General features: G+C 42.3%; 3 protein-coding genes across 3 annotated transcripts; 2 read left to right on the forward strand and 1 right to left on the reverse strand.

Moving 5' to 3' along the window:
* Positions 1-19,538: 19,538 nt before the first annotated feature.
* On the reverse strand, positions 19,539-23,482 carry ciao2a (cytosolic iron-sulfur assembly component 2A). The gene is made up of 5 exons (XM_039017180.1): positions 23,052-23,482; positions 22,443-22,607; positions 21,008-21,057; positions 20,494-20,539; positions 19,539-20,197 (listed from the first exon to the last, which is right to left on the reverse strand). Exons 1-5 carry the CDS (start codon positions 23,077-23,079, stop codon positions 20,097-20,099), a joined length of 390 nt encoding a protein of 129 aa, XP_038873108.1. The 5' UTR covers positions 23,080-23,482; the 3' UTR covers positions 19,539-20,096.
* A 655-nt stretch (positions 23,483-24,137) lies between these two features.
* On the forward strand, positions 24,138-105,608 carry spg11 (SPG11 vesicle trafficking associated, spatacsin). The gene is made up of 40 exons (XM_039017181.1): positions 24,138-24,545; positions 24,722-24,909; positions 25,143-25,370; positions 25,554-25,752; positions 26,086-26,223; positions 26,405-26,787; positions 27,943-28,088; positions 28,185-28,317; positions 34,950-35,105; positions 36,485-36,663; positions 37,087-37,263; positions 40,037-40,108; positions 40,532-40,659; positions 41,009-41,184; positions 43,455-43,665; positions 50,011-50,214; positions 53,893-53,999; positions 56,832-56,977; positions 69,471-69,641; positions 70,428-70,494; positions 70,690-70,855; positions 73,300-73,508; positions 79,397-79,499; positions 79,777-79,936; positions 81,336-81,617; positions 81,875-82,075; positions 83,157-83,264; positions 84,800-84,965; positions 86,778-86,992; positions 90,125-90,857; positions 93,224-93,369; positions 93,802-94,006; positions 94,342-94,479; positions 97,913-98,046; positions 99,782-99,889; positions 100,377-100,545; positions 101,014-101,090; positions 104,642-104,797; positions 105,023-105,174; positions 105,254-105,608. Exons 1-40 carry the CDS (start codon positions 24,316-24,318, stop codon positions 105,435-105,437), a joined length of 7,251 nt encoding a protein of 2,416 aa, XP_038873109.1. The 5' UTR covers positions 24,138-24,315; the 3' UTR covers positions 105,438-105,608.
* A 2,037-nt stretch (positions 105,609-107,645) lies between these two features.
* On the forward strand, positions 107,646-138,068 carry LOC120066562 (neuronal acetylcholine receptor subunit alpha-7). Its single transcript, XM_039017988.1, has 10 exons — positions 107,646-107,673; positions 116,243-116,382; positions 118,411-118,455; positions 121,927-122,036; positions 124,210-124,289; positions 125,655-125,822; positions 127,518-127,712; positions 133,357-133,443; positions 134,974-135,083; positions 137,464-138,068. Exons 1-10 carry the CDS (start codon positions 107,646-107,648, stop codon positions 138,028-138,030), a joined length of 1,530 nt encoding a protein of 509 aa, XP_038873916.1. The 3' UTR covers positions 138,031-138,068.
* Positions 138,069-288,358: the final 150,290 nt, after the last annotated feature.

The raw sequence follows: 288,358 nt of genomic DNA on the forward strand, positions 1-288,358 counted from the left end.
CATGTCACACAATGAATACATCAAGCTTGTGATTCTACAAATTTGTTGGATGCATTTGCTGTTTGTTTTGGTTGTGTTTCAGATTTTTTGGTGCACAATAAAAATCTATGGTAAATTATGTAGTCATTTTAGAGTCACTTATTGTAAATAAATTCAAATGTTTCTCAACACTTCTACATTAACGTGGATGGTACCGTGATTACAGAAAACTGAATTAATCTGGAATAATGATGAGTGAGAAAGTTAGACGCACAAATATTATACATCCAAGACATGCTAACCTCACCATTACAATAGCAGGGGTTCACATTTTTGGGGGGGGTATGATATTTATGCCTCTAACTAACTTTGACTCATTATTATTCACGATTCATTCAGGATTATCCATAGTCATGGTAGCATCCACATTAAACATCTGAAACACAACCAAAACAGCAAATGCATCCAACAAATGTGTATTCACAAGCTTGATGTAATCAAATAAAATGTTATTGGTCACATGTACTGAATACAACAAGTGTAGATTTAGTAAGTAATACTGATGTTGTGCACAATTATCCGTTTCTATTTAGGTTTATGTCGCCCATTCATTGTCAGATAGACACAGTAGGACCCAAAAGCATAATCAGTGCTCTAACTCCCCCGCTGGTCTGGCGCAATGAAGTGGTGACGCAGGGTATCGTACTAAACCACAAATTACCTCTAAGTCCCGCAGCATAATCACAAAACTTTTAGTAAAGCAACACATAAAACAATTAGCTAAGCAAGGGAAGTTGGCAATGTAAACCCCTATGCCCTCGTTTGTGATCGAGTTTGCGAGTGTACCATTCTGAAACACCCCATAATTCAATTTGTGATGATTTTACATCCACTATGAAGTCAGAGAAAACTAAAAACTACCATCTATATGAAGAAGTCAACATACAAGTGTAAGTAAAAATGAATGTAAATAAGTTAGAAATTGTGCTACTAATGCACATGACAGCACAAACATGTTTCTTTAAAGTAATGATGTTTTTGGTTAGCTTTTGGAAACTTTAGCTAGCGCATATAACTTTCCCTGACATTACACTAACACATTGTAATTTTCGATTTACCTGATAACGTCGGATGGCTAGCATTCGATGTCTGCGGATGCGTTGTCTTCTAGCCAAGATATCAAATGCAATCTTTATTGACTGTAGCGCATATAAAAGCACACAACAGCTACCGGTGGTTCCATGATGACTGAAAACAGTGGGACTAACGAGTGACACATTTCCGTACTTCATCTTTCATATCATGGCGGTCCGCAAACAAACTTTAAGCGCATGCCGCCACCTACTGTGCTGGAATGTATGATCAATCATGAACTGCCCAATCCAAACCTACCATGAAAATACAGTTCTAAACTAAATAAATCCCTAACTACTTCTTCCCCCTCCCCCATTAAACTTTATATCATGCTGAAACACTGCACCCTTACAGGCTGACCACACCGCTCGCGTCGCAAAATAAATATAGAAATCTATGTTAATCAATTATTGCACCGACACTGCGTGCTTGCCAACGAGCGTCTGCGTTGCCAAGGGCTAAAATAGAAATTGGTTCTATTTCTGACGCAGATCACGCTGCAAGTCCTGCCTCTCCCATCTCCTCATTGGTTTATAGAAGCAGGTACCCACGTGCCATCTCCTCATTGGTTATACCCACGTGGGTGACTGAAAGACGAACGAGGTCAGTGGCGGTAATGCACCTAATTTATGAAGAGATGACTAGAAACGATTCGGTTGACAGTTTTATGTGTGGATTAATTGGCGAAGTAGGGGACCTTGTGCATTTCAGGTAAAATAACAACTCAATGTTTATATCCCAGCTAGCTAAATTGCCATAAATGTTTACTGCGTTTCAACCTGACCCCAAATTAATATAATTGGTTCAGAGTTTGTTTTGATATTTTAACCTGCGTGTCATGATCGCGTTTGGTGTGGGGGGACAAAATACATTTATGCACGATGGCGCACGCGCGCAGCCGGTTTGGGTTCCATGTCAGGATTGTTCAGCATGTCAAACATTTCAACTGGAGGTCGACCGATTAATCGGAATGGCCGATTAATTAGGGCCGATTTCAAGTTTTCATAACAAATCGGAAATCGGTAATTTTGGACTTTTTTTTTTTTCTTTACACCTTTATTTAACTAGGCAAGTCAGTTAAGAACACATTCATATTTTCAATGATGGCCTAGGAACGGTGGGTTAACTGCCTTGTTTAGGGGCAGAACGACAGATTTTTACCTTGTCAGCTCAGGGATTCAATCTTGCAACCTTATGGTTAACTAGTCCAACGCTCTAACCACCTGCCTCACGAGGAGCCCGCCTGTTACGCGAATGCAGTAAGAAGTGTGGAGGATGAATCAGAATTAGTTGGGTAACATAGATACATAAGATGTTTTATTTACATAATATGCTTATGTGAGATACTTGTCATTAGAATGTCTCCCTTTGGACTACACTGTTGGCAGTTGCACTTTTCCCTTCTCAGCTAGGGAAAAGTCACTTGGGGCCCAGAGAGGGGAGAGGTCAGAATGGAACATTGTCTTCATATGTGAATGTATCTGTTAAACCATGTGAAGGGATGGCGTGATTAAGGGGGAACCAATTATCTCTTGGCTCCACAATGTCTGTGCACAAGTCACTCCCCTCAGTGAGCTTGTCCAGGAGTGGGGAGAAGAGAGGGTTTAGTTGAGATGGGAGAATATAGATTTGACAATTGAGTTATGCCTTGGATGAGGTAATGTTTTGGTACTATGAAGTACCAGGAACGAGATTAGAACCTCGTCTTAGAGACCAAACTGAACAATAATTTATAGCTAATGCTATCTGGCTATGGGATACTCCTTTCTCAAGTAAGCGGCCCTTTGTGAAGTTTTCCTAAGATCTGTGGTTCGTCATGTAAGTTGAGAGGGGTGTATCTTGGCTATAAAAGATCTTGGTATTCTTTTGTAGGGACTCTCAGAATTCATTATAGACACTGAATTGATCTGAGAGTCAAAAGGCTATAGTAAAGCTCACATATTATTAAAGATGAAATTTAAGTATAACTCTGACTGGTGTGTGGTTTGTAACTCTCCTCATTTGGTAATACAGGATTTTGCCACGACAGAAGCCAAGGTAAGTTGCTAGCTAGCATTAAACTTAAAACAATCAAATCATAATCACTAGTTATAACACATGGTTGATGAGATTACTAGTTTATCTAGCGTGTCCTGCGTTGCATATAATCGATGCAGTGCGCATTCGCGAAAAAGGACTGTTGTTGCTCCAACGTGTACCTAACCATAAACATCAATGCCTTTCTTAAAATCAATACACAGAAGTATATATTTTTAACCCTGCATATTTAGCTAAAAGAAATCCAGGTTAGCAGGCAATATTAACCAGGTGAAATTGTGTCACTTCTCTTGCGTTCATTGCACGCAGAGTCAGGGTATATGCAACAGTTTGGGCCGCCTGGCTCGTTGCGAACTAATTTGCCAGAATTTTACATAATTATGACATAACATTGAAGGTTGTGCAATGTAACAGGAATATTTAGACTGATGGATAAAATATAGATAAAAAAAGGGAACGGTTCCGTATTTCACTGAAAGAATAAACGTTTTGTTTTCAAAATAATAGTTTCCGGATTCGACCGTATTAATTACCTAAGGCTCGTATTTCTGTGTGTTATTATGTTATAATTAAGTCTATTATTTGATAGAGCAGTCTAACTGAGCGACGGTGGGCACCAGCAGGCTCGTTAGCATTCATTCAAACAGCACTTTCGTGCGTTTTGCCAGCAGCTCTGCTGTTTATGACTTCAAGCCTATCAACTCCCGAGATTAGGCTGGTGTAACCGATGTGAAAATGGCTAGTTAGTTAGCGGGGTGCGCGCAAATAGCGTTTCAAACGTCACTCGCTCTGAGACTTGGAGTAGTTGTTCCCCTTGCTCTGCATGGGTAACGCTGCTTCGAGGTTGGCTGTTGTCGATGTGTTCCTGGTTCGAGCCCAGGTAGCGGCGAGGAGAGGGATGGAAGCTATATTGTTACACTGGCAATACTAAAGTGCCTATAAGAACATCCAATAGTCAAAGGTATATGAAATACAAATCGTATAGAGAGAAATAGTCCTATAATAACTACAACCTAAAACTTCTTACCTGGGAATATTGAAGACTCATGTTAAAATGAACCACCAGCTTTCATATGTTCTCATGTTCTGAGCAAGGAACTTAAACGTTAGCTTTCTTACATGGCACATATTGCACTTTTACTTTCTTCTCCAACACTTTGTTTTTGCATTATTTAAACCAAATTGAACATGTTTCATTATTTATTTGAGGCCAAATTGATTTTATTGATGTACTATATTAAGTTAAAATAAGTGTTCATTCAGTATTGTTGTAATTGTCATTATTACAAATAAATAAAATAAATAAAAATTGGCCGATTAATCGGTATCGGCTTTTTTTTGGTCCTCCAATAATCGGTATCGGTGTTGAAAAATCATAATCGGTCGACCTCTAATTTCAACAGTAACATTTGTTACCCCAAATAGCTCTTCAGCCATCTCCACAATAACCTTCAACCTGGCATTTGTTTGCCACAACCCGCATTGTATTGATAACCTTACCAACAAAAGCTATGAAGTCAACTTTATTCATTATCAAAGTGTCCTTTGACACAGCACATTCATGAGCACAACATTTCTGAACAGGCCTCAAAACCATGCCAGGACCATTCGAAGCGCCAGCCCCGACAGTCAGTCCACTTACAACAGGTATATCCATGCAAGCGCCATCAGTCCTCACTGTAGTTCTACCAATCTGTTTTACGTCCCCTGCATATGATACATCCTGACTGATCCTATATCTCTAAGCCTCTCTCTGTACCTGGCATCCACCAAATGCTGCACTGTGTTCTACCCCCAATTACAGCACTTAACCTTCACACTGCTTCCACATTTACCGTAAGCATGTGCCTCTCCACATATCTTTTCTTTCCTTCACACCGAGCAGCTACATTTGGCATTTAAAACCCTGCAGTGCATATGGGACAAATTTTTCCCGCCAAGACTTTCTCAAACCTCAGCATCACTGATAAGCTTTCACTTCGACTCTCCTACTGATCAACCTTTTGGTCTCAATCACTCTGCCTCCCTTCACATTCTCTTTAACTTCATCTGTGGACATAGATATTGGGACCCCAGTGATGACTTCCCTCAATCTAGCATAAGCACCAGGTACATAGATTTTAATCTTCTTCCCATTAAGCGTTTCCATAATCTTCTCTTGCTGAGCCAGTCAACACACAACATTATCAATCTACCATTTCCAATGAACCGAGCTCACTTCACCTACCTCTTTCTCTACGGCATCAGTTAGTCAGGTAGGGTGTAAGTGATGCCCTGTCGTCTCAAACACCATCACCACATTCCACTCCAACACATCATTACTTCCAACCTTGGCCCTCTTCATGATTTATTTTCTAGACGCTCCGCTGCATCATGATCTTTCTTCCTATGTCTTTCCACTACCGACCATTCCGGTCCTTGAGCCTCATCCTCAAGCTCCATAACATCAGAACTGACACCCATATTGTTGGGAACTTCAGCACAGCTGTCGCTTCACCAACTTTCTCCATTTTGTTCGCACTACTCGTCGCCATTTCCGACCAATTCGTTACTTTTGCTACAGCTGCCTCATTGGCCGAGAGGACCAGTTTCCAGTCACTTCTGAACGCTTTGAAGTTTCAACAAAATCAACAAAACACAAACGCATTGCTTCAAATAAAAATAAAAATCAGTATCAACAAACGGTATCCCCCTCTGTGCGACCATGATACGTCATCAGAAGAGTCTTTTATGTGTTTGGCATGCAGCCAGAGAAACTGAAAAAAGTGCATCCTGAATAGAGGCAGCAAACAATGTACCAGGCCAGCTGTGACTTGTTTGGACTATCAATAAATGTTTTGGTGAATTACATTAATTATTGTCATGACTCTCCTGTGAGGATCCAAAGATCAGGTTTACAATGGATCTGACTTCCATCAGACCCCTCTCACCCGCAGAGGGGAGGAAGGATTGATGTGGGGGTTTTATGACACCTCACATCAATCATAAATTGTATGCAGCAGAGGACTCTTTTTGGTGTTCAGTAGGGGTGATTGGAATCTCTTTGTTACAGACATTTGCCACCCAAAAACTCTAACGTCCAAAAGTGAACACTGGGACAATATTTCTAACATCCGAATGTGGGGAATGATGAGACGGAATATGAGAAATTAATGTCAATTTTGTGACATCACTTTTATACCATTTTTAATGACAACGGAAATATTGTAACTTTCACTGTGTATGTCAGGTTTACATCCTTTACGTTGTGTAGGAAATATCAAGGATGAAGAGAATATTTTTGTTTAGATAGGAATGTGATTTTAGTTTTCTAACGAGATCATAGTTTTGATGATACTTTGCCCAGTAAGTAGCCACACCCGAGGGAGCTCAGAGAGCGTTTCATCATGACAGAAACCCCTTTTTACAAGTGTGTGTAAAAGATGAGTTGAGAATTAACATATCAGACCAGAAGGACTCAAGCTTCAGCTTAGGTCTCCATTGTTTACGACCCTGAAAATCAACATGAGGTGAAGACGACATAGTAGCCTCTGACAATCAATGTTACGGCTGAGTAGCTGTTCTGAGTACTGTATCTAAGAAAGTTAATTTAAGAAGTACCATCCTGTTATTCTCTTCAAATAATCGTCAACTACACTCATCACCACACTGGGGATCATCGACACGGCTGATTAGCTGTCTTCAGAGGACCCCTCTTCCCTGGGAAGTGAAAGTAAACACCAACCTGTTAGTCTGCTTCAGACTACAGGACAAGGACATTGTGGACAATCAGAGCCTTACACTTAATTCGGGAGAAGGCCCATCAGAACCCTTGATATTTATTAGTTTAGATGCACTTCATACGTCTTCCACTAGATGTCGACAAGGAGTGAGAGAAGAAATGGAGTGTGTAACTTGATCTGGGCTTGCATAATAGCTCTTGGCATGACGTGTCACCAGTTTCCTGTTTTCTGGAGAGCGCGCGAAGGGACCTGGATTTGCCTTCTGTACAGCTGTCGTTATAGACGACTAATATCTCCGGCTTTGATTTTATTTGATACATGTGACAATATCATCGTAAAGTATGTTTTTTCAATATAGTTTCATTAGATTATTGAAATTTTTTCGGGACGTTAGGCGTGTTGCGTTGTGTGCCTTTGTTCAGGAAGGAGAGCTTTGCGCTACTTTGCTAGCTTTCCGTGCTAATTGACTGGAGAAGAGGACATTCTAAATCCAAACAACAATTGTTCCCGACAAAGGACCCCTTGTACAACATTCTGATGAAAGATCATCAAAAGTAGGACCCATTTTATGATGCTATTTCATATATCTGTCGAACATGTGAAATAGTCGTTTGCGCCCAGCTTTTGGGCACGCTCTCGCCATAACGTAAACTGCATATCGTAATGAAGTTATTTTTAGAATTCTAACACGGCGATTGCATTAAGAACTAGTGTATCTATCATTTCCTATACAACATGTATTTTAGTTATGTTTATGAATAGTAATTTGGTCAGAATATGTGTGTCAGAAAAAGTGTCAGAAAAATATCCGGACGTTGTGGGAAAAAGATGCTACGTTAGCACAACGTTAGCACAATGTATAACCACTGATTTCAGCTCTAAATATGCACATTTTCGAACAAAACATAAGTGTATGTATAACCTGATGTTATAGGACTGTCATCTGATGAAGCTTATCAAGGTTAGTCAAATTATATATCTTGCTGGTTTATTCGCTATCGCTAACGTGCCTTTTGCTATCGCTAACGTGCCTTGATGAATGAATGCGGTAGTGTGGTAGGCTATTGTAGTAAGCTAATATAATGCTATATTGTGTTTTCGCTGTAAAACACTTAAAAAATCGGAAATATTGGCTGGATTCACAAGATGTTTGTCTTTAATTTGCTGTACACCATCGATTTTTCAGAAATGTTTTATGATGAGTATTTAGGTATTTGACGTTGGTGTCTAATTATTCTGGCTGCTTTCGGTGCAATTTCTGATTGTAGCTGCAATGTAAACTATGATTTATACCTGAAATATGCACATTTTTCGAACAAAACATAGATTTATTGAATAACATGTTATAAGACTGTCATCTGATGAAGTTGGTTCTTGGTTAGTTAGGTTGGCTTTGTGCATGCTACCTGTGCTGTGAAAAATGTTAGTGCTTTTTTGTATTTGGTGGTGAGCTAACATAAATATACGTGCTGTTTTCGCTTTAAAACATTTTAAAAATCGGACATGTTGGCTGGATTCACAAGATGTGTACCTTTCATTTGCTGTATTGGACTTGTTAATGTGTGAAAGTTAAATATTTCTAAAAAATATATTTAGAATTTCGCGCCCTGCACTTGAAGTGGCTGTTGTCATATTGATCCCGACTTAGGGCTTGCAGCCCTAAGAAGTTTAAACAACTTCTTCCGTGGTGCCTGTCGTGGAAAATTAAGATTATGTTATAATGCTTGTAAGATTGTTATAATGCTTGTATTACAATATAGTTTATTTCTTTTTAACTAGGAAAGTCAGTTAAGAACAAATTCTTATTTTCAATGACAACCTAGGAACAGTAGGTTAACTGCCTTGTTCAGGGGCAAAACGACAGATTTGTACCTTGTCAGCTCGGGGATTTGAACGTGCAACCTTCCGGTTACTAGCCCAACGCTCTAACAACTAGGCTACCCTGCCGCTACATTCGACAGAATATAGTATTGTGTGTGTGTTCCACTGAGGATGGGCCTCTATGAGATAACACGGACAGAGGAGATTTACGATGTCTTTGGGGGTGATAAAACCTAAAGAGCATTCCAGATAACATGAGCTAATGGTGCTGTTCTATGCCGTACCAGCCGTACCAGCTTATTATTATTAAAGATGTAGTTTAAGTGTAACTCTGACTGGTGTGTAGTTTGTAACTCTCCTCATTTGGTAAAGCAGAAATATGCCACCACATGCCCCAAATCCAAACGAGTTAATTGTTACATGATTAATTTAATCGAGTAACAATTAAACATAGTTGATTCGATACATAAGTCATCAGATTAATGAAAGTCACGACATGATGCATTCATCTATTCTGCCAACAATGCCTTAGTGTACGTCATGGAATGTTGAGTCAAATATAACCTATTTTTAAAACCTCTTATGAAGTTGGTTTTGTAGCATAAACTGGGAATTTGATATTTGACTGATAGTAAATATTATTATTAGTTTCATATCTGCAAAGTAGTTAAAACACTGTCAGCTCCCCTTTCAATATATACAGTGTCTTCAGAAAGTATTCACACCCCTTGACTTTTTCCACATGTTGTTGTGTTACAGCCTGAATTCAAAATAGATTAAATAGATCTCACCGATTCAACACACAACACCCCATAATGACAGTGAAAACATGTTTAGGTAATTATTCAAATTTATCAAAAATGAAATATCAAAATATTCAGACCTGAGTCAATACTTTATAGAAGGACCTTTGGCGGCGATTACAGCTTTGAGTAGTCTTGGGTATGTCTGCATTAGCGTTTCACATCTGGATTTGGGGATTTTCTCCCATTTTTCCTTGCAGATTTTCTCAAACTCTGTTAAGTTAGATGGGGAGTGGCGGTGAACAGTAATCTTCAAGTCTTTCCACAGATTTTAAATGGGATTCAAATCGGGGCTTTGGCTGGGCCACTCAATGACTTTCACATTCTTCTTCTGAAGCCATTCCAGTGTGGCTTTGGCGGTTTACTTGGGGTCATTGTCCTGTTGGAACGCAAATCTTCGCCCCCAGTTGAAGGTTGTTTGCACTCTGCAGCAGGTTCTCATCAAGGATTTGCCTGTATTTGGCTCCATTCATTGTTCCCTCTATCCTTACCAGTATCCCAGCATCCCCATAGCATGATGCTATCACCACGCTTCACGGTTGGGATGGTGTTAGACAGGTGATGAGCTGTGCCTGTTTTTCTCCAGACATAGCACTTTGCATTCAGGCCAAAGAGTTCAATGCATCTTATTAGACCACAGAATATTTTGCCTTATGCTCTGTCTTTCACATGCCTTTTTGCAAACTCCAGGCGTGTGGTCATGTACTTTTTTTTTTTTGGAGTTGATTCTCTCTGGCCACTCTCCCAAAAAGGCCAGCTTGGTGAAGTGCTGTAGTTGTCCTTCTGGCAGGCTCTTCCCTCTCAGCCAAGGAATGGTTGTTTTGTCAAAGTGGTCATTAACTTCTTGGTCACCTCCTTGACCAAGGTCCTTCTTACCCAGTTGCTCAGTTTGGTCAGACGACCAGCTCTAGGCAGAGTATGGGAAGTTCCATATTTTTTCAATTTCCCAATGATGGAGATCACTGTGCTTTTGGAAACTTTCAACACTCCAGACATTGTTTTATACCCTTCCCCAGATATATGCCGCATTACAATTATATCTGGGATCTCTACAGACTGTTCCTTGGACTTCATGGTACAGTTTCTCATCTGACATGCACTGTCAACTGTGGGACCTTATATAGACAGGTGTGTTTCTTTCTAAATCATGTCCAAACAATTGAATTGGCCACAGGTGGACTCCAATCAAGTTGTAGTGACCTCTCACGGATTATCAAATGAAATTGGATGCACCTCAGCTCAATTTGGAATGTCACAGCAAAGGGGTGTGAATACTTATGAAGGCACTGTATGTGAGGCCAGTGTAGAGTGAACCCATGATCCTGGCATTGCTAGCACCATGCTCCAGCCACCATACGCTAGCTGTGATTGATCTACACTCCACTGTATTCCACAACCCCTGTTGTACTGTATGTAAATACACTGAGTGTTCAAAAAAAAACATTAGGAACACCTGTCCCCAGAGCAAATCAAACTTCTTCCAGAGGCTGAGCCAAGACAACGCCGGCGAAGGAGAGGTACTCGAGGTGGTCTTCTGGTCCGACTTAGGAAGCATGCACACCACCCACCGCTCCCGAGTATTTTACTCGCCAATGTCCAATCTCTGGATAATAACATTGATGAGCTCAAGGCGAGAGTTGCTTTTCAGAGACACCAGGGATTGTAACATACTCTGCTTCACGGAAACATGGCTCTCTCGAGATATACTGTCTTGACTCGGTAAAGCCAGTTGGTTTCTCAGTACATCGCACCAACAAGAACAAACATCTCTCCAGAAAGCAGAAGGGTGGAGGTATACGTTTTATGAATAACAACGTATGGTGTAAATGTGACAACATACAGGAACTCAAGTCCTTCTGTTCACCCGACCTAGAATATCTCACAATTAAATGCCGACCGTACTATTTTCCCAGAGAATTTGTCAATAATAGCCACAGCGGTCTATATCTCCGCAAGCAGCTACCACGACGGCCCGCAAAGAACTTCACTGGACTTTATGCAAACCACACATCCTGAGGCTGCATTTATTGTATTTATTTATTGTAGCTGGGGATTTTAACAAAGCAAATTTGAGGAAAATACTAGCGAAGTTCTATCAACATATTGACTGCGATACTCACGCTGCTAAAACCCTCAGCCATTGCTATACTACTTTCCAGAATGCAAATCGGACCACAATTCCATCCTGCTCCTCCCCTACTATAGGCAGAATCTCAAACAGGAAGCACCCGTGGTGAGGACTATTCAACGCTGGTCTGAGCAATCGGAATCCACACTTCAAGATTGTTTTGATATGCGGACTGGGATATATTCAGAGTAGCTTCAGAAAATAGACACATATACCGATAAGGTGAATGAGTTTATCAGGAAGTGCATAGGAGATGTTATACCCACTGTGACTATTAACCTACCCGAACCAGAAACTGTGGAAAGATGGAAGCATTCGTGCAAAATTGAAAGTAGGAACCACCGCATTTAACCAGGGCAAGAAGACTGGGATATGGAAGTATACAAACAGTAGTAAATCCCTCCGCAAAGCATCAAGCAGGCTAAACGTCAGTACAGGGACAAAGTTGAGTCCCAGTTCAACAGCTCAGACATGAGATGTATGTGGCAGGGGCTACAGACAACCACGGATTATAAAGGGAAAACCAGCCATGTCGCGGACACCGACGTCTTGCTTCCAGACAGACAGAACACCTTATTTGCTCGCTTTGAGGATAACATAGTGCCACCGACGCGGCTCGCTATCAAGGACTGCGGGCTCTCCTCCTCCGTTTCCGACGTGAGTAAGACATTTAAGCGTGTTAACCCTCGCAAGGCTGACGGGCTCTTCAATTTGCTTACCGCCCCAATAGATCCACAAACGATGCAATCCTCACCACACTGCCCTGTACCATCTGGACAAGTGGCATACCTATGTAATAATGCTGTTCAGTGACTATAGCTCAGCATTCAACACAATAATACCCTCCAAGTTCATCATCAAGCTCGAGGCCCTGGGTCTGAACCCCACCCTGTGCAACTGGGTCCTGTACTTCCTGACAGGTAGCTCCCAGGTGGTGGGGTAGGAAACACCGCTTCCCTGATCATCAAAACTGCGGCCCCACAAGGGGGCATGCACAGCCACTTCCTGTACTCCCTGTTCACCCATGACTGTGGCCAAGCACGCTTCCAACAGAATCATCAAGTTTGCGGACGACAAGAGTAGTAGGTTTGATTACCAACAACTATGAGAGCCTACAGGGAGGAGGTGAGGGCTCTGGGAATGTGGTGCCAGGAAAATAACCTCTCACTCAAAGTCAACAAAACTAAGGAGATGATCGTGGACTTCAGGAAACAGCAGAGGGAGTACCCCCCTATCCACATCAATGGGACCACAGTGGAGAAGGTGGAAAGCTTTAAGTTCCTTGGCGTACACATCACTGACAAACTAAAATGGTCCATCCACACAGACAGTGTGGTGAAGGTGCAACAGTGCCTCTACACACTCTGGAGGCTAAAGAAATTTGGCTTAAAACCTAAAACTTTTACAGATTCACAATTGAGAGCATCCTGTCAGGCTGTATCGCCGCCTGGTACGGCAACTGCACCGCCCACAACCACAAAGCTTTCCAGAGGATGGTACGGTCTGCCCGACGCATTACCAGGGGCAAACTTCCCACCCACCTGGACACCTACAGCACCTGATGCCATAGGAAGGCCAAAAAGATCAACTACCCGAGCCACTGTCTGTTCACCTCACTATCATCCAGAAGGCGAGGTCAGTACAGGTGCATCAAAGCTGGGACCGAGAGACTGAAAAACAGCTTCTATCTCAAGGCCATCAGACTGCTAAACAGTCATCACTAGCACATCAGAGGCGGCTGCCTATAGACATAGATTAGGAATCACAGGCCACTTTTAGAAATGGATCACTAGCTACTGTATTAAAGTTCCGTATCTAGCATTACTCATCTCATATGTGTAAACTGCACTCCACACTATTCTACGGTATCTTGGTCACTTTTAAATTGTTTACATATTGCATCACCCATTTCATATGTATATACTGTATTGTATACTACACCAATGACTGTTAAACAGCCATCTCCAGCACATCAGAGGCTGCTGCCTATAGACATAGATTAGGAATCACTGGCCACTAAGGAAATGAAACACTAGCCACTTAACTAATGCAAGATACAGAGACATTAATCTCATGTGTAAACTGTACTCTATACTATCCTACGGTATCTTAGTCACTTTAAATCGTTTGTAAATATTGCATCAGCCATCTCATATGTATATACTGTACTCTATAATATGCCACTATGTTAGTCTAATGCCGCTCTGACGTGTGCGTGTATGTGTATATGTATGTATGTTTATTTCATTCTTTACTTAGATTTACGTGTTTGTTTTGGGTATATGTTGCGAACCTGTTAGATATTACTGCACTGTCAGAGCTAGAAGCACAAGCATTTCGCTACACCCGCAATAACATCAGCTTACATCACCATCCCTCCCCTTTGCCCTCTGAACAGCCTCAATTCGTACGGGCATGAACTCTGCAAGGTGTCAAAAGCGTTCCACAGGGATGCTGGCCCATCTTGACTCAAATTCTTCCTACAATTGTGTCAAGTTGGCTGGATGTCCTTTGCGTGGTGGACCATTCTTGATACACACTGGAAACTGTTGCGGGTGGAAAAACCCAGCAGCATTGCACACACACACTCAACCTAGGGGGCCTGGCACCTACTACCATACCCAGTTCATAAGGCACAAATCTTTTTGCCCATCCATCTGCTGAATGGCACACACAATTCAGTTCTCTTCTTCTTCTTCTGGATTTGGTACATGGATCGCATCAAACTTTTAGGTGCATACACCTCCACAATCTGTACTGGTGTGCGAGGCCATTCACGGCCTACCTACATTAAATTCTTTGATACAGTAGTACAAAATCAGGAAAATTTGCCCAGCCAACTATTACACAACTTAAAAAAAAAAAAAAAAAAAACACATTCCACTATTTAACCCTATCCAGTCCTACTCCAGACCAAAGGTCTGAGTGGAATTAACACTACCACTCAACACCCACTGCAGCTGTTCTGCAGTAAATCCTCGCAATCCCAAGTACTTCTCTGCCGCTGCCACCACAAACTATTTTCTCTGACTTTCGATCCATTTCTGCAGTACAATTGACAACCATGGCTATAAATGCTAAAAAGACCACTTTACTGAATGAAGCACATCTTCCCATCACTCTGTCTCTGCCTACTCACAGGAATCCTCTCAGGATCCCTCACCCTGTACCCATCTTCCTCAACTACTCTTCACTGCTTCAGCTTAAAGCACTATCTGTACCACTAACCCTGGTAACCACAATCTGCCTTTCTCTCAGCGGACACCGATCTCCAGCCCTATGGGCGCCACCACAACTAGCACAAATAACTTTCTTCACCGACACCACACATTCCTTCTTCTCATGCCCTCCTGCACACTTCCCACATCTAGGCATCGCCCTCCTACACACAACATGCCCATAAACTTGACACTTAAAACACCATAGTATTTGAGGAACAAAAGCTGTCACGGTATAACTGACACTTCCTACCTTAACCTTATCTGGCAAAGACTCTGCATCAAAACTCAGCATGACAAACAACGTCTGTCTCCCCACGCACTCCATCGGATCTACGTCTCACCAAACGGCAGATGTCAGACACAAGGAATTTTCCATTTCAATTGCTCAACACTTAATGCCACCCCCGTTAAAGCTGGTCACAATTGTTGTCGCATAATCCGGAGCGCCCGGTCCCCTCTGGGCAGAGTAAACACAATAAATCATCAGAAGTCCACCGAGTTACCTTCAACTCAGCCTCTTCTCCACCCAACCTGATACCACATATGGATCAGACAAATTGCAACGATCCATTTTCTCTACAAATCTCACTCCCACTGGGCCAGAATCATTCTTATCATCCTCGGGATGAGGCCCGAACTTGGCGGTCCTCACCCCAGGTACTTCACCCTCACTCCCGGCAGGTTCCATCTCTGAACTACTGGAGCACGTATCCCTCTTTTTGCCTATCTTCCTCGTCACACTACTTCGCTCTACACTCAATATCTTAGCAGTCATCACTCCACCTGCCACCACAGTTAATTCATTCTCACGCGTCATGTTCAATTTCCTCAAGCTCTTCCAAAAGTTCTGTGAGATCCTCTATTCGATATTCAAACATCCTACTTCTCTCATTTATTTATTATAAGTCCACCATATTCTCCTTCTCCAGAAGGCTTGTGCAATCCCAGTCCATATGTTGCACGCTTCCTTTTTTTCTTACAGCCCATGTGCCCAATCATGTCAAGGCTGAAAATACCTTATTTAACCAGTCTCCTCCCCTTCATTAACACCGATTGAAATGGATTTAACAGGTGACATCAGTAAGGGATCATAGCTTACAGGTGGTCAGGTGTTTCTAATGTTTTGTACATCATGGTTCACCTGCATTGCATATTCCCTTTCATATTGGTGGACATGGCAGAAAAACAGACTATTGCTAATGGATGTTTGACTATTGTCCCACTTCAGTGACTCAGCGAACCTTGTTCGACCATGCTGTTCGAGAGTTTACTTTCTGTTTCGCTACACAGATTCAAATGAAACGAGAGCGCAGTGATCGGAATGGTAGATCAGGCTACCTCTCAAATGTTTGTCATTGTGTAGTGTCATGGCAAGGAAATGTGAAGTGTGTATGATTTAAAATAATACTATTCTATTAAAATGTCTTACATGTGTAGTTTCACACCTGCTATGTCCAGTTTCTGCTTCAATCCCAGATATGGTGATTAGCTCAACAGTGCCCTCAACTGGAATGGTACCGTCATTACAGAAGGGATACACAACTATTGAAACACGTTACCTGCACTACATTAGTATATATCCCTCTATGTAACTGTTAATAGAGCATTGTTGTCCTGGGAGCCTATTTATACCAATAGGCAAGAAAAACACATGTTAGAATAATTTTCCAGCAAAATTACACTGACTTTCCATGTGGCCAAGAGACACATTATACTTTGAGTGGTGAATTTTTATTTCACCTTTAAACAGGTAGTCCAGTTGAGAACAAGTTCTCATTTATAACTGCAACGTGGCCAAGATAAAGCAAAGCAGTGCGACAAAAACAACAGAGTTACACATGGGATAAACAAACGTACAGTCAATAACACAGTAGAAAAATCTATATAGAGTGTGCGCAGGTTTAGTAAGATTAGGGAGGAAAGGCAATAAATAGGCCATAGTGGCAAAATAATTACAATTTAGCATTAACACTGGAGTGAGATGTGCAAGTAAAGATACTGGGGTGCAAAAGGGCAAAAAAACAAAAACAATACGGGGATGAGGTAGTTGGGTGGGCTATTTACAAATGGGCTGTGTACGGGTGCAGTGATCGGTAAGCTGCTCTGACAGCTGATGCTTAAATGCTAGTGAGGGAGATATAAGTCTCCAGGTACAGTGACATTTGCAATTTGTTCCAATCATTGACAGCAGAGAACTGGAAGGAAAGGCAGCCAAAGGATGTGTTGGCTTTGGGGATGACCAGTGAGATATACCTGCTGGAGCGCGTGCTACGGGTGGGTGTTGCTATGGTGACCAGTGAGCTGAGATAAGGTGGGGCTTTACCTAGCAACGACTTAGATGACCTGGAGCCAGTGGGTTTGGCGACGGATATGTAGCGAGGGCCAGCCAACGAGAGCATACAGGTCGCAGTGGTGGGTAGTATATGGGGCTTTAGTGACAAAACGGATAGCACTGTGATAGACTGCATCCAATTTGCTGAGTGTTGGAGGCTATTTTGTAAATTATATCACCGAAGTCAAGGATCGGTAGGATAGTCAGTTTCACGAGGGTATGTTTGGCAGCATAAGTGAAGGATCCTTTGTTGCGAAATAGGAAGCCGATTCTAGATTTAATTTTGGATTGGAGATGCTTAATGGGAGTCTGGAAGGAGAGTTTACAGTCTAACCAGACACCTAGGTTATTTGCAGTTGTCCACATATTCTAAGTCAGAACCGTCCAGAGTAGTGATGCTAGTCGGGCGGGCAGCGATCGGTTGAAGAGCATGCATTTAGTTTTACTTGCATTTAAGAGCAGTTGGAGGCCACGGAAGGAGTGTTGTATGGTATTGAAGCTCATTTGAAGGTTTGTTAACAGTGTCCAAAGAAGGGCCAGATGTACACAGAATGATGTCGTCTGCATAGAGGTGGATCAAAGAATATCACCAGCAGCAAGAGCGACATCATTTATGTATACAGAGAAGAGAGTCTGCCCAAGAATTGAAACCTGTGGCACCCCCATAGAGACTGCCAGAGGTCCGGACAACAGGCCCTCCGATTTGACACACTGAACTGTCTGCGAAGTAGGTGAACCAGGCGAGGCAGTCATTTGAGAAACCAAGGCTGTTGAGTCTGCCGATAAGAATGCGGTGATTGACAGAGTCAAAAGCACCCATGACCAGCTCGGAAACCAGATTGTATAGCGGAGAAGGTATGGTGGGATTCAAAATGGTCTGTGATCTGTTTGTTAACTTGGCTTTCGAAGAGTTTAGAAAGGCAGGGCAGGATGGATAGGTCTGTAACAGTTTGGGTCTAGAGCAGTGGTTCTCAATTGAAAACCAGCTGTCTAGAGTGTACCCCCCTTTGAAGAGGGGGATGGCCGTGGCAGCTTTCCAATCATTAGGGATCTCAGACGATACGAAAGAGGTTGAACAGGCTAGTGATAGGGGTTGCAACAATTGCGGCAGATAATTTTAGAAAGAGAGGGTCCAGATTGTCTAGCCCAGCTGATTTGTAAGGGTCCAGATTTTGCAACTCTTTCAGGATATCAGCTGTCTGGATTTGGGTGAAGAAGAAGAAGTGTGTGTGTGTGTGTGTGTGTGTGTGTGTGTGTGGGGGGGGGGGGGGGGGGCAGCCAGCTGGAAAACATGGCCAGCCGTAGAAAAATGCTTACTGAAATTCTCAATTATCATGGATTTATCAGTGGTGACAGTGTTTCCTAGCCTCAGTGCAGTGGGCAGCTGGGAGGAGGTGCTCTTATTCTCCATGACATTTTGGAATTAGTGCTATAGGATGCAAATTTCTGTTTGAAAAAGCTAGCCTTTGCTTTCCTAAGTGCCTGTGTATATTGTTTCTTGACTTCCCTGAAAAATTGCATATCGCGGTGGCTATTCGATGCAAATGCAGTACACCACAGGATGTTTTTGTGCTGGTCAAGGGCAGTCAAGTCAGGAGTGAACAAGGGGATATATCTGTTCTTAGTTCTACATTTTTTGAAAGGGGCATGCTTATTTAAGATGGTGAGGAAGGCACTTTTGAAGAACAACCAGGCATCCTCTACTGACAGAATGAGATCAATATCCTTCCAGGATACCCAGGGCAGGTCGATTAGAAAGGCCTGCTCGCTGAAGTATTTTAGGGAGTGTTTGACAGTGATGAGGGGTGGTCGTGACACAGCAGACACATTACAGACGCAAGCAATGAGGCAGTGATCGCTGAGATCCTGGTTGAAGACAGCAAAGGTGTATTTGGAGGGAAAGTTGGTCAGGATGATATCTATGAGGGTGCCCGTGTTTACGGATTTAGGGTTGTACCTGATAGGTTCCTTGATAATTTGTGTGAGATTGAGGGCATCTAGCTTAGATTGTAGGACGGCCGGGGTGTTAAGCATATCCCAGTTTAGATACCTAACAGTACGAACTCTGAAGATAGATGGGGGGGCCATCAATTCACATATGGTGTCCAGGGCACAGCTGGGGGCTGAGGGGGGGGGGGGGGGGGTCTATAACAAGCGGCAACAGTGAGAGACTAATTTCTGGAAAGGTGGATTTTTAAAAGTAGAAGCTCGAACTGTTTGGGCACAGACCTGGATAGTAAGACAGAACTCTAAAGCTAACTCCGCCCCCTTTGGCAGAATAACGATGCATTTAGCCATTTCAGGTGAAAAATAACCCCAGCAGAAAAGACATAGAAAGTACAAATTCCCCTCAAAACAAAATCAAGCTTTTTAGGAAGATGTTTTATTTCCTATTTCAATCATGATGTTAGATAAAGATCAAACAAGACAGAATGCAATATACACTGCTGTCCATTCTGGGGCGATTGTTCGAGGGACATTGCTCAGAAGTCTAAAAACTAACTGGGAAGTTCTCACATTTTCCTGAAACTCTTCATCTTATCCCTTAGTGATTCTTTCATGATTACAATAAACTTGAAGTTGTAATTCTGTGACAGATTTGGACTTATTTTTTTACCATGGTGGTTATTCACAAAAGGATTTACAAAATTTGAACAGTACCAATAAGGTAATCTCCGACATATCCTCCAGGCACTTGTATAAAAACACACACATTCCATGATGGCTACGATTTTAAGTTGATGGCTGGGTCGCATTCATTAGGGTACACAGTAGCAAAATGTTTTAAAACGGAAAGCGAAAACTAGCATTTCTAAATGGACAGCTTCAGCTAGTACCTCCCTGTTTCAGTCCATTTTCTTCCAATTGGTGCCTATTGAATACCTTGGTCTAAAGTCCCTGAGATATCAGTCCCTTGGCTCAGTCATCAGGTTCAGTAACACACTGCTCCACGATGTCACGCAGGTTGGGGTTCTCCATAGCAGCTGCTACTCTCTCCTTGTCGTTGATCTGTTTGTTAACTGGAAGGAAATTTATAAAAATCACAATAAGTCTCCTATTGTCAAACTGCATAAATGGGACCAAATGGGTTTGAACCTGGATTGTCTGAGCGCCACAAGTAATGTTATTCCCGCTGAGCAAAAGCCTGAAGGCTTGTAAAATATTACCAATAGGGGTTTAATGGTTCACATAATTACTGGTTTCATAAGACAAATTCTAGTTGGGCTTTTCGTGTGTAAATAGAAAATGTATTTTTTATTCAAAATACATTGTCTGGAGATATGGATAAGGTGTTGTTTAAAGTAATAACACTTACTATCTTCCTCGGTAGAATGGGTTCCCTCAGAAATGAAAATGTCCAACTGTTGAACAAGAACAGATACATTTAAACTTTAAAATAACAATAAATAAGCAATTCATCTGCATGAAGTTGGGAAAACTAAATGTGTGTGTTCCCACAGACAGGTCTAATCAGAGAGACAGCTTGGAGGTTAGCGCACCAGACATACAACCAGAGCCAGAAAACAACCACACTGCATTTTCATAGTTCCAGAGGCACCGCATTATAAACCAAGGCAGCACAAAAGGGGAGAAGATTTTACAACACTGTTTACCATTTAAATTATTGGCTTCAGAGACTACCCTTGGAAATAAGACAAAGCGCTATGCATCAAAGGTTTGGAAAATAAGACTTTTCTTAATAATAAATCACTGGATGAGAGAACGTGTTCTTACTAAACAGACTAACATTGTGTGCATCAACATTGATTTAGGGATTAGTTGTATGATAACACTTTTCCTCTAATGGGTGTAATTTCCTCGCTGCTTACCTTGTGTTTAAACGGCAAGCATCTTTGCAGTTTAACTTGTAAGCACAGGCCTGAAACACACGTTACAGAATAATTTACATTGATGTTTTAAGTAGGCAATTTCTGTGTTTCCCCTAGGATTTTTTTAAGCAGCAGTGGCAGAGTTAGGGGGGGTATAAATCTATATGATGTATTTTTTAAAATACTGTATATCCATAGAACAGAGTTAATTGACCCTGTGGGAAGAAGGCCATGTTACAAAGAGAGTGAAACGTGGGAGTTTCTCATGAGACTGCCATTTAACATTAGTCCCCTTCAGAGAATGATTGGGAACATTCACTGAGTGTTAAAAACATTAGAAACACCTTCCTAATATTGAGTTTCACACCCTTTTCCCCTCAGAACAGCCTCAATTCACCAGGGCATGGACTCTACAAGGTGTTGAAAGCAGTTGGCTGGATGTTCTTTGGGTGGAGGACCATTCTTGACACACATGGGAAACTGTTGTGAAAAACCCAGCAGCGTTGCAGTTCTTGACACTCAAATCAGTGCGCCTGGCACATACTACCATACCCAGCTCAAAGGCACTTAAATATTTTGTGTTGCCAATTCACCCTCTGAACGGCACACATATACAAGCCATGTCTCAATTATCTCCAGGCTTGCAATTCCTTATTTCACCCGTCTCCTCCCCTTCATCTACACTGATTGAAGTGGATTTAACAAGTGACATCAATAACGGATCATAGATTTCACCTAGAATCACCTGGTCAGTCAGTCATGGAATGAGCTCCTAATGTTTCATACACTCAGTTTGTCTAGACAAAGTAGCTCTAAGTAGATCAACGCTACATTAAGTCAGACCACCTAAGTCAAGTTAGTTGACAACCTTGTGGAGGTAGAAACTGAAACTTGTGGAAGTATAAATGCAAAGTCTGTTGCACTTCAGTTATGCCAGTCTGAGTGCACTAATATGCCGGAGTATGGTTGGAGAGGTGCCTGCTTGTGCTCCAGTTATCCTTCAATAGCCAGTATAGCTTCAAAGACAACATTGCCCATTGAAAGCATGGCACTTTATCATGTCCCTATTTTATTAAAAGGATAGGAAAAGGGGCCTCATGGACTCTTACATTCTCTGGCCGTGCTGCAAACTTTGAGGTAGACAAGAATGCAGTAGAGATAGTTGTAGCTCTGTAAGAATGGTAGCCTGAGTGTCAGTCTGTTTATGCTATCATGCCAACTCCTTGTCTCTCGTTATGTTTGGATTGACAGCAACAGCAATGGAAGCAATGGAGATGTCAACAGCACGAACAGATCTGCGACCAGGCTATGAGAATGCCACTGTAGTGTTGTCACATAAAACATTGTATCAGTATGGATGCAAGAGGCTAAATATCTATTTCTGTTCATGTCAGTTATGAACAGTTGTTTCTTATCAGTTGAAACAGAGACACACCGATTAGTGTTGCCAGAGAGCAGTGTGGGACAGTTGGGGAGAACTTGATAATTATGAGATACTCGTCCTCTCCAAGCTCTTGGACTTCAACACATTCTTCACACACGACATTCAATTCCTCCAACGTGTTTGGTTTCTCTGGGTCTCGAATAGTGCGAATGACATCTGGGGAAAAGAAACTGGGGTTGAGGTGGTGAACAAGCACATCACTTACAAATGTTAACTATTTCAGCTGGTTATACTGACAACTAGCTAGCCATCAGTTGAAATTAGCAGTTGTCTGAATGTTTCATTATCATAGAGAAAATAAGACATTGTAAAACAATCTCAGATCTTTTAGTGCGGTCTTGCCAACTCCGTTGGTCACTTAGGCGTGACAACGACCAGACTTGTCAACACACAAACTGTTCTGGGACCAGGCTAGATAAATAGTGTTATATCTAACTAATGCGTTAACTAGCAAGTTTGAAAGCCATAACTTGCATAGTTAAATAAAGGTTCAATCAAATAAATAAATAAATACTAGCACGCAGCCTAGAAAACCTGTCTTTAACGTTAGCTAACTAGCTCTCTAACTAGCTGTATCAAGATGCAAATAAACCAATTTACCGTATACTTCTAATGCTTTCTCTTCCATCTTTTGGGTCCTTGGTGCATTCGTGTTGTCTGGCAATCCGGTGAACTGCAATACTTTGTGACTCAATGTAACGAAGTGAGACAAGGCTAGACACTATTTCAATTTTCAAATACTCGAGCTTTTTGAGAGACTTTGACATCAGTGTTTTCACGCTCCCCTAAACCAGACAGTGTGTTCACAGTTTAATAAAACATACTAGCATATGGATTGGCTCATCAACGCGGTTTTTATAAGAAGACTTAAGCTTTGACATCTGCGTAGGTTGTGACAAACGAAAAGTCGTCACTAGTTAACACAGTAACAAAGTTATAAACCCCGCCCATTTAAAAAAATGCAATCTTAGTTTTAAACATAACGCTAACCTTAACCACAATGCTTAACCATGCATAACCCTAACCTTAAATGAATCCCAAAAAGTACATGTTTGTTTTCATAAATTTTTACGATAGCAAAAATTTTCTTTGTGGCTGTGTTATCTAGTGGGAAGTAAAACGAAAGCCTGCGCTGGCTGTTTACTTCCTCCTTCAGATTCAGGCAAAAGCAAACGCTGCAAGATCTATGAAAGTTCGGTTTTCTGCTCTGCATGCATAATCATTTAGGAATTTCTATTTTGTGTATTCATTCATTTATTAATATTTTCAATAATTTGCCTTTAAACGGCAATTAGTGGTATAAAATATCAAGTTTTCAACCGTGATGCTATCCTTGCTTCTGCTTTTCTTTTAAGTTTTATGGAAGACTACAGCTACTGTATGGGGTATTGGAACAAAAACAAAACATATCCCATTGCAGACATACAAAAAACTAATTAAACAACCATCACACTACTTCAGCCACAGATCAAAACACACCCCACACAGGCTCAGGTGGCTGTGAGCAAGGAGCATTCGTCGACAGGATTCTTTGTAATGCCTCTGCAGAAAAATACATGAGCGCTATCCTTGCTTGATTATTACTGTCTTTTATATATATATATTTTTTCGTTCTCCTATTGGGCAATAGTTAATCAGCTGATACAGGGAACGCATGTCATGTGATTTGTGTCAGGATGTAGGTAAGAATGTTTACGTGAAAGAGGAACACACACATACACGAAAAAGAGAAAGATAATGTCCAAATTGTATTTTAATTGTTCTCTCATTTGACGACAAGTCGACAGCTGAGTATATACAACTGCAAATAGCTAAATTACATATGAGATCGTATCAGTTGTAAGGCATCTGCATCAAATTGGACATGATTATGATAAATATGTTGCACAGATCTGAAACGCGAGATAACTGTGCATTAGAAGTCGCTCTCATCCCGGAGAGCAACCTCTGTGAAAATGTTGTAGACACAGCAAAAGCCAAAATGGCCCAAGGCTGCTCCTTGCTCTGCTGCTTGAGTGGTGCTGGGGGGCTGACAGTCGGCGACATTTCAGAGAGCAAGGCACCGGGGAGAACGGTGGATGGCACATATACAGAGTGAGTAAAGTGAGCAAAAAAGAAGTAAACTGCCATATGCATTTGTTTCCACATTGATGATGGGATTGGTTCACACATCTCGTGTCTCTGTGTCAGTGTGTGTGTCAGTATGTGTGTGCGTGCGTGCTATATCTTCAAAAAGTTCTCTAATCGAATGAATTTCTCGTTGTCTGTAGCTTTGCCTGGGAGGAGGTGACAGTTTACAATGGAGCCCGTGGCAGCCCTAGACTTCTGGCTGTGAGCGCTGAGTTTGAGCTGACACTGTATGAACTGGAAGCAGAGGGCCCTACCTCTGGCCCTCTTGTCTCTGCCTCGGAGTTCACAGCAGATAAGCTACTGCAGCTGGTCAAGGAGAAGGTCCTGAGTACGTCACACCAATGTCTTTATCATTATCAGTTTAATTCAGATTGAAAGTAGTGGATAATATTTGTCTTAGAGACCACATTAGGGTACGCAGAATTAGCAGTTCTGCCTTAAGTTATACTCATTGTTATTTTCGTAGCTTTGAGTGTTATTTTACATACATTCCAACTTTAATCTATCCATATGAATTCGAAACCTATACTAAACTGCACTGCTTGCATTTTGATTCTGCAGGTGTGGCTGAGGTGGTGTCCTTGAGGCTGCTGTCCTTTGTGGATGCCAGAAGCTTTCTCCTGCTCAACTCCAGTGTTGTGGTGCAGCTGCAGTGGCAGCAGGGGGCTGAACCGGAGACCCTGTCCTGCTGCAGCATCGTTCTGCCCCCCAAATCCCCCCTGGACACATGCACTGACTACCAGCTCTGCAGAGGCATACTCTTTGTGTTGACCACAGCTGGAGTCATATGTATCCTTAGCAATTTCATGTGTAGTAGTTAGCCCTGAGACACAGGGCTGTGCAGACTTCTATGGCGTCTAGCCATAACTGCCATAGGAGTCTTCAGGCATCTCTCATGACTAATTAGTAGTATCTTACTCTGATCCTGATTGTCATTCAGTATACTGCTCTATCTTTAACACAGTGCTCCAGATGTGTTTGACAGTGCTGAGGGGAGGAAGCTGGCCAGTGTAGACCTGCCCTCGTACCGCACTGCTGGGCTGGGGGAAGACGAGCCGTCCCCCTACCTGGACTCCTTCTGTCTCCTCCAGGTGTCTCCTGACCTGGGTACTGCTGTTGCTGCCACTCAGTCTAACACTGCCTTTGCTGTCGACCTCAACCACTACTTCAGGTATTTCAGCAGTAAACAGGGAAGAACTATCACTGAAACTCGCCAAGATGGTTTACAAGATGGTTTTCAATCTGTTCAGTCCACCTGGATGTCTCACAATTGGTATTTTCTTGATTCCTTGCTTCCTTTTTCTTCGCCTCTTTCCCAAAAGCATTCAAGGAGAACATCCTTGGTTCCTCCCTTGGTACCTTTTCCTTCAATGCGTTTTTAGAAGGAGGCGAGGAGAGAGGAAGCAAGCCATCAAGGAAATGCAAATTGAGAAGGGTTTCCGATGAGCCCCTTCTTCCTCTGATTGACAGAAGTTGTTGTGTTTTTTTCCTGTCGTCCTGGTAGGATGTACCCAGAGCATCTGATGTGTCGGGTGGTCCCCAGTCGCCCTCCACTCAGGCCCCAGGGTCCCTGTGACGAGGACAGCCTCTCCAGCTCCACCTATAGCCACACTGTGCTGGGCACCTCCTTCAGCACTGACCGGTAAGAGGAAGAGCATAGAATAGAACAGAATAGAATACTCTATTGTCAGTTTTGTACATTGCATTTTAGTTAAAGGGGAGTGTATTGCATACCATTTTTTGTTTTTATCTATAATCCCCTGAAAGTTAAATGGGGTAAATAATTCTTTGTTTTCCTCTCTCCCCCTTCCTGTTATCTCCAGGTCCTGGGAAGCTCGGCTGACTTCTCTGTACAACAAGGCCAAGGCTACCCCTCCCTCTTCTCCTCAGACTCCGGGGGCTCCTTGGTTTAAGGATTTCCCCCACATCGAGTGTGGGCGGGCAGCTATCGCTGCCAAGCTCTCCCAGAGCAGAGTCCCATCAGGGGGAGCCACCATGCAGTTCTCTGTGCCCGACACAACTGCCCCAGTGCTGCTCTCTGTCTCTGAATTCTCCACTGTGTTGACCTTTGTCTCCCCTGGCAACAGTGAGACAACTGTGGCCTTCTGGGATCTGCAGTCCCAGAGTGTTACCTACCACCGGCCCACCTCGCCCACCGTGCCTATCCAGCGTACCGCAGAGGAGCAGCTCAGCCTGCTTCTGAAGAGTGAGTCTGCTACTGAACACATATGAGAGGTGTTTAGTGTTCCTGAGTGGTCCTGTATCAGCCATGACTCACATTTGCTTGAAAATCAGAGACAAGGTTTGAATATTGCTGTCCATCAATGATTCCCAACCAAATTTACTGAGCTAGATCAATTTTGACGAAAAAAAAGGTAACTTCAGTTTGTCGACCAGTATAACGTACTATGTGCCAGGGTTCGACATTAACGCTTTCCGCTTGCCAGGACAAGTATAAAACCATGGTCAGACAAGAAGAAAATAGATTAAAGTTGTTCGAATGGACAAGTAAAAAGAAAATCACACAAACGCGCAATGTGTTGCACACTGTCCTCCCAATCTCTGCAGAGCGCATCGGACTATAATATTGTAGGCCTGCATTGACAGGGACGAGCGGAGATTCAATCATGCAGTCAGAAGAATATGTTTTTGTGATCAAAGCGAGCCTAGTCGAGTGTACACATTTGTTGATATTCATTGCTAGTTAGTGAGCCCATTTATAGCACATTCTTTGTCAGAATTAAGGCTTTTTTTGTCAGAATTAAGGCTCAGTGCCTTTCTCCTCGCTAGGTGAGGTATTGAACACAGGGATGTCAGTAATTTTTGGGAAAATAAATATTACTTGTTAAACTAAAATCTCTTTGAGCAATTGTTTTACCGGTATAATAAAATAATATAATTTCCCAATTTTTTGTGTGCATAAAATATAGCTCAGTATTTTTGTTATTTATTTTATACAGCAATTTTTGCTCATCTTTATCAATGGTGTCAATAATTTCAGACCCCACTGTAGGTTGTGCGAAGTTGGTTGAATCTTATTCTAAATGATTCACTGCTGTAATGGCTGCCAAAAGTGCTTCTACCAAGTATTACCTCTGGGGTGTGAAGACATGCAATCATTATTATTGTACAATTTTTTTGTATTTTTTATTAATTTGGGAAATGTTCTATAATATTCTTTCACTTACAAAATGTGGATTAGTTTGTGTAGATCGGTAAGAAAAAAATCAAATGCAATACTTTTTTAGATACAATTTTTACAGAAGAAAACTGCAAGTGGTGAGTAGACTTTCACTAGGTACTGTATGTTTTCATTATTCATGTGTGTATGGATATTGAGTGTAGCTCTTGTGTGTTGCAGCGTCAGGCCTGTCCCTGGTGCTGTTTGCTGTGTCACAGGAGGAGCTGCTCAACAGACTAATGGTATTTGGCAGTGCTGGCACAGTGGACTCTCTGTGTCACCTTAATGAATGGGGCCGCTGCTCCATCCCCATTCACGCCCTGCAGGTAGGAGGCCTGGGGCCTGTTCAGTTGGTTAAATGGTTTGCTTAATTTCACAACAGTACGTACTGAACGACACATGCCTTTGTCTTGTATTTGTAGGCTGGTCTGAAGAACCACCAGTTGGACACAGTGGACTTCTTCCTGAAGAGCAAAAAGAACGTCCTGACTCCACCCTCTGGGTATATTCTACCTGACCAATCAGCTGCCATCTCAACCCAGAGCCAGCTGAAGAGTAAGGCCTTTACAATCAATTTCATATTAGTCACATAAAGCCCTAGAATCCTAATATAAATACTTAGTATTATTGTAATTGTATGCCATAGTAATTAATACTAAGTACAACTTTGACATGCATCAAATCTAATATTATTTGTCACATGCGCTGAATACAACAGCTTACTTACAAGCCCTTACCCAATAGTGCAGTTCAAGAAATAGAGTTAAGAAAATATTTATTACATTTAAATAAAGTAACACAGTAGAATTGCATAACAATAACAGGGCTATATGTAGGTAGGGGTGAAGTGACTATGCATAGATGATAAACAGTGAGTAACAGCAGTGGAAGAACAAGGGGGGGAGTGTCAATGTAAATAGTCTGTAGAACTTTTGGAGGATCTGGGGACCCATGCCAAATCAATTCAGTCTCCTGAGGGGGAAAAGGTGTTGTCGTACCCAAGACGACTGTCTTGGTGTGTTTGGACCATGATGTTGATGCTACACTATTTTATGTCTTTGTGCAGGGGCGCCACCTTCCTGTTATTTTAATGGATTATCAGTAGCCCAGGCTGCTTTATGAATTTCAATGTGCAATTGATGTTTGTTTATTTTTCAATAATTATTCACTCAATACATACACTTAGGTTGGAGTCATTAAAACTCGTTTTTCAACCACTCCACACATTTCTTGTTAACAAACTATAATTTTGGCAAGTCGGTTAGAACATCTACTTTGTGCATGACACAAGTAATTTTTCCAACAATTGTTTACAGACAGATTATTTCACTGATAATTCACTGTATCACAATTCCAGTGGGTCAGAAGTTTACATACACTAAGTTGACTGTGCCTTTAAACAGCTTGGAAAATTCCAGAAAATGATGTCATGGCTTTAGAAGCTTCTGATAGGCTAATTGACATCATTTGAATCAATTGGAGGTGTACCTGTGGATGTATTTCAAGGCCTACCTTCAAACTCAGTGCCTCTGCTTGACATCATGGGAAAAACAAAAGAAATCAGCCAGAAAATTGTAGATCTACACAAGTCTGGTTCATCCTTGGGACCAATTTCCAAACCCCTGAAGGTACCACATTCATCTGTACAAACAATAGTACGCAAGTATAAACACAATGGGACCGCGCAGCTGTCATACCGCTCAGGAAGGAGATGCATTCTGTCTCCTAGAAATGAACTTACTTTGGTGCGAAATTGTGCAAATCAATCCCAGAACAACAACAAAGGACCTTGTGAAGATGCTGGAGGAAACAGGTAGAAAGTATCTATATCCACAGTAAAACGAGTCCTATATCGACATAACCTGAAAGGCCGCTCAGCAAGGAAGAAGCCACTGCTCCAAAACCGCCAAAAAAAAGCAAGACTACGGTTTGCAACTGCACATGGGGACAAAGATTGTACTTTTTGAAGAAATGTCCTCTGGTTTGATGAAACAAAAATAGAACTGTTTGGCCATAATGGTCACATTGTTATGTTTGGAGGAAAAAGGGGGAGGCTTAAAAGCTGAAGAACAACATCCCAACCGTGAAGCACGGGGGTGGCAGTATCATGTTGTGGGGGTGCTTTGCTGCAGGAGGGACTGGTACACTTCACAAAAAGATGGCATCATGAGAAAGGAAAATTATGTGGATATATTGAAGCAACATCTCAAGATATCAGGAAGTTAAAGCTTGGTCGCAAATGGGTCTTCCAAATGGACAATGACCCCAAGCATACTTCCAAAGTTGTGGCAAAATGGCTTAAGGACAACAAAGTCAAGGTATTGGAATAGCCATCACAAAGCCCTGACCTCAATCCCATTGAAAATTTGTGGGCAGAACTGAAAAAGCGTGTGCGAGCAAGGAGGCCTACAAACCTGACTCAGTTACACCAGATCTGTCAGGAGGAATGGGCCAATATTCACCCAACTTATTGTGGGTAGCTTCTGGAAGCATACCCGAAAAGTTTGACCCAAGTTAAACAATTTAAAGGCAATGCTACCAAATACAAATTGAGTCTGACATTTCACATTATTAAAATAAAGTGGTGATCAAAACTGACCGAAGACAGGTAATTGTTACTAGGATTAAATGTCAGGAATTGTGAAAAACTGAGTTTAAATGTATTTGTATACTTCCGACTTCAACTGTACCTTTGAAATGGTGCAAATAGTGTACGGTTCAAGTGACACCTTTCATCCATTTGTCATGTTTATGTAATGTAGTATTGTGTTGCAAGGTCAATACACTTTACTGAGTTATAAATCCTTCTGAAAATAAGGCATACATTGATAATTAAATTGAAAGCTACAATGTAATGGTTAACAATGTGAGGACACTCTAGGTTGTAAATGCAAGTAATCTGAAAATCCTATACCATGCATGACAATTAAATGCTTGGGGAACACAGACACATGAACAGAAACACGCACAGCACACACATGGGGAGAGTTACGACAGTAATGATTCATATTGTGCATTGTCACATGGGAGCTATTGGGCCGACAGTCTGTCGTATCAGCCTCGCCTCCTGAGTCCTGCTTGGATCGTTGTATTGTAGGTAAAGCGTTGGAGCCCCTTAATCTAGCCCACTGGGAGTGGCTGACAAACAGGAAGGAACAAGTATTGGTATTTTATTAGGATCCACTACTCTTCCTGGGGTCCACACAACATAAAACATATCATAATACAAAAAATGTATAAACAAGAACAGATCAAAGACAGAACTTCATAAATTAAATAAATATCACACACAAACACACACACAAATGTGTATTTAAATGAGTCTGCATTCCTGTATGTGTGTGTACTAGTATGTAGGGCTGGGCAGTATACCGTATTTTACTATACACCGGTATTTGCACGGACTGGTTTGGGTTTTCACTTTACCTTCTATAATGGTATTTTAATGTTTGGTTTGTTAAATGTGATATGCCGTGTGTAAAGTCTATTTTTATAGTTTACTCCGCTACTTGAGTCATCCCTCTCCGCGCTCTCTCTCTCCATGCCGCTTTCCATACAGACCTGGTCCCACCCCCTGTCACTCAAGGAGCGCATTTGTTGTTGCTTGACCACGAGAGACTTGCGTTCATTCTGTATGGTCAATGCAGCACATGCAACAATGTTGATGACAACAATGTTGTTTCCACTTTGATCTTAATATAAATCCACAAGCGTTCTATAATTACAATATTAGTTTGTGTTTCTTACATCTGCAAACAGCTAGTTTGTAATTTCTTAGCAAGTTAAGCTAAATCATGTTAGCCAATAATGCTAATCGCTAGTTAGCTGGCTAGTCAATGGGCTATTGAAAGAAGAGGTCGACCGATTATGACTTTTCAATGCCGATACCGATTATTGGAGGACCAGAAAAATCCGATACCGTTTTTTTTTCTTCTTTTTTTTTTCAATTTATTATTAAAATGTATTTATTTATTTATTTGTAATAATGACAATTACAACAATACTGAATGAACACTTTTATTTTAACTTAATATAATACATCAATCAAATCAATTTAGCCTCAAATAAATAATGAAACATGTTCAATTTGGTTTAAATAATGCAAAAACAAAGTGTTGGAGAAGAAAGTAAAAGTGCAATATGTGCCATGTAAAAAAGCTAACGTTTAAGTTCCTTGCTCAGAACATGAGAACATATGAAAGCTGGTGGTTCCTTTTAACATGAGTCTTCAATATTCCCAGGTAAGAAGTTTTAGGTTGTAGTTATTATAGGAATTATAGGACTATTTCTCTCTATACCATTTGTATTTCATATACCTTTGACTATTGGATGTTCTTATAGGCACTTTAGTATTGCCAGTGTAACAGTATAGCTTCCGTCCCTCTCCTCGCCCCTACCTGGGCTCGAACCAGGAACACATCGACAACAGCCACACTTGAAGCATCGTTACTCGTCGCTCCACAAAAGCCGCGGCCCTTGCAGAGCAAGGGGAACAACTACTCCAAGTCTCAGAGCGAGTGACGTCACCGATTGAAACGCTATTAGCGCGCACCCCGCTAACTAGCTAGCCATTTCACATCGGTTACACCAGCCTAATCTCGGGAGTTGATAGGCTTGAAGTCATAAACAGCTCAATGCTTGAAGCATTGCGAAGAGCTGCTGGCAAAACGCACGAAAGTGCTGTTTGAATGAATGCGTACGAGCCTGCTGCTGCCTACCATCGCTCAGTCAGACTGCTCTATCAAATATCAAATCATAGACTTAATTATAACATAATAACACACAGAAATATGAGCCTTTGGTCATTAATATGGTAGAATCCGGAAACTATCATTTCGAAAACAAAAGGTTTATTCTTTCAGTGAAATACGGAACCGTTCCGTATTTTATCTAACGGGTGGCATCCATAAGTCTAAATATTCCTCTTACATTGCACAACCTTCAATGTTATGTCATAGTTACGTAAAATTCTGGCAAATTCGTTCGCAACGAGCCAGGCGGCCCAAACTGTTGCATATACCTTGACTCTTCGTGCAATGAACGCAAGAGAAGTGACACAATTTCACCTGGTTAATGTTGCCTGCTAACCTGGATTTCTTTTAGTTAAATATGTAGGTTTAAAAATATGGTTAGGTACAGTCGTGCAACGATTGTGCTTTTTTCGCAAATGCGCTTTTGTTAAATCATCCCCCGTTTGGCGAAGTTGGCTGTCTTTGTTAGGAAGAAATAGTCTTCACACAGTTCGCAACGAGCCAGGCGGCCCAAACTGCTGCATATACCCTAACTCTGTTGCAAGAGAAGTGACACAATTTCCATAGTTAAAAGAAATTCATGTTAGCAGGCAATATTAACTAAATATGCAGGTTTGAAAATATATACTTGTGTATTGATTTTAAGAAAGGCATTGATGTTTATGGTTAGGTACACGTTGCGCACCGCATAGATTATATGCAACGCAGGACGCGCTAGATAAACTAGTAATATCATCAACCATGTGTAGTTAACTAGTGATTATGATTGATTGATTGTTTTTATAAGATAAGTTTAATGCTAGCTAGCAACTTACATTGGCTTCTTACTGCATTCGCGTAACAGGCAGGCTCCTCGTGGAGTGCAATGTAAGGCAGGTGGTTAGAGCGTTGGACTAGTTAACCGTAAGGTTGCAAGATTGAATCCCCGAGCTGACAAGGTAAAAATCTGTCGTTCTGCCCCTGAACAAGGCAGTTAACCCACCGTTCCTAGGCCGTCATTGAAAATAAGAATGTGTTCTTAACTGACTTGCCTAGTTAAATAAAGGTGTAAAAAAATAAAGAAGAAAAAAAAGGCCAAATCGGTGTCCAAAAATACCGATTTCCGATTGTTATGAAAACTTGAAATCGGCCATTCTGATTAATAGATCGACCTCTAATTAAAAGTACTGAGTCAGAGCAAACGTAGCTAGCTAATACAGCCTGATCCCAGTACTGGTGGAGGCTTAAATCAGCATGTTGTTTGTGCAACAGTATCTTCTAAATCAAAGAGGAATAGGCGAAGCATGAATATGTTGGCTATATGAATAAAGATTTAATATAGCCAAAGATTATAGGGTCCCCTAGGAAACACTGAACCTCACTTTGGGTCCTACCCTGTCACAATAACTCCATGGCATTTTCATTCATTGTCATGTTTTCACACTGTATTCAAAGTGCCCACTGTTATTTATATTTTAACTATAGGATTATAATAAACATTCTATTTCCATGATTCCAAAAGTTCACCAATCTAAATCGCATTTGGTTAAAAATAAGGCCTAGTATTTTTGCCCATATCGTGGCAGTGTGGAATTTCTCAAATGAGTGCAGGAAATGCAGAAATTGATGGAAATGCAGGAAATTATTTTAGGTTGAAGTTGAATTGAACAGTATAAAACAATCAGAATGGAGAAAGACCCATTTGAAATAATTTTTGAATATATGTGTTGCCACCCTAGGGTCACGCACTACTCATGAAGCAAATGTAGAACTTTTATTAATCAAAATTATAAAATACCGTCAAATACAGTAAAAATTTTGAAAAATACCATGATATGATATTTTGGCCATATCGCCCAGCCCAACTAGTATGTGTGAGCATACAGTTTGTGTGCGTTTGTGTGAGAGAGAAAGGAAAGGGACTATACCGTAAGATACCTCATGTGATGTCAGCTAGAATTACCGCTCCTAATAGTAATTGCCTTCTCACATGATGTCTCACTGTAGTCTCATCACAGCCTAGTAATTGAAATTGTGTGCATGCGCCCCCATGCATTTAATTTGTTTGTGTGATGTTTTCTCCTACTGACTAGAATAAATGTGTTCAACCTCTGTAGTGTTTTATGAGCTTCATATTAATATTTCTGGAGTGTATATGTAAAAAAAAAAAAAAAAAATGTATGGGTGCCTTCAATGGGTAGGACATTGTAATTACCAGAATGTAATGAATAGAACAGTAGCAAACACAGCCATTACAATGGCTAAATTTCCCCCGTTTCTTCCTCCACTGCCCTACACATATGACCTAGGTACAGATCTAGGATCAGCTTCCACTCCCCCAATCCTACCCTTAACCATTAGTGGGGAACATGCAAAGCTGAATAAAGATCAGCTTCTAGAGGCCACTTCATCCTACTCCAGATATGACAGTATGAGTGTTTCTCTCTGTTCCTGTAGATGTCCAGGATCTGTGTCCGGCTCTGGACCTTCTGCGTTGTGCCATCAGAGACAATCATACTGAGGCCCAGAGCCGACAATTTTCAGAACAGCTGCTCAGCATCACCCTGGCCTTCCTCAACACACAAGTCAGGGGCGTCCTCTCCGCCACAGAGGGTAAGACACTTCTCTCGCCGCGTTCCCCATGCTTTTGAATGCGCTGCTTGCATGTTAAACCCAGTTCCATTGCTACACACGCCAGTAGATTCTGGCTAACAAACTTTCAAAAAACTTTTGGGATAAAATGACAACATGTACATTTTAAAAAACTTTTTAAAACCGTGAACAATCCCTTTAAGATTTTTGAGGGGACACTGCATCAACCTGCTTAGCTACAGAATCCAGTTGCTGTAAGCATGATGCATTAGGAGTGCTGCCTCACTGAGCAGAGTCATGGTCGAGTGGTATCCCTCCGGCTCTAGGGTCATGTACTACAACTCTGGAGACTGGGGTTGAAACCCTTCACACTACTGATCCATTTCCCCCTCTGGTTCTCACCTCTCTGAAATGAAATCAATACAATTTGAAATCCACTCACTTTAAAATAAAAAAGATACTGCTATCTCAAGCAATCAGCCATGGCTGGCACGAAAACATCTGAGGGAGATTGCATCAACCTGCTTATTTGCCAACTGTATAACAAAAAAATTCAGTTGACATTAGAATTTAGTTTGCTTCCACATGCAACGATATTACGGAGTTACAGTTTATATAAGGAAATCAGTGAATTGAAATTAATTCATTAGGCCCTAATCTATGGATTTCACATGACTGGGCAGGGGCGCAGCTGTGGGTGAGCCTGGGAGGGCATAGGCCCACACATTTGGGAGCCCAGCCAATCAGAATAGGTTTTTACCCACAAAAGGGCATTATTACAGACAGAAATACTCCTCAGTTTCATCAGCTCTCCGGGTGGCTGGTTTCAGACGATTACGCAGGTGAAGAAACCGGATGTGAAGATCCTGGGCTGGTGTGGTTACACGTGGTTGTGAGGACGGTTGGACCTATTGCCAAATTCTCTAAAACGACATTGAAGGCAGCGTATGGTAGATAAATGAACATTCAATTCTCTGGCTACAGCTCTGATGGACGTTCCTGCAGTCAGCAAGCCAATTGCACACTCCCTCAAACTTGAGACATCTGTGGCATTGTGTGTGACAAAACTTCACATTTTTGGGATCTTTTATTGCATCTCATGAGACATGGGACTAATACTTTACATGTTGCGTTTATATTTTTGTTCAGTCTAGAAAAGTCTATAGAAATAGAAACTCCAGCACACTGGTGACCTTAATGCTTCATAAATGTAACAGATCTTATATTTCAGTCTCAATAGGCCTTCATCAGGGATTTGTACTGATGTTATTAGGAGATCAGGACCAAACTTGAGTTTGTATGGTCTATGTTGAATCATGATACGGTCTGATGATGGTGCGTGTTTCAAACTTTCAATAACACAGAGGTTTCTCCCTATTCTCTAATTTCTTTCTTCACAGAGCTGGATGAGAACCTGCAGGAGTGTGTGGAGATCTTGGATAGTTATGTTTCGGATCTGCGCACCTTCATGAAGAGGTTTCCCTGGCCAACAGGTGGCGACACTTCCACCCTTGTCCCATCCCCCATACCTGTACCTGAGGAGGTGGAGAATGATGACTGGGGTTCCCTCTCTTCTGAGGTAAAAACACAGTGAAGCTTTCAGAATAGTTTCTTTATTGTCGATTCTTCGACTCAAATTAATCAATTTGCTGTCACAATCACACATATATGCACACACACACACACACACACACACACACACACACACACACACACACACACACACACACACACACACACACACACACACACACAAGGAGCAGATTGGGCATGAATCCTCAGCGACATCCTAGATGGGTCATCATGATAACGGCTTGAATTTATGTCACACTTTTTAACCATAGGCATCAAAGCACTTGACATTGTGCTAGGGTAACTCTTCTCATCCACCATTCACAACATCCATTTTGCACCAGAATGGTTCTCCCCAATTGGCTATAATTACATAATTATCTACAGTAATGACCAGATATCCGATTTCTGATACTGTGTGTGCGTCAAGGAGGTGGTCGAGCGGGCAGTGCTGACCAAGCAGATTCCCCGGGCCCAGGCCTACCTGAGGAGCCAGAACAGGCCAGATCAGCGGCTGGAGGAGTTGAGAAGTACGGGGCTGCGTCTGGCCTTCGACTGCCTCACACACAAAGACCTGGAGCAGGCCACTGCACTGCTCAGGAACATGGTGAGACTATGGCTACGTTCGGTTGGCTTTCACTAATCCATTCTGGAAGGATTCTGTATGGAGGAATGGTCTACGATCCCTCCGAATGCGTTCTCCAACTCATTAAACCTTTCAGAAAAAGGCTCATTGCCGTTATCCTCACAAGGTGAGGTATCGAAGGGTATTGAAAACTGGGGTGTCAAAAATGTTGTCTTCTACCTTTTTGAGAGAAAAAAAATTACTTGTTTAACAAAATCACTTTCTCTGAGCAATTGTATTAGTATAAAATAATTGAATTTCCCCCAAAAATGTAGCATACAATATAATAGCCCAGTATTTGAATTTATTTTATACAGTCATTTTTGCCCATCTTTGTCAAGGGTGTCAATAATTTCAGACCCCACTGTTGGTTGCCCTTAGAGTTGTGCAAAGTTGGTAGAATCTTATTCTAAATGATTCACAACTGTAAAGCCCAAAAGGGCTTCCACCAAGTATTACCTCTGGTGTAATCTTTATCAAGGGTGTCAATAATTTTAGGACCTCACTCTATATGTCATTTAGCACACGCTTTTATCCAACGGCACTTCCAGTCATGCATGCATTCGTTTTACGTATGGGTGGTCCCGGGAATTGAACCTACCATCCTGGCGTTGCCACCACCATACTCTACGAACTGAGATACAGAGGACCAACTCTATGTAGTCAGACATTTTACAATATGGAGATGGTTAAACAATATGACTCAGCATATTCGTAGTTAGACAACGATGAACAATGGTAACGATATAAGAAAAAATAAAATAAACAATATAGCAGCGAGCAGCAATGAACGGGGTTCAGAGGATGATAGAAAGGACTCAAGATCAGTTGAATAGCAAATCAAGCACTCTATCATGTAGGAACAATCTTCCTTTATGTGCAATCATAAGTCTAAATACAACATATGAAGTGAATCGGATGAACGGTTCATGAGGAGAAGATGATTGCAGATCATTTTTAGCATTAGCGTTACATATGCAGTAATCAGTTATTAATAGTTTCCTTGTTTTTTAGATATCAATACCAAATTCAGTGGGCTTCATCTTAGGGATGTCCATGATAGCGATGACAAGTTTCAAGTTGATAGGCCACCGTGGAGTGGATTTCCAGTGGTTTAAATTGACATGTAAAATCCGATTGGGATTTGTCAACTCAGCCATCTCTTAGCCAATCCCTTGGCTTTTCTCAAACTAAGTTAAGAGATGGACCTGTTACTTATCGTTCATGAGAATAAGTTTGCCCAAGATGGAGGAGAATCTTTCCTGATAGACCTTATGAAATGTGGTCAGCATTAGAAAAGACACTTACATACAAAGTTTTAAGTCTCTAGGTCAAACAGGGCGGTGAATAGGGGGGTTTAAGTGAGATTGCTTATAACAGAGCAACCTATAGGCCAGTCGTGCCATTCTTTTTCACCAAGTTATTCATGGCCTCTAGTTTCTGTGTGCCAAATTAGAAAAAAACTATCTATGCTTGAGTTATTTGACTATGTCAAATATATTCATTTTTAATCTAAGAATAGCAACAGCTTTGCTGTGAACCCCTGAAAAAAGGTTTTCAACTTGGATAAATCTCACAATTACCCTTGGACAAAAGAACTCAGACATATTTAAGGAAGCTGATCTATAACATATTTAGACACAAGTTACGATGCAATGTCTACATGATTAAAAAAAAGTTAACCCTTAGCTACAAAGAAAAATTGTCAACTTATATATGGCTAAAACCTAAACTCAGAAATTATAACCAGATCAAAACACCTATGATCCAGAACCCTATGTCACCTGACAAGAAATCAAAGAACCTTGTTGAGAACTGGGATACTGCTTCTGGCAATTGAATTAGGTAGGTTCAATGCCATAAATAAAGAAGAGCAGCTATAGACTGGTTGTTTGTTTAGCAACAAAACCGACGTGTGCGCAGCTATGGGATTGGCTTATATTGTTGGCAACATGTAAACTATATTTCGTTTCCAATGTTTATTGAAAACATAAATACATTTGCACAATGAGCACTTGTTGTCTCTCAAATACATCGTTGCAGTTGTTGGAAAGCTAGCTAGCAATTTTTTTACTATATTAGCATAGACGTGACATCAGTCTAACACCTCAAACCAAGACATTTTATCATCACTAGATAAAACGAGTACTGTACTAGCTCCAGGGTGCCAATAATTCTGTCCATACCATTTGTCTTTATTTTTTTTATAAAACCATTAAACTTAATAAAATTGGTTCTGCAGTGTTGAAAATCTAAAGTTTTTTCAATTTCATCTTGTTTTAGAAGAAATGTGGGATTTCTTTTTTAATGCAAGGGTGCCAATATATTTGGCCGCAACTGTGTGTATGTACGTATGCATGTACTTGTGAGCATATATAAGTATGATCATTTTCTTTGGATACAGCAAATACGGTGTCTTATAAGCCCATGTGGGCTGGGCATCATGAAGATGCATGACACTATAATATAAACAACCAATTAATCAATCATATAACATTACTTGACAGTGGTTACACTGCATGATTATTTTACATAACACACAAGACATAGACAGAGCTTTGCTATTCAATTGTGCCCAGAGTCTGCGAAAACAGGGATGATGTTAGCATCTCACTCACACCCCATGACCAAGCAGGAATGTTGGTGTGTCCTCCATGACTAAATGGTAATTTCTCATGCAACTGAAACAGGAGTCTCCTTGTTTTTTGTTGTTGTTTGTACTGTGGATAAAAAAGCCGACGCTGTCTGTTTTCAGGGTTTCAACGTAAAGAAGCAACTGCATAACATATGCCTCTACACAGATGACCGGGACCTAAGGGACTTTGTGGTAAGACCAGCATTTTGAGCAAATGGGATGATCGCATCTAACATTGGCTTTCATTATGTGGATGATTTGACTGCTTTTAAAAACTCATTCCAGCCAGACAAGGGGTTACACTGCATTGAGTTTAAAAACTCATTATGAACTCATTACCTTTTGCCAGCTTCAAATGCATTATTTCTTTTATTTTACCTTTATTTAACTAGGCAAGTCAGTTAAGAACAAATTCTTATTTACAATGACGGCCTAGGAACGGCCTAGTGGGTTAACTGCCTTGTTCAGGGGCAGAACGACAGATTTGTACCTTGTCAGCTCGGGGATTTGAACTTGCAACCTTTCGGTTACTAGCCCAACGCTCTAACCACTAGGCTACCCTGCCGCCCCACTAAGTCTGATTAAGATTTTGGGGTTGTCAATTACTGTGTGCAGGTGGAGGAGTTGTCAAAGCAGAGCTATTTGTCTGATGAAGAGACACAGAGGGTGGAATTCATCAAACAGATTGAGGCTTTGTGTGCGGTGCCTGAGACGCGCTCCACAGACCCTGTGGGCAGACAACGGTACGAGGCAAAACAGACTATTTACTGCATTTGGTTTTTCAGTTTTATCTTCATGTACTTTTCTCCTGTCAGGATTTCTGACACTGTATCCACCTGGGTCGTGTTCTTTAGTCACCAAACAGAAGAAAACACATAAAAAGGGAGGGACTACCTGGACTTGCGTGTCCTAATGAACATGGCCCTGGATGCCAGTAGTCATTTTTCTCTGCTTACATGACATGACATTTTAACATGTTAGCAGTAAACAGTTTTTATTTTTTTTGCTCAATCATTTATCTTTAGTCTTGCTCTATGGCAATCACTTCCTGTTTCAATGTAGCATACTGTACTGTGTACTGCTTTCTCTCAGGGTTCCTCAGATGGCCCAGACAGACCCAGGGTCTAAGAGCCTGCTGGAGGAGCTGGTAGACCAGAGAGGCTCCCAGTCAGAACAGACACTGTGGAGCTCGCTGCGTCTGGACTGGGTCAGACATTGGGACCACAACACCCAGAGAGCCATCCTGCTGTCACGCCTACAAGACTCGGGTAGGACTCCTCTTAACCCTGCATTCACACCCTACATGAGTAATTGTAAGTATGAGATCCCGACTTGGAAAAACATTCAGCTTTCAAGTGGTAAATACAAGTTGGAAACTCGTATCATCTATGGACCCCGACTTTCCCGTCATGCTGAACTCTGACTTCACCTACCACAGAAATGAATATGATGACAGCATTTTCGGCACTTAAACAGATAATCCACTCCTATAATTAAACTCCTGTCAATTTGGTTATAGTCTATGTTCTATGAGTGGGTAAAACATTTATTTTCACCATTATTTAACTTCTAAGTGGTCTGTTTGTGCAATCAGGAAATCGTGTTGTGCCACGTCGTCATGATAAATGAATCATGAGAATTCCAAATGATCACATTTTCATAACACTTAAAAATTAAAAATACCTGCACTCCCGATCGCCATATCAGCTCTGCTTCTAGCTCCTAAGCAACTTTGCACAAGCATTTCGCTTCACCCGCAATAACATCTGCTAAATATGTGTATGTGACCAATACAATTTGATTTGATTACATGGTATGGGCATACTTGTCTAGAACACATACACTACCGTTCAAAAGTTTGGGGTCACTTAGAAATGTCCTTGTTTTTGAAAGAAAAGCACGCCTCAATTCGGTCTTATATAGAAACAGTTTTTATTGTATTTTTATATTGGACAAAAGTAGAGACTCTGGTATGGTATATCATACACTGCAGTTGAGGAACAATGGGAAAGTAATTCTGCTTTGAAAGTTGATAAACTTGTAACCCCACTTTTAAGAAAATGGGCCTTGAATGTTTGGGACACCTATTGGAGAGCTCTTCTTTGTCTACACCCATTATGCATTGTTCACACCCTCTTAAGCCTTAGTCCCACCCATCTCTTTAAGGATTCACATGTGAGGCCATGTGCTAAACAGAGTGAATAGTGTAGTAAACAACCAAATATTTCACGACTAAAAGTGGTGAAAGTAGTAGCAAAAAGTAGTAGTACAAATACACTTTATCTAGTTCTTGGCCTATCTCCTAATCTGACTTTGGTGCAGGTCATGCTGTTATTCTTATTACAGTCTCTGGTAAACACACTATATCAAATAAAATCTATGTTTATTTGTCACATGCACAGGATACCGAAGGTGTAAACGGTACAGCTAAATGGTTGCTAAAATAGAAAGTGTCCAGATAACAATGATAAAATATTCATACAATAATTGTGTATTATTCTTACCCAGGCACACTTGTCTAAATTGATGGGTCATGTGAAAGAAATACTATAACCACCCCCCCAGCTAAGTGGATGGGTCACTATTGTCTAGACATGTAAACATGTACACATGTTAATGAAATACAATAGATGGCCGTAATCACCAGCAAGCTAACGTTCGCTAGCTACCTAACAGTACGCTTTAACTTGCAATGAAAATGACTTTCTGACTAAATTAGAAACGTATACTATCTGAAAATGTAGCTAGACACTTACTCGTACAAACGGATGAACGCATCACAGGCAGACTGCTACCCCTTTAACTCTATTTCTTTGTAGTTACAGCTTGTTTGGCCTGCGTTGTGTCAAGTCACTCCGGTTCACACTCACCGTAGTTGTAGTCCATTACAACAAAAATTCAGGTCAGCAATGTTGTTGAGAGCAGTCCAACGTTAGGTCTTTTTAAAAAACCTGCGGTAGCCAGGATTACCTCCACATACTGAGCAGCTCACGTTATAGACAGAAGCACGCTACATGGCAGACCAGCCCGAACTCCTCTCGGCATGTCCAGCCCATCCATTATCTCAGCCAAATATGGCTAGCAGGAAGGTTCCTCACTTTTTCCATGGCTAAACCAACTAGGCTCATAATTAAACAATTGTATTCATATTTACAGATGGCATACACGTTTGTTATTAAGGCACATGAAAGTTCACATGTTCCAGATGGCATTTCTGCCAAAGAACGCATTTTGATTTAAAAAAAATAATATATATATTCTTTTAAATTGCCTCCTGTGAAGTAGTGACGTGCGACATACGACTCAATTCTTGAAAAGGGTCACAAATTGTACATGTGCAAATCATACTTTACGTGCTTGTACACTTATGTCTCTAATTACTTTCATATCTTCCGCTCATTAACTACAACTTTTGTGTGGAAGGGTGATATTTAAGAAATATTACGTTTTTCTTCAAATTCAATACTGTATTGAGCAGTTAAATGAACAGTTGACACTATTTTGGTCAATTCAACCTGTGTTTATGTTTGACCAGCAGCTGTCAGTTCCTGTGACCCGGGGGTCCTGTGGTCATACCTCACCTCCCACCACGACCAGCGGAGGGTCACCGAGTGGATTGAGAGCCTGGCCGCCCAGAACGGTGACCCTTCCAGCGCCTCCCAGTGGCCCGCCCTCACGGCAGAGGTGGTCAACAACAACACACGGTGCAGCGCCCACATGAGGAACCACATCCTCTACATGTTGGCCAGGTAGACCCTATTCTGGGATCAGCTTTGTCCTGTTTGAGGACAGTAAAGTGTTAACTATCTGTTCATCTCTCGTGGATGCATGTAAAATAGGATGGTATCGTAAGACTCCCTAAAAACACGGTACTTCGCCCGGGTTACGTCTTAGTGGGCGTGGCTTATACTGGGTACAGTGCACTTTTTTGTATTTATTTTTATTTAACCTTTATTTAACCAGGCAAGTCAGTTAAGAACAAATTCTTAGGCGAACTTTGTGCCCGATGCGCATTCATGTAAAAACGTTTTACCAGACACAAACTCCGTCGTCACGAAGTGATGGTGAGTTAAGATTATTTACAACAGATATTTTGTAGGCACTAGTGTTGCACTGTACACTGAAGCTTCGTTCATTACTAGAATTTGTGAAATCAACTATAGTGTATGTGATGTAAACAGAGAGGTCTACTTTCTTGGGGACCTGAATATTAACTGGTTTTCAACATGCTGTCCGCTCAAGAGGAAGCTTCTTCACTGTGTGAGAACCAGTGCCTGTAATCTCGTTCAGGTTATTAATCAACCTACCAGGGTGTTTACAAACACTACAGGAAAAATATCATTCATATGTATTGATCACGTTTGTACTAATACTGTAAAACGTTGTTCTAAAGTTGTATCCGTACCCATTGGATGCAGGGATCACAATATAGTGGCTATATCCAGGAACGCCAAAGTTCCATAAGCTAGACCTTAAATAGTGTATGAGATCATACAAAAGATTTTGCTGTGACTCTTATGTGGATAATGTTAAAAATACTTTTAAGTCTGATGTGATTAATAAAGTGCTTCCAGACGCTGCACTTCATGAATATATGACATTTCTTCTTCCAACTTTTGATAAACATGCATCTGTTAAAAAACTGACTGTTAGAATTGTTAAGGCTTTATGAATTGATGAGGAATTGAAAAACTGTATAGTTGAAAGAGATGGGGCAAAAGGAATTTCTAATGAATCTGGACATCTGACTTACTGCAAATTGAGAAATTATGTGACTAAACTCAATAAAAAGAAAAAGAAACTGTATTATAAAGCCAAGATCAATGATATACAGTGCTATCAGAAAGCATTGAGACCCCTTGACTTTTTCCACATTTTGTTACATTACAGCCTTATTCTGAAATGGACACAAAAAAAAATATTCAGAAATCCACACACAATACCCCATAATGACAAAACGAAAACAGGTTTTTAGAAAATGTATTAAATATTGTTTTTAAACAGACCTTATTTCCATAATTGTTCAGACCCTTTCCTATGAGACTCGAAATTGAGCTCAGGTGTACTTTTTCCATTGATCATCCTTGATGTTTCTACAACTTGATTGCAGTCCACCTGTGGTAAATTCAATCGATTGGACATGATTTGGAAAGGCTAAATAAGGTCCCACAGTTGACAGTGCACGTCAGAGCAAAAACCAAGCCATGAGGTCGAAGGAATTGTCCCTAGAGCTCCGAGACAGGAATGTGTAGAGTCACAGATCTGGGGAACAGTACCAAAACATTTCTGCAGCATTGGAGGTCCCCAAGAACACAGTGGCCATTTGATGTCTGGTGTGATGAACTTTGCTCGTGTTGAAGGTTTTGTGTTAAAAGGGGACACTACATTCAAAAGCTGTGATTCAAAATCAACCAGTAGTATGTCCTGCTACCATCCATCTCCTGAAGGCAGTGAGGTTCTCTGTTCCTTTTAGTGGGTTTCCCCTGTTCCTTTTACCAGCTAATGGTTTTCACATGGGCTTGGTCAAGTGGCATGCATTAGAACCCGTTTTGTGTTTTTGGCAGGACCAGGAAGTCTGAGAATCTTGCTAATGTTAGATGGTAGAGCTTTCAAGTCTCAAATGTGGATAGGAATCCACCTTGCATAGTTTGTTCTGTCCAGTGCAAAGAACCAATGCCTCGAATGTTCCAACATAAAGACCAAAATCTCTAGTTATGTGTGTACAGACAAAAATCATCACTAGTCTTTCAAATTCAAGAGCAATGTTCCAGAACTGGAATGTTGAATACCTGCTTTCCAAGTATGAAAAGAAGTGCATGTGGATTCGAACAGCCAAACATCTTTCAGGAATTTTGACAATGAACATAAAGTAACTTGATGACTGTGCCTGGTTTTGGTCAAGTGTGCTGCCACTCCAGCATATGTTTACCCAACACCTTACAACGTTCCCTGTTGGTCCCTGACCATTTTCCCTCAGGACGTTAGCTGGGTAGCTGTCTGGAATTAATATTATATGTTGACTGTTTTGTATACCTTTAGCTAGCTAACCAACAAGACCTAACATTTTAAGTGAACAAAATCTGTGGCTAGCTTTTTTTGACAGAAAAACCATGTCTGGTTTAAAGTCTTATTGCAATTACACATGTTCCCAATCAATTAGCTACATAATGTAACTCCTAGAGTGTGTTGGCAATTCTATCTGTAAGGTTACTCAGTCGGTCGAGCAGTGATTCAAACATAGATTCAACCACAAAGACCAGGGAGGTTTTCTAATGCCTCGCAAAGAAGGGCACCTATTGGTAGATCGGAATGTGAAAAAAGCAGACATTAAATATCCCTTTGAGCATTGTGACGTTAACTTGTTAGGGCTAGGGTCCTTTTTTCTGAATTTCCGCCTGACTGATGTGCCCAAAATAAACTCCCTGTTACTCAGGCCCAAAAGCCAGGACAGACATTAAATATGCCTTTGAGCATTGTGACGTTATTGATGACACTTTGGATGGTGTATAAATACAGCCAGAGAGGAAGTAAACAGCAGAGAGGAGAGGAAGGAAACAGCTCAGGGATTTCACCATGAGGCCAATGGTGACTTTAAAACATTTACAGAGTTTAATGAGTGTGATAGGAGAAAACTGAGGATGGAGCAACAACATTGTAGTTACTCCACAATACTGACATAAATGGTAGAGTGAAAAGAAGGAAGCCTGTGCAGAGTTAAAAATGATCAAAAACATGCATCCTGTTTGCAACAAGGCACTAAAGTAAAACTGCAAAATAATTGGCAAAGAAATGAACTTCATGTCTTGAATAGAAAGTGTTATGTTTGGGGCAAACACAACACATCACTGAGTACTACTATTCATATTTTCAAGGATGGTGGTTGCTGCATCATGTTATGGGTATGCTTGTGATCGGCAAGGACTGGGTTGTTTAAAAAAAAATGTAAACCCTAGAGGAAAACCTGGTTCAGTCTGCTTTCCAACAGACACTGGCAGACAAATTCACCTTTCAGCAGGAAAATAACCTAAAACAGAGGGCCAAATATACAGTCGTGGCCAAAAGTTTTGAGAATGACACAAATATTAATTTTCACAAAGTCTGCTGCCTCAGTTTGTATGATGGCAATTTGCATATACTCCAGAATGTTATGAGTGATCAGATGAATTGCAATTAATTGCAAAGTCCCTCTTTGCCATGCAAATGAACTGAATCCCCCAAAAACATTTCCACTGCATTTCCGCCCTGCCACAAAAGGACCAGTTGACATCATGTCAGTGATTCTCTCGTTAACACAGGTGTGAGTGTTGACGAGGACAAGGCTGGAGATCACTCTGTCATGCTGATTGAGTTAAAATAACAGACTGGAAGCTTCAAAAGGAGGGTGGTGCTTGGAATCATTGTTCTTCCTCTGTCAACCATGGTTACCTGCAAGGAAACACGTGCCGTCATCATTGCACAAAAAGGGCTTCACAGGCAAGGATATTGCTGCCAGTAAGATTGCACCTAAATCAACCATTTATCGGATCATCAAGACCTTCAAAGAGAGCGGTTCAATTGTTGTGAAGAAGGCTTCAGGGCGCCCAAGAAAGTCCAGCAAGCTCCAGGACCGTCTCCTAAAGTTGATTCAGCTGCGGGATCTGGGCACCACCAGTACAGAGCTTGCTCAGGAATGGCAGCAGGCAGGTGTGAGTGCATCTGCACACACAGTGAGGCGAAGACTTTTGGAGGATGGCCTGGTGTCAAGAAGGGCAGCAATGAAGCCACTTCTCTCCAGGAAAAACATCAGGGACAGACTGATATTCTGCAAAAGGTACAGGGATTGGACTGCTGAGGACTGGGGTAAAGTCATTTTCTCTGATGATTCCCCTTTCCGATTGTTTGGGGCATCCGGAAAAAAGCTTGTCCGGAGAAGACAAGGTGATCGCTACCATCAGTCCTGTGTCATGCCAACAGTAAAGCATCCTGAGACCATTCATGTGTGTGGTTGCTTCTCAGCCACAGGAGTGGGCTCTCTCACAATTTTGCCTAAGAACACAGCCATGAATAAAGAATGGTACCAACACATCCTCCGAGAGCAACTTCACCCAACCATCCAGGAACAGTTTGGTGATGAACAATGCCTTTTCCAGCATGATGGAGCACTTTGCCATAAAGCAAAAGTGATAACTAAGTGGCTCGGGGAACAAAACATCGATATTTTGGTTCCATGGCCAGGAAACTCCCCAGACCTTAATCCCATTGAGAACTTGTGGTCAATCCTCAAGAGGCGGGTGGACAAAAAATAACACAAATTCTGACAAACTCCAAGCATTGATTATGCAAGAATGGGCTGCCATCAGTCAGGATGTGACCCAGAAGTTAATTGAGAGCATGCCAGGGCGGATTGTAGAGGTCTTGAAAAAGAAGGGTCAACACTGCAAATATTGAGTCTTTGCATCAACTTCATGTAATTGTAAATAAAAGCCTTTGACACTTATGAAATGCTTGTAATTCTACTTCAGTATTCCATAGTAACATCTGACAAAAATATCTAAAGACACTGAAGCAGCAAACCTTGTGGAAATTAATATTTGTGTCATTCTCAAAACTTTTGGCCTTGACTGTACACTGGAGTTGTTTTCCAAGATGACATTGAATGTTCCTGAGTGTTCTAGTTATAGTTTTCTCTTAAATCGTCTTGGAAATCTTTGGCAAACCTTGAGAATTGCTGTCTAGCACTGATCAACAACCAACTTGACAGAGTTATAATGTGCAAATATTGTACAATACAGGTGTGCCAAGCTCTCAAACCTTGTTCACATTGCAGGCCTTGATGCTCAAATCAGTTTAGTTTTTCAAATCCGTTTTGGAATACTGCCTGTCCAAACAGCAAGTTACAAGTGACCAAATCGGATTTGTGTATGTTCAGACAGCAGTCATTTGCTGACATGGCTACCTTAGTTGTCATAGTGACAACAGGTGTGTGCGCAGGGATGTAGGTTAATTGGTGGTGGTGCTCGTGGTTCCTATCACTTAGAAGTTATGTAGCAAGCTTAGGTGGCATCAATGCCTGCCATGAACGTTTGCCAGTTGTTTTGAATGTTAAAATCATAATGTAAGAACACTTTTTAAAGTCCTTTTTGGCTAGCCACAGCAGTCAACTAGCTAGCTAGGTGGCTGTTTAGCTTTCTGGCACATTCACTCATTTGTTTCTAAACAATTAAGAAGCTAATTCGCTACCACATGTTATTGTCATACTGTCAATAGAGTACCTAGCAACCAACAACATATGCCAAGAAACCGTCTAAAAAAACACTTCAGGGCAAATAAATCAGATTTGACTGTTCAGATACAAGTCGCATGGCCAGGAATCAGATTTGCCTTCAAACCATCTGCGAAAGTGATCTGAAATGAGGATTAAAATATCAGATTCCATGTGCTTTTTGGTTGTTCAGACTGCAGGAAAAAGAACAGATTTGAATCAGTTATGCAAACCTTAGATTTGAGTCACTTCAAACTGCCAATGTGAACAAGGCTTTAGAGACTTAACCCAGAAAGACTCACAGCTGTAATCGCTCCCAATGTCATTCTAACATGTATTGTCGCAGGGGTGTGACTACTTTATGTAAATTAGATTTCTTTATCTAATTTTTAAATAAAATTGCAAAAAAATCTATAAACATGTTTTCACTTTGTCATTATGGGGTAATGTGTGTAGATGGGTTAGAAAAAAACTAAATGTAATCAATTTTGAATTCAGGCTGTAACAACAAAATGTACAATAAGTCAACGGGTATGAATACTTTCTTAAGGCACTGAATGTTTAGTAGGAGAAAAACTGTAGCCAAGACCTCAAAAATAAAGGTAAAAAATGTATTATGTTGAGCTGCTTCGTTCTGGTTTAGTAGGCTTACTTGCGAGGCCACTGTAGTAGAAGCAGAGAAGCAACCTCACAGCAAAAATGTAGGCAAGTTTCGGCCTCTTGTGGCCAAACTGGTATTGCACCCTACACTGCTGAATACATGTTATGAATAGTCATATACGGTATATTACACTAGATATGTATGAAAGCTATGTTAGCTGCTAACCTCCATCACCCACCACTCTCTTTGCAGGAGAGGAGTGTTCATCCAGGCCGAGGTGGCTGATTTTGAGCAGCTGTTGTGGAGGCTGGGCCAGGCAGGTGGGGTGATGCAGGCCAGCCCACCCATGCCCCAGTACCGCTCCCCTCAAGGACACGACTTACACACACGCTTCATCCACCACTGCCTGGACAACGGCCTTCGCTACCTGCTCTACACCTACCTGGAGCACAACAGGTGAGGAAAGGGACAACCAATACTATTCGCTAGGAGGAGGCTATGACTGAATCTCAAACCGAACACTTGGCCCCTGAGCACTTTCTCTCGAGTGGCCACTTGCTGATGTGTTCAGTGTTTCCAAAAATGTTTCAGTGAGAATTGCTATGATAGCCTGGCTGACCCGAGTCACTCGACTCACAGCGAAGGAGAGCTGTGACACGCTGGTCTGGATAGGAGGTCATTGTAAATGCAGTATTTGCGCAGTCGGTGCTGACAACAATTTTTCAGTGAGAATCACTATTGGCTCCTTAATTTGTCGCTAGATGACGTTTTACCATTGCCGCGACAACGTCACAGCACCAATTTGCCTTGCTGCGGCACAGGTGCGGGCGTCAGTTTAGTATGGCAGTCCCCATACCCTAGCTCAAGACCAACAATTTAAAGTAGGCCATTTTTTGTCGAAACTAAAATCATTCCAATTCTCAATTTAACATGCAGCGACTGTTTAGAGTATTTCTTGGCTGGCTAGGACCATGGGGAACATTGCTCGGCCTGGGCTCCTTTTCTCTCACTTTTAGAAAGCAGAGAGTGTGCCAGTTTGTTTTGCCGGTCAGCTGTTTAGGCAGTGTGCCGATTGCTTTGAATATGATGTCGGCATTGTTGTTATCTGATAGCCAGGGGTTAGTTGAATTGGGAGGTGGGGGAGACCTATTTGGTGACCATTTGAAACCAAAAGCTATTTTATTGATATTTAAATATAGTTTGTAATAGCTGTAATTGATATTTTCATTCATTCGCCCAGTAAGTTAGTGCAATTTTGGTTTCATGTATTGGTATGAAAATAAACACAACTGAACAACTTGCTATTTACAGCATTTCCCAAAAATATACATGTCCTGTTTTTGGCTTCAAAGACAACAATTGTAGGTTATAACATAAACTCAGCAAAAAAAAGAAACGTCCTCTCACTGTCAACTTCGTTTATTTTCAGCAAACTTAGCAGGTGTAAATATTTGTTTGAACATAAGATTCAACAACTGAGACATAAACTGAACAAGTTCCACAGAAATGGAATAATATGTTCCTGAACAAAGGGGGGAGTCAAAATCAAAAGTAACAGTCAGTATCTGTTGTGGCCACCAGCTGCATTAAGTACTGCAGTGCATCTCTTCCTCATGGACTGCACCAGATTTGCCAGTTCTTGCTGTGAGATGTTACCCCACTCTTCCACCAAGGTACCTGCAAGTTCCTGGACATTTCTGGGGGGGAATGGCCCTATCCCTCACCCTCCGATCCAACAGGTCCCAGACGTGCTCAACGGGGATTGAGATCCGGGCGCTTCGCTGGCCATGGCAGAACACTGACATTCCTGTCTTGCAGGAAATCACGCACAGAACAAGCAGTATGGCTGGTGGCATTGTCATGCTGGAGGGTCATGTCAGGATGAGCCTGCAGGAAGGGTACCACATGAGGGAGGAGGATGTCTTCCCTGTAACGCACAGCGCTGAGATTGCCTGTAATGACAACAAGCTCAGTCCGGTGATGCTGTGACACACCGCCCCAGACCATGACGTACCCTACACCTCCAAATAGATACCACTCCAGAGTACAGGCCTTAGTGTAACGCTCATTCCTTCAAATATAAACGCAAATCCGACCGTCAATAGAAAGGCCTCTTTAGTGTCCTAAGTTTTTAATTGCCAACCGTCTGTAAGCTGTTAGTGTCTTAACGACCGTTCCACAGGTGCATTAATTGTGTATGGTTCATTGAACACGCATGTGTTTAAACCCTTTACAATGAAGATCTGTGAAGTTATTTGGATTTTTATGAATTATCTTTGAATGACAGGGTCCTGAAAAAGGGATGTTTTCTTTTTTTGCTGAGTTTATGTGCATTGTAGCAGTGACTGAAAGATAATTGAGATAATGCAAATCATTAATGATTACTTAGTTGGGAAAGAAAAAAAATACTTCTTGCTGTAGGACTACTTCATCATCACACTGCCTGCATCCCTAATCCCTACCTCTAGCCTACTAGCCCAAAGACAGGCAGATGGCGAAATTGAGTCGTTTCATCTTACTGTACAAAGGCAGTGTATGCAGCTGGCTATACACTCGTAGGGTACAACATCAGGAATTAGCATTAGCCATTCTAGCATGGTGGTGGAAAATAGGGAAAGTATGCATATTTTCCCCGTTTTTTTTTTCTTCACCGCCATGCTATTAAATCGTGTTAAGGAGAGAATGTTTTCAGTACAAACCGGTACATGGGGGATACGAGTGTATAGCCAGCTGCATACACTGCTTTTGGAGGGTAAGATGAAATGTGGGTAGATGCTCAATTCGCCCGCCTCATTCTCACAAATGTATCCCGCTGAAAAACTATCCCGGAGTTTTTCATTCAACATGTGGCATTGAGAAATAGGTGCTACAATACCTTTAAGAAATACTGCACCTTCAAGCCCAAAACTCCTTAGCTAGATGTAAACTTGTGCGACTAAAGCCGGGCGTGCACTGCACAATTTTGGCACCAATTTAGCTGTCCCAGACATGTTTTTTGAGATCGGAGACAAAATCCCCATGTCGTTGCCTACTCAACGCTCGGCCGTCATCAACGCTTGTTTAATAAGAGCAGGTCAGAGACACAATCTGAGGGCTACCGATCCCGTCGTTGTCGGCACAATGCTCTTGTAGTATGAGATGTGCAACGTGTGACAAGTTTTGAGTACAGTGATCAGAAATAGCCAGTGAGCTCGCCAGTAAGATGATGACTTTGCATCACCCAGAATGTGTAGACTGTCAAGCAGGAGCGATGACTACTACTAGTATGCGTTTATACCTTTAGATGCCAAATTGTAAAATTGTTACAGCTCTGAAGTTCACAAGCATTGTTATTAAATTAAAATTGTATTGGCTAGATATTTCAACTCTGTATGGCAAGCGTGAATGACTGAAAATGTTTGAGGCAGCTTTGAGCCACAGCTCGTTCTAGCTACGTTAACAATCTATTGTCACATCATTGTTTTCGCGAGACAGCGTGGTATCGAGCATCCTCATGATGCAAAAACGTTTAAATAATTACAGATTTCTCGATGATTCATTCAGACTATTTGGAGGGCGGCAGGTAGCCCAGCGGTTTGAGCATTGGGCCAGTAACCAAAAGGTCTCTGGTTCAAATTCCCAAGCCAACAAGGTGAAAAATCTGTATTTGTTATTGTGCCCTTGAGCAAAGCACTTCACCCTAATTTGCTCCAGGGGTACCGTACTACTTTGGCTCACCCTGAAAAAACTATTTGCTCTGGTGTATGTGACAATAAAACAAATATATTTTTCTTTAGTAGTGGCTTTGTTGTTGCTAGGTAACACGCTAAGATTCGTGGTTAGAACTTGCTGCCTCGGGAGCCGAGTTGGCACAGGCTGCCTACTTGGTCGAGAGGCTGCTGAAAGACACAGTGGAGCCCTCGATCACTCGTCAACTAACCGTTGAGATTGACTTGTGTTTGGTTTGAGATTCACCTAATGTATTGTATTACTTGTATTAGGAGCTTACTGATCTTGGTTTTGAAAGTATTTTCAATTGTCAAACAAACAATCTCCAATGGAAGCTGTTTGTGGCTCAGATGACACTGCATTTGTGAAATATACTGTATGTTTTTATAGCTCGTGCTCCATCTTTGTTTTCTTTCTTTGTATCAGGTTGACACCCAGGAATTGCCCTGCTCTAGCTGATAATGGTCTATATGAAAGTCACCCGTGGTTTGAAATGCTGGTGAAAATGCAAGAGATTACCAGAGACCTCTCAGGTATGGCAGTTTTAGTTATGTGGTGATGGGTTCTGATTTCTTAACCTTTGAAATCATGATATATACTTATTCATTTCACTGAGGGAGAGAGGGTAATGTATAACGTTTACATTATGTCAGGATATGTTATTGTTAGCCATCAGGGATCCTATGGGAGGAGAAGAGACAGTCTAGTACCAGTCACCATGACAGCCATGAGTTGGGGAGGAGTGAGGAATTTGGGCAGAGGTCAGGTTAGATGAAGTGAGGAAGAATATATATATATATATATCACTAATCTTCTGGATAGCAATAGAGGTGTATTGGCTGTCCAGATGTGTAAGGAGCGGCTCAGCATAGGAGAAAGGGTTAAATGTCAGTGTTTGTGTGAATATGTTCTATGTCTTATGCAGATGTAGGACCCAGTGGGTGAATAAACTTGGTTTGAGCTTGACCTCTAACGCCTCACAAACCCGGATCCGGGATCCCCCCCATCAAAAAAGCTGACTAGCATAGCCTAGCCTAAAGCCACAGGGATATCATATAATAAAATGTTCATGAAATCACAAGTCCAAGACACCAAATGAAAGATACACATCTTGTGAATCCAGCCATCATTTCTGATTTTTAAAATGTTTTACAGGGAAGACACAATATGTAAATCTATTAGCTAACCACGTTAGCAAAAGACACCACTTTTCTTACTCCACCATTTTTTTACTGCATCAGTAGCTATCACAAATTCGACCAAATAAAGATATAAATAGCCACTAACCAAGAAACAACTTCATCAGATGACAGTCTGATAACATATTTATTGTATAGCATATGTTTTGTTAGAAAAATGTGCATATTTCAGGTATAAATCATAGTTTACCATTGCAGCCACCATCACAACTCTCACCAAAGCGACTAGAATAACTACAGAGACCATCGTGTATTACCTAATTACTCATCATAAAACATTTCTTAAAAATACACAGCGTACAGCAAATGAAAGACACAGATCTTGTGAATCCAGCCAATATTTCAGATTTTCTAAGTGTTTTACAGCGAAAACACAATATAGCGTTATATTAGCTTACCACAATAGCAAACATCACAACAGCATTGATTCAAGCCAAAAATAGCGATAACGTATAAACCACCAAAATATATTAATTTTTTCACTAACCTTCTCAGAATTCTTCAGATGACAGTCCTATAACATCATATTACACAATGCATATAGAGTTTGTTCGAAAATGTGCATATTTAGCGGCACAAATCGTGGTTATACAATGTGATTAGTGGCCAAAACTTCAAGCAATCTGTCCAGCGCCATCTTGGAGAGGCACCTATTCTAATCGAAAACTATTCATAAACTTGACTAAAAAATACAAGTTGGACAGCAAATGAAAGACAAATTAGTTCTTAATGCAATCGCTGTGTTACATTTTTAAAATTAACGTTACTTCAGCATACAGCGTGCGCTAAAGCGAGACCGCACCGAAAATTTGTCAACATAAATACGAATTAACAACATAAAGATTGCTTACTATTTGCCGAGCTTCCATCAGAATCTTGGGCAAGGTGTCCTTTCTCCAGAACAATCGTCTTTTGGTTGAAAGATGTCCTCTTCTCATGTGGAAATAGCAGCTAACGATAGCCACCCACTGGAGAGGTGTCCAACTCGTGAAAGCGCATCACAAAGAAATCCAGGAAAATTGCAATAAACTGATATAAACTGCTATAAGTCGGTTTAAATTAACTACCTTATGATGTCTTTAACAACTATAACGAATAAAAACATGACCGGAGATATAGAACTGCTAAAACGAAAGCTTTGCAGGAGGCCACTGTGATGTCCCTGCTGCGCCAGGCGCCCCGTTGAAAAGAACGGTACTTCCGTTCCACGGTCTTATATAGGGCCCCAGATTGCGCAATCCACTCCATTCAAATTCTCCCCGCTTACTGACACCTAGAGGAAGGCGTATGCAGTGCATGTAGCCCGATGGCTTACATGGGGACTTATAAACTGACCTCAGAACAGGGACCTCGATTTCTGAAATCTCACTCCCTGACAGGAAATGTGCTGCAGAATGAGTTCTGTTTCACTCAGAGAAATAATTCAAACGGTTTTAGAAACTAGAGAGTGTTTTCTATCCAATAGTAATAATAATATGCATATTGTACGAGCAAGAATTGAGTACGAGGCAGTTTAATTTGGGAACGAATTTTTACAAAGTCGAAATGGCGCCCCCCTAGTGTCAAGAGGTTCCGTGAGTTCTTTAGTCTGTTTATTTTTAACCTAGTAGTGGTATGTCATGTTTTATTGTTGGTTAAGGTTGATTTATAGTCCGTCTTACGAAATGTCTCTAGACCATTAGAATGCGACAATTGTCATTGGCCAAAACTACATTGAATTTATACTCATGCCGGCTGTCTGTAGACTGTCGATGCGACTGTCATTTTCCTTGTTGCATAGGCATGAAATATTTTAGACTTTGAACCTGTCGTTGGGACCATTGTTAGGATAACCTGATTTTGACAGCATCAAGAAGTTCTACATTTCTGTTGAAATAAAAGTTGTCTACAGTCTAAACATTGTCAGATATGTTCGGGTCATCATTTGAACTGTCTAGCAAGCTAACAACGAACTCAAACACTGTTGGAAAGTTGCTTTCAGTTTCCTGGCTTGCTAGATTAGCATATCGTAAATATTTTTTTTAACTGATGGGTTTATTGGTATAGAGCAGGTGTGCTATTTGGAACACCAGGCTGCTGATGTCATGCAGTCGTATTTGTTTTTGACATGTAGTTTGACGAGTCATTAATAACCATTAAATAATGGTGTGTCTCTGTCCTGTATAGATCCAGAACGCGTGTTCCAGGCCAGTCTGACCAGTGCCCAGGTCCTCATCCCAGGCAGCCAGGCCATGGTTAGCAGCATGCTCCTGGAAGGACACAGTCTTCTGGCCCTCGCTACCATCATGTTTGCCCCGGGTGGCATCGACCAGGTCTGGACCTTTTCTCTCCTCAAAAGCCTTATATATGGTAACTGCGTGATGCTATGTGATAACTGCACGAGGGTATCTCACCTTATAATTCTGCCTTCAGGGATTTCATGCATAAGTTCGTTTTATTTCCCACAGTGGACATTTTTGGAATGCGGTGATCAGGCTGGTTCCACCAGGCTATTGGCCAAAAGGTGAACAGCTCCATCAGTGCAAGACACACCTAATCTATTGACTCATACAGTATAGTAAAATTATCACAACAAAACAACCAACTTTCAATGCTCATGTTTTTATTGGGTATGCCCAATGACTAGATATGACGTGTGTAAGGTGACACCATTCATTCCTATGTGAAGACTCAACAGTGCATTGAAATCAAATTAAGTCGGTTAAAGGTGCAATATGCAGAAATCACTCCGCCATTTACTGGTTGCAAAAATTCTAATAGTTTGCCTAATTTCAGTTTGTGGCAAAAGTAGAGAATCATTGTATCTTCTAAATCGCTGTGCTATATCTTTTCAATAACCAAATATATTGTATTTTTAGCTGTTTGAAGCTAGTGTACAAAACCGAAAGTAAAAACAAAAACATAAGCATGGGAAGCATAGAAATGGTACACATAGAACAGATGTAGTGCTTATTAGACTTGCTTTTAATGCGAATGACAGATCTATAATTCCCATTTCTATGTGAATTTGGTCAGGTCAGCCTTAAAGTTACATATTGCAGCTTTTAAGATGGCGTCTCATGGAGACATAACATGCACAATTTGAGGTACTCCAGGTAGTGATGTTTCAGGCTAGCTTAGTGCTGCCCCCTTTCATTGAATAACTCAAGTAGAAGGCCTACCGGGGTACTGCAGGCTGTTATTATATAGTAACTAAATTATCCTTATACAGTTGTTGCCAAATATATTGACACCCTTGCACTTTTGTTAAATCATTTCCTATTTGTTTCAAAATAAGTAAAAATTAAATATTAAATATTCATCCCCACGTCTTGTTATTGGATTTTCTACATTGCAGAACTATTTTCTACATTTGCATGTCACGAAAATCAATTTTTCAACACATTGATTCAAGTCAGAGTGATTTTTGTTTTGTTTTATTGTGATAACACACCCAGTGGTCAGACTTACCAAGAATAGTTTATCAAAATACATATTGTTATTTCATGGATTTATTTACAAAAAACACTATTCACACGTATGACAGATGCACATTTTGCATAGATTTACAGATAAAATGTCACTTAAAATCAAAATTACACAAGATCTAAAAGAAATCCTCTGGACAGGTCTGGCTATAAGTCCTAAGAACCAGTGTGTGGAGTAATGTAAATGTACCTCCTTTGAAGGCTGAGAAAAAATTACTTAGCGCATGGTAAACCGCTCATTTTGAGAAAATGGCAGATAAAGATAGGTAAATCCAATTAACATGTATTTTCCATATATATGTCTGTTTTTGTAACATGAATTCATCTCTTATGTTATTTCTAAATTGACAGTTAATACACTTTTTACAAATACACTAGCACATCTAATACACTAGTTTTAAGTAATAGAGAATGTGTTTTAAATACTGGTTTGTTTGGTAAATATGCATAGTGTTGGGCAAATGCGCATAGCACCTTGCTCAATTTGTCATTTAAAAGGCTGGTGAAATTTGCAGGTTCAATGATTAATTAGCTATGCCTGCCTCATATGTAAGGCCCTCTTTAAGTTGTTGCTGGAGCCTGTTGACTTTTTTGACTGCCATAGGACCTGCGCTACGCTTGACACACACTGTTGAAGCAACATCAGCTCTCACAATATGCATCTCATCATCCTCCCTGATCGCATCCAGTGTCACCAAAGTGCTGTCAAGCCACAATCTGTCCATCACCTTTGATATAATAGTGGTACCCTTGTTGAATGTGGTTACTGCCATACTGGCTGCTGCATCAATGCGGCTTTTGCCCACAAGGGGGCATCTCGACCATATTACGGAGTTTATGCATTCTGGGTTCCTCCATGTTGCATTCTTTTGAGGAGGTTGTCATTTGACATCCTATGGTATACAGGCACCATTTTCCGTGCAACCTCTCGATTAAAAAATGCCTGGCCTGGATGGTTTTTGTGACTGGGTGGATGCTAACCATTTTCTAGGGCTCGCTGGTACCAGCACCAAGATGACGAGCATCTGTCGTGATTAGGGGTTTCGTCTGTTGACATGGAATGGAGAAGACCAGCCCAGATGGTAGTCTTCATGCTCTCTACATCACCCTTGATGTCAAGAATTGCACTCCTGTAATAGTTTTGTAGACTCTTACATTTTAGTGAAGTAAGTTTCCCTACACCCCTGCCCCCTAGGTGTATTTCTGCACTAAGTTTACATAGAGACAGTGGCTTGCGAAAGTATTCACCCCCCTTGGCATTTTTCCTGTTTTGTTGCCTTACAAACTGGAATTAAAATACATTTTGGGGGGGGTTGTATCATTTGATTTACACAACATGCCTACCGCTTTGAAGATGCTAAATATTTTTTTTTGTGAAACAAACAAGAAATGAGACAAAAAAACTGAAAACTTGAGCATTCACCCCCCAAAGTCAATACTTTGTAGAGCCACCTTTTGCAGCAATTACAGCTGCAAGTCTTTTGGGGTATGTCTCTACAAGCTTGGCACATCTAGCCACTGGGATTTCTGCCCATTCTTCAAGGCAAAGCTGCTCCAGCTCCTTCAAGTTGGATGGGTTCCGGCGGTGTACAGCAATCTTTAAGTCATACCACAGACTCTCAATTGGATTGAGGTCTGGGCTTTGACTAGGCCATTCCAAGACATTTAAATGTTTCCCCTTAAACCACTCGAGTGTTGATTTAGCAGTATGCTTAGGGTCATTGTCCTGCTGGAAGGTGAACCTTCGTCCCAGACTCAAATCTCTTGAAGACTGAAACCGATTTCCCTCAAGAATTTCCCTGTATTTAGCGCCATCCACCATTCCTTCAATTCTGACCAGTTTCCCAGTCCCTGTCGATGGAAAAACACCCCCACAGCATGATGCTGCCACCACCATGCTTCACTGTGGGGATGTTGTCCCCCGGGGTGATGAGAGGTGTTGGGTTTGCGCCAGACATAGCATTTTCCTTGATGGCCAAAAAGCTAAATTCTACTCTCATTTGACCAGAGTACCTTCTTCCATATGGTTGGGCAGTCTTCCACATGCCTTTTGGCAAACACCAAATGTGTTTGCTTATTTTTTTCTTTAAGCAATGTCTTTTGTCTGGCCACTCTTCCATAAAGCCCAGCTCTGTGGAGTGTACGGCTTAAAGTGGTCCTATGAACAGATACTCCAAACTCCGCTGTGGACGACTCCTTCAGGGTTATCTTTGGTCTCTTTGTTGCCTCTCTGATTAATGCCCTCCGTGCCTGGTCCGTGAGTTTTAGTAGGTTTGTTGTGTTGCCATATTCTTTAAATTTTTTAATAATGGATTTAATGGTGCTCCGTGGGATGTTCAAAGATTCAGATGTTTTTTATAACCCTACCCTGATCTGTACTTCTCCACAACTTTGTCCCAGACCTGTTTGGAGAGCTCCTTGGTCTTCATGGTGCCGCTTGCTTGGTGGTGCCCCTTGCTTAGTGGTGTTGCAGACTCTGGGGCCATTCAGAACAGGTTTTTATATACTGAGATCATGTGACAGATCATGTGACACTTAGATTGCACACAGGTGGACTTTATTTAACCAATTATGTGACTTCTGAAGGTAGTTGGTTGCACCAGATCTTATTTAGGGGCTTCATAGCAAAGGGGGTGAATACAAATACCCTCACAACCTTTCCGTTTTTAATTTAAAAAATAAAATAAAATTTAAACAAGTAATTTTTTTTCATTTCACTTCACCAATTTGAACTATTTTGTGTATGTCCATTACTTGAAATCCAAATAAAAATACATTTAAATTACAGGTTGTAATGCAACAAAATAGGAAAAACGCCAAGGAGGATGAATACTTTTCCAGGGCACTGTATCTCAATTCCTGGGTAGGGATCTAATGTGACAACTTTATGAAGTACTGTCACCATCTTAGAGCATTTCTGTGTAACTAATGCGATGGCGACTGACTGGTCTGGCCCACATGCGTTTTGCTGCTTCCTGCTCTATTACTTTTCTAGACCCTGAGAAGTTTTGGGCACAGTCATCTGCATGTGACTCCTTCCATTCCCTGAACTCCTCCTCAGTAAACCCTATTTTCCTTTTCATCACACATGCATGGCAGTATGAAGACAACACTTCATAGTCTATCACTGGACCTGTTGCAATGTCTATGCACACACCTATTCCCGTAGTTGGAAGTGAATCCTCTCTTATGCCAAGTGCCATCAAACGATAGATAAATGTCTATGACAGCATCGTCATCCTCCCTCAGCAACTCTGCTACGTCTGGATCTACAGTATGTCTGTGTATGCTCTACTAATCTGGTTTGCAGCACTCTCCAAAGATTGCATCCCTCTCTGAATCTCTCTAAAGTGGAAAAAAATAATTGCTTATTACGGTATCTATCGTAACTGCAGGAGTAAATATCAGCATGCATTTACCCTATGTTAATATCAGCATCTCAGCATGTATTTCTGTAGGTAAATGTAATATCTCAGTAATCATACAGTAATCTACTCTGTGTGTATGTGACAGTATGTATGTGACAATCTCATTGTTTAGCCTAGTTATATACTGCTGCTGGCGGTGAGAGAGTAGCCAGTATGACGTGATCTTTCCAGCCCAATATTAATAATTCAGCAATGCAAGGCCACCCTTACGTTTGAGTCTCTATAAAAAGGTATTGCGTAATAGAGGGGTCCTTCTATTACAATATGATTCATCCTTAAGAGTCGATTGACACTCACATGCCTCAAATTAACATAATACAAAAATCCCCATCAAAATCTGTCTGTTTAAACTAGAGAAATATTTTTTATATATATATGGGCTGTGTCTCAATCCACCTCATCCGCCTATGTCGGCCTTCCGCATGCGGTGGAAAGTGGCAGAGCTACAGCGCCGTTTGTCAGACCAGGAGACATCCTGAAAACGTCTGAACGGTTTGGCCTACAAAATATGAGCACAAACTAATATACAAACTGATATGAAAGATGAGTCTCACGAACACGATGGTGTTCTCCGTTTTGCTCTACGACCCCGATCAGTGTAACGGGACTGGTCTGATGGTAACCCGGTACCGTTTTTTGTTTTCATGTATGGAATTAGTTGTGTGCCAACAAAAAAAGGGGTTAGATGTGTCCAAAAATATATAGATATGTTCCTGAGCTTTCTTATATTGCCTAGATATAGGAGAGACACTTCAAAACCTTATTCCTTATTATTTAATGTGTTATTCAATGCGTTTCTATGGGCTATAGTAGTGATGGTCAAATTCAATATTTTATTTAAAAAAATGGGTCCTAAACTTCAAAATCAAATAGCTAAATGATTCATGGTATGACCATCTTTAACAAACACCATATGTTATCTTAGTAGACCATTTGAAGACAGGTGATGGCCTGTTGAGCATCTAATCCTGATTTTACAGTTGGGTCCAAAGTCAACATTGGCAGATCTTGAAAAAAAATCTGTTTCAGAACCATTCCCACTGGATTCAGATTGGTAAAAAGTAAAAATTATTAAATGCATTATTAATCCCTGAATGATCACTTGATATACAATCAGATTGAGTGCAGATTTGTGAAATTAATCGAGATGCAGTAGTTTGACACAGTTGACGGGCTTAAAGTTTGTTTGTTTGCTTGTTAACCAAATGGCGGATCTTCAGAAGCATAATCTCAACCGGATTTGTTGATAAGAGATCAAGTCCATTTTTTATTTAAGCTTCTTGTTCTGTAGCTCTGGTGAGGGGTGCTCAACGTACTGTTGGTCTGTCAGAAAGATCTCCCTTTTGATATCCATTTTGAAGTCCTTGGATCGCTTTTTATTACTGTTGGCTACATAAATGATTGCCCTCTAATATACACTTTCAATGTTTCCCGTAAATGGCTGGGTGAAGTGTCTTCTGATTTTTTCACTTCTAAGAAAAGCTGTACCTGCTCTGAGACAGCACAGAACACCATGTTTTATGAGGCTTATTTTTCATGGTAGTACTGACGGTAGTACTAGGGGAGCGTGATCGGATATGACTAGATGCAGTTTTATCATCAACAACGGAGTAGTCAATATGTGAAAAATAGTGGTGGACTGGAGAAAAAAAATAGTATTGTTTTTCTGTGGGATTTAACTGCTGCCACAAATCAAAGACACCAAACTGTTCCAAAGAAGACATAATATCCTGAGCTCTGTGGGATAATGGCATATTCTTATTTGTTAAACGGTGGAGTACCGGATTCAAAAAAACAATTAAAGTCCCCACCCAGAATCAGATAGCGGGAGTTCAAATCTGGTAATAGAGAAAATAATGATTTGATAAAGTTGATGTCATCCTTATTCATAGCATAGACATTCGCCAGCACTACAGGCCTATTATTAAGTTATCCCGTAACAATAACACGCCTGCCATCTGGATCGGAAATAACATGTGAGGAGACATTACTCTTAATCAAAATTAAGAGCCCTATTTTGGTAACCTGGGCAGAAAGCCTGCCCTTTCCATGAACTGTTTAACCGGGTGTAGCCTGATGGTCAGAGATGAATCTCTTGAAGGAATCTTTGCTTTCAAGTTATTCCCATGAGTTAATACCTTGTAATGCTTCAATAAGTTAACTATTCCCTTCACATTCCATGACACACATGTCATTTCTCATTCTTTGTTACCCTTAATACTGTTTGTGGTCGCCTTGTCGTAAATGGCCCTATGCTGATTCAGCGTAGGTATAAAGCAAAAATATATCAAAGTAGAAAAAAGGCAGTACACATTAGTCTTGCATCGGTTCTGATACTCGCGTTTCCTTGCGGTTGACCCACAAACAAATCAGCTGGCAGGTGGAATAAAAAATAATTTCAACCAGGTGTCGGCTCGCAGTTCTAAAAATGTATATTGCCATTTGGAAGCATTTTAAATCTAAATATTATTTAAAAAATGTACAAACCCAGGAGCTTGTTGGGTTGAATAGTGTTGCGAATTCTATTATGTGAATGGTGAGGCAGACGAATGACATCATCGGTGTGCATCATGTGATTTTAACCAATTATGAATAGGCATTGCCTACTAATTGTCTACAAATTGGTTAATGATGCCATTGGAAACACTTATCTTCCTCTATCTTTTTTACTACAAAACATAGAAACGCGCCATTGGTGCTGGAGAGGATGAATATGAAGTTGAAAAAAGGTGAAATTTCCCTTTTAAATTAAAATAATATATTTTTTACAAACCCAGGAGCTTGTTGTGTTGAATAGTGTTGCGGATTCTATTATGTGAGCGAAAATGCAGAAATAGCCGAGACTACCCGCCACCTAGCTCATGCGAAAATAGCCAACATAACAGGAGAAATAAAAAGAAAGGTTATGATGGTGGATTACACCATCGTGGAAACAGGTAATGCGCTAGTGAAATCCCCAATTTGGAGGAATTCATTGGATTCATTCATTCATTCTGTTGTCATTGTGGACAAGGAGGACAACAACCTGGTAGTTGGACAGCCTGCAAAAGTGCAAGCAGGTATTTGTTTACAATAATTCAGTTAATTATTATATTAATTCAGGCTTTCGTCCATTTAGACCATACGCAGGCCGTATAAAGTTTAAACCTATGTGGCTGGTTAAAGGCTGAGAAGTGTTAGGTTCTAATTATCAGAGTAAGAACTAGACGGGCACTATGAAAAGCTTAAACCAAGTTTATTCTTCACAAAGGATCGAACAGCTGAACAGACAAAAACATGTTTACATTAGTGGTGGTATTTGTATCCCACTTTGGGTGGAGTCTCTTCCTCGCTAAACATTGTATCTTCATTGCTAGGCAGGAAAATAAGTGATACGGGCAATAAACGGTTATTTTTCCCTTAACGTGACCTGACCTGACCTCAACCCCCTTCATCACTAATCCATGGCTCTCTCCCCTTATCAATGCTGCCACGTGATCGTTTTCCCTGCACTCAGTACATTCCAAGCTTAATTGCACACACGATATACCTTCCTCCTACAGATAACCATTAACTTCTGGTGTAGACCCTCTAAACCTAAGCGCCCAATATTTCAATAGGATACCTGATAATTAACCCTATCCCAAGTTTAGGAGTTAGAACCCAGAATCCATCAGTAGCCAATAGCCTACTAAATATACAGTGCATTCGGAAAGCATTCAGACCTCTTCACTTTTTCCACATTTTGTTACGTTACAGCCTTATTCTAAAATGTATTAAAATGTTTTCATTCCTCATCAGTCTACACACAATACCCCATAATATGCCATAAAAACTGAAATATCACATTTACATAAGTATTCAGACCCTTTACTCAGTACTTTCTTGAAGCACCTTTGGCAGCTATTACAGTCTTCTTGGGTATGACGCTACAAGCTTGGCGCACCTGTATTTGGGGAGTTTCTCCCATTCTTCTCTGCAGATCATCTCAAACTCTGTCAGGTTGAATGGGGAGCGTCACTGCACAGCTATTTTCATATCTTTCCAGAGATGTTCGATCCGGTTCAAGTCCGGGCTCTGGCTGGGCCACTCAAGGACATTGAGACTTTTCCCAAAGCCACTCCTGCGTTGTTTTGGCTGTGTGCTTAGGGTCGTTGTCCCGTTGGAAGGTGAGCCTTCTCCCCAGTCTGAGGTCCTGGAGCAGGTTTTCAGACTTCGGAAAAGGCGCTTCCGCATGAGCTCCGAACAGGGCAGATCAATAGGCGCAACCAACAGACGGGGTAGGGAGTTGCAAACTTGACAACTTCATGATGACTTGCGGGCAGTGGGTTCTAAACAACAATTACAATTTAAAAAAAAAAAACATGAAAACATGTTTGGGGGGAATTATACCACCACCCAGTGCTTAATTTGTAAATTGGGAGGTGCCGGGGGAACACATGAAAGAAAATTCACTTTTCTAATAAAGCATTGCTTGCATTATCATTGCTTTTGCATACTGGCATAGACCAGTAGAGTAGAGAGAGGTGCTTGCAGAAGTTGCACTCATGGGGAAAATTTTTAGTGGTCATGGGTCACTTTTATAAAAGCATTTCATACAATTCTACATCATTTTAGATGACTGGAGACTTTAGCACAAAGGATCAAAATGACAGGTTATACCTTGATACTGACAAATTGTGAATCTGAGATCAATGAAAACGGCCTCGTCTTAAATCCATCAATAGCCTATGGAGACACACATATTGTACAATATGAGGAGGATTTTATAGTCCTAAAAAAGCTATCCAGTTTCACTGACTCGCCCAATGTTGCGCAGCTCACTCATCGGCGATGGCCAATGCGCTCATGCCAAAAGCTTATCTCTCTCTTGTTTTACTTTGTAAAACAATGCTGTTCTCTCAAAAGGTCTATTTGAAAGTTGACAACTTGGTAGCCTACAGACAGATTAGTCTTCTCTTTTCAGCAGGATCTGTGTTTTCCTGCTGTTGTATATGAAATCTCGCCAAAGGCCTGTATTGGTTGACAGCAGTAATTCCATAACTTTGGCAAATGTATTTCAATTTATCAGTGGTGCTGCGATAGCTCCAGCACCCTTAACGCTGCGATTCTGTAAGTAAATAAATGATTAAGTGCAACGCTGGAGAGATGAGAGTTGCATGCTCATTTCTATCAGAGCAGGGAGAGACATCATAGAAAGTGAATCTCATTCTGGTTCGGTGAGAAATACAGGCACACTTCTCTCTCTCACCACAGCAATGGCCATGCGTTGGTCTATATAGGCTACAATGTTGTGCAAAACATAAACCCGGGCCAGCCCAACACTATTCAAGTCTTAGAATATCAGGCACTGTTTTCACATTACGTTTTTTAGGGGGCAGCCAGGAGAACTACAGAGGATCAACTTGAATTAACTCTGATTTGTTTTTATTATAATTTTTACTTTGCAAACAGTAAAAATAACGTTTTATGTTACGAGAGGTACCGGATCCTGGCAAATGGATTCCAGAACGAAACAATCCGAAACTGAGGTGCCGAACAGGATCTGGCTCAAATGAAGCACTGCCACCACCCAAAAGGGCACTTTAGATACTGTAAAAGCAAAGGGGCTTGTGCTCTGTACAGGTAGAGCCCTATCCGTGCACTTCCTGACCCACAGCTCCCCATGTACAATATGAAAACAGCATTTCCCACCCCATATGCTCTGTAGCTGGGGTTTGCCTGGCTCCCCCTCCCCTCCGAAAGAAAATCTAAATGGGTTTAATTTACAAAGAAAATGTATACTAAACCTATTTAATAAGATTTTTTTTTAAAGAAGCAAAAACTGTGGAAAAAGGAAGAGAGTAATGCCTATATGTGTTGGCCACTTTACTAATGTTTATCTCTTCCTTTATAAAACAACAAAACAAACGTACAGTGTTATGAGGAAGATAAACCGACACGGAAGTAAACCTCATGGTATGTTTGTCCTGAGAACGGACAGGCACATAGATAGCACATTTAATGTGCAAACAAAACAGTGTATCATTCGCCTACTGTTGTTCGTATGTTCCTTGACCCCACCCACCCCGAGACACACAGGCACAGACACACGCATACAAATACACATTGATTTTGTATTGGAGATACCTGTACGCGGTAGTAGAGTACACTTAATGTGTTATGAAATGTAATGTCATTTTTTTATTGTGTACAAGTCATGGCCAAAAGTTTTGAATGACACATATTAATTTTCACAAAGTTTGTTGCTTCAGTGTCTTTAGCTATTGTTGTCAGATGTTACTATGGAATAATGAAGTATAATTACAAGCATTTCATAAGTGTCAAAGGCCTTTATTGACAATTACATGAAGTTGATGCAAAGAGTCAATATTTGCACTGTTGACCCTTCTTTTTCAAGACCTCTGCAATCCGCCCTGGCATGCTGTCAATTAACTTCTGGGCCATATCCAGACTGATGGCAGCACATTCTTGCATAATCAATGCTTGGAGTTTGTTAGAATTTGTGGGGTTTTGTTTGTCCACCCGCCTCTTGAGGATTGACCACAAGTTCTCAATGGGATTAAGGTCTGGGGAGTTTCCTGGCCATGGACCCAAAATATTGATGTTTTGTTCCCCTCGCCACTTAGTTATCACTTTTGCTTTATGACAAGGTGCTCCATCATGCTGGAAAAGGCATTGTTCGTCACCAAACTGTTCCTGGATGGTTGGGGGAAGTTGCTCTCAGAGGATGTGTTGGTACCATTCTTTGTTCATGGCTGTGTTCTTAGGCAAAATTGTGAGTGAGCCCACTCCCGTGGCTGAGAAGCAACCCCACACATGAATGGTCTCAGGATGCTTTACTGTTGGCATGACACAGGACTGATGGTAGCGCTCACCTTGTCTTCTCCGGACAAGCTTTTTTCCGGATGCCCCAAACAATCGGAAAGGGGATTCATCAGAGAAAATGACTTTACCCCAGTCCTCAGCAGTCCAATCCCTGTACCTTTTGCAGAATATCAGTCTGTCCCTGATGTTTTTCCTGGAGAGAAGTGGATTCTTTGCTGCCCTTCTTGACACCAGGCCATCCTCGAAAAGTCTTCGCCTCACTGTGTGTGCAGATGCACTCACACCTGCCTGCTGCCATTCCTGAGCAAGCTCTGTACTGGTGGTGCCCCGATCCCGCAGCTGAATCAACTTTAGGAGACGGTCCTGGCGCTTGCTGGACTTTCTTGGGCACCCTGAAGACTTCTTCACAACAATTGAAACGCTCTCCTTGAAGTTCTTGATGATCCGATAAATGGTTGATTTAGGTGCAATCTTACTGGCAACAATATCCTTGCCTGTGAAGCCCTTTTTGTGCAAAGCAATGATGACGGCACGTGTTTCCTTGCAGGTAACCATGGTTGACGGAGGAAGAACAATGATTCCAAGCACCACCCTCCTTTTGAAGCTTCCAGTCTGTTATTCGAACTCAATCAGCATGACAGAGTGATCTCCAGCCTTGTCCTCGTCAACACTCACACCTGTGCTAACAAGAGAATCACTGACATGATGTCAGCTGGTCCTTTGTGGCAGGGCTGAAATGTAGTGGAAATGTTTTTGGGGAATTCAGTTAATTTGCATGGCGAAGAGGGACTTTGCAATTAATTGCAATTCATCTGATCACTCTTTATAACGTTCTGGAGTATATGCAAATTGCCATCATACAAACTGAGGTAGCAGACTTTGAAAATTAATATTTGTGTCATTCTCAAATCTTTTGGCCACGACTGTATATAACTGCCTTAATGTTTCTGGACCCCAGGAAGAGTAATGGGGATCCTTAATAAATACAAATTCAGCTCCCAACCCCAGCCCACAGGGATTTTCGAAGGACGAAACGAGCACACTCACAAACACCAGGATTGGTATATATGAAGTTTGAGTTTTCCTGTCTGTGTGTTGTTTAGGTGGTGAGTCAGGGGGAGAGGGCTGGGAGCTCTGTGTCTAGGGTGGACCCCCAGCTACTGAAGATGGCCCTGAGCCCCTACCCCAAGCTCAAGGCAGCGCTCTTCCCTGTGAGCGGACCACGAGGGACCACCGCCACCACATCCGATATCTCCGTCTACCACCTCATGCAGGTACTCTACCACATCCATACCGTCCAGATCATGTTTGCTGTGTTACAAATCATACGGTAACTTACCACATGCATAAAGGAACTGAATAATAGGGTTTGATCCTGAGTATACCAGTAGCATTCAACTCATCACTGAGCAAACAAAGGCCCTAAGCTCTAATCATAGCATTATAGAGAACCACACTAGCATCTTCACAGCACATTACACCCAAACTCTGCATTCACAGCATGGCACACTACACACTATCACAGCTTCGAAGGTAAGCTTTGATTTTGAGTGTGTATTAGCAACACGTCAGCCTTGAAACTCATCAACGTGTCTGCATCAGGTAGCTTATGTCTAGTCTGGCCTGCACTTTTTTGCTGCGGTACGGTAATTGCCTTTTCACCGCTTAAAGGTTAAACAGCCAGCGCTCGGACAGCTAGCTTCCCCTCAGGCTACAGACAGCAGGGAGCAATCACTTTAATGAGTGGTGGACATGCATGGCTCCACTTTTATCCTCATGAGGTATGAAACCAGTGCACTAATATGTTGCTGGAAAATACGTTGAGATATGTCAGCCCATCCTCCCACAGTTTCAATAGGGCATAATTAAAGTGGAGAAACCTGTGGAGTAGGCTGAGCAATGTGCATTTAAAGGAAATGTTGTTTGTCCGAAACGGAATATTTGTACGGCACTTGTTATGGACTGTGTACACGGTGGTGTTAAGTGCAATGTAAATAAAGACTTTGTATGCAGCGGAAGTATTTTTGCAGACAATTTATTTCACTTGTCTTTCCTTTTAGTCTTTACATCCATTGGATCCATCTCGACTGTTCGGGTGGCAGTCTGCCAATACACTAGGCTCCACCGGTAGGTATTTCACTAAAAGAACATGGAAAATATCTTTTTTTTTTAAGCTCACTTCTGAATATCAATTTATGCTCTTGTAACTCACCTAGCATAGGATGACGTACCCTAGGGTTTAACTAAGGCTGTAGATTGTCTTGGTAATAATTTGTGTCTTGAAAACATTGTGTGATATGTCATGTTTAATTCCCCCAATAGAGACCTCAGTGGAGCTGCCCCATTTCTCTAGTCCTCACCTCGTCAGTAAATACGCCTTCATTGAGAACCTCGACTTCCTGTACTATCTGCGTCACGGACGACCATCGTTCGCCTACGGAACGTTTCTCGTCCAACAGCTAGCCAACTCCAACGAATTGAAGTCACAGTGAGTATATCGGACTCTGTTAGGAAATTTCAACTGACATCAGAGTAACATAGACGGCACACTACAAAGACAATATGTTTTGCAGAAAGCTGAGTACATCCCCAAAAACATCTTACCTCAGGACATGATGACTATGCCTGGAAACAAATAACGAATCACTCAGATGTCTACAATGATCTTTGAGGTTTATCAGGGACAAGCAGGCCGGGCTACATTTCGAAGTGTCAGACGCCTTCCTCCTCAGTGCCTTAACGACACTAACCAAACTATTTGAAACTTGTTTAACATAAAAATAAGAGGCTTGGGCAAGCACTTATCCTTGTTATATTTTCCCCTCTGTTGTCGTTGTTACTCTTAGGTGGCACACATCATTTTTTATATATATATACACACCTTTTTTTACCCCTTTTTCTCCCCAATTTTATGGTATCCAATTGGTAGTTACAGTCTTGTCTCATCGCTGCAACTCTCGTACAGACTCGGGAGAGGCGAAGGTCGAGAGCCGTGCATCCTCCGAAACACAACCTAACCAAGCCGCACTGCTTCTTGACACAATGCCCATTTAACCCGGAAGCCAGTTGCACCAATGTGTCGGAGGAAACACTGTGCACCTGGGTACCATGTCAGCGTGTACTGCGCCCGGCCCGCCACAGGAGTCGCTAGTGCACGATGGGACAAGGACATCCCTGCCGGCCAAACCTTCCCCTACCCCGGACGACGCTGGGCTAATTGTGCGCCACCCCATGGGTCTCCGTCTCCCGGTCGCGGCCGGCTGCGACAGAGCCTGAACTTGAACCCAGAAACTCTAGTAGCACAGCTTTAGACCACTGTGCCACTCGGGAGGCCCTGGTGGCACACATTTTGAACATCCAAGTTCTCTCTTGCAGTTTTTTCACTTCAAATGAACCCCTTTATTGTGCACCATATGTTCTCAGTATTTCATTTGAGCCTTTATTCTGCCTGTTGAACATGTTTGCCTGGAACATGATTTTACTTTATGTTATACTGTAGTATGTCGGTCAGGTCGTTTTGTATCAATTCAATCACTTTTTGACCATACACCTTTTTAAATTTGAATGAAACTTTCCATACACGTTTGCCCATTGTTGAAGTGGTTAAAAAAATACTTTTTGGACCTGAATACTGTTAGTTTTTACTCTGTTTATTTAGAACGGACAACTAGTCAAAGCTCAAACCAAGTGTATTCACCCACTGGGTCAAACAGCTGCAAACAGCTGTTTCCCCTAGCACAAGTATTTATACGCCTTTTAGGCAGTCTCCTCCTTTTCTCTAAACACTAAATCTTTGTTGCTAGGCAGGAAGTGATGTGTGTAATAAACTGTTCCTTCTCCCTTCCTCTGACCTGATCTCGCCCCCCATTCCTCACTAATCCACAGCTATCCACCCTTATCAGTGACCGCAGCCATGTACATTCCTTCTACATATAACCATTAACTTCTGGTATAGCAACTATTTCAAATTACAACCCAACAATACCAAAACATTCAGGAGATCGAAGTGCTCAAAGTTGACCCATTTTGCATACCCTACCATGTGACATCCATGTCTTAATCACTGAAAAAGATAAATCATTGAGTTTGATATAATTTGAAGGTTTACAAACAGGGTTTGCAAAGTATTAGATTATATCTATTTTTATTCAAGTTTATTAAAAAACATGTCAACTCTAATTTTCTTCATTTTTGCATATGTTGTAGCTCAGACTATTTTACATCATCTGAGGTGTTTGTGTGTTTAATGCCTGTCGTCGGTTAAGACAGTATTCTCTTGAATTCTTCTACCATGGGCAGACATGTATAGAAGATTTCGTTCAAAAAGCGATTGAATTCATATAGGACGACCCAGTATACAAGTCATGTACACTGAGTGTAAAAAACATTTGGAACATCTTCCTAATATTGAGTTGCACCCACTTTTTCCCTCAGAACAGCCTACATTTGTCGTAGCATGGACTCTACAACGTGTCGGAAGTGTTCCACCGGGATGCTGGCCCATGTTGACTCCAATGCTTCCCACAGTTGTGTCAAGTTGGTTGGATGTCCTTTGGGTGGTGGACCATTCTTGATACTCACGGGAAACTGTTGAGTGTGAAAAACCCAGCAGCATTGCAGTTCAACACAAACCAGTGTGCCTGGCACCTACTACCATACCCAGTTCAAAGGCAATTCAATATTTTGTCTTGCCCATTCACCCTCTGAATGGCACACACACAATCCATATCTCAAGTGTTTCGAGGCTTAAAAATATTTCTTTAACCTGTCTCCTTTTTATCTACACTGATTGAAGTGGATTTAGCAGGTGACATCAATAAGGGATCATAGCTTTCACCTGGTCAGCCTATGTCATGGAATGGTGTTCCTAATGTTTTGTGCATTCAGTGCACATTGTATTGTAATATGTTGTATGTCTTTTCCCTACGTCAGGCTCAGTCATGCGGCGGAGCAGGCCTACAGCCTGGCCATGCTGCATTTCAGCGTTCCCTCTGTGGCAGCTGCATGTGTGTGTTTCTGCGAGCTCCTGGGTGTGTGTAGCCTAAAGCTGCGGGTGGACCTCAAAGCCCTCAGTCTGATCCTCCGACTCCGGAGCCAGAGGCCGGGAGGAACGAGCACATTCTCCCTTAAAGACTTATTGGGTAAACCTACACATACACACGTGTGTAGGGTTTTTTCGCTGCACCCGCAATAACATCTGCTAAATAAATATACAGTTAAAGTCAGAAGTTTACATACACCTTAGACAAATACATTTAAACTCAGTTTTTCACAATTCCTGACATTTAATCCTAGTAAAAATTCCATGTCTTAGGTCAGGATCACAACTTTATTTTAAGAATGTGAAATGTCAAAATAATAGTAGAGAGAATGATTGATTTATTTCAGCTTTTATTTCTTTCATCACATTCCCAGTGGGTCAGAAGTTTACATACACTCAATTAGTATTTGATAGCATTGCCTTTAAATTGTTTAACTTGGGTCAAACGTTTCGGGTAGCCTTCCACAAGCTTCCCACAATAAGTTGGGTGAATTTTGGCCCATTCCTCCTGACAGAGCTGGTGTAACTGAGACAAGTTTGTAGGCTTCCTTGCTTGCGCACGCTTTTTCAGTTCTGCCCACAAATTTTCTATAAGATTTTTAAATTTATTTTAATTTTTGTTTCACCTTTATTTAACCAGGTAGGCCAGTTGAGAACAAGTTCTCATTTACAACTGCGACCTGGCCAAGGTGAAGAAAAGCAGTGCGTCACAAACAACAACACAGTTACACATGGAATAAACAAAAATACTATATACAGTGTGTGCACTGTGTGTGCAGTGTGTGCACCTCAGTGTGCACTGAGGAAGTAAGATTAGGGAGGTAAGGCAATAAATAGGCCATAATGGTGAAATAATTACAATTTAGCAATTAAACACTGGGGTGATAGATGTGCAGAAGATGAATTTGCAAGTATAGATACTGGGGTGCAAAGGAGCAAAAAATTATAATAACAATATGGGGATGGGGTAGTTGGGTGGGCTATTTACAGATGCAATGATCTGTAAGCTGCTCCGACAGCTGATGCATAAAGTTAGTGAGGGAGATATGAGTCTCCAGCTTCAGTGACTTTTGCAGTTTGTTCCAGTCATTGGCAGCAGAGAACTGGAAGGAAAGGCAGCCAAAGGAGGAATTGGCTTTGGGGGTGACCAGTGAAATATACCTGCTGGAGCGTGTGCTACGGGTGGGTGCTGCTATGGTGACCAGTGAGCTGAGATAAGGTGGGGCTTTACCTAGCAACGACTTAGATGACCTGGAGCCAGTGGGTTTGGCGACGAATATAAAGCGAGGGCCAGCCAACGAGATTACACAGGTCGCAGTGGTGGGTAGTATATGGGGCTTTGGTGACAAAACGAATGGCACTGTGATAGACTGCATCCAATTTTCTGAGTAGAGTGTTGGAGGCTATTTTGTAAATAAGATCGCGGAAGCCAAGGATCGGTAGGATGGTCAGTTTTACGAGGGTATGTTTGGCAGCATGAGTGAAGGATGCTTTGTTGCGAAATAGGAAGACGATTCTAGATTTAAATTTGAATTGGAGATGCTTAATGGGAGTCTGGAAGGAGAGTTTACAGTCTAACCAGACACCTAGGTATTTGTAGTTGTCCACATATTCTAAGTCAGAACTGTCCAGAGTAGTGATGCTAAACGAGCGGGCAGGTGCAGGCAGCGATCGGTTGAAGAGCATGCATTTAGTTTTACTTGCATTTAAGAGCAGTTGAGGCCACTGAAAGAATGTTGCATGGAATTGAAGCTCGTCTGGAGGTTAGTTAACACAGTGTCCAAAGAAGGGCCAGAAGTATACAAAATGGTGTCGTCTGCGTAGAGGTGGATCAGAGAATCACCAGCAGCAAGAGCGACATCATTGATGTTAACAGAGAAAAGAGTTGGCCCGAGAATTGAACCCTGTGGCACCCCCATAGAGACTGCCAGAGGTCCGGACAACAGACCCTCCGATTTGACACACTGAACTCTGTCTGAGAAGTAGTTGGTGAACCAGGCGAGGCAGTCATTTGAGAAACCACGGCTGTTGAGTCTGCCGATAAGAATGCGGTGATTGGCAGAGTCGAAAGCCTTGGCCAGGTCGACTATTACGGCTGCACAGTATTGTCTTTTATTAATGGCGGTTATGATGTCGTTTACAACCATGAGCGTGGCTGAGGTGCACCCATGACCAGCTCGGAAACCAGATTGCATAGCGGAGAAGGTACGTTTGGATTCGAAATGGTCGGTGATCTGTTTGTTAACTTCGCTTTCGAAGATTTTAGAAAGGCAGGGTCGGATAGATATAGGTCTAGGGTGTCTTCCCCTTTGAAGAGGGGGTTGACCTCGGCAGCTTTCCAATCTTTGGGGATCTCAGACGATACAAAAGAGAGGTTGAACAGGCTAGTAATAGGGGTTGCAACAATTGCAGTGGGTAATTTTAGAAAGAGAGGGTCCAGATTGTCAATCCCAGCTGATTTGTAGGGGTCCAGATTTTGCAGCTCTTTCAGAACATCAGCTATCTGGATTTGGGTGAAGGAGAAATGGGGGAGGCTTGGGCAAGTTGCTATGGGGGGTGCAGAGCTGTTAACCGGGGTAGGGGTAGCCAGGTGGAAAGCATGACCAGCCATAGAAAAATGCTTATTGAAATTCTCAATTATCGTGAATTTGTCGGTGGTGACAGTGTTTCCTAGCCTCAGTACAGTGGGCAGCTGGGAGGAGGTGCTCTTATTCTCCATGGACTTTAAAGTGCCCCAGAACTTTTTGGCGTTTGTGCTACAGGATGCACATTTCTGTTAGGAAAGCAAGGCTAGCTTTTTGAAACTGCCTGTGTATATTGGTTCTTAACATCACTGAAAAGTTGCATATCGCGGGGGCTATTCGATGCTAATGCAGAACGCCACAGGATGTTTTTGTGCTGGTCAGGGGCAGTCAGGTCTGGAGTGAACCAAGGGCTATATCTGTTCTTGGCTCTACATTTTTTGAATGGAGCATGCTTATTTAAGATGGTGAAGAAAGCACTTTTACTTCTACTGATGGAATGAGGTCAATATCCTTCCAGGATACCCGGGCCAGGTCGATTAGAAAGGCCTGCTCGCTGAAGTGTTTTAGGGAGCGTTTGACAGTGATGAGGGGTGGTCGTTTGACCGCCGACCCATTACGGACGCAGGCAATGAGGCAGTGATCGCTGAGATCCTGGTTGAAGACAGCAGAGGTGTATTTAGAGGGCAGGTTGGTCAGGATGATATCTATGAGGGTGCCCGTGTTTATGGATTTGGGGTTGTACCTGGTAGGTTCCATGATCATTTGGGTGAGATTGAGGGCATCTAGCTTAGATTGTAGGACATCAGCATATCCCAGTTTAGGTCACCTAACAGTACAAACTCTGCAGATAAATGGGGTGCAATTAATTCACATATGGTGTCCAGATCACAGCTGGGGGCTGAGGGGGGTATGTAACATGTGGCAACAGTGAGAGACTTATTTTTGGGAAGGTGGATTTTTAAAAGTAGAAGCTTGAACTGTTTGGGCACAGACCTGGATAGAATGACAGAACTCTGCAGGCTATCTCTGCAGTAGATTGCAACTCCACCCCCTTTGGCAGTTCTATCTTGGCAGAAAATGTTGTAGTTGGGGATGGAAATTTCAGAATTTTTGGAGGCCTTCCTAAACCAGGATTCAGACACGGCTAGGATATCAGGGTTGGCGGAGTGTGCTAAAGCAGTGAAAAAAACTAACTTAGGGAGGAGACTTCTGATGTTAACATGCATGAAACTAAGGCTTTTACGGTTACAGAAGTCAACAAATGATAGCGCCTGGGGAATAGAAGTGGAACTGGGGGCTACAGGGCCTGGGTTAACCTCTACATCACCAGAGGAATATAGTAACAGAGCCTATTGAGACCACATCGGGCGATCACGTCGGTAGTCCAGTCGTGATGGATCGGCGGGGCTCCGTGTCGACAATACAGGGTCCAGGCCAATTGGCAAAGGAGATATTGTAGCCCTAGAATTAGCATTGGCCTAGCTTGAGGCTAGCTCAAGGCTAGCTGGTGCTAGCTTCGGGACAGAGGCGTTAGCTAACAGTAACCACTGTTTGCAGCTAGCTAGCTGCGATGATCCGGAGTAATGATCCGGTGTAATGATCCAGAGCGGCAGAAATCCGGTGATATGGTAGAGAGAAGCAGTCTGATATGCTTTGGGTTGATATCGCGCTGTGCAGACTGGCAGGTGATTGTCCGAGCTAAGGCTGTCTGATTCCGGGGGAAAAAAGGCGAGGACCGCTAGCCGTGGCTAGCCGTGGCTAACAAAGACTAGTAGCTAGTTAGCTGGCTTGCTCCTGATGGAAGTTCCAGTTATAAGGAATAAAAATAGCAGTTCTGTACCACATTGGGTGAGGCAGGTTGCAAGAATCTGGTGATATGGTAGAGAGAAGCAGTCCGATATGCCTGGGTTGATATCGCACTGTGCAAGACTGGCAGGTGATTGTCCGAGCTAAGGCTGGCTGATGCCGGGGGGGAAAAAGGCCAGGACCGCTAGCCATGGCTAACAAAGACTAGTAGCTAGTTAGCTGGCTAACTCCTGATGGAAGTTCCAGTAATAAGGAATAAAAATAGCAGATCCGTACCACATTGGGTGAGGCGGATTGTAGGAAAGTATATTTAATTCATAGATAGAAAGTGAGATTAAGATATATACGTCCTACTGCGCTGCCGTCTTGAATTTTGAAAAAAAAAGATTGAGGTCAGGGCTTTGTGACGGCCTCTCCAATACCTTGACTTTGTTGCCCTTAAGCCATTTTGCCACAACTTTGGAAGTATGCTTGGGGTCATTGTACATTTGGAAGACCCATTTGCGACCAAGCTTTAATATCCTGACTGATGTCTTGATGTTGCTTCAATATATCCACATAATTTTCCTTCCTCATGATGAATCCATCTATTTTGTGAAGTGCATCATTCCCTCTTGCAGAAAAGCTCCCCCACAACATGATGCTGCCACACCTGTGGTTCACGGTTGGGATGGTGATCTTCGGCTTGCAAGCCTCCCCCTTTTTCCTCCAAACATAACGATAGTCATTGTGGCCAAACAGTTCTATTTTTGTTTAATCAGACCAGAGGACATTTCTCCAAAAAGTACGATCTTTGTCCCCATATGCAGTTGCAAACCGTAGTCTGGCGGTTTTGGAGCAGTGGCTTCTTCCTTACTGAGCGGCCTTTCAGGTTATGTCGATATAGGACTCGTTTTACTGTGAATATAGATACTTTAGTACTTGTTTCCTCTAGCATCTTCACAAGGTCCTTTGCTGTTGTTATGGGATTGATTTGCACTTTTCACACCAAAGTACGTTCATCTCTAGGAGACAGAACGCGTCTCCTTCCTGAGCGATATGACGGCTGCCTGGTACCATGGTGTTTATACTTGCGTACTATTGTTTGTACAGATGAACGTGGTACCTTCAGGCATTTGGAAATTGCTCCCAAGGATGAACCAGACTTGTGGAGGTCTTGGCTGATTTCTTTTGATTTTCCCATGATGTCAAGCAAAGGTAGGCCTTGAAGGTTGGCCTTGAAATACATCCACAGGTACACCTCCAATTGACTCAAATTATGTCAATTAGCCTATCAGAAGCTTCTAAAGCCATGACATCATTTTCTGGAATTTTCCAAGCTGTTTAAAGGCACAGTCAACTTAGTGTATGTAAACTTCTGACCCACTGGAATTGTGATACAGTGAATTATAAGTGAAATAATCTGTCTGTAAACAATTGTTGTGAAAATTACGTGTCATGCACAAAGTAGATGTCCTCACCGACTTGCCCCTAATCGTCGACGGACCCTTTTTGTTGACAAGAAATTTGTGGAGTGGTTGAAAAATAAGTGTAACCTAAGTGTATGTAAACTTCCGACTTCAACTGTATGTATGTGACCAATACAATCTGATTTTATTTGCAAAGACACACACACACATCACACAGTGACGTTTGTTTGACCTTTTCTGTGTTCCAGCTGCTAAAGGTAGTAAGCTGGTGGAGAGGGAGACAGCGGAGGAGCTGCTCTTTGACTTGGAGGAAGCTGTGAAGGACAGTTTGGAGAGGAAGGGCATCAGCAGGTTAGACACAGGCCCATTCCCAAATCCACCTGTGCCTTGTGGAGATCTGATGGGTAAAAGCAATATGGTGAAACTTACATCTCGCATGTCACAGGGCAAGGTGGAGATGTGACCGTATTGCTTACACCTGTCAAATACTGTCGGATCTCAGCAATTGCATAGGGTCTAGGGGCGAGAGGAAACACTCTCATACACAGTTTGGGACGAGGAAATATATCCCATAGTTTTATGCGCAATTGGTTGTGTGAGTCTGTTCAACTCTAAATGCCCTCTCCAGGTCATCCTATGAGGCAGGTCAGGAGTGGGCTCTGCCCATACAGTTTTGCCAGCTACATGCCCTGCCCCTGAGCAGTGTGTACCCGCAGGACTGTGCAGCCGACAGCCAGTGGCTACACTTCCTGCTCTTTGTCCAGCTGCACAGCTACCCCCCTCAGCAGGTACATCTCCACCACGGCCAAACACACACATGCTAAATCTTTAAAGGCCCATTCGAACACTTTTGAACCTCCTATTCATTATCTCCAGCACCATACCAATCAGTGTGTGAAAACAGCACATTTCTACATTTTGAAGTTAACACTCCAGTTTAATGAGTCTATCATGCAGGGGTTTAAGTTCTCCATCACTGTGACAAATTTCCATCATATGTGACTCACCACCTGGATTCGGTCTTATGAAGCAAAATTTGAAATTTGATTTTTGACATTGGGTAAAAGTAGAGACTCAGAGCTACAAAATGGTATATCATACACATAATTTTTGAGGAACAATGGGAAAGTAATTCTGCTTTGAAAGTTGATAAACTTGTAAACTCACTTTTGAAAAAATGGCCTTTGAATGTTTATATACCTACTGGAGAGCTCTCCTTTGTACACCCATTCAGCATTAAGCCAGCCCCACCCATCTCTTTAAGGATTCACATGTGAGGTCATGTGCTAAACAGTGAGTAGTGTAGTCAAGATTAAGACTAAAAGTGGTAGTAGCCTACAATAACGATGCAGAAACGTGCCATTTTCACATATGTAAACACGGGTATGGTGCTGGAGATAATGAATATGAGGTTTGAAAATTGGTGGACTTGCCCTTTAACTATCATTAACACCCCACTAGAAAACCCTTCCAATGCAGCCGCGCTTTTAACTCAATTTCAAATCATTTCTGGGTAACAATGAAGTACCTTACTGTGGTTTTGAACATTTTAATTGATAACAAAGAAACAAAAAAACTAAAATAACTCCTTAGCAAGAGCACTTTCTCAAGGCCTAATTGGACAAGCCTAATAGGAGGGATATGCAACCTGAAAACTGACTGTTATTGGCAGAGCGGTATGAAACTCTTTGTTATTGGTCTATTAACTTGCACTGTCTGGTGGTGTTGCCAGGCAGGCTGAAACTCCATCCCACCGAAACAGGATGAAATTTCAGGCGGTCTTTTCAAACAGCTCTTACACTAAAAGGCAATTATCATAATTTTCACAAATTCACAGTGTTATTCCAGCCTCGTTGAGTGGAAATGTATATATAAACCACAGGAAATTAATTTTCGACTGCATTGGGCCTTTAATAACCCATACAACTGAAGGATTCTACCATACCTATCTTCTCTGTTCACTCTATAATGGGATGAAAACTGCCCTCAGGTTCTCTTCCTCTGAAGATCCCTATCAGGGAAATATGTTATTTGAATTAAATTGTATAGCTACAGGGGCCTAAACTGTAAGGATTGTTCTCTAGATGGAAAATAAAGACGGGTGGTTTCCAATCGCCCCCTTGTCTGTGGTACTGTAGCGATTGTATGTTTTCAGTTCTTCCCTCTTTCCCTACTTGTGATTGACAGGTGAGGTCCCTGGCGACCCAGTTCAGCCCAGCCCTGCAGGCCCACCTGACCCTGGCCTTCCAGAACCTGCAGCTCAGTTCTCAGTGGCGGGTGGGGGAGGTGGAAGACGGGGAGGCCCAGGGTCAAGTCACCCTGCCCAGCGAGGAAGCCTCCGACCCCCCCAAGGAGCTGTTCCAGGTGCTGCTGCAGAGCCAGGAGCAGGCCAGCCCCTGGAGACACCTCCTGGGGGAGGCCCTGGCACAGCACTGCCCCACGCTCACCACACTAGCTGCCTGTCATCAGGTGGGGCTCTGTCTGTAAGGATTCTCTGTCTATGAGAATTTGTATTATACGGCTTGGTATAAAAATCTGAAGTGTATTGACTTTCTCATTGCATTGATATTTGTGTCATCCATGAACTTTGTAAGACAGTGTATAAAGTTGCACTTTACACAATCTACTTTGTATCTGGACTTTATTTACCTGACTGTGTGTGTGTTTGATTGCGTGCGTCTTTCTCTGTACGGTGTGTGTGTGTGTGCCATGGATTTGATTGACAGGAAGCCGACCTGCTCCAGTGCCTCTGCGTCTGGGTCCTGACCTCTGTGGATGAGGTCATTGCCACAGAGGCTACCGCCCACCTGGAAGAGAGCCCGCAACGTCATGAGTGGAACCTCCACGACCTGTCAATCATCTGGAAGACACTGCTGAGGAAATGCAGGATCAGGCCTCTCATACGAGGCTTCCAGCTCTTCCAGAGGGTAATTCAATAGAACACGTGTGAGACATATCATTGTAAGTCTTGTAAATGAACTACCCTTGGGGAAAAATAAAAATCTAAAATCTCCCATTGACACACATGCATGATTTAGACGAAAGTATGCATACAAATATAAAGTTAGGATTCTGCCCCAAATCTAAATGTTTTCCCCCATGGGCAGTTAATGTGCAGCAATTTAACTGACAAGGCCTTATTCCATTTTGCGGTCTGAGCACTACCATGCTATAGGCCAAAACTCAACAAATTATTTTAGAATGCATTGTTTTGAATGATAATATCCCAACCGAAGCAGGGCGGGCGGGCAGTGAATACTCTGTCCGCTCAATTAGAACACGTCTTTATCCTTGGCGCTGTAGTCACAAAACAATTATTATTATTTTTCAAGCACATTTGAGAATGACGTGCATCTGAGACTAGAGAATGAAACGAGGCACGACATCACAAATGTGTTGAATGTAAGGAAGAAAAAAATATCAGTCGGGTGAACATTTTAAAAACGGTTCTATTATACGCTGAGTATACAAAACATTAAGAACTATGTCATGGAAAGAGCAGGTGTTCTTAATGTATGTTCTTAGTGTATATTGAATAGACTACATGCAAATGAGGTTGCAGCAGGCTTAAGATGGGCGGGACTTTCCACTATTCCCTGTCAATCACTAACCGATGAAACCAATAGAAATGGCTTTAAACTTTCATTTCATTCAAGCGATTGAAAGCACGTAGATGGTTGCTTGCCTATCCAATCCCTCGTTATTATTTGCGTGTCATTTATTGGTTTCCTTCAGGCTTAGTCTATTAGAATACTAATCTACCTGCACGGCAGCTTCCCTCCTCAGAAGTGACTCGAATGATATGTCCTCGTCGGCAATTTTGCGCTGTATGCATAATCTTCAAACAGCTTCAAGGCTTAGACCAGCTCGTCTCATTAACCCGGCAGACATCATGGGAGGTCTGCCTCATGTATTATGGCTGTCATGTCTGGCTCTGCATGAGTTTGGGTGGTCTTTTATCACATTTCTCTCTCTCTCTCTCTCTCTCTGTGTGTGTGGGTGTGACAGGACTCTCCCCTGATCCATGTGCTGCTCATGTACGAGCTGTGCTACGACTACAAAAACTACCCTGAAGCCAAGAAGAAACTCATTGAGTTCCAGAAATGCCTGATCACGGTAAGCTCCTTCACCCCTCTGCCTCTTCTTTCCACTCCCATTTCCCACACTCACTGTCCAACTCTCCCGAAAAGGACACCAACTGACTCTGAAGTAGAGCCCAACCGATATGGGATTTTTAGGCAAAATATGCCGATATATATGTTTTTTTTTTTTTAACTCAACTAAATATAAACATTAACATTATTTAAGAACATTTTATTTGTGCTTTACATGCTAACCACCAACAACAACGATATCCTCTATAAATACGAAAGTAAATACAAAACACTTGTTCAGTTTATCTTGGTACAACTTAAAGATTTGTCTATCTATGACGGTGAATAAGAATGCATAAGTGTTTGTGCTGAAGCACAACAAGCACACTAATAAACAAGAACGGTTTAATGAATTTAACATTGTCTTAAAGTAAAGGCGACTCCGGGATGCTGGCCTTCTAGGCAGAGTTGCAAAGAAAAAGCCATATCTCAAACTGGCCAATAAAAATAAAAGATTAAGATGGGTGAAAGAACACAGACACTGGACAGAGGAACTCTGCCTAGATGACTGGTTGTGTTTATGCCACATTAAAAGGCATAGGATAGGGGAAGCTTTCCCTAAAGTAAATTTAATGAAATTGCCAAAATTATATAGCCTAATTAGCTTTTCTTTCAAAAACAAGGACATTTCTAAGTGACCCCAAACTTTTGAATGGTAGTGTATTTGACTGCAAACCAATTCAGTTTTTTTAATGGAAACGAAATGGACTGTGTGCATGTACTGTAACGCGTCGTGCAGGGCGGATTTTTTAAATATTTTTTTATCTATGTCCGTGCGGATGACGTTCCATTAGAAAAGTAGAGCGTGTCCGTGTCATGTCCCTTTAAGTCTGACAGGTTGGTTATGGGGGAAATTGATGCCCTCCATTGTCAGGACAGGGGGGAATTAAAGGGGTGCGTGTGTCTGACCTTGCCCGTCCTGTTTGGAGATGTCATTAGAGGGATGAATTTGGTGCCACACATGCCAGCGAAGCCACAAGGCCAGGGCCAATTTATCGAGTGTGTCAAGCACAACAGCTCTCATACCTCAAAGCGGTGACGTTGGCTGTAATCTTGTGTTCAGGGCCTGGCCTCTTGCCGTCTTTTGCTGCGTGTTTTGAGATAGTCACCAGCCCAATTCACATTGTTGCACACAATCTTTTGTGGCCGTAGTCTCACCAAGTCCTCCCTCTCGATGACCATAGTTAACTTTGATGTTCTTTATTTATTTAATTCCTGTATTCACTGTGATCTCCTGTCCTTGTGAAAGGTACATTCCCTCATTTCTGTTACTTTTCATTATCCTCTATTGTAGTTAATGGAAGAAATGAGGAGAGGAAGACTTTCTAGCATGAATGTTTGATGTGTTCTGTGTACACGAGAGGTTATACAGCCATAGTTCCTATGAGGTATGTGTGTGTTGCATGTAGGCCAATCTCAATTCTCTTTATTCTTTCATCTTTCCCTTATCCTCTCTCTTTTTCTCTATCCCTATCGCTCTCTCTTTCTCTCTGACAGCTGAGGAGCAGTGGTGCTCATGCGCCAGCAGGCATCCCTCTCCAGTGGGTGGAGTGCCAGGCCTCAGTCCTCCTGTTGACCATGATGCAACAGTGCTCCACACAATACGAGCTGCGCAGACTACTGCAGCTGCTCGCAGACATGGAGCGCCTGCTCAAGTCTAACGGTGAGACACCAGTATTAACACTGTAGTAACACCGAGTCTTCAGCTGTTGTGTTGGATCATCATATTTAGCGAATTAGCTGTTAATTAAGTGAGACTTAACCTAAATGACGTCCATAAGAGTTTGGTCAATAGTGTTGCATTGTATCCAGAGCAACGATCTCTGTGTTTATTGTAAGCCTGACTTCTCCTCATAACACTGTGCAAACAAAGTGTCGCTTAACATTGACTAAAACTATGAAGACAGATATTTTTACCGTATGATTACCACTGAACCCTCCAGGTATGGTTGACGTGAGCAGGCAGAACGCCTTTTCATCATGGATTTAAATCACTGTCTTCCACTTGTGTGAGGTGTTGAGAATACTGTATTATTTTTTGTAGCTTATTGTCTGACTCAGACACTTCATGTTTGAGTCTGTATCTGTATTAGAGGTAGACCGATTATGATTTGTCAACGCCGATACCGATTATTGGAGGACCAAAAAAGGCCGATACTGATTAATCGGACGATTTTTATTTATTTATTTGTAATAATGACAATTACAACAATACTGAATGAACACTTATTTTAACTTAATATAATACATCAATAACATCAATTTAGCCTCAAATAAATAATGAAACATGTTCAATTTGGTTTAAATTATGCAAAAATAAAGTGATGGAGAAGAAAGAAGTAAAAGTGCAATATGTGCCATGTAAGAAAGCTAACGTTTAAGTTCCTTGCTCAGAACATGAGAACATATGAAAGCTGGTGGTTCCTTTTAACATGAGTCTTCAATATTCCCAGGTAAGAAGTTTTAGGTTGTAGTTATTAAAGGAATTATAGGACTATTTCTCTCTATACCATTTGTATTTCATATACCTTTGACTATTGGATGTTCTTATAGGCACTTTAGTATTGCCAGTGTAACAGTATAGCTTCCGTCCCTCTCCTCGCCCCTACCTGGGCTCGAACCAGGAACACATCGACAACAGCCAACCTCGATGCATTGTTACCCATCGCTCCACAAAAGCCGCGGCCCTTGCAGAGCAAGGGGAACAACTACTCCAAGTCTCAGAGCGAGTGACGTTTGAAACACTTTTAGCGCGCACCCCGCTAACTAGCTAGCCATTTCACATCGGTTACACCAGCCTAAACTCGGGAGTTGATAGGCTTGAAGTCATAAACAGTGCAATGCTTGAAGCATTGCGAAGAGCTGCTGGCAAACGCACGAAAGATAAACTAGTAATATCATCAACCATGTGTAGTTAACTAGTGATTATGTTAAGATTGATTGTTTTTTATAATATATGTTTAATGCTAGCTAGCAACTTACCTTGGCTTCTTCCTGCCCTTGCGTAACAGGTAGTCAGCCTGCCACGCAGGCTCCTCGTGGAGTGCAATGTAAGGCAGGTGGTTAGAGCGTTGGACTAGTAACCGGAAGGTTGCAAAAACGAATCCCCGAGCTGACAAGGTAAAAATCTGTCGTTCTGCCCCTGAACAAGGCAGTTAACCCACTGTTCCTAGGCAGTCATTGAAAATAAGAATGTGTTCTTTAACTGACTTGCCTAGTTAAATAAAGGTGTAAAAAAAAAAATTGGTGTCCAAAAATACCGATTACCGATTGTTATGAAAACTTGAAATCGGCCCAAATTAATCGGCCATTCCGATTAATCGGTCGACCTCTAATCTGTATGCTTGTTAATCACTGTCTTCTGCTTGCGTGAGGTATTGAGAATACAATACTGTAAACAGGATTTTCTGGTTGACTCATGGACTTGACCAGTCTTTGCTGCTATGTATGCATCGGTCTCTTTCTCTGTGAGCAGGCCCGGACTTCAAGAAGCTCAGCCTCCTCAGCCAGGTTCTCCAGGACACCTCGGTGTCTCTCTCTCCCAGGCTGCTTGAGAGCTATTCCCCTGACATCCTGCAGGGAGAGTGCCAGAGCATGTTGGAGAAGCTGCAAGACAGCGGCCTGTTCCACAAGGCCCGCCAGGTGGCCGAGCTGGCAGGGCTGCCCATTGACAGCCTGGTCATCAACGAGGTGAGCTCGTGGGTCCTCAGTGCTCATCAACTAGATCATGTGCAGCCTGTTCAGTGTAAACTCAACTCTCACTGCCCTATACCTTTGGTATATTTAATGTAAGTTGATTTGGTCTAGACTCTACAGTGCCTTCAGAAAGTATTCACATCCCTTGACTTGTTCCACATTTTGTGTTACAGCCTGGATTCTACATGGATTACATTTAGATGTGTTTCTCACTAGCCTACCCACAATACCCCATAATGTCTAAGTGGAATTGTGTTTTAAGTTCATTAAAAATGAAAAGCTGAAATGTCTTGAGTCAATAAGTATTCAAACCGTTTGTTATGGCAAGTCTTACTAAGTTCAAGAGTAAAAATTGACTTAAGAAGTCACATAATAAGTTGTGTGAAATGAGTGTTTAACATGTATTTTTTAATGACTCATTCAGATTCAACCACAAAGACCAGGGAGGTTTTCCATGCCTCGCAATGAAGGGCACTTATTGGTAGATGGGTAAAAAAAAAAGTGAATATCCCTTTGAGCATGGTATTAATTACACTTTGGATGGTGTATCAATACACCCAGTTACTACAAAGATACAGGCGTCCTTCCTTACTCAGTTGCCGGAGAGGAAGGAAATCACTCAGGGATTTTACCATGAGGCCAATGGTGACTTTAAAACAGTTACAGAGTTTAATGGCTGTGATAGGAGAAAACTGAGGATGGGTCAACAACATTATAGTTACTCCACAGTACTAACCTAATTGACAGAGTGAAAAGCAGAAAGCCAGTACAGAATAAAAAATATTCCAAAACATGCATCATGTTTGCAACAAGGCACTAAAGTAATACTGCAAATAAATTTACTTTTTTTTTCTGAATACAAAGTGTTATGTTTGAGGCAAATACAACACATTACTGAGTACCACTCTCCATATTAAAAAAATATATATGGTGGCTGCATCATGGTATGGGTATGCTTGTAATCATTAAGGACTGGGGAGTTTTTCAGGATAACAAAGAAGTGGAATGGAGCTAAGCACAGGCAAAATCCTAGAGGAAAACCTGGTTCAGTCTGCTTTCCACCAGACACTGGGAGATTAATTGACTTTTCAGCAGGACAATAACCTAAAACACAAGGCCAAATCTACACTAGAGTTGCTTACCAAGAAGACAGTGAATGTTCCTGAGTGGCCAATTTGACGGAGCTTGAAGAATTTTGAAAATAATAGTTGGCAATGTTGCATAATCCAGGTGTGGAAATCTCTTAGAGACTCACCCAGAAAGACTCACAGCTGTAATCGCTGCTATAGGTGCTTCTGCAAAGTGTTGACTCAGGGGTGTGAATACTTATGTGCGGTGCATTCAGAAAGTATTCAGGCCGCTTGACTTTTTCAACATTTTGTTATGTTAAAGCCTTTTTCTAAAATTGATTAAATAGTTTTTTTCCATCATCAATCTACACACAAGAAAAGTTTCAATTTTTTTGCAAATGTATTAAAAATAAAAAACAGAAATATCACATTTGCATAAGTATCCAGGCCCTTTACTCAGTACTTTGTTGAAGCACCTTTGGCAGCGATTACAACCTCAAGTCTTTTTGGGTATGACGCTACAAGCTTGGAACACCTGTATTTGTGGAGTTTCTCCCATTCTTCTCTGCAGATCCTCTCAAGCTCTGTCAGGTTGGATGTGGAGTGTCCCTACACAGTTATATTCAGGTCTCTCCAGAGATGCTCAATCCAGTTCAAGTCCGGGCTTTGGCTGGGCCACTGAAGGACATTCAGAGACTTGTTCCGAAGCCACTCCTGCCTTGTCTTGGCTGTATGCTTAGGGTCATTGTCTGGTTGGAAGGTGAACCTTCGCAACAGTCTGAGGTCCTGAGTGCTCTGGAACAGGTTTTCATCAAGGATCTCTCTGTACTTTGCTCCGTTCATCTTTCCCTCGATCCTGACTAGTCTCCCAGGCCCTGCCACTGAAAAACAACCCCACAGCATGATGCTGCCATCACCATTCTTCACAGTAGGGATGGTGGCATTCAGGCCAAAGAGTTCAATCTTGGTTTCATCAGAACAGAGAATCCTGTTTCTCATGGTCTGAGTGTCTTTAGGTGCCTTTTGGCAAACTCCCAGCGGGCTGTCATGTGTCCGTCTGGCCACTCTACCATAAAGGCCTGATTGGTGAAGTGCTGCAGAGATGGTTGTCCTTCTGGAAGGTTCTCCCATCTCCACAGAGGAACTCTGAAGCTCTATCAGAGTGTCCATCAGGTTCTTGGTCACCTCCCTGACCAAGGCCCTTCTCCCCGAATTGCTCAGTTTAGCCGGGAGGCTAGCTCTAGGAAGAATCTTTGTTTGTTCCAAACTTTTTCCATTTAAGAATGATGGAGGCCACTGTGTTCTTGGCGACCTTCAATGCTGCAGAAATTTGTTAGTACCCTTACCCAGATCTGTGCATCGACACAATCCTGTGTCGGATCTCTACAGACAATTCCTTCGACCTCATGGCTTGGTTTTTGCTCTGACATGCACTGTCAACTGTGGGATCTTATATAGACAAGTGAGTGCTTTTCCCAATCATTTCCAATCAATTGAATTTACCACAGGTGGACTTCAATCAAGTTGTAGAAACATCACAAGGATGATCAATGGAAACAGGATGCACCTGATCTCAATTTCGAGTCTCATAGCAAAGTGTCTGAATACTTATGTAAATAAGGCATTTCAGTTTTTTATAATTAATATATTTGCCAACATTTTGAAAAACCTGTTTTCGCTATGTCATGATAGGGTATTGTGTGTAGATTTGATGAGGAAACAAATTATTTTAATCCATTGTAGAATAAGAATGTAACGTAATAAAATGTGGAAAAAGTCAAGGGGTCTGAATACTTTCCAAAGGCGCTGTATATGAGATATTTCTGTATTTCATTATCTATAAATTTGTTGTTTCTAAAAACACTATGTGGGTATTGTGTGTAAATGGGTGAGAAAAAAAAGATTTAAATATTTTTAAATTCAGGCTGTTACACATCAAAATGTAGAATAAGTCAAGGGGTATGAATACTTTCTGAAGGCACAGTACATTATGAATGTTTTGAGACGGGGACCATTGTGGCTTGACGCTCCTTCTGATATCCCTCTTCTGGTAAAGTTACTCCAAGACCTCAGTGCCCTGAAGGCCAAGCGGCACTGGGAGAGGAGGGAGACCCGGGTGTCCTTCTGGAGAAAATGCCACGAGCAGTTCAGGACTAACAGCACTGATCCTGGGGCCGCCTCAGAGTTCTTCCTGGCCCAGGCAGGTGCCTCTGAGCCTCACCGGGGCTCCGTGGCCGAGACAGAGCTGCTATGTGTCCAGGAGAGGTGCCTTCTCCTCAGCCTGGCCGGCCACTGGCTGTCCTTGCTCACCCAAGCTCCCCTGGCACGTCTCGAGGACCTGGAGAAGCAGCTGTGGACAAGCCGAGTGCGCCAGCAAGTCCTGCTCACCGCCATGGAGAAGGAGAGCATGTTCGCCCTCCCGGCGCCCACCATAGCCCCCGAGGAAAACTCCTACGAGGCCCTGATCAGGGAGTTCTCCTTCTCCAAGATGGCAGTGCTCAACGAGCCCAGGTACCTGAGCTTAGACGGCCTGCCCAGCTTCTCCCCTGAGGAAGAGGGTGGGGAGGAGACTGGGTCGGAGGAGCAGGGTGCTCTGGCTATCCTGGTGGGGCAGCTGTTGGACGAAGGGTGTATCCACGAAGCGAGCCGTGTGTGCCGCTACTTCTCCTTCTGCTCCCGGGACATGTGGGTAGTGCTGCACTGCCGAGGCCTGGCCTCAGGCGAGCTCCAGGCTGGCCTGCAGGACATGCTCACCTATCAGGGCCTGCCCAAGAAGAGCATTCCCAGCTGTAAGCTCCACACGACCCTCAGTTAACCTGTTTGATGCATGTCAGAATTGTTCCAAATCAAATCAAATTGTATTGGTCACATACACATATTTAGCAGATGTTATTGTGGGTGTAGCTTAATTCTTGTGTTCCTATCTCCATCAGTGCAGTAGTATCTAACAATTCACAACAATACACACCAATCTAAAAGTAAAAGAATGGAATTAAGAAATATAGAAATATTAGATTGAGCAATGTCAGAGTGGCATAGACTAAAATACTGTAGAATAGAATACAGTATATGCATATGAGATGAGTAAAGCAGTATGTAAACATTATTTAAACATTATTGAAGTGACTAGTGTTCCATTATTAAAGTGGCCAGTGATTCCATTTCTATGTATATAGGGCAGCAGCCTCTAAGGTGCAGGGTTGCTAAACCGGGTGGAAGCTGGCAAGTGATGGCTATTTAACAGTCTGATGGCCTTGAGATAGAAGCTGTTTTTCAGTCTCTCGGCCCCACCTTCACCACCCAGGGGGGGCCCGTCAGGAAGTCCAGGACTCAGTTCCACAGAGCGGGGTTCAGACCTAGGGCCCAAGCTTAATGATGAACTTGGAGGGTACTATGGTGTTGAACGCTGAGCTATAGTCAATGAACAGCATTCTTACATAGGTATTCCTCTTGTCCAGATGGGATAGGGCAGTGTACAGTGCGATGGCGATTGCATCGTCTGTGGATCTATTGGGGCGGTAAGCAAATTGAATTGGGTCTAGGGTGTCAGGGGAGGTAGAGGTGATATGATCCTTAACTCGCCTCTCAAAGCACTTCATGATGACAGAAGTGAGTGCTATGGGGCGATAGTCATTTAGTTCTGTTACCTTTGCTTTCTTGGGTACAGGAACAATGGTGGACATCTTGAAGCAAGTGGGGACAGCAGACTGGGATAGAGAGAGATTGAATAAATCCGTTAACACTCCAGCCAGCTGGTTTGCGCATGCTCTGAGGATGCGGCTAGGGATACTGTCTGGGCCGGCAGCCTTGCGAGGGTTAACACGCTTATTATTATTATTATTAACACGCCATATTCCCAGTCACTTTGCCATGGTTAAATGTGGTGGTTCGCGCTTTCAGTTTTGCGCGAATGCTGCCATCTATCCACGATTTCTGGTTTCGGTAGTTTTTAAACAGGTTTAATCTCCTATACACTTCCTGATGAACTCAGTCACCGTATCCGTGTATTCGTCGATGTTACTCTCAGAGGCTACCCGGAACATATCCCAGTCTTCATGTGCAGAGGTCACAAGTTAAAAAACACTCACACACATCCAAACACCAGTGCCAAAAATGTCAACAACCCTCTGAAGAATCAGAACGACACTCACATACACCCGAACAATTCAAAGATTGTCAGTAACAGTCACAACACCTACATAGTTTATAGTGAGGTACAAAAGTATTTGGACAATCACAGTTTGTTGGTTATTTTGGCTCTATACTCCAGCACATTGATACAATGACAGTGTGGTTAAAGTGCAGACTGATAGCTCGGGTGAACCGTTAAGAAATTACATCACTTTTTGTACATAGTCCCACCATTTTAGAGAACAATTCACTTATGTCTATTAAAGTAGTCAAAAGTTTAGCATTTGGTACGATATTCCTAGCATGCAATGACTACATCAAAACAAACTGCAAATGCATCTGTAATTTCTAAACTGTTCAACCGATATGGATTAAAATACCCTAAAATTGGCCTCCCGAGTGGCGCAGCGGTCTACATCGCTGTGTTGCAGCGGGTTCGATCCCAGGCTGTGTCACAACCGGCCATGACCGGGAGTCCCATAGGGCGGCGCACAATTGGCCCAGCATCGTCCAGGTTTGGGGATGGCTTGGCCAGGGGGGCTTTACTTGGCTGATTGCGCTCTAGCGACTCCTTATGGCGGGCCGGGTGCCTGCGGGCTGACTTCGGTCGTCAGTTGAACGGTGTTTCCTCCAACACATTGGTGCAGCTTCCGGGTTAAGCGAGCGGGTGTTAAGAAGTGTGGTTTGGTTGATCATGTGTTGGAGGACGCGTGACTCGACCTTCACCTCTCCCGAGCCCGTTGGGGAGTTGCAGCGATGAGACAAGAACGTAATCACGAACTTGGGGAGACAAAGGGGTAAAAAATGTTTTTTACATACCCTGAAATTAACGCTGACAGTCAGCACTTTAAGCTCATAGTCATTGTATTATTTCAAATCCAAAGTGCTGGAGTACAGAGCCAAAACAACAACAAATGTGTAACCGTCCAAACACTTTTGGTCCTCTGTCTGGCCTTTTGCATTATTGACATATCCCCTCTTTGAACGCTGTCCATCTGTTTCTCTGTGAATGCCCCCACTCCAGCAACCAGTTTTAGCAGCCTGTCCTCCTTTGTGATGGTGCCCTCCCCAGAGGACCAAACGGTGACTCAGCTCCAGATGCTGGTGGACAAATGTCGCCACGGAAAGAGCTACTGCAAGCAGGTCCTGAGTCTCTACGAGCTCTCCAAGGTACTCCCCTGTCTTTTCCGACTTTAACATCGAAGTTGCTGCCTTTTCAGACCTAAACAACAGACTGAGCCTATTTCTGCGAAGTGAATTGAAGTTATGTACATTGCTGTGTGTTCATGAGAGCATTGCTGTTGTGTAGTATTTTTTATAATGTACTGTATGAATACCCTAGATTTTAATATACAGGATCAGTGATTTCACTATCTAGTCTATTCAATTTCTACATGTCGTTATGAGTTGAACTTGGTCGTGTTCATTAGGGCGCACAAAGGAAGATGTTTTAAAACGGTTTGGAACATAAAATGAAAATGTGCTTTTCTTATTGTACAAGTGCAGGTATATGCTCACTATTTCAATCAGTTCTTCCATTTGGTGCCCAATGAACATAACCTTGATCATGGTAACCTTTGACCCTTTGATACCGCTACCTAGGAGCTGCAGTGTTCATACAGTGAGATCTCAGCTGAGGAGCCTCAGGCGGTGCTGTGTAAGGTGCTACTGTCCCAGCAGCCGGAGCGCTATAAGAAGGCCCAGGCCTTCATCAGTGTGCAGGGCCTGCAGCCTGACACCGTGGCCCAGCTTATATCCACCGCCGTGGTCCAGGGCCTGTTGGCCTCTGCACAGGACGGAGAGACTGGTGAGAGGAATGGTGGATTGGTTGATTGATGGATATGGCTGCTTAAATGCAACTAACCGTCCCTCTAGAATATTTTTGCACACTTTTAAATCCCTATTCATATATTGTATATGTTGTGGTTATTTTGCCTACTATAACCCAAATTTTAGTCAGACGGATTCATTTTTAGTCCTACGGTTACAGGAAATGTATAATCGTAGCTAAGAGCTCAGATGATTGGTTACAACGCTTTAATATGCACCTCCTGCGCTATCCTTGCTATTGGACTTTATTACTGTCTTATTAAACCCTGAGTCAGACACAACGACTGTAGTGATTGGTGTGTGTGTTCACAGCAGAGAAGCAGATGTTCAGTCCAGAGGAAGGGAGAGAGTCCTTCTTGCAGCTGGCCAAGCTGTGTGGGGACCCCAACCTGGTGGGCATCAAACTGCTGGACCACATCCCCACTGTGCCACTGGGAGAGCTCGGTTGCAGTAAGATATACTCAATAGTAGGGCTGTGACGATACCAGTATCGAAATATTTTTTTCCATGGCGAAAAAAAAAAAAACACGAAGCAGAACAAACTCTTTTCTCCTTTAAAAACCTGCTGTATGTAAAATGTGTGTGCTAGAGCTTGGAAAATAAATAAATGTGACTCTGGATGACAACATAATGACAACACTGCGATGCTGATATCATCCCGGCCCTACTCAATACTACAGTAACACTCTCACAGCCACAGTAGTGACAAACACTGGATAACATAGGCTGTTCTCTTATGGGAATGAAATTATTCCAGTCTATTAGCTGAGTCTTACTTCAGACACTAAATACTAGATAAACACTCTGTCATAGTACTGTAGTGGTAAACAATGGTAATATAGTATTATCATGGAATTATTCCACTCTATTTAGCTAGTCAAGCCATAGTTCTTTAAAACCCCTTGTACTAGTGGGAATTGGCCCATATGGATAGGGCTACATTTACATGTTTCTTACAGAAGAAATATGAAAAGCATATGCATAACCATGGTAGCAATCGAAAGGGAACAGTTTGGAGATCATGGGGAAATGATTAGACTAAAGGTGAGGACAAAACAGTTATTCTGACACTGACTGAATCCAAATGTAACACTGTTGATTTTATGTGCATTTTACATTTACTGTACTTTTCACCTTATTTGTTGGTAACAAAATCTGAAAATACTTTGGATACATTCAGTAACATGGTTTGAGTGAGCAGGGTAACTGGTGTCTCCAAATGGCTACACACCTCTCCACAGTGTGCACAGTTCCTACGTACAGTTGAAGTTCGGAAGTTTACATACACCTTAGCCAAATACATTTAAACTCAGTTTTTCACAATTCCTGACATTTAATCCTAGTAAACAATCCCTGTTTTAGGTCAGTTAGGATCACCACTTTATTTTAAGAATGTGAAATGTCAGAATAATAGTAGAGAGAATGATTTATTTCAGCTTTTATTTCTTTCATCACATTCCCAGTGGGTCAGAAGTTTACATACACTCAATTAGTATTTGGTAGCATTGACTTTAAATTATTTAACTTGGGTCATACATTTCGGGTCGCCTTCCACAAGCTTCCCACAATAAGTTGGGTGAATTTTGGCTCATTCCTCCTGACAGAGCTGGTGTAACTGAGTCAGGTTTGTGGGCCTCCTTGCTCGCACACGCTTTTTCAGTTCTGCCCACAAATTTTCCATGGGATTGAGGTCAGGGCTTTGTGATGGCTACTCCAATATTTTGACTTTGTTGTCCTTAAGCCATTTTGCCACAACTTTGGAAGTATGCTTGGGGTCATTGTCCATTTGGAAGACCCATTTGCGACCAAGCTTTAACTTCCTGACCGATGTCTTGAGATGTTGCTTCAATATATCCACATAATTTTCCTGCCTCATGATGCCGTCTTTTTTGTGAAGTGTACCAGTCCCTCCTGCAGCAAAGCACCCCCACAACATGATGCTGCCACCCCCGTGCTTCACGGTTGGGATGGTGATCTTCAGCTTGCAAGCCTCCCCCTTTTTCCTTCAAACATAACGATGGTCATTATGGCCAAACATTTTTGTTTCATCAGACCAGAGGACATTTCTCCAAAAAGTACGATCTTTGTCCCCATGTGCAGTTGCAAACCGTAGTCTGGCTTTTTTATGGCGGTTTTGGAGCAGTGGCTTCTTCCTTACTGAGCGGCCTTTCAGGTTATGTCGATATAGGACTCGTTTTACTGTGGATATAGATACTTTAGTACCTGTTTCCTCCAGCATCTTCTTTGCTGCTGTTCTGGGATTGATTTCCACTTTTCACACCAAAGTACATTCATCTCTAGGAAACAGAATGTGTCTCCTTCCTGAGCGGTATGACGGCTGCGTGGTCCCATGGTGTTTATACTTGCGTACTATTGTTTGTACAGATGAACGTGGTACATTCAGGCGTTTGGAAATTGCTCCCAAGGATGAACCAGACTTATGGAGGTCTACAACAAAAAAAATCTGGGGTCTTGGCTGATTTTTAAAAATGTTCCCATGATGTCAAGCAAAGAGGCACTGGGTTTGAAGGTAGGCCTTGAAATACATCCACAGGTACACCTCCAATTGACTCAAATAATGTCAATTAGCCTATCAGAAGCTTCTAAAGCCATGACATAATTTTCTGGAATTTTCCAAGCTGTTTAAAGGCACAGTCAATTTAGCGTATTTAAACTTCTGACCCACTGGAATTGTGATACAGTGAATTATTAGTGAAACAATCTGTCTGTAAACAATTGTTGGAAAAATTACTTGTCATGCACAAAGTAGATGTCCTAACCGACTTGCCAAAACTATAGTTTGTTCGCAAGAAATTTGTGGAGTGGTTGAAAAACGAGTTTTAATGACTCCAACCCAAGTGTATGTAAACTTCAACTGTAATTTCAATGCACTTTTATGACTCAAAGAAGAGTCTTCAACTATAAGGTACTGGTTTGAGCTCTCCTAGCTGTGCCGTTGAGGAACTAGAACAAGCACACTTGTAGTTGTTTTCTCTGGAACACAACCCTGCGTCCCCGCCTTCTCACAATCACTGTTGTTTTCACATTCCAAAATTTCCGCATTCCATTATCAATCGCAATCTGGTAAGGTGGGCGTCATTTGAAAGCGCGCTCTATTGCCAGCATGGTTAGCTACGTTACAAAATATGATCTTACAGTGTTAGGCTTTCGCAAGGAAATTCGGAGAAGCCGATCATAATTTTGGTGCGCATATAATAGTCACGAGTGCATTCAGGTGAGCGTTCCCCACCAACTTTCTTCACAATACGACAAACATAGGCTTGTTCAGAACAACCCAGGGTATGACGCCATGTCATCTTGTAACTGTACATCAAGCATACAGTAGTGATCATAAACGTTGACACTGTATATGACACGTTTTTTGATATGGAAACGTTCAGTGCACATTTGGACTATCGGGTGTTTGACTTGCTTGTATGACATAAAGGCGATATTTATTATAATCCTCAACATCTCATCTTTCAAAATACATAGAGTCCTCTTTATTTACACTCAGACAACAAAACATTTGCAAAAGTTTCCCAATTAGTGGGAGAGATGGGGGCAACATCTTGTCACGTGCGGTGTTCAAGTTCAGAATCGCTGTCAGTAAAAACCAATATTGAGACATTGACACCTTGAGCTCTGACGTCACATGTAGCGTGTTACTGTACAGCCACTGCGTTACAATTTAGGCGCTTATCAGTGTGCAAAATCTGCTATTTCAAACCTTTATACGGGTACGTATGTAAAGCGCTACCAATGGAAATGAGTCATGCCAACCAGTTACTAATTAATTTGCAGTTTAATGCGTTGCAGTGTATTGGTGGATAATATCATGTATCACGATGCATAATATCTAACTCTCCCTCTTGTTGTATAGCGGTGGAGCTGTTGATCCTGGCCCACGACTGCTTCAGTCTGACCTGTAACATGGAGGGCATAGTGAGGGTGCTGCAGGCCTCCCGCCACCTCAGCCACGCACACCTGGCCCACAGCGAACACTACGGCCTGCTGGTAAATCCCTCTGCCTCCTTCCCAGTCATTGTATCGTAATATATGTTGATGGCTTTGCAATGAATTACCTGGTGAGATTTTACTATAAACGAATTGCTCCAAATGAATGTACAGTCGTGGCCAAATGTTTTGAGAATGACACAACTATTAATTTTCACAAAGTTTGCTGCTTCAGTGTCTTTAGATATTTTTGTCAGATGTTACTATGGAATACTGAAGTATAATTACAAGCATTTCATAAGTGTCAAAAGCTTTCATTGACAATTACATGAAGTTGATGCAAAGAGTCAATATTTGCAGTGTTGACCCTTCTTTTTCAAGACCTCTGCAATCCGCCCTGGCATGCTGTCAATTAACTTCTGGGCCACATTCTGACTGATGGCAGCCCATTCTTACATAATCAATGCTTGGAGTTTGTCAGAATTTGTGGGTTTTAGTTTGTCCACCCGCCTCTTGAGGATTGACCACAAGTTCTCAATGGGATTAAGGTCTGGGGAGTTTCCTGGCCATGGACCCAAAATATCGATGTTTTGTTCCCAGAGCCACTTAGGTATCACTTTTGCCTTATGGCAAGGAGCTTCATCATGCTGGAAAAGGCATTGTTCGTCACCAAACTGTTCCTGGATGGTTGGGAGAAGTTGCTCTCGGAGGATGTGTTGGTACCATTCTTTATTCATGGCTGTGTTCTTAGGCAAAATTGTGAGTGAGCCCACTCCCTTGGCTGAGAAGCAACCCTACACATGAATGGTCTCAGGATGCTTTACTGTTGGCATGACACAGGACTGAAGGTAGCGATCACCTTGTCTTCTGCTTTTTTCCGGATGCCCCAAACAATCGGAAAGGGGATTAATCAGAGAAAATGACTTTACCCCAGTCCTCAGCAGTCCAATCCCTGTACCTTTTGCAGAATATCAGTCTGTCCCTGATGTTTTTCCTGGAGAGAAGTGGCTTCTTTGCTGCCCTTCTTGACACCAGGCCATCCTCCAAAAGTCTTCGCCTCACTGTGCGTACAGATGCATTCACACCTGCCTGCTACCATTCCTGAGCAAGCTCTGTACTGGTGGTGCCCCGATCCCGCAGCTGAATCAACTTTAGGAGACGGTCCTGGCGCTTGCTGGACTTTCTTGGGTGCCCTGAAGCCTTCTTCACAACAATTGAACCGCTCTCATTGAAGTTCTTGATGATCCGATAAATGGTTGATTTAGGTGCAATCTTACTGGCAGCAATATCCTTGCCTGTTAAGCCCTTTTTGTGCAAAGCAATGATGACGGCACGTGTTTCCTTGCAGGTAACCATGGTTGACAGAGGAAGAACAATGATTCCAAGCACCAGCCTCCTTTTGAAGCTTCCAGTCTGTTATTTGAACTCAATCAGCATGACAGAGTGATCTCCAGCCTTGTCCTCGTCAACACTCACACCTGTGTTAACGAGAGCATCATTGACATGATGTCAGCTGGTCCTTTTGTGGCAGGGCTGAAATGCAGTGGAAATGTTTTTGGGGGATTCAGTTCATTTGCATGGCGAAGAGGGACTTTGCAATTCATCTGAATATGCAAATTGCCATCATACAAACTGAGGCAGCAGACTTTGTGAAAATTGATATTTGTGTCATTCTCAAAACTTTTGGCCAAGACTGTACTGTAAGCATGGTGGTGTCAGTTCATGAGTACTGTTTTTCTCTTTTCTCTGTGCATATGTATGCGTGTGTGCGCTCACCTTGTGTTGACCCCTTCAGGTGCGTCTCCTAACTGGCATCGGCAGATACAATGACATGACCTACATCTTCGACCTGCTCAACCAGAACCACCGCTTCGAGATGCTGCTCAGGAAAAAAGTGGAGTCGGTAAGAGGCGCACACACACGGATCTGTCTCTCTCTCACACACACAAACGCAGAAACTGCACACACACAATCACAGATAGAGATCGCTCTTCCCAAAACAGTCTCCGTTGAGTTCTGACAGAACACCCACAGAGACACAACAGACCTGCCAGACAGAGAGGCATCTAGTCATTGTATTTTAGTTGAGACAGGAAATATATATATCACAGAGGTTGTGTACATGCTGTTTTCCGAGAACACCATGCTTTAGATGTGTAGGACTGTCTCGGAGTACCAGAATTAGGACAATAGGAAAGGATATTTTCCTTTCACGTTGTCCTTTCCAGCACAGCTCCAGCAACTATTGGATGCATAACCAAGCCAGCCCAGTACAGCTCTGCTTGGGTCAGTTCAGTAATGTGAAAGGGGTATAAAAGTTGGTGTGTTTTGTAGTGCTCTTGTTTATACGTACAGTACGCTAGTATCTAAACGGTGTGTGTGTGTTGCAGAACTTCCGGCTGAAGACGGCCCTGCTGGACTACATCAAGCGGTGTTTGCCGGGGGACAGCGAGAAGTACAACATGGTGGCCCTGTGCTTCAGCATGTGTAGAGAGATAGGAGAGAACCACGAGGGAGCCGCCCGCACCCAGCTCAAACTGATCGAGTCCCAGCCTTGGGGTGAGCTATGACAAGGCCTACAGTTATAGTATGAGGATCACTACAGTTACAGTATGAAGTCAGACATACTATATATGTGTGACACATATAAAGAACATGGTATAGTGGCTGAGGTGAATACATTTTTCAATTCTGGATATGAATTGAAATTCAATTCATGAATTGAAACGTCCTCATAGAAAACAGTAGACAATTGTCATTTTATGAATTGAATGTCAAATCACTTGAGTCAAAAACTGAACTGACCCCAACCCTGGTGTCAAGGGATGTGTTTTTCAGTATTGTAGTATCTTTCCTGTTGTATAGAGGGCAACTTCTTAAAATAGACTGTTGTGAAGTTTTTCTGTTGCTTTAACTTTATTTGCACCTGAATGTAGCCTGTGTGTGAGTCATTGACACAAACGCAATGAAGAGCTGCAGGACATGCAGACAGTGTTTTTCACTCACTCCCTGCTCATCCCATAACAGCAGTGACCCCTGAACTCAGAAGTTCCTTGATAAAGGTTCTTACTCTCCTGAAGGATGCTGCAGAGAGCTATTCTAAGGTATTGTTATCCCTCCAACTGTCATACACAGGTCCTCTGTTAAGTGTTGCTTAATGCTAGAAAGGTCTCCTTGGACCCCCCTTTGTGCCAATGACACATGTTTTGGACATCAACATTCGAACAAGTAGATTTAATATATGCTATCCGAATACGAAACATTAGAATACGAAAATATATTTTTTAAAGAACATAACATTTCATTACTTTATGTTACTGTACAGCCTTATTCTAAAACAGCCTTATTCTAAAATGGATTACATTTTTGTTTTGTCATGAATCTACACACAATACCCCATAATAACAAATCAAAAACAGTATTTTTGAATTTTGTTTTTGCAAATGTATGATTTAAAAAAAAAAAAAAATGGAAATATTACATTTACATAAGTATTCAGACCCTTTACTCAGTACTTTGTTGAAGCACCTTAGGCAGCGATTACAGCCTCGAGTCTTGGGTATGACGCTAGAAGCTTGGCACACCTGTATTTTGGGAGTTTCTCCCATTCTTCTCTGCAGATCCTCTCAAGCTCTGTCAGGTTGGATGGGGAGTGTCGCTGCACAGCTATTTTCAGAAAAACATCCCCACAGCATGATGCTGCCACTACCATGCTTCACCATAGGGATCGTGCCAGGTTTCCTCCAGACGTGATGCTTGGCATTCAGGCCAAAGAGTTCAATCTTGGTTTCATCAGACCAGAGAGTCTTTTAGGTGCCTTTTGGCAAACTCCAAGCGGGTTGTCATGTGTCTTTTACTGAGGAGTGGCTTCCGCCTGGCCACTCTACCATAAAGGCCTGATTGGTGAAGTGCTGCAGAGATGGTTGTCCTTCTGGGAGGTTCTCCCACCCCACAGAGGAACTCTGTAACTCTGTCAGAGTGACCATCGTGTTTTTGGTCACCTCCCTGACCAAGGCCCTTCTCCTCCGAGTGCTCAGTTTGGCCGAGCGGCCAGCTCTAGGAAGAGTCTTGGTGGTTCCAAAGTTCTTCCATTTAAGAATGATGGACGCTACTGTGTTCTTGGGGACTTTCAATGCTGCAGACATTTTTTGGTGCCCTTCCCCAGATCTGTGCCTCGACACAATCCTTTCTCTGAGTTCTACGTACAATTCCTTTGATCTCATGGCTTGGTTTTTGCTCTGACATTGTCAACTTCGAAGACATTCAACTGAAACCCATTACCTCGTCACGACACTTTGATCCAGGGAAAAGCTTCCATTAGACACCATGATTCGACTTCTAATAGCGAGGACAGAACTGGCACTACCGTGGACTTCTTACCTGGGATGTCTAGTTGCACAGTTGTCAACTGTAGGACCTTATATAGACAGGTGTGTGCCTTTCCAAATCATGTCCAATCAATTGAATTTACCACAGGTGGACTCCAATCAAGTTGTAGAAACATCTCAAGGATGATCAATGGAAACAGGATGCTCCTGAGCTCAATTTCGAGTCTCATAGCAATGGACCTGAATACCCTTGTAAATATATATTATTTTTTTTTACTGTTTTCGCTTTGACATTATGGGGTATTGTGTGTAGATTGATGAGGAAAAATAATAATTGAATCAACTTTAGAATATGGCTGTAACTTAACAAAATGTGGAAAAAGGGAAGGGGTCTGAATACTTTCTGAATCCAGTGTATGTAGGGTGTCCACACACTAGTACTGAGCGAAGACAGTACAGTGTGAGGAGAACAGAGATAACGTTAGATGGTTGTCTGACTGGCTGGCTGCGACTGCCTGAGCAGAGATGAGATGATGACTCTAAGGAATTAAAAATGATAGTCTACAGAATTGCAATATTTGATTATTTCCTATTTTTCTATTTGGACCTGACAGAGCCAATGGAATATTTTCAATGTTTTGGCAGTTGAATGTCCACTATTTTGGGCTTTGGAATTTCTATTAAAAAGCTCTAATCATTTTTATGTAATTATTCATAATGCATTTAATATTAATCGAAAACCGTGATATTTTTTTAAATAATCGTGTCAAAACTGAACTGAAAAAGCACTAATGGCTCAGTACTACCACCCAATCTACCCAGAGTGGCTTTGGTGATGAAATTTCACTTCTTTATGTTATAAAATACATTTTACCAAGACAAATATGATGATTCATGTTCTACGTTGTTCAGTGGGGTCTTTTACTAACATTTCATTAACAGTATATCCAAATAGTCGGATTTCCTAACCTAATACATTCGATAATAATCACAGAGCTCTGTTGACGAGCGGTGCAGCTTTCTCGCAGCAACTTTTGAGGATTGAACATGTTGTGGTCGTCATCTTCAAAGTTGTTTCTACGAGTCGCCAAAGCTAAATTAGCATGGCACAAGCTGAATTAATTGTGAAAGGCTTTGAAAATAAAAAGATTCCGGTACGTTCAGTGCTCCGTTGACATTTCACAGAGATATGCTTGTTTTTGTGAGAAAATCTTCTAAACAGGAATTTCTCATTAATTTGAAAAGCTTATACTAAAATATGAAAATACTATCCCACCTCTATATGGTTTTATGTCCTGCGGATGCGAGTAGAAAGATGACGAGTTCAACGGGAAATGTGAACCTGTGAGGTAGCAATCGTTCTCGCACATCATCCAGCCTAGCTGACGCGATGCTGTGCAATTTGTATTATTTTGACAACTTTTTTTTCTCTGGCCTCCACTGATTTAGTCACCCTAATTTTGGCCACCCTACAAGGGTAAAAATTCTTTGAACATGAGGTTTGGACCTGTGTGGGTTCCATATTTTGCGCAGAGGGAGGGAGCTCCCGTCTCGCTTTGTTCATGGTGCCTACCAGGCTTGTTTTTTGTGCATCGTTCGCTTCCCCTCGCTCATAAACTCTCCCATTCTCCCCCTTTATCATACTTTACTTCATTTATTTCATCTGTTATATGTAAAAAAATATATATATATTAAAACATCGGTATAGTTTAGGTTCAGTTTTGAGGCAATTATCGGGGTGATTATCAACTGGTCATGGCACCTTCAACTGTCGGGAAAGCCATTAAAAAATTATATGTCCTCCTAAAACTGGTTATAACTCAAATCAAATGTTATTTGTCACATAAAAACAGGTGTAGACTAACAGTGACTTGCTTACTTACGGGTCCTTTTCCAACAATGCAGAGTTAAAGATAAAACAGGTAATAGAAATAGTGACACGAGGAATAAATACACAGTGAATAATGAATAACAATAACGAGTAAAAAATAACATGGCTATATACAGGGAGTACCAGTACCGAGTTGATGTGCAGGTATACAAGGTAATTGAGTTAGCTATGTACATATAGGTATGGGTAAAGCGACTCCAGTTCTGTTTGTGATTTAACACACTGTCGTTGTTAGAATGTTTATATAGACTTATTTAGGAAAAGTCAAGGATGACTTAAAAAATAGCAGAGTAATAAAACATTTCAATTTGTTTTGCGTGTCTTTCTAGTGTTAATTGAACGTGAGTAATAGCTTTGCAGTGGAGATAAAAACGTTCTGTGTGTCTGTGTGTGTACGCGTGCACGCATATGCATGCGCGTGTGTGTTCTCCCTCAGGACTCATGTGTACGCCAGGCAGCACGTTGTGTCAAAATGGCAAAGCTGACCACACTCCAGCTCCACTTCCTGAACCACGGTCAAGACCAACGTGTCATCAACCTGCGCCAATCAGATCTCCTTGGTGCCATTGTGGCACTGCCCCGCTGTTACCAGGTAATGGCACTAAATGTAACCGTGGTATACTAAATCAGTTATCCAAATGCTAGACTTGTGGTACCGGCGCTAATGTAATAGTGGGAGGAAAAATCAATTATCCCAATCCTAGATTTGGGAAGGATGTACTGAAATGTAGATTGATTCCCAGTCGTATGTCATAATGAGATGTAGCTAAGCTTATTTTAAGCTATTATTTTAAACTGTTGTTTCTCTTGTCTCTAGGCTTTTGTGTTGTCGGAGGCCTACGACTACAGTCCAGACTGGGCGGAGGTGCTCTACCAGAAGGTCATCCTCAGTGGAGACTTTGCTTACCTAGAGGAGTTCCGACTTCACAGGCCACTCCCCGCCTGCCTGTTTGAAGACATATCCCAAAAGTAATTTCAGATGATTTCCAGAATTAGGAGGGAATATCTTCTTGCTGATATTAATCCTTGGTCTGGTTCTACCTTTCAGATTGACTCAAAACACGCCTCCGAGCGGTGCGGGCCAGAACCTGAAGAGACTATTGCAACACTGTGATGACGTTTACACCTACTACAAGCTTGCGTATGAACACAAGTTCTTCGACGTGGCCAACATGTTACTTCAAGACTCCAAAACAAGCAGTTACCTAAACGACAGGCTGGGTACTAGGTAGCTGATTCGAAACGGCACTGCCCCTGTCAAATACCTCCAAATACACATGTGGAATTTTTTACAAACTCTTTTCTATAACATCTTTCATGGAGATGAATAGTTTCACGAAATAATGTTTTATTTTCTCCATGCAAAATCACTGACTAACTGAATAAATCTCGTATTGATTGAAGCTACAGACTTCTGTCTTTACTTAAACACGATTGAGTAGTCACACACAGAGGCTGTTATTATAGCTGTTGTTGTGATGTCTACCCCTCTTCCTAACCGAGGTAGACAAAGTAAATGATCCTAAATTGTAATAGAGTTAGGGTTGCAAAATGATAGTAACATTCCCAAAATTCCTGGGAATGCTGGAGTATTCAAGATTTTCATTTTTTCCCCACTTGATTCCAATAAACGTGTAACCAGGATTTCTGTAAAACCTGGGAATTTTACGAAAGATACCGGAAATGTGCCACCCTAAGTGGAAGACTTGGTGGACTGTATATTCTTTGGTTTGGTATTGCTTAATGTGTTCACTCCCAGGTGCTGATCGGGGCACAGATGACAGTAAAGTGGATTACAGTTTTGTGGTGGGTTTAATAAAGATGAGGATTCACACAGTATAGGGCAAAGCAGGATGTGTAGGATGTTTATGGCTTGATTGACAGCTTGAGTGTTAACTTGGTTGTGTGTGGTCTGAAAATACAAGGGGGAAATAAAGACACAATAGTGAATCATAGATATAAACTTAAGACAATCTCCAATTCACTATACTAAACAATAAGAAGGTAACCACATGGTAACCACATGGCTATAACATCTTGATGCTATTCAAGACTATACAGCGGTATACAACATGACCGTGCCTGCAATAATTGGAGACCAAAAGCGCGCCGCTGCACATGTACTCTAAAGCCAAGCACTGCCATCTTCAGTGCAATGCCACAACTCATGAACTTGAAATGGTACGAGTGAGGTGTTCTCTCATTTATTTCTGGAAATAGCTAGCAAACTAGCCAACTTTAGCCAGTTAGCTTAGGTGCTTGAATGCGGTTGAGAGGTCACAATGCTCGGATCAGCCCTACTCCTTGGCCAGAGCGTCCATCGTGATCTCTGAGTTCACGAATGGCCCAGATCGCACACTGATACACTGGAGGCAATTTACAAACACACCCTTAGCTTCTTTTTTCTCTAACTCTGAGCTGGAGATCACCCAGAATGCTCTGCTCCACTTCACTAGTAGCTGGAGCTACAGCTCTAATATGATGAACTACTATTTCTTCACAGCCTTTCGTACACAAATCGTAGACTTTGGGAAGAACGCACTGAAATGCAGATTGTCAGTTTCAATGACCATGATTCCCTCTGACTTTCTTAGGTGCCCTTACAAAGCAATAAAACATGCCATGATATATTTGGCACGTACCAAGGGACGTACACTGAGTGTATTTAACATTAAGAACACCTTCCTAATATGCAGTTGCAGCCTCAGCCTCAATTCGTCGGGGCCTGGACTTGAAAGCCTGGCCCATGGTTGGCTCCAATGCTTCCCACAGTTGTCAAGTTGGCTGGATGTCCTTTGGGTGGTGGACTATTCTTAATACACATGGAGAACTGTTGAGCGTGAAAAACCCAGCAGTGTTGCAGTTCTTGACACAAACCGGTGCGCCTGGCACCTACTACCATACGTTGTTCAAAGGCATTTAAGTGTTTTATTTTTCCCATTTACCCTCTGAATGGCACACATACACAATACATACACAATACATGTCGTAATGCTTAAAAATCCTTCTTTAACCCGTCTCCTCCCCTTCATCTACACTGATTAAAGTGGATTTAACAAGTGACATCAATAAGGGGTCATAGCTTTCACCTGGATTCACCTGGTCAGTCTATGTCATGGAAAGAGCAGATGTTCTTAATATTTTGTACACTCAGTGAATGTTAGTCATCAAACTGTGTTCGGCAACGTCCATAGAGGATTTTCCAGGATGCCTCCCAAATGACACCCTATTCCCTATACAGTGCATGACTCTTTACCAGGGCCCACATGGTACCACTTGGGATGAAGCCCTAATCTCCACCAGTGATACAGGGTTAATTCCCCCCCTTGGTTGGAGTGTTTGGGGTCCGCCGTCCCTGAGGGGAAGACCCCTCATGAATAAACATGCTGTGTCCTCTCCAGACACTGCAATAGCATGGCTTTGATGAATTACTAGAATCAATGGGCCGCCAGCGACAAATCCTGCAAGGTTGGATAATGACCTTGTCTGGTTTGATTAATAATTACAGGATTCACCAGGAGAGGGGATGGATGTTGCAGTACTGGCCATAGTCACTAGATGCCACTCTATGGTGCTTATAAGTTATACACTACATGATCAAAAGTATGTGGACACCTGCTCGTCAGACATCTCATTCCAAAATCATGGGCATTAATATGGAGTTGGTCCCGCCTTTGCTGCTCTAACAGCCTGCACTCTTCTGGGAAGGCTTTCCACTAGATGCTGGAACATTGCTGCGGGGACCTGCTTCCATTCAGCCATAAGAGCATTAGTGAGGTCGGGCACTGATGTTGGGTGATTTAGGCCTGGCTCGCAGTCGTCGTTCCAATTCATCCCAAAGGTGTTCAATGGGATTGAGGTCAGGGCTCTGTTCAGGCCAGTCATGTTCTTCCACACCAATCTCGACAAACTATTTCTGTATGGGACCTCACTTTGTGCACGGGGGCATTGTCATAATGAAACAGGAAAGGGCCTTCCCCAAACTGTTGCCACAAAGTTGGAAGCACAGAATCGTCTACAATGTAATTGTATGCTATAGCGTTAAGATTTCAATGGAACTAAGGGGCCCAGCCCGAACTACGAAAAACATCCCCAGACCATTATTTCTCCTCCAACAAACGTTATAGTTCCTCTGTCGGACTGCCAGATGGTGAAGCGCAATTCATCACTCCAGAGAACGCGTTTCCACTGCTCACAGAGTCCAATTGTGCGCGAGCTTTGCACTGCTCCAGCCGATGCTTGGCAGTGTGCATGGTGACCTTCGGCTTGTGCATGTTCTTGTGCTGACGTTGCTTCCGGAGGCAGTTTGGAACTAGGTAGTGAGTGTTGCAACCGAGAACAGAATTTTTATGCGCTCCTGCACTCGGCGGTCCCGAGCTTGTGTGGCCTAGCACTTCGCGGCTGAGCCATTGTTGCTCCTAGATTTTTTCACTTAGCATATTTTTTGTTTATTGGATAGGATTAAAGATGGAGGAGAGAATGTGCTGAACTAGCGGTGGGAAGGATTGAACCCATACTGCAGCGTTAGACTGCTAGACCACCCTAGGCCACATGTACTGATAGGTTAGCTGCTATCAGTATTCACATTTGGAAAATACCTTTTTGTTACTCCTTTAATAATGAATGACTTTGCATTCTGTGGGTTTATTGATAGTAGGCTCCTATTTCAGACTTAAGTTTTTCTCATGAATTAATTTTCTCATTGCATCAATGCTTACTGCATAATTCAGTATGCTGAGTCGTCAAAGTAGGTATGTAAAGATGTGTGTACGTTTGCAGAACGTCTACATTTATTAGAAATTCCCCTGATGATGTGTTGAACGGAAGACTGGCGGGAATCAAACGTGAACTTGAGCCTGCCTGAGATGGAGAAGAGATAAAAGGAGCATTTTGTTCGGTGTTGATCTGTCGCTAAATGAAGAGCTTGTTTTTTGGCGTTGTGAGTTAACAACGTTGAGGTGATGATTAGTCATTAAGAAGATGATCCCATTATTTGACAATGATTATGTTATGGTTCATGCTATATGGGATCATTGAGACGTCCCTACCCTAAACCCTAACCTTACCATAACCCTTACCTAGCCATTTTACATTCCAACTTCAATGGGGTAGGGACGTCCCAAGAATCCCACGTTATTAATCCCACTTGTATTAATATGGTTGTCAACAACAGCACCCATTTATTCCAACCTTTAATCCGTTACTTAGTAACATTTTGACATGTCAGTGGCAGTGCATGCCATTGCTGAAGCCTGAAGTTAAACTTTCCTATGCAGATTTGTTGAAGAGCCTTGCATTGTGGCAAGATATTCTGTTTTCTCTTTGCGTTTCAGAAGGCTCTTGGCTCTTTTCCTGCAATAGAAGTGAGACCACCTCAAACATGCATTAAGTACGCTATAGATCATCTTGGCTGCTCAAGATCAATTAACCCACATGTCCACTAACCCCACGATATGTCTTTTTTCATCACACACATTGCTTGAATACCCCAAAGCTATGTTGAATTTTTTTTCTGCAGTTCCTATCAATGTGTTTGAGTGCATTAACTCAACAAAACCAATAGCAAGGCTGTAGGTACAATATCAGCTTTACTCTGTCTCACAAATTTTCATACTAGACATTTCTCATTCTCACTAGAATACAAATAATGACAGTCAATTAATTAATTATAAATCAGTCACATTGACCAATCTATTTGCACCTTTAATATATTAAGTATATAACTGCACGTAAATAAGGTATTTATATTTGGATTGTAACTATCCAGATGTTTTTTTTTGTTACTGGATAGTGGATTTGTGTATAACACTTCTGGAGCTACTGTGCTTATTTAAAGGGAACTATCTCAGAAGTAGATAGTATTTCACCTGTTCCCCATCTAATTGTTTGATTTTAGAGTAGCTACCACAGTCATAAGATCATTTGAGACATGTACCTGTATGAAAACATACGTTCATAATGCTGCTGCAACACAGTTAATAGATGTAAAGTAATGCAAACAATGTATTATAGTTTAGAGTGATCTAGTGTTTCAAAGCATGTTTTAATTTGCCGTTTTTAGGATGAAACTGTGATTGCAACCAGCGGGAGGCTGCTGCTGGGTAGACTAACAAACTGGATACCCCCTACTTCCAACTATCAAACAAACTTGGTTTGATTATCTGGAAAATGGTCCCTCTGGTACAGAGAAGATTGAACCAGGCCTATCTTCAAAGGTTCTAGAATCTTCTCTGTGCGAGAAAGGTTCTACAAACTGATCTCTGGGGGAGACTGTTTAAGAGCTGTCCGTGGTTCTGATTAGATACAAAAGGAGCATTCTGTACTTCTACCTCAGTTTTAAAGTATGGAATAGAGATAATAAAGTATTATTAGTCAGATGGTGCCTCACACTTTAAATGTAATTGTTTCCTTTATGGAAAGACATCGTCTTTTTACAGGTAGTCATTTTAATTAACAGCCCAGTACAGTGGCTTCTTTCACTTCATAAAGGATACGTTTAAGGATTGTGGGTTAATTCATCCGCCATAATATTTACTTTTCTCGCGCCATACTTTTTGCCATTTTATTAGCTAAATCTACAGGTGATGCAGTGTGTGTGCGTTTTTGCATAAACATATGTAATCTAATCATAATCATATTCATTTGGGGTATTGGCAACCAGAATAGACATTATGTTAATAATTCCCAGTGAATGATTGTCACACTCTCCTACTGTATGCCTCCTCGAAATAGTAGCTGCCAGTGCGGTTGTTCGATGATTTGCCTCTGCAAGGACAGCATGACTAGTTCTGTCACAGCCATGTGAGTTTAGTGTCGCGATTTGCGATTCATTTTGGAGGGCTTCAAGGAAGAGCACCCGACCAACCCCCCCCCCCCCCCCCCCCCCTTCCCCCGGAGCACAAATACAAATCCGTATCTTCGCATGTCAAGCCTCGTTATCAACTATTTTCAACCGTGTGCCAGGCGTTGTCTGGGATGCCCGGTGACTTTTTGGCGTTTTTTAATTACCGGTTACTGTATAACAGTGGTCTCGGAACTGTCACATAGTCTAGGCTATCATAGGAGGCACATTTGGTCTGTCATGCAATGGAGGCTCGGATTTTTACCCTGTATTTACTTACCATCGTCTGCTTGTTTCACGGTAGGCAACGCTGTGCATGTGTTATCATAATGTTATTATAGTGAGATTTTGAAACCGTGGGTTAGATGTTCATTGTCAATTACAGAGAGGGCTTTGTCAATTACAGAGAGGGCTAGCCTTGATTCGGTTAAATGAGAAACTTAGAAGTGTAGCTTCTTCTGACATTGTTTTAGCCTACATCGACATAGATTTATCTTCCTGTAAAAAGACGATGTGTTTCCATAAAGGAAACAATTACATTTAAAGTGTGAGGCGCCATCTGACTAATAATACTTTATTATCTCTATTCCATACTTTAAAACTGAGGTAGAAGTACAGAATGCTCCTTTTGTATCTAATCAGAACCATGGACAGCTCTTAATCAGTCTCTCCCAGAGATCAGTTTGTAGAACCTTTCTCGCACAGAGAAGATTCTAGAACCTTTGAGCATCGTATCAAGGACAAGGTCCCTCACCTGTGTACACTTTGTACATGAAACAGTGCGCCTTGCAGTGTTGCGAAGCAAGAGTCCCCACTTAAATCTTAGACATAAGTTACATACTTATTATTGCTATTATTATTATTATTTAACACACTACTCCTCTTATACTGTTTAAGCTAAAAACGCCGTTCAATCTTTAAAACGTGCAAACTGGTCTTAAGCTTAAAACGCCGTTCAAACTTTAAAACGTGCAAACTGGTCTGGTTTGAGTTGCTTGCATGCAACTTTTTGGATCTCTTTTTTTTATTAAGCTTTTTTTGTCCTCCAACTTTCATGGGATTTCCAGCAGCATTCTTAAGGGCCCGTTGTGACGTCATGACTCCCAACATTCTGTTCTATTCACTGTAAACGATGTAACCTTTGACACTAATCAGCTACTTTGGCCACTTTTCCAACAATTTACACAACAATTTTACTTCTCTGCTATTCAAATCTGAAATCGATATTAAAATATATTCTACCAATCTAACAATATAGCTGTATTAGTAACTGCATTAACAAATTATTTTCCAACTTTTTACAAATAACTGACATTTTGACCACTTTCCCAGCACTTTAGACACAAACGTAGATGGTTTGACACCTTGGTCTACTCTGCTTTTTACATTTGGAATCAGAATGGAATGTTGCTATGGATACTCACACACGCAGAGGAGTGCATGGGGCAGTGTAGGGAGAGACGGACAGACGAGAGACAATCCGCTACTAATGGAGAAAGTTGCTGTATTTGTTACTGTATTTGTAATTTCATGTTGCGCAATCGGGCCCAGGTAGAGTAGGGCCTGAACGACGATGACATGAGTAGGGTTCGCGCTAAAATATTATGCCTTACTGCTTTTCTTTTCTTTCAAACTTCTGAGCAGTTTCCCGACAGGTTAGACAGAAACTTAGAGGGTATGACTTCTTCCTCTACTTCACCTCTATTCAAGCTGAAATCACGGTTAGCCTAAATATTTTATTTATTGGATAGATCTACAGCTAGGTATAAGTAGGTCTACATACAAACCTATTGTTCTACATAGTTCTTCAACTACCACAAAATGTATTTTAAAGAGCTGTCATCACTCAATGCACCATCATATTTCTCTCTCCAAATAATATCCTAAAACGTTCTAATACCTTTTGAGTTCCTCCCTTCCAGCACAACAGCAAGTCTTCAAAATCTGAAAGCAAAAAAAAAGTTGCAGAACCATGATTTATTTTTTCTTGTTTCAACACGGACTGCAGTTTTTGAAGGTCATAACAACCAGAAGCTTGAATGAATGAATGTATTTGCAGCAGGGAAAATGACAGGGCATCTGACTTCACTTGAGTAAAAAATTGTACATTTCTACCACAAAAATACTTTTAAAGGTCCAATGTAGCTGTTTTGATCCCATTTCTACGTAACAATGAAGTACCTTTCTATGATTGTTTTCAATCAAAATGGGCAAAAATAGCTTCTAAGAAAGAATTTGGCTAGGACTGGGAGTCTGGGAGTGGTCTGAGTGGGGAGGGGAAAACTAGCCATTATTGGAAGAGAAGGTTTGGAACTCTCTTATTGGTCTGTTAACCAATTTACCGCCTGAGGATGTCACCAGGCAAGCCAAGACTCCAACCTACCAAAACAGGCAAACATTTTAGGCAGTCTTTTCAAACAGCTCTTACACTAAAACGCCATTAACATCATTTTCACAGTATTAGTCACAGTATTATTCCAACCTCATAGTATACACTATATAAACAAAAGTATGTGAACACCCCTTAAAATTCTTCTATTTCAGCCACATCCGTTGTTGACAGGTGTATACAATCGACCATATAGTCATGCAATCTCCATAGACAAACATTGGCAGTAGAATGGCCTTACTGAAGAGCTCAGTGACTTTCAACGTGGCGCGGTCATAGGATGCCAGCTTTCCAACAAGTCAGTTTGTCAAATTTCTGCCCTGCTAAAGCTGCCCTGGGTCAACTGTAAGTGCTGGTATTGTGAGGTAGAAACGTCTACGAGCAACAGCGGCGCTGCCGCAAAGTGGTAGGCCACTCAAGCTCACAGAACGGGACCGTCGAGTGCTGAAGCGCGTAGCCCGTAAAAATCGCCTGTCCTTGGTTGCAACACTCATTACTGAGTTTCAAACTGCCTCTTGAAGCAATGTCGGCACAAGAACTGTACGTCCGGAGCTTCATGAAATGGGTTTCCATGGTCGAGCAGCCGCACACAAGCCTAAGATCACCATGCGCAATGCCAAGTGTCAGCGGGAGTGGTGTAAAGCTCACCGCCATTAGATTCACGTTCTCTGAAGTGATAAATCACGCTTCACCATCTGGCAGTTTGAAGCACAAATCTTGGTTTGGCAGATGCCAGGAGAACGCTACCTGCCCGAATGCATAGTGCCAACTGTAAAGTTTGTTGGAGGAAGAATAATGGTCTGGTGTTTTTAATGGTTCAGGCTAGGCCCCTTAGTTCCAGTGAAGGGAAATCTTAACACTACAGTATACAATGACATTCTAGACTATTCTGTGCTTCCAACTTTGTGGCAACAGTTTGGGAAAGGCCCTTTCCTATTCCAGCATGACAATGCCCCCGTGCAGAAGGTGAGGTCCCATACAGAAATGGTTTGTTGAGATTGGTGTGGAAGAATTTGACTGGCCTGCACAGAGCCCTGTCCTCAACCCCATCGAACACCTTTGGGATGAATTGGAACGCCAACTGCGAGCCAGGCCTAAATCACCCAACATCAGTGCCTGACCTCACTAATGCTCTTGTGGCTGAATGGAAGCAAGTCCCCGCAGCAATGTTCCAACATCTAGTGGAAAGCCTTCCCAGAAGAGTGGAGGCTGTTATGGCAGCAAAGGGGGGACCAATTCCATATTCATGCCCATGATTTTGGAATGAGATGTTTGACGAGCAGGTGTCCACATACCTTTGGTCATGTAGTCCATCAGCAGGTACAATTTCCGCCTCTTAGAGCAAACAAGTGGAAACTGAAAGGTGCAGATCTTCTGATCAGCAATGAAGTGGAAAACTCTGTTTCAAAGGTAAATGATGAGGATGTATTTGAACTATTTTGGTATTTTTTCCCCAACCTGATCTCATAGACTAGACCTAACATAGTACAGTAAAGCCAAGATTTGTGATATGTTACATTTGGTATGGTGACACAAGACAGCATTTTACTTAAGGCAAGGAGTGGTGGATAGGTGGGCGTGTAACGCGAATGTCTAGCAACCCAAAGGTTGCGTGTTTGAATCTCATCACGGACAACTTTAGATAATTAGCCGCTTTTCATTACGTGCTACTTTGCAACTACTTAGCATGTTAGCTAACCCTTCCCCTAACCCTAACCTTAACCTTTTTAGATAACCCTTCCCTTAACCTTAACCCTTTAACCTAATTCCTAACCTTAACCCTAACCCCTAGCCAAGCTAACATCAGCGTTAGCCACCTAGCTAATGTTAGCCACAACAAATTGGAATTTGTAACATATCATATGTTTTGTAAATTCATAACATATTGGAAGTTTAGCAAATTCGTAACACATTGTACATTTTTGCAAATTCGTAACATGGACATCCACAAATGAATACATACTATACGAAGCATAACATATCATACTAAATGGAATATAAACATTTACGTACAGAATAATACAAAATGCTCTGACACCAGGTTGTTTTTCCGGACTGCAGTACCTTGCCGTTTGAGCTGATAGTTGCGGTCTTCTCTACAATGTAAGGAGAAGAGACAGACTGATGTGTCTCCAGATACATGAAGCAGATGAGACCGGATGGGGTTCAAGACCAAAAACAGACAATAGAGATTATTTTGTTTGCCTTATTTATAGTTGTATAACTTTGTATGAAATTGCACACCAGTATCAAATTCAAAAATGTATGCTGTATCTTAAAGCCTTGTCTTTACTGAATGTGTGAAAAATTGGCACTACAAAAATAAATGCTTTCTGTTATACTGTTTTATAAAGTTCTTCGGAGTTGGAATTTTATGATATCTCTGTCCCACTGGGCACAGACTTCAGTTCAATGTCAAATCAAATGTATTTATATAGCCCTTCTTACATCAGCTGATATCTCATAGTGCTGTACAGAAACCCAGCCTAAAACCCCAAACAGCAAGCAATGCAGGTGTAGAAGCACGGTGGCTAGGAAAAACGCCCTAGAAAGGCCAAAACCTAGGAAGAAACCTAGAGAGGAACCAGGCTATGAGGGGTGGCCAGTCCTCTTCTGGCTGTGCCGGGTGGAGTTAGATAGATATGTCTAGTTTTGATCTACATTTGGTTGAGCTTTTATTTATTTTTCCAGACCGTAACATACAGAATGCAAAAAATGTAAGGGTTGCAAACTGTGGGTGATGGGATGTCTGTGTCTTTGACATGTGTGTCTGTGTGTGTGTGTTTGCGGGCGTGAATGGCCCCTAGTGTCTCTACAGGGACAGCACCAGCGCAGACTGTACAAGGACCTGATGCGAAACTACAACCCTCTGGAGCGTCCCGTGTTCAATGACTCCCACTCGCTCACCGTACACTTCAGCTTCAGCCTCATGCAGATCATGGATGTGGTGAGTCTGATGAGCCATCTGTCAACCCACACACACACACACTCTGTAAGCACGCAATGAAAGAAACACTGACAGCATCACCGTAACACATAGTGATGGATATATCAGCTCTCCCCTCCGAAGCACTAGAGATGATATCAAACACACACACACATACACACTCTCCCTGTGATAGGATGTGTGAGCCACATTAACAAGGCTCCCTGTGCGGCTGTGTTTCCCGGTCGGTGCTCAGCTCACCCACAGTGCTGCTGAGAGGCAGCAGACATTTTCCCCCCCTGTGTGTCTGATGCACTCCCCCCTGCCAGGGCACTGCCAGCAGGGGAGATGAAACAACATACGGTAGCCCTCATCTCTCCACCATTACACCCAGCATCTGACAACCCCAACGTTCCCTGGGCCCACAGAATACCACCGTTTTTCAAAGTATCTACGTATGTGTTATTGAGGAGATAAGAAAGAGGAATGTGAGGATTTGTAGCAAAGTAGCAGTAGTTGAGGGATTTGAATCCACCCGGTCACGAGCATACTGTCTTGGCCAAAATCATACTGTTGTGTCAGAAACAGCCTCCCTGCGCTGAATGTATATCATACTGGTGCTATGGAACTGTCTGTGCATACTGTAGATCTATAATCTAGATGGGAGGAAAGCGCCGGCAGAGAACGGTGAATGTGCTGAAATGATCACTTACCATAATATCAGACGGAATTGGAAGGGAGCGTGTGAAAAGTGAAAATCACAGGCAGAGCATTTTGACAAATGTGACATTAGTGAGTGATTTTTAACCATCTTATTTCAACTTTTCATGCCTACTGTTTTCTACGATACTACTCTTGTTGCTTCTTTCCTAATAGCACTGTAAGTCTTGTAAAGGCCACAGTGTGTTCAGGCTTTTGTTCCCACCCATCTCTAATACCCAGTTTTAAATGATAAACTACTTCAAATACCACAATTAATTGAAAGGTGTGCTTGTGCTGGCCTGGAACAAAGGTCTGCACACAGGGGCTGTAACAACGGTTAATGTAATAACACCGGCTATTACATTAACCTTTGTAACAGGGGCCCTCGAGAACAGTTGCCTATCCCTGGTAAATAGCTACACGGAATATTTCATTGTCATTCTTTGTTTCACCATTTCTACTCTGTTGTTGGTGGAGATTGTGTTTTGGGGGGACCCCAGCTGTGTGCTGCGTTGGGATTAAAAGAGACCCTATTTCGTGCAGTGGGAGCCCTGCTGGATTGGGAAACATTAGTCACAATTCACTACACGTGCCTGCTCCCATTTACTGCTAGCTAATCACATTTTAGGGTACAGAGCACATTGCGTCCATGATTATACAATATTACAAGGATGATTTAAGATTATATATATATAATATATTGTGAGAAAAAAAACCTAAGTAAACAAATATACTTTGAAAAGTTCAAAAAACAAGTCATCAAATTAGTCTGTGAGTCCGTGAGCATGAGGTTCATGTTTGCAGCTACTGTAATTGGCCAGTGACCATTTATGGAGCCACACAGTTGAGCCTTCCTGGAACTCCAATGCCAACAGCTGGGGTCTGTGGCGGCTGCAGCGTTTGCCCATAAACAGGAAAAAATGATATGCATTCACTGGTAAAAGTTTAAGTATGCCGCATTACCCACCGCCCAGCACCCACAGACCAATAACCTTTCCACTTTTAAACAACATTACCTCAACATTACCTTTTCACCTCAACCATTGCTTTGGAGCAGCTTGTGTCTTTTAATAGAAATGCTTGCCTGGTGTTGTTATGCAGATGCAGTAGCTCCATGTTTTGCTACCTGCTTGTGAGAGGATTTCAAATGCAGGACATTTATCAAAGTGACGTTATTCATAGTCATTTGCCCTTTATCGGCAAGTGGCCATATCTAAGACGAATTACAGCTAGCGAAAAGTCCTGTTCCAGCAAGACTTTTATTAAGTGTGGCAGGTGGAGCGACAAATTAGAATATTTTCTAGCATTGGTTGGTGACAGACATGGATTGTGTTTGTATGTTTACAGGATGAGAAGAACCAGGTCCTGACGACCAACATCTGGTTACAGCTGGTGAGTTCTTTCATCATTCGAACCTTGAGTTTAAGAGTATGTGGCATGTGAAGATATGCGTCGAAACAGACAGAGGTTCATATCAAGACACTTGTCCTCCATCACCCCCTTTCCTTCTCCCGGGTAGAGTGTCTTTGTGATCATCCTCCTTTATCGAGTCAGACAGTTAGGCCCCCCTGTATATCAATGAACTCTGCTAATGCTCCTCAATTACCAAGCAACAGTAAATGTGCAGAATTTTAAGGGTCATGCTCAAGAACGTCCTTAGAGGATCTACTACACCTAACAAGCTTGATGGATGTGTCTGTCAGCTCTGCCCTTTATCCCAAAAACCCATCCTCTCCCCCTCATCCTTGACAAACTGGCCCTCAGCTCCATTCCCAATCCTCACTGGGATAGGGGAGTGCCACTATATTAAGAAAATTAAACCGTGCTCTCACAGACCATTGCAGATGGGCTGGCGAGTGCCAAAGGGACAGTGTCTAGATGGACCCAGAAGAAAAGTGTGAATCAAATGTCCATGATAAGTGTAAGCCTTTAGCCAAATTATTTTTGTCGTTTTTTTTCTTCTTCAACTTGGCTCCCAAAGTATCTAAACGAATTGGCTTCTCCCAACCCTAGTATTTGACCTAGATAAATAGCTGTCGGATAAAATAAAATCCCTCAACAGCAAAAAAGGACGCGCGATGCTCGCTCTGCTTCTACTAATACTGCATTTCCCTTTTAGACACTCCATGTGGAGTTGAAAGGCTCTGTCAGGCTCGTCTGTCAATATGGTGTCAGTTTGAATACGTTTTTGAAGTAAGTCATCTATAACCTTCCCTGAGTTTTTTTACTGAAAGGTGTCGCACACACATTATTATGTGGTACACTACTCCACTCGGCCATTTTGTGAACTCAAGTCCCCTTTGGAAAAAGCCTGTGTCATTGCTAAAGCTCATACAGACTGTATTTTTTGATGGGTGCCTCTTTTTTTAGACTAACACGCGTTTTTATTCCAAATAAAGAATGACAATACAATTGTATGTTTTGAACAGACAGACATTGACATGGCAGAACAGGCTCAAAAGCCTAGTTCCTTTTGCACCTTTGGCAGTGATGGGGTGGAAGACTTGTGCTTTTTCCAGTTCACATAAAGAACATTATAGCAGATTATTAGCAGTTAGAAGCTACTTGTATAATAATTGTATTGGTTTTTAAGTATATGCATAATGACAAAACAGTACAGTAAAGCCATGAATACAAATACTGTATGTAAACACGTTTTCTTTTCTTTAACCCATTTCGTACAGCTGCTCATATTTAATTAGCTTTCTTATCAGTATTGTGAATTCCCAGAATTCTCACGGTCTTACGAAAGTTGTGTTTAAAATTTAGAGAAGCAACTAATCCCTTCCTAACATCTCACAATCTTCATCCAGTGAGAAAGGTTGTTTTATCCCCTCGGGCTCAGCCATACCTTTCTCCAGCACATTTTCTTTGTTAAATTGCCTCCAGTGCGAAGTAGTCTTTTAGCTTAATTTGATTTTAAGGGCTCAATGAATTTCCTTGCTCCCTCTCTCAATGTTTTGGAAAGCGATCCGCCCAGGCTCTGATGCTGGAAGTCTGTATTTTGAGGGGAGAGATGTCTCTATGCCCCGAGCTGTGGGTATTTTTCAAATGTCAACATCCGTTACCGCGGCTCTTTAAAGGTTTCATGCTGGCAGAGGGAATGATTGAACTTGCATAAATAGCCCACGAGAAAAACATGATCTACTGTGTGAATTCCCATCCCCAGCAGATGCCTCCTCTCTGGTAATTTATTGAGCATATTTACTGCGCGCCATATTTCTGACAGCATAAAATTAATTTACATGTGGGAGTTAAGGAACACTTTTGAGTGAACAGAGATTATTCACTCAGAGGTATTCACTTAGATTTTTTGGGATTCCACTACCCATACACAACTCTCCTGAAGCTGGTTAGCCACTGTGATGAAACAATTGTAACGGCTGCTCTCCTCCTCTTCGTCTGAAGAGGAGAAGCATGGGTCGGACCAATACGCATCGAGGTATGCAGTCATAATGAATTTATTTAAATGATAGACGAACACGAAACACTTGAGAATTTACAAAATAACAAACGCAGTCAACAGACCTGAACAAACGAACTTACATGACACGAAGAACGCACGAACAGGAAAACAGACTACACAAAACCGAACAAACAAACAAACCGAGACAGTCCCGTGTGGCGCGACAAACACAGACACAGGAGACAACCACCCACAACAATCAATGTGAAAACACCTACCTTAATATGGCTCTCAATCAGAGGAAATGAAAACCACCTGCCTCTAATTGAGAGCCATATCAGGTCACCCTTTAACCAACATAGAAACACATAACATAGACTACCCACCCAAACTCACGCCCTGACCGTCAAACACATACAAAATAACAGAAAACCGGTCAGGAACGTGACAACAATGCCTTCTGCCACAAGATAAGTCCATTTAAATGACCCACTTATGTAATCCAATTTGGACTGCTCTCCTCTCATCGAAAGGAAATTAAGCATACCTGTCCTTTGCCAGAGAATATTTATAAGGATGATTCCATTGTCAGAAGGTAATTATATAATTAGAGATAATGATTAGAGAGAGCGAGTCAGTGAGCCTCCAACGAAACTGAGAGATGCTCGCCAGAGTGGGGTTGTGGTGTGCTGCTCAAACAATGTACTCCATTTGGAGAGGAAGAGGCCAGAGTTATAGGCTTGTCTTCTGTGTGAGGTCATTCGGTAGAAATACGAGGTCTGGGCAGACCGCTCAAGTCTAATAATATACCTTACCGTGCCTGACCAGCCGTTCAGAGTGTATAGATATTTAACACGAATGTTTCACAGTCATTGGGAATTTGTACTTTTCTGTATGCCTCTCTCTGTTCATTAGCTAGGTAACCTTATACCGTAACCCTGTGGGCAGATAATTAGGTCCAGATATACTGAGCATTTGTACCAAGTTCACAGTTAAACTGTTTTTTTCCCCCAGAGGAAATTGACCAAAGAATGTAAAACAAAAATGCCAAATTAAAGTCATAAGAAGGAATAACACAGGGTGAAGACATCATTTCATCCGTGTGTATATCAGACAATATACCACGGGTATGATGCAAAGATTATTGTTTATTGTTCGATTTATGTTGGTAACCAGTTAATAATAATAATAAGGCACATTGGGGGGTTTTGGTATATGGCCAATATACCACAGCTAAGGGCTGTATCCAGGCACTCCGCTTCTGGCCTTATTGTTTAATTGAACCCTATTGCACCTGGTGCAAATTATTATGTAGTTAACCTGGACCTTGTCTCACAACACTTGTAAGTGTCAATCTCTACAATGGGTAAATAACACACTTGATTATAACACATTAGCGTTAAGTCTTATTATGAACTTCCTCCAGTGTTTCCTAACCTATCTGTGTGGTCTCCTAGTACTGGACTGACTACTACCTGCAGTGGAACACCACAGACTACCCTGGAGTTACCAATGTCAGGTTCCCTGACACCCAGATATGGAGGCCTGACATTCTCCTCTACAATAGGTACGTAACACTACTCATACATCATGGTACTGTATTGTGGGATTAAGTCAGTGTGTCGGCTAGCTAGCCAGTAACATTTACTGTTATAATTTGGATTTAAGAGAAGGTGAACCATCATCCATTTGATGCACTTGTGTGTGGTGTTGTCTTTCTTCATTCGATGCCATTCATTCAACACAATTGCTATTCAGCGAACTGAATGTGTTGCATCTTATATCAGATCCGTAATATGTTAAGTACATCAAAAAGAGTAAAAATAGCTTATTTGCCTGTCATGATTTATATTTATTTGTTTAAAAACATCAACGTGACGGGAGTGCCTACGCTAGCAGCCGAGGCTAGTCTGGATATGCTTCCTTATGCTGAGCAATTGTTGTGGAGAGCGTCAGGGACGGAACAGAGCTCCATTTGCATTTAGAGAAGGAGGCCTGATCAAAGATAAGCTCCAATAACTTGTCCAATGTATTGATGTCAGTAGTGTAACGAGCGGGGGCGATATCAGAGGCAGAGAACATCGAGGCCCTGAAGAATGTAGAGACGTTGTAGAGGAACTTTTTAATTAGCACACAGTGTTCTACTGAATTGTTTTTCTGTGTAGACTATCAAACATGTATTTTGCAGATCAGATACAGGTGACACGTTTATTTGAGAGAAACATATAAGTAAATAGAAAAGATTAATGGTTGATGTCTGAGTCAGATGCTGGTAGGCTTATCTTTTTTATGAAGAGATGCTTTCATCTGTACTGCTGTGACTGTATCTTGCAGTGCTACAGCTAGCTAGAGTAACATGGATTTATGTTGGAGAGAAGCACAGACTGATACATTATCAAAGTGGGGGCACTGTGCAGCTCTTGATTTGTTTGTGTGTGTGTTTGTGTCTGTCGTTGTCATTTCTTTGTGTATGGGCTGTCTGTGAAGCAGCTGAGCCTGCTTAATCTGCACATGCTCAACTCTGCTCATTCACATTCTAATGCAACTTCTTCACTAGTGTGTGTGTGTGTGTGTGTGTGTGTGTGTGTGTGTGTGTGTGTGTGTGTGTGTGTGTGTGTGTGTGTGTGTGTGTGTGTGTGTGTGTGTGTGTGTGTGTGTACAGTGTGTGTACAGTGTGTGTACAGTGTGTGTGTGTACAGTGTGTGTGTACAGTGTGTGTACATTGTGTGTGTGTGTACAGTGTGTGTGTACAGTGTGTGTACAGTGTGTGTGTGTACAGTGTGTGTACATTGTGTGTGTGTACAGTGTGTGTGTGTGCAGTGTGTACAGTGTGTGTGTACAGTGTGTGTGTGTGTGTGTGTGTGTGTGTGTGTGTGTGTGTGTGTGTGTGTGTGTGTGTGTGTGTATGGGTGTGTGTACAGTGTGTGTGTGTACAGTGTGTGTACATTGTGTGTGTGTACAGTGTGTGTGTGTGCAGTGTGTACAGTGTGTGTGTGTGTGTGTGTGTGTGTGTGTGTGTGTGTGTGTGTGTGTGTGTGTGTGTGTGTGTGTGTGTGTGTGTGTGTGTGTGTGTGTATGGGTGTGTGTACAGTGTGTGTGTGTGTGTGTACAGTGTGTGTGTACAGTGTGTGTGTGTGTGTGGGGGGGTGTGTGTACAGTGTGTGTGTGTGTGTGTGTGTGTACAGTGTGTGTACAGTGTTTGTGTGTGTGTGTGTGTGTGTGTACAGTGTGTTAGTCTATGTCAGGGTTCCAGAACTGATCCCTTAGGGGATTTTATTTGTCCCCCAATGTTTTCTATTGTTGGACATAAAAGACTGTAAGAACACCAGCAAATCAACTCCATGTATTCCCACACATAATAGCTCTCTAGATATATGGGATCGTATACAAATGTAAGCAAGGTTTGAAATTATTATGTTTTAGTCAAATATTATATCTGTTTGGGCTTCTTGCGGTAAATTTGCCATCTACAAATTATTTGTATTTATGTTCCGGACCCCTGACCATCCTCTCATGAAAAAATTGGCCCACGGCTGAGTCTAGTTGATGATCTATGCTATGCTATTTGTTTTGCACTATGCTGAGTAACTATGATTTACACAGCCCTTGCGCCGGCAGTGACACCCCAGCTCTGCTGAGCTCTTTACGGTCTTGTTTTCCCGCTAAAGCTACAAGGTTAGATTTTATGTGCAAATAAAGCGCTGATGGATGCTAACTGCTAATCTGTGTCCAATGCTCAGCGCTGACGAGAGGTTTGATGCCACCTTCCACACCAACGTCCTAGTCAACTCCACTGGCTACTGCCAGTATCTCCCCCCAGGTAAGCCTCCTTAACTTCTCCTAGATCACAGGGGGAGGTCCATTCTCCTTATTCTCCCTGCAAAAGCCTCCACTGGTATATATCAGTGGGCCTGGAAATTGTGTCAAAATGGTATAGTGGTCAGGAAATAAGCCAGGTCAATTTGGTCAGAGAGGTCCCTCTGGGCCAATAAAAGAAGCCATGAAAAGTTATGGATCTGAATGATGATGCAATCACTCTGTGTTCGTTCCAAGCTTCTGCTATTCATTTAGTTTTTTTCTGCTCCCACAAACAAAGGCCTGTGCCTGTGATGATGAACCTCCCAAATCTAATGGATTAAGTCATGCAGAGCTGATTAACTAGATTCTACACAACGCCATGCCGAATTAGAAGACATGTGAACCACTGTGGGTGTGTGTCGAGTGGGGCTGGCTGACACATGGTCTCCGTCGGGATATGGAGTGCAGTGTAGTCAAATAGCTCCCTATAAGCAAATCAGTCTGTAAATCAGCTTTATGACCTTTAAGAATGTCATTACGACAGGCATTGATTCATCTCAGAGTTATGAACGAGGCAGTGACTGAGATGTGGAAATTGGATGCGGGGGGGGTAATGTCTCTATAAGCTGTCACAACCCTCTCCCATGTCTACCCTACCACCTAGTTTGACCCCATCTTCTCTGACCCAGTAATGTCACCTCCGGGATGTAGACATACAAGTCCCTGACAGTATGTCACCAACAGGGGACCAGCACGACCTACGTGTAAGGAAGGTGATCGCAAAGTGCACCCTGTCTGAGTATCTCCCTCCAGCTGACTGCAGGAATTAGAGAAAAACACAGAGTTGTAACTGACAGAAATCAATAGAGCCACAAACAGCTGCATCATGATAGACAGCGGACATTAATTACTTTGGGGGCTGGATGGACGAAAAGAGGGGGCTATGCAAAACATGACAACCAACCTGCTATCAACGACTAACTAATTCAGTCAAATAGGCCATTCACAAATGTCCAGAGAGACCCTTATTGCAGGGAAAAGTAATCCAACATAGGCAGAATGGCTGCGGCGGAAACGCTTTGCAGACGCTTAGAGATTGGGAACAAATTACATTTTTCTGCCATTTTGTTTTGTGGGGGATCCAGGGCATGTAAATCAAAGAACCCTGTCCCAATCCATCATGCTCAGGCTGGTTTTGCTCTTGCTTCTTCTCCCCCTCTCATATCAACAGTTTTGGAGTTCCCCAGGGCTCCGTTGTTGGCACCCTTATAATGAGGGGGAATTATTATTAATATCCCTCTTTCATCCCATCCTTCCATTCTGTTGACCATTTCTTGATGTATTGCTTCAGTAACAGTTTATACAATTAAGCAAATTTGATGCTTAGGAATCTTCAAGAGCACATGCTACATCGACGTGCGCTGGTTTCCCTTCGATGTCCAGCGCTGTGACCTCAAGTTTGGCTCGTGGACGTACGGGGGCTGGTCTTTAGACCTGCAGATGATAGAGGCGGATGTGACTGGATACATTGCTAATGGAGAGTGGGACCTCGTGGGTAAGTTCAGTCCCGAATGGCAGAGAGCCATAGAAAGCACAGAGTCATGCTCGAAGAAGTCAGGTTTGGTTCTATGATTACTATTTAAAACATCACACAGTTTCCTGTATGTAAGATCTATGCTGGACGTAGTGTGCGAACAAGGGCAGCTCTGTGGATCCACATTCATTGTAATAAAAAAAGAAAGCAGTTAGCAGCCATGACTGAACTAATATTCAAAAGAACAATGGCTTTGATGCCTCTAAAGACATCTGATTGTTGAGGAATGGAACTGGATTTACATAACAATCATTATATGCCTACATTTATTCAACAGCAATTAAAACTGTCCTGCTGTTATTTAGTGAACCCCCTGCAGGGGTGGGTTGGCAGACGCTTCCATGGAGTTCGTTGCACCTGGAGGGGGGGGTCGTATCTAGGCACTATTTGCCAAATCAAGCGCAACAAAGTGTGACGGGCAAGTGGCATTTCAGTTTCCCTGACTGCTGTAAGGAGCCTTACCCTGATGTTTCTTTCGCATGCAGAGCTCTATTCAGAATGGGAATGACACGAAAACACATGAGGCTTTACCACCCCTGATGGAATGGTTCTATTAGGTTATGTTTGCCCCCGCCCTCACCCTCCATAAATGGAATGTCTCCATTTTACATAGACGGAGGAGTCATGTTGGGGGCTAATGATTAACAAAGGCCTGTTCATCGCTCCCTGGGGAGCCAAAACACATCCATGTGCTTCCAAGAGACGGAAATGAAGAAATGGAGAGGGAGAGATAGAGAAACAAAGAGATGATGGAGCAAGAGAGTGAGGAATGTGTCCTTAGGAGACCAACCAATGGAGCATTGAGGCCCCACGTAATAGAAATCGCAGGAAGTAATCTGCCCATTTCACCATCAACATGCTCTATGATTCCCTCCTATATGGGCATATACACAATCCAAACCAATGTTCTAAAGATCATAAGAGTAGTGAAGCATGTAAGAGGACTGTTCACAATATTCACTCCCTGATGTACTTTCTTGATAACAAGAGGCTACTCGTTGAAGCCTGTTATTGGTGTGTTCTGGCAGTGATTATGTAAGAAATAATCTACGAGGGGCTATACGTTCTCTGGAAAATAATGCATGACGTGGAAGGTGTGTTCCACGATGTGCTAGCGGAGTGGAATAAACCTTCCACGGAGTTGCATTATTTTCCAGAGAAAGCATACAGCCCTGAGTTGATTATAACCCTTTCATACCATGGCTATAATTTATCATATTTGCCGCTATAAATATATTGCCAGTAGAAGTGTGGCAACATCCACTGAAGTAGCTAGCAAGTTTAATAGCTAGCTAGACAGCTAAAGTAGTTTCTTTGGAAACCAAACAGACTTGCTACCTTAGCTAACCAAACCTTCATCCTGGCTTGCTATTATAAAAATCGAATTCAACAATGCCAGTAATGTTTTCAGCTCGACTTTTGCTTTCAAAGCAGCTCAAACATAGAACGTGTAAGAATGAACTTCATAGCTATTAAATTATACCGTGCAATTGTACCGTGCGTAATAGGGAAATAATGTACACTCTAGAATGCCCTTTAAGCCAATCAGAAACAAGTATTCAACAATGCCACGGTATAAGATAGTATAACAGTAAACATCTGTGTATACAATAAGGATGCATATACTGTAATTCTCTGTCTGTGTGTGTGATGCAGAGGTCCCCGGACGGAGGAACGAGCGTTTCTATGACTGCTGTAAGGAGCCTTACCCTGACGTGACCTTCACGGTGGTGATGCGTAGACGCACCCTCTACTACGGCCTCAACCTGCTCATCCCCTGTGTCCTCATCTCCACCCTGGCCCTGCTCGTCTTCCTGCTGCCCGCGGATTCTGGAGAGAAGATCTCACTGGGTGAGACTGGGGAGGGTGCGTGTGCGTGAAAGGGTTGTGTGTGTGTGTGTGTGTGTGTGTGAGCGGTGTTTTTAAGGTACTAAATACTAAATACCATGAGGCAGAGCACAAAGGTATGCTTTTCTTCTTGTGATGAAACGGGGCATGTTAGACAGCAGTGTACCCTACTATTATGGTCCGCTCTGTTGCTTTCTATCACAAATGCGTGAGTAACATACGGAACGTTTGTGTGCCGAATGTGTGGTGTCGCTGAATATTCATGTGTGTTTGTGTCCGTGCGTATGAGGGACGTGGCTTTGTAAAGTGCACACTCTTGACTGGCATTCAATCTATGCTAGCAGGACTGACACTCAGCCCAAAGGCCGTCTGTTGAATTCTAGGGCAACTAAACGCCATCCCTTCACTCACCGGACAAGCCACTCCGTCTACATGTCAGAAGAAAAATATTTATTTCACCCATAATGTATTATCTTTCTCTCTGCATGAATATACTGTTATTACAGAACCAAACTTTATATACATTAGAGATGTTTATGTATGTGAAGGTTTTTACATAAATGGCTCTGTATAATTCATCCTATGCCATTTTGACTGATGGGCATGTCTGCAGTTGACCTAAAACAAAAGCAAAAAGCAATTTTGAAAAGGTATGCCTAAATACATTATTCATGCCAGTTGACTTGGCTGCATCTGATTTCATTCATCCACTTTGATTCATTTAGGTGGACTGGCTTTACACAGAGCCCTACCTACAGTAATACACACACACAGGCATACACACGCTGCCAAGCTGAGTTAAAAGAGCATATGTTAACATCACACACATAGCTTGTGACATGCTTAAGCTGCATCTATAGGCTATAGGTAGTTACAGTACAGTACCTAGCCTGTAACCCCCAAAAAGGGGGGGTTAAAAACACAACACATTTAGCCACTGCCTATGGGCACTGCCCAGACTAGCGCCCAATCTTCCCAGTGATGGCAGAGGGGGCCAGATATTTGCGGGGTGCATCTGTTAGAGCAGCGCTGCAGGGGCCAGTCCCCCAAGCCCTCTATGCTTCTGGCCTGCTTGCCTGTCTGCCTGTCTGCGTGCATGACTGGGCTTGAGCTTTGGCTGGAGCCTCAGACCAGATGAACTGGAAATGCCCTCTTGCCTGCCCAGAGAGACCTGGAGATGATTTTGTGTTTTGTGTTTTTGTGAGTCCGTGTGTGTGTATGAAGCAGCCTACTGCCAGAATGAGTTCAACTACGTAGGACCATAATAATATAATTCATATTCAAATTTCTATGCGTAGGATATAGGTGTTTAACATGGGTGTGTTTTTTTTCTTGTTGTATGCAACAAACCACATCTACAGTATGTTATCGTACAATTGATGACAGATACTATTTACAGGTACTTTTAGATGCTTCTAGTTTTCAGAGTAAGAAACGTGGCTGAGCAAACAATATAAATGTTAGAAATTAGAAATGTTTGCTAATTTATTGAAAATGAAATCTAATTTACTTAAGTATTCACACCCCTAAATCAATACATTGTAGAAGCACCTTTGGCAGCGATTACATTTGTGAGACTTTCTGAGGTAAGTCTCTAAGAGCTTTCCAAACCTGGATTGTACAACATTTGCCCATTATTCTTTTCAAAATTCTTCAAGCTCTGTCAAATTGGTTGTTGATCATTGTTAGATAATCATTTTCATACATTTTCAAGAAGACTTAAGTCAAAACTGGAACTAGGAAATCATACTGAAACAGGTTTTCCTCTAGGATTTTGCCTCTCCTTAGCTCTATTCTATTTTTTTTTTATCCTGAAAACACCCCAGTCATTAACGATTACAACCATACCCATTACATGATGCAGCCACCACTATGCTTGAAAATATGGAGAGTGGTACTCCGTAATGTGTTGAATTGGATTTTCCCCAAACATAACACTTTGTATTCAGGACAAAAAATGTTTTGCAGTATTACTGACCTTACAGATAATTGTATGTGTGGGGTACAGAGATAAGGTAGTAATTCCAAAATCATGTTAAACACTATTATTGCACACAGACTGAGTGCATGCAAGTTTATATGTGACTTGTTAAGCACATTTTTACTCCTGAACTTACTTTCCTTAACTCAGGTTCCCGAGTGGCGCAGGGGTCTAAGGCACTGCATCTCAGTGCAAGAGCCGTCATTACAGTCCCTGGTTCGGGTCCAGGCTGTATCACATCCGGCCGTGATTGGGAGTCCCATTGGGCGGCGTACACATTGCTTTCCCCTAAACAATTTATTATGCTCATAGTTAATGTAGAGCATATTGAGACAGTATTATAGAAAACTACATTTTCAAGATACTTCAATTAACTACTTTAGCCACGTCTGCCCACTCTCCCCCTCCCACCTCTTGATTCACTGGATGGCTTATGGTCTGAAATCAATATCTGCTGGCAATGAACTGACTTGAAACTCGGAGTCAAACTGCAAGTAACATTTTCCCAAGTGATACCACAAGATAGTGTGTGTGTGTGTGCGTCTCTGTGTGTGTGCGTGCTGTGTGTGTTTCTGTGTGTCTGCATGCATGTGTGTGTTTCCATTTGTGTCTGTATAAAATGTATCGACTGGGTGCATTGAAGAATACAGTAGTGGTTAATGAGAGGAAAGCGCTCTATCCATCTTGATCCTTGGATCGCCTGGCTTTATTGATCCTCAGAGTTCATTAGAAAACTTTGGGAAGTGTGCTGTTGGTGAGTCATAGCCCACTGTACACTGAAAACAATAAGGTTCTTAAATGGTTCTTCTTCAGCTCTTAAGGTTCCTTGGAGAACTCTTGTCCAATAAAGAACCTTTGAGCTAAGTGGGGGGGGGGGGGGGGGGGGGGGGGGGGTTCTTAATGGTGCATCTACAGTCTTCAGAATTCGAAAAGGTTCTTGAAATGTATGGAAGCCTGCAGATGTGTCCCTTTCATAGAACACAGAAAATTGGCCATTGTCAACTTGTGTTGAATTTCAGTGTAACATTTCTAGTGTTGATTCAGGAGTTAAATTAACACTCAGTGATGTAAAAGAACCCCAGTGTTGGTGTTAATAACCAGAGCTGAACCAAAACCATGCCCTTCATTATCTTATTTCCCAGATGTTCTTTTGCAGGTTTGATTTTTGAATTGTTTGTTTCAATATCTATGTTTTTGCATGTGCATTGATTGATTAATTGATTTTAGACTACTGAAATATAAATAACATAAATTGTTCTAAAATATTCAAATCTGTTACTTGGACTTGTTGCAAAAGTTACTGAAATGATTGTTCCAGTTTAGATGCTTTAGGTAGTCTGATATCTTAGTCTTCCCTACCCTGGCAATCATTCTGAATGCAGGTTGTGGGTGAATAAAAATGAAAATGTTGCATATCCCCACACTGGCTGGATTTCAACAGAAATTACACATCACTTTGCACGCCAACATAATGTAACTTGCAGGCCTAATGTGGCCTGTAAACCACGAGTTTCAGGCCACTGCTTAGGGTAAAACTAGCCACTCAAAATAAGCCCTTGTGAAATGTGTATTGTATTGTCTTAAAGAATGTAATTGTAATGATAACATATTAATTTAGGATCTAATGGTGAAGGCCACAGGACTGAAAATGAATGAATGTAATAGCTATATCTCTGTCACTAGCAAACACAGTCATGGGTGGTACTGGTAACTCTAAAATTCAATTGAAAGGCACCCTGGGAAAGATGCAAAAATGGCTTAAAACCATACAGCAGGGCTATTCAATCCCGGACCTAGAGGGCTGAAACATTTCTGGTTCTTCAGAGACCCTAAAATGGTTCCATTATGACATCGCTCTCAATAACCTTATTTGGTTCCAACTTGCACCTTTATTTTTAAGAGTGTTGGTTGAAGGGGTTTGCTTCTCTAGCTCTAGAACAGCAGTCACTAACCGGGCGATCATGAACTGGTTGATCTCCAAGGCATGCCTAGTCGATCGCCAAACATTTCTGTAATTTCTGTTTTTTATTTTTTATTCGTCACACGCTGTTGGCGGTAGTTGCACCCGATTCAGCTGCCCTACGTGCCTGGTAGGCAGCGTGTTCCAATTTTGAATCATTTCATATGTCTGAAGATGCAAACGATTTCATATGTCTGAAGATGCAAACGTCTTTCCCATTGGGCCCGGGAGAAGCAAATCAAGTACACTATAGGCCTACCACTTGCCAATCGGATGGCTCTGATTACCGTGTCTGCAATAAGGCAGCAGGTGTAAAATAAATCTACAGTAAAGTTGAGACTGTGAGATTTCGAAACTTTGAAAACCATGACTAGAGAGAGATTCTGTCAACGAACACAAAGAGCTGCTGTTTTTATGAGTGAGTTCATGTTTAAGTTTTTACTCTAGCACTGTCAACACTTTATATTCAACACTTTTATAAGCCATAAAGTGCGTGTTCTCTCAACGTCCACTCAAGCTACAACCAACACTACAGCTGTAATGAAGGAGTAGGAAAGTGTATCGATAGGCTTGCATTGTTATTATTAGCGGCTTGGGTCTTTTTTAATATTGAGGAATGTTTCACTTTCTCTGGTCATAGGAGTAACAACATGAATTTGTGCATGAGGCAGAAATAATGTAGTGTGACTCGAGTTTCGCCATCAGCTGGAAGATGGTGTCCCTTTTTGGTCTGTGTCAGTGGAGGGACACTGAGAGGCAGACCCTCAGTCTGCTGCTCTCTCCCTCCGCTGAGACTGACCATCTGATGCAGGCTCCATCAGCCCAGTAAATAAAAAATAAAAAAGCAAATTATTTCAATATATGTTCACTCAGATTTATTACCGTTGTGAATATATAGTCTACCTCAAATGTTGAAATATAATTTTAAAACATATTCTGAGAAGAACAACAATGCATTGGCAGGGCAATTCAAGCAAGAGGCGTCATTACAGTCCATGGTTCGGATCCAGGCTGTATCACATCCAACTCTGATTGGGAGTCCCATCGGGCGGCGTACAATTGGCCCATCGTCGTCCGAGTTTGACCGGGGTAGGCCGTCATTGTAAATAAGACTTTGTTCTTAACTGATTTGCCTCGTTAAATAAATAAATTGTCTTAAACAGAAGTTTCGGGAGATCAGGGTAGAGAAGTAGTTCGCTCTTGCATCTTTAACCGCAACAAGTAAGTTCTCATCAGATCCTTCATTATCTCGTAGAACACTTGAAGTTTACAGGCCTTCCATTTACATTCAGCCTTTCTAAGTTCACTTCTAATGAATGAGCTACCCTCTTCTAATTTGTACATTGGTTGCAAAATGGTTGAAAATAACATTTCTCTCTTTTACAAAAACCACAATAATGACTATGATAACATGATAATAACTATAATACAGATAAGCACTATGATGGCATGATGATAACATGATAATCACTATGATACCATGATAATCACTATGATACCATGATGATAGCACGATAATCACTTTGATAACATGATAACCACTGTGATAACGCGATAATCACTATGATAACATGCGAATCACGATGATACCTTGATAATAACTATGATACGATAACATGATAACAGCATGCCTGGTGATGTACAGTAGGTTCTGTCTTCTAATGGTCGGTCTGTCTGTCTCTCCCTCTTTTTCTTCCTTTCTCCAGGTATCACTGTGCTGCTCTCTCTAACTGTCTTCATGCTCCTGGTAGCTGAAATCATGCCGGCCACCTCCGACTCTGTTCCTCTCATAGGTAAGTGCTCAGGGAGACCTTCATCCTCATCCTACTCCATCTATCCATTTTCTCATCTGTCCATTTCTCCAGCCATCTGTTCTTACCAGTCATCCATTCATGCCTTCCATCTATCCATCTGTCCCCTCTGTCACCACATTCGTAAGACGAACCGGCCCTCAATGACTGAGGTAGAAAGAGCTGATGAAACAGAAAAAGTGACACACACTCTTTTTAAAGCGAAACTGGGTGGCACCTCCGAGCTCATTTGTCACATACAGTGACGCTACAGTATACAGTAGGTCATTAATCGGTTGGACTGATGAGATATAAGTGCAATCACTCACCCATGAGACCTGGGGTGTGTTTATAAGCACCAAATGGAGGGAAAACATACTGAAACAGCAAGGGACTACCTGAACTTGGTCATTAATAAATGATCGTTTTTGTTATCCGTTGCAAAATGTTTTACTACGCTGTGCCCTAATGAATAGAACAACCCTGACTACGTAGCATCTGAGACCTCCGCGCTCAAGTGGCAGGCAGTCAGTCTGGCAAGCAAATGGGTCAATGGATTAATTTGACAAGCAAATTAAAAAATAGAGACTTGGCGTTGATTGCAGTGCCGCATGGGAGTATAGTTTGCAGTTTCTTTTTATAATTTGATGAATATATATTGATATTGATATTGAGCAATGCTCAAAGCAATGGATGTTCGTGTGTAATCTTTTCTGCTAATGAATCTGCAGCTCAAGCCCAATTACTGTCATATTTTTACCAATGGCAGATATTTATATTCTTAAACATATTGATATCCTCATCTCAGCTATTTCCCTGCGTGCCACCCAATTGCTTCCACAGTATCTTCAAGCTATCCAATAAAGAGAGGCCAGATCCCCCCTAACATGATATGATGGCCCATTCGGTCTCTGCCTTGAGGAACATATTCAGCTTGCCAGGGCTGGCTCTAACCAAATCATACTATGTCTGTCATTGACTGACATATTTGAGGAAAATTTGCACTACCAAATTTCGAAATTGCACCCTGTGTTGCATAGTCTGCGTATAGGGCAAGTCGGTCCTGCAGCTTGCCATAGCGTTCAGAGAGATTAGAGATAGACATGTTGTATTTTCTGCAGACATCCTTTATTAGCTACATTTTTATCTTCGACATTCTGAACATTGCGACCGACTGAACACCAGGCACGGTTCAGATGCTCATCTCTGAGAGGCTCTTTTTCAGGGCATATATCAGTATGCAAGACAGTATACCTCCTGCTGTGTGGCTCAGTCGTTAACAGCATGGCACAAGTAATGCCAGGGTTGCGGGTCCAATTCCCAAAGGGATCACATACACATACTATGTATGCACTCACTGTACTGTAAGTCGCTTTGGATAAAAGCATCTGCTCTGTGGCATATATTAACTGAATGTGCCCTTGGTCTCCAGCCATAGTATATAATCCCCTATGATTCCTCTGAGTTATGCCGTGCCTCTCTCTCTCTCGCTCTCTCGCTCTCTCGCTCTCTCGCTCTCTCTTTGTATTCCAGCCCAGTACTTTGCCACCACCATGGTCATCGTGGGCCTGTCCGTCATCGCCACTGTCCTGGTCCTCCAGTACCACCATCATGACCCGGACGGAGCCAAAATGCCAAAGTGGGTGAGTCCGTGTCCGTCTTTCCATCCCCGCCCATTCCCTCGTTCTGCATTCACTTGGAACGCCGGATACACTCGGAATTCCGAATGCTGACATTCCATTAAGGTAGAATTGGACCTGAAGGTTAAGGGTTCTACATCAGCGGACCAGCGGCTGCTCCTTGCTCTGAGGTGTGTGTGTGTGTGTGTGTGTGTGTGTGTGTGTGTGTGTGTGTGTGTGTGTGTGTGTGTGTGTGTGTGTGTGTGTGTGTGTGTGTGTGTGTGTGTGTGTGTGTGTTAGTCAGGGTTAGTGGGCAGTTTGAGCATTGGCGTGAGAGGAATGCCAATGTAGTTTGAAGAAGAGGGGAGGGGAGGAGAGACTGCTGGCCAGGCTTGAAGGGCAGATGGAAGTGAGTGGAGAGGGCACAGAACTTTGGAAACTGCCAAAAATGTGGATGATGCAATTATAAGCCTTATTAAACAAGATAAAGATTCATACATGCTAATAACAAGATGTAAGCCATTATATCGGCAGGCTACCAGAGGTTATTACAACACTTTTTCTAGAGCAGGAATGTTAATTTATTATGTACTGTGTGTGTACAGTATGTGTGTCGTCATATGTTTTCTGTGATCTGAACTTGTGCTTGACATAGTAATCTGGTTCATTACGGAATAAGACTTATATACAGTTGAAGTCGGAAGTTTACATACACTTAGGTTGGAGTCATTAAAACCTGTTTTTCAACCCCTCCACAAATATCTTGTTAACAAACTATAGTTTTGGCAAGTCGGTTAGGACATCTACTTTGTGCATGACACAAGTAGTTTTTCCAACAATTGTTTACAGACAGATTATTTCACTTATAATTCACTGTATCAGTCTCAGACCGCCACAACTCTGGTTCATCCTTCGGAGCAATTTCCAAACGCCTGAAGATACCACTTTCATCTGTACGAACAATAGTATGCAAGTATAAACACCATGGGACCACGCAGCCGTCATACCGCTCAGGAAGGAGACGTGTTCTGTCTCCTAGAGATGAACGTACTTTGGTGCGAAAAGTGCAAATCAATCCCAGAACAACAGCAAAGGACCTTGTGAAGATGCTGGAGGAAACATGTACAAAAGTATCTATATCCACAGTAAAACGAGGCCTATATCGACATAACCTGAAAGGCCGCTCAGCAAGGAAGAAGCCACTGCTCCAAAACTGCATAAAAAAGCCAGACTATGGTTTGCAACTGCACATGGGGACAAAGATCATACTTTTTGGAGAAATGTCCTCTGGTCTGATGAAACAAAAATATAACTATTTGGCCATAATGACCATCGTTATGTTTGGAGGAAAAAGGGGGAGGCTAGCAAGCCGAAGAACACCATCCCAACCGTGAAGCACAGGGGTGGCAGCATCATGTTGTGGGGGTGTTTTGCTGCAGGAGGATCTGGTGCACTTCACAAAATAGATGGCATCATGAGGGAGGTAAAGTATGTGGATATATTGAAGCAACATCTCAAGACATCAGTCAGGAAGTTAAAGCTTGGTCGCAAATGGGTCTTCCAAATGGACAATGACCCCAAGCATACTTCCAAAGTTGTGGCAAAATGGCTTAAGGACAACAAAGTCAAGGTATTGGAGTGGCCATCACAAAGCTCTGACCTCAATCCTATAGAAAATTTGTGGGCAGAACTGAAAAAGCGTGTGTGAGCAAGGAGGCCTACAAACCTGACTCAGTTACACCAGCTCTGTCAGGAGGAATGGGCCACAATTCATCCAACTTATTGTGGGAAGCTTGTGGAAGGCTACCTGAAACGTTTGACCCAAGTTAAACAATTTAAAGGAAATGCAATCAAATACTAATTGAGTGTATGTAAACTTCTGACCCACTGGGAATGTGATGAAAGAAATAAAAGCTGAAATAAATCACTGTCTACTATTATTCTGACATTTCACATTCTTAAAATATAGTGGTGTTCCTAAGACAGGGAATTTTTACTAGGATTAAATGTCAGGAATTGTGAAAACTGAGTTTAAATGTATTTGGCTGAGGTGTACGTAAACTTCCGACTTAAATTGTATTTTATGGAGCAGATCTATATGATTTGAAAAATTTTGTAAACTGATATTTTTTCTCTAAAACATGTATAGCTACAGTATACCAAGAGAACATAATCAGAGTGAAAAGCCATGTTAAAATTGTCAGCGTCTGTGTTAGAATTGGGAGCTAATGCACAATGCTTGCATAGTGATCATCTCCTGTTCATGTTTCTCTCCTCTGGTGTTGATATTCTATTCTTGTCTCTCCTCCCCCTGGTCTACATAAACACACAAACACTGACACGCTTACACACACACACTTTCTCTCTCTCTCTCACTCTCTCACTCCCACACATCCCCACAAAGACACGTGTTGTGCTCCTGAACTGGTGCGCATGGTTCCTGCGTATGAAGCGGCCCGGCGAGGAGCGTGTGCGTCTGGCCTGCCACAACAAGCATCCGCGCAACAGCCTCTCCAGTGTGGAGCTCAGTATGAGCCAGGGGACCCTCCAGCCCACCAATGGCAACATGCTCTACATCGGCTTCCGGGGCATGGAGGGCATGCACTACACCACCACCCCCGACTCAGGCGTCATCTGCTCCAGGCTGGTGGGGGCAGGGGACGAGGAGGTGCTGCTACCCGGGGCCGGGCTGCCCAACTTGGGCAGCGTGGCAGGCGGCACCGGGGTGGGGGTGGCGAGCCCCGTGGACTCCGACATGTCCAAGATCCTGGAGGAGGTGCGCTACATCGCCAAGCGCTTCCGGGGCCAGGACGAGGACGAGTCGCTGTGCAATGAGTGGAAGTTTGCGGCATCTGTGATTGACCGGCTGTGCCTGATGGCGTTCTCTGTGTTCACCATCCTCTGCACCATCGGCATCCTCATGTCAGCGCCAAACTTCGTGGAGGCCATCTCCAAAGACTTCTTCACCTGAGCGGGCTGTGTTGTGTTGGAGGATGGGTGTGTGTGTGTGTGTGTGTGTGTGTGTGTGTGTGTGTGTGTGTGTGTGTGTGTGTGTGTGTGTGTGTGTGTGGGTGGGACGGGGGTGGGGGTGTACATATATGCACACACAAGCACACACAAAAGCACACACATGTACAGTCTCACACACAAGCTCACGTATACACACACACACACATTCCCACCTGCACTCACACACATGTATTGTATACTGTTTATATCCCAAACACATCTTTACCTATGACTTATATAAGCTGACTACCCCACTCTTCAGTATTTTCACATTTTTCACATACGTTACTGTATTTAGAGTGGCTATTATAATGGCACAACTTATAGCAATACAAATGTGTTCATCCTATGTGGTGTGAATCTGTGATCAATTGAGGTCTTCATCAACAATGACTGTGTATATATTAAGTAGCACATTGGGGATGTTCCAGAAAGCAGGATCATTGAGTTAACCAGCTAGCTAACTGAAATCCATATTTTTGAGAAATATACACTTGAAATTGGCATAGTATATATTAATCAACAATCAAAAAACGCATATTCAAGCTGAGCTAAATTAAACAGAAATTCAAGAGATATATATGGTTGTTAATATGTTAGCTAGATAACTTAAGGATTTATTTTATTTTATCACAGGCTATTGGAAGAATACATGGGTCAAAATGTTTGTTCCAAAAAAGATTGGTGTTTGTAGTGTTCATTCATGTACAGTACATGTAAAATGGAAAAAGTAGTTTCCATTGTTTATGCCTTTCAAAGGAAATCTCTGTAACGTTCATGCTGAGTTTCTCTCAATCTAAAGCTCGTTCCATAGATTTGCTCGAGTGAATTGAAGAGACTGCCCCAATTGCAAAATGTAGATCATTTCTGTTTTCTTTCCTTCTGCATTATACGTTCAATTCCCAAGAGAACAGCCATGCCAGTAATACTTGTAACATAGTGTGTTGGACTTGTGATTTTTGTGCTATTTATTCTTTGTTTCACAATTGCACTGCTTTGTGTCACTGACCCATTTGACATGCATGGAACCTATGACATTTGACGTAAGTGTTTGGACGAAAAGCGTATAATGAGGGAGTTCAGGTGCAGTGGAGTGCAGTGATCCCTAGTGTCACCCTGGAATGAAGGACACGTTCTGCTCGAATACTTCAGGTGTGTATTCACCAGGAACCAAACGGGAAGGATCTAACTAAATGTGTCCAATGAGAAACTCTTGTTTTCATTGGTAACCGTTTTTCCATTGCCAAACGTTTTGCAGCAGTTTGCTACGTTGTGCAGTAATGAATACACACCCAGGTGATAGCTCAATCTCTTTCAAAATGGTTTCATACCTTCTGAATATGACCCTGGCTTAGGTTTTCCATCGCCCTCTGTTCTCCTCAACTGTTCCTCTGTACTGTAAAAGCAATATGGGAGCCTACCGCTCTTCCCGTCCACCTTTATCATTTAACCCTTAACCTTTGTCATTTATGTGCACTTGTATCCATGCCCAGAATACATTTTGATCCATGCACAAAAATAAATGTATTTTTCTAGATGTCACATGATGTGTATGAAGCCTGCGTTCAATTATTAATGTTTCTATGGATGAAGTGTCACAGGATGGAAGATTGAATTTTTTACATATATTTTTAGGATTTGTTTTTTATTGGAGGAGAAATAGGCAGAGAGTGTGTCACGAAGGCAGTGGGCCGGATTCTAAACCACGACGATACTGGCTGTAGGTGGTGGCACTAACCCACCGTTTTCCAAACTCGGTCCTCGGGACCCCAAGAGGTGCACGTTTTGTTTTTTGCCCTAACACTACACAGCTATATTTGATTATTTGAATCAGCTGTGTAGTGCTAGGGCAAAAACCCCTTGGGGTCCTGAGGACCGAGTTAGAGAAACCCTGCATTAACCGCTAGTCCACCCAGGCCACAGTATACCTTTCTAATTCTACAGAATGCAATTTAGATCTATCTATCTGTGTGTGTGTGTGTGTGTGTGTGTGTGTGTGTGTGTGTGTGTGTGTGTGTGTGTGTGTGTGTGTGTGTGTGTGTGTGTGTGTGTGTGTGTGTGTGTGTGTGTGTGTGTGTGTGTGTGTGTGTGTGTGTGTGTGTGTGGATCAGACAGTGAGGGGTACTACAGTCTTCTGTAATGTCACCTCTTGAAACAGGGTCACTGCGAATCACTGCGCTCTCCTAATCCGCTCTTGTAAACCTGTTCCTTTTTTTATTACAGCCACGAAGCCTCACTAATGACTTGTTGGAGGAGACACTTTCCTGTGTAGCACACATTCTTACAGAGAACGGTTCTCTGCTGCTTAGACAGCCAGGTACAGTGAAGTACACGTTTGTGGGCCAAATGGCGCACTATGTAGGGAATATGGTGGCATTTGGGACGTACGAGTTAATTCGCCGTGCTTGTTACTAACGCATTAGCGTTACTGTCATGATGTGCATGTCCATCTGGAAACAAGAATTATCATTAAGCAAACTGGTGTGAGCAGGAAACTGGAAACTAACATGGCAACAAAAAAGAGAAAACCGTGGACTGAGAGAATAACTCGGTCAAGCACAGTACACAGACAGGCGAACAGTAAACATTGGTTTTAGCCCCACCAGCCAACTCACAGAATGGGTTGCAGTTGTAGCCTTCCCTTTTCACACTAAAAACCAACCCAAACCAAACTTCTGTCTCTGAACTTTTCTTTCCACATTGTCCTTTTGAGTTCCTGCAACTATGGTGGATGTGTAACCAACCCAGCCCAGTACAGGTTGGTTTGGCTCTGTTCAGTGTGGCTCTCTAGTGTACAGTATCAGCCCTAAAAACAAGTGAAGAAATATCCCCGGTAATTCTATCCTTTGGTTTGTAAAGTAAAAATAACAGTCCCTTTAACTTGAAAATTTCAAATTGAAACTGTTCTTTTGAATAGAGGCGTCCATAGGATTTATTCAACTCAGTGGCTTATCGCTTGTGAACACACAAACACACACACATGCACACACTCTATACGAGGCCCCCTGAGGAGTGACTGTAAAATTTAGAAAGATTTCTTGGCCGTCGGACCCATCTACTCTCGGAGGCTGACATCACACAGATGTGTTGGTTATTAATATCTTATTGTTAGTGAAAGAGAGCATGAATGGGCCAGATGGCAGAGCCTTGGGAGGAACCCTTAAGAGTAGAAAGGGAAAGCACACTAAACAATACGAGAACGGAAGCAGACATTTTGGCCCAAGAAGTATTGTCGGCGCACTGGCCTCTTTATGAAGCCCATTATTATTGTCGTGAAGATGATGCAGTGTGCGTGCGTGTGTGCGTGTCCATGTGTGTGCATGCAGCCAGCCCTGTGTATAGAGAAATATAGGAATCCACAAACCGGGAGACTGATCCGCCTTGTGTGTTGGACAGGAGAGGGGTGAAGCCCTGGCAGCTGCTGGGCGAGGTAATAGTGTCATCCCGGGGTCACAGACTGGAGAAGCTGGTTCAAACATTGGCCATTCGCCCAGATGAGGAGCGCAGCACTTGGCCTTGTGAGCACGGCGCACTTCAACTGAATTGAACTCACTGTGGAAAAAGTGTTAAACAACTAGAGGAAACCCATTGGCCCTAAAACATTTACGGTCAAGGCATCTTCCAATGCTTCCCTCACAAACAAATAGTTGTATATTTAGTATGATAATGCTACTGTTCCAAAAATACTTATTTTTAACAACAAAAAATAGAACAAGGAACAAAAAAAGGCAGATGTCCAAAAATGTTATCTTTCAAATAACACTGGATTTAAATCTTGGACCTAGACTTGAGAAAGCTCTTAAAAAGGAAAACATTGATAGAGAGAACCCTGATTCTAATCAATGAGTTTTGGCCCTGGGTCATTCTGTTACATATGGTACAAACCTCAGAGACCTTGTTGAAATTCTAGGATTAATAAGTAACTAGTAGGAGCCAAATGGGGTGAGATGCCCCCTTGTTTGTTACCCCCTCTTCGGATCTGGATGTTTCCTCTCCTGGCAAGAAGAGTAATTTGTCTTCAGAGAAGTAATATATGTTCTGTTCTCTCTTCTCTCTCTCTTCACTCCCCTGTATAATTAACAGAGCCCTGCTTAAGGAAATACATATGGCCCTCTCATCAATACTCATGCATTTGCTGCCATCTAGTGGGAGAGAAGTGCAATGTCAAGGTAGGTGCATACCACCCACTAGCACTCCGGAGTGAAGTTTCCCTCAGGTACAGATCTAGGATAAGCTTCCGCTCCCCCAGTCCTAACCTTAACCATTAGTGCCCATGGGGAAAATGCTAAACTTACCCAAGATGAGCATCTAGGGGCAACTTAGCACTACACCACCCACTAGCACACTAATTGACACAAAACATTTCTGCCATAGCACCTCTTTATTAAAACAGGAATTGATAGCATGAAAGAATACAACATCACAGACTTTTCATTAAAACTAAAAGTAATGCTTATTTCAATAGTTTTTTTTCCACTTCATCATTAATTTAGAGTATCTTTGTTTTCTTCTGTTTCCTTTTTCTCCTCCTCCTCCTCATCCACCTCCTGGTCAGTGTTGGTGTCACTGTAGCGGTTGCTTTCTGAAGACTTCTCACTTTGTCCCGAGTCACTGCCCGCAAACTTCACCCTCCGCTTGGATTTCTACTAAGAAGTAAGGGGACACGAGAACAAAGATATGCACGTCACGTCTTAGTTAGCCTGATGGCCCAGTCTGTTTGTACTTAAGTCAACCGCTCTGTGTTCCTTCATTGTCATGCCAAACATGACAATAGTTTGCTACAGCACGTACAGAATGGGACCTGGCTAGTTCTTTGCTACCAATCATTATTAGACATTCCAAAGGCTTCTAAACAGCTTCTACCCCCAAAGCATAAGACTCCTGAACATCTAGTCAAATTGCTACCCAGACTATTCACATTGCTCCCCCCTCCCCTCTCCACACCACTGCCACTCTCTGTTGTCATCTATGCATAGTCACTTTAATTAACTCTGTACATACTACCTCAACTAACCGGTGCCCCCTCACATTGAATCTGTACCGACACCCCCCCCCCCCTGTATATATATTTTTTTTTTTTTACTGCTCCTCTTTAATTACTTGTTACTTTTATCTCTTATTCTTATCCGTATTTTTTGTGACTGCACTGTCGGTTAGGGGCTCGTAAGTAAGCATTTCACTGTTGTTCGGCGCATGTGACTAATACGATTTGATTTGAACCTGCAGGGCTTTCATCTCCCAGGTAGCTAGCTAGCACATTTTAGATTCCAAAAAGTGTTCCAGACTGCCACCTGAAATGCTTGTAAATTAATTGGAGTGTGTAAAAAGGTCTCTGCATAGTTCTGCACATAGTTTTATTTTACCAGGCAAGTCAGTTAAGAACAAATTCTTATTTTCAATGACAGCTTAGGAACAGTGGGTTAACTGCCTTGTTCAGGGGCAGAACGACAGAACGACCTTGTCAGCTCGCGGATTCGATCTTGCAACCTTCCGGTTACTAGTCCAACGCTCTAACCACTAGGCTACCTGCCATCCCAGTACTATGAACCTTGAGTTTTTTTAATATATCCTTTGTATTCTTTAAAAAGGGAGGTCCATTCTGCCCTTCCTACATGCAGAGACCTCCACTGACACAAAGAAGTACACCAAATATATGCTCTATAAGTATTTGACCTCCTGTACACTGAGTATCACAGCAGGTTGGTGGCACCTTAATTGGGGAGGACCGGCATGTGGTAATGGCTGGAGTGGAATGAGTGGAATGCTATCAAATATATCAAACACATGGTTTTCATCTGTTTGATGCATTCCCATTTGCTCCGTTCTAGACATTATTTTGAGCCGTCCTCCCCTCAGCAGCCGCCACTGATGAGTGTACCAAACGTTAGGAACACCTTCCTAAAATTGAGTTACATAATCTTGCTATTTCCTTTCCTTCATTGCTCCTTTGCGTTTTCATTTCCGATGTGTGTTAGACCTGTCAATCAAACACAGTGGGCGGGTCTTTGGTAGCGTGAGGTGGAAGAGGTTGTCTGTGCTTGCTGGCAACAGGGTCAGTGCTATCTGGGATCCTTAGGACATCCCTACCCTAAACCCTAACCTTAATCATAACCCTTACCTAACCAATTTAAATTTCAACTTCAATGGGGTAGGGAGGTCCCAAGGATACTGGATAGCACGGATTCTGGCAACAGTCACTTTTGGTTGTAGCTGTATCGATGAGGTGTGTTTTTAGGCTGTCCCGGCAACAACGGCCAGTGTCAAACCCCACAGAAAAAGAAGAACAACTAGTAGCTAGCTAATATGGCTAATTGGCTATTATATGAAGCCAGCTACCACAGCTAGAACAATGAGCCAGCTATTTCACCGGATGTGTAAATGTGACGCATCCGGTTGGCGTTTCCACTCACTACCAAATATGGTGATGAGAGGAAGCCCACTGTTCGGCAGCAGGAGAAGATGGATTTTGGCTGACATTCTGCTAATTTTTTATTAAACATTTGATCTCAAATACAATTTTCTTTTTTCAAAACTAGATTCTCTAACAAACACATTTTGTAGACTTCACCCTTAGCCAAAGTTTCTAAAAAAAGGTGTTGTTTAGGAGTGCAAGGGCGAATTTAGTTATTTCACAACCGCATACACACAGAGCAGGCATTCCCTTATGGAAATATGCAAATAAATGCTAGAGCGCGCCAATAGGATCTCTATAGTTTGTGCTTGGCACTGCCCACCTCCTTGCTTGTTCTGTCCACTATTATTAATTTTCTCTTCCATGGAAACGACAGGCTCTGGTCTATCTTGGGTTAGTTATAAAAATCTTTGGTTACTGTCTAACATTCGCTAGCTAGCTCACTGGCTAGCCTAGCTAACTAGCTACTGTCACAACAAGACATCGTGGAACACATTTTGTCTGATTTGAAGGCTACCAAGTTTTTTGAAAGAAAATCCTTTTCTATGTTAGTTAATTTGCCCCAGACCTGACAGTGTTCCTTTCAACTTATCTATTTTGTGTTCCAGCTCTCAGGAAACTATGATGTCACTGCTGTGTATGGGCAACCCCAGCAGCTCCTCCAGTAGACACTGCCCCCTTCTGTCTTTCCAGATGCCACTGACCAAGCTGACCACCATCAGACAGGTAAGGATGCTCTCCCATAGAAAGCAAGGGCTGGAGGGGCACCAAAATGGCTGAAAGATGCCTTGATACCCACCCCTTCTTCTAATGGTCTGCACTCAGCTACTCCCTTTCATGGATTGAAGCGCAATGGATTTGTACAATTGGTTAGTTTAGTTCAGTGTTCCTTTCTCTTGCCTAACAGTGTGAACCTTGTCATCCCTACGTGTGCTATAACACCTCATTGGACTCAATAAGACCACACTTGGATAAATTGAGTGAATGATAGATTGGTTATGGCATGCACTGAACTGGAGCATACAGTTATTGTGAACAATAAAAAAACAGTAGGATATGTGACTTGAATTGTGACTAGTGCACTTATCATGAGTTGTACATTGCTCATCTGTGTTTTAGGTTTCCATCCGTGCTAACCTTTTTGCATAATTTGTGCTCCTTTTTCACAGGCAGTTCTGGCTGATGACCTGTCTCCGTCTATAGCTGATAGAAACCAACACGGAATACCATCCCCACTGATACCACTAATATTTCTAACTTTACTGATGAAGAATAAGAGGGCAGGCTTATCCAATCTCTCTGAACTGCCTGAAGTGTTCAGTCAAAATTACAATTACCACTAGTCACAGGTTCAATAAGATGTTCTGCAAAAACAATACAGAAATGTTATTGCTCTCCAATGAGGTTCTGCCAATCATACAGTATGTTGAAAACCATTATCAAGGAAACCTACAGCATATGAACACTTTGTGTAGATCGTAACCTGTTTGTTGAACACCAGTGATTCTAAGAATAACTACTACCTGTAGGACAATGTCTCTATCTAATAAAATACTTTGTCATGGTTAATTGTGCATGGCTCTCATTTTCCAGTCGACATGGAACAACTTAATATGCAATATAGTTATACCTATGGCTTGCATAACCATCTACGTGCCCTTGAAGTTAGTGTCCTTACTGAGATTTGAAGGTTGGACAGTTTGATCCCTGTCTTATTCAGGGGGTGTACTTGCTGCCTCACACTACAGAAACAGGAGATAGGCTCTTGCTCCTATGAGCCGTTGTGGCTTGCACAAGCAAAGGCTTGTGCAAAACTATCCTCTTACTTCCTTTGGCTTGCAGCTTGAACAGTGTTGAGTCAAGGAACAGCTTTACTGCTCAATAAAATATTGTGTCAGAGTACTGAAGGGGCAGAGCAGGCAGGTGGGCTTCCCATCTCTTGTGGGGATACCGTGATGGTGCCATGACAAATGACAACCAGAAGTTTTTGTAAATGACCAAATGGGTCCCTCTTGCTCTCTCACACACACAGTCACTATGTCAATATATATACAGTACCTGTGAAAAGTTTAGACACACCTAATCATTTAAGGGTTTTTCTTTATTTTTACTATTTTCTACATTGCCAAGAGTGTGCAAAGCTTTCATCAAGGCAAAGGGTGGCTACTTTGAAGAATATAAAAGTTGATTTTGATTTGTTTAACACTTTTGGTTACTACATTATTCCATATGTGTTATTTCATAGTGTTGATGTCTTCACTAATATTCTACAATGTAGAATAAGGTTCTAACGTAACAAAATGTGGGAAAAGTCAAGGGGTCCGAATGGATTGAGCAGACCTTCCCATACAATTCTGATAGCTCCATGAAATACATAACTCTAACATTCCAATGTACAATGTCATTTAAAAATATAATACCCTTCTCAAACACCTTTTCCATAAATACAGGTATTTTAGAGAAACCATCAAATTTGTTGTAATATTTGTTCTATCTTTTCTGAAATTGAAATTGTAACCAGCTCAGCATTGCTTGTTTGAAAAGAGAGATACTTTGAACAAGGTTTCATTTTCAATGAATCAAAAATTAAAAATCTGCACACAGGCAAAAAAGCAACAAGGGATAAGCTTTTCTTAGTAATCTACTTGGAGAACCATTTAGGGTTCAAGTAAAACTTTTGAATAAGTGAAGCTTTTAGAGAGGGGCTTAGTGCTTTTATATTTAATAATGTCAGCCCACCCAGTTCATATTCATTATATACATAGGCATGCTTTATCTTGTGTGGTTTACCATTCCAGATAAAGTGAAACATTTTTTGCTCATATGATTTGAAAAATGAATCATCAGGAGTAGGCAGCGCTATACGTTTGTGAGTAAACTGAGATATGACTAAGGAGTTAATCAGTGTAATATTTCCATAAATAGACAGGTATTTACCTCTCCATGGTTGTAGGATCTTGTCTATTTTTATAGTTTTCTATTGAAATTCCTTGTGGAGCATTCATTTACTGTTTTTATTTTTGTGATATGAATATCAAGTATGTCTACTTCACTGTCAGACCATTTTTTAGGTAAATTGCAGGGTAATGTAAAAGTTGTCTTTTAAAGATCCAATACGTAATATGGTACACTTCATAGTAATTAGGTTTTAGCCCAGAGAGGCCAGAAAAGTTATCTAGATCTTCAATGACACATTGCAGGGCTCTAGCTTGCGGACTTAACATAAAACTTGAGTCATCGGCATAAACGGACAACATTGTTTTCAAGCCTTGTGTTTCTAATCCTCTAATATTGTTATTTGATCTGATTTTAATAGCTAGCATTTTGATGGCTGTAAAAAAATATATATGGTGACAGCGGACACCCTTGTTTAACTCTTCTTGATAGTTCAAAACTCTCTGAGAAGAAGCCGCTATTTACTATTTTACACCTGGGGTTGCTATACATTACTTCTACCCATTGAATAAGAGACTCACCAAAATGGAAAAAATCCAGGCATTTATATATAAAATCCAGTCTTACTTAATCAAAGGCCTTTTCAAAATCCACTATGAATACCAGGCCTGGCTTCTTAGATGTTTCATGTTCTATTATTTCTAGTAGTTGTCGTATATTATCTCCAATGTATCGTCCAAGTAAAAAACCTGTCTGATTAGGATGAACAATACCTGGTTAAACCTTTTGAATTCTGAGTGCTATGCACTAAGTGTAAGAAGCCTCCAGATTTTTTGATGGATCTTTGTATTTTCCATCTGGGTATTGCTTTAAAAGTAGAGAATTCAGGCCTTCCTGCTGAGTACCTGACAGACTACCATGTATATAGGAGTAGTTAAAACAAGCTGTATATCAAAAAAGGCTTGATATACCTCTACCGGTATGCCATCAAGCCTTGGGGTTTTTCCAGACTGAAAGGATTTGTTAGCCTCAAAAAGTTATTCCTCTGTAATTTGGCCTTCCCATTGAATTGTAAAAAGAAAATCAAAAATATTTGGAAATAATTCCTTACAGTAATCTTCATTCAGAGGGTGAGGAGGAGACAGAAAAGAAAACATCTGCTTAAAATATTTAGCTTCCTCTTTTAAAATAGAATTTGGAGAATCAGCGATGACTCCGTCTATAGTAACGAGTTTCTGCAAATTATTTTGGTAGCGTTCCTTTGTTGAAGATTCAGGAAGAATTTGGTGCATTTTTCTCCATGTTTGCTTTATTTTTGCAATAGATAACATTTGATTGTTTTTCAATAAGTTCCTTCAGGTCTTTTGTTTTTTTCTCTAACTTGTTTTGTATCTCTGTAGTACTGTTTTATTGGTGTCTACCTGTACTATTAGTTCCTCTATTTCCCTTGGTAGTCTTGTCTCTTTAGACAAGAACAGCTTTTTCTTTACTGATGAATATTGCATTGAATGACCCCTGAAGGTACATTTAAAGGTATCCCAACCAATAAGGGGTTTGCTGAACCTATAATGTACTGGGAAAATTAAGTTATTAATTATTTTGTCTTAGTTAAGAACAAATTGTCCAACAGTAGACTTTGATTACATTTCCAATATTACTGTCCAAGTGGGCATTCTGTAAGAGTTTTGTGAAGGTCAATTAGATGATGGTCCGATCTCATTCTGTCTCCTACCAATATTTGTTTAACCTTTGATGCTAGAGAGAAAGAGACAAGAAAGTAGTAAAGACAACTGGATTGATTAAGTCTCCTCCATTTATGTCTCACTAGGTCAGAGTTTTTTAGTCTCCAAATATCCACTATTTCTAATGTGTCCATAATATTTGTGATCTCCTTAAGGGCACGAGGATGATCGTTTGTAGAATGATTTCCTTTACGGTCTATTGAGGTACTTAGTACTGTGTTGTAGGCTCCCACCATAATGATTTGATCAGTTGTTGCTTGTAAGTTTAATAGATTGTAATAAATATTTTCAAAAAAGTGTGCATCATCTTGATTTGGACCATATAGATTAATGAGTCAAATCTGTTTTTCATCCACTTTCATATTTAAAAAGGGTCCAACTCCCTTGCGGATCATTCCTGACTGTTTGCACATTCGGACTGACATTTTTGTTAATTGGTATCATCACACCTTTTGAGATCCTTTTTCCATGACAGATAATTATTTCACCGCCCCATTCCTTTTTCCACACAACTTCATCTAAAGATGTAGAGTGTTTCCTGTCAACAGTCAGGGTTGGGTAGGTTACTTTCTAAATGTAGTCCGTTACAGTTACTAGTTATCTGTCCAAAATTGTAATCAGTAACGTAACTTTTGTATTACCAAAACTCAGTAACGTAATCTGATTACATTCTATTACTTTTAGATTACTTTGCCCTTAAGAATACAAAAATGCATGTTACCAATTGAACAACATCTATTGCAGGATAAATCAATGTTAAAGTTTACATAGTTGGCCATATATAGTATGGATGTAAAATGTTATTTTATGGGTTGGTTATGTAGGCTTCTTCTAACCCATCGCTTTCTACTACATATAATAATACGATTAAATTATATCTTAACATTTAAATCCAAAGTCTATCAGAATTCCAGTCATTCCAATAAATGTTACACACCTTGATCTTCAAGAATAGGACTTGGAAATATGGAAGTACAGATTAGCCAAATTGTTTTACCTGAGCATGACCTCAAAACTAAGGACTTATTAGCCAGCCCTACTCTGTTTATGATTTTGTTGTCATGGAGGACTGATTGGGCTCATTGATTCGAGTTGAAAAATAAATGCCGTGTTCATGGCATGGCAGGCTTTGAGCACTACTGAAAAGTGCTATTTACATGTGAAAAATGAATGCCATATGCTGCATTTGCTATAGGCCTATTGCTTACCTTATGTTGGTGACACTTTGATATCTTGATAATATGCAGCTTGTTTAAAGGGCAAATCCACAGATGAAACAATAACAAAACGGTCGGCCAGCCTCTGTTTTGGTAAAATGCTGAGGGATGGGCCTGGAGAAATGTAACCACTCTCAGAATAATAGACAGAACTGTGGATGCAATTATTGTTTTAACCATGTAATGAGGCTATACAGTGTTTGTTTACATTTACAATGTTTACAAACATTGGAGTAAAACAAGCTTATATTTTGGGTTCTCATAGAGTGTGATAGTTGAACTAAGCTCATGAAGCATTTATAAGTTATTCAAGAATCAATGGCTATATATATATACAATGGGTTCTGATATCTTCCCATTGCTTGTTGTAAACATATACTGTGTAGACAAAGACATACAAAAGATGGACAAACAAGAAACATATTGAATTATAACAAGGTCTAGACAATAGAGGGGGAGAGGGAGAGAGAGAAGAGAGAGAAAGAGAGGGGAGAGCGATCAAGTGTGTATGTGTGTGTGCGTCCGTGTGTGTGTCCGTGTGTGTGTAAGCGAGTGTGTAATTGAGTGTGTGTGTGCGCGTTTATCAACTTCAGACTGTTAAGATATTTTACAATCCCCATGATTTTTTCCGTAAACTGGTGTCCCTGTAGAATTTAGTATAACCATGGTGTTATGGAGCTGTCTCGGAAAAAACTGTCCTTCTATAAAGAGTTTGTCCACAACGCTTACCCCTCTCCCTCTGTTGCTTCTGTACAGGATACAGTCTCTTGTAACGTTCGTTTATCTCCCGGTGAAATTGGTGATTGAGACTGAATTTGGCCCTTTATGTTCCCTTCCCCTATTTTGGGATGATAGGTTGGGGACCCTTGGTCTTGTCTCTCTGAGCTCCAAGCCTGTGCACTCGTTGGGAAACCACCTTGTTTACAGTCTCTAGAGGAACTTTCAAGGTGGACTGCATGAACTCTCTCATTGCGCCCTCTGCATTTTTCGAAATCCAAGAAAAATATGTATGTATGTCTGGTAGCGAATCTGTCATCCCCCTGTTTTAGATGACAGATTCGAGAGTAGAGTAGATAATCCATATTGGATTCGAGGGTTTTTACCTAGTCTGTGAGTGACTTATCTCCTAGGAGTGTGAGAATTTCACTGTGACTAAACTCCAAGTTCCCCCTCAGCCCTGCTACCTCCTCACACAACTTTTCAAGTGTTGCATGGATTCCAGCAACAGCACTAGCCTCTACTTCAACGGTAAGTTAATTGTCCATGTCTGTAGATTTATCTCTTTCTTTTTTTGGTCGGGTTGGAGTTCTTTTGTGAGGTAGCTGGATCTATCCTCAATGGAGTATGTTGTTCCTCCATAGCATAAAGCTGCTGGTACTCGTTGATTTCCTTCAGGATCTTGTTGGTATCCAGGTTGGCTCAGAACTTCAAGCAGTTGTTGAAACCTTTTTTGTTGTTGATAATCAAGAGAATTTGGCAGTAAGTCCAACAGGCTCACAACCACAGACCACAGGTAACCACGCCAGCCCAGGACCTCCACATCCGGCAGGATCATCTGAGACCAGCCACCTGGACAGCTACTGAAACTGTTGGTTTGTACAACAGAAGAAATTCTGCACAAACTGTCAGAAACAGTCACAGGGAAGCTCATCTGCGTGCTTGTTGTCCTCATCAGGGCCTAAACCTGACTGCAGTTCAGAGTCGTAATCGTACAATCGATGTCGTACATATACTAGCCATCATTGCTAGTAGCTTGCAGCAAGCACAATGCCTGATCTGTCTCCCTGTGTCTCCTCCCGCAAACTCCTTACTCACCGGCTGTCCTAGCCAGCATAGCAAAGATTATTCAGTATATAAAGAGTTATTCAGTATATAGTACAGCTTCGCCTCTTCCTCTCCTATCCAGAAATACTGTACTTCAAGAAATTAACCGGTATTTCTGTCTGAGAATAGCTAGCAAGCCCAAGCAACCTCTTACGCCTCACGTTACCAAAGCCCTGCCCACCGTGTTTGATTGACAGGTATAAATGCAAAGGTGCAATGAGGAAACTAAATAGCTAATTAATCATTGCGATTGATACAGTATCAGTCCAACATTTGGACACACCTACTCATTCACGGGTTTTTTCTTTATTTTTACATTTTATTCTACAAAACTATGAAATAACACATGTGGAATCATGTAGTAACCAAAAAAGTGTTAAACAAATCAAAATATATTTTATATTTGAGATTCTTCAATGTAGCCACCCTTTGCCTTGATGACAGCTTTGCACACTCTTGGCATTCTCGCAACTAGCTTTATGAGGTAGACACCTGGAATGCATTTCAATTAACAGGTGTGCCTTGTTAAAAGAACATTTTGGCATTTATTTCCTTCTTAATGCATTTGAGCCAATCAGTTGTGTTGTGACAAGGTAGGAGTCCTATATAGAAAATAGCCCTATTTGGTAAAACACCAAGTCTATATTATGGCATGAACAGCTCAAATAAGCAAAGAGAAACAGTCCACAATTACTATAAGACATGAAGGTCAGAAATTCTGAAAATGTCAAGAACTTTGAAAGTTTCTTCAAGTGCAGTCGCAAAATCCATCAAGAGCTATGATGAAATTGGTTCTCATGAGAACCAAATCCATCAAGAGCTATGATGAAATTGGTTCTCATGAGAACCGCCACAGGAAAGGAAGACAAAGTTACCTGTGCTGCAGAGGAAAAGTTAGAGTTAACTGCACCTCTGATTTCAGCCCAAATAAATGCACATCTCAACATAAACTGTTCAGATGTATAAGGGCACAAGGCGAGACCCAGATGCAGACACGGGAGGCAGATGGTTTGAGTCTCTGATATTTATTATAATCCAAGGGGTAGGCAAGAGAATGGCCGTGGACAGGCAAAAGATCAAAACCAGGTCAGAGTCCAGGAGGTACCGAGTGGCAGGCAGGCTCGAGGTCAGGGCAGGCAGAAATGGTCAGGCAGGCGGGTTTAGAGTCCAGACAGGCAAGGGTCACAACTGGGAGGACTAGGAAAACAGAGAGAAGGAAAAAGCAGGCGAACGGGAAAAACACGCTGGTTGACTTGACAAACAAGATGAACTGGCAACAGACAAGCAGGGAACACAGGAATGAGTACCCAGGGACTAATGAGGAAAACAGGTGACACCTGGAGGTGGGTGGAGACAATCACAAAGACAGGTGAAACAGATCAGGGTGTGACAAGAGGAGACTGCGTGAATCAGGCCTTCATGGGCAAAATAAACTTTCCAAGTCAAACCATGTCATAACCACTACACACAGCCTACATCGTTGTCCCCATATTAGCTAAAGTAAAGTCCTAGTCAACATAGCTAATAGAACTAATGCGTTAGCAAGCCTGCATCAATCATGCAGTAACGTTACAGTGTTTAGTCAGTAAGCAGTTACACCGGCGCAATGGCAATAAATTAATAAAACCAAAAGCTTACCTTGACTTGGAAGAGTTGCAGTGTTGTGTTGGATAGTCATAAACAGCTAGCTAACATAGCATCCCTGTTTGAGCTGGGTGTTTGAGTAGGCTAAACTAGCCAGCTGCATTTGCTAGCTAAGTAAGTGTAACTCTCTCTCTCTCTTGCTTCTCCTTCATTTTTGAAGAAATTAATTTGTTGAAAACTGTTCAACTATTGTCTTTCTCTCTCTTTGAGTCAATTACTCACCACATTTTATGCACTGCAGTGCTAGCTAGCTGTAGCTTATGCGTTCAATACTAAATTAATTATCTGATCCTTTAATTGGGTGGACAACTTATCTATTCATGCTGCAAAAGCTCTGATAGGTTGGAGGACGTCCTCCGGAAGTTGTCATAATTACTGTGTAAGTCTACGGAAGGGGTTGACAACCAAGAGCCTCCTAGGTTTTGTATTGAAGTCAATGTACCAAGAGAAGGACGGAAGCTAGCTGTTCTCCGGCTACACCATGGTGCTACCTTATAAAGTGCTGTTGAGGCTTCTGTAGACCTTCATTGCAAAACAGTGTGTTTTAATCAATTATTTGGTGAAATGTGAATATATTTAGTATAGTTTATCTAAAAAGGATAACTTTTAAAATGTTTTATGAAGTTCGCTGAGGAGGATGGTCCTCCCCTTCCTCCTCTGAGGAGCCTCCACTGCTACAGACCCGGGTTCATTCCCGGGCTGTGTCACAACCGGCCGTGGCCGGGAGTCCCATAGGACGGGGCACAATTGGCCCAGCGTCGTCCGGGTTAGGGGAGGGTTTGGCCGGTGGGGCTTTACTTGGCTCATCGGGCTCTAGCGACTCGTTGTGGCGGGCTGGGTGCCTGTGGGCTGACCCCGGTCGCCAGTTGAAATAGTGTAAATAGTTTCTGAAAAAAGTGTGGCCAGCTCAAATGCTGATTGTTGCGTCATTCGAAACTGGCCTAAATAAGCTTTCTAAATAAGCGTTATAATCACATGGGTGTGATCGTACACTTCAGGGACCACTGTAGAACGATCACACCCATGTGATGGTACGTGTGAAAGGGTTGAGTCTTTACTGAAGACTCATCTCTTCATTAGGTCCTATGATTGAGTGTAGTCTGGCCCAGGGGTGCGAAGGTGAATGGCAAGGCACTGGCGCGATGAATCGCCATTGCTGTCTCTGCCTGGCCGGCTCCCCTCTCTCCACTGGGATTCTCTCCCTTTGACCCTATTACGGGTGCTGAGTCCCTGGCTTACTAGTGCTCTTCCATACCGACCCGAGGAGGGTTGTGTCACTTGAGTGGGTTGAGTCACTGACGTGATCTTCATGTCCGGTTTTGCGCAACTTCGGGTTTGTGCAGTGGAGAAGATCTTTGTGGGCTATACTCAGTCTTGTCTCACGGTAGTAAGCTGGTGGTCTGTTGAAATCCCACTAGTGGTGTGGGGGCTGTGCTTTGGCAAAGTGGGTGGGGTAATATCCTGCCTGGTTGTCCCTGTCCGGGGGTATCATCGGACGGGGCCACAGTGTCCCCTGACCCACCCCTGTCTCAGCCTACAGTATCTATGCTGCAATAGTCTATGTGCCGGGGGGATAGGGTCAGTCTGTTATACTTAGTGTAATTATCCTGTCTTATCTAGTGTCCCGTGTGAATTTAACCTTTTTACACATACCAACAAACGGGTGTGATCGTTCAATAGTGGTCCCTGTTGCGTACAATCAAACGGTGTGATTAGAACGCTTATTTAGAACACCCATTTTCGATTGACCCAACAATCAGCCTTTGAGCTGTCCACAATTTTTTTCCACAGAAACATTTTGCACAAACACAGTCCTTACAAAGTCATGTCCTGAATGTGACCAGTTATGGATGCAATGTTCAGACATTCACAGACGTAGCTACAGCATAACACAATCATCCAAACCGGAAAATGTAGGCTACATTTGTCCGAGTGCTAACTGAGGAAAGATTGACATAAAACAAACGTCATATTTCTATGACTCTCGGCTGACAGAAACTACAATATGAATTAGCTCACAGCAATTACTATTTATAATTAATCACATCACAGGTGAGCTCACCGTTGATCGAAATAATTAAGTAAAACACTTTCTAGAAATCGAAAGTAATCCGACGATGGGTAGTTTGTGCGCGCCGGAATGTTTATTTTTTCGCATCAACCAAACATAATAAGAAGAGACAAGATGAGTTTGGTCTATTTACAGTATGCATGTTGAAGGGGGTGTGTATTCTACGATCATCTACTTCCCTTCATTCACTTCCAGAAGTTCACGCAAAAGATGAGTGAACCATTCCTTCACCTCATTACAACATCTTCGGTTGACAGATTACTTGACACCCAGAATGCATTGTATAATGTCAACAAACATGGCGCCACACATAGCTGGCAAATAGCTTAGCTCATTATCATCAGTACAACCTTCAAAAAAGTATTTTACACACATCCTAGGTGTCCATTACAATAGATGCAATAATCGGAATGCATTATTTGTCACAAGTACTTCAAAACATGTGAATTAAACTGTAAATACATTATGCTCCATACATACATACTACATACCGTATGCGCCTACAGTACTGTAGAAACGGCAACACGATATACAGAAAATAAGGAACTTGCTATCAAAGTAACGCACACGTGTCCAAAGTTATTATTTGTAAGGAAAACAAAAAGGAAGGCAAAGCGAGCGCCAGCAAGAAAATGTTCAAATTCTTGCAAGACTGCGCAAATATATGCATACTTGATCTGCACAAACATCAGTGAAGTGTGGTGGGCTCTGAAAGAGAGAAGTTTATCCAGCTCAGGAAAGCCTCAAACATAAATTGTCCGCAACGCTGAAATCGGCTAGTTCTATGTGAATGAATGAGGAGGCGGAACACACCTTAAAACCATTTGTCAATAGGGGGTGCTATTTGCACTTTGTAATAATTTCGTTCCCAAATTAAACTGCCTCGTACTCAATTCTTGCTCGTACAATATGCATATTATTATTACTATTGGATAGAAAACACATGTAAGCTATGGGGCTACATGCACTGCATACGCCTTCCTCTAGATGTCAGTAAGCGGTGAGCATTTGAATGGAGTGGATTGCACCATCTGGGGGACTATAAAAGCTAATGGAACGGAAGTACCGTTCTTTTCAACGGGGCGCCTGGCGCAAGAGGGACATCACAATGGCGTCCTGCAAAAGCTTTAGTTTTAGCAGTTCTATATCTCCGGTCATGTTTTTATTCGTTATAGGTGTTAAAGACATCATAAGGTAGTTAATTTAAACCGACTTATAGCAGTTTATATCAGTTTATTGCGATTTTCTGGGATTTCTTTGTGACGCGCTTTCACGAGTTGGACACCTCTCCAGTGGGTGGCTATCGTTAGCTGCTATTTCTACAGGAGAAGAGGACATCTTTCAACCAAAAGACGATTGTTCTGGAGAAAGGACACCTTGCCCAAGATTCTGATGGAAGCTCAGCAAATAGTAAGCAGTCTTTATGCTGTTAATTCGTATTTATGTTGACAAATGTCAAATAATAATTCCGCCATGAATTTCGGTGCGGTCTCGCTTTAGCGCACGCTGTATTGCGCAGTAACGTTAATTTTAAAAATCTAACACAGCGGTTGCATTAAGAACTAATGTATCTTTCATTTGCTGTCCAACCTGTATTTTTTTAGTCAAGTTTATGATTACTTATCGATTAGAATAGGTGCCTCTCCAAGATGGCGCCGGACAGATTGCTTGAAGTTTTGGCCACTAATCACATTGTATAACCACGATTTGTGCCGCTAAATATGCACATTTTCGAACAAACCCTATATGCATTGTGTAATATGATGTTACAGGACTGTCATCTGATGAAGAATATCAAGGTTAGTCAAAAATTAAATATCTTTTGCCTGTTTGTTACGATCGCTAACCTTTGCTGCTGGTAAATGGTGTTGTGTTTCTGGCTATTGTGGTAAGCTAATATAATGCTATATTGTGTTTTCGCTGTAAAACACTTAGAAAATCTGAAATATTGGCTGGATTCACAAGATCTGTGTCTTTCATTTGCTGTATGCTGTGTATTTTTAAGAAATGTTTTATGATGAGTAATTAGGTAATACACGATGGTCTCTGTAGTTATTCTAGTTGCTTTGGTGAGAGTTGTGATGGTGGCTGCAATGGTAAACTATGATTTATACCTGAAATATGCACATTTTTCTAACAAAACATATGCTATACAATAAATATGTTATCAGACTGTCATCTGATGAAGTTGTTTCTTGGTTAGTGGCTATTTATATCTTTATTTGGTCGAATTTGTGATAGCTACTGATGCAGTAAAAAAATGGTGGAGTAAAAAAGTGGTGTCTTTTGCTAACGTGGTTAGCTAATAGATTTACATATTGTGTCTTCCCTGTAAAACATTTAAAAAATCAGAAATGATGGCTGGATTCACAAGATGTGTATCTTTCATCTGGTGTCTTGGACTTGTGATTTAATGATATTTAGATGCTAGTATTTACTTGTGACGCTATGCTAGGCTATGCTAGTCAGCTTTTTTACTGATGGGGGTGCTCCCGGATCCGGGTTTGGGAGGAACTAGAAGTTAATTCAAACTGTTGTTAGAAAATACAACTTGTTTGAAAATCTTTTGAAATTGACAAGTTGAAACATAGCCTATAGATAATTAGCAGGCAACGTGTGTTAACGGTCCTGTTGCGTAATCATCACATTTTGGAACAGTGAGTGCATTCTGACATCACTTGCATAAAACAACTCACACTGGGGCGACCGTTAGAGAGATTTGGAACGTACATGTGAAAAGGTTATGTATGCTCCCTCTAATTTTGAATAGAATAATAGAATAGAATAAAACTTTATTGTCCATCCAGGATGGACATTTTCTTTGGCATCACCTTCCAATAAAAGAATCACATACACACACATTCTCACATCATACACATTTAAACCAGTCAATCCATCATGTTGCATACACTAACAACATAGACATTAATACATTCACTCACAAACGACCACTGTCCAAACTGCACTAGATAGATAAGTACATTATACCGATACAATTCACTTACATTTAGTAGTCCAACAGCACAAGGAACTAATTAATGTTTGAACACGTTCTTCTTGGCCATGGGCATTCTGAAGCGTTTTCTCTCTCTCCCTCTCCATCCACTCCCAGAGGACCTGAGCCCTAGGACCATGCCTCAGGACTACCTGGCTTAATGACTCCTGGCTGTCCCCAGTTCACCTGGTTGTGCTGCTGCTCCAGTTTCAATTGTTCTGCCTGCGGCTACGGAACCCTAACCTGTTCACCGGATGTGCTACCTTCTTTTCGACTGTCTCTCTCCCTCACTCTCTCTCTCTACCGCACCTGCTGTCTCAACCTCTGAATGCTTGGCTATGAAAAGCCAACTGACATTTATTCCTGAGGTACTGACCTGTTGCACCCTCTACAACCACTGTGATTATTATTTTACCCTGCTGGTCATCTATGAACATTTGAACATCTTGAAGAACAATCTGGCCTTAATGTACTCTTATAATGTTCACCCTGCACAGCCAGAAGAGGACTGGCCACCCCTCAGAGCCTGGTTCCTCTCTAGGTTTCTTCCTAGGTTCCTGCCTTTCTAGGGAGTTTTTCCTAGCCACTGTGCTTCTACATCTGTCACACCCTGATCTGTTTCACCTGTCTTTGTGATTCTCTCCACCCCCCTCCAGGTGTTGCCCATCTTCCCCACTATCCCCTGTGTATTTATACCTGTGTTCTCTGTTTGTCTGTTGCCAGTTTGTTTTGTTCGTTGATTTTTCCCTTGCTCCTGTCTTTGCTATAGTTCCTGTTTTCTTGTTTCCCGGTTTTGACCATTCCTGCCTGCCCTGACCCTGAGCCTGCCTGCCGTCCTGGACATTTCCCCCACCTTTCGGGATTACTGACCTCTGCCTGCTCTTGACCTGTCCTTTTGCCTGCCCCTGTTCGAATAATACATTTTTGTTATTTTGAAACTGTCTACACCTGGGTCTTACCTTAAACGTGAAAACATCTGCATTGCTTGCTATTTGGAGTTTTAGGTTGGGTTTCTGTATAAGCACTTTGTAAAAAGTGCTTTATAAATACATTTTATTTTATTTGATCTGCACTGAACTACCAGTTGAAAAACGGGGAGGGGTTGGGTTGTGGGTTGGGGAACGCTGTCAGCATGGCCACTACCCTTTAAAACATTATTCATTGCTTCAAGCCACACCCACCAAACAGGATCAAACGTAGCTCAAAGTCTGTTCAAGTAAGTTTTGGGGAAACATGTCGTTCAGTACAAACCAAACTGCAATGTAACAAACGTTCAAGAGAACTGAACGCACCTCAGTGTTACAAACAGGAATTCAGGTCAAATCAATTAATGCATGAAAATTCTGCTTCCGGTTTCTCGCCTATCTCAGAGAGGAAAACAATGTTCCTATAATGGACTTGTATCACATTGATCGCACCTGTTTGTTGGCGACAGCACGAGGGTAACGAGCGATGTCATCACGTCTGCGCACCACCCTCTCCCAATCGTCCAACCAGAGCTGGCGACGGTAGTCAGATTCACGGGCCGTGATTCGCTGGTAGATGGCCTGGTTCTGATTAGTCACCTGCAGCAGCTCATCCCTCCTCTTCTCAGCGTTCAGACTACATCACCGAGAGAGAGACACGCAGAATGTTTAGTTCTGTCTTCCACACATCACTATGTATGTTGAGTTTAACCTACTGTACCATCATCCAAGGTACTATGACTTTAGCCAAAGGGTCTGGGCCTTTATGGCACAGGTAGTAGTGCACTAGTCCTTGACACTATTTCCCATATAGCGTTTTGTATATGGCATTATAACACTTTTAAAGGTAGACTCAGCAGAATAGCGTGACCATGAGCAGCACCGCAGATATTGTGATAAGTGAGATGCAAGACTTCGCTCAAACACAGTCACACAGCGTATCTGCGCATGTGCATGGGTTCATTTCACGCTGTGACAGAGTGGTAGCAGCAGGACCAAAACAGAGGAGAAGTTTAGCCTCGAGCATCAACGCTCTTAGTTGTTGTGGAAATTAAACCACTATACTGTTTACTTTGTGCATCTATGTCATATAGTTGAGTCTACCTTTAGACAAAGAGAAAGAGAAACGAGAAACGACAATAAATCATTACTTTAAGACATGGTCAGTCAATGCGGAAAATTTCAAGAACTTTGAAAGTGGGGGTGCCATAATCCTACAAGACTAGTCCAACAGGAAAAACTCCAGGATCCAGAAAAGACACACACACATTTTGCCTCACCACTTTTGAACCTGTGGTTCTACCTCTGCCTTTTGTTAATAAAATACTTTTTCTGCTAACAGATCCCTCTGTGCATTAAATTATAGTTTTTTGTCCCTGTGTCCTTGTGCTGAGTTAATGGGAGTTAATGTGTAGCGACTAATTGTATAGCTATTAGGCTATGTGTTTTTAGAGCGACTGAGGTGAATGAAGCTACAGTAACCAATGTACTTAAACAAATCTCTCTTTGCTCTTTTAACTTCTCTCTTGAATCTTAAAAGGCCTTAAAATATCTTAAAATCCCATCTAGGGACTGGTGCAGTAAATCAATGTAAAGTAGGCCTCATGGTGGAGTTTAGGTTTATCAAGTTCCTTGGTGTCCACATCACCAACAAACTATCATGCTCCAAACACACTAAGATGTGAAGGCACGACAAAGCCTATTCCCACTCAGGAGACTGAAAAGATTTGTCATGGGTCCTCAGATCCTCAAAAGGTTCTACAGCTGCACCATCAAGGGCATCCTGACTGGTTGCATCACTGCCTGGTATGGCAACTGCTCGGCCTCCAACCGTAAGGCACTACAGAGGGTAGTGCGTATGACCCAGTACATCACTGGGGCCAAGCTTCCTGCCATCCAGGACTTCTATACCAGGCGATGTCAGAGGAAGGCCCTAAAAAATGTCAAAGACTCCAGCCACCCTAGTCATAGACTGTTCTCTCTACTACCACACGACAAGTGGTACCGGAGCACCAAGTCAAGCTCCAAAAGGCTTCTTAACAGCTTCTACCCCCAAGTCATAAGACTCCTGAACAGCTAATCAAAGGGCTACACAGACCCCTCTTTTACGCTGCTACTAGTCTCTGTTTATAATCTATGCATAGTCACTTTAACTCGACCTACATGTACCTATTACCTCAATTACCTCAACTAACCGGTGCCCCCGCACATTGACTCTGTACCGGTACACCCTGTATATAGCCTCGCTATTGACTCTGTACCGGTACACCCTGTATATAGCCTCCACATATTGACTCTGTACCGGTACCCCCTGTATATAGCCTCGCTTGTTATTTTACTGCTGCTGTTTAATTATTTGTTACTTTTTATTTTCTATTTTTTACCTAACACTTATTTATATTTTTTTTCTTACCTTCTTAAATCATTATTGGTTAGAGCCTATAAGTAAGCATTTCACTGTTGTATTCGGTGCACGTGACAAATAAACTTTGATTTGATTTGATTTGACCTGTTGTATTCGGTGCATGTGACAAATAACATTTGATTTGATTTGACAGTTTATTATATGCGTCAGTATTGTAATTACAACTCTCCTAATCCAATAATCAATTGAATAGTAAATGCAGAACTGAGTATCAGTACACCATTCTGTGAGGCATTATCTACAAAGAGGATTTGATGGATGGACAAGCCTTAAAAATCATTTAATATTCCACCATGTTTTCTTTTGACAAAGAATGTCCACAGTTAGTCGTCAAATACTTATTGATCCTATGAATAATGGACTGAACGTTATATAATATCACTGCAAAACACAAGAGTATTACATTTCCTATGGAGAGTATTGCCGTGACACAGTGCTGAGAGGTTTTTAACGGTGACTTAAACGTGAAACGTGAGTAGCCCTTACCTTCTCTCGGGATAATGGTTCCTGTGGTCGACCAGACCTTTGGACCGCACAATGTCAGACAGCTTGGAGGACAGGAGACGGTTGTCTCTCTCGATGGTGACCAGCCTCTCATCTTGTAACTGATCGATAAAAATAGACGTTGTAATGGCAGACATATCTCATTTGAAAAATGTCAGATATTGACATTTAACCAGTTATATGCCACTTCAGGTGACAGGTTATATTTCACTATATTTTGACATTCGAACCTTGTTGGTAATGACTGTGCTATCAGTACACATTTATGACTGATATAGGCATACATTCTAATGTTTCAGATATTGAATGCCTATGTGAGACACGTACACATTGTAGTTGTCAGGATACGGTAGCAGTTTTACAATTATTTTATACCCTTGTCTATGGCCATTTGTATGGCTATGCTAGATGAAAATATCTGTTTGTCTGTATACATGATTTCACTTTATCTACTGTATTTCTTTCATATACAGTCTGCAATGAAACTAAATGTCCTACTGCAATACTTTTTAACCTATAGTAACAATAATGGTGTGATAGCACACCGAGTATACAAAACATTGCTCTTTCCACAAGATAGACTGCAGGTGAATCCAGTTCAAAGCTATGATCTCTTATTGATGTCACTTGTCATATCCACTTCAATCAGTGTAGATGAAGGGGAGGAGACCGGTTAGAGAAGGATTTTTAAGCCTTGAGACAATTAAGATATGGATTGTGTGTGTGCCATTCAGAGGGTGAATGGGCGAGACAAAAGATGTAACTGCCTTTGAACGGTGTATAGTAGTAGGTTCCAGGCGCACTGGTTTGTTTCAAGAACTGTAACGCTGCACAGTTTCCCTTGTGTATCAAGAATGGTCCACCACCTAAAGGACATGCAGCCGACTTGACACAACAGTGGAAAGCATTGGAGTCAACATGGGCCAGCATCCCTGTGGAACGCTTTCGACATGTTCCATGCTCCGATGAATCGAGTCTGTCCTGAGGGCAATAGGCCGAGTTTGCAACTCAATATTATGAAGGTTTTCCTAATGTTCGGTATATTCAGTGTATGTTTATTTCATTTTTCCAGATCCCAAGGGCACTTTCTTTTATAAACAAATATATATATTTTCAACCACCACTGTAAGGTAACATCATCAGGCCATTTGTCACGTCTGCTCCTGCTCCTCCCCTCTGGCATACGACGTTGCCAGAGTAATAACCACCGGTCCTGGGATTCATCATTACGCACACCTGGCACTCATCATTACGCGCACCTGTGAATCATTATGATTCACACCTGGACTCCATTACCTTCATCATTTCCTCCCCTTTATATGTCACTCTCCCAGGTTCACTAGCCAGTTGGTGTTGTTCTTGTGTCTCGGTGTACTGCCTTATGTTAGTGTCGTGTTCTTGGTGTTGATGTTTTACTAAAACGTTTCACCTGCACCTGCTTCCGACTCACCGCCCCATCATTACACCATTGTAACCAGTGTGTGTGTGTCCACTGACCTGGAGTTTCTTGAGTTTCAGCTGAACATGTGCAGGTGTTCTAATGCCTTTAGTGTCCACAATGGGCCTGGCCGTACTCAGCTGGAGGTGATGTTAAGTTAATGTTAGGTTGTTATGGAAGTTAAATATGTAATCCATTGTTGATTTACTTCATTAATTTGGTGTGTGTAAGTAATGCTTCTGAAGATCATCCAGGAGGAAAATAAAATGCCTGATGATCAGGCATGTGACAATATGCTTTAATGAATTAACACCTTAATAAATATGCACATGTATCCACTTGTGTACTTGTCTACAGACATATATATGTGTGCATGTATAAATACACAGGCACAAACAGACACATTTATCTCATACCTTATTCCTATGCTCCTCATATCTGGTCTGGTCCCATTTCTTCTGCAGGTACTTGTTCGTTGCAGGTTTCAGTGGTTGGTATGACTTGTGCATGTTTCAATTGTGTAGCTCTGGGCTTTCTGGCACTTTAGGGCACCTGCCAATAAACCCCCCACCGCCCCTCCTCCTCCCCCCACACACACACACGCCCCATTCTCCAAGCAGGAGGTCCGGCTAATGCTCGCTCGGCCTAAGGCAGTTACCATGGCGCCATGACTCACCTGTATCTCCCACACTAATGCTACTGTTTCTAATGTGGGCAGATTGGATGTCAATGAATTATTAGTGGACTGACTTACTCCCCAGTGGCTTCAATAAAGAGCTCCTCTACTCCAAACACAGACCGTGAAGGCAAAGGCTGCCACAAACATCAATGTCTGTTTACGAAAAAAAGAATGCACTCACTACTGCAAGTTGCTCTGGATAAGGGCGTCTGCTAAATGATTGAACGTTTCAATGTTTAACAAACTGGAGTCTAATTATTCAAAAACCTCAGTTAGAGAACTTAACACTTGACACATCCACATGACTATGGATGCTATATTTTGTTAAAAAAAATAGATGTACCACAAAATGCCAAATGGTGACAGTAATTCCCAATCTAGATTGTTTGAGCACATTTTCCCGAATCATTATTCTCTTTTTCAAAATAATTTCTGTAAGAAAATAGATTATGTTGCAGTTTTCGGTTGTTGAAAGAGCCAGATCTTAAACCATTAACTATAGCTACGAATCGCTGTGCAACCATTTGTACACATATTGCATTAATATGAAAGCTGTACAGTTATACTGTATGATGAGAAGTCCCATCAACCAACTCAGCCTCATCATATGCAGAGATGTTATTTTCAGTGTTATTAGCTTGTTCATGTACAGTTTTACGAAAAGGTAAGTGTTGTAGGCCAAAGTCAAACATTAAACTTCCACTATATACATCCCACCCCTAGGTGGCGGCAGCCGGCGCCAACAGGTGCTTGGAGACCATCAGCAAGGCTTGAGAAGAAGTGAGTAATTACCATACATACAGAAGCCGCTGCAGTGTTACAATTGTAAAAAGTTTGGACAAGTGGCAAGTGTTTGTTGAATGAATAAATATTTAGCAGCTGAAGAGTCAGATGAAGCATGTTGTGAAGATGGGAATCATGTTCCCGAGTTCCTGGAGTACCCTGTAAGGATGAAGGAGGTCGCAGTAGCTAGGATCAGGGCTATCCAGCAGGTCTCCTATGTGGAGGCAGTGAAAATAGCTGAAGGAGTGAGTAGAGATGAGATGGAAGTGAATGTCCCACAGTCTGCAGTGAATGCCATGCAGGAGAAGGATCCCGACACACTAACAGTGAAGAAGGTGGACTTTGTTGCGTTTATAGCGCAAGTGATAAATTGCACTAGTCAAACTAATAAAAAATCAAAGAAGTTAGACATCATTGTGAAAGCGGCAAATAGATACCTGGATCTCCAGGACTTTACAGCCAAAATGTTACAGGGAGTACTGAATGAAGAGGTTCCCCCCTCCCTGGTTTCTGAGCCTGTGTAGGGATCTGAATAGACATTTAAAACCTGACTGAAGGAGTATGTATTCTTTTTTTATTCAGGGTAGTAGCGTGAATTTGTTCATCCAAAACACATTGTGTTTTTGGGGTCTTTTTTACTAGTCTGCCTATAAACCTCAAAGAAGAAGAAGAAGAACAAGTGAGTAATTGCTCACAGGTGTGAGTGATATTGTGTGACGTGACAGTGTTTTAGTAAATCCAATGACATCTGTGTGGGGTGAAGGGAAGATGGTGGAAGTGGATGCTGAGTTCGAATTAAGCAGCTTGTCAAGCAAATTTGGTGAAGACGAATGTTCTGAATGGACAACACTAGTATTGAAAACTGGAACAATAAAGGAAATGTCTACAATTGGAGTGGAAGATACGAGTGGGTACTGGCGCCTGTGTAGGGATCAGATCTGTTTTATTAATACATTTTGAACAGTAAAATTGTTTGATTTAGTTTATTTTATAAATGTTTTGGTAGTTCAGGCTTTTGGGGGGAATTGTGTTTCCATCCCACATAGTAGGTGGCGTAATTTACATTAAACGGTGTGATCGGCAATATATTATAGAAGAAGGTGTGAGTGATGGGCAGGTTATTGAAGAGTGAGAGGTGAACCAAGTAGTTTCTCTTCCCGGTGGGGTCATCTGCGTTTGTTTGAAACCGTTTTGTTATGGGTGCATTCAAACCAAAACCCACAGCGGGGCAGGTGGCATCGTCACATCCATCTCTGATTGTCATCAAGTACAAAACGCAAAAACCGTACTCCAGTAGCTCAGAAATTGAACCTGACGAGAGCGAGAATGAATTACCTGCAGTGGCAGGTGCAGTGAAGACCGCCAAGTTCGAGCCTCACCCCGTTGATGACAAAGACGATTCTGACCCTGTGGGAGTGAGATTTTTGGAGCGAATGGATCCTTACCTTCTGGCTGATCCATATGTGGTGTCAGGTTGGGTGGAGAAGAGGCTGGGGACTGTTGAATCAGTGAAAGTAACTAAAAGTGGACTTGTGGTGATTTTTGTTGTTTCCTCCGCCCAGAGGGAGCGGGCGTTCTGCATCACGCTCGTCCGGACAAGACCTGTGTCTTGCTTTACTCTCCAGAGCGGGGTGCCGTTGAAAGAAGTGAGAAATGGGGTGGAATTAAGTGTTGAGGAGGATCAACTGAAATTTAATATTCCCGGTATCTGTGAAGCCCGCCGTTTGATGCAACATAGACCCAGTGGAGAGCATGGTGAAACAGAGAAGACACTATCTGTGCTGCTGTGTTTTGAATCAGTCTTTACCTGACAAAGTCAAGTTAGGATGTGTCAGTTATCCTGTGAGAGCTTGTCTCGAACCCATTACGGTGTTTTAGGTGTCAAGCTTATGGTCATGTTGCAGCAATTTGAAGGAGGAAGATTCCTAGATGTGAGTGTGCAGGAGGGCAGGAGACAAAGGAATGTGTAGTATAGGTGATAAAAGCTGTGTGTATTAAAGGCCCAAAGCAGCTGTTTTTATATCAATATAATTTCTTAAATTACGGTAAATTATTCTTTAAGCAAGAATTTTGCTAGTATTGTCTGTTCTAAGTGGAGAGGGGAAAACTAGCTGTTTTTGGCAGAGGTTTGAAACTCTCTTTGTTATTGGTCTATTAACCTTTACTTAACCAATTTGATGCATGGTGATGTCAGCATGGAAAGCCGAACTCCTGCCCATGCAAACCAGCTGATTAGAAGATCCTGAGTAGATCACATTTTTTTACCAACACGTTGACACTATTAGTTTCAGCAGCTGTTGTACAATATGATACAAAACACAGGAAATACTGAATTTGGACTGCATTGGGCCTTTAACTGTAGGGGTACCCATGTTGCTGGAGATCAAATGTGCCCAGTGAGAGAGAGGCAGGTTGAGGTTGCCAGGGTCAGAGTAGTAAAGAAGGTTTTGTATGCTGAGGCAGTGAAGAAAGTAGAAGAGGACGATGGTTCCAGGATCCAAGAGGATCCCTGTGAGTAGGCCGAGGCCAATAGCGTGATAGGAATAACGTACTTCAGTAAGGTGGCTATCAATTGTACCGCAGAAATTAAACCTAAATCACAGAAAATAGATGTGGTGGCATCTGCAGAGAAGTACTTGGGTGTACGAGATTTACTGCAGAAGAATTACAAGGTGTGTTACAGAGCGATTACATTATACAAGCAGCACTTGCCTAGCCACGCTAGCCTCGCCCTCATGTGGGTTCTAACAAGCAACCTAGGTAGTGCTATGTTCAGCTCCCTCGCACATGCTCGCATCTCTCAATGGCAGTGGTGGAAAAAGTACCCAATTGTCATACTTGAGTAAAAGCAAAGATACCTTCATAGAAAATGACTCAAGTAAAAGTTAAGTCACCCAGTAAAATACTACTTGAGTAAAAGTCTAAAAGTATTTGGTTTTAAATATACTTAAGTATCAAAAGTAAATGTAATTGCTAAAATATACTTAAGTATTAAAAGTAAAAGTATAAATCGTTTCAAATTCCTTATATTAAGCAAACCAGACAGCACCATGTTATTTTTTATTTACGGAGAGCCAGGGGCACACAAACTCTCAGACATAATTTACAAATGAAGCATGTCTTTAGTGAGTCCGCCAGATCAGAGGCAGTAGGGATGACCAGGAATGTTATCTTGATAAGTGTGTGAATTAGACAATTGTCCTTTCCTGCTAAGCATTCAAAATGTAAGAGTACTTTTGGGTGTCAGGGAAAATGTATGGAGTAAAACGTACATTATTTTCTTTAGGAATGTAGTGAAGTAAAACTAAAAGTTGTCAAAAATATAAATGTACAGAATTTTTATTTAACTAGGCAAGTCATTTTAGAACAAATTCTTGTTAACAAAGACAGCCTAGGAACAGGGGGTTTAACTGCCTTGTTCAACTGCAGAACGAGAGATTTTTACCTTGTCAGCTCGGGGATTCAATCTAGCAACCTTTCGGTTACTGGCCCAATGCTCTAACCACTAGGCTACCTGCTACCAGATACCCTAAATAACTGCTTAAGTAGTACTTTCAAGTATTTTACACCACTGCTCAACGGTCTTCCCACCCGATGTTTCACCACGCGATGTGGCTGTATCGTGTGAACGCAATGTAAATGCACACATTCCTCCAATTCTAATGTTGTGGTCATCTGACAATGACTTGACAATGTGCATGAAGGTACCATCGAAAGTGTGTTCCCTCAGTCACATTTGAGATTAACTTAACTATGTATAATGGTAATAAATATTTCAGCTGAAGGTGATGCTGATAGAGTGTTTTCTGTAATCGCTTCTGACAAATTATCATCAGCTAGCAACACCCTCACAGCGATGTGTGTGTTTACAGTAGATCCCAGCTGACAGGCAATGGAAAATCTCTCAGCAGGCAGCTCTCTGAGGAAGTCTCAGGACAAATAATTATTCTACTTCAGACACCTCGCAGGTGTGTGTGTGTGTGTGTGTGTGTGTGTGTGTGTGTGTGTGTGTGTGTGTGTGTGTGTGTGTGTGTGTGTGTGTGTGTGTGTGTGTGTGTTCTCACAAAACAGCAGCAGTGAAGCGGTAAATTAGTTTTGGCTCATGCTTAGATGGAAACTGGTTCATATATTTTAGTCAGATTTTGACAGATGTCGACTATGTTTCGCTGTGTTTTTGCCTTGCGGTTTAGGGTGGAGCAGTTGCCACACTAGGCTGTGGGCCTGACAGGATGCTCTCGATTATGGATCTGTAAAAGTTAGTCAGGGTTCTGGGCGACAAGCCAAATTTCTTCAGCCTATTGCGCCTTCTTCACCACACTGTCTGTGTGGTTGGACCATTTCAGTTTGTCGTTGATGTGTACGCCGAGGAACTTAAAAACTTTCCACCTTCTCCACTGCTGTCCCTTTGATGTGGATAGGCGGGTGCTCCCTCTGCTGTTTCCTGAAGTCCACAATCATCTCCTTTGTTTTGTTGATGTAGAGTGAGCTGTAGTTTTCCTGACACCACACTCCGAGTGCCCTCAACTACTCCCCGTAGGCTGTCTCATCGATGTTGATGATCAGGCCCACTACTGTTGTGCCATCAGAAAACTTGATGATTGAGTTGGAGGCGTGCGTGCCACGCAGTCGAGGGTGAACAGAGAGTACAGGAGGGGGCTGAGCACGCACCCTTGTGGGGCCCCAGTGTTGAGGGTCAGCGAGGTGGAGATGTGGTTTCCTACCTTCACCACCTGGGGGCGGCTCGTCAGAAAGTCCAGGACCCAATTGCACAGCGCGGGGTTGAGGCCAAGGGCCTCCAGCTTGATGATGAGCTTGGAGGGTACTATGGTGTTGAATGCTGAGCTGTAGTCAATGAACAGTATTCTTACAATAGGTTTTCCTCTTGTCCAGATGGGATAAGGCAGTGTGCAGTGTGATGGCGATTGCGTCATCTGTGGACCTGTTAGGGCGGTATGCAACTGAAGTGCGTCTAGGGTGGCCGGTAAGGTGGAGGTGATATGATCCTTGACTAGCCTCTCAAAGCACTTCATGACGACAGAAGTGAGTGCTATGGGGCGGTAGTCATTTAGTTCAGTTATCTTTGCCTTCTTGGGTACAGGATCAATGGTGGCCATCTTGAAGCATGTGGGGACAGCAGACTGGGATAGGGGGGCGATTGAATATGTCCGTAAGAACACACTAACCAGCTGGTTGCGCGTGCTCTGAGGATGCGGCTAGGGATGCCGTCTGGGTCAGCAGCCTGCGAGGGTTAACCCGTTTAAATGCTTTACTCACGTCAGCCTCAGAGAAGGAGGGGGGGGGGGGGGGCGCAGTTCTTGTTAGCGGGCCGCGACGGAGGCACTGTATTATCATCAAAGCAAGATGGCGTCGTGGTCGGATTTGCCGAAGAGAGGGCAGAGGAGGGCTTTATATGCATCGCGGAAGTTAGAGTAGCAGTGGTCGATTGTAATACCCCCGTGCATAGTGCAATCAATATGCTGCTAGAATTTAGGTAGCCTTGTTATCAAATTTGCTTTGTTAAAATCCCCAGCTACAATAAATGCCGCCTCAGGATATATGGTTTCCAGTTTACATAGAATCCAGTGAAGTTCCTTTAGGGCCATCTTGGTGTCTGCTTGAGGGGGAATGTACACAGCTGTGATGATAAATGACGACAATTGTCTTGGAAGGTAATATGGCCGGCATTTGATTGTGAGGAATTCTAGGTCGGGTGAGCAGAAGGACTTGAGTTCCTGTAATCATAACATACACCATGAGTCGTTAATCATGAAGCATACGCCCCCGCCCTTCCTCTTCCCAGAGAGGTGTTTATCTCTGTCAGCGTGATGCATGGAGAAGCCCGGTGGTTGAACCGATTCCGACAACATATCCCGAGAGAGCCATGATGTTACATTCTCTGATGTCTCTCTGGAAGGCAACCCTTGCTCGAATTTCGTCTACCATTTTGTCAAGAGACTAGACGTTGGCGAGTAGTATACTCGGGAGCGGTGGGCGATGTGCAAGTCTACAGAGCCTGCTCAGGAGGCCGCTCCATCTGCCCCTATTGCGGCGCCTTTGTCTTGGGTCGGCTTCTGGGATTAGATCCATTGTCCTGGGTTGGGTGGTGGTCCAAACAGAGGATCCACTTCGGGAAAGTCGTATTCCTGGTCGTAATGTTGGTAAGTTGAGGTCGCTCTTATATCCAATAGTTCTTCCCGGCTGTATGTAATAAGACTTCCTGGGGTAACAATGTAAGAAATAATACATTAAAAAAATGAAAATACTGCATAGTTTCCTAAGGACTCGCGAGGCGATTATCTCTGTCGACGCCATCTTCCAATGCCTTGATGTCTTCACTATTGTTCTACAATGTAGAAAATAGTCAAAATAAAGAAATACCCTTGAATGAGTAGGTGTGTCCAAACTTTTGACTGGTACTGTATGTAAGTATTTTGTCTGTACTGTATTTTTCGCTATGTGTCGGACCCCAGTAAGACTAGCTGTTGCCATTGGTGTCGGCTAATGGGGATCCCAATAAATCTAATCAGATCAAGATTGGACTTCCCGAATGTAGTATTTTCACTGTTACAGAAGTCTACATTTTTCGTAGGTTTGTGTTATTCCACAAAGATCTATCTAGCGCTGCAGTGAGTTAGGGGCTGTATAACTCTGTGACGTAGCTCCCGCTCTAGTCTCTCTGAGTGAGAGAGGTGCGCACTTTGACAGACAGGCCAACAGCGAGTCAGAGGGGAACAGACACATTTTCCAAATTTGCCATTATTCCCCTTTAACACGCTTGTAAATCTTACTCAAGTTGACCACGGAGATCGAGAGGCCATCTTATGTGTAATTTTGGCATAATCAACATACCTTTTAAAGTAATTATAGTTTGGACATTTCACAAAGGAACCTTTAGTCAATCAACATCCATATTCCTAATTGTGGGCACATTACAGTACACCTCTTGCAATTCCTTTCATGGCCCATAGAGGGTGTACTCCACCATCACTTTCAGTTGAAGCACAAGGCAGCCATGTTTTGCAGCTGAGTGAATAGGAAAGCCTTTGGCAGATTCTCCCAGCGCAAACCAACCACTAAACAACACTAACAAACTATCACTCAACGATCTGGTGCTGCTTCTGTTCTTTAAGGTTTATCTCTCTAGACTTGTCTTGTCTCTAGGTATCTACTTATGTTATTCTGGACTTAGCAGATAAAAGAGCAAGGCAAAACCATAGCATCTGAGAGAGAGAAAGAGACAGAGCGAGAGCACTGATGTCGGTCCTTGATTCCTTATTAATCATTGAGGTTAAGCTCCCTGTGGCTTCGATCTGTGTTTGGTTCTTTCTGCTATAGAAAACCTGCACATACACAAAAGCTTTTCCCAACATATCTCATACAGCTACTGTTCACCTCCAATAAGTCATAAATCTTTAATAAGGATGAATGTTTTATTGGCTCATTTCCTGTCTCATTTCCTTCTTGGTTTGCTTTGAAAAAGAGAGAGGAGAAAATGTGGTCATCATGACAGTTCAGACATCTGCTACAACCACATAAAACCCTGCCCATCCCCAAGCCACCCACATCCTCTCCCTGCATATTTTGCTCTTTCCCTACAGCTCTCTTTTCGCCTACCCTCTCTCTGTCTCTCTCGCTACCTCTCCATCACTTCACTCTCTCAATAAATAAAATAAAATAAATGCTTTATTAGCATGAATAAGTGGTTGCCACTGTTGCCAAAGCAATGTACACTGAGTGCACAAAACATTAGGAACACCTTCCTAATATTGAGTTGCACCACTTTTTGCCCTCGGAACAGCCTCAATTCGTCGGGATATGGACTATACAAGGTTTCAAAAGCATTCCACAGGGATGCTGGCGCCAATGCTTCCCACAGCTGTGTCAAGTTGGCTGGATGTCCTTTTGGGTGGTGGACCATTCTTGACACACACAAGAAACTGTGCAGTACTGCAGTTCTTGAATAAAACCGGTGTGCTTGGCACCTACTACCATATCCCAGTTCAAAGGCACTTCAATATTTTTGTCTTACCCATTCACCCTATGAATAGCACACATAAAAAATACATGTCTCAATTGTCTCAAGGCTTAAAAATCATTTTTTAACCTGTCTCCTCCTGTTCATCTACATTGATTTAAGTGGATAGAACAGGTGACCTCAATAACAAATTATAGCTTTCACCTGGTCAGTCTATGTCATGGAAAGAAAATGTTTTGTCCACTCAGTATATATGAAGAATTACTTAAAGGAACAATATGTTTGACCAACAATATTAAGCTATTGTCTCTCTTATATTACGACAAGCCAGGACATAATCTGCAGCAAGATCTACAGTCTGTTTTTCCCCCCCAAAATGCACATTTTCTCCACAACACGAAATCCTACAAATCTTAAATACCTCTGATTAGCTAGGTTGCCATCCAATTTACAACAGATTTTCATGCGAATTATTCGCATATCTGCCCAAAACAATATGCCCGTTTTCCCAGCAGAGATGTCTCCATCAAACTGACTTTTTGCCAATAACAGGCTGTGCGTGATCACGTAGTACACATACAAATAACTTTTGCTGTTAAAATCCCATGTAACAGATGAAAAATACATGTTAAATGGGTTTCCATTGCGTTTTCAACTTTACTGATGGTTTTGTCACAAAAACTGTTGCGTTATATTGAAAATTTGCCCACTCTGGTCTAGGCACGTGCTCTCTAGCCAACAGCTCACAGATACAGTGCAGGTAGGCTATCTACATTATGAGATTATTATGGATAAGAGAGATTTTATTTGTATTTGTCAAAGGCAGCCAAGCATTGATCATCATGTCACCAGAATAAGACCCTCGATATTTAATGGAAAGGTGCATCAAGCTCATTAACTAGCACATTCACCATCCTGTGAAGTTCATCATCATTAATTTCATCTGTAGCCTAAAAAACTGCATGGTTTCTCAAGTCGTAGTGGGAGGACCACACAACATGTCATCGCTGACTCCAAGTTTACTTCAATATGATCGTTATTATATCAATATTTGCGCATGAAGGCGTGGTTATTGAGTCGTATTTGGAGCAGGGGAATAGGAAGGGATGCTCATTCTCTACTTCAACGGACCCACAGTGCTTAGATAGTCTTTGTTCTCTGGCCTTTCATGTTTTTCTATGGCGTCCTGTCTCCATTGCCAGGCTATGGTGACTGAGTCTGTACATTGTTAATGTCTTCCTTTGTTTGAATTCTGTGATTTTGACAAGGTGTTCTGCTAATCTCTATTTAGAAATTGGTAACATTGAAGTTTGATTAAATAGAATTTCATTTCGGCAATAATTAGGGTATATACAGTTGAAGTCGGAAGTTTACATACACCTTAGCCAAATACATTTAAAGTTTTTCAAATTCCTGACATTTAATCCTAGTAAAAATTCACTGTCTTAGGTCAGTTAGGATCACCACTTTATTTTAAGAATGTGAAATGTCAGAATAGTTAAGAGAATGATTTATTTCAGCTCTTATTTCTTTCGTCACATTCCCAGTGGGTCAGAAGTTTACATACACTCAATTAGTATTTGGTAGCATTGCCTTTAAATTGTTTAACTTGGGTCAAACGTTTCCAGTAGCCTTCCACAAGCTTCCCACAATAAGTTGGGTGAATTTTGGCTCATTCCTCCTGACAGAGCTGGTGTAACTGAGTCAGGATTGTAGGCCTCCTTGCTCACACACGCTGTTTCAGTTCTGCCCACAAATTTTCTATGGAATTGAGGTCAGGGCTTTGTGATGGCCACTCCAATACCTTGACTTTGTTGTCCTTAAGCCATTTTGCCACAACTTTGGAAGTATGCTTGGGGTCATTGTCCATTTGGAAGACCCATTTGCGACCAAGCTGTAACTTCCTGACTGATATCTTGAGATGTTGCTTCAATATATCCACATAATTTTCCTGCCTCATGATGCCATCTATTTTGTGAAGTGCATCAGTCCCTCCTGCAGCAAAGCACCCCCACAGCATCGTGCTGCCACCCCCGTGCTTCACGGTTGGGATGGTGTTCTTCAGCTTGCATGCATCCCCCTTTTTCCTCCCTTTTTCCTCCTTGCTGAGCGGCCTTTCAGGTTATTTCGATATAGGACTCGTTTTACTGTGTATATTGATACTTGTACCTGTTTCCTCCAGCATCTTCACAAGGTCCTTTGCTGTTGTTCTGGGATTGATTTGCACTTTACGCACCAAAGTATGTTCATCTCTAGGAGACAGAACGCGTCTCCTTCCTGAGCAGTATGACGGCTGCGTGGTCCCATGGTGTTTATACTTGCGTACTGTTGTTTGTACAGATGAACGTGGTACCTTCAGGCATTTGGAAATTGCTCCCAAGGATGAACCAAACTTGTGGAGGTCTACAATTCTTTTCTGAGGTCTTGGCTAATTTCTTTTGATTTCCCCATGATGTCAAGCAAAGAGGCACTGAGTTTGAAGGTAGGCCTTGAAATACATCCACAGGTACACCTCCAATTGACTCACATTATGTCAATTAGCCTATCAGAAGCTTCTAAAGCCATGACATCATTTTCTGGAATTTTCCAAGCTGTTTAAAGGCACAGTCAATTTAGTGTATGTAAACTTCTGACCCACTGGAATTGTGATACAGTGAATTATAAGTGAAATAATCTGTCTTCAAACAACTGTTGGAAAAATTACTTGTGTCATGCACGAAGTAGATGTCCTCACTCTAGGATATGTGGGACGCTAACGTCCCACTTGGCCAAAATCCCCAAAAAATGTAGCACACCAAATTCAAATATATTACTATAAAAATCTATATTTCATGAAATCACACATGAAAGACACCAAATTAAAGCTACACATGTTGTGAATCCAGCCAACATGTCTGATTTCAAAAAGGATTTACGGGGAAAGCACACCAAACAATTATGTTAGCTCAGTACATAGCCACAGAAAAACACAGCCATTTTCCCAGCAAAATATAGTAGTAACAAGCAGAAATAGAGATCAAATTAATCACTAACCTTTGAAAATCTTCATCAGATGACACTCATATGACATCATGTTACACTTATGTTTTGTTCGATAATGTGCATATTTATATCCACAAATCTCGGTTTACATTGGCGCCATGTTCAGAAATGCCTCCAAAATATCCGGAGTAATTACAGAGAGCCACGTCAAATAACAGAAATACTCATCATAAACTTTGATGAAAGATACATGTTTTACATATAATTCAGATTTTTACGTAAAAAGCACACCATGCAATAATCTGAGACGGCGCTCAGATTTAACAACATTTCTCCGCCATGTTGGAGTCAACAGAAATATGAAATTACATCATAAATATTCCCTTACCTTTGATTATCTTCATCAGAATGCAGTGCCAGGAATCTTAGTTCCACAATAAATCGTTGTTTTGTTCGATAATGTCCATTACTTATGTCCAATTAGCTAATTTTGCTAGCATGTGTAGTACACATGTCCAAACGCTCGCGCAGATGCAGGCAAACGTCGGACGAAAACTTCAAAAAGTTATATTATAAGTCGAATAAACTGGTCAAACTTAGTAGAGAATCAATCTTCAGGATGTTGTTATCATATATATCCAATAACGTTCCAACCGGAGCATTCTTTTCAGTTTCTATAAGTAATGGAACGCATGACGATATCATGAGGAAAGTGCGTGACCAAGAACTGGCACTCTGCCAGACCACTGACTCAAACACCTCCCATCCGGTCCCACAACACAGCATAAGCTTCATTCCACGTTCTACTGACTGTTGACATCTAGTGGAAGGCGTAGGAAGTGCAAACAGATCCATATATTACAAGGAATTGAATAGGCGATGACTTCAACATCGACCACTCTTAGAATTCTCACTTCCTGTTTGGATTTTTTCTCAGGTTTTTGCCTGTCATATGAGTTCTGTTATACTCACAGACATCATTCAAACAGTTTTAGAAACTTCAGAGTGTTTTCTATCCAATAGTAATAATACTATGCATATATTAGCATCTGGAACAGAGTAGGAGGCAGTTCACTATGGGCACGCAATTCATCCAAAAGTGAAAATGCTGCCCCCTATATCAAAGAACTTAACAAGAAATTTGTGGAGTGGTTGGAAAACGAGTTTTAATGACTTCAACCTAAGTGTATGTAAACTTCCGACTTCAACTGTATATTGGTTCGAGATTTCTATTTGTTCGAATTTTGTGACTTGTGGTTGCAGGGTTGAGTTTCTCTCTCTCTAGCTCTCGCTCTCTACATATTGACCCAGACTAAGGTATTTAAATACTGCACAGTGATATTCTGCCTGGGGTAAATAGGTCCTGTTTCAGTGTAATTACTCTTCTTTACATAGCGGCCACAATGATTCAGAGGGTGGAAAGACATCTCGCTCTCTCAAGCTAGCATAACGCCGCTCATACATAGTTACTGCCCATCAGGCAAACCTGTATGCAACATCCTTATGACGTCTTGTATGACACCATGGTCACATTGATACTGATTATATAACGATGTTTTTAGCAACAAGAATGGTTGTGTTTTTTTATTCACAGGCATGAAATCAATTGTTCAGATGTAACTCCAGCTGTTCTTTTATTGTGTGTGTGTGTGTGTGTGTGTGCGCATGTGCACGTGAGCTCGTGACATACGTGATCACTTTCATGTTCTTGGTTTTTCATTGTATCATGCATATTTTTTATAATTTTGGTAGCCTACAGTATGTGTTGATTGTGGTCGGACTTAGAGTATTTGAATGGGCTTTCTGGCCATGCTTTCAATGTGTATAAGTGTGTATTCAATATGCACATGGCTGCTCCAAAGTACAAGCACAAATTTGTATTTTTTTTCCTTTTTTATATTTATTTAACCAGGTGAACTGACTGAGAATACATTCTCATTTACAGCAACGACCTGGGGAAAATTACAAAATATAGTTAACATACAAAAATATTAGCAATCAAAAAACACAAACACACACAGAAAATTTCAAAAATAGATCAATCATAGAATCCTAAAAACAAAAACAATATTCCCTAAAAAGGACCTAACATAGCTGTCTGAACTGCTTAGGAGGCACCCATCCATTCAGCCTCAGCTCATTCTGACTTGCCTAGTTAAATGAAGGTTAAATACAAAAAGTAAAACAATTCTGTGCACCATTCCACAAGCAAGGTGCAAAATAGCTAAAGGAAGATTTACCTAAATCTGTCGAGATCAAAGGGAACTTTAGAATGAGCCATTCCTGAGATTGTGTCTGATAGCTTGTATTTCTGTAGGTTAACAGAGAAGTGAGTGAGTGGTAGTTTTTGTAAGAGGGCTTTATATATACAAAAAGCATGGAATGCATTGATCGACGAGATGTCAAAGAGAACTAGCCTACTTTCGGACACAGTGATGTGTGCTGAAACAATCACCCTAAATAAAGTGTAATGCACTATGATAAACTGCGTCCAGAGGCAGATGCATTCATGTATGTACATGATATTGTCATAGTCTAAAACCGTCAAGTAATCTAACAAATTCACAACAACTACCTTATACACACAAATGTAAAGGGATGAATAAGAATATGTGCATATAAATATATGGATGAGCGATGACCGAGCGGCATAGGCAAGATGCAGTAGATGGTATAGAATACAGTATATACATATGAGATGAGTAATGTAGGATATGTAAACATTATTAAAGTGCCGTTATTTAAAGTGACTAGTGATACCTTAAGTCGATTTATGTAAGTTGCCAGAGATTTGAGTCTGTATGTTGGCAGCAGCCTCTCCATGTTAGTGATGGCTGTTTAACAGTCTGATGGCCTTGAGATAGAAGCTGTTTTTCAGTCTCTCGGTCCCAGCTTTGATGCACCTGTACTGACCTCGCCTTCTGAATGATAGCGGGGTGAACAGGCAGTGGCTCGGGTGGTTGTTGTCTTGATGATCTTTTTGCTCTTCCTGTGACATTGGGTGCTGTAGGAGTCCTGGAGGGCAGGTAGTTTGCCCTCTGTGAAGCTTTGTGCAGACCGCACTACCCTCTGGAGAGTCTTGCGGTTGAGGGCGGTGCAGTTGCCGTACCAGGCGGTGATACACCCCGACAGGATGCTCTCGATTGTGTGTCTGTAAAAGTTTGTGAGTGTTTTAGGTGACAAGCCAAATTTCTTCAGCCTCCTGAGGTTGTACCATCCAATGTACCATCCAATGTACGTATGAATAAAATCTTCAGATATATTTTTACAAGATTTAGATAATAACATATATTTGGTTTAACCTGCATTAAGTACTAATTCAAGTTCAACAAAGGCTTTCTGCAAGGCTCCAAAATGGCCTGATCAGACATGGGGGCAAGTGTCATCTGCATACAGGTTTTTTTTTTTTTTTTTGACAGATAAACCAATATTGCTCATGTAAATAGTAAAAAGAACCGGACCAAGAATCAATCCCTGTGTGACACCCTTTGTTACAGTGCATTCTGAAAATATTCAGACCCCTTGATTTTTTCCACATTTTGTCACGTTACAGCCTTATTCTAAAATTCATTAAATAATTTTTCCCCCTCAATCTACCTATAATGACAAAGCGAAAAACAGGTTAAGACATTTTTGCAAATGTATTGAAAATAAAAAAGATACTTTATTTACATAAGTATTCAGACCCTTTGCTATGAGACTCGAAGTTGATCTGAGATGTTTCTACAACTTGATTGGAGTCCACCTGTGGTAAATTCAATTGATTGGACATGATTTGGAAAAACACACACCTGTCTATATAAGGTCCCACAGTTGATAGTGCATGTCAGAGCAAAAACCAAGCCATGAGGTCTAAGGAATTGTCTGTAGAGCTACGAGATTTTTGAAATGAGAACAAAGATTCACTAGAAGTTGGCTAGTTAGTTCGAGCCAACTGGAGGCTGGGAGAGGGAAGAGCTGTCGACTGACTGACCAGGGTCAATTAAACCAGGCGCATGCGGAGTGAGTAGTTCCGTTTTGTACTGACAAAACTGTGGTTATACAGTTCCTTCGGAAAGTATTCAGACCCCTTCACTTTTTCCACATTTTGTTATGTTACAGACTTTTTCTAAAATTGATTAAACACAATTACACACAATACCCAATAATGACAAAGCAAGAACAGGTTTTAAGAAATTAATGAAAGATCACATTTACATAATTATTCAGACCCTTTACTCAGTACTTTGTTGAAGCACCTTTGGCAGCGATTACAGCTAGTCTCACAGTCACTGCCTGCTGAAAAACATCCCACAGCATGATGCTTCCACCACCATGCTTCACCGTAGGGAAGGTGCCAGGTTTCCTCCAGACATGACGCTTGGCATTCAGGCCAAATTTTGGTTTCATCAGATTTTCATGGTCTGAGTCCTTTTGCATACTCCAAGCAGACTGTCATGTCCCTTTTACTGAGGAGTGGCTTCCGTCTGGCCACTCTACCATAAAGGCCTGATTGGTGGAGTGCTGCAGAGATGGTTGTCCTTCTGGAAGGTTCTCCCATCTCCACAGAGGAACTCTGGAGCTCTGTCAGATTGGCAATTGGGTTCTTGGTCACCTCCCTGACCAATGCCCTTCTCCCTCGATTGCTCAGTTTGGCCACGCGGCCAGCTCTAGCAAGAGTCTTAGTGGTTCCAAACTTCTTCCATTTAAGAATGAGGCCACTGTATTCTTGGGGACCTTCAATGCTGCATAATTGTTTTGGTACCCTTCCCCAGATCTGTGCCTCGACACAATTCTGTCTCGGAGCTCTACGGACAATTCCTTAGACCTCATGGCTTGGTTTTTGCTCTAACATGCACTGTTAACTCTGGGACCTTATATAGACGGGTGTGTGCCTTTCCAAATCATGTCCAATCAATTGAATTTAACACAGGTGGACACCAATCAAGTTGAAGAAACATCAAGGATGATCAATGGAAACAGGACGCAATTGCGAGTTTCATAGCGGTCTGAATATTTATATAAATAAGGTTTTATCTGTTTTTCATTTTCAGTAAATTTGCAAAAATTTCCAAAAACCTGTGTTGGATTTGTCATTATGGGGTTTTGTGTGTAAAATAATGTAATCCATTTTAGAATAAGGCTGTAACGTAACAAAAAGTGGAAAAAGTCAAGGGGGCTCAATACTTTCTGAATGCACTGTATATAAAAATATGTGGATATGGCTATTGCAGCCACACCCATTGCTGACAGGTGTATAATATCCAGCACACAGCCATGCAATCTCTATAGACAAACATTGGCAGCAGAATGGCCTTACTGAAGAGCTCAGTGACTTTCAACGTGGCACTGTCTTAGGACGTCACCTTTCAAACAAGTCAGTTCGTAAAATTTCTGCCATGCTAGAGCTGCCCCGGTCAACTGTAACTGCTGTTATTGTGAAGTGGAAATGTCTAGGCGCAACAATGGCTCAGCTGCGAAGTGGTAGGCCTCACAAGCTCACAGAATGGAACCACCGAGTACTGAAGCGCGTTGCGTGTAAAAATTGTCTGTCCTCGTTTGCAACACTCACTACCGAGTTCCAAACTGTCTCTGCAAGCAAATTCAGGGCAAGAATTGTTTGTCGCGATCTTCATGAATTGGGTTTCCATTGCCGAGCAGCCTAAAATCACCATGTGAAATGCCAAGCGTCGGCTGGAGCGGTGTAAAGTTCACCACCACCAGACTCTGGAGCAGTGGAAACGTCTTCTCTGGAGTGATGAATCACGCTTCACCATATAGCAGTCAAAATCTGAGCTTGGAGTATGCTACCTGCCCGAATGCATAGTGCCAACTGTAAAGTTTTATGTTGTGAAGTTAAAACCGATGGTGTCGCATCACTTCTCAGCTGTCATCGAAATGGATTCACCATCAGTCTGGAAATCCTTCTTTGGGCTAGGTGTCCGGTGAAATAATCATAACTAGGCAAGTCAAATTCTTATTTTCAATGACGGCCTAGGAACAGTGGGTGAACTGCCTTGTTCAGGGGCAGAACGACAGATTTGTACCATGTCAGCTCGGGGATTTGATCTTGCAAACTTTCAGTTACTAGTCCAATGCTCTAACCACTAGGCTACGCTGCCGCCCCATGTTCAATAGGAAACCGATTTTAGCAGGTGCGTAATGTCTTCATCAACACAAATTTCCAATACTGTGTCCCTCTACTAAAACTGATATTTGTTATTCGTTTTTGAAGTTACAAGCCTGGAACCTTGAACATAGACTGCTGACACCCTGTGGAAGCCATAGGAATTGTATCCAGAGAGCTTTCTCTTGCATTTCTAAGAGGATGGTCTCTCAAAAAAACCTTCTGGTTGGTTTTTCTTTGGATTTATCCTACCATATCTATTGTGTTATATTCTACTACATTATTTTACCAGTTCTACAAACTTCAAATTGTTTTCTTTCCAATGGTACCAATTATACGCATATCCTGGCTTCAGGGCCTGAGCTACAAGCAGTTTACTTTTGGCACATCATTCAGACAGGAAGTGGAGAAAAAGAAGCTTTGGTCAGCGTAAGCATCATTCTTGATAGCCACAAGCCACTGGGAGCATCGGGGGGAATCTCTGGTAGGTAGAATGGTGAAATAACTCATTTTCGTGCTTGTTTGTAATTAGCACTGCCTTCACAGAACACCACACGGGCATGATGACGAATGTTAATGGAAAAACAAATGTTTTCAAATAAATCTTGCCTATAGAAGTTTTGAGATTACTTTGTGTTGGTTGTTCCAAGTAAACAACGTTATCAAGTTTGTGGGCACACCCCATCTAACGGGGCGGTATCTGCATTCACTGTGAATTCTGGACTTTGTGGTTGACTGTGAGCAGACTAATACACAGGAAGTCGAAACTTCCCGATTTCTACCAGTGAAATGAAAATGCGCTCGTTCTAGCTTGTGATTTGGATAATTCTGATGTTTATGACAAAAACATTATGTTAATATAGCAGTGCCAGGATGAAATCTCCCTTAAAACCTTTTAATTGTTTTTGTTTTGTTTAATATGTTTTGTTATCTTGTTTTTCTCACTTGCTTTGGCAATGTAAACACCCATGCCAATAAATCCCCTTTTTGAATTGAGAAAGAGAGGGAGAGAGAGAGATCCCCCATCTGTTTTTGGTGAATTGAACAATCCCGCTACTCATATGGCCTGCCGAGTTATCGATCCAAATACCCTGCACCAGCAGATTAATGAGAAAGGGCCCATTACACACACACACACACACACATACATACACACACACACCACATCACAGATGAAGATAAGATAATTAACCAAGATAGAGTTGGAGAGCAAAGAGGGTGTTAAATTTAAAAAAGCAACTAGAAAGAGAGAAGGGATAGTAGATAGGGGAGGACAAATTAAAAGAGGCATGAGAAAAGAGATAAATTAGGCAAATTACAGAGATCAGAGAAGAAAACGTATACCATTCCCAGACCTCACTGTGGGACCAGCATAGATTAAGAGCTGAGATCTTACATTGGGAAAATCACTGATCTCAAATCAGTTTTAGGAATTGAATCCAGATCACACTACTTATGTTTGAATTCAGTCATGGCCGCTAGCGTTTCTTTATGAACCAAATCTAAAACGAGTCCAAATCAGGAAGCGCAGTTGCCCTTTAACAACAGTAGGCTTCCTAAACAGGGAGAATCACTGATCTTGGATCATTTTTAACAGTAGGAATCCACTAACCATTCAGTCACAATCACCATCTCTATGTTTCCCTGCACATTGTACACAGCTCACCAACAGTGAAGAACATGACAAAGTAGCAGCCATTTCCATTTGGCCTCTTATTGCAGTACTGGAGTTTCATTCATAATGACTTTCTCCACGATAAAGAAAAATGTAATTATAGCCCATAGCTCCGGCACACTGTGCGGCAACTGATAATTAACACGAATAATTATGGGGGGGAAATAAATATATTTGAGCTCTGGGAGAGAGGATGGCTTCTCCAGCTACTGTAATGTATGTTTGTTTCAGTGTGTGTTTGTTGGAATAGGCTACCTCAGATGTATAGAGAATATACATACATAAGTGTGTGCACATTTGTGTATACTGTATATTCTCTATACATTTGAGGTACTCCAACACACACACGCATGCAGTCTGTTGCAGTGGGAGGCTTACATTGATCCAAGCAAGGCTGAATGCAGGCCAATGCCCCTGAGAGTTACAAGAGAACTGATATTCACTCACAGTCTCACAGAAGGCTGCACACAAGGCTATGTCACCCTCTACAGCTGGGAGAATGCTCATGTGCCTCTATGGCTCTGTCTCTCGTTCTCTTTCCGTCTCTCTCTCTCTGTGTCTTTCTCTTTATCTCTGTCTGTCTCTCTCTCTCTCTCTCTTTTCACCAAAGATCATTAAAGATTAGTCTAATTCAATGAATTGAAAATGTAATGTTGAAAAAACAATAAGAGGAAACTAATATGTAATTGTTGGTAGCAAGTAAAACATATAGACTATTGGGATATCTGCATTATTACCTTATATGGACAGGTTTTAATGCTAGAAACCTAATTAGCTTAATTTTCTCACCTGTCGTCAGCCACATGTGATCTAGAACAACCACTCAGAAACACATCTTTGGACCATTAACAGTGAGGTTAATACTAAAGGTTATTGATAATTAAGGCCAGTTGGATCAAATACAGACAAATATGATCTACTATTTGTACATGAGAAATATTTTTTTTTAAGATTTTGATTTATCAATCAACGTGTTTTCAGGTAATTCAGTTGGATAAGGTTTCAACACTCCCTGTATTTGTGACCTCCACACCAACCCTCTCTCTCTGGTCATTGTTTTCACAGAGCTGGAGGCATATGCTGCAGACAAAGCGGGGAACCTCCTCTCCCTCTCCCTCTCAGTGTGCTGTCCCTGTGTTGATCAGCAGAGAGAGACTAATGATGGGCAGGTTATCCCCCCACGTGTGCAGACCCAGGATTCAAATGTCATATCACCCCCACCCCCCAAGCCACCGAACTCCGCCATACCTCTGCCGATATTGAAAACCAATCAGGGCCTTCCTTCAGGCAATTTGTCGTGGTGGTCAGAAGGGGTGGAAGGGGGAGTATAAGTGGGATAGGAATAGGAAACAGGCTGAGCGGGAATGTGTTTGTGTGTAGGGGGGGTTTGGGTGGTGGGTGGCAGTGGGGAGGGGGACACTGATGATTCTCCATCTGTCCGACGAGGACCTTAGGGAGGCAATCTGTTATTTTTGAAAAGCCCTTGTCGATGGTGAGAAGTTATAGAGGCTCTTTCCGGCCATTTACTGCTTGATGTTGTTCATTTATAAACATGAAAAGTCCCCTTTCCTCGGGTAAACAGTTTGACCCTGCGGACGGCAGGTCACTGTTATTATGTGATAAGGATTTGAGAAGGTGATGTGTAGTCTACCTCTCTCAGCAGTTTGGTGTCAGTGCTGGATCATGCTACGGCAGGGCTTTTTTTACACAAAACGGAAGAAAAAAGCTGAAACAGGGAGGGACTTCCTGGATTTGTCCAATACATTTTTTTTTCTGTTTTTAAACATTTGCCATTGCGTTCCCTAACAAGAACCCGGCATCACAGCCTTCTCAAACTAAGGCAGTGATTCCCAAACCTCTCCTTGAGTACAACCAGCCATTCCACTTATTTCAGTGTATTCCGGTTCTAGCACACCTCATTAAATTGATCAACTAAACACCAAGCCCTTCATTCGTTGAAATCAGGTATGCTAGCACTGGAACACATCAAATACGTGGAATGTGGGGGTACTCAGGGGAGGTTTGGGAAACACTGATCTACAGAACGACCTGTGATGATGTTTTTGACACCACTAACTAGTCACCTTTTGCATAATATTAGCTGCCTGTTGTGTGGTGCACTATGCCATTGATATTGACACAGTTTTGAGGCATCGGTAGAGATTGTGATAAACAGTTCAAATTAGATGACAATGGTATGTACGTATCTCTGTAGCACAAGACACACACACTGAAAAGTAGAGTCCTCCCTGTGATCTGTTACCTGAGAGATCCTGGGGCGGAGGAGTCTAATCCAGGTGTGATGTTATTCTGCTGAGCACGCACGCACGCACACACACACACACACACACACACATACAGTACACACACCATCTATTTTTGTGAAGGGTCTGGTAGTTATCGTCTCTCGCTGATGAGTCTGCTATTTCCTTATGTGGTAATGTGGGTATTTATATGTAGAGAAGATATCCACCATCGAGAGAGAGAGGTACAGTGAGAGAGAGAGAGAGAGAGAGAGAGAGGCTACTGCCTTTACAGGTTTGAGGCCACAGACTATGCTGTTTCCTCCCCCTCCCTTTCTCTCCCGTTCCTCTTTCCTTTCCTCTATCCCCCGGCATTGCTTCATCCTTCTCTCCTCTCCTCTCTGTCGTAGACATTATCTAGGTTTCCATTAACTTTTCCAGCAATTTTGGGGGGGGACATTTTAGAAAGTTCACATAGAAAACAGATGTGACAATTGCCTGCTACAATGTGTTTCCATTGAACTATCTAGTGTCGATAAAACAGCTGGATGTAATGAAGTCACACCTAAAAAAAATTACTTTATTTCGCAAAAACCTACAGTGTCGACTAAAAATGAACTTGAAGTGTTTCCATTACCCATTTAGGCAAAATGCACATTAATAAATTGGGCTTTGGTGCATTTTTCCCCATGTTCCATCCAGTTTGCTTTATTTTTTACAATATATTACACTGGATATTTCTAGAATAAGTTTCTCCATTTCTTTTTGTTTTTCCTCTAACTTACTCTGAGCTTCTATGGTACAGTTTTTAATGCTATCAATCTGTAATGTTAGTCCTTCTTCAATTACCTTTGTTAATATGGACTCTTTTGACCTAAATTGCTTTTGTTTTATAGATGAGTACTGAATTGCAAAGCCTCTAAAGGCACATTTAAAAGTGTCCCATACAATAAGGGGATCTGCTGTACCTATGTTATGTCGGAAAAAGTCAGTTATAAATTATTCTGTCCTAGTTAAAAACAAGTTATCATCAAGTAGGCTTTGATTTAAATTTCCAATATCCTCTCCCACGTGGAAATTCTGTAAGAGTAATATATATGCCAATTATGTGATGGTCCGACGGAATTCTGTCCCCTATCAACACTTGTTAAACTTTTGGTGCCAGAGAGAATGACGTAAGAAAGTAATCAAGACGACTTGCACTCATGTAGACCTGAAATAATTGTATGGTGATACTTTCATCCAGCCAACCAGAAAAGCAAGGCAAAGCAATAGTCATCATTTATTTGAAAAAATTAAGTTTCCATCATCATTCGCAATAAAGAAAGTTAGACAAAAGGAAAATCCATCCCAGTCGAACAGGATAAAAATGTTGTCTGTCTCCTATATCTGCTGTTTCCATTACACATGTCACAAAGATTTTTGTTTCAACATTACTTTTGTCGAATAAACCCGGGGCAATGGAAACCTGCCTAGTGTTTCTCCTCCTGCCGTTCCAGTGCTGTGCGGCCCAGATGCCATTTTCAGAGGAATTGATTTCCCCTTCGGTTGGCTTCATTATCTGCTGTGTGCAGCAGCAAACCCCCTCCTTCTCCTTCCCTCCATCGTTTTTTTCCATGCCAGGCATCCTGCCATCAAGGAGAGGTCACCCAGCTTGTGACTGCAGCACAGGGGAGGGTACAGTGAGCCGTGTCTGCAGAGCTCCAAGGCTCCAGGGCTGCAGGCTGGAGAGGGGGAGGGACAAGCTGAGCCCAACTGCAGACTCATACAGCGTGAAATAAGGAGATAGGCTCTCTATCTGCCACTACCAATGACTCAATCCCTTCTTTCATGCAGCCCCCTAGAATCTACAGTAACTGCCGTTTTATGAAACGGCCATGGCCCCTGTTGTAAATTCTCATGTCCTTGTTTCACAGGCTTCATTGTCTTTAGTAGCTGTGGTTCCGGGGATACACTGGTTTTAGTGTAAGGGAAAGGTGTGTGTGTGTGTGTGTGTGCCCTATTATCCCAAATGCCATCCTATTCCCTATTATAGTGCAGCACTTTTGACGAGGGCCTATAAGGCATTGGTCAAAATTAGTGCACTATGTAGAGTGTAGTGTGCCATTTGTGATTAACCTATGTGCAGAAAATTAATTGAGCATGTGGTTCTGCCAAGCGATTAGTTAGTGAGGAGGGGTCTTTACTGCCAGCTTAGGCTTCGTCCCAAATGGCACCCTATTCCTTAGTAGTGCACTACTTTTGACCAGGTCCCTATGTAGTGCATTATGTAGAGTGCCATTTGGGACACAAAATCTGAAACAGTGCAACACTGAATAATAGTTAACGTAGACTGCATATAGCAACATAAATGCATCAACTTTAAGTAGCTCATTTCTCTAATACGCTGTCCAACATTTCTTTCTCCTCTCTTTCTCCTCTCAGAGTACAAAGTTGTAATCTGTGTCCCAAATTGCACCCTATTTCCTATAGTGCGCTACTATCAACCAGGGCCTGTCATGCCAAATAATGTCCCCCGGCCATATAGTGTCCCACTCTACGTTACAATGGGATTTGATAAACTATTAGCGTCCGTTGCTATATCAACGGTGTGATGACCTAATGATTCAAATTTTGGAGATCATTACAGCCTAAATTACGTTCTTTTCATCATCGCTATGCAAACAAGGCTGATTTCCACGTCAATTTCGCTGTTTAACAAGTTTTGTTTAGCTAATAAAATGAAAACATTATTTCAAAACAACTTTTGGGTACCTTGTTAATATTACAACATGAAATCCATGTCTTAAACATTGCGAGTAATCTGCTTGACACATTAAAGTTACTTACCTTACAGATCACGAAGTCAGCTAATTTTCATTCCATTCATATGCAAATCCATTGCAGTGTTATAAATGGGAGATATGTACTTTTCAACACTTTTGAAAGGTATGGCCTACCTGAAGCTGTTCCCCTTCCGACTCAGAACACAGCGAATCAGACTGATCCGAACTCACTGGTTCTGGTGGATGGGATACCTCCTGGGGGCTTGGACAGTCGATGGTCCGAAAGTCATTTAGAGAGGTAAATTGAAGAGGTACGTTTTTATAAGCTTAGCATAACTACCATTTTTTTGCTTTCTCAAATGTCAACCAAAGCTTAACATACTTTGTCTATTGGGCTTCACTGAAGTGTAGGGCATCAGTGCTTCCAGTGGTCGACCGTCCAACTGCTCCAACTGTAGAAGATTGTTGGCTTCCACTGAGGTAACCCTAGGAAGACAAAGAATTTTTTTAATATTCGCTTTAACCTGTCTGGCTCTGGCGTTCCGCTAGCGGAACTCCTCCCACATTCCACTGAAAAGGCAGAGCGCGAAATTCAAAATATATTTTTTTGAAATATTTAACTTTCACACATTAACAAGTCCAATACAGCAAATGAAAGATACACATCTTGTGAATCCAGTCAACATGTCCGATTTTTAAAATGTTTTACAGCGAAAACACCACGTATATTTATGTTAGCTCACCACCAAATACAAAAAAGGACAGACATTTTTCACAGCACAGGTAGCATGCACAAAGCCAACCTAACTAACCAAGAACCAACCAAATTAACCTGTCTAGGACTGGGGTGCCGCTAGCGGCACTCCTCCCACATTCCACTGAAAAGCCAGGGCGCGAAATTCAAAAAAAATATTTTTTTAAAATATTTAACTTTCACACATTAACAAGTCCAATACAGCTAATGAAAGATACAGATCGTGTGAATCCAGCCAACATGTCCGATTTTTAAAATGTTTTACAGGGAAGACACAATATGTAAATCTATTAGGTAAACACCTTAGCAAAAGAGACCATTTTTTCTTTGTCCACCAACACCACTAGCTATCACCAATTCGGCTAAACTAAGATATTGATAGCCACTAACCAAGAAAAAACCTCCTCAGATGACAGTCTGATAACATATTTATGGTATAGGATAGGTTTTGTTAGAAAAATGTGAATATTTCAGGTAGATATCATAGTTTACAATTGCACCCACCGTCACAAATCGACTAGAATAAATAGATAGAGCAACGTGTCTTACCTAATTACTAATCATAAAACATTTCGTAAAAATACACAGCATACACTAATCGAAAGACACAGATCCTGTGAATACAGACAATATTTCAGATTTTCTAAGTGTCTTACAGCGAAAACACAATAAATCGTTATATTAGCATACCACATGTGCAAACATTACCCCAGCATTGATTCTAGCCAAAGAGAGCGATAACGTCAACATCGCCAAAAGATATTAATTTTTTCACTAACCTTCTCAGAATTCTTCAGATGACACTCCTGTAACATCATATTACAACATACATATACAGTTTGTTCGAAAATGTGGATATTTAGCCACCAAAATCGTGGTTATACAATGAGAAAAGTAGCCGAGCTGGTCAGAAAATGTCGGACGCAATATTAGACAGTGATCTAGTCGTATACATAAATACTCATAAACGTGACTAAAAAATATAGGGTGGACAGCGATTGATAGACAATTTAATTCTTAATACAATCGCTGATTTACATTTTTTAAATTATCCTTACTTTTCAATACAGTTTGCGCCAAACGAAGCTACACGAAACAAAATGGCGGTATTAGCGATTAACATTTTTCGACAGAAACACGATTTATCATAATAAATTGATCTTACTTTGAGCCGTTCTTCCATCAGAATCTTGGGCAAAGAATCCTTTCTTGGGTCTAATCGTCTTTTGGTCGAAAGCTGTCCTCTTGCCATGTCGAAATGCCCACTGCGTTCGGCATGAACTGAAAACGTGCCCAGAGCTTGAAATTGTCTCAGAAATAAATGTCCCAAAATCGCACTAAACGGATATAAATTGCTATAAAACGGTTTAAATTAACTACCTTATGATGTTTTTAACACCTATTACAAGTAAAAACATGACCGGATAAATATTACTGGCTACACTAATGCTTGGAAAAATAGTAGGTCGGTGTCCACCGCGCGTCCGACGCAGCTGGAAAAGAGTTACTTCCTACACGTTGATCTGTTTTATAGAGGCTGTGATTGCGCAATCGACACCATTCAAAGCGTCATCACGTAAAGACATCCAGGGGAAGACGTAAGCAGTGTCTGTATCCTCATAGCATTTACGGGGACCTTTAAACTGACTCCAGATCAGGGGCCAAGATGTGTGAAATCTGACTCCATGTCAGGGAAATTGCTGTAGAATGAGTTCTGTTCCACTCAGAGACAAAATTTCAACGCCTATAGAAACTAGAGACTGTTTTCTATCCAATAATAATAATAATATGCATATTGTACGAGCAAGAATTGAGTAGGAAGCCGTTTAAAAATTACACGATTTCCAGAAAAAGTGACAACAGCACCCCCTATCCCAAAAAGGTTAACCAACAAACAACTTCATCAGATGACAGTCTTATAACATGTTATTCAATAAATCTATGTTTTGTTCGAAAAATGTGCATATTTCAGGTATAAATCATAGTTTACATTGCAGCTACAATCAGAAATTGCACCGAAAGCAGACAGAATAATTACAGACACCAACGCCAAATACCTAAATACTCATCATAAAACATTTCTGAAAAATACATAGTGTACAGCAAATGAAAGACAGGCATCTTGTGATTCCAGCCAATATTTCCGATTTATTAAGTGTTTTACAGCGAAAACACAATATAGCATTATATTAGCTTACCACAATAGCCAGAAACACAAGCCATTTCCCAGCAGTAAAAGTTAGCGATCGTGACAAACCAGTAAAAGATATATAATTTTTGACTAACCTTGATATTCTTCATCAGATGACAGTCCTATAACATCAGGTTATACATACACTTATGTTTTGTTCGAAAATGTGCATATTTAGAGCTGAAATCAATGGTTATACATTGTGCTAACTTAGCTACTTTTTCCCATAACTGACACACATATTCTGACCAAATAGCTATTCATAAACATAACTAAAAAATACATGTTGTATAGGAAATGATAGATCCATTAGTTCTTAATGAAATCGCAGTGTTAGAATTCTAAAAAATAACTTCATTACGACATCCAGCTTCGGTATAGCTAGAGTACCCAAAAGTTGGGCGCCGACGACTAGTTCACATCCTACGACAGATATATGAAATAGCATCATAAAATGTTTCCTACTTTTGCTGATCTTTCATCAGAATGTTGGACAAGGGGTCCTTTGTCGGGAACAATCGTTGTTTGGATTTAGAACGGACTCTTTCCCTCTCGAATTAGCAAGCGCACTAGCCAAGTGGCGCGAATCTCTCCATCGTCAACAAAGTCAGAGAACGGAACACGGCAAAACTCCCGAAAAAATTTCAATAATCTGATTAAACTATATTGAAAAAACATACTTTACGATGATATGGTCACATGTATCAAATAAAATCAAAGCCGGAGATAGTAGTCGCCTATAACGGCAGCTAAACAGAAGGCAAATCCAGGTACCTCCTCGCGCTCTCCAGAAAACAGGAAATGGGGGACACGTCATACAAAGAGCTTGTATTCCACTTCAGACCAAGATAAACACTCAATTTCTTCTCTCACTGCCGCTTGACATCCAGGGGAAGGTCTATGAAGTGCATGTATACTAATACGTATCATGCCCATTTATAGGCAGGAAGCAGAACAGAGCCTCGATTTCAGACTTTCCACTTCCTGGTCAGGAAGTTTGTGCCAAATGAGTTCTGTTTGACTCACAGATATAATTCAAACGGTTTTAGAAACTAGAGAGTGTTTTCTATCCAATAGTAATAATAATATGCATATTGTACGAGCAAGAATTGAGTACGAGGCCGTTTGAAATGGGCACCTTTTATCTGGCTACTCAATACTGCCCCTGCAGCCCAAACAGGATAACATCAGGTTATACATACACTTATGTTTTGTTCGAAAATGTGCATATTTAGAGCTGAAATCAGTGGTTATACATTGTGCTAACGTAGCATATTTTTCCCACAACGTCCGGATATTTTTCTGACACTTTTTCTGACACACATATTCTGACCAAATAACTATTCATAAACATAACTAAAAAATACATGTTGTATAGGAAATGATAGATACACTAGTTCTTAATGCAATCGCCGTGTTAGAATTCTAAAAATAACTTCATTACGACATCCAGCTTAGGTATAGCGAAAGAGTGCCCAAACTCTGGGCGCAAACGACTAGTTCACATGTACGACAGATATATGAAATAACATCATAAAATGGGTCCTACTTTTGCTGATCTTCCATCAGAATGTTGTACAAGGGGTCCTTTGTCCAGAACAATCGTTGTTTGGTTTTAGAACGGCCTTTTTCCCTCTCGATTTAGCAAGCACACTTGCCAAGTGGCGCGAATCTCTCCATCGTCAACAAACTCAGAGAACGGAACACGGCAAAACTCCCGAAAAAATGTCAATAATCTGATTAAACTATATTGAAAAAACATACTTTACGATGATATTGTCACATGTATCAAATAAAATCAAAGCCGGAGATATTAGTCGTCCATAACGACAGCTTATCAGAAGGCAAATCCAGGTCGCTTCTCGCGCTCTCCAGAAAACAGGAAACTGGTGACACGTCATGCCAAGAGCTATTATTCGAGCCCAGATCAAGTTACACACTCAATTTCGTCTCTCAATGCTTGTCGACATCTAGTGGAAGACGTATGAAGTGCATCTAAACTAATAAATATCAAGGACTTTAATAGGCAGGCACTAGAACAGTGCATCGATTTCAGATTTTCCACTTCCTGTCAGGAAGTTTGCTGCAAAAGGAGTTCTGTTTTACTCACAGATATAATTCAAACGGTTTTAGAAACTAGAGAGTGTTTTCTATCCAATAGTAATAATAATATGCATATTGTACGAGCAAGAATTGAGTACGAGGCCGTTTAAATTGGGCACGATTTTCCCCCAAAGTGAAAACAGCGCCCTCTGTCCTCAACAGATGGTGACCCCACCTAGGAGCGAAAGAGCAGCGAGGTTTCCCAGGTCTTGCCTTCCTTTCGTCCTTCTTCCAAACCAGGTAATTCGCCCGGATATCGTAGCACTTGTTCCCCTTCTTGATTCTGCTCCGGTAGCTCTCCTTCTGTTTCTCCTGAGCCTTGTCCATGTTCAGTCTCACCTTGATTGATGACAGGAATGCATGCAATTGTATTTCATATTACAAATACATTTCTTACATATCTCTTGGAGGGCCACAAAATAAATTAACAACTGACAATCATTTTTACCTGGTCAAAAAACTCCACATCTTAGTCCGTGCCTGAAGGTAGTACTCAAAGGCGTTCTGATCTTGTTCGACAACCTCCAGCACATCAGGTGAGGTTTCAGTGATCGGAAAGGACGTTATACCTTGTTCCAGCGTTCATGACCTCGGTCACTCAAGATGACCTCCTTATTAAAAATCACACTCCTGTGTGGCGGGCCATCCTTCCCCCGTAGTTAGATATGATTGCTTAACAAGTTGGAAGAGAAGAGTTGTTGAAATACTCAAGTCCAAGTCACCTAGTTAAGGGCGTTTGGAATTACCATGATTGCTTACACCTATCCATTTGATTGATCAGGTATAACTTATAGCTAGACTCCTCAATATGACAGACATATCCCAGCTAGCACAGTGAATCTGGGCCGATTCCGGTGATAGTTATCTGGCCCAAATGTTTTACTTGGGGCTCGGGCAGATAGGGGCTGCTCTCTGGCAGATGATTACACAAATTATTTCATAATTTTGTTCTCTCCATATTTTCTCATTGTTTCTGTGATTAAAAAAATACAATTAACATTTAAATGAAATACTTTAAGAGTCCTGTGTAGTATTTTGATACTTTGTGCAAGCCAAATGATAAGCATTAAAAACTTTGTGGAAGGAGCCTCCCGAGTAGCGCGGTCTAAGACACTGCATCGCAGCGCAAACTGCGTTGCTACAGATGCTGGTTCGAGACCTGCGCCGGCCGCGCCCAGGAGACCCATGAGGCGACGCACAATTGGCCCAGCGTCGTCCGAGTTAGGGGAGGGTTTGGCCGGCCTGGATGTCCTTGTCCCATCGCGCTGTAGCGACTCCTGTGGCGGGCCAGGCGCATGCACGCTGACACGGCCACCAGGTGTATGGTGTTTCCTCTGACACAAAATGTTTTTTTGTGGATGGGTATAATTTGTATGTATAAAATGTATAATAGTAATATTTAAAATGACTAAATAGAGGAATTTTGTATACATTTAATTTAAATTTGCATCTGGCCGCTTCTGGGGGGATTCTGGTAAGATGCCGGGAAAGTCGGCTGAATTCCGGTAGACGGAAACGGCCTGATGTACTTGGCCGGTTCTGGGCAGTCATTCATTTTGATTCCGGGCCGATTCAATCAGTTCCTGCCCCTCGGAAGAGGGCTGCTTCTGTTCCGATTCCTCATTGCTAGCTGGGATAACTATATGTATAGCTAGTAACTAGCTAACGTTTGATGGACAATGTTTTTGGGAAAATGGTTGTACATAGCTAAATTCGTCCAGTTATCTAATTGAAGTCAACTGCTTAACGTTACCCTGAATTGTGAATTTCTCTGAATGTTGGACCTCTTGTCGAGATCAGTGGTGTCTTCATAGAACTTTGTCTGGTTGGAAAGATAAAATAACCTCTCCTCAAGGGATGCCATTGAAATGCAAGCTACATACAAACAGAAAGCTGCAATAACAGTTACAGTAGCTTGCTTGCTAACTAGCTAACGTTAATTTTATTTAGCTGTCTGGCTAGCTAGCTGGCTAGCTGACTAGGCAGGCTGAGGTATATAAGTACAGTAGCTAGCAATATCAATCTAAAAACAGCTTAAATGATGTATTCCCATTTAACAATATGTACTTATATAAAGACAAATACATGGTAAAGAAAGGGTTCTCTTTCCAGTCTTTTCGGTCCTTTGAAGCAGCAGGTTGTCCCCGTCAAAAACATTGTCCTTGGAGAGCAATTCTGAGGTAATCATTTTGCTCGGGCTGAGCGAGCATTTATGCGGTGAAATAGAACTAGAACTGCCCGCATCTTCCTTCCTTTTGACCGCTATGAGGTTAAATAGAACCAAGCAACCAGCATAGCAATGGACGCTTTGGTTCATAATCCAAAGCATAGCAACAGAAGCTAGAACTCATCAAATTCCATTGTGACATAGAGGGGGACACTATTTGGCATGACAGGCCCATATGGCTCTGATCAAAAGTAGTGCACTATTTAGAGATTAGGGCGCCATTTGGGACGCAAGCCACAGCGAGGGTTAGAGATGACAAAACTGTAACCCCATCTTGTTTTTCGTATAGACAGAGCCAGTCAGATTCGACCCTCCCTTCTCACTCTGTGATGGATGACTGGAAGTGTTTTCCTCTGCATTGTATAGACAGAGGGGACACCCAGTCAGATTCAGCCCTCCCTTCTCCCTCTGTGACAGATGACTGGAAGTGTTTTCCTCTGCATTGTTCTCTCCATCTCTCCACTGGTGTCAGCAGGGGTCCACTGAGGGACTGACTGTGTGGCTGGATGGTTATTGATGGCCACAACTCAGCCTCTGAGGTCTTAACAAGAACAGCTAGCAGCCATTGGAGACAGAGATCAAAGTATATTTTTTGCCTTCGGAAAGATTTCACAACCCTTGACTTTTTCCATATTTTGTTACGTTACAGCCTTATTCTAAAATGTATGAAATAAAGTAAATTTAATCCATCTACCATCAAAAACTGAAATCACATTTACATAAGTATTCAGACCCTTTCCCCAGCACTTTGTTGAAGCACCTTTGGCAGTGATTACAGCCTTGAGTCTTCTTGGGTATGACGCTACAAGCTTGGCACCCCTGTATTTGGGGAGTTTCTCCCATTCTTCTCTGAAGATCCTCTCAAGCTCTGTCAGGTTGGATGGGGAGTGTCGCTGCACAGCTATTTTCAGGTCTCTCCAGAGATGTTTGATCGGGTTCAAGTCCGGGCTCTGGCTGGGCCACTCAACGACATTCAGAGACTGTCCCGAAGCCACTCCTTCGTTGTCTTGGCTGTGCTTAAGGTCATTGTCCTGTTGGAAGGTGAACCTTCGCCCCAGTCTGAGGTCATGAGTGCTCTGGAGCAGGTTTTCATCTAGAATCTCTCTGTGCTTTGCTCCGTTCATCTTTCCCTCGATCCTGATTAGTCTACCAGTCTCTGACGCTGAAAAACATCCCCACAGCATGATGCTGCCACCACCATGCTTCATCGCAGGGAAGGTGCCAGGTTTCCTCCAGACGGGATGCTTGGCATTCAGGCCAAAGAGTTCAATCTTGGTTTCATCAGACCAGAGAATCTTGTTTCTCATGATCTGAGAATCTTTAGGTGCCTTTTGGCAAAATCCAGCAAGCTGTCATGTCCCTTTTACCGAAGAGTGGTTTCTGTCTGGCCACTCTACCATAAAGGTCTGATTGGTGGAGTGCTGCAGAGATGGTTGTCCTTCTGGAAGGTTCTCCTATCTCCACAGAGGAACTCTAGACCTCTGTCAGAGTGACCATCGAGTTCTTGGTCACCTCCCTGACCAAAGCCCTTCTCCCCCGATTGCTCAGTTTGGCTGGGCGGTCAGCTCTAGGAAGAGTTTTGCTGGTTCCAAACTTCTTCCATTTTAAGAATGATGGAGGCCACTGTGTTCCTGGGGACCGTTAATGCTGCAGATTTCTTTTTGTACCCTTCCCCAGATCTGTGCCTCGACACAGTCCTGCATTGGAGCTCTACGAACTATTCCTTCGACCTCATGGCTTGGTTTTTGCTCTGACATGCACTGTCAACTGTGGGACCTTATATAGACAGGTGTGTGCCGTTCCAAATCATGTCCAATCAATTGAATTTACCGCAGGTAAAGGATGCACCTGAGCTCAACTTCGAGTCTCATAGCAAAGTGTCTGAATACTTATGTAAACAAGGTTTTTCTGTTTTCTATTTTTAATACATTTCAAACATTTCTAATAATATATTTTTGTTTTGTCATTATGGTGTTTTGTGTGTAGATGATTATTTAAAAAAAACTATTTAATCCATTTTAGAATAAGGCTGTAATATAACAAAATGTGGAAAAAGTCAAGAGGTCTGAATACTTTCTTTTAATAAGGCACTGTAATAAGGCACTGTAAATATATATAAGTATTTTATTCGTACTCCCGTTGAGGTGAGGTATGTGTGCTGCATGCTCCAGTGTTACCCACTAGACCATATTCAGGCATGCAGAGTGCATGGTTTACTGCATTCAAATAATATGGGAGCCACATTTTGTTACCCAAATATGGATGAACATGTTATGTTAATGTGTTTGGTAACAGTAGTGTAAATGTCTGTAACTGCAATGTAACTACATTTGTAAAGTGGAATAGGATATGGAATCTGCAAGGGGACAAGATTTTGTCCTGCTGACAATGCCAGATGTAACGGTGTAGGGTGAAGTTGCCCCTATACACTGATCTTGGTTCAGTTTTACATTTCCCCCGCTAATGGTTAAGGTTAGGATTGGGGGATGGGACCTGATTCTAGATCTTTACCTCAGGGAAACTTCACCCATGGGCAGATGTAATGGACCACTGGTCCAGTAAAACTCCAATAAAACTGTTAACTTGGTTCAATATAATTGAAGAGCTTACAAGAAAGGCATGTCAATGTACTTGTGCATGTGACATTAAAACTTGAAACTTAACTGTAAACCATCCGAAACACACATTCTAGGCAGGAGTTTGCCTCACACAATAATCTTGACATGTTACAGGTGCTGTTGGAAATCCTAATTGATGTTGTTGGAGACAATGATTATTTTATGCAACAGTGCTGAGGGTTTTGGACATTTTAAAGGGAAAAGAGATATACCACAAGGAACTCAGTTGTCTGTCTGCGTCCCAAAGGGCCTGTTCAAAAGTCTAAATAGGAAATAGGGTGCCATTTGGATGCATCCCAAATGGCACCCCATGTAACTCCAACAAGTATAATATCCAAGGGTAATAAATCAACATCCACTCCGTGTTCTGGCCCTGTGGCCTCTATCGGAGAGTTATATTATTATACTCACTACCTACAGACTATTGAAGTCGTTGAACAAGGTACTGATGGTGCAGAACAGCAATTGGACTTGTGGAACACTTTATAAGGCAACAATGAACTGTGAAATAGAGTACTTGTTTGACTTCCACACAATCTTCTCTTGCCAAGAAACACAGCGTGTCCTGATTCTCTGTGGTGGAAGGCATGTGGCGGTTTGCCATTCGCTGCAGCAGAGAGAGATTGGAAGAGACAGGAAAAGAGAAAGATAGAGGGAGCAATTTCCTCCTCAAGTCTGCTTTCAAATTAATTCGACCTGATGGCTTAAAAAGAAGAATGTGAATTCTCGGCGAGCTCCTCTTTAGCTTGATATAACTTACTGCTGAAAGGGCTCATCTAGGTCCAGATATGCTTTCTAATTGTCTGCAGACTCCAGATGGTGGAGCTCAGGCCAGCACTGAAAGGTTTTGGGAAGGTTGCCATAAGGTTTTGGGAGGTTTGCCATGGGCAAAAGCTTTCACAAGCAATCAGAATGATACTCTTCGAGCATGACCCGTTAGTTGCTTTTATCTTTCCCCTCAGGCTTTCTGCGCCCATTTGGTGGTAAATTTGAGTAAAAGTATGTGGGTGTTTCTGATAAAACCTGTTTTAAACATGTCTGTAGCAAATTGAGTTGCAAAACCATGATGCATCTGCAAAAATCAACTATCTTTCTGAAGACTAAGATGTCTAGTTTTTGTGTGTCTACTTTTAATTAATGTTACATTTTCACCAGAATTTGCTACATTTTTACCCCAAATTCTCATTACCGAAATGCTTCCGGATTAAATTCTTGGGTCATTATATTGTAGAAAAACATTTTTGAAGAAAACACAAAATATGTTGCTTTAGTTTTTCCATAAATCATAAAAATGGTATGCTAGTTGACGTTTATATTAAACTATAATATTTGTTACGTAATATTTATGTTTGTGGACATGTCTTTTTACGTAACACTTTTTCAAGTTTCTGTAAAAACTCCAATCAGTTATCAAATAAGTTTTATTCATCCATGATGCATCATCTAGAGGAGTAGTCCTTAGATGAGCACAAATTAAGTTAACTTGTTTGCTTATATGCCTTCAGAATGAGGTTCTTATTCTCAAATAACCCCTTTACACCACTTGGCCTTCTCAATACCGGAAGGCAAGAAATCTAAAATTGGGAAGCAGGCTGAGAACCATTACTTTACCAACATGGAGGCATGAATGAATATAGTTTTACTGATGTGGTAAATTGTTTGCTGACTCAATAATCTGTTTCCTATTATTTGCAGATTGAGCATTTAGGTTCATTTCGGTAATAAGAACCTTAACTTTGGTAATGATAATAAGCTAATTCTAATGTATAGTAAATGGGTGTGCTGTGCTGGTAACTTTATTTGTTTACGAGGACCACTCTTTAAACCTATTGTATAGATCTTTAAAAACAACAGTTATTTGATTAAGAAGATGGCGCCGACAGACATGGCAGCTCTGCTTCTAGCTCCTAAGCAACTTTGCAGATTTTAGATTTTTTGTGTGTTATTTCTTACATTATTAGCCCAGAATGTTTTTTTTGTTGGTGTTATTACATACAACCGGTAATAACTTTTGGATATCAGTGCGGCGGTATCTCACCTGCATTACGACCAGGTGGCTCAGTTGGTAGAGCATGGCGCTTGCAACGCCAGGGTTGTGGGTTCGATTCCCACGGGGGACCAGTACAAAAAAGTATGAATGTATGTACTTGTAAGTCGCTCTGGATAAGAGCGACTGCTAAATGACTTAAATGTAAATGTAAATGAATACGACATTCCCAATTTGGATCCTTTGTTTTTCCCTCCAGGGCAATTGAACTTATTACATAAGTTGCTCCAAGACGCATCCGGCGGACAGTGGACTTCTAGTTCAACTCAGGAGGCATGCACACAATGCACTGCTTCCGAGTATATTACTCGCTAATGTTCAGTCTCTAGACAATAAAATAGACGATCTCAGGGCAAGGATCTCTTTCCAGAGATACATCAGGGACTGTAACATACTCTGTTTCACAGAAACATGTCTCTCTCCAGATATACTGTCCCCATCCATACAGCCAGCTGGGTTCTCAGTACATCGTGCAGACAGGTGTAAAGAACTCTCCGGGAAGAAGAAAGGCGGTGGTGTATGTTTCATGATTAGCTCATGGTGTGATTGTGATAACATACAGAAACTCAAGTCCTTTTGTTCACCTGACCTAGAATACCTCAATCAAATGCCGACCGTATTACCTCCCAAGATAATTCTCTTTGGTTATAGTCACAGCCGTGTATATTCCCCCGCAAGCCAGTACCATGGCAGCCCTCAAAGAACTACACTGGACTTTATGCAAACTGGAAACCACATACCCTAAGGCGACATTTATTGTAGCTGGGGATTTTAATAAAGCAAATTTGAGGAAAATCCTACCGAAGTTCTATGAACACATTGACTGTAGAACTCGTGCTGGAAAAACACTCGACCACTGCTACTCCCCCTTCCGGGATGACTACAAGGCCCTCCCCCACCCTCCCTTTGGAAAATTAGATCACAAATCCATTTTTCTCCTCCCTTCCTATAGGCAGAAACTCAAACAGGAAGTACCCGTGCTAAGGTCTATTCAATGCTGGTCTGACCAATCGGAATCCATGCTTCAAGATTTTTGGATCACGGGGACTGGGATATGTTCCGGGTAGCCTCTACGAATAACATTGACGTATACACGGACACGGTGACTGAGTTAATAAGGAAGTGTATAGGGAAATGTTGTTCCGACCGTAACTATTAAAATCTACCCAAACCAGAAACCGTGTATAGATGGCAGCATTCAAACAAAACTAAAAGCGCGAACCACCACATTTAACCATGGCAAAGTGAATGGGAATATGGCCGAATACAAACAGTGTAGTGTCACAGGCCGGCTCATAGCCTGTGGCAAAAGTGAGGGGACACGAACAACAGGTATAGGCCAATCAAAAATGTTCTTTATTATAAACCAAAAACTATTAACTTTCAACACAAGAAAAAGGGATGAGGTGTGAAAGTATCATAATGTAGGGTGTATGTAAAGTGCAGGGATGCGTGCATCTGTGTGTGTGAATATGACTGAGTGAAAACTACGTAAAACTACAAAGGAACAAACTAAACAGGATCATACCTGGAGGAGCAGAGAGAGACAAAAGTGGTTAGTGAAGCAGCTTAAATACCCTGAGCCCAGGTGGCTCCAATCACTAACGACCCTCCTCTGCCTGCAGGAGGAACCGCCCCTGCAATGCAGAGGAGGGGCCGTGACAGTAGTTATTCCCTCCGTAAGGCAATCAAACAGCCAAAACGCCAGTACAGAGACAAAGTGGAGTCGCAATTCAACGGCTCAGACACGAGACATATGTGGCAGGGTCTACAGACAATCACGTGTTACAAAGGGAAAACCAGCCACGTCGCGGACACCGACGGCTTGCTCCCGGACAAGCAAAACACCTTCTTCGCCTGCTTTGAGGATAACACAGTGCCACTGATACGGCCCGCTCCCAAGGACTGTGGGCTCTCGTTCGCCGTGGCCGACGTGAGTAAGACATTTTAAGCGCGTTAACCCTCGCTAGGCTGCCGGCCCAGACGGCATCCCTAGCCACGTCCTCAGAGCATGCACAGACCAGCTGGCTAGTGTGTTGACGGATATATATGTAATCTCTCCATATCCCAGTCTGCTGTCCCCACATACTTCAAGATGGCCACCATTGTTCCTGTACCCAAGAAAGCAAAGGTAAATTAACTAAATGACTATCGCCCCATAGCACTCACTTCTGTCATTATGAAGTGCTTTGAGAGGCGAGTTAAGGATCATATCACCTCTACCTCCCCTGACACCCTAGACCCACTTCAATTTGCTCACCGCCCCAATAGATCCACAGATGAAGCAATCGCCATCGCACTGCACACTGGCCTGTCCCATCTGGACAAGAGGAATACCTATGTAAGAATGCTGTTCATTGACTATAGCTCAGCGTTCAACACCATAGTACCCTCCAAGTTTGTCATTAAGCTTGGGCCCTAGGTCTAAACCCCGCCCTGTGGAACGCCTGACTGGCTGCCCCCAGGTGGTGAAGGTAGGAAACAACACCTCCACTTCGCTGATCTTCAAAACAGGGGCCCCACAAGGGTGTGTGCTCAGCCCCTCCTGTCCTCCTTCTTCACTCATTACTGCATGGCCACGCACGCCTCCATCTCAATCATCAAGTTTGCAGACGACACAACAGTAGTAGGCCTGATTACCAACAATGACGAGACAGTCTACAGGGAGGAGGTGAGGGCCCTGGCGAGTGGTGCCAGAGAAATAACCTCACACTTAACATCAACAAAATGAAGGAGCTGTTGGTGGACTTCAGGAAACAGCAGAGGGAGCACACCCCTATCCACATCGACGCGACCGCCTTGGAGAAGGTGAAAAGCTTTAAGTTCATTGGCATACACATCACTGGCAATCTGAAATGGTCCACCCACACAGACAGTGTGGTGAAGAAGGCGCAACAGTGCCTCTTCAACCTCAGGAGGCTGAAGAAATTTGGCTTGGCCCTTAAGACCCTCACAAACTTTTACAGATTCACCATTGAAAGCATACTGTCGGGCTGTATCACCGCCTGGTACGGCAACTGCACCGCCCGCAACCGCAGGGCTCTCCAGAGGGTGTTGCGTGCTGCCCAACGCATCACCGGGGGCACACTGCTTGCCCTCCAGGATAGCTACAGCACCCGATGTCACAGGAAGGTCAAAAAGATCATCATGTACATCAACTACCCGCTATCATCCAGAAGGCTAGGTCAGTACAGGTGCATCAACGCTGGGACGAGAGACTGAAAAACAGCTTCTATCTCAAGGCCATCAGACTATTAAAATAGCCATCCCTAGCCGGCTACCACCCGGTTACTCAATCCTGCACCTCAGAGAATGCTGCGCTATATTCATAGACATGGAATCACTGGTCACTTTAATAATGTTTACATACTGCTTTACTCATTTCATATGTATATACTGTATTCTATTCTACTGTATTTTAGTCAATGCCACTCTGACATTGCTCATCCTAATATTTATATATTTCTAAATTCCATTATTTTACTTTTAGATGTGTGTGTTGTTGTGAATTGTTTGTTTTTGAATTGAATTTGATTGGATGTACGGTTTGTCAAGAAATATGGGGTGTGTAAACCCCATTTAACTTTCTTGAAGCCACAATTGACTGTTTGTGTTTCAGCGAAGATCAACCCCACTAGTTAAAAGAGTATATTCTCCATTTTTACATATTTACTTGTTTTCACACACACCTACAGTGTTGATTGATATCCCAAGACAGTTTTTGGTCCATATCTCACATATTTAGATATTTTATAGGCATATTGTGTTATGCCGTTTGCCCATGGCATCCCATTTAACCCAGAAATACACCAATATTACATTTAAAATGTGATAAATTATGTTTACGTCCACTTTTGACTTTTGAAAATACATGTACAGTGGGGAGAACAAGTATTTGAAACACTGCCGATTTTGCAGGTTTTCCTACTTACAAAGCATGTAGAGGTCTGTCATTTTTATCATAGGTGCACTTCAACTGTGAGAGACGGAATCTAAAACAAAAATCCCGAAAATCACATTGTATGATTTTTAAGTAATTAATTTGCTTTTTATTGCATGACATAAGTATTTGATCACCTACCAACCAGTAAGAATTCCTGGCTCTCACAGACCTGTTAGTTTTTCTTTAAGAAGCCCTCCTGTTCTCCACTCATTACCTGTATTAACTGCACCTGTTTGAACTCGTTACCTGTATAAAAGACACCTGTCCACACACTCAATCAAACAGACTCCAACCTCTCCACAATGGCCAAGACCAGAGAGCTGTGTAAGGACATCAGGGATACAATTGTAGACCTGCACAAGGCTGGGATGGGCTACAGGACAATAGGCAAGCAGCTTGGTGAGAAGGCAACAACTGTTGGCGCAATTATTAGAAAATGGAAGAAGTTCAAGATGACGGTCAATCACCCTTGGTCTGGGGCTCCATGCAAGATCTCACCTCGTGGGGCATCAATGATCATGAGGAAGGTGAGGGATCAGCCCAGAACTACACGGCAGGACCTGGTCAATGACCTGAAGAGAGCTGGGACCACAGTCTCAAAGAAAACCATTAGTAACACACTACGCCGTCATGGATTAAAATCCTGCAGCGCACGCAAGGTCCCCCTGCTCAAGCCAGCGCATGTCCAGGCCCGTCTGAAGTTTGCCAATGACCATCTGGATGATCCAGAGGAGGAATGGGAGAAGGTCATGTGGTCTGATGAGACAAAAATAGAGCTTTTTGGTCTAAACTCCACTCGCCGTGTTTGGAGGAAGAAGAAGGATGAGTACAACCCCAAGAACACCATCCCAACCGTGAAGCATGGAGGTGGAAACATCATTCTTTGGGGATGCTTTTCTGCAAAGGGGACTGGACGACTGCACCGTATTGAGGGGAGGATGGATGGGGCCATGTATCGCGAGATCTTGGCCAACAACCTCCTTCCCTCAGTAAGAGCATTGAAGATGGGTCGTGGCTGGGTCTTCCAGCATGACAATGACCCGAAACACACAGCCAGGGCAACTAAGGAGTGGCTCCGTAAGAAGCATCTCAAGGTCCTGGAGTGGCCTAGCCAGTCTCCAGACCTGAACCCAATAGAAAATCTTTGGAGGGAGCTGAAAGTCCGTATTGCCCAGCGACAGCCCTGAAACCTGAAGGATCTGGAGAAGGTCTGTATGGAGGAGTGGGCCAAAATCCTTGCTGCAGTGTGTGCAAACCTGGTCAAGAACTACAGGAAACGTATGATCTCTGTAATTGCAAACAAAGTTTTCTGTACTAAATATTAAGTTCTGCTTTTCTGATGTATCAAATACTTATGTCATGCAATAAAATGCAAATTAATTACTTAAAAATCATACAATGTGATTTTTTGGATTTTTGTTTTAGATTCCGTCTCTCACAGTTGAAGTGTACCTATGATAAAAAATTACAGACCTCTACATGCTTTGTAAGTAGGAAAACCTGCAAAATCGGCAGTGTTTCAAATACTTGTTCTCCCCACTGTATGTAACTACAGTATTTATTTGAAGGGTTAATGCCCTCAAAGCCGGTGTTTGGAGGATATATTGGCGTGGGTGTTGTTAGGCCTGAGGCCATGCCAATATATCCTCCAAACACCGGCTTTGAGGGCATTATCACTTGGGGGTTACCAACATATTCAAATAATATTTGACATATTTTCATAAAATAATATATTTTGATGAATTTATTCATACTATTTCATGCTTCCACAAGATATAGTCCCGACAAAAATCTAGGGTTGCTACCCAAGCCGACTGGTCGTTCGTTCGTTCTATCGGTTCGGTTGCCAGAGACGCGACCCAGTCGTTCAGTCTTTTTGTTCTGTATCTATGGACGTGACCCAGACGTTCGTTCTAAATGTTCCATTGCCATACTGGCTTACAACATTCTTATCCCTTGCTTGCTAGCTAGCCAACTACAGCTAACTTAGTAATGTCAAAAGTTTAGCCAGAATAACAGCAAAGTAGCTGCATTTGTTTAAGTTGTTTTCTAGTGACATTCATTTGAATGCATCCATAACAACAAGCTAATGAGGCGTGATTTCCCCTGGCATAGAAAATGTGCTCACTCGTCAGGACACTGTTGTTCAGAGGAGCTAGCCAACAACACAGCTAACACAATCACTTCAAACTGAAGCTGCAAAGACTGCAAACTAGCTGCACTTCGTTTCGATTTACCTTTAAAAAAAAATATATATATATATCCATAAAAATTATGCCAGCTGATTCTTGATTTCGACTGGCTGAGAAACGCTGCCTGCCTGTCTTTCTTGTCCCGCCCCCCCGCTGTTGAAAACTAAATGTTAGTCTAAAACATTTTTTAGATAATGTCTAGATGCTTTTTATAGTGGAGATCAAGTTTATAAATTGCCTGGCTGGGCTGATGAGACAGTGGATTGCGCAGTCAGATGGAACAGAGTAAATAGGCATTTTAACATCATAGATTTAGCCGGTGGTAACTTATGGAATAGACACCAACAGGAATGTGGTTTTAACCAATCAGCATTCAGGATTAGACCCACCTGTTGTATAAACTGAAATAAGTGTTATTTTAGTAAATTGCATTAAAATCTGTGATTTTAGTATTATGAAAATCATTTGGGATTAACAAATGACACACTTTGATGATATGTTGCATTACTGAATCGCTGATAGAGATCAATACAGTTTTTTAATGGCAAACTATGCACACTCATTACCGAAAAATGCAATGTCATCTCCGAAACCTGCTCATCATTACCGTAATGCACCAATATTTAGGAAATATTGGGGGAAATAAAACATATGTTTTAGCAATTTTGGTGAATCTGAAAGTGTCACTTTTGATCTTTGTCCAAATATGTCCACATAAATCAAATAAAAAAATTACGTTTACATACACAAGTGATTATGACAAAGAAAAAAACAGTTATGTATTACAGCAATGAGATAAATTATGAAATACATTTTAATAATTTGAATTTAAATATTTAAATGTTCAGTGTCATGTTTAACTCAGGCCTTTTCATTAGGGGAACAATGTACAAAAACATTATACATCTATTTTTTTATAACTTTTTTGAACTTAGAGAACTGTTGCGGTAATCATTTTTGCAAAGGTAGTTGTAGAAATGGTGGTAAAATGCATAATATCTGATTGGGCTCCCGAGTGGCGCAGTGGTCTAAGGCACTGCATCTCAGTGCTTGAGGCATCACTGGTTTGATTCCAGGCTGTATCACAACCGGTGCACAATTGGCCCAGCGTCGTCAGGGTTTGGCCGGTGTAGGTCGTCATTGTAAATAAGAATTTGTTCTTAACTGACTTGCCTAGTTAAATAAAGGTTAAAAAACATTTGAATAAAAAACATAATAATTATTATTATGAAATAGATATGTACAGATCCTAATCTCAGTGATCCAAGAGGAAATTTCAGGAAAAATTACGCTTGAGAATTGTTTGTTCAAATGTCAGTTTTGGGAGAATGATCCATGTGTCTTTGTGCCAATGTGTATTTAAATGTCTCTGCATTTTTTTTGCTCTCCCCGGGTGCCTCTGTGTGTGCTGCTGGTGATGTGTTACAGTAAAAGCATTCCTCTGAGGAAATAGAACCAGAAGCTGAAATGTCTCCATTCGCTGGACATTCAGAAAGGCAGACAAACTTTTTTATATCCTCCCTCCCCATCACTATCCAACAGCATCTATATCTATCTATCTCCTGACTGAATGAGATAGTGGGTCTACAGCCTCAATAATAGACTACAATTCACCTCCTCTTCCACATACAGTAACATCTCCCTTCTTCCATCAGACGCAGATACAAATGACTAATAGCTCCTCCATTTTGTGTCGTTGCCCAGATGGAGGGGAATAAGTCATTGTGTCTTTTCTTGAGGCAGTTCCAGATAAGTGTTTTCCAGTGGGAAAAACTGGTTGAAATGATGTTGTCTCAACCAGTTTACAACCAAAACTGGTTGATATCTGGTTGTAACAACCCCTCCCAACCCGTTTTGTCTGCTGGGTTGCTGGGCACTTTCAGATGAGTGTTTTTTCCAGCGGGCGAAACTCGTCGAAATGACGTCATCACAACCAGTTTACAACCAGGTAACAGTTATCTGGTTGCAACAACGTAATTTTAAACCAGTTCGGTCAGGTTGCTGGGCAGCTTCAGATGTTGACTTGAGTTTAGCTTGTCTCTCCAGTGTGTTTGCTTTCTGTGAAAACATCATGAAGATTAATCATAGATGCTGTTGAATAAAGGGATCGCAGCTTTACAAAGCCGCTGGCACGCGCCTCGCCTCACTAATCAACTTGTCTTGTATTTCCCTGCGCTGTGACCATTAATTATGTACAGGCATGTACGTGAGCCTCTTAAAAACTGCACCGTGCCATGGATACGCTGCACTCACTTTTGACACTGGTTGATATTATGCGTGACGGAGAGCAGTTGAAATATTAATGACCTCCGGACGTGATGGAGAGTGGAATGTGGGCTGCCCATGTTCGAAAGGGATAGTGGGAGAGAGAGATTGTCGATTTACAGTATGAGAGCCATCTTATAGAGAGACCATGTGGTGCATTAGGAATCTGGCACAGCGTGTGCATGAGCATGTGTGCGCGCAATGTCCATGCATGTGTGTATGTATGCTTTCCTGTGAGAAAGAAAGGGAGCGGGAGAGAGAGAAAGAGAGAGGCAGCGAGCAGGGCAGGCAAGGTCGTTATTCATCCCATGGTAATTCTCTCCTCTCCAGCGTGTACATTCATCTCACATAGAAAAGGAGTGAAATCGATGTTATTAAGCTCCCTCCCTCGATTTGACCCCAGAGTCCCACTTCCTGGCAAAGAAAACCACCCTACCAAAGAATCCCCCCTCCGTCTCTCTCCCTTCCTCCCTCTCTCTTTTCTTCCACCAGCGGGAGGGCATTTGCACTTGTGCATGTTTGCCATTCACTCACCATTCACTCCCCCTCTCCGAGCTGACAGAGGCCCTTTATTTCCTCGCCCTTTTTATATTCCCTTTCATTTTTTACAAGGGCTATCCTGTGAACCGGGAGGCCAGTTGCCAATGAGGTCCTTTTATTTGGCTGAGATTGAGTGCAGCCAGGCGGGCGGGCCATGCGGCCCCATTACGACTCCACCGCAGCACGGGAGATTGCCTGTCTGGGCCCTCTAATTGTCCACAGCGGCTGAGGGCTTGTGGGGAGGCTGTGGCCAGAAATAAAAGGGACAGACTGGACTGGACTGGATGGAATGGACTAGACTGGTCTAGATTGGAATGGACTGGACTAGGCAAGCCCTGCTCAACTGGACTGGAACGGACTAGGCTAGATTAGACTGGACAGGGATTGGACAGGGGATAGGGATTGGCTACTACAATAATCAGTGAAGCAGAGTGGATCTATTTGTCTGATCCCTAATTTCTTTGTTTTTACTCTCCTTTTCCTTCTTTCACTCACTCACTCCCTCTCGCCCCCCTTCCTCTCTCCCTCTCGTTTGGTCTCTTTTGCTTCTCCACTGTTGCGGCTCTTGTTTCAGGGTGGATGTTCAATGTGGATTTCATATTACAGGAGTGATTGCCTTGTCACACTGGCAATATCCCTGCAAATTGAGAAGAATGAGCCACTTATGGTCTTCCTGCTTGTCTGGAGCCCAGTGTGTCTACCTTATATATATATATACACACAGTACTTTGGGTAGGTGTGCCCAAACTTTTGACTGGTACTGTGTGTGTGTACATATATATATTCCTTTATTTCATGGGATGACTTTGTTGCTGTATGGGAATGAGTGTGTACATAGAGCATTGTGTCTCTCTCTGTGTGTGTTTGTTTGTCTGCGTGTATGTGTGTGCAATTTCATGTGCATGAAAATGTGTTTAGTGTACTCTCTCTAGTGAGAGAGAGAGAGCTGGTGGAGAATTTAATAAGCCTTGAGTGGGTCTATCTGGAAAACTTCACTTCCTCAAGTACTGCTTTACCAGGCTTAATGCCCTCTGAACAAGGAGCCAGGATGGTTGGTTGCAGTGTTTTCTGTAGACACACTAAGCACACGTCCTAAATGGCACCCTATTCCCTTTGTAGTGCACTAGTATGAGTCCTGGTCAAAAGTAGTGCACTATAAATGGAATAGGGTGCCATTTAGGACGTCTAAAGAAAACACTGCACTGCAACCAACCATCCTGGCTTTACACTGCCCTCTGAGGAGGGATAACAAACTCAATTCAACCACAATGTTTATTTTGATTCACAGGGATTTCTACTCCTCTCTACTTCTGCCCTCAACAGGCAATGCAATCGAATAAAAGAGGATACAGTTTCTGTGGTGACTGGTTACCGCTGAGAGCAGTGCCAACTGTGCTAATGAGAGCAGCGAGTGAATGTGCTTTCTCGCCACATTCAGGGCTTGATCTATGGCCCTGTGTCAATGATGTCGCATAGTCGGTTGATTAACCGTGGGGGGAGGAAAAGGGAGGAGGGAGAGAGGGAGATTAAGCAGCTGAAATTGCCAAATGGAGGGTGGAGGGCACTGGGGACAGGTTAGAAAGAGATGGTCTAGCTACTCTAAGCTAAAGCTTTTGTCTTTGGGGGATGCTTTTTAAAACGAGTAGAGGGGTTGCCTCTGAGAGGCCATTTACTCATTTTTAAAGCCTGTGTTTTTGCAGCCTGTAAAAGCTAGTCCCTCACCAGAGTGTTTGGTCCACTGATATTAGAAAGATGAGGCACAGTAGTCCGCCCACCCATTCCACAGATAAATATCAGCCGCAACGGATTTCCCCTTATAGGTATAAAGACCCCTCTCCCTCTTTCTCTCTCTCCCCCAGTCATTTCCCATTGGGCACAAACTGGTTGAATCAACGTTTTAAAAAACAGATAAAAATACACCTTATGGAACACGGGGAGTGTGAAGAGACGCACACGCACACGCACACGCGCACACACACACACACACACACACACACACACACACACACACACACACACACACACACACACACACACACACACACACACACACACACACACACACAGACACAGACACATGCCTTGGCAGCAGCTATTGGGGATCCCTAATAAATACAAATTCAAACGTGCAACATCAGATCCACGTCACGTTTTAGATGTAAACATTTTTGCATATTCTTACTGTTTAATCCATGTCTGTTTTTTTTTATCCTATATTCAATATACTGTATATTGGGGGGTGAAATGATGTTGAATTATATTACACATTTTATTTGACCTTACACATTTTATTATATTTTATTACACATTTTATTTGACCTTGTTTCAATGTTGCTGGTAAAATGGTGTTTTTTTGGTAGATGAAACAAAACAAAAAAACAGACATTGAACATTCCTTTGAGCTTTGAGTTATTAATTACACTTTGGATGGTGTATCAATACACCCAGTCACTACAAAGGCGTCCTTCCTAACTCAGTTACCGGAAAGTAAAAGGAAACCCCTCAGGGATTTCACCATGAGGCCAATGCTAAATGACGTATTGCTTCTTATCCGCTCATCGTTCCCTTATGCGATAGCTTTTACATCTCAATTGTGAGTAGAAATCACATTTGTTATAGCAAGTCAGCCATATCAGCTCCGTTTTTTTAAAAAGCAGTAAATGATGCTGAATGAACTGTTTTGCTCCCAGACAAGGCTCTGAGGATGGCCAGGTGTAGCAGTGTTGAGGATTCACTGCATGGTGCTGAGAAGAAAGCTCTGCTATTGGGACAGCTTTATCTAGGCCCTAAAAGTTTGTTGGTACAGTTTGTCACCCTTATAGTGCAATTAATGTATTGTTTAGTGTTGTGTAGTGGCTTTGCTGGCATGCATTTAAAAAAAATGAGTTTGCTCCACCAAGATTTATATGCTTAAATCGCCACTGATGTTTGAAATATTTACAATGCATTCGGAAAGTATTCAGACCCCTTTACTTTTCCCACATTGTTACGTTACAACATTATTCTTAAATTGATTCAATCGTTTTTCTCCTCATCAATCTTCTTCGAAATTTTTGAAAATCTCATAATAAATATCACATTTACATAAGTATTCAGACCCTTTACTCAGTACTTTGTCTCAAATCTTCTTGGGTATGACACTACAAGCTTGGCACACCTGTATTTGGGGAGTTTCTCCCATTCTTTGCAGATCCTCTCAAGCTCTGTCAGGTTGGATGGGGAGCATCGCTGCACAGCTATTTCCAGGTCTCTCCAGAGATGTTAGATCAGGTTAAAGTCCGGGCTCTGGCTGGGCCACTCAAGGACGTTCAGAGACTTGTCCCGAAACCACTCCTTTGTTGTCTTGGCTGTGTGCTTATGGTCGTTGTCCTGTTGGAAGGTGAACCGTCGACCAAGTCTGAGGTCCTGAGCGCTCTGGAGCAGATTTTCTTCAAGGATCTCTCTGTACTTTGCGCTGTCCATCTTTCCCTCGATCCTGACTAGTCTCTCAGTCCCTGCCGCTGGATAACATCCTCTGTGCGTCACCACCATGCTTCACCGTAGGGATGGTGCCAGGTTTCCTCCAGACGTGATGCTTGGCATTCAGGCCAAAGAGTTCAATCTTGGTTTCATCAGACCAGAGAATCTTGCTTCTCATGGTCAGAGTACTATAGGTGCCTTTTGGCAAACTCCAAGCGGGCTGTCATGTGCCTTTTACTGATGAGTGGCTTCCGTCTGTCCACCCTACCATAAACGCCTCCTTCTAGAAGGTTCTCCCATCTCCGAGTGATGGTTGCTGATAATGGGCCTCTGTACACCTATGTAGATATTCCATAAAAAAATCTGCTGTTTCCAACTACAATAGTAATTTACAACATTAACAATGTCTACACTGTATTTTGGATCAATTTGATGTTATTTTAATGGCCAACATTTTTTGCTTTTCTTTCAAAAACAAGGACATTTCTAAGTGACCACAAACTTTTGAACGGTAGTGCATATAAAATAAATAATGGATTTATTGTGAAGGTGTAGGCTATATTACATGGATTTATTAGACTTTTTAAAAATGTAGATGTTCCAAAGGTTTGCATCAGTGGCTTGTAGGCTATTCGTGGAAGCAGGGAGATGCTAAATGTGTTTGTTAATTAACGGTCAACTACGTGAGACCGGCAGTTATTTGCTTGACAGTCACTGGCTGACAAACTTTCATGACCACCACAGCCCTGACTCATTTGATATGAAATTATATAGTTATATTTACCATTTGTATGTCATATGAACGTCATCCACAACAATCCCCATTAGGTTTTTCTCGAGAACATTACACTGTTGATTCCAGCATATTTTCCGCAACTTCAGCAACCAAGACTCTGGACTAATGAAAACAATCTGGCAACGTCCATGAAGGATGTCTGCGTCATTATTTACACCGAGCTGCATAGCAGTGATCCCCAGCTTCGCAGCCTCTCTAAATTGGTTGTCCAACGGCAAGAATTGGGTTCTCGATCCGTTCCAGCGTAGCTAGCTGGAAAATCAAGCTCTAGCCGAAACCAGTTGGGAGAAGAGGAAAACATCTTCTCCCCTGAGAAAAGCCTTCAATGCAGTTATTTACTGTTCTTTCCATTTAGTTATGCCATCGAGTTCTAATATAACTGCTGCCAACCTCCTCAAGAGCAGCCATTGTTGTTATGATTTTCAACTTCAGCACCCAGTACAGGTTCTTCTCGTTATCGTCATCAACTAAACCACCCCCACAGTTTATCAGAGGACACTAATTGGCCCAGCCATATGGTAGAAGGAGAGGGAGGGGCTGAAACGGTTTGAATCTGGTCGAGGGCAGACTGCATCTGTGTAGCGAAACAGAATGTAAGCTTGAGAGATCAGGATTGTTTGTACGAGGCTAATGTTGAAAAGAATAGATGATTGTGGGATTGGCATCCGCATACTGTCTGACCATGCTCCCCTTCATATCACCATCTCACCGCCATATCAGGCCCCGTATTCTTGTCAGTGCTGTCTAAATTCATCCCTTCTGAGCAGCCCCCCTTTTATAAACGTTGTTAAAGAGCAACTCAAACTCTATATGGGCATTAATGACACAGGGAATTTAAGACCTCTCAAAAATGGTAGATGCTACCAGATCAGCTGATAATGGGGGATAAACCAGTCAGACAGCTTGCACACCTAGCTGCAGGTAAACGTTAATCAAATGCTATCTTCTCTCTGACATCACAACATTTAAAACTGAGCAGGATAATGCAATCATTTTATAGAAAACTATACACCTCTGAATATGCCCAAACCACAGAAATTGGGGGAAACGTTTTTAGAACAGGTGAATCTTCAATCAAATCAAATCAAACTGTATTTGCCACATGCGCCGAATACAACAAGTGTAGACTTTACCGTGAAATTCTTACTTACAAGCCCTTAAAACCTCTTGAGCCTATGGGGGCGCCATTTCGACTTTGTAAAAATGAGTTCCCAAATTAAACTGCCTCGTACTCAATTCTTGCTCGTACAATATGCATATTATTATTACTATTGGATAGAAAACACTCTCTAGTTTCTAAAACCGTTTGAATTATTTATCTGAGTGAAACAGAACTCATTCTGCAGCACATTTCCTGTCAGGGAGTGAGATTTCAGAAATCGAGGTCCCTGTTCTGAGGCCAGTTTATAAGTCCCCATGTAAGCCATCGGGCTACATGCACTGCATACGTCTTCCTCTAGATGTCAGTAAGCGGGGAGAATTTGAATGGAGTGGATTGCGCAATCTGGGACCCTATATAAGACCGTGGAACGGAAGTACCGTCCTTTTCAACGGTGCGCCTGGCGCAAGAAGACATCACAATGGCGTCCTGCAAACGCTTTCGTTTTAGTAGTTCTATATCTCCGGTCATGTTTTTATTCGTTATAGGTGTTAAAGACATCATAAGGTAGTTAATTTAAACCGACTTATAGCAGTTTATAGCAGTTTATTGCGATTTTCCTGGATTTCTTTGTGATGCGCTTTCACGAGTTGGACACCTCTCCAGTGGGTGGCTAACGTTAGCGGCTATTTCGACAGGACAAGAGGACATCTTTCAACCCAAAGACGATTGTTCTGGAGAAAGGACACCTTGCCCAAGATTCTGATGGAAGCTCAGCTAATAGTAAGCAGTCTTTATGCTGTTAATTCGTACTTATGTTGACAAATGTCAAATAATAATTCCGCCATGAATTATGGTGCGGTCTCGCTTTGGCGCACGCTGTATTGCGCAGTAACGTTAATTTAAAAAAATCGAACACAGCGATTGCATTAAGAACTAATTTATCTTTCATTTGCTGTCCAACTTGTATTTTTTAGTCAAGTTTATGAATAGTTTTCGATTAGAATAGGTGCCTCTCCAAGATGGCGCCGGACAGATTGCTTGAATTTTTGGCCACTAATCACATTGTATAACCACGATTTGTGCCGCTAAATATGCACATTTTCGAACAAACTCTATATGCATTGTGTAATATGATGTTATAGGACTGTCATCTGAAGAATTCTGAGAAGGTTAGTGAAAAAAATAATATATTTTGGTGGTTTATACGTTATCGCTATGTTTGGCTTGAATCAATGCTGTTGTGATGTTTGCTATTGTGGTAAGCTAATATAACGCTATATTGTGTTTTCGCTGTAAAACACTTAGAAAATCTGAAATATTGTCTGGATTCACAAGATCTGTGTCTTTCATTTGCTGTACGCTGTGTATTTTTAAGAAATGTTTTATGATGAGTAATTAGGTAATACACGTTGCTCTCTGTAGTTATTCTAGTCGCTTTGGTGAGAGTTGTGATGGTGGCTGCAATGGTAAACTATGATTTATACCTGAAATATGCACATTTTTCTAACAAAACATATGCTATACAATAAATATGTTATCAGACTGTCATCTGATGAAGTTGTTTCTTGGTTAGTGGCTATTTATATCTTTATTTGGTCGAATTTGTGATAGCTACTGATGGAGTAAAAAACTGGTGGAGTAAAAAAAGTGGTGTCTTTTGCTAACGTGGTTAGCTAATAGATTTACATATTGTGTCTTCCCTGTAAAACATTTTAAAAATCAGAAATGATGGCTGGATTCACAAGATGTGTATCTTTCATCTGGTGTCTTGGACTTGTGATTTAATGATATTTAGATGCTAGTATTTACTTGTGACGCTATGCTAGGCTATGCTAGTCAGCTTTTTTACTGATGGGGGTGCTCCCGGATCCGGGTTTGGGAGGAATTAGAGGTTAACCAACAGTGCAGTTCATGAAGAAGAAAATATTTACTAAGTAGGCTCAAATAAAAAGTAATAATAAAAAGTAACACAATAAGAATAACAATAACGAGGCTCTATACAGGGGGCACCGGTACCGAGTCAGTGTGCGGGGGTACAGGCTAGTCGAGGTAATCTGTACATGTAGGTGGAGGCGAAGTGACTATGCATAGGTAACAAACAAACAGCGAGTAGCAGCAGTGTACAAAAAGGGGAGGGGAGGGGAGGGGAGGGGGGGGCAATTTTTATGAATTGTTCAGCAGTCTAATGGCTTGGGGTTAGAAGCTGTTGAGGAGCCTTTTGGTCCTAGACTTGGCGCTCCGGTACCGCTTGCTGTGCGGTAGCAGAGAAAACATTCTACAACTTGGGTGACTTGAGTCTCTGACAATTTTATGGGCTTTCCTCTGACACCGCCTATTATATAGGTCCTGGATGGCAGGAAGCTTGGCCCCAGTGATGTACAGGGCCATTCGCACAACCCTCTGTAGAGCCGTACGGTCAGATGCTGGGCAGTTGCCATACCAGGCGGTGATGCAACCGGTCAGGATGCTCTCGATGGTGCAGCTGTAGAACCTTTTGAGGATCTGGGGGCCATGGCAAATCTTTTCAGTCTCCTGAGGGGGAAAAGCTTTTGTCCTGCCCTCTTCACGACTGTCTTAGTATATTTGGACCATAATAGTTTGTTGGTGATGTGGACACCAAGGAACTTAAAACTCTAGAACCCACTGCACTACAGCCCCGTCGATGTTAATGGGGGCCTGTTCGGCCCAGCTTTTCTTGTAGTCCACGATCAGCTCCTTTGTCTTGCTCACATTGAGGGAGAGGTTGTTGTCCTGGCACCACACTGCCAGTTCTCTGACCTCCTCCCTATAGGTCGTCTCATCGTTGTCGGTGGTCAGGCCTACCACTGTAGTGTCGTCAGCAAACTTAATGATGGTGTTGGAGTCGTGTTTGGCCACACAGTCGTGGGTGAACAGGGAATACAGGAGGGGACTAAGTACACACCCCTGAGGGGCCCCAGTGTTAAGGATTAGCATGGCAGACGTGTAGTTGCCTACTCTTACCACCTGGGGGCGGCCCGTCAGTAAGTCCAGGATCCAGTTACAGAGGGAGGTGTTTAGTCCCAGAGTACTTAGCTTAGTGATGAGCTTTGTGGGCACTATGGTGTTGAACGCTGAGCTTTAGTCAATGAACAGCATTCTCACATAGGTGTTCCTTTTGTCCAGGTGAGAAAGGGCAGTGTGGAGTGTGATTGAGATTGCCACCCCTCGTCTTACCAGAGGTAGCGTCTCTGTTCTTCCGGTGCATGGAAAATCCTGCTAGCTCTATGTTGTCCGTATCTTCATTCAGCCACGTCTCGGTGAAACATAAGATGTTACAGTTTTTAATGTCCCGTTGGTAGGATAATCTTAATAGTAGGTCATCAGTTCCTTCCTCCCCTCCTCTGCGGGTGAGAGGGGGTCTGGTTGAAGTTATTTATTGCAAAGCTGATCTGACCTATTTGGATCCTCACAGGACAGATATGACACAATTATATCTCTGAGATCTACGGACAGTTGCTTGGACTTCATGGTATAATTTCTGTGGGACCTTATATACAGTGCCTTCAGAAAGTATTAAGAAAGTATTCATACCCCTTGATTTATTCAACATGTTGTTACACACTGAATTCAAAATGGATTACATGTATTTTTTTCTCACCCATCTTCACACAATACCCCATAATGACAAAGTGAAAGCATGTTTTTAGTATTCACACCCATGAGTCAATACATTTTGGAATCACTTTTGAAAGCGATTACAGCTGTGAGTCTTTCTGAGTAAGTCTCTAAGAGCTTTTCACATCTGGATTGTACAATAGTTGCCCGTTACTATTTTCTAAACTCTTCAAGCACTGTCAAATTGGTTGTTGATCATTGCTGGACAACCATTTTCAAGAATTGCCATAGATTTTCAAGCAGATTTAAGTCAGAACTATACACACACACACACACACACACACACACACACACACACACACACACACACACACACACACACACACACACACACACACACACACACACAAATACAAGTAAGCAGGCATCAGTAAATGTACCGAAAATGCACACACAAAATCTAAGCAACCCACACACTTGTACTGCACATACACAAAGTGACTTACTCTTTCATGGACATAATTCAACCAATAATGAAAAGCTCTTACACACAATAGCAATCCCATCTTGCTGATGTCCTTATTCTAACGCGTCCATCACACAACGCTCCCACAGAGCATTAAGCCATTAAATGAAACTGTCACTTAGACTCCCCTCTGCCGCTAATAAAAAACGGTTTCTCTCTGTCACTGCCATTGTAAAACAAGCCACCAGAGCTGAAAATCCCCATCACAATCATCTCCGAGTCAGTTTCCCCGGCACCCAGCCACTGGTGGTGAATAAACATGAAATTGATCTCCATCTGGCTCAGGGAAGAGCCATAATGGAGTCTGAGAAATGGAAAGGACGCAGCTTTGGAGGATAAAGACTGAAATCAATAGTACTGAAGCTGAGCCCTGTCATAACACACGATTTTCTCCTTCGATCTGTCGTATCTACTGTATGCATGCATTGGATCCTAATCAATTTACTGATGAGTGAGCTTGGAGAGGAGGCTGTGTATCATTGCCTGCTCTATCATAGCTATTAGCTCAATTACTGATCGGGAGTAAATGGCTCTGTCTTTAGATTAGTTGAGTTTATTAGTCACATGCACTAGAGGTGTTAGGAAGTCCAGGGGGCAGGAGGGGGACAGGTAGCTAGCTGCCTTATGGTGGCCTTCCTGTGACACCGGGTGTTGTAGGTGTCCTGGAGAGCAGGCAGAGTGCACCCATTCGTGTATTCGGCTTTCTTCTCTTTTTTTTTAAACAATAGAAAACATAAACGTACAAATGACAGCACACAAACATCAACGACATCACACCTGCCCAGACCACGCATCTACAGCACCCACATCACTCTGCCACATTGTGTCAAACTGCACCATTTTGTTTCTCTCCGTTGCCCACGCACTTTCAACATTTATCTAATAAAGCATTTTACCTTTACCATGTGTTAACGATGGAGGAATGGTCGATTTCTAGTTATGTATACGTTTTTTCAGGATGATTGACGAGAAAAATGGTGTCCAACCAGTGGTGGAAAAAGTATTAAATTGTCATACTTGAGTAAAAGTGAAAATAACTCAAGTAAAAGTGAAAGTCAATGAGTAAAATACTACTAAAAGTATCTGGTTTTATCTGGTTTACTTAAGTACAGTGGTGGAAAAAGTATTCAATTGTCATACTTAAATAAAAGTAAATGCTACATATCAAAATCCTTATATTATGCAAACCAGACAGCATGATTTTCTTATTTTAAAATGTACCGACAGACAGGGGCACACTCCAACACTTCGACATAATTTACAAACACAGTATGTGTTTACTGAGTCCACCTGATTAGAGGCAGTAGGGATGACAATGCCTTTTATTGATAGGTGCGTGAATTGGACCAAATTGCTGTCCTGCCTGAGCATTCAAAATGTAACGAGTACTTTTGGGAGTCAATGAACCTTTTATGCGAGTAAAAAGTACATATTTTCCTTAGGAATATAACTAGTAAAGTACAGATACCCCCAAAAACTACTTAAGTAGTACTTAAGTACTTTACACCATCCAACACAACGTGTATCTCACTGCACCCTCAAATGCCGTGTCTTGAAATATCCAGACAGATGGATTAAATGGACATTTACATTTGAATACTTCTGACAGCCAATTTTCTAGCTCCGCCCATAACTTTTGAACTTTATAACATTCCCAGAAGGCATGCTTTATTAAGTCATTGTTAGTTTTACATTTAAGACATGACTCTGTCGTTGTGCTGTAGAATTAGAATTTTGTCTCGTGTAATGAATTCTATAGATTAGTTTATACTGGATTGAGCGTACATTTTTGCTAACTTTAATTTCATTAGTTATGTTCCAACATTCCCTCCATCTTGTGCCAATATCAGTTCTTTTTATGTCTTAATTCCAATAGTTCATATTTTTTTTATAAGAGATTGTCAGTTGGATAGGCTCTCTGCAAGGTCACCATATGAATATCCTTTTCTGACTCAAATAGGATTCCCTCAAGATTGCTCTATGTCCAAAATACTTAAAATCAACATTTTGTGATAAACTTTTAAGTTGCATGTATTTGAAAATATCTACATTGGTCAGTCCAGAATTGCTTTTTAATTCTGTCATGGAAATGTATTTCCAATGACCAAGTCATTTATTGGTGAATTATGAAAAGCTATACAAGGATTGTTCTATAGGGATGTGTTTTTAGCGAGTAATATTGTTTTTTGCAGAATACGTTTCATTTTCTTCCATTTTGCTATAGTGTTCTTAACTATGAAGTTGTTAATGTTCTTAGCTTTATCCTTTGAAAATAGACACGTGAAAATATTCTGGGGATGAGCATGCACATCTTCAGTATGTACCCTTTGTTCCTCTTTAGTGCATTTAACTAAATGTCTCAAGTAAAAGCCTTGGGTGGCGAGTTGATAGTATTCCAAGTCTGGAAGCTTAAAACCATCCTCAGACTTAGGAAGATGTAAATCTTTCCTTTTTATTCTATAATTTTTATTTGCCCATATAAAGTCTGTTCTGAACAAGTATACTTTTTTTAATGAATGTCTTTGGTTGGCTAATTGGTATTACCAAGAATAAATATAAAAACTTTCGTAGCCATGCCATTCTGAAGAGGTTAATTCTACCTGTAAGATTTATGGGAATATTGTTCCATTTAATTAGATCTGCTTTCATATTGTTAAGTAATGGGACACATTTATCTTTATATATTTGTTGTTTGTTGTCACTTATTAGGGACCCTAAGTACTTGATCTTTTTTGTGGTCCAGTTAAAGGATTGCTGTAGATCACGAGAATTATTTTTCTTTTTCTTATTGCCATTATTTAGTTTTTTTCCATGTCAAATTTTATACTGAACAGAAATATAAACGCAACATGTAAATTGTTGGTCTCATGTTGGGCTCATGTTTCATGAGCTGAAATAAGATACCAGAAATGTTTGATACACACAAAAAGCTTATTTCTCTCACATTTGTTTACATCCCTGTTAGTGACCATTTCTCCTTTGCCAAGATAATCCATCCACCTGACAGGTGTGGCACATCAAGAAGCTGATTAACCTTTTCTCAATAGGGGGTGCTGTTTGCACTTTGTAAAGATTTCGTTCCCAAATTAAACTGCCTCGTACTCAATTCTTGCTCGTACAATATGCATATTATTATTACTATTGGATAGAAAACACTCTCTAGTTTCTAAAACCGTTTGAATTATATCTGTGAGTAAAACAGAACTCGAGTTGGAGCAATCTTCCTGTCAGCAAGTGAGAAATCTGAAATCAGCCAGGCTGTTCTGAGGTCAGTTTATTAATTTGCATGTCTTCTATTGGTTGAGATGCACTGCATACGCCTTCCCCTGGATGTCAGCAAATAGTGAGAATTGGAATGGAGTTGCTAGGCAGATCTGAGGCCATATAAATGGGCTCGGAACATGGGGTCCTCTCTTTCCTTCATTCGCCATGACGCAAGACAGACCTCAGGATGGCGTTCTAGAAAGCTCCCGTTATAGCCCTTAGATATATCCGGCTCTGATTTTATTCGATATAGGTGTTAAAGACATCATAATGTTGTTATTTTAAACCGAGTGATATCAGTTTATATCAGTATATTGCGATTTTCGGATATTTCTTTGTGCTGCGTTATAGTGAGTTGGGCACGTCTGGGCCACATGGCTAATGTTTACTGCTAATTCCAAAGTTGAAGGCGACAATCTACAACCGAGCAACGATTATTTTGGACAAAGGACAACTTGCCCAAGATTCTGATGGGAGCTCATCAAAAAGTAAGAACTATTTATGATGTTAATTCGTTGTTCTGTTGAAAAATGTAAAACTCATATTCCGCCATTCATTTCGGTGCGGTCTCGCTTTAACGCACGCTGTATGTCGTAGTAACGTTAATTTTAAAAATCTAACACAGCGGTTGCATTAAGAACTAATGTATCTTTCATTTGCTGTCCAACCTGTATTTTTTAGTCAAGTTTATGATTAGTTACTGATTAGATTAGGTGCCTCTCCCAAGATTTCTCCCGACATATTGTTGGCAGCTTGGCTACTATTCTCATTGTATAACCACGATTTGTGCCGCTAAATATGCACATTTTCGAACAAACTCTATATGTATTGTGTAATATGATGTTATAGGACTGTCATCTGAAGACGTTTGAGAAGGTTAGTGAAAAAATGTATATCTTTTGCTGGTTTATTCGTTATCGCTATTGTTGGCTTGAATCAATGCTGTTGTGTGGTTGGCTATTGTAGTAAGCTAATATAATGCTATATTGTGTTTTCGCTGTAAAACACTTAAAAAATCTGAAATATTGGCTGGATTCACAAGATCTTTGTCTTTCATTTGCTGTACGCTGTGTATTTTTCATAAATGTTTTATGATGAGTATTTATGTAATTCACGTTGGTCTCTGTAGTTATTCTAGTTGCTTTGGTGAGAGTTGTGATGGTGGCTGCAATGGTAAACTATGATTTATACCTGAAATATGCACATTTTTCTAACAAAACATATGCTATACAATAAATATGTTATCAGACTGTCATCTGATGAAGTTGTTTCTTGGTTAGTGGCTATTTATATCTTTATTTGGTCGAAATTGTGATAGCTACCTATGCAGGAAAAAAATGGTGGGAAAAAAAAGTTGTGTCTTTTGCTATCGTGTTTAGCTAATAGATTTACATATTGTGTCTTCCCTGTAAAATATTCTAAAAATCAGAAATGATGGCTGGATTCACAAGATGTGTATCTTTCATCTGGTGTCTTGGACTTGTGATTTAATGATATTTAGATGCTAGTATTTACTTGTGACGCTATGCTAGGCTATGCTAGTCAGCTTTTTTACTGATGGGGGTGCTCCCGGATCCGGGATTGTGTGCAAGTAGAAGTTAAACAGCATGATCATTACACAGGTGCACCTTGTGCTGGGGACAATATAAGGTCACTCTAAAATGTGCAGTTTTGTCACACAACACAATGTCACACATGTCTGAAGTTTTGAGGGAGCGTGCAATTGGCATGCTGACTGCCTGAATGTCCACCAGAGCTGTTGCCAGAGAATTTACTGTTCATTTCTCTACCATAATCCACTCTAACGTTGTTTTAGAGAACTTAGCAGTACGTCCACCCGGCCTCAAAACCACAGACCACGTGTAACCACGTCAGCCCAGGACCTCCACATCCGGCTTCTTCACCTGTGGGACCATCTGAGACCAGCACCCCTACAGCTGAAGAAACTGTGGGTTTGCACAACCAAAGAATTTCTGCACAACCTGTCAGGCATAAGCTACGGACAATGAACACAATTGCATTTTATCGATAAACAGCAACATGTCGCAAGGATCTGTACACAATTCCTGGAAGCTGAAAATGTCCCAGTTCTTCCATGGCCTTCATACTCACCAGAGATATCACCCATTGAGCAAGTTTGGGATGCTCTGGATCGATGTATACAACAGCGTGTTTCCAGTTCCAGCCAATATCCTGCATCTTCACACAGCCATTGAAGAGGAGTGGGACAACAATCCACAGGCCACAATCAACAGCCTGATCAAATCTATGCAATGGAGATGTGTCGTGCTGCATGAGGTAAATGGTGGTCCCACCAGATACTGACTGGTTTTCTGATCCATGTCCCTACCATTTTTTAAAGGTACAGTACCAGTCAAAAGTTTGGACACACCTACTCATTCAAGGGTTTTTCTTTATTTTTACTATTTTCCACATTGTAGAATAATAGTGAAGACATCAAAACTACGAAATAACACATATGGAATCATGTAGTAAGCAAAAAAGTGTTAAAACAATAATAATATATTTTCTATTTGAGATTCCTTAAAGTAGCAACCCTTTTCCTTGATGACAGCTTGGTATTGGTATTCTCTCAACCAGCTTCATGAGGTAGTCACCTGGAATTAACAGGTGTGCCTTGTTAAAAGTTAATATGTCGAATTTCTTTCCTTCTTAATGCTTTTTAGCCAATCAGTAGTGGCGTGACAGGGTAAGGGTGGTATATAGAAGATAGCCCTATTTGGTAAAAGATCAAGTCCATATTATGGCAAGCACAGCTCAAATATCGAAAGAGAAACGACAGTCCATCATAACTTTAAGACATGAAGATTTGTCAATGCGGAAAATTTCAAGAACTTTTAAAGTTTCTTCAAGTGCAGTCGCAAAAACCATCAATTGCTATGATGAAACTGGCTCTCATGAGGACCGCCACAGGAAAGGAAGACCCAGAGTTACCTCTGCTGCAGAGATATTCAATAGAGTTACCAGCCTCAGAAATTGCAGCCCAAATAAAAATCTTCATAGAGTTCAAGTAACAGACCCATCTCAACATCAACTGTTCAGAGGAGACTGCGTGAATTAGGCCTTCATGGTGGAATTGCTGCAAAGAAACCAATACTAAAGGACACCAATAAGAAGAAGAGACTTGCTTGGGCCAAGAAACACGAGCAATGGACATTAAACCAGTGGAAATTTTTGGTTCCAACCGCTGTGTCTTTGTGAGATGCAGAATAGGGGAAAGGATGAGCTCTGCATGTGTGGTTCCCACCGTGAAGCATGGAGGAGGTGTGATGTGTGGGGGTGCTTTGCTGGTGACACATAAATCAGTGATTTATGTAGAATTTAAGGTACACTTAGCCAGCATGGCTACCACAGAATTCTGCAGCAATACGCCATCCCATCTAGTTTGCCCTTATTGGTACTATCACACCTCCAAACTGTGTAAGGGCTATTTGACCAATGGAGTGCTGCATCAGATGACCTGGCCTCCACAATCACCCGACCTCAACCCAATTGAGATCGTTTGGGATGAGTTGGACTGCAGAGTGAAGGAAAAGCAGCCAACAAGTGCTCAGCATATGTGGGAACTCCTTCAAGACTGTTGGAAAAGCATTCCAGGTGAAGCTGGCTGAGAGAAAGCCAAGAGTGTGCAAAGCTGTCATCAACGCAAAGGGTGACTACTTCGAAGCATCTCAAATATAAAATATATTTTGATTTGTTTAACACTTTTTTGGTTACTACATGATTCCATATGTGTTTTTTCATAGTTTTGATATCTTCACAATAATTCTGTAATGTAGTAAATAGTGAAAATATAGAAAAACTCTGGAATGAGTAGGTGTGTCCAAACTTTTGACTGGTACTGTATATCCCCCAATTTTATCCCCATACTATAACGATGACAGCTTCTACATCCTAGAGGGGAAGATCAACCATTTCCAGTCCCAGGGACATGTACTAGTCTGTGATGATCTACATGTCAGAACTGGACAAGAACCTGACACACTCATACAGGGGGACAAACACCTATCTGAAGGTGACAGCATTCCCTCCCAAATATGCCACCTTACACACAACTATGACAAAACAACAACAAAACGGGTCACAACTCCTGCAGCTCTGTCGCACTCTGGGTCTGTACATAGTCAATGTTAGGCTTCGAGGGGACTCCTATGATAGGTACACCTACAGCTCATCCATTGGCAGTAGTACTGTAGATTATTTTATCACTGACCTCAACCCAGAGTCTCTCAGAGTGCTCATAGTCAGCCCCCTATCACAGCAAAATCAAAGTATACTTGAAAAGAGGCATCATATCCAAAGGAACTACATAATATTAAGAAATGCTATAGATGGAAGTAAAGTAGTATAGAAACCTACCAAAAACCAATTAGGCAACACCAAATTCAATATATTTTAGACAACTTCCTGGACAATACATTTCACTGTAATAGTGAAGGTGTAAACTTGGCAGTAGAATGCCTAAACAGTATATTTGACCTTTCAGCTTCCCTATCAAATCTAAACATTTCAAGCAGACAACCTATGAAAATTATCAACAATGACTAATGTTTTGATGAAAAATGCTAAAACCTAAGAAAGAAATTGAGAAACCTATCCAACCAAAAACATAGAGACACAGAAAACCGGAGCCTTCACTATGGTGAATCACTATAACAATACAGAAATGAAACTCTTTAACATCATCCTCAGCTCTGGCAATATTTGGGAACCAATGACTGATCACCCCAATCCACAAAAGAGACAAATTTGACCTCAATAACTACCGTGGGATATTCGTCAACAGCAACCTTGGGAACATTCTCTGCGTTATCATTGACAGCAGACTCATACATTTCCTCATTGAAAACAATGTGCAAATGTCAAATTTACTTTTTACCAAATGACTGTACGACAGACCATGTATTCACCCTGCACACCTTATTGACAAGCAAACAAACCAAAACAACGGCAAAGTCTTCTCATGCTTTTGACTCAATTTGGCATGAGGGTCTGCTATACAAATTGATGGAAAGTGGTGTTGGGGGTAAAACATACAACATTATAAAATCCATGTACACAAACAAAATTGGCAAAAAACATACTAATTTCTTCACACAGTGCCATGAGACAGGTATGCAGCTTGAGCCCCACCCTCTTCAACATACTGTGAATGTCAACGAATTGGCGAGGGCAGTAGAAGAGTCTGCAGCACCCTGCCTCACCCGACTAGAATCTGAAGTCAAATGTCTAATGTTTGCTGATGATATGGTGCTTCTGCCCCCAACCAAGGAGGTTCAACAGCAGCACCTAGATCTTCTGCACAGATTCTGTCAGACCTGGGCCTCGACATTAAATCTGTCAGACAAAATAATGGTGTTCCAAAAAAGGTCCAGTTGCCCCGACTACAAATACAAATTCCATCTGGACACTAGTGCCGTGAAAAAGAACTTGCCCCCTTTCTGATTTTCTCTATTTTTCCCTCTTTTTGATACTGAATTATCAGATCTTCAACCAAAACCTAATGTTAGATAAAGGTAACCTGAGTTTATAGAAACCAAATAATAATTGCTACTAATTTTATTTATTTAATTAACAAAGTTATGCAACACCCAATTCCCCTGTGTGTAAAAGTAATTCCCCCTTACACTCAATAACTGGTTGTGCCACCTTTAGCTGCAATGACTGCAATCAAATACTTCCTGTAGTTGTTGATCAGTCTCTCACATCGCTGTGGAGGAATGTTGGCCCACTCTTGCATGCATAACTGCTTTAACTCGTTTCAAGTCCCGCCACAACATCTCAATTATGATTAGGTCTGGACTTTAACTAGGCCATTCCAAAAATCTAATGTGTTGCTTGTTAACCATTTTCATGAAGAGTTGATTGTGTGCTTTAGATTATTGTCTTGCTGCATGACCCAGCTATGCTTCAGCTTCAGCTCCAGCTCTAACTCACAGATGGATGGCCTGTCATTCTCCTGTAGAATTCTCTGATACAGAACAGGATTCATGGTTCCTTCAATTAAGGTCCAGGTCCTGATGCAGCAAGCATCCCCAAACCATCACACTACCACCACCATGCTTGACCGTTGGTATGAGGTTCTTAGACATAATAGGACCCATCTCATCCAAAAAGTTGACTCAAGTTTGCCAAAAGCACCTGGATGATCTTCAAGACTCGTGGAAGAGTGTTCAACGGACAGATGAGTCAAAAGTATAACTTTTTGGACGACATGGGTCTCATTGATTTGTTTATTTCACTTTTGTTCATTGTCTATTTCACTTGCTTTGGCAATGTAAACATATGTTTCCCATGCCAATAAAGCCCATTGAATTAGAGAGAGAGCGAGAGAGAGAGATGCTATGTGTTTATTGTAGCACACAGGAGAACAGTCCTGCTGAGCTGCACACAGAAAACAGTAGCCTGCTGGCCCTCACATTTTAACTTAGCCTTTTGGTCACTTTTGTTCTCCCCTCCCTGCCCCCGTGCACCCCTACCTCTCTGTTGTCTTTGGCTCCAGTAGAAGGGTCAGGGCTCCTAAACCTCGCCCCTAGCCAACCCCAAAGCCCGAACATACCCCTGAACACAGGGACAAGGAGAGAAAAATAATAACACTGTCACTCACCCACCATCAAAGGAATTCCAGTGTGGAATTAGGGAATCGCCATTTTCCCATAACACAAAAACAAATTGTCACACAATCATTTTTAATGCTCCATGCTTTGTTATACTTTATTATAAAAGATGTGTGCCAGTTCACTTCTGTCTGTCTTGATATCAAAGGCTATTGGTGCTATAACTACTGCGCATTCCGAAAGTGTTTTGACCTTTTGACTTTTTCCACATTTTGTTACATTACAGCCTTATTCTAAATTTGATTAAATAGTTTTCCCCCCCTCATAAATCTACACACAATACCCCATAATGACAAAGCAAAAACAGTTTTTTTGAAATATCAAGAATCTCAAATATAAAATATATTTCTATTTGTTTGGTAACTACATGATTCCATATGTGTTATTTCATAGTTTTGATGTCTTCACTATTATTCTACAATGTAGAAAATATTAAAAATAAAGAAAAACCCTGGAATGAGTAGGTGTGTCCAAACTTTTGACTGCTACTGTATATATATTTCTAATTGGCCAACATTTCTAAAAACATGTTTTCACTTTGTTGTTATGGGCTATTGTGTGTAGATTGATGAGAAAAAAAGTATAATTTAATCCATTTTAGAATAAGGCTGTGACGTAACAAAATGTGGAAAATGTCAAGGGGTCTGAATACTTTCCGAACACACTATATATGTTAAATATGGTTCTCAGAAGTACAGTATGTCTGTTTTGTTTGGACCAACCCAATCACCTGATGTGTGCCCTGAAACACACACACACACGCTGGCTCCTCTGATGGAACTGCGTCTGTTGAGTGGCAGCCAGCACTGTGTCCTGTCAATGGCAGCCTATCTCACCATGCTGCTGTCAGATGCACACACACACAGTGCCAGCCTATCACACACAGGACAGAGAGAGGAGGGAGATATAGTTCTCACTCAACAGGGTGTCAGACAGAATAAGATTGTCCAGTATACAGTATATTGTAACCGTAATGAACCAGCAAACTGTTTACAATGGAGAATTACATGTTGTCATTGGTCAAATGATGTCTCTCTTATGAACTTGCACAAGTAGTGGAATAATAGAGCAATCCTCAAGGAACCCCTTCAAATGTGAAATTGTATTTGAAGGACTTTTGCTTACTGTAAGGTTCTGCGTGTGTGCTTGTGTGTGTGTGTCTCTAAAGAACGAGAATAGAAGCCTCCTAATGATTTCCTCTCCATTTCATCATTACAGCTTGGTGCCTATTGATTGTGCCGTGTTGCTCCGAGGATAATTTAGATGATTAATAACCAGATCTAGCGTTGGTAATTAGAACGTATTGCCTCTCACTAGGCTCCATCACCTCCCCAGAGTGATGCCACATCGTCTCACGCAATGAAGAGAGGATACACCCCAAATGGCAGCCTATTCCCTATTTAGTGCACTATTTTTTACCAGGGCTCATAGGGCATAGAATAATAAGCCATGTCTGCTCACTGTTTGTGCCAATTAAAGATCAATTATAAATCAATCGCGGGAGCAGCAATCAAAGTTTATTTTAGGATCTTCACATTTTTCTTCAATGTAAAAACACAAACAAATACTACATTATACCAATCATTTCCACGGCAGATTTTCAAGGACATTTCATCCAAAACGTATTTTCTAACAAAGGAGATACAAGTACATCCTGAATATGACCCCGACGCCGACTGAGCTGCTGAAATTGACCCGGGACACAAGAAGCGGTGAATAATCTGAGCGATGGAAGGGCATTGGAACACAGACAGCTCCACACCGGGGAGCGATGGGATTACACGTTCTACTCAGAGCCCTGCTCTCCCCAGAGCACACTGACAGCACTACAGGCTCTGTCTCTGATAATGGGTCTCTCTCAGAGAGGGAGGGAGGAAGCAAGACGGGATAGAAATATGTTTGAGTGTGTGTGTGTTTGTTTGTGGGGGGGGGGGGGTTGTGTGGCTGTGTGTGTGTTTGTATGTGTGTGTGTGGGTTAGGAAAGACGTATCAGCAAGTGTGTGATTGTTGAGAAAGTGAGGATGAACAAGCTTGAAAGCATTTCAGTAACACACTTAGTCACCTGAAGACTAAGCTGTAGAATTGAGAAATTACAATGGCAGGGAGGACGGGTGTGTAGAACTGGTGGCTCTCGTCTCTGCTGAGTGGCTTCACTTTCAGGTCTATAGAACAAAACACACACACACACACCCTCATCTCCTCGCAGGCCTCACACAATAGAACTAGGGTTAGGCGATGTCAGATTATATACTCATAAAACATTGTGGTATACGATAGTATTTCCCCCTGTTAGCTAACCCCCCAAAAAATATAATGAACAAAAATATAAACGCAACATGTAACTATTTCAATGATTTTACTGAGTTACAGTTCATATAAGGAAATCAGTCAATTGAAATGAATTCATTAGGCCCTAATCTATGGATTTCACATGACTGGGAATAAAGATATGCATCTGTTGATCACAGATACCTTTAAAAACAAGGTAGGGGCGTGCATCAGAACACCATTCAGTTTCTGGTGGGACCACCATTTCTCTCATGAATTTGCATAGAGTTGATCAGGCTGTTGATTGTGGCCTGTAGAATGTTGTCCCACTCCTCTTCAATGGCTGTGCGAAGTTGCAGGATATTGGCTGGGACTGGAAACATGCTGTCATACAAATCTATCCAGAGCATCCCAAACATGCTCAATGGGTGACATGTCTGGTGAGGAAGAAAGCCATGGAAGAACTGGGACATTTTCAGGAATTGTGTACAGATCCTTGTGACATGGGGCATGAGGTGATGGCGGTGGATGAATGGCACGATAATGGCCCTCATGATCTAGTCATGGTATCTTTGTGCATTAAAATTGCCATAAATAAAATGCAATTGTGTTCATTGTCCGTAGTTTATGCCTGCCCATACCATAACCCCACCTCCAGCATGGGGCTTTCTGTTCACAACATTGACATCTACAAACGTCTCGCCCACACAATGCCATACACGTGGTCTGCGGTTGTGAGGCCAAATGTTCTAAAACAATGTTGGAGGAGGCTTATGGTAGAGAAATTACCAATAACCTGTTTGGGCTAGGGGGCAGCATTTTCACGTTTGGATGAAAAGCGTGCCCAGAGTAAACTGCCTGCTACTCAGTCCCAGTTGCTAATATATGCATATTATTAGTAGATTTGGATAGAAAACACTCTGAAGTTTCTAAAACTGTTTGAATGATGTCTGTGAGTATAACAGAATTCATATGGCAGGCGAAAAACTGAGATAAATCCAACCCGGAAGTGGGAAATCTGAGGTTTGTAGTTTTTCAACTCTTGGCCTATCGAATACACAGTGTCTATGGGGTCATGTTGCACTTCCTAAGGCTTCCACTAGATGTTAACAGTCTTTAGAACCTTGTTTGATGCTTCTACTGGGAAGTGGAGGCGAATGAGAGGGGATTGAGTAAGGTCTCTCCCAGAGTGCCAAGAGCTGACCATGCGCGTTCACGTGAGAGTTAGCTTGAGTTCCATTGCATTTCTGAAGACAAAGGAATTCTCCGGTTGGAACATTATTGAAGATTTATGTTAAAAACATCATAAAGATTCATTCTATACTTCGTTTGACATGTTTCTACGGAGTGTAACGGAACTTTTTGACTTTTCGTCTGCTCCTAGTGATCGCGCGTCATGAATTTGGAATACTGGGATAAACGTGCTAACAAAAAGGAGGTATTTGGACATAAATTATGAACTTTATCGAACAAATCAAACATTTATTGTGGAACTGGGATTCCTGGGAGTGCATTCTGATGAAGATTATCAAAGGTAAGTGAATATTTATAATGCTATTTCTGACTTCTGTTGACTCCAACATGGCGGATATCTGTTTGAGTTGTTTTGGTCTCTGAACGCCGTTCTCAGATTATTGCATGGTTTGCTTTTTCCGTAAAGTTTTTTTGAAATCTGACACAGCGGTTGCATTAAGTAGAAGTATATCTTTAATTCTGTGAATAACACTTGTATCTTTTATCAATGTTTATTATGAGTATTTCTGTAAATTGATGTGGCTCTGTGCAAATTCACGGGATGTTTTGGAGGCAATGCCAAATGTAAACTGAGGTTTTTGGATATAAATATGAACTTGATCGAACAAAACATACATATATTGTGTAACATGTTGTCCCGGGAGTGTTATCTGATGAAGAATATCAAAGGTTAGTGATTCATTTTATCTCTATTTCTGCTTTTTGTGACTCCTCTCTTTGGTTGGAAAATCGCTGTATGCTTTCTGTGACTAGTTGCTGACCTAACATAATGATATGTTCTGCTTTCGCCGAAAAGCCTTTTTGAAATCGGACACTGTGGTTGGATTAACGAGAATTGTATCTTTAAAATGGTGTCTAATACTTGTATGTTTGAGAAATTTGAATTATGAGATTTCTGTTGATTGAATTTTGCGCCCTGCAATTTCATTGGCTGTTGGCGAGGGGTTCCGCTAGCAGAAGGAACCCCGTTCCCAGACAGGATAACCTGCTATAACCACCGTTGGGATATAGTGTGAGATCGCATGCTACAACTGGACGAATCATGACGAAGGATAATGTTGTTTAAAACGTGGGCAGAGGTATTGGGCACAAACTGGTTGAATCAAAATAGTTTCAAAGTAATTTGTCAGCGTATTGAGACGTGGAATCTACGTGGAAAATACATTGGATTTGAAAAAACGCAGGATTATGTCATGATGGTAACAAAATCTCAAAATAGACACACCTTTTATAAAATATTTGAATTTGTACCTTTAAAACAACTTCCGATTTTCAACGTTATATCCAGTATCAGAAAAAAAACTATAGGCTGGACAGCACCTCCTATTGGAGAATTGGCCTATCTACAGGTACCCTTTGGTTTCCCATCTAAGGTTAACCAAGCCCTGCTTAGATACACTACATATACCAAAGTATCTGGACACCCCTTTAAATTTGTGGATTCGGCTATTTCAGCCACACCCGTTGCAGACAGGTGTATAAAATCCAGCACAGAGCCATGCAATCTCCATAGACAGACATTGGCAGTATAATGGCCACTCAACGTGGCACTGTCATAGGATGCCACCATTCCAATAAGTCAGTTTGTCACGTTGATGCCCTGCTAGAGCTGCCCCGGTCAACTGTAAGTGCTGTTGTGAAGTGGAAACATCTAGGAGCAACAACGGCTCAGTCGCGAAGTGGTAGGACACACAAGCTTATAGAACAGGACCTCCAATGCTGAAGCGCGCATCGTGTAAAAATCGTCTGTCTTTGGTTGCAACACTCACTACCGAGTAGCAATCTGCCTCTGGAAGCAACGTCAGCACAATAACAGTTTGTCGGGAGGCTGCACATAAAGTTTGTCGGGAGGCTGCACATGGCTGCACATAAGCCTAACATCACCATGCGCAAAGCCAAGACTCGGCTGGAGTAGTTTAAAAGGTCGCCGCCATTGGACTCTGGAGCAGGGGAAACATGTTCTCTGGTGATGAATCACGCTTCACCATCTGGCAGTCCGACGAACAAATCTGTGTTTGGCGGATGCCAGGTGAACGCTACCTGCCTGAATGCATAGTGCCAACTGTAAAGTTGGTGGAGGAGAAATAATAGTCTGGGGCTGTATTTCATTGTTTGGGCTACAGTAGGCCCCTTAGTTCAAGTGAATGGAAAGCTTAACGCTATAGCATACAATGACATTCTAGATACGATTCTGTGCTTCCAACTTTGCGGCAACAGTTTGGGGAAGGCCCTTTCCGGTTTCAGCATTATAATGCCCCCATGCACAAAGTGAGGTCCATACAGAACTGGTTTGTCAAGATCGGAGAGGAAGAACTTGACTGGCCTGAGAGTGCCCTGACCTCAACCCCATCGAACACCTTTGGGATGAATTGGAACACCGACTGCGAGCCAGGCGTAATCACCCAACATCAGTGCCCAACCTCACTAATGGTCTTGTGGCTAAATAGAAGGAAGTCCCCAAAGCAATGTTCCAACATTTAGTGGAAAGCCTTCCCAGAAGAGTGGAGGCTGTTATAGCGGCAAAGGTGAGTCCAACTCCATATTAATGCTCATGATTTGGAATTAGATGTTCGACAAGCAGGTGTCCACATACTTTTGTTCATGTAATGTATGATATTTGTAATTGACTATTGCCAATGTGCTGTTGTGAGAATGATTATTGAGAGATCTCCACTGAAAACTAATTAGTTTCACTGTTGCTATCGAAGTCATTCCAAAGGGTATGTTTATCAGAACAAATGAAATGTGACCCATACTTTATCACTGATATATCATCAATGATGCTATTTCGGCCTATAGCATTTGCAAAGTCATCAACAGCAATTATTTAAATTCATTCCAGAATTCAACTAAAAATAGACAATACTAAGGGCCTGCGTTTTCCAGCTCTGGTTGATTTCAAATGTAATGCTATTTAGTTTCATTGAATTGTGTTTGGTTGTCAACGCAACCAAATATCACCATTTGAAGGAGATGTATCTTGTACTTGGATAGTTCCATATGTGCCACTAATTAGTCTGGTTTTAATTCCAGTTTGTCTACAAATTAATCATTGACATGTTGAATTCACGTCGCCATCTCAATCAAATATCAAAGTTAAAGAATAGGAGTAAATCAAATCAAACTTTATTTGAAGTACATTTAAAGTTTGATTGTATTTAGTCCTATTCTTTAACTTAGATTTTTGCTTGAGTTGGAGATTTGAATCCAACATGTCATTTTTTATTTTTAGGCAAACTGTTTATTGGTATTTGTTTCATTAGTCCATTGTTGATACAGTCCCAAAATGTTTTGCATATAAAAGCCAGACTAAGTGGCACAGATGGAACTATCCAAGCAGATGATACATAACCAAACACACTTCAATATCAGACAATAAATAGCCTTTTAAATTGTCGACAAGTTTTTTATTTTTTATTTTTTTATTTCACCTTTATTTAACCAGGTAGGCAAGTTGAGAACAAGTTCTCATTTACAATTGCGACCTGGCCAAGATAAAGCAAAGCAGTCTGACACATACAACAACACAGAGTTACACATGGAGTAAAACAAACATACAGTCAATAATGCAGTAGAAGAATATGTCTATATACAATGTGAGCAAATGAGGTGAGATAAGGGAGGTAAAGGCAAAAAAAGGCCATGGTGGCGAAGTAAATACAATATAGCAAGTAAAACACTGGAATGGTAGATTTGCAGTGGAAGAATGTTCAAAGTAGAAATAGAAATAATGGGGTGCAAAGGAGCAAAATAAATAAATAAATACAGTAGGGGAAGAGGTAGTTGTTTAGGCTAAATTATAGATGGGCTATGTACAACAGCAGTAATCTGTGAGCTGCTCTGACAGCTGTTGCCTAAAGCTAGTGAGGGAGATAAGTGTTTCCAGTTTCAGAGATTTTTGTAGTTCGTTCCAGTGTTCCAGTCATTGGCAGCAGAGAACTGGAAGGAGAGGCGGCCAAAGGAGGAGTTGGTTTTGGGGGTGACCAGAGAGATATACCTGCTGGAGTGCGTGCTACAGGTGGGTGCTGCTATGGTGACCAGCGAGCTGAGATAAGGGGGTACTTTACCTAGCAGGGTCTTGTAGATGACCTAGAGCCAGTGGTTTTGGCGACGAGTATGAAGCGAGGACCAGCCAACGAGAGCGTACAGATCGCAGTGGTGGGTAGTATATCAGGCTTTGGTGACAAAATGGATGGCACTGTGATAGCACTGTGATGGCACCAATTTATTGAGTAGGGTATTGGAGGCTATTTTGTAAATGACATCACCGAAGTCGAGGATTGGTAGGATGGTCAGTTTTACGAGGGTATGTTTGGCAGCATGAGTGAAGGATGCTTTGTTGCGAAATAGGAAGCCAAATCTAGATTTAACTTTGGATTGGAGATGTTTGATGTGAGTCTGGAAGGAGAGTTTACAGTCTAACCAGACACCTAGGTATTTGTAGTTGTCCACATATTCTAAGTCAGAACCGTCCAGAGTAGTGATGCTGGACGGGCGGGCAAGTGCAGGCAGCGATCGGTTGAATAGCATGCATTTAGTTTTACTTGTATTTAAGAGCAGTTGGAGGCCACGGAAGGAGAGTTGTATGGCATTGAAGCTCGTCTGGAGGGTTGTTGACACAGTGTCCAAAGAAGGGCCACAAGTATACAGAATGGTGCCGTCTGCGTAGAGGTGGATCAGAGACTCACCAGCAGCAAGAGCGACATCATTGATGTATACAGAGAAGAGAGTCGGCCCAAGAATTGAACCCTGTGGCAACCCCCATAGAGACTGCCAGGGGCCCGGACAACAGGACCTCCCATTTGACACACTGAACTCTATCAGAGAAGCAGTTGGTGAACCAGGCGAGGCAATCATTTGAGAAACCAAGGCTATCGAGTCTGCCGATGAGGATGTGGTGATTGACAGAGTCGAAAGCCTTGGCCAGGTCAATGAATACGGCTGCACAGTATTGTTTCTTATCGATGGCAGTTAAGATATCATTTAGGACCTTGAGCGTGGCTGAGGAGAAGGTGCGGTGGGATTCTAAATGGTCGGTAATCTGTTTGTTGACTTGGCTTTCGAAGACCTTAGAAAGGCAGGGTAGGATAGATATAGGTCTGTAGCAGTTTGGGTCAAGAGTGTCTGTAGCAGTTTGGGTCAAGACCGCAGCTGCTTTCCAATCTTTGGGAATCTCAGACGACACGAAAGAGAGGTTGAACAGGCTAGTATTAGGGATTGCAACAATTTCGGCAGATAGTTTTAGAAAGAAAGGGTCCAGATTGTCTAGCCCGGCTGATTTGTAGGGGTCCAGATTTTGTAGCTCTTTCAGAACATCAGCTGACTGGATTTGGGAGAAGGAGAAATGGGGAAGGCTTGGGTGAGTTGCTGTTGGGGGTGCAGTGCTGTTGACCGGGGTAAGGGTAGCCAGGTGGAAAGCATCTCCAGCCGTAGAAAAATGCTTATTGAAATTCTCAATTATAGTGGATTTATTGGTGGTGACAGTTTCCTATCCTCAGTGCAGTGGGCAGCTGGGAGGAGGTGTTCTTATTCTCCATGGACTTTACAGTGTCCCAGAACTTTTTTGAGTTTGTGTTGCAGGAAGCAAATTTCTGCTTGAAAAAGCTAGCCTTGGCTTTTCTAACTGCCTGTGTTTATTGGTTTCTAACTTCCCTGAAAGGTTGCATATCACGGGGGCTGTTCAATGCTAATGAGAACACCATAGGATGTTTTTGTGTTGGTTAAGGGCAGTCAGGTCTGGAGAGAACCAAGGGCTATATCTGTTCCTGGTTCTAAATTTCTTGAATGGGGCATGCTTATTTAAGATGGTGAGGAAGGCATTTAAAAAAAAAACAGGCATCCTCTACTGACTGGATGAGGTCAATATCCTTCCAGGATACCGGGGCCAGGTCGATTAGAAAGGCCTGCTCGCTGAAGTGTTTCAGGGAGCATTTGACAGTGATGAGTGGAGGTCGTTTGACCGCTGACCCATTACGGATGCAGGCAATGAGGCAGTGATCACTGAGATCTTGGTTGAAGACAGCAGAGGTGTATTTAGAGGGCAAGTTGGTTAGGATGATATCTATGAGGGTGCTCGTGTTTACGGCTTTGGGGTGGTACCTGGTAGGTTCATTGATAATTTGTGTGAGATTGAGGGCATTAAACTTAGATTGTAGGATGGCTGGGGTGTTAAGCATGTCCCAGTTTAGGTCACCTAGCAGCACGAGCTCTGAAGATAGATGGGGGCAATCAGTTCACATATGGTGTCCAGGGCACAGCTGGGGGCAGAGGGTGATCTATAGCAGGCGGCAACGGTGAGAGACTTGTTTTTAGAGAGGTGGATTTTTAAAAGTAGAAGTTCAAATTGTTTGGGTACAGACCTGGATAGTAGGACAGAACTCTGCAGGCTATCGCTGCAGTAGATTGCAACACCACCCCCTTTGGTCGTTCTATCTTGTCTGAAAATGTTGTAGTTAGGGATGGAGATTTCAGAGTTTTTGGTGGTCTTCCTAAGCCAGGATTCAGACACGGCTAGGATATCCAGGTTGGCAGAGTGTGCTAAAGCAGTGAATAAAACAAACTTAGGGCTTCTAATGTTAACATGCATGAAAAAGTTAACAACTCAACAAAAAATACAAGTTAAAGCTGCAATATGTAACTTTTTGTGAGACCCAACCAAATTCACATAGAAATGTGAGTTATAGATCTGTCATTCTCATTGACAAAAAGTCTTAGTCTTCTATGTGAGTTCTATGTATGCCTCCGTTTTGTTTTTGCGTCTTTTACTCTTGGTTTTGTACATCAGCTTCAAACAGCTGAAAATATTATTTGGTTATTTGGTTATTGAAAATATATTTCACAGTGGTTTAGATGGTACAATGACTCTCAACATGAATTGTAGTTGAGATTACATTAAAAGTATATGGTGCAAGTGATCAATGCCGTTCAAGATTACAGCAATTGTGAAGATCTCCACAGACCTGCGACGACCTATGCATGCTATCTTGAACATGCACACTTGTATTTTCAGCTGTCTGAAGCTGGTGAACTAAACTGATTGCTTGTTTTGTCACAAACGCAAATTAGGCAAACTATTATAATTTTAGCAACCATGAAATGGCCTCACTATCTTTTGTCAAAGTGTAACCGGAACGACAATTTGAGATACACTGGGCCAATCGTCTTGTCCAGAAGTGGTGCGAGAAAGCAAATTCCTCATTAGATCACCATCTCTGCTAAAGTAACCCACAAACTTTTTCAAACTCCTTCTCTGGACGTATCTCAGCAAAAAGAGCGGAGGGGGAAACAGCTTTACTAGGTTCAGCAATCAGCTGCTTCCTAAACATCGAAGTGTCAACTGTAGGAAACCTGTCTTCCTTCAGCAGTCCTACAAACTCCCTCAGCTTTGGGGTTTTCAAAGGGGAGGTCAGGAGGCTAACCAAAATCATAAACATCTCAGACCAACTGACCATGGTGGGATTGCTAACATCCTCGACACTAGACTTGCTGCTGACAACGTTCTCAGACATAGCACATGTAACGGCACATGTTGGGAACACTCTAGGGTACTTTTCTGATAACCCATCAGGTTCCTCTACTCTGGGTTCCTTACAAACAACAGGATTAGTCACAATCTGCCAACCAATCTTCCCAAAATGAATGAGACCCCATTCACCGGTAGGCTAGGCCTCACTCCAATGACAACGGAACCAGAAATAAGATTAGACTCGAGTTCCACATTACACAAAGGAACTTCCATGCAACTCATCTCCACGCCTTGTATTAAAACACTGTAACCACTTGCTGAAGTGTCAGACAAAGGCAAAACACCCTCCATTCTTCTCTGCAGATCCTCTCAAGCTCTGTCAGGTTGGATGGAGAGTGTCGCTGCACAGCTATTTTCAGGTCTCTCCAGAGATGTTAGATCGGGTTCAAGTCTGGGCTCTGGCTGGGCAACTCAAGGACATTCAGAGACTTGTCCCGAAGCCACTCCTGCGTTGTCTTGGCTGTGTGCTTAGGGTCATTGTTCTGTTGGAAGGTGAACCTTCACCCCAGTCTGAGGTACTGAGCGCTCTGGAGCAGGTTTTCATCTAGGATCTCTCTGTACTTTCCTCCGTTCATCTTTCCCTCAATCCTGACTAGTTTCCCAGTCCCTGACGCTGAAAAACATCCCCACAGCATAATGCAGCCACCACCATGCGTCACCGTAGGGATAGTGCCAGGTTTCCTACAGACGTGACGCTTGAAATTCAGGCCAAAGAGTTAAATCTTGGGTTCATCAGACCAGAGAATCTTGTTTCTCATGGCTTGAGAGTCTTCAGGTGCCTTTTGGCATACTCCAAGCGGGCTGTCATGCCTTTTACTGAGGAGTGGCTTCCGTCTGGCCACTCTACCATAAAGGCCTGATTGGTGGAGTGCTGCAGAGATGGTTGTCCTTCTGGAAGGTTCTCCCATCTCCACAGAGGAACTCTGGAGCTCTGTCAGAGTGACCATCGGGTTCTTGGTCACCTCCCTGACCAAGGCCCTTCTCCCTCGATTGCTCAGTTTGGCTGGGGCGGCCAGCTCTAGGAAGAGTCTTGGTGGTTCCAAACTTCTTCCATTTAAGAATGATGGAGGCCACTGTGTTCATGGGGATCTTCAATGCTGCAGAAATGTTTTGGTACCCTTCATCAGATCTGTGCCTCCACAATCCTGTCTCTGAGCTCTACGGACAATTCCTTCAACCTCATGGCTTGGTTTTTGCTCTGACATACATTGTCAACTGTGGGACCTTATATAAACAGGTGCGTGCCTTTCTAAATCATGTCCAATCACTTGAATTTACCACAGGTGGACTCCAATCAAGTTGTAGAAACATCTCAAGGATGATCAATGGAAACAGGATGCACCTGAGCACAATTTTGAGTCTCATAGCAAAGGGTCTAAATACTTATGTGAATAAGGTATGTGTTTTTTATTTGTAATACATTTTGCAAGAAATTCTAAACTTGTTTTCGCTTTGTCATTATGGGGTATTGTGTGTAGTTCGTTGAAAATTTATAAGAAGATTGATGAGGGAAAAAACGATTTAATACATTTTAGAATAATGCTGTAACGTAACAAAATGTGGAAAAAGGGAAGGGGTCTGAATACATTTTTCGAAGGCACTGTATATCTTTTTTTTTTACTTAACTTATTTGAATAAAACGCATGTTGCTGTAGTTTGTCCATAAATCATAAAAATGGTTTACTAGAACTATATTTATTACGTACAAACAGTGTCTATGGACATGTCTCATTACCTTAACACTTTTTAAGTTCATGTAGAAACTCCCATCAGTTTTTAAGTCAAGTTTTATTCACCCATGATGCATCATCTCGAGGAGTCTTCAGAATGAGGTTCTTATTCTCAAACACCCCCTTTACCCCACTTGGCCTTCTCATTACCGAAATGCTAAAGAGCAAATAATTAGAAAAAGTCAGATTTTTGTATTTTTATAATTGTATAATTAGTATTTTCAGGGTTATGTTTAACTCAGGCCTTTTCATTAGGAAGCAATGTAAAAATGGAAATATTGATTTGTAACTTTTTTGGACTGAAAAGTCTTACGGTATTGAAAATATTGTGATAATGCTGGTAAAATGCATCATATATTATCAAAATACATAATAATGATTATGAAATAGATAAGTACAGATCCTATTCTCAGTGATTCAAGAGAAAATGTTGTGAAAAATTACACTTGAGAATTGTTTTGTTTTGTCAGAATGACCCAGGATGACTATCTGTAACAAACTTTAAATTGCATTTCCAGGCACAAGCCTTTCACCCCATCCTAAATTGGTTTAGACATTATTCTTCCACCCCTGGCTGAGTATAGAGAGACATATGGTGTCTCCTTTTGCCCTGGAAGAGGTGGTCTTCACTGTAATATCCCTTAAACAAATGTAAACTATGTTTTTGTCTTATTATTGATCTAACAATTTCTATTTAGAGCAAAACTGAAAAACGATGTAACCGGGAATCAAAATGGCATGCCCATACTCCATTATTTCCCAATTATACCTTGCGATCTGGAGGGCGGCCTTTTGCATCCTCCCAATGGTCCAAATGTGGAATCCATACCCTTGCTGATATCATGGACAGCAATGGTTTTAGAACTTTCCAAGCCCATTCTACGCTGGCCTATGGAGTCCCTTGGGATACCCAACTACCGAACCATTCAATGATGGGATTCACAAATAAATGATCTTGGCTCCCAAAAGGACTTATCTCTATAAAGTATAACTCATATTCTGAGCTAGCCATTAAAAAAGTATGGTTCACCGATCTAAGTGAATCTGAACAACTCTTTAACTGGAACAGAATATGGTAAAATATGACCTTGGCACCCCGTAATCCGAACCATCAATTAATACATTTTAAGTGTGTTCACAGACTGCGTTTAACACCAATGAAACATTTTACAATGAAATTGGCCACAACTCCCAACTGTTCACTGTGTCCCCTAAACCAGGTAGGCACATTCCTTCATACAGTATGATGTGTGAGTGCCCTGCAGTTAAATGCTTCTGGGACAAAGTTACAAAATTAATCTACTGTGTTACTTAAAGATGACAGCTCCGTGAATCTCTCAGAGACGATTACTGCTGGCAGGCAGCACTGCCTCAAAAAAGAAGTTGGCTCTTAGATGGCAAGCACCCCACTCTTTACCATTTTATCAGTTACTATTAGAAATGATCAAATTAGAACTATCGACAATGAGAATGAAATGGTGCTAGTCAAGCAACAATTGAGGCCTGGACAAATATACTTGACTCTGTAAAGAATAATCTCAGCTAAAGCCCAACACACATACAGTGCCTTCAGAAAGTATTCAAACCCCTTGACTTTTTCCACATTTTGTGTTACAGCCTGAATTTAAAATAGAGATACCCGACTGGAATTGTGTTATTGGACATTTTTACAAATGTAATATATTTTTTAGAGCTTAAATGTTTTCAGTCTAAGTATACGACCCTTTGTTATGGGAAGCCTAAATAAGTTCAGGAGTAAAAATGTGCTTAACAATTCACATAAATTGCATGGACTCACTTATAGTGTTTAACAGATTTAACCACAAAGACCAGGGAGGTTTTCCAAAGCCTCGCAAAGAAGGGTATTGGTAGATGGGTAAAAATAGAAAAGCAGACATTGAATATCCATTTGAGCATGGTGAAGTTATTAATTACACTTTGGATGGTGTATCAATACACCCAGTCACTACAAAGATACAGGCGTCCTTCATACCTCAGTTGCCGGAAAGGAATTAATGCTCAGGGATTTCACCAGATTTCACCATGAGGCCAATCCTGACTTTAAACAGTTAAAGTTTAATGTCTGTGATAGGAGAAAACTGAGGATGGATCAACAACATTGTAGTTACTCCACAATGCTAACCAACTAGACAGAGTGAAAAGAAGGAAGCCTTTCTAGAATAAAAAATATTCCAAAACATGCATCCTGTTTGCAACAAGGCACTAAAGTAACACTGCGAAAAATGTGGCAAAGCTATTTACTTTTTGTCCTGAATACAAAGTGTAACGTTAGGGGCAAATACAACATACGTATTAGTGAGTACCACTCTCCATATTTTCAAGCATGGTGGTGGATGCATCAATCTATGGATATGCTTGTAATCGTTAAGGACTGGGGATTTTTCAGGATAAAAACAAAATGGAATGGAGCTAAGCACAGGCAAACTCCTAGCCCTCTATGGCATTGTGTTGCCCTTAGGCAACAAACTACCTTTTTGGACCTCTCTCCGCCCTTTTAATTTTGAATAAGAAAATATATATAATATCACCTGACATGTCTGTGTCCAATGAAATGAGGGGCTGAAGTGGGTCTGGCCTTTTGTCTGGGGGTGGAGAAGTCCTTTCAGGAAGCAAAGCCACATGGGACACTGTGCCACCAATTGTTAAGATAAAATCACTTTTTAACATGATTAAATTTGAAATTACTTGATATAAAAAAATATGTACATGAGTATGTAAAGAATTATGTTTGAATGTTTAAATGCTTATTTTGTTTTATTTAAAATACTAAAACTGTGTTTTTTGGTTTGTTGCCTCAGGGCGACATTGTGCATTTAGACCACATTTGTTCGGGCAATATCATGCTAAAGTGTGATGTGCTTGAATGCATAATTATGACCAGAGTCAATGTTTTTACTTTACTATCTACTGATACTTACAGGAAATGGACACAATAACATTTTATGGGCGGAAGGAACATGATCGAGCAGTTAGAGTCATTCCCTCTGACAGTGAGGACAGTGAGCTTGAGGAGAGTCAGGAAGAGTGAATCCCCGAATCAGGTTTGAGAGACAGTTAGGAGGTCAGGGGTCAGTTAGGGGTCAGTCAGCAAAGTTGTGTGTGTGTGTGTGTGTGTGTGTGTGTGTGTGTGTGTGTGTGTGTGTGTGTGTGTGTGTGTGTGTGTGTGTGTGTGTGTGTGTGTGTGTGTGTGTGTGTGTGTGTGTGTGTGTGTGTGTGTGTGTGTGTTTGCATGCGTGTCAGTGGATGAACAAGGGTATATGGCACATTCAAATTTGAGCTTCCTGCTTTCTTTATTAAAGGAGAATGCCTGTTGACAATGAATTGTCTGTTGACAATGAGACTTAGTCTGAGGATGAAGATGAAGATGTAGCAGAGGTTGATGTTCCACGCCTACCCCGGTGAAGAACACCCCACAATGATTACTTCAATGCTTACCCAGAATGGCAGGGCCTGCTTTCAAGATCTGATGATATCATGTCCCCGAGTGTCCCAAGTGGCTGACACCATGATACTGATGGGAGGCCGTCAAAAAATCCCTGCACTTCAGTAACAATGAAGAGAGACAGGAGGAAAGTGATGATCCACTCCACAAGATCCGACCACTGGTCACTCATCTAACCTCAAAACTGACGTCAATCCCAATGGGTGAGAAGCTTGCTGTTGATTAGCAGACGGTCCCATTCAAGGGAAGAAATAGATTGAAGCAATACCTGCCATCAAAACCAAAGAAATGGGGCTACAAGATACTCGTCTTGGCTGGTTCGGATGGTGTCCTGCACAACTTAGAAATCTACACAGGGAGAGTTGTACAACCCCCTGAGCTAGCAGATGTGGGAGCAAGTGACAATGTTGTCCTCCGTCTGGCCCAGCCTATACCCAAGCAAGAGAACTACAAGACCTTCTTCGACAACTGGTTTACGAGTGCCCCTCTTGTGCTCACACTGGCTCAGCAGGGAATTCACTGCACTGGTACTGTTTGTGGCAACAAACTACCAGGCGTCAACTTGATGTGCGATGCTGAGCTGAAGAGAGCAGGACGTGGATCTTTTGAACAGAAGATGGCCATGGTTGGAGAAACCACCTTGCACGTTGTGAAGTGGTACGATAACCGCTCAGTGACCCTTCTAAGTTATTACACTGGAGCCCACCCAGTCACCGAGGTTGACAAGTGGCATCGCAAGCGAAGGATGATCACCGAAGTCCCCTGCCCTGCTATGGTGAAAGAATACAATGAGAATATGGGTGGGGTGGATCTGCTTGACTCACTGATTGCACTGTACCGGAACAAAATCAGATCAAAGAAGTGGTACCACCGGCTGGTGTTCCACTTCCTGGATATGATCATCGTGACCACCTGGCTGCTCTACTGAAGAGATTGTGAAGGCACTGGCATGAGAAAGAAGGAACAAAGGGAAGCTGTATACCTTCAAGTCATACATCGCTGAAGGCCTATGGAGCACAGGCCTATGGAGCGCAAGAAAGGTCGTCCCAGTTCCACAATTGCTGGTGAGTATGAGGAGAAGAAGAGAAAAGGACCCGCTGCTCCAATTCCAGTCCCTGATGTGCGCCTGGATGCCACTGGATGATTATGGCTGAAAAGAAGGGGAGTGCACAGGTACACCAAAAGCCAAGTGCCGGAAATGTGATGTCCACCTCTGTTTCACATCCACCAGCAACTGCTTCCTGAGGTTCCACACATAATAGGAAATCAGAGTGTGCTTTGTCAAAAAGAGAAACACTGATTCAAACAAGAACCCACACAAACACACTGAAACACACACACAATCACACATACACCCGCACACACAGGCTAACCCCTCCACACACACACACACAGACAGCCATTTGGATGTTGGTTTATATGTTTATATGAAATGTGAGAAACATTTACACATGAAGTGTTAGTTGTAATTAGTAGTAGTTTGTTTATTTGATTGTTTGATGTTTTGACTTTAAAGCTTCCAATTGTGATTGGTTGGAACCATTTGTGGTTGATGTTTGTCAAAATATAACTTTGTGTAATGCATATATTGCTTGTTTTCCTTTTCCTTATCATATGTACTATAGAAAACCTTGGTGTTTCAGTACCCTTGTAGCACATTGTTGCCCTGAGGCAACAAACCAATATCTGGTTGGGGCTAGAGGAAAACCTGGTTCAGTCTGCTTTCCACCAGACACTAGGAGATTCATTCACTTTTTAGCAGGACAATAGCCTAAAACACAAGGCCAAATCTACACTGGAGTTGCTTACCAAGAAGATAGTGAATGTTCCTGAGTGGCCGAGATACAGTTTTGACTTAAATCTACTTGAAAATCTATTGCAAGGCCTGAAGATAGTATTCTCGCAATGATCAGCAACTCATTTGACAGAGTTTTAAGCTTTTTGAAAATAATAAGGGGCAAATGTTGCACAATCTTGGATTGAGACATGTTGGGCTGGGGGGAATGGGATGGGGAGTTGGGGGTGTGGGCCCAGCTCATTTTGTTTATTTTTCTTTACATACCAATTTTATTATTACAAAATCCTGTGTGATCAATATGATCCTTTCTCTGTATGTATTTCTTTTTTTCCACTTTAGTGTGGCAGGCTACGGGTACATGTGGTATAATCAAAGTTTGTAAATGAACATGAATATTGTACCTGTAAATCCCCCAACAATATTTTTTTACAAAGAAAATAAAAACTTGGTCAAAGAAAAAGACACTAGACTCAGTTTCATCCATCTTTGCGTTTTGCTATAAATGCTAAGTCACTCACCCATCATTGCACCTTGTATCAAATGGTGGGCTGGACCTGGCTTCAAATGCGTAGACGGCAACGTTATGTGTTCATCTACAAAACCCTTCTGGCTAAACTCCCTCTCTACATATGTAGCCTGCTCTCCTTCACCACTAGGAGTTAGCAGACACGGTCTACTAGGTGGTTGCTACTTACAGCCCCCAGGGACATTACCGAGCAAGGCAAAACTGCCTTTTCCTATTTGGCACCAGAGGCATGGCATAGTCTGCAAAATGTGCTTCACCTAGATGTACTAGTACCTGTTAGTGACTTTAGAACTCTGTTCAGGTGGATTGTAATTGTTTCCTGTAGGCCGGATCCGCTCCTGGTGGCATGTTACTGTTCTGTTTGGGTTGTATGTTTAACATTTTGTAATGTATTGCCTACAGCTGCCTTCTTGGCCAGGTCTCCCTTGCAAAATAGACTATCTCAATGTGTTTTTTTCCTGGTTAAATAATCAATCTTTGTCGATAGATGATACTATTGTAATATCGCCCAACCCTAAATCAAACCCCCCTGACAGATAAACGGATAGAGTGAGAGAGTGCCACAGAGAAAAGGGGCCCTCTGCCCCCCGTCTAATTGATTAAGGGTGCAGGTGAATCTGAGTGACAGCTTGATGACAAAGGGGGCCATCTTGCTAATCTGTCAGGGGAACGGGTGTCTTGACCATTCAATTTCCTCCCCACAATCCCCCACACTGAGAAAAGGGAATTATACTGAACAAAAATATAAATGCAACATGTAAATTGTTTGTAAGAATATCTAGAATAGAAATACACAATGCGGAGGATGATTGGTCAATAGAGTACTAAAGGTCAAGAGGACTAAAAGTCAATAGAGTACTAAAGGTCAAGAGGACTAAAAGTCAATAGAGTACTAAAGGTCAAGAGGACTAAAAGTCAATAGAGTACTAAAGGTCAAGAGGACTAAAAGTCAATAGAGTACTAAAGATCAAGAGGACTAAAAGTCAATAGAGTACTAAAGGTCAAGAGGACTAAAAGTCGATAGAGTACTAAAGATCAAGAGGACTAAAAGTCAATAGAGTACTGAAGGTCAAGAGGACTAAAAGTCAATAGAGTACTAAAGGTCAAGAGGACTAAAAGTCAATAGAGTACTAAAGGTCAAGAGGACTAAAAGTCAATAGAGTACTAAAGGTCAAGAGGACTAAAAGTCAATAGAGTACTAAAGGTCAAGAGGACTAAAAGTCAATAGAGTACTAAAGGTCAAGAGGACTAAAAGTCGATAGAGTACTAAAGGTCAAGAGGACTAAAAGTCAATAGAGTACTATCGATCAATGGAAATAGTGTTTTTTCTGGAATACGGGATTAATGATCAATGGGTCAGAGACATGGGAGGAATTTCAGTCCGGGACTCATAGCTACATGGCAAGTTCTCATTGGTCCAAATTGTTTATATATTGAACCTAAAATATGATACTTGTTATTTGGCCATTGGCCCAGTTTTATTGCAAGGAATTCTAATTGGTCAACCACAGGCTAAAGCTGGGTTATTAAGTACATCCAGTCCCTTTGTTCTGGGGAGAGAATCACAGGAGAGAATCACTGGAGAGAATCACTGAGGACAGGGGAGAATGAACATCTACCTCCCCACATGATTTGTTCTCTTTGAATAAAACTATTTTCCTCCCCCTGATTTGCTTTGGGGTCTGTGTTATTGAAGTGTAACATCACTACTAACATGTTGGTCCCATGTTTCTTGAGCTGAAATAAAAGATCCAAGAAATACACTACAGTTCAAAGGTTTGGGGTCACTCTGTCCAGTGTCGTTGCCCATCTTAATCTTTTATTTTTACTTGCCAGTCGGAGATATGGCTTTTTCTTTGCAACTCTGCCTTAAAAGGCCAGCATCCCGGAGTCGCCTCTTCACTGTTGATGTTGAGACTGGTGTTTTGCGCGAACTATTTAATGAAGCTGCCAATTCAGGACTTGTGAAGCATCTGTTTCTCAAACTGGACACTCTAATGAACTTGTCCTCTTGCTCAGTTGTGCACCGGGGCCTCCCATTGCTGGTTAGAGCCAGTTTGCGCTGTTCTGTGAAGGGAGTAGTACACAGTGTTGTACGAGATCTTCAGTTTCTTGGCAATTTCTCACATGGAATATTCTTAATTTCTCAGAACAAGAATAGACTGATGAGTTTCAGAAGAAAGTTATTTGTTTCTGGCCATTTTGAGCCTGTAATCGAACCCACAAATGCTGATACTCAACTAGTCTAAAGAAGGCCAGTTTTATTGCTTCTTTAATCAGAACAACCGTTTTCAGCTGTGTTTTAGCATAATTGCAAAAGGGTTTTCTAATGATCACTTAGCCTTTTAAAATGATAAACTTGGATTAGCTAACACATTGCCATTGGAACGCAGGAGTGATGGTTGCTGATAATGGGCCTCTGTACGCCTATGTAGATATTCCATAAAAAAATCTGCCATTTCCAGCTACAATAGTCATTTACAACATTAACAATGTCTACACTGTATTTCTGATCAATTTGATGTTATTTTAATGGACCAAAAATGTGCTTTTCTTTCAAAAACAAGGACATTTCTAAGTGACTCCAAACTGTTGAACGGTAGTGTATATACTGTACTAATACAATTACTCAGAGAAAGAGATTAGTAATATATATGGTGTGGGGTCAAAATTGACACCCCTGTTTTCAATACCTCACCTTTCGAGGATACACAGCACTAAGCCTTTAAAAATGTTTAGTTGGAGAACACATTGGGAGGGATCTTAGACCATTCCTCCATACAGAATCCTTCCCGGTCCTTGATATCCTTCATCTGCACTTGTGGACTGCCCTCTTCAATTCAAACCACAGGTTTGTCCGGAGACTGAGATGGCTATTTCAAAATGTACTATAGATTTTGTGGCCAATTAACAATTTCTTTGTGTATTTTTATGTGTGCTTTGGGTTACCGTCTTGCTGGCAGATCCACTTGCGGCCAAGTTGCAGCCTCCTGGCAAAGGCAACCAGATTCTTTCAAAAATGTCCAGGTACTTGGTAAAGTTCATGATGCCATTGACCTCAACAAGGGCCCAAGGACCAGTGGAAGCAAAGTTGCCCTATAACATCAGTTACTGTATCCACCACCATAATTTACAGTAGGTTTGGCGTTCTTTTCTGCTCATGCATTCTCATTTCAATGCAAAACCCACCAATGGTGGCACTATTTTTTACCATCTGACCAAAGCACCAGTTCCAATCCAAGTGCCGATGCTGTTAAGCCAACTCCAGGCGTTTACATTTCTTGGATGACATGAAAAGAGAGCTCTTTGGCTACGCATGTCAGTGGTGGGTTTGGCGACAAAATGAGAATGCATGAGCAGAAAAGAACCCCGTAATGCTAGAAATACCCCCAACTAACTCAGTGGGCTTTCTGGGCGGATTTAGATTTTTTTTTAATTATGGAAATTTTCCGGCCATTTCTTCTGATGAAGACAGATGAATGTTGAGGGTAGCCATTGGAGAGTGTATGAAATCTTATTTTCATTAACCGTTCCTATAAGGAATAGGGTGCTATTTAGGATGCTGACAGGGTTTGTTAGCGTAAGGTTGATGTCCGCACCCCCACTGAATTCTAATTAGCATAATAAAACATTATCCCCATAAAAATCTGTTTAAGCTAATGATATTTTTTTTTTGCATTGGATGCGTCTGTCTCCTCCTTTGCTTGATATAAGGAATGTGAAATTATTTATACTTTCACTTAGCCTTTGGACCTAGACTTTGCGCTCCGGTATCGCTTGCAATGCAGTAGCAGAGAGAACAGTCTACGACTTGGGTGACTGGATTCTTAGAAAAATGTTTGTGCCTTCCTCTGACACCACCTAATATATACTGTACGTGTGGTCACTGTGGGGACAACGTCATCGATGCACTTATTGATGAAGCCGGTGACTGAGGAGATATACTCCTCAATGCCCTTGGATGATTCACAGAGCATATTCCAGTCTGTGCTAGCAAAACAGTCCTGTAGTGTAGCATCATCTGACCAGTTCCATACTGAGTGAGTCACTGGTACTTCCTGCTTTAGTTTTTGCTTGTAAGCAGGAATCAGAAGGATAGAATTATGGTCAGATTTGCAACTGGAGGGAGAGGGAGAGCTTTGTACACGTCTCTGTGTGTAGAGTAAAGGTGGTCGAGAGTTATTTTTCCTCTTTTTTTCACATGTGACATGCTGGTCGAAGTTAGGTCAAAAGGATTTAAGTTTGCCTGCATGAAATTCCCCGGCCACTAGGAGCGCCGCTTCTGGATGAACATTTTCTTGTTTGCTTTTGGACTTATAGAGCTCGTTGAGTGTGGCCTTAGTGCCAGCATCGGGTTTGTGGTGATAAATAGTCGGCTACGAAAAATATAGATAGATAGTGTGGTCTACAGTTTAACATGAGGTACTCTACCTCAGGCAAGCAAAACCACGAGACTACCTTAATATTAGACATCACACACCAGATTTTATTGATAAATAGACACACAACCCCACCTCTTGTCTTACCGGACGTAGCTATTCTGTCCTGCTGATGCACGGAAACCCAGCCAACTGTATATTATCTGTCTCGTCGTTCAGCCACAACTCTGTGAAACATAAGATATTACAGTTTTTAATGTCCCGTTGGTAGGATAGTCTCTAACAGAGCTCATCCAGTTTATTCTCTAGTGATTAAACATTGAGCCAATAGAAAAAATGGTAAAGGCGGGTTACCCACCCGCCGACTAGTTCTCACAAGGCACCCTGATCTACGCCCTCTGTGTTTCCTTCTTTTCTTCATGCCAATGACAGGGATTTGGACCTTGTATGGGAGCAACATTATATCCTTCGCGTCAGACTCAATATATCCTTCGTGTCAGTACCCCTCCCAGTCCACCAGGTACTGGAGCTGAACCCCACGATGAGTCCAGAAGGGATCTGACAGCACAGGTGTGACCTCCTTTGATGTCCAGAGGAGGCGGAGGGGTGTCGTGGGGGACTGCCTCATCCAGGGGACCAGGAACCACCGGCCTGAGGAGAGAAACATGAAAGGTGAGAGCCGGTAGTTAGTGGGAAGCTGTAACCTATAAGTCACCTCGTTGACCCTCCGGAGAACCTTGCACGGCCTGACAAACTGGGAAGTTTCTGTTGGAGAGCCAGACTCGATCACCAGGATCAAACACGGGTGGTTCACTGCGGTGGCGATCCGCCTGCTCCTTCTGGCGATGGACGGCGCTCTGGAGCCTCACGTGAGCATCACTCCAAACTTCCTCTACACGCCAGAACCATTCGTCCACCGCAGGGGCTTCGGTTTGGCTCGGAGTCCCCTGAGCCAGGGCTGGCTGATAACCCAGGACACATGGAAGACAGTCAGCCCGGTGGAGGAGTTGTCTGCCCAGGGAAGGAATCGGGCCCACTCCCCCTACCGGTCCTGGCAGTGACTCCTCTGGAACCTCCCCAGCTCCTGGTTCATCCTCCATTGGACTGAGGCCGGTACCCGGAAATGAGGTCTAACCATGACCCCCAGTTTCTCTATGAAGCCCTCCAAACCCGTGACATGAATTGGGGGCCACGGTCGGAGACGATGTCCTCCGGAAGGTCATAGTGCAGGAAGACCTGCTGGATACCAGAGAGAGGAATAAACTGGCATTATTTTGAGAATCTGTCCACGGTGAAACCGTCAGGGAGGGAGATCGTGACCAAATCAATGGACATGTGACTAGGCACGGTAAGGAGTTTCCCTGCTGGAGCATGCAGGGGGGATTTAGTTTGGGCACATAATGAACATGAGCCACATCCTGCGCAAAGGCTGAGGGGCTTACGTGGCAAACTCCCCTTGCTTGGCTAATCATTTGGACCGATGACAAAGATGGCCGCGGGGATTCCCACAAGGGCGTAAGGTGAGGGTAAGTGGAGGAGGGTGTGTCTTTTACGAGTTTGAAACGCAGCCAATGTTGCACTTCACTAGCAATATATCAAGTCAAGACAGATAGAAAGGGAGGCAAAATGCGATGGAAACCCATTTAACTTGTATTTTTTATTCGGTACATGGAATTTAACCTCAAACCTCAAAGTATTTTTATGTGCACTATGTCATCACGCACAGCCTTTTATCTGCAGCAAGTCAATTTGATGGAAACACAAAAACATGTTGTTTCTAATACAGATTTTAGAATATTTGCATGCCAATCTTTTGCCAATGAATGGAAACCTGGATTGTGTCAAGCAGTTCTTTAACTACTTTATCAAATTAATGATAGCCAGTTCAGAAGGGAAACCCGAGTGTGATTGCATCAGCTGATATTGCACCAATTGGATTCACACTGTAATTACATGCGGTCTATTTAGTTGACCAGTTTGCATGCGATGGTGTCGCTGTTGCAGTGCTGTTGTAACTAGCTGTTACACTCTATGCTTGCTGTTTCTGTTATGAACTTTCTTTGCGAATGTTCGCCAGCTCTGTTGAACCTCGCTTGCCTCATTCAATATGCTTATGTTGCAATGTTGGCTGCTGCAGGGATGTCATTAATTACGAAGATCAACCATGTTGCTAATCTACTGACTACTGTTGTCAGTCAATAGCTGGCTACAAATGGCTAGCTAGCTAGCTCAGTAGAGTTAGTCTCGAAAGTAGCCTATCATATTGCTGATCCCAACAGCAAGCTTTCGGCAGAGTCTGTGCACTCGGTCAACCTACACCCCATCACAGAGAATCATCCCTAGTCATACAAGGAAGAAGTAGCCAATGCTAGGCTAGTGATTCAGGCTATGTGTCAACATACATTGAGAAGCAATGTTTTCTTGATGACATGAGCAAGGAGATGGTGCTCATCACGGTGATTCTATACGATTTCAGTCTCTATGCGTCTGGTAATTTGTTAGTGCAGCAGTCTATCAATAGTAGTTATTACTGCTTGTCACACAGCTCACAAGACAGGCAAGGCACACTATCAGCAATACATTTTATGGTGTCATCTCAGTCACATTGTGTCGGCAGTCACACTTAACATTTTGTACAAATCATCTGACTGGTCATTGTCTGGAACCCTATTCTTACACAGTTTAAGCTATAAATGCATTCACTTATGTGCTGACTAGTCTGGATTAGTGTGCTTGTATAGCTACACCTTTCTGCTTCTGCTGTGAGCTACTAGAGTATTGCAAGCTTACTGTTGCAATGAGTCACCCTATTTACATGCATTTTACGGTTGTTATATTTACTTCATCATTATCTGCCGCAGTAGGTTAGACTGATTATTAGCCATTTTTCTATCATGCATCATGTATTTGACATAGGTACAGTGGTATAAAGTACTTAAGTACAAATACTTTAAAGTACTACTTAAGTTGTTTTTTGGGGTATGTGTACTCTACTTTACTATTTATATGTTTGACTACTTTCACTTTTACTTCACTACATTCCTGAAGCCAATTATGTACTTTCTACTACTATACATTTTCCTTGGCACACAAAGGTACTCGTTACATTTTGAATGCTTAGCAGGACAGGAAAATGGTCCAATTCACGTACTTATCAAGAGAGCATTGCTGGTCATCCCTACTGCCTTTGATCTGGTGAACTCACAAAACACACGTGCTTAGTTTGTAAATTATGTCTGAGTGTTTGAGTGTGCCCCTGGCTATAGGTACATTTTTTTTTTAATTGTGCCATCTGGTTTGCTTAACATAAGGAATTAGAAATTATTCATACCTTTTAGGATCACAACCTTTTTTCAATTTTCGCCTAAAATGACATACTCAAATCTAACTGCCTGTAGCTCAGGACCTGAAGCAAGGATATGCATATGAAATGTGAAAGGAATGTAGGAGAATATAACACAATAGACCTGGTAAAATGTAATACAAAGAAAAAAACTTGCTTGTTTAAGAAAAAAAGTGGTTCCATCATCTTTGAAATGCAAGAGAAAGGCCACAATGTATTACTCCAGTTTAGGCACAATTTCAACTTTTGCCACGAGATGGCAGCAGTGTCATGTGCAACGTGTTAGACTGATCCAATGAACCATTGCATTACTGTTCAAAATGTTGTCCCAAGTCTGCCCAAATGTGCCTAATTGGTTTATTGATACATTTTCAAGTACATAACTGTGCACTCTCCTCAAACAATAGCATGGTATTATTTCACTGTAATAGCTACTGTAAATTGGACAGTGCAGTTAGATTAACAAGAATTTAAGCTTTCTGCTCATATCAGATATGTCTCTGTCCTGGGAAATGTTCTTGTTGTTTGTTCTTGTTCTTGTTGCTAGTCACACACCGATCCTGTAGAGGTACATTTTAGCAATTACATTTACTTTTGATACTTAACTATATTTCAAAACAAATACTTTTAGACTTTTACTGAAGTAGTATTTTACTGGGTGTCTTGAACTTTTACTTGAGTAATTTTTTATTAAGGTATCTTTACTTTTACTCAAGTATGACATTTGGGTTCTTTTTCCACCATTTTTGATTTAATTTATTTGTATTTAACCTTTATTTAACTGCATAGGTAGTCCCTCCTGCATAGGTAGTCCTTCCTTGTCGGTCTATCTTACTTTCTAGTGACAGCATAGACTATCTATTCTAACATATTGAATGCTATTGTAGCTATCTCTTCATTCTAGTCATGTTTTAGCTGTTATTAATTATTCTTCTAGTTGCATATTTTTTTAAATCTTGTCTTACATACTAGTTCTTCATGTGTCTCAGGTTGCAACCTTTAATGCTGTAGTGAATGCTAGCACATTCATCTGACATCTTTGCTTCATTATCTGCACACAGTATTGCATTATGGCATGTCTACCGGTATTGCTTCTATTGGAGCATGTGCATGTTTAGGCTCTGTATTCATCACCTTGATGAGGCAATGCTTGTGCTAATTCATGCATTGGCTGTTATGTCCTGTGTCAGCTGCACAAGACAACGTTGAGGTCGTGGTGACATAGAGGCCAACACTTGCCACTCCTTCCACAGCATCTGCCACAGCATTGCAGTAGGATGGCAGACAGATTATTTTACCCAGGTTTAAACAGGTTGTTTCACAATGAGGCTTTACATGGCACCTAGTTTACTTTCATGACCATGTGCTGCTTTAGTGTCGGTGGGTATTATTTATTGTGATGTATTATCAGCTAGTGCAATCAAATTCCACTGGGGGATTAATAGTACTATTTTATATTATAACATGCTTATCGTGTGCTGTCATCCATAGCTGTCTTTTACACTAAGTGGTCACTTCTCCGGCTTCTCCCCAGCTGGTTTCTAATAGGGGTGAGATTATCGTCTCGGCAGATCGCCCCTTTACAGGACAAACATGCATTCTTACAGATGTTTATTTGTTTGCCGTTGTGATCATGAAACATCAGGTTAGGCATATTTTAGGAGTATACCATATTAGGATAGTAGTAAGCAAGTCTACTCGTGTTATCATGCATGCTTGAACATAGTGCATCTGCAGGCATCTAATACCCTGATGCAGTGTGACTCATATCTTCCACCATTGTGCTGGCCCATATGCTGGGGGGTGCTACATGCGTTGTCCAGCAGTTGAGCATCGACATATCTCGTGCAACAGGGATGGCGTCAGTCTGTCACTTGCTTAACATAACTGGGTCTTTCCATCATTAAGCATATAGTTACAGAGGTTCAGCTCATTTTATTTCATTGCTACTGCTAACCCTAACCCTAACCTTTTTTCCCCCTCACATTTCAAGTTATCGCCTTGGACCTTAGTGGGTGAGCTGACGTTGTATTGCGGTGCGATGACCAATCACGGCTCGATACATCTTCCAGTCGCGTCGGATTGGCTGGTGATGCTAGCTTTACCTAGCATGCGTGGACTTGCTAAACACCCACATGGCGATCTGCTGTTGGCGATCAAGCGTTCATTGCTCTATGGGAAAGTTAGAGGTCTTATTTCAGACAAACTTATAGGCTTATTCTAGTAATCTATGGGGTCTATTTATTTTGTTATCAGGTCATCTATCTTCTCTCATGGCTTACTGGCATAGACCGTTAGACATAAGCTTCAGCTCAGGTAGACTATATTGTAGGTCTAGGTTTTAGATGATCATGTCCCTCTCAACGTGCACGCTGTGCATGCTGCGGAAGTTCAGCTACTGCTGAGCAGTATCAGTAGTGGCATTAGGCTTTGGAAAGTACAGGTGGTTTGAGTTTTAGGTGCAGTTTTGGGGGGTTGTTAGTACTCTGCTGTTATGCTGTGTGATGGTATGTCATGGCTGAGCTGTACGCTCTGCAGCAATCATTGTCTGTTCTTCTCTCTGTATGGTGTCTTCTGTTTTATAACCATGTATTCATTTTCTATTCCAAATTTCAGGTAGGCAAAAGTAGCCTTTCTCGCCGTGGTCTGATAGCACGCAGGGATTCCGTTCATCTCAACTGTCAGGACCCTTCAGCGTGTTCTTCGCTCAGGAATCCATCTGTCGCCTACTCTTTATGGCCTACGGAAATCAACCAACATGCCTGTTAGGAGTATCTCTACTCTCTCAGCAGCACAAGTTAGAGTTCACTTAAGGTGAGGGTGTTGGGTTTACATGAACCTATGCTAGAGGCTGTCTGATGTTTTTATGCGTTCTTCAGTCTGAAATGCGCTACATGTTCCATCCCTTTAATCTTGCATGACGTATCAAATGATATTGTTTTATGGACTGCTTCTAGTCGGTCACGGCTTGACCCTCAAGATTATGGGCCATAATCCTCTACTGTCTACAACGTTTCACTCAGAGTGTGGAGCCTACATGAGTTCCGGCAGTAATTGCTAATATGATTGCGTTGGCTCTATGGTCCAGTAACTATGTTGCTTTCGTACTGCATCGCATCTGATGCAGTATATAACACTTTTAGCTCAGGTGGGTGGCTAGCACCCGGCGGTGCATCTATTTTGCAGGTGGTTGGTTGGGCTCATAGGTAGAATATCCTCATGATCAAAGATGACTGCTCATCTTGCCTCAGCGAGGGCACCTGGCAAGGTGTCACTATGGCAGGCGGGTTCATACTACTTACGGTTGCCTAGTTAGATAAGTAGTATATATTCCCATGTACCAAGATGAACGCTCATCTTGCCTTATCAAGGGTACCCGTCGGTGCATCATGTGAAATAGTCATATGGCTGCAATAGCTCATGCTACACATAGTTAGTATTTACAGATAGGCGTAGTAGTCAGTCACGTATAGTAGAATGACCTTCACAGGTCTATTGAGAGCTCTTATACTGTGCTTTCTGCTGTGCACATAGTTAATCGGCTGGCTGTGGTTCTGCTGTTTTAGGGGATTTGACATAGCATGTTGTGCTCATTCACTGTCAGTTATATTATCATCTTCTTATGGCTCTTCGTTCTGGCAGCGAGCTACCCTGATGGAGCAGAGGCCTAATGCCAAATCATGCATTGTTATATTTTCTAATAAATGGTTAAGACTTACACGTGGTGTTTTCAACACAATTTGCTTTCTTGATCTGTCCAAGCGGAGCTAGCTGTTAAATCCAGCTCTTGCCGAATCCAGTAGCGAGAAGAGCGAAAACATCTTCTCCACTGAGGAAAAACCTTCAATGCAGTTACTTGCTGTGCTTTCAGTTAAGTTATGCCCTCCAGTTCTGATATAACTGCTGCCAACCAAGAGAAGCCATCGGTGTTAGGATTTTTTATTTCAAGCCCAGTACAGGCACTTCTCATTATCGTCATCAATTTAACCACCTCACAGATTATCAGAAGATGCTGATTGGTCCGGCCATACGGTGGTAGGAGAGGTAGGGGCTCAAATGGTTTGAATATGGTTGTGTCCAGACTGTATCCATGTAGCGATACAGAATGTAAGCTTGCGAGATCAGGATGGTTCGTATGAGGCTAATCCAAAATCCCCCTAGAGGTAAATAAATAATCCATGCACGAGAAACTCTGGTGGGAGTGGGAGGAAAATGAAAAATCTCTATCTTTAGGGTGAAGTATGCTCCAGGCATCAAACAATTCTAAGTCAGAACACAACAAGGTTATTGTAGTTTTGGGATTTTTTTATACATTTTTATTTCTATTCGTTTATCGATTTGATCTGAAATTCTGTTTAGTTTCAGGTTTCAGACGTGATTTACTCGTTTTTATTCAGTTTCAGTTTGATAAAAAAAGATACACTACCGGTCAAAAGTTTCAGAACACCTACTCAATCAAATCAAAGTTTTTTGTCACGTGTGCCGAATACAACAGGTGTAGACCTTACAGTGAAATGCTTACTTACAGGCTCTAACCAACAGTGCAATTTCTAAGTAAAAAAAAAAGCTATTAGGTGAACAATAGATAAGTAAAGAAATTAACAACAGCAAAAAAGAGTGAAAAATAACAGTAGCGAGGCTATATACAGTAGCGAGGCTATATACAGTAGCGAGACTATAACAGTAGCGAGGCTATATACAGGCACTGGTTAGTCGGGCTGATTGAGGTAGTATGTACATGTAGGTATGGTTAAAGTGACTATGCATATACTGTATGATAAACAGAGAGTAGCAGTAGCGTAAAGAGGGGTTGGCGGGTGGCGGGACACAATGCAGATAGTCCGGGTAGCCAATGTGCGGGGGCACCGGTTGGTCAGGCTAATTGAGGGAGTATGTACATGGATGTATAGTTAAAGTGACTGTGCGTATATGATAAACAGAGAGTAGCAGCAGCGTAAAAGAGGGGTTGGGGGGGGACTATGCAAATAGTCCGGGTAGCCATTTGATTACCTGTTCAGGAGTCTTATGGCTTGGGGGTAAAAACTGTTGAGAAGCCTTTTGGTCCTAGACTTGGCACTCCGGTACCGCTTGCCATGCGGTAGTAGAGAGAACAGTTTATGATTGGGGTGGTTGGGGTCTTTGACAATTTTTAGGGCCTTCCTCTGAAGGTGTTAAACAAATCAAAATATATGTTATATTTGAGATTCATCAAATAGCCACCCTTTGCCTTGATGACAGCTTTGAAAACTCTTGGCATTCTTTCAACCAGCTTCATGAGGTCATTTCAATTAACAGGTGTGCCATTTTAAGTTAATTTGTGGAATTTCTTTCCTTGCGTTTGAGCCAATCAGTTGTATTGTGACAAGATAGGGGTGGTATACAGAAGATAGCCCTATTTGGTAAAAGACCAAGTCCATATTATGGCAAGAACAGCTCAAATCAGCAAAGAGAAATTACAGTCCATTACTTTAAGACATGAAGGTCAGTCAATAAGGAACATTTCAAGAACTTTGAAAGTTTCTTCAAGTGCAGTCGCAAAAACCATCAAGCGCTATGATGAAACTGGCTCTCTAGAGGACCGCCACAGGAATGGAAGACCCAGAGTTACCAGCCTCAGAAATTGCAGCCCAAATAAATGCTTCACATAGTTCAAGTAACAGACACATCTCAACATCAACTGTTCAGAGGAGTGAATCAGGCCTTCATGGTGGAATTGCTGCAAAGAAACCACTACTAAAGGACATGGAATGAGTAGGTGTCCTAAAACTTTTGACCGGTAATGTATATATTTCGTTTTTATATTATTTAGTTTTAGGAACAGAAAGTAGCCTCATACATGGGACTCTAGGAAAAATATATGTCACGATTGTTGAAAAGAGTCGACCAAGGTGCAGCGTGCTTAGAGTTCCACATAATTTTAATAAACTGAAACTCACTGAACAAAACAACAAACACAAACAAAAATGTGAAGCTATACAAAATAGTGCAGACAGGCAACTAATCATAGTCAAGATCCCACAACTAACAATGGGGAAAATGGCTACCTAAATATGATCCCCAATCAGAGACAACGATAAACAGCTGTCTCTGATTGGGAACCATATCAGGCCAACATAGACATACAAAAACCTAGATGACCCACCCTAGTCACTATCACGTCCCAACCTACACAGAGAAAAAACAGCTTACTATGGTCAGGGCGTGACAATGTATGTGTTGTGTTTGAGATGGTCTGGTCACACAAATTTCCTAGGTGGCAAAGCTCCGGATGGATATTGTCATCTGCGTAGTAGCAAACCCCCACCTTGCAACCCCAAACTGTTCACACCCTTTTTGTTGGCAGAAAGAAAAGTTAGTAGTTTTAAAGCAATTATACACATTATGCCATTGTGCAAAGAGAGAATTTAGCAGTTTTAGATCTAATTTATTGCAATTATACACATTTTCCATGTTTAATGTGATACCAGGTGTCAAATCCTGACCCAATTCCTAAAATAAAATAATATTAGTCTTACCTTGTCTTCATCCTGAAGTTCTTTGTGAGTGCTGTTCAGATGAACTTTGAGGTTGATTGGGTTTTTCCCTTTTATCTCTGTTCCACACAGGCTGCCATTTTCTGACACTACAATACAGAGAGGAATACAAAATAAAATATAACTAAACAATTTGATGTTTTTTAAAATCTATTTTAGTTTTGTTGTCAAAGAATTGTTTGTGTAGTTTTTGTTTTTCAAATGTTTTTCTTAATTTTATTTCAGTTTACTAAATAGTTTTTATTTTATTTTTCATTTACTCTAATAATCTTTGTAGACAACTCTTTAGTGGTGAGGGACTGTAGAGGCGTTGCCCTGACTGCTGGGTTATGTGTAACGGCTTTCTTCCGTTGGTGAAGGAGAGGACCAAAATGCAGCGCGGCTAGTGTTCAACATGTTTAATAAACAAAGAGACGATAACGTGAACACTATACAAAATACAAAATAACAAACGTGAAAACCGAGACAGTCCTATCTGGTGCAGAACACAAAGACAGAAGACAACCACCCACAAACCCCAACACAAAACAAGCCACCTAAATATGATTCCCAATCAGAGACAACACAAAACACCTGCCTCTGATTGAGAACCATATTAGGCCAAACATAGAAACAGACAAACTAGACACACAACATAGAATGCCCACCCAGCTCACGTCCTGACCAACACTAAAACAAGTAAAACACACAAGAACTATGGTCAGAACGTGACATTATGGGCAGCCTCAGTATCCAACACATAGTTGAAATCACCTGCTAAATTTGAACGGAAGACATGTCTGACAAACATTTTGATGAACATTGGGAGCATAAACACAACCAATCGGAAAGTGTTCTCCATATCAAAACCCAGTTTTCAGCACATAACGACCATCTGCATCTTTAACACATTTGTCTAGGGTGAATGGCATGCTTTTACTGATAAGTATTGCAACCCCTCTCCTGTTTGAGGAGAAAGAGGTGTAAAACACATGGCCTTCCCACTGTCTCCTAAGCTTCTCATGTTTGGGGTCAGTCAGGGGGATCTCTTGTACTATACCTGTCCTCTATTTTCTTTGCCACATACATTTAATGAAATGATCTCAGTGCTTAAGGAAAGTTTGTATATTAACATCGTGTATGACCATGTCAACTTTAAGGTGTGTGTGTAAGGACCGACGCTGGAGTAGAGAAGCAGGTACGGGGAGTCAAACATTTAATCGAAACAGACATGGAACAAGACAGGAACAGAGTCAGCACACGGGTATACAAGGACATATGACAATCAATGCCGAAACCTGGGAACAGAGCGGGGGGAACAGACAGATATAGGGGAGGTAATGACAGAGGTGATTGAGTCCAGGTGAGTCCAATAGTCGCTGATGCGCGTGACCGGGGGAAGGCAGGTGAGCGTAATGATGGTGGCAGGAGTGCGTAATGCTGGGGAGCGGGAGCAGGAATGACCATACCCCCACCTCTAGGGGCGCCACCTGGACAAGCTGGCTGGGTGTGAAATCCTGACGAACCGGCAGAGGCGTGAGAGCCTGGCGAGCCGGCTGAGGCATGAAGACCTGTCGATCCCGCTGAGGCGTGGGAGCCCAATGATCCGGCGGAGGCGTAGCAGCCTGTCGAGCCAGTTGGGCGTAAAATGCTGATGATCCGGCTGAGGCCTGACGTGGGATGGGCGCCTTCTGAGCCAACCGGGGCAAAAAACTTCGAGCCAGCTAGGGCGTGACAGCTCGACGAGCTGGCTAAGGCACCCCCGGTTCCATCGGTGGTGGTCCCCAGACCCGACGGTGGCTTCAGCATCCTGTAAGGACTGACGCTGGAGTAGAGAAGCAGGTACGGGGAGTCAAACATTTAATCGGTATACAAGGACATATGACAATCAATGCCGAAACCTGGGAACAGAGCGGGGGAACAGACAGATATAGGGGAGGTAACGACAGATGTGATTGAGTCCAGGTGAGTCCAATAATTGCTGATGCGCGTGACGGGGGAAGGCAGGTGTGCGTAATGATGGTGGCAGGAGTGCGTAATGCTGGGGAGCCTGGTGCCCTGGAGTGCCAGGGGGGAATAGCAGGAACAGGCGTGACAGTGTGTAATACATCTGGGCTGTGTCTGGGCTTTCGTCAGCCATCAGAAACGAAACCGCATGAGGAAAAGAAGAAGAAAAGGAAAAACAATCTTGAAAACAACGTAAACATCTCTGTCTCCTTGGAGCAGAAAAATGTAACTCCTAAAAGAGAAAACACAATCACCCTTTGGGTTGAGAAAAGGCATGTGTTGCTGAAAGCATAACAAAGAGAGAAGTCCTTAGAAGAATGCAAAAATACCCCCCCCCCCCCAAAAAAAAAGCCCTCTACCAACCTCCCACCATGTATGTAATAGCCTACCGCTATTCCAAGCTGCAGTGTAACAGACATGCCCACTAAAAAAACTCTGCATGGTTATTACATGCTGCTTATCCAAATATAACAGGCTGCAAATTATAAGCTTTATAAAATAAGAGTCTATGTAAATCAGACTACCGTTAAACATTTATCGTATAAAACTAACGAAAGGTAGGTAATAATCAGCTAGTCAAAGTAATAGATATGGTAAGCAATTCTATGTCAACTTCAACTTGTATTTGGCATTGTCCCAATTTTGAGGTTCTCACTCACATCACTATACACTTGACAGGCCACTCAACTCACATAGCTGGCAGGCGTCCTCCCCTGAATGAGACGACAGGTCCTTGTTTCCCTGGGTGAAGCACTTCATGAGAAATGTCCGCTCTCTGTCGGCTGTAAGCCTGATGCGCTCTGTCAAGTTTAATGGTGCCCTTCTTGGTCTCCAGTCCCAAAATGGACAGCAGCCAGGATTCTAAAAACTGGGTAGCTTGCCTTCCCTCCACTCCTTCTTTTAAGCAGAAGATCTTGATATTGTTTCTATGGCTGCGTCCATGCATATTGGGTCGTCTTCCCGGTAAGATCATGGCGTTTCTTCGCCGGTCAGAGATTGTGTCCTTGACGAAGGAGATGCGAGCCTCACCAATGTGCGTTGTGTTGTTCTCAGTTCTCGTAGTAATAGATTCCAGGGTGTCAGACAATTTAGTCTGCTTTTCTTCGAACACAGAGGCATCGTTTCTGGTTATTTCATGCACGAGAGTAGATGTGTTCTCTGCTGTTAAAACAGCATCGCCATCTTGCGTGCTAGTCTCGCTAGCCATGCCTGCCATCTGTAGTCGTCATTTCTCACTCCGAGTTCTCGCCTCTTCAGTGAAATGTCACGAACCGGCTCAAAGCCCGTAACAAAAGGGAGACAACGTGGAGATAAGGAGTAACAAAATATATTTATTAAATAAAGTAACCTAAATGCAATTAACAATGGTGTGTGTAATCAGTAATCAGTAGTGTAAGTCAGTGTTTTGGCATGCATGAATGTGATAATGCGGTGTGTTGAAAGGTGCTAAAGCAAACAACCAAAAAGTCACAAAAAACCACAACAAACTCTATCAAGGTGTCTGCATGGAGAGAGTCTCTTCCATGAATGGGGAAGTGGTGTATTTATCCTGGGAGACACCGGGCCCAGGTGTTTCCCATGTAGCTGACGACCCTCCCAACTCCGCCCACCGACATCCTAATAAGGAAACAAGAACAAAGAGAGAATACGGCAGACAGAGTGGGAGGGTCGTCACAGAAATCAATGGGCTGTTCTTTGTCAGACATATTTAGGAGTAACTTAGTGCCAATATAAGTGAAGTTTGCTCAGTTTGAAGTGGTAAAAAACACGTTTGATAGTGACGGGTGCGGGAGACTGGTTGCCAATCGCCCTCTCAGGTCAACGTCATCACGTGACTCTGTGTAGTATTCCTTTAATCAAATATTATTATCCCTTTTCTTTTACTCCCCATTTGCCCATTTGTCTCCCTCCTGCCGCCCAGCACAGTTTACTCGAAGTGCACTGACCATGTCTGAAGAGAGTATCAACATCCAGCCCTTCTCTTGGTCTGGCTGTATACACACACACTCATCAACTCCACATCTCAAAAATCAAAGACTCTAGAATGTTTTGTTTGTCATTAACAGAGATGACTGACTTAAACCAGGACCGTGTTTCTCACAGTGGAACCACAGCTGGTCCTAACAGCTCCAAGTCCACACAGAGGAAACAGATAAATAAGCAGCATGTGTATCTCAAATGGCATCCTATTCCCTATGTAGTGCACTACTTTTGACCAGGGCCCATAGTGCACTATTTTGGACCAGAGCCCTATGTAGGGAACAGGGCAGCCAGTGTAAGCCATGCGTGGCATGTCTGGGAACGTGGTCCGTAGATGGTCATGGTCTCCACTGGACCGCGGCGGACCGTGACCCAGCCACTTCTCATCAGGACCCTGGTGGGAGACCACCAGAGAGGGGTAATCAAACACACCAGAGTGCCTCCAGAGAGGGTGAAATGGAGAGAGGTGAGGGGGAGATGTGTGTGTGTGGGGGGGGGGGGGGGGGAAAAGAAAAGGAGAGAACTGAGGAAAGGTAATGAGAGAAAGCGAGGCAGAGCATAGGATGGGAGGATGGAGGAACACTCAGAGAAAGATGCAGCATAAGAGAGAGATGGAGTGTGAGAGAGAGTGTGAATTAAAGGAAAGAAGCCCTTCACCCAATATTGGCTGGCTGAGAGACTGTCCCGCCAAGCCTTATCTGTTGTGAGACAGGGCATTTATTGAAAGTCTTGTTTCCTTTGAGAGGACTCTAATACACTAGGGCCATTGCTACATTCTACACAGACGCTCCACATTATGTGAATTGAATTGAGAGAGAAGGAACGGTATCAGGCGAGTGATACAGTTTGAGGCAAGCCATTTCGTTGTTCATGCTACAGTATTTTATGCCCTTCACAGCCAATATCAGCCCTAAACTGTGCAGAGAAAATTGTGTTCGCAGCAAATTGATCCAGAGACCAACTGTGTCTTGCTGGTAGCAAATTGAATTTCAAAGACAAACACAGCAAGCGGGTTTGGATACAGATTGATATAGGTTGCTTCTTCTGAATTTTGATGAGAAATATCTGGCTTGAGGTGGATTTTTGTCCACTTACATAAATGACCATTAATCAACTAGGATAGGAAACAAATAATGTAATCAAGAGTTCATTACATGTTCATCCATTTACAGTTTGCACCCTCGTTCAGAACGTGTCATTCACCATGTATTAGACTGTTGAGCATGTACAGAGTATGTATGGATATTGATGCAGTTACTGCACAGTTTGTATTGCCTACAGTTTATGGTTCTGATTGATATTATTTGGACTTTCTCTGGACTGAAAACCACTATTAAGCTTGCTAACACTCAGAAAAAAAGGGTTCCAAAAGGGTTCTTCGGCTGACCGAGTAGGAGAACCCTTTTTGGTTGCAAGTAGAATATTTTTTGGTTTCAGGTAGAACTCTTTTGGGTTCTATGTAGAATCTTTTAGGGAAAGGTTTCTATATGGAACCCAATGATGTTCTAACTGGAACCAAAAAGGGTTCTTTAAAGTGTTATCCTATGCCGAAGAAATCTTTTAGGTTCTAGATAGCACCTTTTTTTCTAAGACGACTTGAAATATCTTCATGCCTAGAACAGCCTCCAGGTTTCTGTCATAACATTACATTTTGAAAGAGAGAAAAACATAATTTAGAGGGGTCTGTTTTGGTATATCTCATCCAACTCGTCACACTGGAAAAACGGACATGCTGGGGTAATAATTACATAACCGACATTCTATAGTAATACAAGTCCCGTGCAAATAGGGCTAATGTGGGAGAACAAAGTACAGTTATTCACAGTGTCCTTACTTACTGTACTCCCATCCTTCCTCGATTTGATGGTTGATTTGTGAACCTTTGTGGAATCCTTGATTTCACTTGTCCATCCACGTTCCCGGCATTCACTAGTCAGTGAAATACAGTGAAATAGGAATAGAATAGAGTAGAACAGGGTTCTACCTGGAACTAAACGGGGTTCTTCAAATGGTTATCCTTTGGGGACAGCCGAAGAACACCTTTTGGTTCTAGATAGCATCTTCTTTTAAAGAGTTTTGACTAACTCCACTCGTGTACTCCTCACTCAGTTTACAACTTCCCTCCCCAGCCCCCATACCGAGACCCCTGGGCGTATTTGGAGTGGGTCCAGCTGCTCTGTTCTAACTCTCTGTTGATATCAATACAATTAAACTCCCCAGGAGCACACAGGTCCATTCAATCACCACCACCACTGTGGCAGGGAGGATAATTGGACACCATTCTAAACCCCCTAAATCCACAGCACAGTGAAGGGGGTGGGGGATTCTGCTTGTGGGGGGTATTGCTGAGGGGCTCCCATGCTCTTTGCTATGTCACACACACACACACACACACATACACGCATTCATGCACGCTCACACACACACACACACCTTCGACTGAGCACCTCCACTGTGATAGCAGGCCTGGAAAGCAGCCAAAACCACAGGCCTGGAGAGCAGCCATGACCCCTGCTGTAGACCTGAACAACTCGGTCTGGGCTGACATACATGTCTCGAGTCCTCTTCCACCACTACACACACACACACACACACACACACTCCCCCTATACCCTAGGCCTACTGGCACTGTGAGACTGGTTCTCTCTCGCTTGAATCCTAGACCTCACAGATCCTAATACAGTGTCACTCTTGGCCCACACTTCAAGCTGAGCCAAAGAGCTCTACGGTTGTGTTGTAGCTCACTGCCCTCCACTACAACGAATGAGTCCCAAATGGAATGCTATTCCCTATATAGTACACTACTTTTGACCAGTTGGTGTCAAAAGTAGTGTACTATATAGGGAATAGGGTGCCATTTGTGACGCAGTGAATGTACTTTTTTTTGTTACTTAAGCTTGATGGCGAGGGCCTCACATTTTTGTACAATAAACATAGTTTACCACAAGCAGCCTGATATAGTTTCAAGCTCCAGGACTTCTCCGTAATTAAAAGCAGTCCTACTTTGTACCATTGATGTCGGTGTTGTTTTTATTCAAATACATTTTAATTCGATTTTGGGGGGGGGGGGGGGGGGGGGGCTTCTGTTCACTGACAGGCTATCCTCCTGTTTGTTATAAGCTGATTTTATGTATCTGCCAAAAAGTGTGTTTTTTTCCCCCACTTATTGAAATCATACTCCAAATCACAATTTACTCAATGTAAAGTGCTGAGAGAAGATAAGCATGGTGGCATTAGCACATCTGCTAAGCCCCTGAAATGTGTGGGCCTGTCATTAAACTCTGTAATTACACACAAGCATAGGCGCCATACCCCACCAGCTGTGTGCACATTCACCATCGGAAATAAATGCCTTCCACTTGTCAATATTTGCATGACTACTATGACACTATAGCACTATTTGGACGGGACTAGTATTACTAGAGAACGTTGGTTATGTAATTATTACCCCAGCATGTCCGTTATTCCAGAAGACCATTCAGACGGGATTAGTTTGACCAAACTGCCCCCTGTAATTATTACAGAATTGACTGTTATGACGGACGCCTGGAGGATTCAAGGCATGAAGATAGCTCAACTTGTCTAGGGATAGCTCAATTGGTCTTTAGTTCGGAAGAAAGTCTAAATAATAATGCACTTCAACAAAAGAAGCATGAACTGTATGCAGACATTTGCAGGTTTTTTTTCAATTGCTAACAAGCATCGGTCAATACTGAAGCCACTTTTTCAAAAGTCTTCACACAGTCTGCATTACCAACATGCATCTTGGCTAAACAGTTAATCTCACCTCCAAAACTCTCTCAAACCACCTAAACACTTCATACATGTCTCAAAATAAGCTCGTTCGACCATAACACTGGCAACAATTCTCACTCGGGAAAACATACATTGTCACTCATAACACACTGACATCAAAAACACACTAACAGGGAGCATTACATAAATGAACTTTTGTCTTTGAAGTTTGAATGATTTTTCACATAAATCAGTATTTCATTATAGAATAAGAATAACACCTTTTCACTTTATTGACTGTACTGAAGTATATGTAACAAGAATTCATCAGAAATGCAGCAATTTGCTTCAATAGCCTTTATTTTTTCTATATCTTTGCATATAGTAATTTACTTGTGAAAAATAAAAAGTTCGAACAAAAAACATATTCCTAAAATTCCAGGGCTGCAATAATAATTTAAAAAATAAATAATCAACAACATGTACAGAATAATCACTCATACTGTACAGTACTGTGAGGGTTCTAGTTATCATCAACATGTATAGAATAATCACTCATACTGTACAGTACTGTGAGGGTTCTAGTTATCATCAACATGTATAGTATAATCACTCATACTGTACAGTACTGTGAGGGTTCTAGTTATCATCAACATGTATAGTATAATCACTCATACTGTACAGTACTGTGAGGGTTCTAGTTATCATCAACATGTATAGAATAATCACTCATACTGTACAGTACTGTGAGGGTTCTAGTTATCATCAACATGTATAGAATAATCACTCATACTGTACAGTACTGTGAGGGTTCTAGTTATCATCAACATGTATAGTATAATCACTCATACTGTACAGTACTGTGAGGGTTCTAGTTATCATCAACATGTATAGTATAATCACTCATACTGTACAGTACTGTGAGGGTTCTAGTTATCATCAACATGTATAGAATAATCACTCATACTGTACAGTACTGTGAGGGTTCTAGTTATCATCAACATGTATAGAATAATCACTCATACTGTACAGTACTGTGAGGGTTCTAGTTCTCATCAACATGTATAGTATAATCACTCATACTGTACAGTACTGTGAGGTTCTAGTTCTCATCAACGTGTATAGTATAATCACTCATACTGTACAGTACTGTGAGGGTTCTAGTTCTCATCAACATGTATAGTATAATCACTCATACTGTACAGTACTGTGAGGGTTCTAGTTCTCATCAACATGTATAGTATAATCACTCATACTGTACAGTACTGTGAGGGTTCTAGTTCTCATCAACATGTACAGAATAATCACTCATACTGTACAGTACTGTGAGGCTTCTAGTTCTCATTAACATGTATAGTATAATCACTCATACTGTACAGTACTGTGAGGGTTCTAGTTCTCATCAACATGTACAGAATAATCACTCATACTGTACAGTACTGTGAGGCTTCTAGTTCTCATCAACATGTAGTATAATCACTCATACTGTACAGTACTGTGAGGGTTCTAGTTATCATCAACATGTATAGAATAATCACTCATACTGTACAGTACTGTGAGGCTTCTAGTTCTCATCAACATGTATAGTATAATCACTCATACTGTACAGTACTGTGTAGGTTCTAGTTCTCCCTCTTTCCTGCATTTGGCCACAAGTTCTCATCAACATCACATCTTACGTCTTCTCTGGCGATGCATCTTGAAATCAAATCAAATTTTATTTGTCACATACACATGTGTAACAGTATAACTTTAGTACGTCCCCTGGCCCCGACACGGGCGCGAACCAGGGACCCTCTGCACACATCAACGACGGTCGCCCACGAAGCATCATTACCCATCGCTCCTCAAAGGCCACGGCCCTTGCAGAGCAAGGTGCAACCCTACTTCAGGTCTCAGAGCAAGTGACGTAACTGATTGAAACGCTAGTAGCGCGTACCCGCTAACTAGCTAGCCATTTCACATCCGTTACACTCACCCCCCTTTCAACCTCCTCCTTTTTCCGCAGCAACCAGTGATCCGGGTCAACAGCATCAATGTAACAGTATAACTTTAGTACGTCCCCTCGCCCCGACACGGGCGCGAACCAGGGACCCTCTGCACACATCAACGACGGTCGCCCACGAAGCATCGTTACCCATCGCTCCTCAAAGGCCACGGCCCTTGCAGAGCAAGGTGCAACCCTACTTCAGGTCTCAGAGCAAGTGACGTAACTGATTGAAACGCTAGTAGCGCGTACCCGCTAACTAGCTAGCCATTTCACATCCGTTACACATGGTTAGCAGATGTTAATGCGAGTGTAGCGAAATGCTTGGAAAGTATCTTCTGGAATGTCTAATCCAACGCTGGCAGTCTTCAGGAGAAGTGTCTCCACACAACAACGAAGGTAGGGGAGTTTATTGCCCCTCTCTCCTCCGCTGGCACAAGTCGATTATGCAGGTCATCCAGAAATTATATGAGTCTCTCTGTATTGTAGGGGCCAATGAGTGGTTTGTGTAACAGCAAACCATCGTTGGACAGTGCTGCACACATTGTGATGTTAGCTCCTCTCTGGCCTGGGACATCCGCGGTTGCTCTCTGTCCAATCACATTTCTTCCCCTGCGGCGTGTTTTTGCCAGGTTGAATCCAGCTTCATCCACAAAGATGAATGTATGTGCAGTTTGCCTGGCATCCATCTCCATTACTCTGTAAAATACAGTAAATCCACAGTTATACAGTACTTTACATTATGCATAGCTGTGTATGTACCCTGTTTGGTTATTGAACAGACATCTTACCTGGACATATTGATACCGGAGTTCTTTCACACATTCACCGTTTCTCTCAAAGGGTACAGAGTACAGCTGCTTCATCCTTATTTTATGTTTCTCTAGGACTCTGGCAATTGTCGTTGTGCTGACCGTATTCACATTCCCTAAAGTGATATTGTCTGCCAGCACTCTGTCCCGAATTTCCCGCAGTTTTATTGCATTGTTGCCAACTACCATGTCAACAATGGCATTTTCCGCCGCATCTGATAATATTCTGCCCCTCCCTCCTGTTGGAGGCAACCTTTGGATCCTACTGAAAAACACAAAACAATCAATAGATTTCAAAATGTCAGTACGTGTAAAAATGTGAACATACTTTATTGTACTGTAATATGTAGTTCAATTACCATTGAAGAATGCACAGCTCACCTGTTGTTTTGCTGCAAAAGTCGTACTATTGATGCAACTGTTGAACACTGCAGATTTGGTTGCGCCCTTAAACCGGCCTCTCTCAAAGACAGACCATGGTTTACAACATGGGCAATAATTGTGGCCCTTGTGTGACCACTGCTCTTGGTCTTCCTCTCCTTTGTCCTCCACACATTCTCCCTCTCCCTGTCACTCTTCTTTCCCCAACAACCTGTCTTCCTTGATCCATGTTTCCAAACTAAATCATTCCGAAGTCGTCCTCTTTTGTCTGTTTGGTAACGAGACTAAGAACAGTACACTTGGGTAGGCTTTCAACTGAAATTGAAATCAGCTGTGTTTGGAATGATTAAATATTCTGCAGAGATTTTCTATATGTTTAATTCTGGTTACTGCAGAAATGCATGACATTTGCCATCATTCTGTTTTGAATGTGTTTTTTACCGTTATGGAAACAGTGTGTTAGCGTTTGAAAACGTGCTGCAAATATATAGTTTTGCAGGTGGTGGAGTATGGATGAGAAAAGAGCTCATGGATTTCGGAGAATGTGGTCATTGAATGCATTTTGTGTGAAAGCAATGAAAAATGATTCACAGTTTTTCCACATACACTTCTGTTTCGCTGACTGTGTGAAGATTTTGACAATGGGACTTCAGTTTTGACCAATACAAGTTAGCAATTGAAAAAAACTGATGCATTTGGCTATTTGTCAATTCATTGGCACAATATCCAGCAAATCTTGTTTTACAACAAAAGTAGGAACTGGAAAAGTTGATAAATGTGTCATTCATGTAACATGATCACAGCACCTTGGTTTATGCATCAATTCGTTCCTGTTTCTTGCTCAAATTGTAAGGGTGTGTGCTGGTGGCAGGAAGTCAGGCGCAGGAGATCGAACTTGGTATAAACGGAGCAGTTTAATAAGTGCTCAAAAACTCCGAAAACCAAAATATACAAAATAATACACGTGGGTACAAAACCCGTCGCACACCAGAACATATCTTGCACATAGCTTACAAACAAACAATCACCGACAAGGACAATGAGGGGGAACAGAGGGTTAAATACACAACATGTAACGAATGGGATTGGAACCAAGTGTGATACAAGACAAGACAAAACCAAAGGAAAATGAAAAGAGGATCAGCGATGGCTAGAAGGTCGGCGACTTCGACCGCCGAACGTCGCCCGAACAAGGAGAGGGACCAACTTCGGCAGAAGTCGTGTCACAAATTGCGTGCAATACCTGCCGTATTTGGTAATTCCCCTCAAAACACAGGGATTTCGATTCGCACAGGACTACGCTCTTAGAATAAAAGGTGCTATCTAGAACAAAAAAGGTTTCTCCTATGGGGACTACTGCACAACCCTTTTGGAACCTTTAAGAGAGTAGTATTATCAGAAGACCTGGGAGTTCACAGAAAAACAGTGTGTGTGTGTGTGTGTGTGTGTGTGTGCATGCCTGCGTGCGTGCGTGCGTGCAAGTGTGTCTGTGTGCACACACTCGTGTGTATTCTCTAAATCCACTCCCCTATCAAGGCTATAGCAGACCCTCAGGCTGTGCTGTGATAAACAGTGGTGTTGTTTAGGCTGGGTGTTGGGTCTGTGTGGATCAGGGCCCTGGGCAGGATAATCCCCCCAAGTCTGGCCTCCACCACCCGGGCCCTGCTCAGGGCTCATCCCCCATGGCTGGATGGAAGGACTAGTAGAGACAGGTAGTGGGTGGTGGACATACTTAGGAAGATAGGCTCTGGGTAGATGTTGTCTGGCACATGATACAGGACCAACTTGCCCTCCTCCAACCCTAACTATATCCATTTTGGGAGGATATACAAAACTGATCATAGATCAGTGTCTATGAGTAACCTCATCCTACTCTGGTGAATATTTTTGGGATGGAGATGGGGGAGGGAAGCATGTGTGTATGGGGGGGGGGGGGGGGGGGTTGAAGGCTGGCTAGCTAAGCACTAAGAGATTAGAACAAGAGAATATTCACCCACGTATTCCCTTAAGCGTCTTTCATGAGGTCTTTTCTCTCTGCTCTGTTGACAGGTTAGGGCATCTGAGGAGGATTTGATTTAATTGACATTTTTGGGGATGAACAGTGAGTCTTCAAAAGCTGCTGTGTTGTAAACCGATGCTGCTACCTATAACACGTGAGAAATAACTGCAGAAAAATATCTGCTCGGTTTAACAGATGTTTTCTGACTTCGCACAAAGAGCGCTGGTGTAACGACCTGGGTGTCGGGGGGTGTGAAGTCAGACGCAGGAACAGCAGAGTTTCAATACGTTGATCCTTTATTGCCCAACTGGCAAACAAAATGTCCAACACGGACTTACTGGGTGTCATAAACAACTGTCCAAAAACACGGGAGACAAACCCAGTCCACAATACATAAACCACTCCCGAAATCCAAAGCTACAAACGAACAATCCCGCACAAAGACGCGTACGGGCTGGCTGACTAATAAAGCCACACTAATTACCAATTACCTAAACACAGGTGATACAAATAAACACATAAGGAGGGGGAGGAAAAAGAGTCAGTGGCAGCTAGTAGGCCGGTGACGACGACCGCCGAGCGCCACCCGAACGGGAAGGAGAGCCTGCCTCGGTTGAAGTCGTGACAGCTGGGTCCAGTTTTCTTAGCATTTGTTAACTAATTACATGATCAACATCTATGTGAATGCGTCATCGTGTATTAGACACTGCTTTCATTTGCTGAGGGCCATAGCAGTGTTAAACACATGAGTAAACTGAGTTATTTCACTTTGCAATGCACTGAATCAACTAACCCATTTACTGTAGCTCTTTAACTGAAAGAAAACAATCTATGTTCCATCCTTGAGCTCCATCACTTAGAAGCCTGTGGGCTTTGCCTGAGTCCATCTCTAAGTAGGGGGGAAGGGAAGAGTGCCTGTTCAGAAATAATGCAGGACAGAGAGAATCTCTTGTGAATTTCTCCATAATGACACAGCTCTCTACATTAATGTCCATGCCAACAACGGTAGGAACAGTGTGTGTGTGTGTGTGTGTGTGTGTGTGTGTGTGTGTGTGTGTGTGTGTGTGTGAGGAAAGTGGGGTAATCAATGGGGTCTGATGGCTCATTGGTCTCTATTGTTGCCAGGGATTGAGAGATAGACGGCCGGGTGGGGATAATTTATTAAGTATCGAGTGGCTTTCTGGAAGAATGGCTTGTGGGAGTCAAACTGCTTACCTCTGCCATTCTCACCTTTGACGGTGGCTGTGGAGCAGCAGTTCATTACAGAGAGCACAGGCTAAAGAGAACAGGTCACAAACACAGGCGTATGAGTACAGGCTATAAAATAACAGGTATATATATACTCCCTGTACTCCCTGTTCAATCATGACTTCATGGCCACAACGTCTCCAGCTAAATCATCAAGTTTGCTGACAGCACAACAGTGATTGGCCTGATTACCAACAATGACGAGACAGCCTACAGGGAGGAGGTGAGAGCCCTGCCGGAGTGGTGCCAGGAAAATAACCTCTCCCTCAACGTCAACAAAAGGGAGCTGATCGTGGATTACATGAGACAGCAATGAGAGCACACACCCATCCACAGCTACGAGGCGGCAGTGGAGAGGAGGGTCAAAAGCTTCAAGTTCCTCGGCATGCACATCACTGGGCACAAACTGGTTGAATCAAATTTGTTTAAACGTAATTTGTCAATGTACTGTGACGTGAAATCTACGTAGAAAATACAATGGATTTGAAAAAGGTCATCAACGGAAACCACAGGATTATGTCATCACGGAAACCAATTTTCAGCATAGATAAACCTTGTACAGTATATGTTGAATTTTTACCTTTGAAACAACGTTAGATCTTCAATGTTATATCCACTATAGGAAAAAAACAATAGGCTGGGCATCACCTCCTCCTACTCCTAATGTATCAACACCTATCCATTTGGTTTCCCATCTAGGGTTTTAGCCAATGTCACGACTTCCACCAAAGTCGGTTCCTCTCCTTGTTCGGGCGGCGTTCGGCGATCGACGTCACCGGCCTTCTAGCCATCGCCGATCCACTTTTCATTTGTTTTGTCTTTGTCTTACACACCTGGTTTCAATCCTCCAATTACTTGTTCATTATTTAACCCTCTGTTCCCCCATGTTTGTTTGTGAGTAATTGTTTATTGTATTGCGGTCCATATTTGTGGCCTTGTATTTATTACGACATGTATTGTGATATATCTGAGTAAAATTGCTTTCATTACTTATATCTGCTGTCCTGCGCCTGACTCATCTCACCAGCTACACACAGACGCTTTACAGCCAAACCCTTCTTAGCGTTGATATTTGTCTCTGACTACTACCAATGTGCTATCGTGAGAATAATTTGAGAGATATCTTAATAACTAAATAGATTCACTGTTACTATCGAAGTCATTCCAAAGTGTAGGCTTAAAAGAGCAAATAAATTGTAGCTATACTTTATAAGTCATATAAACTCAGCAAAAAAATAATTGTCACTTTTTCAGGACCCTGTCTTTCAAAGATAATTCGTAAAAATCCAAATAACTTCACAGATCTTCATTGTAAAGGGTTTAAACACTGTTTCCCATGCTTGTTCATTGAACCATAAACAATTAATGAACATGCACCTGTGGAACGGTCGTTAAGACACTAACAGCTTACAGACGGTAGGCAATTAAGGTCACAGTTATGAAAACTTAGGACACTAAAGAGGCCTTTCTACTGACTCTGAAAAACACCAAAAGAAAGATGCCCAGTGTCCCTGCTCATCTGCGTGAACGTGCCTTAGGCATGCTGCAAGGAGGCATGAGGACTGCAGATGTGTCCGTGCTGTGAGATGCCTAAGACAGCGCTACAGGGAGACAGGATGGACAGCTGATCTTTCTCGCAGTGGCAGACCACTTGTAACAACACCTGCACAGGATCGGTACATCCTAACATCACACCTGCGGGACAGGTACAGGATGGCAACAACAACTGCCCGGGTTACACCAGGAAAGCACAAACCCTCCATCAGTGCTCAGACTGTCCGCAATAGGCTGAGAGAGGCTGGACTGAGGGCTTGTAGGCCTGTTGTAAGGCAGGTCCTCACCAGACATCACAGGCAACAATGTCGCCTATGGGCACAAACCCACCGTCACTGGACCAGACAGGACTGGCAAAAAGTGCTCTTCTCTGACGAATCGCGGTTTTGTTTCACCTGGGGTGATGGTCTGATTCGCTTTTATTGGCGAAAGAATGAGCATTACACTGAGGCCCGTACTCTGGAGCGGGATCGATTTGGAGGTGAAGGGTCCGTCATGGTCTGGGGCGGTGTGTCACAGCATCATCGGACTGAGCTTGTTGTATTTGCAGGCAATCTCAATGCTGTGCGTTACAGGGAAGACATCCTCCTCCCTCATGTGGTACCCTTCCTGCAGGCTCATTCTGACATGACCCTCCAGCATGACAATGCCACCAGCCATACTACTCGTTCTGTGCGTGATTTCCTGCAAGACAGGAATGTCAGTGTTCTGCCATGGCCAGCGAAGACCCCGAATCTCAATCCAATTGAGCACGTCTGGGACCTGTTGGATCGGAGGGTGAGGACTAGGGCCAGGGCCATTCCCCCCAGAAATGTCCGGGAACTTGCAGGTGCCTTGGTGGAAGAGTGGGGTAACATCTCACAGCAAGAAGTGGCAAATCTGGTGCAGTCCATGAGGAGGAGACGTACTGCAGTGCTTATTGCAGCTGGTGGCCACACCAAATACTGACTGTTACTTTGATTTCGACCCCCCTTCGTTTAGGGACACATTATTCAATTTCTGTTAGTATTGGCTTTGGGAATGACCAGTGAAATATACCTGCTGGCGCATGTGCTACGGGTGGGTGTTGCTATGGAGACCAGTGAGCTGAGATAAGGCGAAGCTTTACAATACATATAGGCCTAGGGTTTCAAGCTTTGGAGGATTTCTAATTTAATCTTCAAGTTAATAATTCATATGTTGGATTCCATCTCAAGCAAAAACCAAAGTAAAAAAAATAGGACTAAATCAAATAATAAAAATACTAATTAAAGAATCGGATTAAGCCAATGGCACAGATTAAACTAGCCAAGCATTAGATACTGTTTTCCAGTCATGGCTCAACCTTTATAACTACAGCTGTTCACACCTTTTCATATAATGTCCATACTGTCTATACACACCATTCACATACATACAGTTGAAGTCAGAAGTTTACATACATTTTAGGTTGGAGTCATTAAAACTCGTTTTTCAACCACTCCACAAATGTCTTGTTAACAAACTATAGTTTTGGCAAGTCGGTTAGGACATCTAATTTGTGCATGACACAAGTAATTTTTCCAACAATTGTTTACAGACAGATTATTTCACTTATAATTCACTGTATCACAATTCCAGTGGGTCAGAAGTTTACATACTGTACACTAAGTTGACTGTGCCTTTAAACAGCTTGGAAAATTCCAGAAAATTATGTCATAGCTTTAGAAGCTTCTGATAGGCTAATTGACATCATTTGAGTCAATTGGAGGTGTACCTGTGGATGTATTTCAATTCCTACCTTCAAACTCAGTGCCTCTTTGCTTGACATCATGGGAAAATCTAAAGAAATCAGCCAATTGTGTTTCATCCTTGGGAGCAATTTCCAAACACCTGAAGGTACCACGTTCATCTGTAAAAACAATAATATGCAAGTATAAACACCATGGGACCACGCAGCCGTCATACCGCTCAGGAAGGAAATGCGTTCTGTCTCCTAGAGATGAACGTACTTTGGTGCGGAAAGTGCAAATCAATCCCAGAACAGCAGCAAAGGACCGTGTGAAGATTTTGGAAGAAACGGGTACAAAAGTATCTATATCCACAGTAAAACGAGGCCTATATCGACATAACCTGAAAGGCCGCTCAGCAAGGAAGAAGCCACTGCTCGAAATCCACCATAAAAAAGCCAGACACGGTTTGCAACTGCACATGGGGACAAAGATTGTACTTTTTTGAGAAATGTCCTGTGGTCTGATGAAACAAAAATAGAACTGTTTGGCCATAATGACCATCGTTATGTTTGGAGGAAAAAGGGGGAGGCTTGCAAGCCGAAGAACACCATCCCAACCGTTAAGCACGGGGTGGCAGCATCATGTTGTGTTTTTGTGTTTTACCTTTATTTAACTAGGCAAGTCCGTTAAGAACACATTTTTATTTTCAATGACGGCCTAGGAACAGTGGGTTAACTGCCTTGTCCAGGGGCAGAACGACAGATTTTTACCTTGTCAGCTCGGGGATTTGATCTTGCAACCTTTCGGTGACAAGTCCAACGCTTTAACCACTAGGCTACCTGCCGCCCCAGCGTTGCTACAGGAGGGACTGGTGCACTTCACAAAATAGATGGCATCATGAGGCAGGATAATTAGGTGGATATATTGAAGCAACAAGACATCCGTCAGGAAGTTAAAGCTTGGTCGCAAATGGGTCTTCCAAATGGACAAAGACCCCAAGCATACTTCCAACGTTGTGGCAAAATGGCTTAAGGACAACAAAGTCAAGGTATTGGAGTGGCAATCACAAGCCCTGACCTCAATCCTATAGAAAATGTTTGGGCAGAACTGAAAAAAGTGTGTGCGAGCAAGGAGGCCTACATACCTGACTCAGTTACACCAGCTCTGTCAGGAGTAATGGGCCAAATGTCACGATCGTCTTGACTTTGTAGAGAGGACCAAAACGCAGCGTGTGAGAAATACATTCTTCTTTTATTTGAGAAGAGCAACGAACGAAACAAAACAACAAACTGACGACCGTGAAGCTATATAAACAGAAATGGTGCTGACACTGACCACTACACACTGACATAGACAATTACCCACAACCAGCTAAAGCCTATGGCTGCCTTAAATATGGCTCCCAATCAGAGACAACAATAACCAGCTGTCTCTAATTGAGAACCAATTCAGGCAACCATAGACTTTCCTAGACACCTACACTGAACACTAAACCATCTACTCTACTTAACCCCCTAAACCAAACAACACCCTAGACAATACAAAAACACATACTTCACCATGTCACACCCTGACCTAACTAAAATAATAATGAAAACAAAGATAACTAAGGCCAGGGTGTGACATAACCCCCCCCTTAAGGTGCGAACTCCGGGCGCACCAGCATAAAGTCTAGGGGAGGGTCTGGGTGGGCGTCTGTCCACGGTGGCGGCTCTGGCACTGGTCGTGGTCCCCACCATAGTCACTACCCGCTTTCGTAGCCTCCTCCAAATGACCACCCTCCAACTTAACCCCACTGGATTAAGGGGCAGCACCGGACTAAGGGGCAGCACCGGACTAAGGGGCAGCACCGGACTAAGGGGCAGCACCGGACTAAGGGGCAGCACCGGACTAAGGGGCAGCACCGGACTAAGGGGCAGCACCGGACTAAGGGGCAGCACCGGACTAAGGGGCAGCACCAGGTTAAGGGGCAGCTCCGGACTGAGGGACGGATCCTGGCTGGATGGCGGATCCTGGCTGGCTGGCTCTGGTGGACCCTGGCTGGCTGGCGGATCCTGGCTGGCTGGCTCTGGCGGATCCTGGCTGGATGACGGCTCTGGCGGATCCTGGCTGGCTGGCGGCTCTGGCGGATCCTGGCTGGCTGGCGACTCTGGCGGATCCTGGCTGGCTGGCGACTCTGGCGGCTCATGGCTGGCTGGCGACTCTGGCTGCTCATGGCTGGCTGGCGACTCTGGCTGCTCATGGCTGGCTGGCGACTCTGGCTGCTCATGGCTGGCTGGCGACTCTGGCTGCTCATGGCTGGCTGGCGACTCTGGCTGCTCATGGCTGGCTGGCGACTCTGGCTGCTCATGGCTGGCTGGCGACTCTGGCTGCTCATGGCTGGCTGGCGACTCTGGCTGCTCATGGCTGGCTGGCGACTCTGGCTGCTCATGGCTGGCTGGCGACTCTGGCTGCTCATGGCTGGCTGGCGACTCTGGCTGCTCATGGCTGGCTGGCGACTCTGGCTGCTCATGGCTGGCTGACGGCTCTGGACGCTCATGGCTGGTTGACGGCTCTGGACGCTCATGGCTGGCTGACGGCTCTGGACGCTCATGGCTGGCTGACGGCTCTGGACGCTCATGGCTGGCTGACGGCTCTGGACGCTCATGGCTGGCTGACGGCTCTGGACGCTCATGGCTGGCTGACGGCTCTGGACGCTCATGGCTGGCTGGCGGCTCTGGACGCTCATGGCTCGCTGGCGGCTCTGGACGCTCATGGCTCGCTGGCGGCTCTGGCGGATCCTGTCTGGTTGGCGGCTCTGGCGGATCCTGTCTGGTTGGCGGCTCTGGCGGATCCTGTCTGGTTGGCGGCTCTGGCGGATCCTGTCTGGTTGGCGGCTCTGGCGGATCCTGTCTGGTTGGCGACTCTGGCGGATCCTGGCTGGCTGGCGACTCTGGCGGATCCTGGCTGGCTGGCGACTCTGGCGGATCCTGGCTGGCTGGCGACTCTGGCGGATCCTGGCTGGCTGGCGACTCTGGCGGATCCTGGCTGGCTGGCGACTCTGGCGGATCCTGGCTGGCTGGCGACTCTGGCGGCTCATGGCTGGCTGGCGACTCTGGCTGCTCATGGCTGGCTGGCGACTCTGGCTGCTCATGGCTGGCTGGCGACTCTGGCTGCTCATGGCTGGCTGGCGACTCTGGCTGCTCATGGCTGGCTGGCGACTCTGGCTGCTCATGGCTGGCTGGCGACTCTGGCTGCTCATGGCTGGCTGGCGACTCTGGCTGCTCATGGCTGGCTGGCGACTCTGGCTGCTCATGGCTGGCTGGCGACTCTGGCTGCTCATGGCTGGCTGGCGACTCTGGCTGCTCATGGCTGGCTGGCGACTCTGGCTGCTCATGGCTGGCTGGCGACTCTGGCTGCTCATGGCTGGCTGGCGACTCTGGCTGCTCATGGCTGGCTGGCGACTCTGGCTGCTCATGGCTGGCTGGCGACTCTGGACGCTCATGGCTGGCTGGCGACTCTGGACGCTCATGGCTGGCTGACGGCTCTGGACGCTCATGGCTGGCTGACGGCTCTGGACGCTCATGGCTGGCTGGCGGCTCTGGACGCTCATGGCTCGCTGGCGGCTCTGGACGCTCATGGCTCGCTGGCGGCTCTGGACGCTCATGGCTCGCTGGCGGCTCTGGCAGATCCTGTCTGGTTGGCTGCTCTGGCAGATCCTGTCTGGTTGGCGGCTCTGGCAGATCCTGTCTGGTTGGCGGCTCTGGCAGATCCTGTCTGGTTGGCGGCTCTGGCAGATCCTGTCTGGTTGGCGGCTCTGGCAGATCCTGTCTGGTTGGCGGCTCTGGCAGATCCTGACTGACGAATGGCTCTAGCGGCTCCTGACTGACTAACGGCTCTGACGGCTCGGGACAGACGGGCGGCTCTAATGGCTCGGGACAGACGGATGGCTCAGACGGCACTGGGCAGACGGATGGCTCAGACGGCACTGGGGAGACGGATGGCTCAGATGGCGCTGGGGAGACGGATGGCTCAGATGGCGCTGGGGAGACGGATGGCTCAGATGGCGCTGGGGAGACGGATGGCTCAGATGGCGCTGGGGAGACGTATGGCTCAGATGGCGCTGGGGAGACGGATGGCTCAGATGGCGCTGGGGAGACGGATGGCTCAGATGGCACTGGGCAGACGGATGGCTCTGGCCGGATGAGGCGCACTGTAGGCCTGGTGCGTGGTGCCGGAACTGGAGACACCGGGCTAAGGACACGCACCTTCAGGCTAGTGCGGGGAACAACAACAGGGCACACTGAACTCTCAAAGCGTACTATAGGCCTGGTGCGTGGTACCGGAACTGGTGGTACCGGGCTGGGGACACGCATCTCAGGGCTAGTGCGGGGAGGAGGAACAGGGCATACTGGACCCTGGAGACGCACATTAGGCCTAGTGCGTGGTGCCGGAACTGGTGGTACCGGGCTGGGGACACGCATCTCAGGGCTAGTGCGGGGAGGAGGAACAGGGCATACTGGACCCTGGAGACGCACAAAAGGCTTGGTGCGTGGTGCCGGAACTGGAGGACTGGTACAAGGGGCTGCCACAGGAGAGTTAGCACGTGGAACTGCTACAGGAGGTGCAGGACTAGGGAGGCGTACAGGAGGCCTGGTTCGTGGGACTGTCATTCCCAGACGGTTAGCACGCACCTCAGGACGAGCATGGAGAGCTGACTCAGGTAACATCACTTCCCGCACACGCTCTGTCGGGTGGATTTTGTGCCTCACGCACCAACACAGCAGCTCCCTCATTTCACTCTCCTCCAACCTCCCCAATAAATCCTTAACAGTCTCTATATCATTCCCATTGCTCACCTCCAATATCAGCCCGACTGGCTCAGGTTCCTTCTTAGGGTCCTCACGGGTAGCACGGGAAGTTGACGCAGATCTCCTATCTGGACTCGCCACACTCCCCATGAGCCCCTCCCCAAGAAATTTTTGGCGTTTCCTCGAGGGCTTCCTACCGCGCCTTTGTGCTCCTTTCTCCAGCTCCATAATCCTGTAACCCTCCTCGCACTGCTCCAGCGAATCCCAGGCAGGCTCCGGCACTTTCTCTGGATCGCACGCCCACCTGTCTATCTCTTCCCAGGTTGTTCTCCACTCATCCTTTTCCCGGGTCCATTCCTCCACTAAGCGCTGTTCCATCCTTTCACGCTGCTTGGTCCTGGTTTGGTGGGTAATTCTGTCACGATCGTCTTGACTTTGTAGAGAGGACCAAAACGCAGCGTGTGAGAAATACATTCTTCTTTTATTTGAGAAGAGCAACGAACGAAACAAAACAACAAACTGACGACCGTGAAGCTATATAAACAGAAATGGTGCTGACACTGACCACTACACACTGACATAGACAATTACCCACAACCAGCTAAAGCCTATGGCTGCCTTAAATATGGCTCCCAATCAGAGACAACAATAACCAGCTGTCTCTAATTGAGAACCAATTCAGGCAACCATAGACTTTCCTAGACACCTACACTGAACACTAAACCATCTACTCTACTTAACCCCCTAAACCAAACAACACCCTAGACCACAGGTGTCAAACTCATTCCACGGGGGGCTGAGTGTCTGCGGGTTTTCGCTCCTCCCTTGTACTTGATTGATGAATTAACATCACTAATTAGTTAGGAACTCCCCACACCTGGTTGTCTAGGGCTTTATTGAAAGGAAAAACCAAAAACCTGCAGACACTAGGCCCTCCGTGGAATGAGTTTGAAACCCCTGCCCTAGACAATACAAAAACACATACTTCACCATGTCACACCCTGACCTAACTAAAATAATAATGAAAACAAAGATAACTAAGGCCAGGGTGTGACACCAAAATTCACCCAACCTATTGTGAGAAGCTTGTGGAAGGCTACCCGAAATGTTTGACCCAAGTTAAACAATTTAAAGACAATGCTACCAAATACTACTTGAGTGTATGTAAACTTCTGACTCACTGGGAATGTGATGAAAGAAATAAAAGCTGAAATAAATCATTCTCTTTTATTATTCTGACATTTCACATTCTTATAATAAAGTGGTGATCCTAACTGACCTAAGACAGGGAATTTTTACTAGGATTAAATGTCAAGAATTGTGAAAAACTGAGTTTAAATTTCTTTGGCTAAGGTGTATGTAAACTTCCGACTTCAACTGTATAATTACGAAGTAGGCCTACTGCATTAGTAATTATATGTCTAAGGTTAAGGGTGTTTTTTTAGCTCTTTATCCTGCAGCCAGGGTTGTGTTAGATAAACATAACTGAATTCTGATAGCCCTGTTTTGCTCTGGTTTCATGCCGCGCGTCAGAGGAACGAGCTGCTGCTCAATTAAATGTTTTATGAACAATCGAGCTCCTTCTGTCAGAGCGACAGATGGAGGTGGGCAGACAGATCAATGTCACTCTGCCTACGGCGTCGGCATGCCAACCAGCTCCGCTCAGTCGGGGGGTGTTCTCATCACTGGTGTTTAATGGATCAGCGGCACACTCACTCTCATTCCCGGCCAATTACACACTGTCATCGTTTCCCTCCAACATCCTCACTGTCTCTGTTTGCATTCCCTTGATAAGTCGGGAATTCATACTCAAGTGGAGAAGATTATGTAGGTTGTTAGAGGAGTTAGCCGAGATGTGGATCTTTTCCATTTCCTTGGTAACAGTTCTTATGCTGTCCAATCTGATCACTATCATACACTGAGTGGGCAAAACATTAAGAACACCTTCCTAATATCGAATAGCACCCCCCCTTTGGGTGGTGGACCAGGAAACTGTTGAGAGTGAAAAATTGCAGTTCTTGACACTACCTACTACCAAAAAGGTAGCATCATGCAACCAACTTGGCATCTAATTTCCAATATATTGTTGAGTAGTCTCCAGGAGATATTAACACAATTTGCTGCTACCCGCCGAGCTGCATAGGTAAACAAAATCACTCACTGCGGTGAGTCCCACCAGCCATTGGATTTCCGTTAAAGACCTAATTTATGAGTAATGTCAATAGACACGACACAGAGCGAGAGAGAGCAATTAAGTGGCTCCTCGTTGGCATACTAATCCGTGAAGCAATTTAGCAGACGGCCTTGGATGATAGGGATAAAAAGTAGATTGTCGAAGCGGATGGATGATTCCTATTGATTGGTGGGCATTCTGGCCTGTTTGAAGAGAGACAACACAATCTGGAGGGGCCAATCAATTAGCATTTCATGAAGTTGCATGACAGAAGAAGATCTTCATTTCAACTGATGATTCAGAAGCCTTGGGGAATCGATGGCAGAGACGTGGGCCAATCAGGGCGAAGAGTCAGAGGTCAAGAGCTGGGCGTAATTGAGGTCTGTTTTACCCTTTGATTAAAGATTGCAGAGTGATTGCAGAGTGGCCACCCTCCCGGGTGGCGCAGTGGTCTAGGGCACTGCATCGCAGTGCTAGCTGCGCCACCAGAGTCTCTGGGTTCGCGCCCAGGCTGGGCTGGGTTCGCGCCCAGGCTCTGTCGCAGCCGGCCGCAACCGGGAGGTCCGTGGGGCGACGCACAATTGGCATAGCGTCGTCCGGGTTAGGGAGGGTTTGGCCGGTAGGGATATCCCTGTCTCAGTATGTAAAATGTAATAAAAATGTATGCACTCTACTGTAAGTCGCTCTGGATAAGAGCGTCTGCTAAATGACTAAAATGTAAAAAATGTAATGTAAATGTTTCAAAGGCTAGTCTAAGACACAAAGAGTTTTGTTCTTTCAGCTGGCTCTCGACTCTCAGTACAAAAGCACATTCAATGACTTGAAAGCACATTCAATGACTTGAAAGCACATTCAATGACTTGAAAGCACATTCAATGAAGTATTCAAACCCCTTGACTCTTTCCACATTTTGTTGTCTTACAGCCTGAATTTAAAATGGATTAAATTGAGATTTTCTGTCACTGGCCTCCACACAATACCCCATAATGTCAAAGTGGAATTATGTTGTTATAAATGTTTTGAAATGAATGAAAAATGATTCAGTATTCAACCGCTTTGTTATAGCAAGCCTAAATAAGTCCAGGAGTAACAAGTCGCATAACAAGTCATATACTAAGTTGCATGGAATCACTCTGTGTGCAATAATAGTGTTTAGCATTCTTTTCTCTGTACCACACACATACAATTATCTGTAAGGTCCCCCAGTCGAGCAGTGAATTTCAAACACAGGTTCAACTACAAAGACCAGTGAGGTTTTCCAATGCCTCGCTTCCACGACATAGGATATGACGCAGATGCAGACACAGGTGGTGGATAGTACAGTTCTCAATCATTTATTATAGCGCGGGGCAAAGGGCAGGTCGAGGACAGGCAGAGGTTCGTAATCAGGTCTGAGTCAGGCAGGTACAGGATGGCAGGCAGGCTCGGGGTCTGGGCAGGCAGAATTGTCAGAACCTGGAAAACTAGGAAACAAGCACTTGAGAAACAGGACAAACTGGAAAGTACGCGGGTAAGACCTGACAAGACAAGACGAACTGGCAGCAGACAAACAGA

Source organism: Salvelinus namaycush, chromosome 21 (assembly GCF_016432855.1).
Source record: "Salvelinus namaycush isolate Seneca chromosome 21, SaNama_1.0, whole genome shotgun sequence".
In the NCBI taxonomy this organism is placed as follows: Eukaryota; Metazoa; Chordata; class Actinopteri; order Salmoniformes; family Salmonidae; genus Salvelinus; species Salvelinus namaycush.

Bases quoted from the DNA above. Each gene is read 5' to 3' on its own strand.
- ciao2a (XM_039017180.1), bottom strand. From the start codon at position 23,079: ATGGAAGAGAAAGCATTAGAAGTATACG. The intron at 22,608-23,051 runs GTAAATTGGTTT...TCTTTTCCCCAG, and splicing joins GAAAGCATTAGAAGTATACG to ATGTCATTCGCACTATTCGA. The intron at 21,058-22,442 runs GTGTGTCTCTGT...CGTGTGTTTCAG, and splicing joins CTCTCTGGCAACACTAATCG to GCCTGTGCTTACAAGTTAAA.
- spg11 (XM_039017181.1), top strand. From the start codon at position 24,316: ATGATTATGATAAATATGTTGCACAGATCTGAAACGCGAGATAACTGT. The intron at 94,007-94,341 runs GTGAGAGGAATG...GTGTGTTCACAG, and splicing joins TGCACAGGACGGAGAGACTG to CAGAGAAGCAGATGTTCAGT. The intron at 104,798-105,022 runs GTAATGGCACTA...TCTTGTCTCTAG, and splicing joins CACTGCCCCGCTGTTACCAG to GCTTTTGTGTTGTCGGAGGC.
- LOC120066562 (XM_039017988.1), top strand. From the start codon at position 107,646: ATGGGCCGCCAGCGACAAATCCTGCAAG. The intron at 118,456-121,926 runs GTGAGTTCTTTC...GTGGTCTCCTAG, and splicing joins CCAACATCTGGTTACAGCTG to TACTGGACTGACTACTACCT. The intron at 127,713-133,356 runs GTGAGACTGGGG...TCCTTTCTCCAG, and splicing joins TGGAGAGAAGATCTCACTGG to GTATCACTGTGCTGCTCTCT.